The sequence below is a fragment of the Macaca fascicularis genome, chromosome 10 (assembly GCF_037993035.2).
Source record: "Macaca fascicularis isolate 582-1 chromosome 10, T2T-MFA8v1.1".
In the NCBI taxonomy this organism is placed as follows: Eukaryota; Metazoa; Chordata; class Mammalia; order Primates; family Cercopithecidae; genus Macaca; species Macaca fascicularis.
Window position 1 is genome coordinate 6,709,930 of NC_088384.1, and position 285,030 is coordinate 6,994,959.

The 285,030-nt window shown below is 52.9% G+C and overlaps 1 protein-coding gene, 2 long non-coding RNA genes and 1 pseudogene across 35 annotated transcripts; 2 read left to right on the forward strand and 2 right to left on the reverse strand.

Moving 5' to 3' along the window:
- Positions 1-11,042: 11,042 nt before the first annotated feature.
- Positions 11,043-11,620, forward strand: LOC135965406 (uncharacterized). The gene is made up of 2 exons (XR_010578309.1): positions 11,043-11,541; positions 11,584-11,620. It is a non-coding gene; the product is annotated as an uncharacterized lncRNA (long non-coding RNA).
- A 10,994-nt stretch (positions 11,621-22,614) lies between these two features.
- On the reverse strand, positions 22,615-203,445 carry LOC102145378 (proline-rich protein 5). Of its 33 annotated transcripts, none has more exons than XR_012418637.1 (16): positions 172,158-172,562; positions 159,651-159,731; positions 148,357-148,405; positions 145,025-145,082; positions 95,023-95,169; positions 81,355-81,442; positions 75,047-75,178; positions 70,899-70,985; positions 63,060-63,158; positions 59,818-59,928; positions 38,957-39,030; positions 35,955-36,032; positions 34,985-35,113; positions 25,498-25,556; positions 25,269-25,372; positions 22,615-23,073 (listed from the first exon to the last, which is right to left on the reverse strand). XR_012418637.1 is itself a non-coding variant. In XM_065522008.2 (16 exons), the coding sequence occupies exons 2-16, from the start codon at positions 172,262-172,264 to the stop codon at positions 22,753-22,755; spliced, it is 1,716 nt and encodes a 571-aa protein (XP_065378080.1). In that variant the 5' UTR covers positions 172,265-172,274; positions 203,229-203,445; the 3' UTR covers positions 22,615-22,752. The 33 variants fall into 33 exon arrangements, 30 of the variants coding, with proteins under 30 accessions (XP_065378080.1, XP_065378081.1, XP_045219399.2 ...); XM_065522008.2 differs by lacking the exon at positions 25,498-25,556 and adding an exon at positions 203,229-203,445 and having other exon boundaries at positions 25,269-25,423; positions 172,158-172,274; XM_065522009.2 differs by lacking the exons at positions 25,498-25,556; positions 172,158-172,562 and adding an exon at positions 195,403-195,549 and having other exon boundaries at positions 25,269-25,423.
- Positions 203,446-203,581: 136 nt separating this feature from the next.
- Positions 203,582-213,241, forward strand: LOC135965407 (uncharacterized). Its single transcript, XR_010578310.1, has 2 exons — positions 203,582-203,711; positions 212,894-213,241. It is a non-coding gene; the product is annotated as an uncharacterized lncRNA (long non-coding RNA).
- Positions 213,242-222,480: 9,239 nt separating this feature from the next.
- LOC102134785 (acidic leucine-rich nuclear phosphoprotein 32 family member B pseudogene) lies at positions 222,481-249,041 on the reverse strand (annotated as a pseudogene).
- Between the last annotated feature and the right edge of the window lie 35,989 nt (positions 249,042-285,030).

Consider the following 285,030-nt stretch of genomic DNA (forward strand, 5'->3'; position numbering starts at 1 on the left):
TCAGGAGATCGAGACCACAGTGAAGCCCCGTCTCTACTAAAAATACAAAAAATTAGCCAGGCGCAGTGGCGGGCGCCTGTAGTCCCAGCTACTCAGGAGGCTGAGGCAGGAGAATGGCGGGAACCCGGGAGGCGGAGCTTGCAGTGAGCCGAGATCGCACCACTGCACTCCAGCCTGGGCAACAGCGTGAGACACCGTCTCAAAAAAAAAAAAAAAAAAAAAATTTCACTTTTAGTTTTTTTGTTAGCTATATCTTCTTTTGTTTTTTTTGTTTGTTTGTTTGTTTGTTTTTGAGGCAGAGTTTCTCTCTGTTCCCCAGGCCTAGAGTGCACTAGCGATCGTGGCTCACTGCAACCTCTGCCACCCGGGTTCAAGCAAGTCTCCTGCCTCAGCCTCCCAAGTAGCTGGGATTACAGGCACTCACCATCGTGCCCAGCTAATTTTTGTATTTTTGTAGAGACAGGGTTTCACCATGTTGGCCAGGTTGGTCTTGAACTCCTGGCCTCAGGTGATCCACCCACCTTGGCCTCCCAAAGTGCTTGGATTATAAGCATGAGCCACTGCACCCAGCCAGCTATATCTTTTTATGTTATTTTTTGGTAGTTGATCCATGCATCAGAATATACATCCTTACCTTTCAGTTTACTTAAGGTTAATATTGTAAGCCCTAATAATAAATTTTTTAAATTTACAGCTGTAGGTAAAGACCTTGTTCCTTTCCTCTATGAGGAGTTTGGTATATCTTCTTCCCATCCACTTTAAAAAATTCTTCCTATATATATACACACACACATATACACACACACACATATATACAAGAAGAATATGTATATTTATATATATGTCAATGTGTATAATATTCAATCCATGAACAACATATAGGATTATCTTGGTAGCTTAAGATTTTACACATATGGTGCCATGCTCTGTTTATTGTTCTGCAGCTTTTTTCCTTCCTAACACAATATTTTGAGATCTACCTATATTGATACATTCACTTCTATTTTGTTCAGTTTATCTGCAGGATACTCTTCAATCTTATGAATACATCCCCCAATTTGTTTGTCATTTCTTCCACTGATGGATATTTAGGCTGCATCTAATTATTTTCTCTGACAGCAGTGCTGCGGTGATGTTGTTATACCTACTTTCTTGGTTATTATCTAGACTTAGAATGCTCGAGCTTCACCAGCTCGCTAAGTTGCTCTCTAGAGTGACTGTACTATTTGCATTGTGACCAGCAGTATACGAGAGTGCCCATTTCTCAAAATATTAAGAATAGGAGCTCTAGATAGTCACATTCCAAGTGATTTTTCTTTTCTTGTTGTGTGTGGTTTTGTTTTTAGGACAGGGTCTCCCTGTCACCCAGGCTGGAGTTCAGTGGCATGATCATGACGATCTCAGCTCACTGCAGCATCAACCTCCGGGACTCAGGCAATCCTCCCATTTCAGCCTCCCACGGAGCTGGGACTACAGGCACAGCTTGTATACCTTCTGTCATTGGTTTTTTTTTTTTTGTTTTTTTTTTTTTGAGACGGAGTCTCGCTGTGTCGCCCAGGCTGGAGTGCAGTGGTGCGATCTCGGCTCACTGCAAGCTCCGCCTCCAGGGTTCACGCCATTCTCCTGCCTCAGCCTCCGAGTAGCTGGGACTACAGGCGCCCGCCACCACGCCCAGCTAGTTTTTTGTATTTTTAGTAGAGACGGGGTTTCACCGTGTTAGCCAGGATGGTCTCGATCTCCTGACCTCGTGATCCGCCCGCCTCGGCCTCCCAAAGTGCTGGGATTATAGGCTTGAGCCACCGCGCCCGACCTTTTTTTTTTTTTTTCTTTTTTCCCCTAAGCAGTAAGTTATTGTTATTCTAACAAAAAAGTAAAGCTTTTTGATACCAAGTCAACAGCAGAGAGGCTGGGCACAGTGGCTCACGTCTGTGATCCCAGCACTTTAGGAGGCTGAGACGGGCAGATCACTTGAGGTCAGGAGTTTGAGCCCAGCCTGGCCAACGTGGTGAAACCCCGTCTCTACTAAAAATACGAAGATTACCCAGGCGTAGTGGTGCATGCCTGTAATTCCAGCTACTCAGGAGGCTGAGACAGGAGAATCGCTTGAACCCAAAAGGGCTGCAGTGAACAGAGATCGCACCAGTGCACTCCAGCCTGGGTAACAGAGTGAGACTCCATCTCAAAAAAAAAAAAAAAAAAAAAAAAATCAGCAGAACCTGCTCTTTTTCTCATACTCCTGCCATTCCAGGGACAATCACCCTTAGTTGCCCACATTATCTCAAGCCAAAAACCAGGAGGTGTTTACGACTCTCTCATCTCTTCTGTCTCCCACCCTGCACCTCCCTGTGGCCTGCACATCCTGCTTTAGTTCTTAAAAACAATTGTGCATTTACTTTCTTATATTCTCCCTAGCTATTAAGCAAGCCCTCTGAGGGCAGGAAGTGTCCCGCACTCTTCTCTGTAATCATGAGACTCGCACTGCCTGGCACAAAGCAGGTGCTTGGGAGCGCACAGGGGATTGCAGGGTGGATGCCGACCTTCCCCATCACACAAACAGAAAAGGCTCAGAGAACTTACACAGGTCACACACCCACCATGTAGGACAAACACCCAAGCTGAGCCTTGTGACTTTCAACTCCCGCTCCTGGGCTAAATGACTTGCCAGTGGTCACACAGCTGCAAATGGTACCAGAAGCGGGGTGCCCAGTCTTTGCCCCTCCAGTGACAGCAGGCTGGCTTTCTTCAGGGTAGGCTGACTACTTGGTTTGCTACAGAGTTTTATGCCTCGACAGAATTCCATAATTCATTGTGGATGTCAGTTACAAGTTCTGGGCAGCCCGCCTCATCTCTGGAGTCACTTAAAATCTCTGTCGTTACTGCAAAAGTGAATGTTTGGACAATTTATTCTGTGCGTCCTGTCAGTAGAGACACCCTGGAGTCCTCATTTCAGCATCGCATTTCATTGTTTTAAGCTGAAATGCGCTGATGTGCTTCCAACACATTATCTCTGTAATCACTTTCTTTTGCTGTGGAAATGATCAGGAAATTGTGCTTTGATACAAGGGAAGGGTGACGAGGCCACGCAGTGCTAAGCTAGGATTCCACAATTAACGTTTGTGAAAGGGAAACTCTTATCAAAGAAGCCACAGGAGAACATCTTGGGGCCACCTCTTGGAGTCAGGAAATTTGAAACATATATTTCACAGACGTGCGTTTTGCTGTAAACCTCTCTGCATAATGCATGAGACTTGATTTAATGTCATTGTTAATTCTGGGGCTCACAATGGTGGGCTCTTCAGGGAGCCATCATTTTTATTTCAGTTTTTTTTTTTTTTTTTTTCCTGGCAACAGAATTCTGAGGCCATTTTTGGGTTGTTCTGAATTGTGTGAGTACAAGACACCTTCCTGGGGAGGGGCTGCAGATGCTGGGTGTGGCTTTTCCAGAGGCTGTGGCCAGGGAGACAGGTGGCTGATTGCCTCGGGCTCCAAACCGAGCCACTCTTGGGGATCCCACTCAGGCCTGGTCTCAGTGCCTTGTGCCTGGATGTGTTTGGTCACAGCTGGAGGGTTGCACTGTTTTAAAAAAAGACGAATGAGTGAATGAAAAGAAAAAGGCTTTAGGCTGGGCACAGTGGCTTATGCCTATAATCCCAACACTTTGGGAGGCCAAGGTGGGTGGATCACCTGAGTTCAGGAGTTCAAGACCAGCCTGGCCAGCCATGTAAAAATACAAAAAAAAAAAAAAAGAAGAAGAAGAAGAAGAAAACCAGGCGTGGTGGCAGGCACCTGTAATCCCAGCTACTAGGGAGGCTGAGGCAGGAGAATCACTTGAACCTGGGAGGTGGAGGTTGCAGTGAGCCAAGATTGCACCACTGCACTCCAGCCTGGGCGACAGTGAAACACCATTTCAAAAAAAAGAAAAAGGATAAAAGGCTTTGTAGCAGAGTAGAAAAGAAATGAAACAATAACCAACTTTCAAGATGCATGAAAGAATCATTCTGGCCTAGGTTAGCTAGGAGTGAGAGCTAAAAAGAACAGATCTGTTTTTGATCACGTATGGTGAAGGTGCGGGAGGGAGTAAGAACATGCATGAAGGGAGGGGGAAGACATGGCCAGACATTGGACAAGAGACCAGTGGGAAAGAAGGAGCTGGGAGGGGAAAGGGGAAGAGAACAGTCCAGAAAGCCCTGCTGAGGCCCACAGGCCCCGGTGGCTCCTCCGAAGGCCAGGGCTCAGGGCTGGGTCCCTGCAGTCCTGCTCCCGGGAGCCCTGAAGCAGTGAGGGTGTGAGGTGCAGCCCCCCACTCCAAGCTGGATGAGGGCTGGTGTGGAGTGAGCAGGGGCCTGGAGCCTCTCAAAGGACTTAAGAGGCTGCCAGGGGCACTGCCATGCGTCTGTTTCCTGCTAAACGTGGGCTGATGGTGAGAGCTGACAACCCAGTGGATTAAACTTGCTGAGTCACTGCAAAAGGTGGGGCTGATCCTAGCTCAGGATGTCTGGTCTCTGACTGGCGTTCTCAGAGCTGGAAGGGAGCAGGCAGTGTAAAAAGCCATTGCAGGACCAGGTGCGGTAGCTCATGCCTGTAATCCTAGCACTCTGGGAGGCGAGGTGGGTGGATTGCCTGAGCTCAGGCGTTTGAGACCAGCCTGGGCAACATGGTGGAACCCCATCTGTACTAAAATAAAAAAATATTAACCGGGCATGGTGGTGTGTGCCTGTAATCCCAGCACTTTGGGAGGCTGAGGCAGACGGATCACCTGAGGTCAGAGGTTTGAGACCACCCTGGCCAAGATGGTAAAACCCTGTCTCTACCAAAGATACAAAAATTACCTAGGTATGGTGGTGCACACTTGTAATCCCAGCTACTTGGGAGGCTGAGGCAGGAGAGTCGCTCGAACCCAGGAAGCGGAGGTTGCAGTGAGCCGAGATTGTGCCACTGCACTCCAGCCTGGGGGTTAGAGCGAGACTGTCTCTAAATAAATAAATAAATAAATAAAAACCCATGTATAGATGGGAAGCCCAAGGCCCAGGTGCCTCCCTTTGGCTCCCACAGCTCCATGGAAGAACATGGGGTTGCCCTGGTTCAAATCTCAGCTCTGCCACTCACTAGCTTTGTGACTTCAGGTGTGTTCTCTTACTTCTCTATCAGGGGGTCCTCTGGATTCTCATTTGCACACTAGGAATGAGGATATCAGAGGGCACACAGACCCACTCCAGTGTTCTCACGGGAGAAACCCATCCAGTAGGATTAATACTCCCGGCCTCCCCTTGCCCCCTCCCGTGGGAAGACTAGGGAATATCTTGACACTCCCCAGAGAGGAAGCCAGGCCTGCTCAGCTGTGCCAGTCCTCAAGCGCCAGCTGTCTGCAGGGCCCGTGGCTGGGCCGTGAGTCTGTCTGAATCACAGTGGCCAGTTAGCAAAGGCCCCCATCCACAGATCAGAGGCAGGCCTCTGGGCAGCTTTAGGCAGACTTTGATTTCCGTCTGTGGGACTCCTGAAAGATCGCTTTCTCAATCTGGCATAGTAGGTAGCTAGTCAGACGTCAGCGGGGCAGGGGAGGGCTCCCCCCACCCCCAGTAGGAAAGTCAGGTGGCCATCAGGTGATAGCAAGGCAGTTGTTACACGGTTTCTCTCAAATAGTAATTGGTTGCAGCCAGAGGCAGGGAAAGCAGTCTCCTGGTAGGTAGAATCACCTGAAGCTGGTGATAAGATAATAAGCTTCCCCTATAAAGAGCTCAGGAGTTGGGCGAGGGGGCTCACACATGAGCACTGAGAGGCAAAATGGTGGCGTTTAACTTGTGTTTGACCTCATGGGAACACTCGACTGGTAAGGGGAAGACGCCTCAGGTGAGTATGAACACAGCTCCCCTCCCAAGTGCTGGCAGGCCTCTGTGCATGCGGACACCCCACCCCGAGGGAGGAATCAGGGGAGAAGGCACACAGACCCCAGATGCGTGCCGACACATAAAACCCTTTTTTTTTTTTCTTGAGACAGAGACTCACTTGTCGCCCGAGCTGGATGGAGTTCTGTGGTGCGATCTCGTCTCATTGCAACCTCCACCTCCCGGGTTCAAGTGATTCTCCTGCCTCAGCCTCCCAAGTAGCTGGGACTACAGGTGCCCACCACTCCCTCACCGCCCCCCAGCCCCGCCCCCCCGCCTGGCTAATTTTTGTACTTTTAGTAGACACAGGGTTTCACCATGTTGGCCAGGCTGGTCTCGAACTCTGGACCTCGAGTGATCCGCCCGCCTCGGCCTCCCAAAGTGCTGGGATTCTAGGCCTGAGCCACTGCACCTGGCCTACCCTAAGTCGAAGGTCAAACCACACGCTTGATCTCTCAAGCTGCCAGCTTGGCCCTCTTCCAAGGGTGCTTTGCTTTCGTTCCTGCTTTAAAGCTTTTTAATAAGCTGCTGCTCTAAACCTTGCCTCCTCGGTCCTCAGTCTCCCACTTATCCTTATGCCCCTCAGTTGAACTCATTCTTTTCCTTTTTTTTTTTTTTTGAGACAGAGTCTCGCTCTGTTGCCAGGCTGGAGTGCAGTGGCGCCATCTCGGCTCACTGCAACCTCTGCCTCCCGGGTTCACGCCATTCTCCTGCCTTGGCCTCCTGACTAGCTGGTGTCATGCGCGTCCGTGTGAAGAGACCACCAAACAGGCTGGGTGTGAGCAATAAAGCTTTTTCATCACCTGGGTGCAGGTAGGCTGAGTCGGAAAAGAGAGTTGGCGAAGGGAGATAAGGGTGGGGCCATTTTATAGGATTTGGGTAGGTAAAGGAAAATTCTAGTCAAAGGGAGATTGTTCTCTGGCGGGCAGGAGTGGGAGTCACAAGGTGCTCAGTGGGGGAGCTTTTTGAGCCAGGATGAGCCAGGCACAAGACAATGTCATCGCTTAAGGCAAGGACCAGCCATTTTCACTACTTTTGTGGTGGAATGTTAAGGCGGGGCAGGGCATTTTCACTTCTTTTGTGATTCTTCAGTTAGTCCATCTGGGCATATACGTGCAAGTCACAGGGGATGCGATGGCTTGGCTTGGGCTCAGAGGCCTGACATTCCTGCCTTCTTATATTAATAAGAAAAATAAAACAGTGAAGTGTTGGGGCGGTGAAAATTTGGGGGGTGGTATGGAGAGAGAGAATGGACGATGTTTCTCAGGGCTGCTTCAAGCGGGATTAGGGGTGACGTGGGAACCTAGAGTGAGGAAAAACTAAACGGAGGACACAAGGTCTGTATAAGAGAAGGAGAAAAAACAGGTATTAAAGGACTAAGAATTGGGAGGACCTAGGACATCTAATTAGAGAGAGCCCAAGGGAGTTCAGCATAATTACTTGCTTGGTTGGTGAGTTTCTAGGCTCTAAGTTTTTGGGGTGCAGTCCAAGTTGGTCTGATGTCTGGAATGAGACTGGGACTTAATAAAAAGGAGTGTCCACACAGGAGCTCAAATGCGCTGTAACCTGTAGCATTCCGAGGACAGGCCTGAATTCTGAGAAGGGAAAGTGGTAAAAGTATTGTCTAGTCCTTTTTTAAGTTGGTGGCTGAGCTTGGTGAGGTGTGTTTTTAAAAGACCATTAGTCCATTCTACCTTTCCTGAAGATTGAGGACGGTAAAGAATATAAAGGTGTCACTGAATACCAAGAGCCTGAGAAACTGCTTGGGTGATTTGACTAATAAAGGCTGGTCTGATATCAGACTGTATAGTGTTAGGAAGGCCAAACCGAGGAATTATGGCTGACGGAAGAAATGACCGCGGTGGCCTTCTCAGACCCTGTGGGAAAGGCCTCTGCTTATCCAGTGAAAGTGTCTACCTAGACCAAGAGGTATTTTAGTTTTCTGACATGTGAGTAAAGTTAATTTGCAAGTACTGGGCTGGGGCAAGTCCTTGAGCTTGATATGTAGGAAAGGGAGGGGCCTGCACAATCCCTGAGGGGTAAGAGAATAGCAGATGAACACTGAGAAGTGATCTTGAGGATAGATTTCCATGATGGAAAGGAAATGAGAGGTTCTAAGAGATAGGCTAGCGGTTTGTAACCTACATGGAAGAGGTTATGAAATGAGGACAGAATAGAATGGGCCTGTGAGGCTGGAAGGAGATATTTGCCTTGGTCTAAGAACCATTTGCCTTGTGTGGGAAGAGATTGACAGGTGGAAGTTTCAGCGGGGGAGCAGGTGGGAGTGGCCAATGTGAAGGAGGAAAACTGCCGTGAGGGATAGAAGTTGGAAGCTAGCTGCTTTTTTAGCTAACTTATCAGCATAAGCATTGTCCTGAGCGATGGTTGGGGGAGGAAAATAGATTTTGGAAGTTAGGAAACTGTAGAGAGTTGAGCATAGTTTGTGATTTTTAGGGCCTCTAACAGTATTAAAGCGGTGGCAGCTGCTGCGCGCAGACATGAGGGCTCAGCTAAAACAGTAAGGTCATTAGGACAGAAAGGCTACAGGACGTGGTCCTGGCCCTTGTATAAGAATTCTGTCCGCACTAACCATGCCTAGGAAGGAAAGGAGTTGTTGTAGAAGGGATTGGGGTTTGGGAGATTAGCCGGACACGATCAGCAGGGAGAGTAAGTGTGTTTTTATGAGAATTATGCCGAGATGGGTAACAGATGAGGAAGAAATTTGGGCTTGACTGAAGTAATGGGGGCTGTCGGTGAGGCCTTGCAGCAGTACAGCCCAGGTAATTTGCTGAGCCTGATGGGTGTCAGGGTCAGTCCAAGTGAAAGCGAAGAGAGGCTGGGATGAAGGATATAAAGGAACAGTAAAGAAAGTATGTTTGAGATCCAGAACAGAATACTGGGTTGTGGAGGGAGGTATTGAGGATAGGAGAGTACATGGGTTTGGCACTACGGGGTGGATAGGCAAGACAATTTGGTAGATAAGGTGCAGGTCTTGAACTAACCTATAAGCCTTGTCTCGTTTTAGGACGGGTGAAATGGGGGAATTGTAAGGGGAGTTTACAGGCTTTACAAGGCCATGCTGTAGCAGGTGGGTGATAACAGGCTTTAATCCTTTTAAAGCGTGCTGCGGGATGGGATATTGGTGTTGAGTGGGGTAAGGGTGATTAGGTTTTAATGAGATGGTAAGGGGTGCATGATCAGTCGCCAAGGAAGGGAGTAGAGGTGTCCTATACTTGTGGGTTAAGGTGGGGGGATACGAGGGGAGGATGTGAAGGAGGCTTTGAACTGGGGAAAAGGCGGCAATGAGGTGTGGCTATAGCCTAGGAATAGTCAGGGAAGCAGATAATTTAGTTAAAATATCTTGGCCTAATAAGGGAACTGGGCAGGTGGGGATAACTAAAAAGGAGTGCATAAAAGAATGTTGTCCAAATTGGCACCAGAGTTCGGGAGTTTTAAGAGGTTTAGAAGCCTGGCCATCAGGCTGGGCGCGGCGGCTCACGCCTGTAATCCCAGCACTTTGGAAGGCCGAGGTGGGTGGATCACTTGAGGTCAGGAGTTCGAGACCAGCCTGGCCAACATGGTAAAACCCTGTCTCTACCAAAAATACAAAAAAATAAGCCAAGCGTGGTAGCATGTGACTGTAATCCCAGCTACTCGGGAAGCTGAAGCAGGAGAATAGCTTGAACCTGGGAGGCGGAGGTTGCAGTGAGCTGAGATTGTGCCATTGCACTCCAGCCTGGGCAATAAGAGTGAAACTCAATCTCAAAAAAAAAAAAAAACCAAAAGGCCTGGCCATCAATACCCACAACAGTTATGGAGGCAAGGGAAACAGGCCCTTGAAAAAAAGGTAATGTGGAGTGGGTAGCATCCATATTGATTAAGAAGGGGACAGACTTACCCTCCACTGTAAGAGTTACCCAAAGTGATGGTCCAGGAGGCTTCCGAGGAGATGGGGCAGCGTCAGTCTTCAGCCGCTAAGCCGAGAAGATCTGGGAAGGAGTCAGTCAGGGAGCCCTGGGCCAGAGCTCCAGGGGCTCTGGGAGTGGCTGCTGGGCAAGTTGGACAGTCCGATTTCCAGTGGGGTCCCGCACAGGTGGGATACGGCTTAGGAGGAATCCCAGGCTGTGGGCATTCCTTGGCCCAGTGGCCAGATTTCTGGCACTTGTAGCAAGCTCCCTGGGGAGGAGGTTCTGGAGGAACTCCTGGCAGCTGCGGTTCAGGCGTTTGGAGTTGTGTGCTGGAGATGTGGCTGGGGTTTGTCTCACAGTGGAGGCAAGGAATTGCAACTCAGAAATAAGTTGCTACTTGGCTGCCTTTACTCTATTATTGTACACCTTGAAGGTGACGTTCATTAAGTCCTCTTGTGGGGTTTGAGGGCCGGAATTTAATTTTTGGAGCTTTATTTAATGTCGGGAGCAGATTGGGTAATAAAATAAAATGCATATTAAGAATAAGATGGCCTTCTGACCTTTCAGGGTCTAGGGCTGAAAAGCGTCTCAGGGTTGCTGCTAAACGGGCCATGAATTGGGCTGGGTTTTTCATATTTGATGAAAAAGAGCCTAAACACTAACTGATTTGGGAGAGGTCCCAACTGATTTGGGATAAAGAAAAAGGAGCATTAACCTTGACTATGCCTTTAGTTCTAGCTACTTTTTTAAGAGGGAATTGCTGGGCAGGTGGGGGAGGGCTAGTCGCTGAACGGAACGGTAAGCCAGACCGGGTGTGAGGAGGGGAGATGATAAAAGGATTAGAGGGTGGGGGAGCGGAGGCTGAGGAAAATTGGGACCTAGCTTGGCCTGGCCAGGAGGACAGAGGTCAGATGGGTCTGTAGAAAGGAAGATTAGAAAGACTCAACGACGCTTGGGGTTGGGACTGAGGGGACAGGCAGGAGGGAAAGAAGGAAGATTTGGGATGATTGGGAACAGAGGCTAGGGAGGGACCTATATGTAAAAGAATGCCTGGACATCAGGCACCTCAGACCGTTTGCCCATTTTACGACAATTTTTAGGTCTTGTAAGATGAAGAAAGCAAAAGTGCTGTTTTCTGGCCATTTAGAGCCACTGTCAAGTTTGTATTGAGGCCAAGCGGTGTTGCAGAAGAAGATAAGGCGTTTAGGTTTTAGGTCAGGTGTGAGTTGAAGAGGTTTTAAGTTCTTTTTTTTTTTTTTTTTTTTTTTGAGACGGAGTCTCGCTCTGCCGCCCGTGCTGGAGTGCAGTGGCCGGATCTCAGCTCACTGCAAGCTCCGCCTCCCGGGTTCCCGCCATTCTCCTGCCTCAGCCTCCCGAGTAGCTGGGACTACAGGCGCCGCCACCTCGCCCGGCTAGTTTTTTTGTATTTTTTTAATAGAGACGGGGTTTCACCGTGTTAGCCAGGATGGTCTCGATCTCCTGACCTCGTGATCCGCCCGTCTCAGCCTCCCAAAGTGCTGGGATTACAGGCTTGAGCCACCGCGCCCGGCCGAGGTTTTAAGTTCTTGAGAACACAGGCTAAGGGAGAAGGAGGAATGGAGGGTGGAAGGTTGCCTATAGGGAAGGAGGCAAGCCCAGAGAAAAGAGAGAGTAGAGACACAGAGAGAAGGAGTTCGGGGGTTCTTGCCCTCCAGAAAAGCGGGAAAGGGGTCGGGGTGTGGAAATACAGGATTGGGGCACAAAAATAAGAGGTTGGGGCGCAAAAATAAGAGGTTGGGGTGCAAAAATAAGAGGTCAGGATTCTTGCCCCTCCCCCAGAAAAGCAGAAAAGGGGTAGAGACAAGGAGAGAAGGGGTCAGGGTGCTTGCCTCTCCCCCAGAAAAGCGGGACTTGCCGCTAAGGGTGAAGGACCAAGGCAGGCGTCCCTGCAGCGTGGTCAGTCACCTCTGAAACGTGGGTGAGTAACCAGAGAGGCGTCCCTGCAATGATTAAACACAGAGGGAAGGCTGCCTTCCCCAGTCCGTGACCGGCGCCAGCATTTTGGGTCCACGGATAAAATGTGTCTCCTTTGTCTCTACCAGAAAATGAAAGGAATTGAAATTAAGAGAAGGGAGAGATTGAAGGGTGTCGCCAAGATTGAAAGGAGAAAGATGTTGAGGGATAGTGAGAGAGGCTGGAGAAGAGAGTAAAAGGAGGCCGCTTACCCAATTTAATAATGGTGAGATGTTCGCGAGACGTTCCTTGGGCTGGTCGGTCTGAGGACCCGAGGTCGTAGGTGGATCTTTCTCACGGAGCAAAGAGCAGGAGGACAGGGGATTGATCTCCCAAGGGAGGTCCTCCAAGCCAAGTCACTGGGATTACAGGTGCGCTCCACCATGCTTGGCTAATTTTTTGTATTTTTAGTAGAGACGGGGTTTTACCATGTTGGCCAGGCTGGTCTTGAACTCCTGACCTCAGGTTGTAGCAGGACAAGCGGCAGACAAAACTCCTCAGACACCGAGTTACAGAAGGAAGGGGTTTATTCGGCCGGGGGCATCGGCAAGACTTCTGTCTCAAGAGCCGAGCTCCCCGAGTGAGCAATTCCTGTCCCTTTTAAGGGCTCACAACTCTAAGGGGGTGCGTGTGGGAGGGTCGTGATTGAGCAAGCAGGGGGTATGTGACTGGGGACCGCATGCACCGGTAATTAGATCAGAACAAAACAGGATAGGGATTTTCACAGTGCATTCCTATACAGTGTCTGTAATCTACAGATAACAGAACCGATTAGGTCAGGGGTGGATCTTTAACTACCAGGCCCAGGGTGCGGTGCCGGGCTGTCTGCCTGTGGATTTCGTTTCTGCCTTTTAGTTTTTACTTTTCTTTGGAGGCAGAAATAGGGCATAAGACAATATGAGGGGTGGTCTCCTCCCTTATTCCCCCCGTTTGAGATTCTCACTCATTTTATTAGTGGGAGTTCTCACTTTTATTTCACTACCCATGTCTTCTTGCAAGACAGGTTGATAGTGATTTATATAGTACATTTGTGCTGAGGCATTTTGGTGAACTAAGGTAGCGATAAAGCTTTCTGTTATTCGAAGAAGTACAGGCAGCAAACAAGGGAGCAGTAGGCAGGTTCCTATTATTATTATAACTCCTATTATAAGAGTTTTAAATCCTCCTAGCACTAGGAACCATTTTCCAAACATGGCCCCAGGATCAAATCCATGCCACACTTGCATGGGCACATGTGCCAGTTTTGTCATATCTATGTCTTTACTTGCCCTTGATCATCTATGTGTAAACAGCAATTAGTAAGGTTAAGTTTTCCATAGACCCCCCCTTCAGCTGCTAGCAAGTAGTCAAGAGCCAACCTATTTTGATAGATAGCATTTCTCATCTGAATTTCTTGCCGGGCCAGAATAGTCAAGGCTGTGCCAGTTTTATTAGTGATTATTTCTAAGACAGCTTGTAACCATATGATTCGGTTGATCATGTAAATGGGGGTCCGGTATCCCCATGAGCCGTCTTGTGCCCGAGTAGCAGGCCCATAATATTGTATGATTCTCTCGGGGGGCCATTCATCATCTTTCCAATTTCCTATAGCTATGCTTCTCTTTTACGGGACGCATAGACAGGGAAGCCCAGGAGTTCGCCTGTTTTTATGGGCAGTAGGAAGAAAGATGGTTTAATAGTGCCAATAACACAACTACCTGCCCACTGCTCAGGTAATTTGGCATAAGCTCTATGCCCACATATCCAATATAATCCAGTGGGGGCTGTCCAGTGCCGGTGGGACTCCAGGTGGGCCCACACGGTTTGCAACTTTGGGAATTTGCTAAATGGATTCCTCTCTGTGTGATTTGAACTCCACCAAGTGACTGTTTTTGTGGTACCATTATACAGTTTCTGTTCCAGACAACTAAGTCGTCCTACAGGGTGAGTGAATTCTTTTCTTTCTCTAGCAATGCAATATTGTCCAATAATTGAGGCTTTTAGGACCCAGAAATTATCCGGGTGATTATTTTGAGCTGGGAATTCATCAGGAGCTGGGTCTGTAGGCACTAATTCTCGGGCTTCCTATGGCCATTGATCTCCTATTACAATTCCTCTACATACATAACATGAAGTGACATTGAGAGACTGGGCTACATGCTCGGCTAATTGCAAAACAAATTTCTTGTATTTCCTGGAATTTCTGGTACTGGTACATTTAGTTCATCATAGAAAGTTTGAAACACTGGCTCAGGAGAGCATTTGTAAACTTCTCAAACCAAGATACTTACTCGAGGATCCACTCTGGCCCCGTCAATTCCTAAGGTCACACACTCCTCTTTTTTCCAGCAAGGATCAAGGGGATTGGTTATTACTAGCTCTAAGGGGTCACATTGTCCCTTAGTACAGGAAGCGCCATTTTTTCCTTTCTGAAGGTGGACTGGATCCTTTTCATCTTTTTTTTTTTTTTTTTAAATCCAAGTGGCCTAAATGACACAAAACCAATATTTACATTTATTTCCACACAGTCCTAATTTATGACAGATGTACTTATTTTCTGCCATATAGCCTCTTTTCTAATTAAGAGAACCACACCTTATTCCTAACTTCTTACTATTAATGACAGCACAGGCATCAAATTTTAAGGTGACTTGTTTGGGCACCCTTTTTTTCTTCTGTTTTGGCTAACACTTTACTCATATCATTTATGAGCTCCCACCAGTCGTTCGTTCTTAATTTTATTTTAAGAACTGTGGTCATGGGAGGCTCAGATGGGTCACAATACACATCAGGTTGGTCATTTCCTGGGCTACATACCTTGTATAGAATAGCATTATACAAGTTCTTTTTAGAGTTCCAGTACACTTACAATAACCGTAAAATAATAGGACCTTAGCAACCTTTTGTCCTACCTCAGTGACTTGATGTATACACTGGGAACAGCCCTCAGTCTGAGGAAGGTCAGTTGAAGTCCTTACTGTACAAGTCCAAATTTTAAGGAAAATGAGTCCCGCGATGGGTTTCCTCATGCTTCAGCCGTGCGTGGACCAGTCAGCTTCCGGGTGTGACTGGAGCAGGGCTTGTCATCTTCTTCAGAGTCACTTTGCAGGGGTTGGTGAAGCTGCTCCCGTCCATGTACCACTTACAGTCTACTGATGTTTAAGGATGGTCTCGGAGGTAGGGCCTGCTAGAATAAACTGAGTCCAACACCTCTACACAGTTATGTTCAACTGGACTGTCTGATACTGGGAACAAGGTGGTGGGGTTTAGGGTTTTGCAAACTTCAGTGGTTATGTGGGGATTTTCACACAGCAAGCTTTGGTACTTGGTTATTCTAGCATTTGTTAACCAATGATGTCCTTTGGTATTTATTAAAGTTACCACAGTGTGGGGGGCCTTTATATTCAGGTTTTGCCTAAGGGTTAGTTTATCTGCTTCTTGTGCTAACAGGGCCTTTGCTGCTAGGGCCCTTAGACCTGGGGGTCAGCCTTTGGAAACTCTCTAGCTGTTTTGACAAATAGGCCACTGGCCTTGGCCAGGCCCCACAGTCTGGGTTAAAACTCCAACTGCAATTTTTTCTTTCTGACACACAGAGTGTAAAGAGTTTTGTCAGGTCAGGTAGCCTGAGGGCTCGGGCCAACATGAGTTTTTCTTTTAACTCATGAAAAGCTCATTGCTGTTGGTTGTAATAGATGTAGTTTATCTAATCTACATTTTTATTAACTGTCACCTACTAAGACATTGACTTAAATCCTGCAGCTATTTGATTTCAAGCTTTAAATGGATCTAGTATTCCTCGTGGGACTCCAGTTGCATCTAAATAGACATGAGAGTTGAAAAACTCATAAGGGGCTTCTCTCACTTTATGATGTGTTATATTTTTTTTCCTTCTGGTAGATGAAATGCCAGGGTGAAAGGGATAGCCAATTGGACTAAAGTACAAGTGCCACTCCAGTTATTCAGCAGAGTGCCCAGTAAAGGTCCACCATAATACTACCACACATCCGCTCAGGGATGAACAAGGGCTGACTGATTGATAAGCTCTTGAAAATTCTTAAGCTCACTGCATCCTTTCAGGTCTCCAAGGAATGCTAAGTTTCCTCCCTGTCATGAGAGACACGAAGTGAACTTAGTGTTGGGGGATGGAAGCTGGATAGCCCTCTGGGGCTGACCCACAGGGACTTGGGGATATAGCAGACAGAGCTTGGCCTGACTTATTACTCCAGGCTGTAGAATCCTGGAAAAGAGCTACCATGCAGCCTACGCCTGGTCGACTGGAGGACCACCTTAGTGGAAGGGGGGACAGTCTGGGCCTCTGGCCTGCCATGTGTAAAGCATAATAATTGCTTTTGTTTAATGTGCAGATGGAATATTTGATTCATTTTAACCAGGCATTTGCGTCTTGGTATCCTGTCTTAATTGCTAAAGTTTGTTTTAAGTCTTTAACTTCTATGATCCTCTAGTAAAATGAATGTATGGTTTTAGGGAAATTACAAAACCAGTTGGGGCAGTCCATTTTCTCTTTAGTGGTCCACAGAACGTTGGACCAACTATGGCATAAAAGCCCTACATCGGGGGGCAAAACTCCTGGTTGGCACTGGGGTCTTTATCGAAATCTCCCTGGATTAAATGGTCCTAGTTTACTAATGCCCAGTCTGAAGAGAGTCCGGAGGGACAGAAGTACTTTTCTGAAGGAGAAAGCTGTCTTTGACTTGGCAAGTCCTCACAGGGTATAACAAGGCAAGCATTAAATGCAATAGTTTGAGAGGAAATTGACTTGGTTATATTAATAACTAGATGGTCAGCAATAGAATGAGGAAAGAAGAAAGAGTAATAGATTAAGAGTTAAATTTTTCTTAGCTTTAGTTTGGTAGGGTTTTCCCCTGGGACTATGGCCCACGACTCTGGAGGGGGTGGCACTTTCTTGACTCAGGTGTGATGAGTCCATCCTTTTTTTTTTTTTTTTTTTTTTTTTTTTTTTTTTTTTGCTATACGAACAGCAGTGTTAGTGGTTAGCAGCACAAGGTAGGGTCCTTCCCAGGTTGGCTCAAGTTTTTCTTCTTTCCACCTTTCGATGAGAACGTGATCTTCAGGCTGGTGCTGGTTTACTGGAAATTCTAGGGGTGGTACATGTGCTAAAAGACTTTGTTTTTGTTTTGTTTTGCGAGAAAGGAAAGTGGAAGATAAACCAAGTATATAATTTTTAAGAAATTGACCTTTTGTTTTAAATGTGGGGACCTTAACAGTGGACTTTATAGTCCTTAGTGCCTTTTTACTGAGAAATTTCCTTTTGCACCTATTTTATTAGTTTTTAAACCAAAGAAAGCCAAATACCATTTTACATTTAACAATGCTTCTCGTATGATTTTTATACCAGATAAGCTAAACTTTATATTAGTGTGTTACTAATGTTAAACCTAATTTTAATAAAACCTTGTAGACATTTAATTTTTAATGTTTGACCATAAGGTAAGATTTTATAGACTCTTTTTAACCTTTTATAATTTTTGCTGAAGAGCAGTTTGGTGCTTTAAGAAAAACCTGTTATGCTTTTACTTGAATGTCCATTTCACAGAAAAACTGGATGATAACTTCTTTAACTTTAGCTAATATGTTTATACACAGAATGTTCTTTACAATTAACATTTTAAACCTTGCTTAAACCTTCAAAACAGTCATTTTTAACTTTTTTTTTTTTTTTTTTTGAGACGGAGTCTCGCTCTGTCCCCCAGGCTGGAGTGCAGTGGCGCGATCTCGGCTCACTGCAAGCTCCGCCTCCCGGGTTCACGCCATTCTCCTGCCTCAGCCTCCTGAGTAGCTGGGACTACAGGTGCCCGCCATCGCGCCCGGCTAATTTTTTTTTGTATGTTTAGTAGAGACGGGGTTTCACCGTGTTAGCCAGGATGGTCTCGATCTCCTGACCTTGTGATCCGCCCGCCTCGGCCTCCCAAAGTGCTGGGATTACAGGCGTGAGCCACTGCGCCCGGCCTCAATTTTTAACTTTTTAATGTAGGTAAGAATGTACATTCTTATGCTTCTTTATAATCCTTTTACCAAAGGTATATTTTGCTTTTCTTATACACCTTGCACATAAACTGTTTTTGTTTTTGTTTTCAATAGTTTTACATTCAGGAGGCCTAGTTGCTTTTTTTTTTTTTTTTTTGAGACGGAATCTTGTTCTGTTGCCCAGGCTAGAGTGCAGTGGCGCAATCTCTACTCACTGCATGCTCTGCCTCCCGGGTTCACGCCATTCTCCTGCCTCAGCCTCCCAAGTAGCTGGGACTACAGGCACCTGCCACCGCACCAGGCTAATTTTTGTATTTTCAGTAGAGACAGGGTTTCACTGTGTTAGCCAGGATGGTCTCGATCTCCTGACCTCGTGATCTGCCCGTCTCGGCCTCCCAAAGTGCTGGGATTACAGGCATGAGCCACCATGCCAGGCCTAGGCCTAGTTACTTTTAAATTGTACAACATTTTTTGCCTAAATTCTTTTTTTTAACAAACTTTTTTTATAACCTTTTTTTCTTTCACGACTTTTACAGGCAATTTTTTTTGACATGCCTTAACTTTCTGACTTATTACAAACATTTCTTTCTTTAAACAACCAGTTAATTTATTTCAGGACAAGAATTTACCATATAACACTCTTTTTATATAAATTCCGCCCCCCCTTTTTTCTTTTTTTTTTTTCCAAAGATCATAACCATTCTTTTCCAAAGCGAATCTTTTCTTTTTTTTTAAATGCCTGTGGACTAGAATGTCTAAGGCCACAAGATTAGAAGTTACTATAATCCATGTTACACTGTTAACTTTTAGCAAACTTTACTTTTGTTGAAAACCTTGGCCGGGCGCGGTGGCTCAAGCCTGTAATCCCAGCACTTTGGGAGGCCGAGACGGGCGGATCATGAGGTCAGGAGATCGAGACCATCTGGCTAACACGGTGAAACCCCGTCTCTACTAAAAAATACAAAAAACTAGCCGGGCGAAGTGGCGGGTGCCTGTAGTCCCAGCTACTCGGGAGGCTGAGGCAGGAGAATGGCGTGAACCCGAGAGGAGGAGCTTGCAGTGAGCTGAGATCCGGCCACTGCACTCCAGCCTGGGGGACAGAGCAAGACTCCGTCTCAAAAAAAAAAAAAAAAAAAAAAAGAAAACTTTGTAAGTTTGGGATTTTAATTATCGTTTGCTATTAATAAGACCTTGTTTTGTCCAAATTAGGATTGGTATGATGGCTTTTAAAGGAACAGGGTACACTTTTTTTTTCTTAACTACTTGTATATCTCTTTATCTCTTTGACTTTGTCTCTCTCTCTCTCTGACTTTCCTTTTGCCTCTGTTTCTTCCTCTGTCTCTCTGCCTCTCTCTCTCCTTGACTCCCTCTTTGTCTCTTCTTCTGTCTCTTCCTCTCTCTCTCTTTGCCTCTTTTCCTCTCTGTCTCTTTCCTTTCTCTCTCTCTGCTGGTCTTTCCTTGCCTCTGCCAGCCGCTTATGCTGCTGTTCTCTAAACTACCATGTGTCGGGGGCGGGGGATCTAAAACAAGCTGGTCTGGGTTCCCTCGCTTACAGTTACCTTGTGCCATACCTTTGAAACAAGGGACCTGTCAAGGCTTCCTTCTAATGGCCAACCTACCTCTAATGCTGGCCAGTCTATCTTACACAAAGTTTTAAGTTTTCCTGCTGTCATAGTACTCCAGTCTCCCTTATATCCTTTTTTTTTTTCTGAAAATTTTCAACATAGTTCCTAGTGGAGTGGGCTTACTTTGTGCCTCACCCATGTTTCCTCGAGATAAAACACCACGCTCACACCACACGCACACCACAAAACAAAGAACAGGTAAAAAGGGCACACACACACTTTTGTAGTTTACACCAAACCAAAATCAAAACCAAAATCAGAGTACCCAGAAATCCAAGCCAGGTCAAAACCAAAGTATCAAGCAATCCAAGTCAAGTCAAAAACAGAAACCAAAGTGCTGATACAGGCACACCTTGGGTGATCAGGCCACGCTTCCACTCAGATGGAGTGGGCAAGTTTCAAAGACTAGTCTTTTTTTTTTTTTTTTTTTTTTGAGACGGAGTCTCGCTCTGTCGCCCAGGCTGGAGTGCAGTGGCCAGATCTCAGCTCACTGCAAGCTCCGCCTCCCGGGTTCACGCCATTCTCCTGCCTCAGCCTCCCCAGTAGTTGGGACTACAGGCGCCCGCCACCGCGCCCGGCTAGTTTTCTGTATTTTTTAGTAGAGACGGGGTTTCACCGTGTTAGCCAGGATGGTCTCAATCTCCTGACCTGGTGATCTGCCCGTCTTGGCCTCCCAAAGTGCTGGGATTACAGGCTTGAGCCACCGCGCCCGGCTCAAAGACTAGTCTTAACAAGTTTTAGATGTTCAGACTCCGAGTGCCCGTTCCTTCCCGGTGTTCAGCCACTGTGTTGCTCCTCCACGGGGGCCTGCCACACACTGCCACACACTGCTCTGGCAAGGCGTCCCACCGGGGCAAATGCTTACCTGGGAGCGCTCTCAGGATCCGCGTTGCTCGGGCTGGTCGGAGTCCCCGGCAGGGATGTTCCACAGGGCAGGCTTTAAGCCGCCTAAGGAGCTGCCTTGACCATCACCAATCACCTCGCTTCCCGGTCAGCGAACCAAGGAATGTAGCAGGACGAGCAGCCGACAAAACTCCTCAGACACCGAGTTATAGAAGGAAGGGGTTTATAAGTGCCGAGCTCCCAAAGTAAGCAATTACTGTCCTTTTAAGGGCTCACAACTCTAAGGGGGTGCGTGTGAGGGGTCGTGATTGATTGAGCAACCAGGGGGTACGTGACTGGGGGCTGCATGTACTGGTAATTAGATCAGAACAAAACAGGATAGGGATTTGCACAGTGCATTTCTATACAATGTCTGTAATCTATAGATAGCATAACCGATTAGGTCAGGGGCTGATCTTTAACTACCAGGCCCAGGGTGTGGCGCCGGGCTGCCTGCCTGTGGATTTCATTTCTGCCTTTTAGTTTTTACTTCTTTCTTTGGAGGCAGAAATTGGGCATTAGACAATATGAGGGGTAGTCTCCTCCCTTAAGGTGATGCACCTGCCTGGGCCTCCCAAAGTGCTGGGATTATAGGCATGAGTCATCGAGCCCAGCCCAGTGGAACGCTTTCTTCTGAGGAGGCAAAGATAGAGGCTGCTGCAGAACACAGGGATTCGCCAACAGTAACATACCGTGTGACTCAGGTAGGTTATGAGCTTGGGCAAAGAGGGGTGTCATTTGGGGACTCCATCCCTAGCTGGGATGGCATGAGGCTTACCGGGGGCGTGACAGCCACTCTGCAACCCTCCCTATCCCTGTCCCCATGCCCGTGACCCTGCACCATCCATGTTCTGAAGGCAGGGCCAGCTCAGCCCCCCCCCACCACGGAACTGCCACTGAGCCTTCCTCTCCCAGAAGGAAAATGGATTCAGCCAGTGGCTCCCACCAGCCTGGCACCCTCGTGACTCAGCCCCATCTCCTCTGCCCAGAAGCAGCTTCAAGAAACTGTAATAGGATCCACGCCCTTGGTAAAGGAATAGCTGGGCCTCAGGGGCATGGTGGTGCCACCTGGACATCAGATGGAATCGGGGTCCGAGGCTGGTTAGAAGAAAGCTGAACCCTGTCTGGCTTGCAGGCCCAGCTTGCCCTGGAGTGCGAGGTGCCCGCCGTGCACCGATAGGTGTGGGGGGTCGCTCGGCAGCCACACAGGCCCCTCCCTTAAGGACAGCAAGCACTAGCAGGGTAGAAAACACAGCGGCAGACAAGGGGCTGGAGAATAATAGGAAGATGCAAGTGAAAAGGGAGGCCGCCAGCGAGGAGACCTCACCCTCCAAGTTCAGAGCAGAGCCCTGGGCGTGGGTTTGGCCTGGGGCTGCCAGTGATTCCCCCAAGCATCCGAACGGGTACAGGGGTCCCGGCGCAACTAGGTCAACACCCCATGCAGGCACGGGGGGTCCGCCACGGGGGCTCTGCGGAGGGGACTTCTGTTTGCTCCCCCGAACCTCCCCCGCTTCTCCCTGCAGCAAGAGCTGGGGAGACAGCAGCGTGGGGCTCGAGGGTAATCCCCTGCAGAGGCTGTCACTCCTCCCCCACTGCTAGGTCTCGGTGGGGCTTCATCCCGGCCCCGGGGGCGGGGCACAGGACTCAGGCCTAAGCCAATCAGAGCCTTCCCTGGCTGCAGCGATGGGTCCAAGGTGAGCATGTGACCTAACCTTGTCCAATCACAGTGAAGCTGGGGCTTTTTTGCGGGGAAGGTGACACTAAGAGTTGTATCCTCTGCCATCTTTGATGGACGCACAGGACCCATCTAGCCAGAGGAGTCAGCCTGCCTGATTGCAGGGTCCTGTCGCACCCCAGAGCCCTTGGGCAGCTTGGCTGCTTTATTCCCAATTCTTCACCCTCCCCATATCCACCTCTTTGCAGGGCCCTCCCACAGTGACTCTGGCCTTGGCCACCAGGCTTGCTTTGGCCAGTGGGATGTGAGCATACAGGACGCCAGTCAAAGCATGAAAACTGCAGTAGCGCTTGTGTGTGTGCCTGGGCCTATGTTATGAGAATGTGCCCTTGTTCAGCCATTGGAAGGACTTGGCACACCTGCAGGAGAACAGACCCACCCAGCTGACCTGACACATGGGCAATAATGAGGAGCAGCTGCTTTCAGTGACTGGGCTTGGGCGGTGTGTTACCCAGCAGCGTGGCGGCAGCAGCAGGGCGAGCCCCTAGCCACTCCATTCCCGTTTTCAGTTAAACCGCATTGAGTTACGATTCAAAACATCCATCCTAACAAATGCATTACTCTAGCCCGGTCCACAGCTCAGGAACCATGGCGGAGTCCAGGGCCCAGAGGCATGGAGTTTTCATTAGAAGGTTGTGAGTTCATCTAAGGCCGGGTTATTTTTACAGATGGCAAGTTTACAAAACACACAGTGCACAGACAGGGGTGGGAGGTAGCTTGAAATACATAGAATGTTTGCAACACTAGAGCCGTCTTCTGGCCACCGTCAGGGGACTCGGAGGTATGGTAGGCGTGGTGAGGCCGGTGGCTCGTGTCCGCGGCACAGCCTCCTGCAAAGGGGCTGCCCTGCTCCCCTGTTGCGGCGGTGCCAGGCTGTGCTCCCCAGATGCCTCCGGGGCGCTGAATATCTTTTCATAGTACTCGATCAGCAGCTCCGTGAACAGGTTCAGGGGCACAAGGGCACTCAGGGACGAGGACCCCTGGGATGGCCAGATCAAATTCAGCCCAAAGACACAGGCCAGGTTAGAGCTGTTCATTTTGTTGAAGATGCTCTCCTGGGACACCTGGAGGAAACCACAAATGAGAAAAGGGGAGTGAACGCCAAGGGCGGTGGGGACCTAGAACTCCCTCCTGAACTGTGGGAGGGGCAGATGTAGAGAGAGAAGCACTGGACTGGGAGCCAGCAGCCAGTGCAGGGACCCTGTATGGCCACCTGCCCACTCAGAGTCTCAGAGTCTCAGTTACCCTATCTATGAAAGGAAGGCTTGGCCTCGACGTCCTGGAGGACCCTCTGGCTCTGACTTTCTGTGACAGCCTCAACACCCCACCATCTCCTCTTCTACTGCGCCGTCTGGGGAGATGCACTCTTGGGGACGGGCTGTAGCACAGACGGTGGGAACTAGGGGCCTCTCTGGCCCTCTGCTCTGTGGGTGGCGAACTGGGCATGATGGGGACCAGCCAGCACGTAGGGGCGGCAAGAGTACAAAGAGCTTGTCTCCCAGAAGGGCTCCCTATCCGTCTCGGCCAACACTTATAGCACCCCCAGGAGTGGGAGTCCTTTCTCCAGCTTACAGCTGAGGAACTTGGGGTCTGCAGGGTACAGGAGACTTGCCCAAGGTCTTGTGGCCAGCCAGGGGCGGGGGGGCCATGTGGGCCAAGGTGAGGGCAGGGTCTGTTCTCTTCTCCTTACCTCCCTACAAGCTTTGAGTTGGGGGGAACCTCAGAGTCAGAAACAGGCGTCATGAGGCTGTGAGTGCCAGAGCAGAGAACGGGAGAGGGGTATGGCCAGGCGTCATGCTCACAGATCTGGTGAGAATGCTCAGACTTGCCCAAGCCCTGCTTCAGTGAGACAGCCGGAAGCCTATTAGGCTCTGCCTGCCTGCCAGTCCCCACAGCCCCTCGCAGGTGTGCACCAGCCAGGCCCACTGCAGGCCGCCCCTCCTCAAGCCGAGACTGCAGAGTCCTCATGAGGTCCTTGGATGAGGTCTTTGGTGGCCAGGGCGTGGTATTCCAAGGCCCAAGCAGGGCATGATCCCCCGAGTGCCAGTGGGGGGATAACATGCAACACCACGGCCCACCAGGTGCATTCACATTGGTGCCCGTGGAGGAGGCAGCTAAAGAGAAATCAGTCTCTGCCAATGAAAAAGAAGTAGGCCAGGTGCAGTGGCTCACGCCTATAATCCTAGCACTTTTAAGAGGCCGAGGCAGGTGGATCACCTGGGGTCAGGAGTTCAAGATCAGCCTGGCCAACGTGGAGAAATCCCATCTCTACTAAAAATACAAAAATCAGCCGGGCATGGTGGCACTCACCTGTAATCCCAGCTAGTCGGGAGGCTGAGGCAGGAGATCGCTTGAACCCAGGAGTCGGAGCTTGCAGTGAGCTGAGATCCGGCCACTGCACTCCAGCCTGGGCAACAGAGCAAGACTCCGTCTCAAAAAAAAAGTGAAAGAGGAGAGTAAATTTTAGTTTTGGGCTTCTGAGAAACAATAGGGAGAAAAAAAATTGTTTGCTGTAAAACCAAGAGGTGGCATTCTCCAACAGACTCTGGGATGTGACGCCTGCTCTGCCCAGGCACTCCTCTCCCCTACAGTGGGCAGTGCCCGCACCCTGCATGGTCTGAGGCAAAGGCCTGGGGAGATGGAGAGGGATAAACATTCAGGGCCGTGGGTCTGGGGGCTGGAGGTGGACCCAGGGGGCCACGTGGAGGCAGAGACGGGAGGGACCAGGAGCTGGGAGAGGACAGGAAGGATCCTCCTCTACAGCCTGTAGGAGGGAGTGCAGCCCAGTACACCTTGAGTTTGAACTTCTGGCCTCTAGAAGAGTGACATGGTAAATTCTATTGTTTTAAGCCACCCACTGTGTGGTCATAGGAACCTAATGTACATGGTTCCGGGTGTGTCCCTTCCACAGGAATGGTCAGTTCAGTCCACAGTGAGGGCCTGAGGCTCTGTGCCAGTGGTACATGCAGCTGCCACCTCCCAGAGACTCAGCCCAAGCAGGAGATCACATGGGGGCAGAGGACTCCAATACCGAAGGCAATGGCCTAAGGGACAGCAGGTATGGGAGTGGGCAGGGGGTCCTCAGCAGGGTGGGTGCTTGACTGGGCCTTGGATGAAGGCCTTGGTGGCCAGGGGAGTGGTTAGGCCCAACCAGGGCATGACCCCAGACCTGGGACAAGGAGGGGACTGGTCCAGGCAGGCCTAGCATGGCAGGAGATGCCACTGGGCCTCACCCCAAGCACCCCCCTTGCCCACGCACCGCGTGCAGGAAGCCCATGAGGTAACGGAGGACAACATAGTTGTGCTCTGGAAGGCTCCGTAGGATCTGGCGGCAGCAGGTGACGCGCAGGCTGCTCTCCACACCTGGAACGGCAGGGGGCTCCCTCCTGAGCTCCAGAGGGGCCAGGGGCAGCGCTGTGTCCTGGCCCAGGAGGAGGGCAGCTCTGAGGGTAGACTGTCCCACAGTCGGGCCTGGGCCCCCCACTTACTTTCTGGCTGTGTGGCTCTGCTCAGCAAACCCTCTGTGTGTTTGGCTGTTCTTGCATTGCTACAACGAAATTCCTGAGCTAGGGTCATTTATAAGAAAAGATGTTTAACTGGCTCATGGTTCTGCAGGCTGTACAAGCATGGTACCAGTCCCTGTTCAGCTTGTGGGGAAGCCACAGGAGCCTTCCAATTATGGCAGAAAGGAAGGAGGTGCGTCACATGACAAAAACAGGAACAAGAGAGTGTGGGGCAGAGGTGCCATATGCTTTTAAACCAGATCTGGTGAGAACTCACTAACTCGAGGACAGCACCAACCCGTGAGGGATCCGCCCTCATGATCCAGTCACCTCCCACCCGTCCCCACCTCCAATGGCGAGCGTTGCAGTTCAACATGAAACGCGCTGCGGCCTCAGATCCAAGCCCTATCACCTGAATTCTGCAAGCTCCATTCCGCTGCTTTATCACCCAGTAGCACCACCTTCCAGGAAGCTGCTACAGCCGAATCACTTTATAAATGGGAGTGATCTAGACCAGGGGTTGGCAAACTACTACGGGTACAGACTCTCTGGCAACTACTCGGCTCTGCCCTGATGAGGCAAAAGCAGCCATAGGTAATGTATAAAGTGGCCGTGGCTGTGTTCCAGGGAAACTTTATTGGCAAATACAGGCAATGGGCCAGATCTGAGCTGAGTAGTTGCAACAGACTGCAAGGCCCACGCAGCCTAACATATTTACTATCTGGCTTTTTACAGAAAGTTTGCAACCCCTGCTCTAGACTAACTGCCTGCTCAAGATCTCAGCACCACACCTCCCACACACTTTGTTGCTCTTGGGCAAGGCAGCGTCCCACCCTCCAGGGGCCTGATCCAACTGGCCCACACTTTGAGACCCCCCCCCCCCCGCCAGTTACCCTTATAACCACCGCCACCCTTAGAGCTCCATAACCTTCCAATCAAAACCTACCAACCAGCCAGGCGCAATGGCTCACACCTGTAATCCCAACACTATGGGAGGCTGAGGCAGGCGGATCACTTGAGGTCAGGAGTTCAAGACCAGCCTAACCCAACATGGTGAAACCCTGTCTCTACTAAAAAAAAAAAAAAAAAAAATTAGCCAGGTGTGGTGGCACACACCTGTAATCCCAGCTACCTGGGAGGCCAAAGCAGGAAAATTGCTTGAACTCAGAAGACAGGTTGCAGTGAGCCGAGATGGTGCCATTGCACTCCAGCCTGGGCAGCAACAGCAAAACTCCATCTCAACAAAAACAAGTATTCACCAAGTTCCCGCTGCAGGTGCATATGTGAACAGATGCACATCTGCACTCAGCCACATGCATGCTCACGCTACTGTGTACCCACCTTCTCCAACACACCAACCACCCTCTCCCTGAGCCTTCACAGAGTTGCTGGTGAACACCGACCGGGTGCTCTGCAAACACCCAGAGAGCTACAACACCCCACTATGATCATTCCTGTTGGCTTCTTAAAAGCCATCATTCCATGAAATCAAGCTGCTGTTGGACAAGGAGTTCCCTTGGATATTTCAACCAAGCCTGGTGGCTGCTGTCTCCTCCTCGGGGTGTTGCAGCCTGAACCTTATCTAAGACTGATGGTCCCAAGTGGGTACTGGTGCAGGTCCCCCTCAACCCCCACTGGGGTCCCTCTGAGACGAAACACTTGCTGGCAAGTAGGCAGGATGGGTGAACTGAGCATCACAAGCGCCAATGTCACTGAGCACTCCCTACAAGGAAGCAAGCAGGTCAAGCGTTTCAACCACCCCAGTGTGTAGAGAGAGAGAGGAGGAAAGCGAGCTCTGAGAGGTTAGGTGACTAGCCCAAGGTCACACAGCTTGCACGGGGGAGACTGGGTCTCGAGGACTCTCTGACCTCCCCTTTCTCCTCTGGAGCTGGCCATGAGACCATCCCATGAAAGGCAACTTCCCTATACCCAGAGGGAAAGGGCAGCCTCCCATCTGAAGATGGCATTTCCCCTACTTTCCTGCCCCAGGCTCAGACCCCTCTGTCCATCGCATTTCCCACACCTCTCCACTCTTCAGCCAACCTGGCGTCTGCACACTGAGGGGACCAGGTCTCCGGGCCTTCATTTCCTTCTGCAGTCACCCACGTCATATACAACTTCTAGTAAATACACTGGTGTGTTTTTCTCTTGTGCATCTGTCTTTTGTCAGTCCAAGCAACAGGGCCCCCACCAGGGAACCTAAGATGGGTAGAAGGAAAAGATTTTGACCCTCCCTGTGGTTTCTTTCTAGCCATGGGGATGAGGTACCCTTGGCTGGAACACCTCGCTCGGTCTGGGAGCTGCACGGAGAGCCAGGACCCCTGGTAGAGCCGGCCAAAGGTAAGAATTCTTACTCAAGGCTGGTCGTGGTGGCTCACACCTATAATTCCAGCACTTTGGGAGGCCGAGGTGGGTGAATCACCTGAGGTCAGGAGTTTCAGCCCAGCCTGACCAACATGGAGAAACTCCGTCTCTACTACAAATACAAAATTAGCCGGGTGTGGTGGTGCATACCTGTAATCCCAGCTACTGGGGAGGCTGAGGCAAGAGAGTCATTTGAACCCCGGAGGCAGAGGTTGCAGTGAGCCGAGACTGCACCACTGCACTCCAGCCTGGGTAACAAGAGCAAAACTCCATCTCAAAAAAAAAAAAAAAAATTGTTACTCAAGTCAGCCTCCTGGATTTCTGTCTGCAGTGCCCAATTGTGTGAGGGTGGTCAAAGTCTCTTTGTCTTCTTCCTTTCTGAATTTGGACCAGCAGAACAACATTCAGAAGAATGGGTTCTTTGGCTTGTGACTTTCATGAATCTGATTTCGAGGACTCCTCGGTGATCTCAGCCTCCCAGGAAGAGTTACTGTTTGCCTTTGTCTCTGTCTCTTGGGTCATTTGTTGTGAGGAGGAGAATCATGGGGTAAGATTCTCCTTTTGTCTTGTGTCCTGAGAACTTGCCCTTATGGCCAGTTTGGCTTCCAAATGCCTGGAGGAACAGTCAACAGCCAGGATGCAGCCCCAAGAGTTTACAGGCCGGGCCCGGTGGCTCACGCCTTTAATTCCAGCACTTTGGGAGGCCGAGACGGATGGATCACCTAAGATCAGGAGTTCGAGACCAGCCTAGCCAACATGGTGAAACCCCGTCTCTACTAAAAAAAATACAAAAATTAGCCGGGTGTGGTGGCAGGTGCCTGTAATCCCAGCTACTTGGGAGCCTGAGGCAGGAGAATCACTTGAACCTGGGAGGCAGAGTTTATAGTGAGTAGAGAATCTCGGCCACTGCACTCTGGCCTGGGCAACAAAGTGAGACTCCGTCTCAAAAAAAAAAAAGGGAATTTTATATCTGGCCAGACAGAAATGTGAGTTGCATTCTGGTATGTTGGAAGGTGTTGCCTCTAAACCTCATGTTGAATTGTAATCACCAATGTTAGAGGTGGGACTGGTGAGGGGTAATGAAATCAAGGGGGCAGATTTCCCATAAATGGTTATCACGACCTCTTGGTGCTGTTCTCATGATAGTCATTTCTCAAGAGATCACGTTAAGTGTGGGGCATGACCTCACCCCGTCTCCCTCCCCCTCACACTGTGTGAGGCGCCTGCTGCTGCTCTGCCAGGATTGAAAGCTTTCTGAGGCCTCCCCGAAGCCAAGCAGAGCCAACACCATGCTTCCTACAAAGCCTACAAAACCATGAGCCAACGAAACTTCTTTATAAATCACCCAGCCTCAGGTATTTCTTTACAGCAACGCAAACTCGGTGACAGCTGACATCCTACCAGCTGCCACCAGCTCTGGGGTGCTTGTCCGTCTTTTGGCTATCTGTGGGGTAACTTTGGGTCTTGGGGTACCAGCCATCACCAACTCTGGGGTGCCTGTCTTTCTTTTGGCTATCTGTGGGGTAACTTTGGATCTGGGGTACCAGCTGTCACCAGCTCTGGGGTGCTTGTCTTTTGGCTGTGGGGTAACTTGGGGTACCAGCTATCACCAGGTCTGGGGTGCTTGTCTAAGTCTTTTGGCCACCTGTGGGATAACTTTGGATCTTGGGGTACCAGTCATCACCAGCTCTGGGACGCTTGTCTTTCTTTTGGCTATCTGTAGGGTAACTGGATCTTGGGGTACCAGCCATCACCAGCTCTGGGGTGCTTGTCAAGTCTCTCTTTTGGCTGTGGGATAACTTTGGGTCTTCAGGTACCAGCCATTACCAGCTCTGGGGTACTTGTCTGTCTTTTGGCTATCTGTGGGATAACTTTGGATCTTGGGGTACCAGCCATCACCAGCTCTGGGGCGCTTGTTTGTCTTTTGGCTATCTATCTGTGGGGTAACTTGGGATCCTGGGGGACTCTGAGAACATCTCTTGTATCCATGGCCACAAAAAGGCTTATGGTTTACGAGTCACATTGAATTAGGTACACCTTTGGTTAAAAACAAAACAAAAAAAACAAGGTAAAAAGGACTATTTGGAAATAATCTGGGCAAAGAAAAAAATCTTTAGGGCCTTCTCCTGAAATATTGATAACAACTTTCACCCTCAACAGGTAATCTTAACTGGTATGAAACAATGTGTGAAAGTTCTAAGATCTTGGTTTGTGGCCAGGCATAGTGGCTCACGCCTGTCATCCCAGCACTTTGGGAGGCTGAGGTGGAGGAGATCACTTGAGCCCAGGAGTTTGAAACCAGCCTGGGCAACATGGTGAGACCCTGTCTTTGCAAAAAAATATTTAAAAATTAGCTGGGTGTGGTAGTGCCTGACTCAGCTACTTGAGAGGCTGAGGTGGGAGGATTGCTTGAGCCCAGAGGTCAAGGATGTAGTGAGCCAAGATCAAGCCACTGTACTCCAGCCTCAGTGACAGAAGGAGACCCTGTCTTAAAAAAAAATTGTTTGCAGATATGCATGTTATGTATACATGAAAATTTTCTCCCTCTGATGGTATTACCAAGTTAATTTATAAAATCCCTTAAAGGAGTTCTATTCAAATTGGCTTAGAGAGACATGAGCATTTATATAAAATATTTCTAAAACGCTCAGAAATACAGAAACTAAGCCAAATATTCAAGTTCATGTGACTTGAGTAACTCTGACAAGATTAGTCTGATATTGTTCGTTTATTAAAAACAGCTGTATAGGTTGGGCACGGTGGCTCACGCCTATAATCCCAGCACTTTGGTAGGCCAAGGAGGGCAGATCACCTGAGGTCAGGAGCTCAAGACAAGCCTGGCCAACATGGTGAAACCCCGTCTCTACAAAAATTAGCCAGGCAAGACGGCCGGTGCCTATAATCCCAGCTACTCGGGAGGCAGAGGTGGGAGAATCGCTTGACGTGGGAGGATTGCTTGAACTCGGGAGGCGGAGGTTGCAGTGAGCCGAGATGGCACCATTGCACGCTAGCCTGGGCGACAGAGCGAGACTCCGTCTCAAAACAAAAACAAAAAAACCAGCTGCATCTTCTGAATTATTCATATTAAGTATAATCCAAGCATACATTTTTATGTAGCTGGGTTTACTAGTGAAGTAGGGTTAAAAATAGATAATAAGGGCCGGGTACAGTGGCTCATGCCTATAATCCCAGCACTTTGGGAGGTTGAGGTCAGAGTTTGAGACCAGCCTGGATGACATGGTGAAATCCTGTCTCTACTAAAAATATAACAATTAGCTGGGTGTGGTGGCACACACCTGTAATCCCCGCTATTCGGGAGGCTAAGGTAGATGGATTGCTTGAGCATGGGAGGCAGAGGTTGTAGTGAGCTGAGATCAGGCCACTGCACTCCAGCCTGGGCCACAAAGCAAGACTCCATCTTGAAAAAAAAAATGAGGGAAATTCCTTGAAATGATGACTAGCCTTATTCAGTGTTATGTATGGCATTACAGTGAGTAAGGAAGGCCACTTCCTGGCAGGCCCAGGAAACTTAAAATATATTGATTGAGAACCTGGAGAAGAGAGAAATTCACTCAAATCTAAGGATACTACAGGCAAAGTCTGATGGCAAATTTTTTTTCTTTTTTCTTTTTTTTTTTTTGAGACGGAGTCTTGCTGTTGCCCAGGCTGGAGTGCAATGGCGAGATCTTGGCTCACTGCAACCTCTACCTCCCGGGTTTCAAGCGATTCTCCTGCCTCAGCCTCCTGAATAGCTGGGATTATAAGTGTGTGCCACCAAGCCTGGCTAATTTTGTATTTTTAGTAGAGATGGGATTTCTCCATGTTGGTCAGGCTGGTCTCGAACTCCTGACCTCAGGCGATCCGCCCACCTCGGTCTCCCAAAGTGCTGGGATTACAGGAGTGAGCCACCACACCTGGCCCTGATGGCAAATTTTTGGCTTGGCTTTCTAGCCTCAAGAGGCTTTTAAAAAGTGAATCTGAGATGCCTTATTAAAAGTTCTAACAAGGTAGACTTAAAAAGAGCCTACATACATCAATTCTCATTCTTGCTGCCCTTATGTAAATAATCAGGCCAAATCTAGTGAGACCAGACTTATTTTGTAATTGAGAATCAAAAGAGAAGCACCGTATGGAGAAATGATGCTCCAGTGGAAAACTATGGTGCACGCTTGCGAGTTCTCAGTTCCTCTCATTTCCTCCAATATCTGGCTACAATGCTCCAAGCTAACATTTCCAGTTTTGCTCCTGCCCCCTCAGTCGGCATGACAAAGACCTAAAACCTGCCACTTCCCCAAAGCCCGAAAGCTGACGCTGGAAGACTTGATACAAACTTCAAAGAAATCATCACAGCAGAGGATGTACAGATAATCCTTGTGCCTCCTGCTGTACAGGCCGCTCAGAAAGTTCACCGGAACACCCAGTGCCGTCACCAAAGACATCTAAATTGCACACTGTGAAATTCACTGGCCGGCTGCCGCCACTCTCACTCTACCATGAAAAGATACTTCAAGCCAACATCTAGGAATCTTCTCTACTAAATGTTCTCTTGACTGAAAAAATAGAGTTTAGGCCAGACACGGTGGCTCACGCCTGTAATCCCAGCAGTTTGGGAGGCCAAGGCGGGCGGATCACGAGGTCGGGAGCTTGAGACCATCCTGGCTAACACGGTGAAACCCTCTCTCTCCTAAAAATACAAAAATTTAGCTGGGCGTGGTGCCACACACCTGTAGTCCCAGCTACTCGGGAGGCTGAGGCAGGAGAATTGCTTGAACCTGGGAGGTGGAGGTTGCAGTGAGCTGAGATTGTGCCACTGAACTGCAGCCTGGGTGACAGACTCCATCTCAAAAACAAAACAAAAACAACAAAAAACCCCAGAGTTTATGGTTTGTTCAAACCACTGAACTTCACGTTTGTTGACATAGAAAGGCCCCTTATTAACAGGCTGACTTAGGTAGTCACCCTACTCCCACCTCCACCACTACCTTCTGAAATGAGACACAACTGTTTACCTGGAGTGATCTAGTCACAGCACTGACAGAAGGATTCATGCAGCATGAGACAATCTACCAACTATGTTTCTGGACTGTAAAACTTCCTGGGGAAAGTTTCAGACGGGGGAATGCTGCGGTCCAGAACACCACCATTCCAAATATGGCTCAGCCTCTCAAAGTGCTGGGATTACAGGCACGAGCCACTGTGCCTGGCCCACAACTGCAAGCTTTCTAAACGAACTGCTGCTCAAAGAGGAGTTCCAGGGCCTATCTCCCTGTCACCAGGTTGTGGCTGGAAGAAAAAGTAAGTTCTCCTGGTAGCATTGAGTTTTCTCAAGCAGGAACCTACAGAGGCTGCAGTCATCATCCCTCTGCAGGGGCTAATGAAATCTGGAAGCTTCTGGAAGTTTCTCTCTAGGACAGAGCCTGGCACATTCAGGTGATGGAGCATTGTCCATCTTGCCTGCCCTGGGCCCGGCTGGTGAGAGGATGCTGAACGGAGTGCCTCCTTCTCTGTCGCCACCAGATAGCTACCTCTACACACATGATCAAATTTGTCTCCATGAGGCTCAGCCTGGCTCTGAACTCTCCCAGGCTTCCCATCCACTAGCCAAAGTCAGTCAGCCCTCAACATCTTTCATAGTCTTCCAGGCTGTAGGAGAGACCTTCCCCATCTCAGACAGGGCCTGGCATCTGGCAGGCACTTAGGAGCACTGCTGAGTAAATGGGTGTACACTTGCCTTTGAGGGGAGTTTGGCGTCCAGTGACCTTGGAGGGATGCCTTGTGATTGAAATCAATCTCCAGCCCCCGGCCCTCCCCAGAGGTCAGGCTGGTCTCCCGTGTCTCAAAGCCTGCACCCTCTAACTGTGTAATTGACCTTTCTGGAGTGGCCACCCCCTGAGTCACCATAAACCATCAGGGCCCCCGATAAATAACAAAGATAATTCCTGTCCTTTGGGAAATTCCAAGGTTCAGAAGTCACCCCCCAGGGGCCAGGACAAAGGCCAGGCTGCCCTTTGGGTAAAGGCGATTCTTGACTACGTGAATACCCAGTGGGGTAGAAACATTTTTTTTTTTTGAGACAGAGTTTCGCTCTTGTTGCCCAAGCTAGAGTGTAATGGCGCAATCTCGGCTCACCACAACCTCTGCCTCCCAGGTTCAAGCAATTCTGCTGCCTCAGCCTCCCAAGTAGCTGGGATTACAGGCATGCACCACCACGCCCAGCTAATTTTATATTTTTATAGAGATGGGGTTTCTCCACGTTGAGGCTGGTCTCGAACTCCTGACCTCAGGTGATCCGCCTGCCTCAGCCTCCCAAAGTGCTGGGATAACAGGCGTGAGCCACCGCGCCCGGCCAGAAACATTGATTTTAAGATTCAAGATTTGTCTTTAAAATATCTTAACCCAGCTGCTTTAGAATTAACACCAAAACCAGGTTTCCCCCTTCGACTGATAGTGCTCCAACAAGAAAGGTGGGGGCCAGAGGTAGTCCCATTTGAAAAGACGGTGTTTGATGACTGAGATGAAGGCCTGAGTGGTTTTATGGTTCTTTGGAGGCATCACTTTCCTTAGCATTCGCCAGTATTTTGAGATACTATTATGGAGTTGTTCACGAGTTATCTGTGCTCAGCCACACTGAGCATGTGACCGATCACAAAGCATCTGTAGGATCAGACCCTATAGCTGCTCAGTTCCTATCACATATGCTTGGCATCCTACAATGACTGGGGGAGAAATGCCGAGAGCCCCTTTCTAGATGAGAGAGCTGAGGGTTTGGGGGCTGGGAGGTGGTATAGGCAGGACTTTGACCAGGATGATGAGCCCCAGATCTAGAAAGCTCCCCATCACCCTGCCTCCCGGCCCAGCTGCGCCTGAGAGACCGGCCTGAACAACCCTGACCGACCGCACCTGCTCTGCCTTTGGACAGTGTGGCCTGTCTGTCCACGGTGGGACAGCCCCAACGACCCCCTCTCTTGCCCTGCAGTGCCAGGTGGCAACAGAATGAGGGTGGGGACATGCCACCTAGGCCACCCCAGAGCCTGACCCTGGGCCAGTAGCTGGGGGACAGCATCTGAGGACCAAGCCCCCCAACTCCCGCCCCGGGGCAGCTACGCACAAGTGATCCCGAGAATCTGCTCGTAGGCCTGGAAGGTCAGAAGCGGCTGCGGCAGCTCTCGCAGGAAGGTCTTCAGGATCACCGCAGGGATGTGAATGTCCCCGTAGTCGTCAAAGTTCACGGGCTTCCCTGCACACAGAACATGGCACTGCTGAGGTCTGCACCCCGGCCTGGGCACTGCAGCTATAGAACGAGCTCTGAGACAGGGCGTGAGATGTCCGGATGGGAAGTGCCTGATGCTGTCCCCACCTACAAATGGGGTGCTCTGGCCCCATCAGCCCCTACACTGCCCTCACTGCCTCCTCCTGGGCTCCCAGTGGAGGATGGGGTGGGCTGCTGGCTTCTCTGTGGTGTGCTGTTGCTCCCAGCTACAATGCCAGCTCTCTGAGGTCAGGGCCATGGCAGAGATGACACTGCAGGCCCCAGGCCTGAGACAGGCAGGCCTGAGCTCGGCCCAGTGCGGACCCAATGCTCCATTTTTGTGTGATGCACAACTGGTCGCGGGAGCGAGTTGGATCGAGGGCAAGTCTTGTCAGCGGCTTCGTTAGTATCAGTGTGATGTGCCCTCAGCTCAGAGGCCACTGCCCCTGCCCGCAGGTTACACATGGCAGTTAAGGAAGCCATGCTGAGCCAGTTCGGGGGAGCTGCCAGATAAAAAACCAGCTGCCCTGCACTGCAGGGTGTCTCCTGAAAGCACGTGCCCACCTGGTGCAGATGGAGAGCCCCTAAAGGCAAAATGGCATCGTGCGGCCACCATGTCCCAGCAGGGTTGGGGGTCTGGACAAAGGGTCCCTACTCTGGACTACCAGTGGGCCCCTCGATGGCTCCTGGGCAGCTGCCCCAACCCTGAGTGTTTTCTGGGAGTTGGATGGGTTGTGGGGGCGGTGCTTCCCTGCCTCTGCTCTGAGGCCCGGAGTGCTGTGCTCGCTGGCCAGGCAGCTCGGGGCTCAGGACTGTGGGACAGCCTCACCTTGGTTGTAGAGCCTCTGGATCTCGCGGACGGTCTGCACGCTGGCGGATCTCCGGAACAGGCCCTCGGTGCGCAGGCCTGCAGGAGAGGAGCTTCCGGGTGTCTCACAGGTCCCAGCCCACTGGGCTTCCAGGACGTTATATGACACCCCCTTGCCCACGGCATCACCCACCTGTGGCTGGCCTCCACAAATTCATTTGTCCCTCAGATCTTTCCCATATTCCCCAACCCGCCCGATTTCCCACCTCTGTGGTCCGTGGAAAGGGAAAGCAGAAACAGACTCTAAACTCAGACGGACCTAGGCTCTAGTCCAGCTCTGCCTGCCAGCTGTGTGACCTCAGAGAAAGCACTCAGCCTCTCTGAGCCTATCTGCCTTGTTTATCTACAGAGTAAGGCCATGAGCTCCTGTCTCCGAGGGCTGCAGAGAGGACTGGACACGCTGATGCCCAGCACGTGCCTGGCACCCGGGAGGCCTCCAGACATGTGGCTTCCCACAAGGGCTAGGGCTGAGCTGTCCAGCACAGCAGCCAGTAGCTGTACATGAGGACTGAACTTTAATTAAAATTAAATAAAATTAAAAATCTAGTCACTCAATTGCATGAACCTCATATGACCTGCCCTATTGGGCTACTGCCACAGGGGCTGGTGGCTGCCGTTTAGACAGTGAAGATACAGATGATGTCCAAGTTCGATTAGGCGATTCTGCTAAAGAGGTGATTGTAATCAAAGAAGAAAACTTGTCTCCATTGTCGGTTTTTTTTTTTTTTTTTTGAGACGGAGTCTCGCTCTGTCGCCCAGGCTGGAGTGCAGTGGCCGGATCTCAGCTCACTGCAAGCTCTGCCTCCCGGGTTCCCGCTATTCTCCTGCCTCAGCCTCCCGAGTAGCTGGGACTACAGGCGCCCGCCACCGCGCCCGGCTAGTTTTTTGTATTTTTTAGTAGAGACGGGGTTTCACTGTGTTAGCCAGGATGGTCTCGATCTCCTGACCTCGTGATCCGCCCGTCTCGGCCTCCCAAAGTGCTGGGATTACAGGCTTGAGCCACCGCGCCCGGCCCACATTGTCGGTTTATAAAGGGGGCTTTCAGCACTTGTAACTGGCTTATGAAAGCAGCCCTGGGGCGGAGGGAAGGGTTTCCTCCGGCCAGGCCCCTGCTGGCTCCAGAGCCAGGAAGAGAAACAGGCCTGAGCCTACCCTTGGGGGGCCTGCAGTGGATGACAGGGGTTCCCTGGAACACCAGGACCTAGGACTGTGGTGCAGGCATCTGGAGGTCCAAGTCTTCTTGGGACTTGCAAGGCCTGACCTCCCCTTCTCCTCTCAGCTTCCTCCAAGCCCCACACGCTCCTGCACTCCCACAGCCATGGGCCTCTGCACCTGCTCTCCTCTCTGGGGCCTGTCCCCCGGCATGGCCAGCTTCTCCCCGTCCTCAGAGCTCAGCTCTACTGCCCCTCCCTCAGGGAAGCCCCCCAACAAGGTCAAACCCCCTAACAGGGACCCCGGTCTGGCAGGGCCTCCTCCCTGACGGAGTCAGCATCTGGGTAGCTCTTGGCGGAACAGGTGCTTCTTCCACGTCCCGTGTGCTCACTTTCATATCCCCAGAGTCTGGCACGAGGGAAGCACCCAGCAAATGTCTCCCGAGTGAGGGACTGAATGATGGGGGCACATGAAGAAGGCAGTTCTGTCCAGGAGAGGGGCAGAATTGGAGAGGGCTTACAGAAAGCAGGACCTAACCGGCAGAGGGCAAGGAGGGGCTGTGCAGGCCGGGGACAGGCGGGCCCTTTGGGGTCCCAGTGTGGGATGCCCCCCGTACCTGTCACCTGCCAGCCGAGCATCGTGGCTCAGGGAAATACTGGGGCCACAAGGTCTGGGGTGTGAGGGAGATGGCCCACCCATGCCCCCGCCCAGCACACCTGCTCACTGATGCCATCCCCGTGTGCACAGACTCTCGTGCCAAAGCGCATTTCCTGGGCACCCTGTCCTACAGGTGAGGATGGGCTCTCCAGGCCCCGCCTGTCTGAAGCAGGTTTTTCAAAGACCACCCACCGGGCCTGCTCCAAAGAGGAAACCAGCCCACTCGCAACCAGAAGGTGCAGGGCCGAGGCGGTGCTTTCAGAGCCACTGCACGGGAACTCCCCGCCGGATGGAACATGAGACACGGACCACAGGGTAGTGGGGTCTCGGGGGACCATGGTGCTGCGTCCGTGGCAGAGCTGGGGTCTGCTTTAGGGGCTTTGGCTATGTTGGGGGAATTCCCTGAGGAAGCAACCACTGAGCTGGGCTCTGGAGGCTGGAGGGAGCCAGCCCTGTCTGGGTGGTGGCGATGCGGGAGGCGCTCACTTCCTGTCTGACGCCCACACAGCTGCACTGCAGCACCCAGGCTGGAGACCACCTGGCCCACCGAGCACACCTGCACCCCTGGTGCCAGATAAGCCTCCCTGGTGCCTGCTCCTCCGTGGGAACCTCTTTACTCCCATTAAGGTAGGAAAGCAGCCTCCACCCACCTTCTCCATGGACCTCAGTTCTAGCCTCAGGAGCTGTGGAGCGCCCACAAGGCTCACCCGACTCCAAGTTCCTGACTGCACCCACCCCACTGGCAATGGTGTCTGCAAATCAAAGTTGATCCCATCAGAGGAGCCCCCATTTCCAGAAGGCTTCCTATAGACCAGCACTGCCCGAAGTGCTTTGTAGCGCTGTCTCATTTAGGGGTCACAACAATCCTGCAAGTTAGGTACTGTTTGTTATTAACCTTACTGGACAGACAAGGGAATGGAGGCCCAGAGAGGGTGAGTAACTGGCCCCAGGTCACACAGCTAGCACACAGGGGAGACAGGATTCAAACCCAGACCATCCAAGACCAGAGCCCAGACCTGGAGCCACTGTGCTTGAGCCCCTCCCTTCCTGGTCACACCCCCTGGCTTATGGGTGCTCAGGATCCAAGACAGACCACCCAGAGAGGTGCACCCAGCAGCCCTCACATCACCCAGCTGGAGCCGGCCCTGCCTCACCTTTCTGTCTCAGGTACGTCACTGTGAACCTCAGCACGGGGGGGACGAGTTCGCCTTGATTTTTGTCTTTGAGGCTGAGAAAAGAGAAAAGAAAGGGGCAGTTTTTACCTGAGTTTGATGGGTGATCATAATGAGAAGAGGCGCTGGTCCTCTCCACACCCCTGTGAAAACACAGGACCCAGGCACCATCCAGGAAGACAGAGGCAGGCTCTGCCCTCAGGAAGCAGAAAGTCTGGAGGCCGAATAATAAAATGATAGTGCAGCATTTGAGAACTCCACGAGAGGGATATTTATGATACAGGGAAGACCTGGGGGTTGGGGAGGGCTTCCCCAGGGGGCAACTTCAGAGCTGGGTTCTGAGGGATGAGTAGGAGCCTGCCAGAGGACAAAAGAGAGAAGGGCATTCTACACAGGTGAGCCATACTGAGAAGTCCCAGCAGTATGAGATGGCTTGGCTGTGAGGGTAGAACATGAAGCCCAGGACTGGATGCCGATTCAGTTAAAAAACATAGTTGAGGCCGGGCGCGGTGGCTCAAGCCTGTAATCCCAGCACTTTGGGAGGCCGAGACGGGCGGATCACAAGGTCAGGAGATCGAGACCATCCTGGCGAACACGGTGAAACCCCGTCTCTACTAAAGAAATACAAAAAACTAGCCGGGCGAGGTGGCGGGCGCCTGTAGTCCCAGCTACTCTGGATGCTGAGGCCGGAGAATGGCGTGAACCCGGAAGGCGGAGCTTGCAGTGAGCTGAGATCCGGCCACTGCACTCCAGCCTGGGCTACAGAGCGAGACTCCGTCTCAAAAAAAAAAAATAAAATAAAATAAAAAAAAATAAAAAAAAAACATAGTTGACAAAAATCCAGTATGTTATCTGGGTTAACCTGTCTCTTACTGTGCTATTTTGAGACAGAGATTCACATAAAGAAATGTTGGGCCGGGCGCGGTGGCTCAAGCCTGTAATCCCAGCACTTTGGGAGGCCGAGGCGGGCGGATCACAAGGTCAGGAGATCGAGACCACAGTGAAACCCCGTCTCTACTAAAAATACAAAAAATTAGCCGGGCGCGGTGGTGGGTGCCTGTAGTCCCAGCTACTCAGGAGGCTGAGGCAGGAGAATGGCGGGAACCCGGGAGGCGGAGCTTGCAGTGAGCCGAGATCGCGCCACTGCACTCCAGCCTGGGCAACAGCGTGAGACTCCGTCTCAAAAAAAAAAAAAAAAAAGAAATGTTGGCCAGGCACAGTGGCACACACCTGTAATCCCAGCAGTTTGGGAGGCCAAGGCAGATGGATCAGTTGAGCCCAGGGGTTCAAGACTAGCTTGGCCAACATGGTGAAATCCTGTCTCTACCAAAAATACAAGTTAGCCGGGCCTGATGGTGTACACCTGTAATCTCAGCCACTCTCCAGGCTGAGGCAGGGGACTCACTTGAACCCATGAGGTGGAGGTTGCAGTGAGCTGAGATCGCGCCACTGCACTCCAGCCTGGGCAATAGAGCAAGACTCATCTCAAAAAAATAAAATAAAATAGGCCGGGTGCGGTGGCTCACACCTGTAATCCCAGCACTTTGGGAGGCCGAGGCGGGTGGATCACTTGAGGAGTCAGGAATTCGAGACCAGCCTGGCCAACATGATGAAACCCTGTCTCTACTAAAAATACAAAAATTAGGTGAGCATGGTGGTGGGCACCTGTAGTCCCAGCTACTTGGGAGGCTGAGGCAGGAGGATTGCTTGAACCCGGGAGGCGGAAACTGCAGTGAGCTGAGATCGTGCCACTGCACTCCAGCCTGGGCAACAGAGCAAGACGTTGTCTCAAAATAAAAAAAAAAGAAAAAACCAATTTACAGATGAGGAAACTGAGGCTCAGGACATGGACAGAACCTGCCCAGGGTCCCACAGTGTGAAGAATCATCACTGGTCACCGTGGTGGGCAGAATAATGGCCCCCAAAGAAATCCATGTCCTAATCCTGAGCACTTATGACAACCTATGGCAAAAGGGATTCTGTAGGTATAATTAAATTGAGGATCTTGTTTTTTATCTTTTTATTTACTTATTTTTTGAGGCAGGGTTTCCCTATGTTGCCCAGGCACCTCCCTGGGATTATATGTGTGTGTCACCATGCTCAGGTAAACTGAGGCTCCAGAGATGGGAGACTGACCAGGACTATATGGGGAGGCTCGATCCTATGGTCGGAATGTTTAGGCCCCGTCAAATTTCCTAAGCTGAAATTGTAACCCCCAAAGTGATGGCATTAGGAGGTGGGCCTGTGTGAGGGGACTGGGTCACTGAGAATGTGATTAGTGCTCCTTTATTTTTAATTTTTTTTTTTTTTTGAGATAGAGTCTTGCTCTGTCACCCAGGCTGGAGTGCAGTGGCGCGATCTCTGCTCACTGCAACCTCTGCCTCCTGGGTTCACGCCATACTCCTGCCTCAGCCTCCTGAGTAGCTGGGACTACAGGCGCCGCCACCATGCCTGGCTAATTTTTTGTATTTTTAGTAGAGACGGGGTTTCATCGTGTTAGCCAGGGTGGTCTCGATCTCTTAACCTCGTGATCTACCTGCCTCCGCCTCCCAAAGTGCCAGATTACAGGCGTGATCCACCGTGCCCGGCCTAGCGCGCTTTTAAAAGCAACCCCAGAGAGCTTCCCCTTTCTCCACATGAGGATGCGGCTAGGAGGCACCATCTATGAACCAGCAAGCAGGTCCTCATCCTACACCGAATTCTCAGCATGAAAAGGGATGTGCCGGCTTCCTTGAGCGGCGAGCCAACAGCACTGACGAAAATCATTCCAACCAGGCCACACAGAGGCGGTCCACGTCACAGCTGAACAAATGGGCCCAGCGAGCTACAGTTACTTGCCCGAATCTGGTGGCACACAGACTTCCCAGCCTCCAGCTCATAAATCTCTGTTGTTTATAAGCCACTCCATTTATGGTACTTTGTCATAGCAACCGGAACAGATTAAGATACCTGACAGAATCACAAAGATCCTTGCAGAGGATCTTGTGAGCAGAAAGGAGAGGGGATGTAACAAGGGAAGCTGGGCCAGAGTGATGTGCTAAGAAAAAGATGGAAGGGAGGGCCGGGAGCCAAGGAGCATAGGCGCCTCTGGAAACTGGAAGACAAACAGATACCCTCCAGAGCCTCCAAAAAAATGCAGCCCTGCCGAGATTCTGATTTCAGGACTTGCGACCTCTGGAATCACAAGAAAATAAATATGTGTTGCTTTAAGCCACTTTGACAGCAGTCACAGGTCCCCAGGACCCTGTCTGGATCAACAGAATTTGACAGAAGCAACGGTTCAGTTTCTGGGCCAGGTCCTTCTCTCCCATCCTAAAGAGCCTGACTCTTCCCACCTGTGATCTCGGGAACCTTTGCGCTGGAAGCCCCGAGCTGCCCTGGACGAAACGCAGCTATCCTGGGAACGTCACGCCGGGGACACTGCGGGCAGGTGCTCCGGCCAACAGTCCCCACTGAGGTCAGAGGTGCAGGATCATGAGGCATGTCTTGGATGATCCTGGCCAGCCACCAGCTGGACACCACCACGTGCCCTCTGCCAACGCCCCACGGGCAAACTCACCTGGCCGAGTTCTGCCCAAATTCCACAAACACCAGGAGCCATGTAACGTGGTTGCTGTTGGAAACTGCTAAGTCCTGGGAATCTGTGAAGCGGTAACAGGTAACGGAAGACTCGGTCATGATGGAAAGAGCCCGACTGAAACCCACCGGGCTGAGAGTGAAGGCTTTCCTCCACGTGTGTATCGTCTGCCTCATTTCCACCATCATTTCATGAGCCCAAGTTAGAGATCAGAGGACGACACTGGGAGAGGCCAGGTGACCAGCTCAAGGTCCCGTAACCGAGGGCTGGCCCGGGGAGGCCAGCCCGGCCTGGGCTTCCATCTCTGCTCCTCCTGCTGCGCTCCACGGCCCCCTGCGAACGTCTCTCTGTCGGAAGATTTTCAGGTGAACATGGTATCGAGTGTGCTTTAGCTTTATTCCAAGATTTACAGAAGAATCCGCTGATCCACTTAAATGGTGATTAAAACTCTGTCCACAGCCATAAGGCTTCTGCATATCCTAATCTCGATGGATGGTTTGGTTTCACGGCGATTTCACTTTTGCTGAAGCTTCACACTGGGGACACTGAGCAGCGATCCACAGCTCCCCGAGGTGCTGGGGGACCTGGTGTGGCCTTCAGGAGGTCCTGCTGCTGCAGGAATACAGACCTGGCGCCCCGCCTCTTTCCCATCTTGGTTTCCACTCTGAGAGGGCGAAGGTGTCCCGGAGCCCACAGAGACAGTGTCCCTGGGGAGGGAGGAATGTGGCGGGCAGGTCCTTTTCTCCCAGGATGCGCCAAAGTTACAGGCTGTTTTCCTCCCCTCTGCCTCCTTAAGGAGCCAGACAGACCCTTCCAAGCCCTGGCCCTCCCTGCCCTTAGGAGCTAAATCACCACTGGCCAGTTTCCTTATCCTCTCCAGCCTCAGTTTCTCAAATGGAAAGCAGAGATGCTGGCGCGCTCTCTCTCCAGGGTCTGCAAATATTAAACGGCAAGGGAGGTACAGGCTTTGCTGAGCTACAAGTCAACGGCACTGACGAAAATCGTCCCAATGCCAGGGGCTGAGCAGCCTCCCAGGCCACACACAGGCGGTCCGTGTCACAGCTGAACCAATGGGCCCAGTGAGCTACGGGGACTTATCCGGGTTCACGCAGCTGGAGAGCCCGCATCCATTGATTCCAAAGCCCTGGCTGGCCACTGTTCCCGGGAAGGGGGCCTCACTGAGTCCTGCTGAACAGGCGGGACAATGCAGAGTTATGAGGAGAACGAGTTCCTGAAAGATCTCTTTGCCTACTGCTCTATCTCTGCACTGTCCTTTAAAAGCAGACTCTCAGGCGGAGAATGGTGGCTCACGCCTACAATCCTGCACTTTGGGAGGCTGGGGTGGGTGGATCACTTGAGGTCAGGAATTCCAGACCAGCCTGGGCACTATGGAGAAACCCTGTTTCTACTACAAATACAAAAATTAGGCCGGGCGCGGTGGCTCACGCCTGTAATCCCAGCACTTTGGGAGGCCGAGGCGGGCGGATCACGAGGTCAGGAGATCGAGACCATCCTGGCTAACACGGTGAAACCCCGTCTCTACTAAAAATGCAAAAAATTAGCCGGGCGAGGCGGCGGGCGCCTGCAGTCCCAGCTACTCGGGAGGCTGAGGCAGGAGAATGGCGTGAACCCGGGAGGCGGAGCTTGCAGTGAGCTGAGATCGCGCCATTGCACTCCAGCCTGGGTGACTAAGCGAGACTCTGTCTCAAAAAAAAAAAAAAAAAAAAAAAAAAAAAAAAAAATTAAGGCCTGGCATGGTGGCTCACACCTGCAGTCCCAGTACTTTGGGAGGCCGACGCAGCAGATCACGAGGTCAGGAGTTTGAGACCAGCCTGACCAACATGGTGAAACCCCATCTCTGCTAAAAATGCAAAAATTAGCCAGGTATGGTGGCACGTGGCACATGCCTGTAATCCCAGCTACTCAGGAGGCTGAGGCAGGAGAATTGCTTGAACCCAGGAGGCGGAGGTTGCAGTGAGCCAAGATCGTGCCATCGCACTCCAGCCTGGATGACAGAGCAAGACTCCGTCTCAAAAAAAAAAAAAAATTAGCCAGGCATGGTGGCGCACTCCTGTAATCCCAGCTACTTGGGATGCTGAGGCAAGAGAATCATTTGAACCTGGGAGGTGGAGGTTGCAGTGAGCTGAGACTGCATCACTGCACTCCAGCCTGGGAGACAGAGCAAGTCCCCATCTCAAAATAAATAAATAAATAATAAAAGACTCTCAGAGCAGGAAGAGACTCTGAGATTATCCAGCCCAACCTCTTCAGGCAGATGAGAAAACTGAGGTCTCCAAAGAGAGACTTGCCCAGAGCTGCCATGCTCCCAGCCAAGCGTGTTTTCCGCTGCATTTGAGGAACACCCATATCTACTCTGAGGCTCTCACAGTTAGCGGAACAACAGGGCCCCGGCATAAAATGACTACTCTCCATAGAGCAGCAACCCACAGTTTGGGTTTCTCCTCCCCTGCCCATCCCCTACTTGCTGGCTCAGAGAGAGGCTTGTTCAATGGACTGACAGAGTCAGTGCTGTGCATAACAATGACCCCAGGGGACTCTGGTTGGCAGATGTGCTGTTTCCTGGCTGGGCGGGGATGCCCAGGGCGGCGGTGAATCGTATCATACCACGTTCATCTCGTGCATCTCAATGTGTGCATGCCAGGGTCAGGTCTCAGCAAGGATGCACAAACTGCATTAAACCCACACCATGAACTAAAGTTCTAAGATGCATGCTGGGCAGGAGGACCCAGGAGCACAGTGCACAATTCACTGGTCAGCACAGTGTGCTCTGCGGCCAATCACTCCCACCTGGCTTTTCAACATTTGTCCACCCACTGGAGGGCATCGGGGATTCTCAGCACATAATTCTTGCTTGTACCCTTCCCCTCGGGAGATGTGCTTAGAGTAATTCAGAGCATGTTTTTTCTCTGGTTTTGCATGCAAGGAATGCACAAATAAGGAGAAATTGTGACTTTTTAAAAACAGTAGGGGCTGGGTGCAGTGGATCATTCCTGTAATCTCAGCACTTTGGGAGGTCAATGTGGGTGGATCACCTGAGGTCAGGAATTCGACCAGCCTGGCCAATATGGTGAAACCCCATCTCTACCAAAAATACAAAAATTAGCCAGGTATGATGGCACGCACCTGTAGTCCCAGCTACTCAGGAGGCGGGGGCAGGAGAATTGCTTGAACCAGGGAGGTGGATGTTGCAGTGAGCTGAGATCGTGCCATTGCACTCCAACGTGGGTGACAGAGTGAGACTGTCTCAAAACAAACAAACGAAAGAAAGAAAAAGAAGGAAGGAAGGAAGGAAAGAAAGAAAGAAAAGAAAGAAAAGGGAAGGGGGAGGGAGGAATGGCAACCTGAAATTACAGTGATAGCGGGGAGTGCTAAGCAGGCCTGCCTCAGTTGGGCACCCAGGCTTTTCCCAACCCTCTTAGATGGTCATGCATCTTTTTTTTTTTTTCTTTTGAGACGGAGTCTCGCTGTGTCTCCCAGGCTGGAGTGCAGTGGCGCGATCTCAGCTCACTGCCAGCTCCGCCTCCCGGGTTCGCGCCATTCTCCCGCCTCAGCCTCCGAGTAGCTGGAACTACAGGCGCCCACCATCACGCCCGGCTAGTTTTTTGTATTTTTAGTAGAGACGGGGTTTCACCGTGTTAGCCAGGATGGTCTCGATCTCCTGACCTCGTGATCCACCCGCCTCGGCCTCCCAAAGTGCTGGGATTACAGGCGTGAGCCACCGCGCCCGGCCTCATTCATCTTCTAAATGTAACATCTCCCCTCCCAATATTTGAAATGGGATGAATGGCTGCAGCTTGCGTCACTGACCTGCAAAGTTCTCAGTCAGAGTCAGCCAGGGAGGTCCTGGATGCCCACGGAAACGGGCAGTGCATGTGAACGATCACAGTGACCACTGTGTACTGAGGACCTACTGTGCACCACATGCAATACTAAAGCCCACTCACTGCATCACTGTGCCCTCATTTTTATAGAGGACAAAACTGAGGCTCAGGAAAATTATCGTGTCTGGAGTCACACAGCCTAGGGTTGGCTACAGCCAGGGTTCAAATTAAAATCTGACTTCAAAGTCCTCATTATACCTGGGTTCAAAAGACAAGCAGTGTGGCACACACCCGTAATCCCAGCTACTCAGGAGGCTGAGGCAGGAACATTACTTGGCCCCAAGAGTTTGAAAGAGCCGTGGCAACATAGTGAGATCCTGTCTCCAAAAAAAAAAAAAAAAAAAAAAAAAAAAGTACAGATCACAGTCTTGAATTTAGAGTTAGGATGTGGTACAAGGTGGAGGTGCTGTGAGGTGAAAGGTGGCAACAAGGCACTGGAATCCTGTAGTCTCACATGTGCAGGGCTGCCTCTCTTTGTAGGTAGATGGGGAAGGAGAAACTGCTTGGTATCCTTAGCGAGGTCAGTCCCCAAAACTAACGGGGTAGAGGTTCTGGCAAGTCAGGTTGGCACACATGGCTCAGAACCAGAGCCTATGGGAGGCCAGCGTCCCACCCTGGAGGCTGATCGCAAAGAGAAGGACAGTGTACTCTCCAGACAGCCACATGGTACAGGAGGCGGAAGAAGAGCATATCTCAAACACACAGGGAAAAAAAGACTAGAAAAACAGATACTTATCAGTTCTTTTCTAACAAAAGTGAGCCCTGGCTCAGTTAAAACCTTGGCTCTGGGAGATAAGCAAAAACTAAAAGGGCCACATGGTCCTCCTTGATAATAAGATCACCATCAGATCATGTTTCTTCCAGTGGCAAAGAAGGAGTGTTAGAGTGGGGTGGAAGACAACACCCAAAAGTTGTATTCTCTGAAGAGTCTGCAAGTCCCCAATCCTTCTTTTTTTTTTTGAGACTGAGTCTCACTCTGTTGCCATGCTGGAGTGCAGTGGTGCGATCTTGGCTCACTGCAACCTTCGCCTCCTGGGTTCAACTGATTCTCCTGCCTCAGTCTCTTGAGTAGCTGGGACTACAGGCGCCTGCCATCAAGCTCAGCTAATCTTTTTGTATTTTTAGTAGAGATGGGGTTTCACCATGTTGGCCAGGATAGTCTCAATCTCTTGACCTTGTGATCCGCCCGCCTCGGCCTCCCAAAGTGCTGGGACTACAGGCATGAGCCACTGTGCCCGGCTCCACAATCCTTCTTTATTAGAACTAGATTGTTATAAATTAAGATATAAATTCTAATCCCTAAGGCAACAATTGAGAAAATACTTTAAATATATACATAGCAAAAGAAACAAAAAATTGAAACGGTATGCTAGAAAGTATGTATTTAACACAAAAGAAGGTATTAATGAAGACATAAAGGAACAAAAAAGACATAAGACATATAGAAAACAAATAGCAAAATAGCAGATGTAACTTCTGCCTTATAAGTAATCACACTAAATATAAATGGATTAAATAATAAAGAAGGTGGAATGGGGAAAAACATGACCTAATTATATGCCGCCTGCAAGAGACACATTTTAGCTTCAAAGACACAAATAGGTTGAAAGTAAAACCTAGAAGGCCGGGCGCGGTGGCTCAAGCCTGTAATCCCAGCACTTTGGGAGGCCGAGGCGGGCGGATCACAAGGTCAGGAGATCGAGACCACAGTGAAACCCCGTCTCTACTAAAAATACAAAAAATTAGCCGGGCGCGGTGGCAGGCGCCTGTAGTCCTAGCTACTCAGGAGGCTGAGGCAGGAGAATGGCGTGAACCCAGGAGGCGGAGCTTGCAGTGAGCCGAGATCGCGCCACTGCACTCCAGCCTGGGCAACAGCGTGAGACTCCGTCTCAAAAAAAAAAAAAAAAAAAAAAAAAAAAGAAAGTAAAACCTATTTTCACCCTAGATACAAAGATACACCATGCAAACAGCAACTAAAAACAGCTGTAATGGCTATATTAATATCAGACAAAATAGACTTTAACACAAAAATTGTTACTAGTGGCAAGGAAGGACATTTTTATCATCATGCAAGGATTCATAAGAAAGTAAGAATCATAAAAATTTATGCACCTAACAATACAGCCCCTAAACATATGAAGCCAAAAGAGACAGAATTGAAGGGAGAAATAAATAATTTTAAAATAATACTGGAGACTTCAATCCCCTGCTTTCAATAATAAATAGAACAACTAGGCAGAAATTGACAGAGAAATAGAAGACTGAAAAACACTAGAAACCAAGTAGACTTAACTGACATTTATAGAGCACTCCACCCAACAATAATAGAATGTACATTTTTCTCATGTGTCCATTGAATATTCTCCAGGCTAGACCATGTTATACCATATAACAAGCCTCCATAAATCTAAAGTTAAATCATACAAAGTAAGTTATCTAATTATAATAAAAGAAAACTGAAAATCAATACAGATATGTGAAAATTTAACAACAGACTCCTAGAAACCAATGAATCAAAGAAAAAAATTACAAGAGAAATTAGAAAATATTTTAAGATTAAAATGGTGGAAATAATACACTAACAGATACACCTATTGCAGGACTTAACGAGAGAAATTTATAGCCATAAACGCTTACATTGCAAAAAGAAAGATTTCAAAATAATAAACATTGCACCTTAAAAAACTGGAAAAAGAAAATGAACTAAATCTGACACAGGCAGAAGGAAGAAAGTAAAGATTAGAGTAGAAATAAATAGAAAATAGGAAAATAATACAGAACATCATCAAAACCAAAAGTTGGCTCCTTGAAAAGATCAACAAATTGACAAGTTTTTTGTTTTTTTGTTTTTTTGTTTTTTTTTTTTGAGGCGGAGTCTTCACTCTGTCGCCCAGGCTGGAGTGCAGTGGCACCATCTCGGCTCACTGCAAGCTCCGCCTCCCGGGTTCGCGCCATTCTCCTGCCTCAGCCTCCGGAGTAGCTGGGACTACAGGCGCCCGCCACGGCGCCCGGCTAATTTTTTGTATTTTAGTAGAGACGGGGTTTCACCGTGTTAGCCAGGATGGTCTCGATCTACTGACCTCGTGATCCGCCTGCCTCGGCCTCCCAAAGTGCAGGGATTACAGGCGTGAGCCACCGCGCCCGGCCAAATTGACAAGTTTTTAGCCAGACTGACCAAGAAAAAAAAGGGTGAAGATTCAAATTACTAAAATCAGGAATGAAAGAGGAAACATTACTAGTGACATTATACAAATAAAAGGATTATGAAGAAGTACTATAAACAATTACATGCCAACTAATTAGAAAACCTAGAGGAAACAAACAAATTCCTGGAAAGACACAAACTATCAAAATTGACTCAAGAAGAAATATAAAATATGAATAAATACAACAAGCAAAGAGGTTACATTAGTAATTTTAAAACTTCCCACAAAGTAAAGCCTAAGATCAGATAGCTTCAGTGGTGAATTCTGTCAAATGTTTAACAAATTAACTCTAATATAGTGCAAATTCTTCCAAAAAATAGAAGAGGAGGAAACACTTCCCAACTCATTCTAAGGCCAGTATCACCAAAACCAGACAAAGATATCGTAAGACAAGAAAATGACAAACTAATATTTCTTATAAATACAAAATCCTCAACAAAATACAAGCAAAGCAAATCCAGTAATACATGAAAAATATTATACACCATGAACACAAATTATTTATCCCAGGAATACAAGGTTTATTCAACATATAAAAATCAATCAATATAATATACCATATCAATAATATAAAGGACAAAAGCCATGTGATTATCTCAACGGTGATGAAAAGCATTTGACAAAACCTAACACCTTTACATGAACAAACAAACCACTCAACAAACTAGAAACAGAAATGATGTTCCCAGCCTGGGCAACATAATGAGACCCTGTCTCTACAAAACAAATGTAAAAATTAACCAGGTATGGTGGTATATACCTATAGTACCAGCTACTTGGGAAACTGAGACAGGAGGATCACTGCAGCCCAGGAGTTTGAGGTTACACTGATCTATATAATTGCACCACTGCACTCCAGCCTAGGCCACAGAGGGAGACTCTATCTCAAAATAAATAAACAAATAAATAAAAACTAAAAAAAAAAAAAAAAAAAAAAAGAAAAGAAAAGAAAAAAGTTCTCTTTTTTTTTTTTGAGGCAGAGTCTCGCTCTGTCTCCCAGGCTGGAGTGTAGTGGCGCCATCTCTGCTCACTGCAAGCTCCGCCCCCTGGGTTCATACCATTCTCCTGCCTCAGCCTCCCGAGTAACTGGGACTACAGGTGCCCGCCACCACACCTGGCTAATTTTTTGTATTTTTTAGTAGAGACGGGGTTTCACCGTGCTAGCCAGGATGGTCTCGATCTCCTGACCTCGTGATCCGCCCACCTCAGCCTCCCAAAGTTCTGGGATTACAGGCGTGAGCCACTGCGCCCAGCCAAAAAGATGTTTCTTAACCTGATAAAGGGCATCTATGAAAAGCACACAGCTAACATTATACTTAGTAGTGAAGGACTAACTGTTGATTCTTTTTTTGTTGTTGTTGTTTTTGAATAGACACAGAGTCTTGCTATGTTGCCCATGCTAGTCTTGAGCTCATGGCCTCAAGCAATCCTTCCACCTCAGTCACCCAAATAGCTGGGATTATAGGTACATGCTGCTCAGCCCAGCTTAACTGCTGATTCTTAAGATCAGGAATAAGACAAGGATGTCTGCTGTCATCATTTTTATTCAACAATGTATTGGAGGTTACAGTCAGGCATAATTAGGCAATAAAAGGCATTAGGTTGAAAAGGAAGAAAGCCATCTGTATTTGCAGATGACATGATCCTGGATATAGAAAATTCTAAAAAATCCACACACAAAAAATATTAGAACTAATAAACAAGTTCAGTAGGGTTGCAGGACACAAGATCAATATATTTTAAAAATGTATTTCTAGAAACTAGCAATCAGTAACAAAAAGATAGATTAAAAATTACATTGATGGCCAGGTGCAGTGGCTCACGTCTGTAATCCCAGCATTTTGGGAGGCCGATGCAGGCAGATCACCAGAGGTCAGGAGTTTGAGACCAGCCTGGCCAAGATGGTGAAACCCCATCTCTAGGCCGGGCGCGGTGGCTCACGCTTGTAATCACAGCACTTTGGGAGGCCGAGACGGGCGGATCACGAGGTCAGGAGATCGAGACCATCTGACTAACACGGTGAAACCCCGTCTCTACTAAAAATACAAAAATTAGCCGGGCATGGTGGCAGGTGCCTGTAGTCCCAGCTACTCGGGAGGCTGAGGCAGGAGAATGGCGTGAACCCGGGAGGCAGAGCTTGCAGTGAGTGGAGATCGGGCCTCTGCACACCAGCCTGGGCGACAGAGCGAGACTCCGTCTCAAAAAAAAAAAAAGAAACCCCATCTCTACTAAAAATACAAAATTAGCTGGGTGTGGTGGCTACAGGTGACTACACCTGTAGTCCCAGCTACTGGGGAGGCTTAGGCAGGAGAATCACTTGAACCCAGGAGGCAGAGGTTGTAGTGAGCCAAGATCGCACCACTGCACTCCAGCCTAGGCAACAGGGCAAGACTCTGTCTCAAAAAAAAAAAAAAAAAAATTACATTGACAATAGCATCACAAATCAAAAAAAAAAAAAATTTAACAAAAAAGTTCAAAAAACTGGTACAGTGAAAACTATAAAATGCCATTGAAAAAAAGTTAAAATACCTAAATAAATAGAAAGACATCCCATGTTCATGGATTGGAAGACTACTATTAAGATGGCAATACCCTCAAAATTGGTCTACACTCACAGCACAAGCCCTGTTGAAATCCCAGCTGCCTTTTACAGAAATGAACAAGCTGATACTAAAATGAATACGGAAATTAAAGAGATGCAGAATAGCCAAAACAATCTTGAAAAAAAAGTTGGAGGGCTCACAATTCCCAATTTCAAAACTTACTACAAAGCTACAGTAATCAAGATTGTGTGGTGCTGGCATAAAGATAAACATACAGACCAACAGACAAGAATTAGAGTGCCCAGAAATAAACTCTCATGTTTATTGGTTTTTGACAAGGTACCAAGACAAGTGAATGGGGAAAAGAAAAGTATTTTCTTTTCTTTTTTTGGAGATGGAGTTTTGCTCTTGTCACCCAGGCTGGAGTACAATGGCACAATCTCGGCTCACTGCAACCTCCGCCTCCCAGATTCAAGTGATTCTCCTGTCTCAGCCCCACGAGTAGTTGGGATTACAGGAGCCCGCCACCACGCCCAGCAAATTTTTTTGTATTATTAGTAGAGACATCAGTTTCACCATGTTGGTCAGGCTGGTCTCGAACTCCTGACCTCAAGTGATCGACCCGCCTCAGCCTACCAAAGTGCTGGGATTACATACAGGCATGAGCCACCCTGCCTGGCCAGGAAAAGTCTTTTCAAAAAATGGTGCTGTAACAACATGCAAAGAAGCAAATCAGACCTCACGTCACAACATATAGAAAAATCTACTCAAAACGTTATCAAAGACCCAAATCTAACAGCTAAATGGTAAAACTCTTGGAAGAAAACATAGGCATGAATTGTCATGGTCTTGGATTTGGCAATGATTTCTTAGATAAAACACCAAAAGCACAAGTGACAAAAGAAAAAAATAGATAAACTGGACTTCATCAAAATGTAACTTTTATGCTTCAGAAGATACCATCAAAAGGTGTAGAGACAACACATAGGATGGAAGAAAACACTGGCAAACCACACATCTGATAAGGGCCTAGGATCTAGCATATATCAACAAATCTTTACAACAATGAAAAGACAGTTCAAACAAAAAATAGGCAAAGGATCTAGTGAATATACATTTCTCCAAAGAAGGTAAACAAAGGGCTGATAAGCACATGAAAAGATGCTTAACAGCATTAGGCATCAGTGAAATGTGAAACAAAGCTATAATGAACTACACTTGACATCTACTAGGATGGCTATGATGAAAAATAAAAAACAGGCCAGGCTCAGTGGCTCATACCTGTAATCCCAGCATTTTGGGAGACCAAGATGGGTGGATTACCTGAAGTCAGGAGTTCGAGACCAGCCTGGCCAACATGGTGAAACCTCGTCTCTATTAAAAATAGAAAAAAATTCACTGGGCGTGGTGGCACATGCCTGTAGTCCCATATCCTCGGGAGCGTGAGACAGGAGAATCACTTGAATGCAGGACGTGGAGGTTGCAGTGAGCCAAGATCATGTCATTGCACTCCAGCCTGGGTGACAGAGCAAGACTTTGTCTCAAAAAACAAAAAACAAACCAAAAAAATTAGCTGGGTATGGTGGCAGGTACCTGCAATCCCAGCTACTCAGGAGGCTGAGGCAGGAGAATCATCTGAACTGGAAGGCAGAGGTTGCAGTGAGCCAGATTGCGCCACTGCACTCCAGCCTGGGCAATGGAGCAAGACTCCACCTTAAAAAAAACAAAACAGGCCGGGCGCGGTGGCTCAAGCCTGTAATCCCAGCACTTTGGGAGGCCGAGATGGGCAGATCACGAGGTCAGGAGATCGAGACCATCCTGGCTAACACAGTGAAACCCCGTCTCTACTAAAAATACAAAAACTTAGCCGGACAAGGTGGCAGGCGCCTGTAGTCCCAGCTACTCTGGAGACTGAGGCAGGAGAATGGTGTGAATCCGGGAGGCGGAGCTTGCAGTGAGCTGAGATCAGGCCACTGCACTCCAGCCTGGGTGACAGAGCGAGACTCCGTCTCAAAAACAAAACAAAACAAAACAAAACAAAACAAAACAAAACACAGTAACGGCCAGGTGCAGTGGCTCATGCTTGTAATCCCAGCATTTTGGGAAGCTGAGGAGGGTGGATCACCTGAGGTCACGAGTTTGCCACCAGCCTCGCCAACGTGGCAAAACCCTGTCTCTACTAAAAATACAAAACTTAGCCGGGCGTGGTAGCGTGCACCTGTAGTCCCAGTTACTCAGGAGGCTGAGACAGGAGAATCGCTTGAACCCGGGAGGCAGAGTTTGCAGTGAGCAGAGATCACGCCGCTGCACTCCAGCCTGGGCAACAGAGGGAGATTCCCTCTCAAAAAAAAAAAAAAAAAAGATTAAAAAGAAAAAAGAAAAAAAATGCCAGAGCTCAGCCATGACCTGCTCCACCCAGGCCTAAGGACACCTCAAGCTCTGCCCTGTACCCACCTCCCCCAGCTGCCCACACAGGCCTCAGGTTTCCATTTTTCCTCTTCAGGGATGGCAAGCAAAGACCTCTTGAATCTTTGACTTCCCTTTAATGTATTAACTTAATTAGCTCATTCTTTTATTTTTATTTATTTATTTATTTTTTTTTTGAGACGGAGTCTCACTCTGTCCCCCTTGCTGGAGTGCAGTGGCCGGATCTCAGCTCACTGCAAGCTCCGCCTCCCGGGTTCAGGCCATTCTCCTGTCTCAGCCTCCCGAGTAGCTGGGACTACAGGCGCCCGCCACCTCGCCCGGCTAGTTTTTTTGTATTTTTTTAGTAGAGACGGGGTTTCACTGTGTTAGCCAGGATGGTCTCGATCTCCTGACCTCGTGATCCACCCGTCTCGGCCTCCCAAAGTGCTGGGATTACAGGCTTGAGCCACCGCGCCCGGCCTTAATTAGCTCATTCTAAGGTGATAGCTTTCTGCTGTATGCTTTTGAACTTAACTCGGCAAATTAACATTTGTGAATAGGATTCAGTTATGAATTTTAATGACTTTCATTCATTCACAGTCCAAACAAATTACATATCTAGTGCTTCCTTTAAAATGTTTATTGCCATTTTATTATAATCATTGGCAATGAAACCACATATTAATTTAAAGAGGCAACTGCATGGATTCTCGCTCCAAGCGGCACGCGCAGTGTGGCCCATTGTCCCGAAAGCAGCTAAGGACCGGACTTTTACAGTTACAACTGGCCCTGGAGAGGGATGGACTATGGCAAGGTGACAGTTAAAGCCAATGGCCCTGCATTAGTATGCTCTGAAAGGCACCTGCTCAGAATGCAGCGTATCTCTTGGTGGCCTTCTAGGAGTTGAGGCCTACAGCCATGGCTAACCATTTTCCCACACTTCACTCACGTAGATGGCTTTCGAAGTCTGTGAGCTGTGCTTGTTTTTTCTTTCTTTCTTTCTTTCTTTTTTTTTTAAGGGGGAGTCTCTCTCTGTCTCCCGGGCTGGAGTGCAATGGCAAAGTCTCGGCTCACTGCAACCTCTGCCTCCCGGGTTCAAGCAATTCTCCTGCCTTAGCCTCCCGAGTAGCTGGGATTATAGGCGTGCGGCACCAAGCCCGGCAAATTTTTTTTTTTTTTTTTTGTATTTTTAGTAGAGACGGGGTTTCACCATACTGGCCAAGCTGGTCTTGAACTCCTGACCTCAGGTGATCCACCCGCCTCGGCCTCCCAAAGTGTTGGGATTACAGGTGTGAGCCACCATACCTGGCCTTTGTTTATCCTTTTTAAAGTTTTGTTAGATGATAAGAAGAGAGAAGTGACTCTGAACAATAAAATAAGAGATGAGAAAGGCGTGGCTGGAGTCTCCCAGCTAAGGACCCACCCCTAGGCCCCTGTGTGTCAGAGCACATGGAAGCAGTATCAGCCCAGCAGAGCCCCAGTAATGGGCTGGAGGCACAGGGCTTCAGGAACATGGGGAAAGCGGTCATCTGATGGCTGGAAAATCCTGGCTTGGGCCAGGTGTGGTGGCTCACACCTGTAATCCCAGTAGAAGGCCAAGGCAGGTGGATCACTTGAGGTCAGGAGTTCGAGACCAGCCTGGCCAACATGGTGAATCCCCGCTTGTACTAAAAATACAAAAAAATTAGCTGGGTGTGGTGGCATGTGCCTATAGTCCCAGCTAATCAGGAGGCTGAGGCAGGAGAATTGCTTAAATCCGGAAAGCAGAGGTTGCAGGGAGCCAAGATCCTGCCACTGCACTCCAGCCTAGGCAACAAAGTGAGACTCCATCTCAAAAAAAAAAAAAAAAAAAAAAAAGTCTCAAAAAAAACCAAAATTCTGGTCTGCTGGCTCAGCCTGCTCAAGGGCTGAGTTCTCACCAGCGCCCCCAGGAGGAGCCTGAGGTCACTGCAGGTGCCTGCCCAGCCCAGCATTCCTGGGCGGCCCCTAAGGGGTGATGGGAGCTGAAGAGCTGTTCATACCCGCACATTCTCACAATGTCTGAAAAAGGAAAAGGAAGTACTATTTGGTAGTAAACTATGTGTTCCAGATATATTTGGGGTGAACATTCTATTTCAACATATATTCTCTTGCTCATTTACTGGCACAGTGCTTACAAAATGTCTAAGTGGCAACCCTTTGTGTGTGTGCCTAGTTGGGGAAGGCGAGGGTGAAACAGAGCTGTACTGTGCAGTACAACTGTCAAAAGTCACTTGCGACAGTTCTAATTGAAATCAGTTAAAATGAAATACAATTAGAAATTCAGCGTCTGCACCAGCCGCACCAAGCACTGGCTACCATACCGGGCCGAGCAGACCAGGTCCATCCTGACAGAGTTCCATCAGACAGTGCTGGTCTAGGGGTCCACGCTGGGGCACCAATGGTCCTCTTTAGTGTTGAGATGCCCACCCAGCTTCACATTTGCACTCTAGGCCCATCCCTCTCCTGGGCTCAAGCACCCTAGAAGCAACCTTTGCTGGTTCTGGAAATAAGATTTAGACACACTTCCCTCCCCCTAGACTCACAACTACCCACCACTCACTACCACCTGCTTTATTTTCATGTGGCCCCAGTAACCAATTACCGTCAACTCGGTGGCTTAAAACAACACAAATGGGCCAGGCGAGGTGGCTCACACCTGTAATCCTGGCACTTTGGGAGGCCAAGGCAGGTGGATCACCTGAGGTCATGAGTTCAAGACCAGCCTGGCCAACATGGTGAAACCCCATCTCTATTAAAAATACAAAAATTGGCCGGGCGCGGTGGCTCAAGCCTGTAATCCCAGCACTTTGGGAGGCCGAGACGGGCGGATCACGAGGTCAGGAGATCGAGACCATCCTGGCGAACACGGTGAAACCCCGTCTCTACTAAAAAATACAAAAAACTAGCCGGGCGAGGCGGCGGGCGCCTGTAGTCCCAGCTACTCGGGAGGCTGAGGCAGGAGAATGGCGTAAACCCGGGGGGCGGAGCTTGCAGTGAGCTGAGATCCGGCTACTGCACTCCAGCCCGGGCGACAGAGCCAGACTCCGTCTCAAAAAAAAAAAAAAAAAAAAAAAAAAAAAATACAAAAATTAGCCAGGCGTGGCAATGGACACCTATAATCCCAGCTACTTGGGAGGCTGAGGCAGGAGAATTGCTTGAACCCGGGGAGCAGAGGTTGCAGTGAGCTGAGGTCACACCACTGCACTCCAGCCTGGGGGACAGAGCGAGACTCCGTCTCAAAAAAAAAAAAAAGCAAAACGAACAAACAAAACACCCAAATGTATTATCTCATATCCTGGAGGTGTCAGGAGTCAAAAAGGGGTTGACCAGACTGTGTTCCACCTGGAGGCTCCGGGGAGAATCCATTCCTTGCCTTTTTCAGTTTCTAGAGGTGCCTGAGTACCTTGGCTTCTGGCCCCGCACCTCTCTGGCCTCTGCTTCTGCTGCCACATCTCCTCTGACTCTGACCCTCCTGCCTTTTTTTTTTTTTTTTTTTTTTTGAGACAGAGTCTGGCTCTGTCGCCCAGGCTGGAGTGCAGTGGCCGGATCTCAGCTCACTGCAAGCTCCGCCTCCCGGGTTCACGCCATTCTCCGGCCTCAGCCTCCCGAGTAGCTGGGACTACAGGCGCCCACCACCTCGCCCGGCTAGTTTTTTTTTTTGTATTTCTTAATAGAGACGGGGTTTCACCGTGTTAGCCAGGATGGTTTCGATCTCCTGACCTCGTGATCCGCCCGTCTCGGCCTCCCAAAGTGCTGGGATTACAGGCTTGAGCCACCGCGCCCGGCCCCCTCCTGCCTCTCTCGTAAAGATGCTGGCGATTGTTTTGGGCCCACCAGAGAACCCAGAATAACCCCCCATCCCAAGATCCTTCACTTAATCATTTCTGCTGCAAAGCCCCTTTTGCCACGTAAGGTGACCTAATCACAGGTTCTGGGAATGAGGGTATGAACTTCATTGGGGTCCATGACTCTGTCTCCCTCCCTATCCTCTCTGAACTCCACCACTCTCGGCCAAGAAAGAAACAGGCAAGTCCCCAGGGCCGAATCCACTCCCCTCTAACCCCAGGAATGCCCTTGCCCACATGGCTCAGAAAGGGCGGGTGACCGATGCATCTCCTCCCCTGGCCCAGATGCCACCCAGAGCCTCCTCAGTTCTCAAAACCTTTCAAAATGTTTCAAAATCTACCCTGGGTGGCCAGGTGCAGTGGCTCACGCCTGTAATCCTGGCACTTTGGGAGGCTAAGGTGAGTGGATCGCTTGAGGTCATGAGTTCGAGACCAGCCAGGCAACATGACCACACTCTCTCTCTACTAAAAATACAAAAAAAATAGCCAGATGTGGTGGCAGGTGCCTGTAACCCCAGCTACTCAGGAGCCTGAGGCAGGAGAATAGCTTGAACCCAAGAGGCGGAGGTTGCGGTGAGCTGAGATGGAGCTACTGTACTCCAGCCTGAGAGGCAGAGCAAGACTCTGCTCCTGCCAGCCCAAAAAAGGATTGTATACCAGAAATAAGGAAACAAGCTGAGAGAAGAGGTGAGTTTGAGGTCATGCGGCTGATAAAGGGTATCAGGGAGGACAGGTTACGCTGCAGTAACAATGACCCCTAAATCTCAGTGGCTGAGTCCAGCACAAGCCTATCTTCTCTATGCCTGTGTCCAGCCTGGGTGTTAGCAGCGTGCACGGTGATGCGGGGATCAGGGATGCAGAGTGACCAGGCACCGTCTCTGCCTCACCCAGGCCTGTACGTGACCATGAGAGGCAGCTGCCCACTGGCTCCGGAAGCTTCTTCCGAGCACGACACGCCCCACATCCACACCTAAGCACATTCTGTGACCACGCCCTCCTTGAAGGTGGTGGGAAGTATATGCCCAGAGGGCAGCAGTGACAGAAGCTGGGGTGGGAACCCCAGAGACCCCATCCGCTACCCACTGCCGGTCCCCCCACCAGGCACAAAGCAGCGAGCACGCCCCCCCGCCCCCACCAGGCACAGAGCAGCGAGCACACAATCCCCCACCAGGCACCAAGCATCGAGCCGCAGCCTCAGTGAGGAGCTCAGGCTTTATCTTTCCTGCAGGGTTAAGCTTGGCTGCTGGAGACAAAAGTCTGGGGAAAATGTCTCTGGACTCCGAAGCGCCCCACAGCTCCCAGGGTCCAGGGCATAGGAGCAGGCACATCCCTGGCTCACTTACTATTGCAGACTGACGCCAAACTGCTGGGTGGGCAGCGGGGGCCGCGGGGGCGGCGTCTTGGTGGGAGGCGGCATCCGGCCCTCGTGCAGGCTCTGGAGCTTCTCATCGTACCTGCAGACACAACAGAGGCCGGGCTCTCACCTGGCAGGGGCAGCTGGCATCCATGGAGGCGCTGGGTGGAGCTGGCTACCCCACAAACACCTGCAGGACACCTGGGCATCCCCTCCCTCGGGGCACACACACCATGCTGCCAGCTCACACACATTCACATTCACGCGGTCACAATCCCCCACTGCTGTCGCCTATTCTTGCAACAGGCAGTAGCCCAGTCCCCAGCAAGTGTCCATTCTCTCCTGCGACCCCTGGCCAGCGGGCCTACCCTGGCCGGCAGAGTGGCCTCACCCGCTTGCCATGCGGCCAGCCCCGAGGTGGGCGTGACCACCCTCAGCTCTCCTGAGTGTCTGAAATTAAGACAAACGCTGGCTTGTAATGCTAAAGGGGACTTGTCCCTTTTGTTAATTACTTTGTCCCCAGTGTCTGGAAAGGGCTTGCTGCCTAGTAGATGCTCAATTAAAATATTTGTTGAATGAATGAAGAAAGCCATGAACAGCTGGACTCTGAAGAGGATGGATAAATTCTGAAGGAAGCTTAATGTTAAAGCCTTCCAGTAAAAAGAACCTCTGTGCTGGGCGCGGTGGCTCATGCCTGTAATCCCGCACTTTGGGAGGCCAAGGCAGGCGTTTCACTTGAGGTTAGGAGTTCAAGACCAGACTGGACAACATGATGAAACCCCGGTCTCTACCAAAATTACAAAAATTAGCTGGGCATGGTTGTGCACGCCTGTTATCCTAGCTACTTGGGAGGCTGAGGCAGGAGAATCACTTGAACCCAGGAGGTGCAGGTTGCAGTGAGCCAAGATCGTGCCATTGCAGCCTGGGCGACAGAGCAAGACTCTACCTCAAAAAAGAAAAGAAAAGAGCCTCTGTGCAGCAGGTAACAGTCCTCCCTTAACACAGTCCTCCCTTAACACAGTCCTCCCTTAACACAGGCCTCCCTTAACACAGTCCTCCCTTAACACAGGCCTCCCTTAACACGGTCCTCCCTTAACACGGTCCTCCCTTAACACAGGCCTCCCTTAACACAGTCCTCCCTTAACACAGGCAAATACATATTGAGGCCCTACTATGTGCCGGGCACTGTGCATACAGCAGTAACCTGACCACAGGATGGGGGGAGAACATGATCATTAGTCAGCAGTTCGGGAGCAAGGCAGTCAGTGACACAAGACGGTGCAGGCACACGTCGCAGAGGCACCCGGCACGCAGGAAAGGTCTGCAGAGAAGGCGGCACACTGGACTGAGCCTGGCCAGCCAAGCAGGTGTGAGCCGCTGCCACGTGCGGTTGGGTTGTCCTTTGTGAGTTAATCACAGCGCTCTGTGTCCCGAGTGGCTCCCCAGAGGTCTTTGTCCCTCATGAGGGGCCTACCATGAAAGGGTTATTTTGTGTACTTTACAGATTGGGAAACTGAGGCTTGTCAAGGTCTGGGGACTTGCCTCAGGTCACAAGCTGGGACGCCAGCCAGGATTCAGGACCCCAAGGCCCTGCCCTGCTGCTTTGCCAGTGGGTCTCAGCCTCCGGTCCTCGCAGCACCCACCAGGAAGTATGTGGGGGTAGATAAAATCCAGACTTAGCCCCCAAGTCTAGTAGATGCTCAATTAAAAGCATCAGGATTGGACGTGTCCTCTGGGGTTCTGCTGCACGGCTATGGAACAGGGGTACCGGCTCCCTACAGAGTAAGTTCAGGAGCTCCCAATGCCCAAGCCCACGCCCCTCTCCCAAACCTTGCCCCTCTGACTCACAGGACCCTGCACCCTCAGTGTTGCCAGCCACCTGCACATTCCAGAGGCCCTAGATTGCACCCAGTAGCCATTGAGAAGCCGGAGCTGGGTGTTTCAGATGCCGTCCATTTCATCCCCAAATTGCTCTCCCACGCGGGAGGATGTGAAGCTACCCTTTGTCACCAGATCAAATCACTTCCACCACAGAGCTGCTAAAAATACATCTTCTGAGCCGTCTCCATGGACTCCCCCGGGTCACTCTAGTGAGGTCTGGGAGTGGAGTCTTGCCAGGGCCCACGGCAGACCAAGGATTCCCATCATCCTCCCATGGCCTCTGGGTCCAGTTCACTCTCCTCTGCTCGGCACCAAGGACTCCCAGCCCAAGGTGACCTCCAGCTTCACGTTCACCAACTTCTGCTTGATCACTTGGGACTTCTTGCTGCCTCCAGATCTCCCAATATTTCACCCACATGTTTGCAGGAGGGCTTCCTGGCCTCTTGATCTAGCCAACTGTCCCTGTGAAACTCACTTTAAGAGCCACCTCCTCCTGGAAGTCTTCCTGGATTACCCCCACATATCAGTCCCCTTCCCAGCTGGGTTCAGTGCCTCCTCTGGCCCCTGTCATCACTGATTTGTGGCCCTCACTAGCCTGAGCGTGTCATGAGAGCAGGGACCACACTCTCTAAACACCTCTATATCACAGCACGTGCCACATGACTTGGCATCTGGAGAGAAGTTAATATCTCCATTGCCCTTGCAAAGCTACCAGTCTCACCTGCATGCACTTTGGCAAGAGCCTACTCCTTTAAAGGAGCCCCTCAGAGAGGGAGACAGGGGCAGAGGGAGACAGGGGCAGAGGGAACCCAGGCTGGGGGTCCAGAGACCCAGGCTGGATCTGCACACCCTGTACTGGCTGCGTGGCAAGCACCTTCCTGGGCAGCCTCTATTCATCCGGGCCTACGTTTAAGCCTCGTAGCAGACACACCAATCAAGCTTTCATCATCCAGCAGACAGGTCGTTTTCTAGAGCGCCCGCGACATCCCTGAGAACATTTCATTCTGTACACAGCGTTATCCACACGCCTGGGAAATTCCCCCAATTTTCTGCTCAAAAGCAAAAACGGTAAACACCAAGGCAACAAACGGCCAGTGCCCGGCTAGGGCTTTTTTTTAAATCAGTTCTGCAGCGGTGGGCGAGGTAAGCAGCCCGTCCTGCACACAACCTTTGCAATCTCATTTCTCTGAGTCAGCAGCTGCAGATCTTTGTTGACGCCGCAGATTTCTGAGCCAAAGCTAGCCAAGCACACATTTGGAAACAAAGCCTTAAACATTCATGGATCGAACCAAGCCCTTTGGAAGCACGAAGAGGTACTGATGTGGCTTCTGGGGTCTAACCGGCACTCACCGCAGAACTTCGGGAGGGATTATCAGCTGGTCGTATTTAAGGTGTTCATGGAGCTCGCTCAGGTAGTTGAAATAGGTGACTTTTTTCCCAAACTTGTGACTAAGAAAGCAGAAGCAAGAGAATAAAGAAACCATTAGGCGCCAGCAGAGAGGCCAAGGGTTGCAGGGAGGGAGGGGGAGCTGGCGGCAGACCAACGCAGGCATTTTTCATATTAAGAAAATGTAAACGCTGACACGACTTAAAACCCGAACAAGCAGCGCACGCCGGGAGATATTTTGCTTTCACGAGATCTCCAATGCACCAAACACTCTGGAGTGGCTCATCTGCATAAAAATAAATATCTGCCTCCAATTTACATCTGCCCTGAATTTGCATAGATATAGGAGATAGCGCGGAAGTGCCAAGAAGCACTCTTGGGGGATGCAGGTTAGGCAGGGGACACTAAGGCACTGGCACAGACAACCTCTGAGGTTGACGCCTGCCCCAGGGCAGCCTCAGCTGCTGGTGGTTTTGGGGTCAGTGGTGGCTTCACATTTGGCCACCTCTTCTAAGGACGAGGATAAACGAGGTTCTCCAGCTTTGTCTCCAGGACAGTCTCTGGGACCCCAGGGAGTAGCGCAGCCAGAAGGCCAGACATGCCCTGGGGTGCAGCAACTCCGTTTCCTCCCTCCCCTTGTGCCCCAGGGCAATTCACTCCCTCTCAGGGCCTGGATCTGAAAGTGGGGGGTTCCTTCTCCTAAGTGAGGGCGGAAGACAATGCAAGGCTATTTGCACGTCTAGTCCGCTGCCTGATGTCTGGTGGACATGCTTGCTGCGACGACTGCTATTAGTAACAAGGCTCAGCATGAAGTGCGAAGTGGGGATCACTAACAGATAGATGTGAGCATGCCTTTATACAGAAGCCTGCAATCCTCCCCCTTCTTTATGACAGTCTAGGTTTGGTTTTTGTCATACATATATGAGTTTTATTTTGTAGGACAGTATTATTTCCTTATTGTATATGTTTAAGATATACAACTTCTCCCCCCCCGCCCCGAGATGGAGTCTCGCTCTGTCATGCAAGCTGGAGTGCAGTGGTGTGATCTCGGCTCACTGCAGCCTCTGACTCCTGGGTTCAAGTGATTCTCCTGCCTCAGCCTCCCGAGTAGCTGGGATTACAGGTGCACACCACCACTCCTAATTTTTGTATTTTTAGTAGACACAGGGTTTCTCCATGTTGGCCAGGCTGATCTTGAACTCCTGACCTCATAATCTGGCCAGTTCGGCCTCCCAAAGTGCTGGGATCACAGGCATGAGCCACCGTGCCCAGCCAGGATATACAACTATTAATGTGGGTAAAGAATTATACTGTTACTGGAAAAGGAAAGTTACGTATTCGGCCAAACCGAAGATATTTTATGTTATTTTATGACAATTTGAAAGTCTTAAAATAAGTATTCATGTATTTTCAATGTTATTTTGTGAAATCAAAATAATTCAAGTTACCATTGCAAAAATAAAAAATACGGAGATCATCACAGGTAGGAGGATCCAAAGGGACAGCACCAGCCCAACGCTCAGCCCAGTGCCAGCGCCAGGTTCCCAAAGGAGCCCCAGGGAGGCCGAGCTGTGTGTATTGGCTCCCCCTAGTGGACGAGAAAGAATCGGACCTGGGGGCCGGGGGAGTGGGGTGGGGACTGCCAGGTAGGAGGCCAGGGAACCCGGGCTGACGGCTGGGGCTCCAGAATAGTCACCAAAGTGCAGTGTGCCCCTCACACCAAAGACAAGGGGAGGGAGGAAAGCGGGGCCTGCCTTAGTCCTCGCACCCCAGCCCCCCGGGGGAAGGGGCTGGTGGGACCCCTGCGGGAGTGTCCTCACCACCTGCCCATTTAGACTCCACAGGACTCGGGGACAGTCTGGTCTCTGCCGGAAGGCTGCCAGAGGCTCTTCCCGGGGCTGTAAAGTGCTGTCAATGTCCTGTGTGATGGGCGGAAGGAACCCACTAAGGGCCAAGGGAGCCTTGCCCCTCTGCAGTAACCATTCTCAGGGACAGAGGTGCCCGCTTCAGAGCTGCAGGGAGGCCTCCCCTGCCCAGCCCCTCACCTTCCTCTCTGCAGCCTCCCTGACCCCTCCTGCAGGCCAGGCTCTGCCGAACATGGACTCAGGGGCAGGCGCAGCCAGAGGCCTACCACTTGCCTCTCCCTCTCGGGAAAGGGCCCACAGGCCAGCTCAGCCAGGGACTCCCAACACGGCGGGCGGCAGTCACTGTAGTTCTGGTTAGAGCCGCAGCCACAGGCACCACCTGCGGGGGTGTGAGTTGGGAGGTCTGGGCCAGACCCAGGGCTCTTTTGTGTGTGGGCGTTTGAGAGCCTCAGAGGTCTTCTACTTCCTTCATTTACGAATGAAGACTCGGGGAACAGAGAGATTATGTGGCTGCCCAAGACCTCACAGCCAGTCTGGGCTCCAGAGTCCCAGCCCAATTCCTGTGGTCCTCTCCTGGCAGCTGCTTATGTCCAGGCACAAAGCAGGATGACGGGCAGAGTCACACAGGCTCGGGTTGGATCCCAGCCCACGCCCCTCCTCGTGGTGCGACCTTGGGTGTAACCTCTCTGAGAATCAACCTCTTCTTTGAAACGGGGAAAATGTGGCTGACTTCACAGTACTATTTTGCGGTGCCTGGCACCTAAGATGCATAAGATATTGGAATCAAATTAATACAAAAGGGTAGTGTAAAAAGATTTTTTTCCCTTTTTTTGAGGAGGAGTTTCACACTTGTTGTACTCCAGCCCAAGCTGGAGTACAATGGCGCGATCTCAGCTCACTGCCACCTCCGTCTCCTGGGTTCAAGCAATTCTCCTGGCTCAGCCTCCTGAGTAGCTGGGATTACAGGTGCCCGCCACCACGCACCACTAATTTTTGTGTTTTTTATAGAGACGGGGTTTCGCCATATTGGCCAGGTCGGTCTCAAACTCCTGACCTCAGGTAATCTGCCCACCTCAGCCTCCCAAAGTGCTGGGATTAAGGGGTGAGCCACTGCTCCCAGCCAGCTTAAAAACATTTTAAAACAGGGCCAGGTGAGGTGGCTCATGCCTATAATCCCAGCACTTTGGGAGGCCAAGACTGAAGGATTGCTTGAGCTAAGGAATTCAAAATGAGCCTGGGTAACATGGCAAAACCCTGTCTCTACTAAAAATACAAAATTTAGCTGGGCATAGTGGCATGCCTGTAGACCCAGCTACTTGGAAGGCTGAGGTGGGACGATCACCTGAGTCCAGCAGTTCAAGGCTACAGTGAGCCGTGATGGCACCACTGCACTCCAACCTGGGCAACAGACTGAGACCCTGTCTCAAAGCAATGAAACTAAACAACACGACGACAACAAACAAAAAACACAGTACTAGCAACTAACACTGAGTATTTGCTAGTGCCTGGCAGGCCCTATTCTAAACAGTCAACATGGCTTACTCCTATAATCCCAGCACTTTGAGAGGCTGAGAAATGAGGCCAGGAGTTCCAGTCCAGACTGGGCAACATAGCAAGACCCTGTCTCAACAAAAAAATTGTTTTAGACTAGCTGGGCATAGTGGTGCGCACCTGTAATCCTGGCTATGTGAGAGGCTGAGGTAGGAGGACCACCTGAGCCCAGGAGGTTAAGGCTGCAGTGAGCCATGATTGCTCCACTGCACTCCAACCTGGGTGATGGAGCAACACCCTATGAAAAAAAGAGAGAGAGATAAAAGGAAGGAAGGAAGGAAGAAAAATAAAATAAACACTCTATATGTATTAAGTCAGTGAATTATTGTGACAATGGAATGACTTAAGTAGCCTTGTCAGCCACATGGGGAAACTGAGGCAGAGAGGGGTTGCCTCTCTTGTTGAGGGTAATGGACGACAAGGGTCAGAGCAGTCGAGCCCAGGTAGTCTGATGCCATCACCATCATGCCGTCCAGGCTGCCATGTGGAAAACAAGAGGAGAAGGTGAACTTTTTTTTTTTTTGAGACAGAGTCTCGCTCTTGTTGCCCAGGCTAGAGTGCAATGGTGCAGTCTCAGCTCACCACAACCTCTGCCTCCCGGATTCAAGTGATTCTCCTGCCTCAGCCTCCCAAGTAGGTGAGATTATAGGCATGCACCACCACATCCGGCTGAAGTTTGGATTTTTAGTAGAGATGGGGTTTCACCATGTTGGTCAGGCTTGCCATGAATTCCCGACCTCAAGTGATCCGCCCATCTCAGCCTCCCAAAGTGCTGGGATTACAGGTGCCCGGCCAAGCAGGTAAACTTTTTTTCCAAGAACCTTAGAGGTTTCCAGAGCTCCAAGTGCAACAAAGTCAGACTCTGTCACGCAGGCTGGAGTGCAGTGGCGCTATCTCAGTTCACTGCAATCTCTGCCTCTTGAACTCAAGCAATCCTCCCACCCACCTCAGCCTCCTGAGTAGCTGGGACTAAGGTGCGCGCCACCACGCCTGGCTGATTTTTGTCTGTTTTGTAGAGGCGAGGTTCCACCATGTTATCCAGGCCGGTCTTGAACTCCTGGGCTCAAGTGATCCACCTGCCTTGGCCTCCCAAAGTGTTGGGATTACAGGCGTGAGTCACCATGCCTTGCCCTCTAAGGATTTTTCTTTTTTCTTTTTCGAGACGGAATTTAGCTCTTGTTGCCCAGGCTGGAGTGCAATGACGTGATCGTGGCTCACTGCAACCTCTGCCTCCAGAGTTCAAGTGATTCTCCTGCCTCAGCTTCCCGAGTAGCTGGGATTACAGGTGCCCAACACCACGCCCGGCTAATTTTTTGTATTTTTAGTAGAGACGGGGTTTTGCCATGTTGGCCAGGCTCGTCTTGAACTCCTTACCTCAGGTGATCCGCCTGCCTCAGCCTCCCAAAGTGTTGAGATTACAGGCGTGAGCCACCGCGCCCGGCCCCTCTAAGGACTTTTCTAAGGTAAATGACGGGACTAGCTTTTTTGCCATGTCAAATATGTCACATGTCACATAGGGCACAAGGGTGCTGGGCCTGGTTAAACACAAACAAAACCTCACCTTCCGATAGGGAAATGTGTGCGGCACAGGCCACTAGGTGAGAAAAACTGTCAGGAAATTCTAGTGACACGAAAGGAGCTCTTTGGCCACAAAAATCTCTCCGTAGATTAAGCAGGAGCTGACTCAAGCCTGCTGCTCCGCCAGTTCTCCCAGTGGGTCTCGGGGCCACACGATTCAGTCCCTGGAATGACAGCTTTGGTAGCTGATAAGAAAAGGCCAGGCGCGGTGGCTCACACCTGTAATCCCAGCACTTTGGGAGGCGGCGGGTAGATCACCTGAGGTCAGGAGTTCGAGACCAGCCTGGCCAACATGGTGAAACCCAGTCTCTGCTAAAAATACAAAAATTAGCCGGGCATGGTGGCAGGTGCCTGTAATCCCAGCTACTTGGGAAGCTGAGGCAGGAGAATCGCTTGAACCCGGGAGGAGAAGGTTGCAGTGAGCAAAGATCGCACCACTGCACTCCAGTCTGGGGGACAAGAGCAAGACTTTGTCTCAAAAAAAAAAAAAAAAAAAAAAAAAAAAGCACTTTGGGAGGCCGAGACAGGTGGATCACGAGGTCAGGAGATCGAGACTATCCTGGCTAACACAGTGAAACCCCGTCTCTACTAAAAAATAAAAAAATAAAAATAAACTAGCCGGGTGAGGTGGCGGGCGCCTGCAGTTCCAGCTACTTGGGAGGCTGAGGCAGGAGAATAGTGTAAACCCAGGAGGCGGAGCTTGCAGTGAGCTGAGATCTGGCCACTGCACCCCAGCCTGGGTGACAGAGCCAGACTGTCTCAAAAAAAAAAAAGAAAGAAAAGAAAGGCTCCAAGCTGCCTGAAAGGGCAGTTCTCTCTTTTTTTTTTTTTCCTGCAGCCTTGAAATCCTGGGCTCAAGCAATCCTGCTTCAGCCTCCCATGTAGCTGGGACCACAGGCGCATGCTACCACATCTGGCTAATTTTTAAATTTTTTATAGAGGTGGGGCTCACCTTCTTGCCCAGGTCAAACTCCTGGGCTCAAGTGAGCCTCTTGCCTTGGCCCCCCAAAGTGCTTGATTACTGGCATGAGCCACTGTGTCTGGCTGCAGAGTAGCTCTCGATGTGCCCCAAGGACCAGTGCTTGCCAATATTCCTCTGAGTGCCAGTCACAGTAAGAGACAAAGGGACACAGGGACAAGGGTGGGACGGGGCAGCGTAGCCCTTGGGGCGGCAGCTGGCTGGTGGGGAGACAGGCAGGTGCCTGAGAGCCCGAGCTGTCCATGCTCCTGGGGGGCCAAGATGCTTCCCAGGGATGGATGGGAAATGGGAAGGAAACAGAGTGTGGACTCTGAGGTCCCAGCTGGCATTCCAGCTCTGTCCGAGTGCTCCCTGTACATGGAGTGTCACACCCACTTGCATGATGTCTGTGGGGCGTGAGGAAGAGACCTGTATCAGCAGCAGCCTCAGAGCCACGTGGGTGGGCTCCAATAGGTGGAAGGGGCTGAGTGGGGAGATGGCAAAGGTCTGTGAGATTCGAACCTCTGGGGAAGAATGACGACCCCTCCAGGGATGTGCCTCCTGTGCCCAAAGGCTTCTTCCCAGGGAGGCCCTCCAGGAGTCCTCCCGCCCCCTCACAGAGGCAATCACCTCACCCGAGTATCCTGACGCATCTGGTGCACACCGGGGCCCTCCTGCTCTGACCCCTCCCTCGCCTGCAGAACTCACCCAGGCAGGGCCAGAGCCACCGCGCAAGAGCGACATCTGTCAGTCTCCTCCCCATCCCACCCCCGTCATGTGGCTCCGTGCACACAGTTTGTGCCTGATGCATACAGCCCAAACAGAAGAAAATACAGGATGCCCAAGCGACCCAGGCAGAGACCCCCAGGCCTCACCAGCCCCTTGAGCTCCTGCTTCCCAATACTGAGGCAGAAATCCTTCAACAGGAACAAGCCTAAATATGGAAGAAGCTGACTGAAGTCGCCACATTTCCGGGCTGTGGCTGCCTCTCTTTAGGCCGCTTATTTGGGGTGCTATGCAATAAAAGCTTAACTCAGCAGGCTTGGGGTGTCCAAGCCCTGCCCATTCCAAAGAGAAGCCTGGCCATGGGCGACCTGCTCCTGGGTGGAAACCTCTCGGCCCCTGGAGGAGTCAGCCTGGTCATGTCTTTGCACACTGGAGGCCTTGGGCCAACACCACAGAGTTTGTGCCAAAAATGTGATTGAGGGTGGGGGCCCTGGGCTGTATTCATCTCATCTCAGGAGGGGCTGGAGACCGAGTGACTGAGGTCAGCCAGGTGGATACTCCGTACCTACATGACTGACCTGCAACAAAAACGCTGGGCACCAAGGCTCGGTGAGCTTCCCTGGCCAGCCATGCTCCCTCCTCCTCCACACGTTCTTGCTGGGAGAGTGGAGCACTGTCTGTATGAAACCGCCTGGAGAGAACAGCTGGGAGCTTGCACTTGGACCTCCTGGACTCAGCCCTGTGTGCCTTTTACCTTTGCTGACTTAAATCTGTGCCCTGTCTCTGTAACAGACTACACCAGTGAAGATAACGGCTTTCCCGAGATCTGTGAGTCCCTCTGGAAATGCACGGAACCCAAGGGTGGTCGCACAGTGTGGGGGCACAGGTCAAGGCAGGGGGCTAAACACCAGGTGCAAACCCCACAGGTGTCAAAGGCCAGCCACTCCTGTCCATGACCTGGGCCGGCCTTGTGACCCCCCGCAGACCCCCAAGCGGGTGGGGAGCCCCAGATCCACAGGCACCCTGGAGACGGGCCCTCCGTGGCACGTGGATAGGGAAGGCCGTCCCACGGACACTGAGGGACCTCCAACCCCAGCGGGGTCCTCTCCCACAGTCCCGCACACCTGATGAGCGGCTTGAAGATGTTCCACAGGACCTTGATGAAGCTGGTGGGGTGCACCACGTAGAGGGCCTTCAAGTTCTTCTTATATCTGAGGAGGGAAACGGGAGATAACTTCAGGCTGCCAGGCTCCGAGAAACACCCCACGCCCAATAGCCCAAAAAAAGCTGCCTCCACTGTGAGTCTCAGAATGTTACTTCTCTCAACGGGATCAATTTAAGGACATCAAACAAAGAATGAAATAAACTCAGGGAGATCGAGACTATCCTGGCTAACATGGTGAAACCCCGTCTCTACTAAAAAAATATAAAAAACTAGCCGGGCGTGGTGGCGGGCGCCTGTAGTCTCAGCTACTTGGGAGGCTGAGGCGGGAGAATGGCGTGAACCCGGGAGGCGGAGCTTGCAGTGAGCCGAGATCACGCCACTGCACTCCAGCCTGGGAGACACGGCGAGACTCCGTCTCAAAAAAAAAAAAAAAAAAAAAAAAAAAAAAGAAATAAACTCAGGGAAAAATCAGGACCCCTCACCCACTGCCCCTGCCAGGCACGCCTGCAGCCCTTTACAGTTCGCAGAGGCACACGTGCAGGTCGGAGCCCTGTTTATAGGCACTCACTCACACCAGGGTGGGGTGGGGGTCTGGAGCACAACCCGGGGGCAATCTGGCAACAGCTCTCAGAATTAAAACCGCACAGAGACTCTCGGCCAACACCTCCCCTGCCGGGAGCTGACCCGGACCAGAAGGAGCTCGCCATGTTGGTTATGATGGCAAAAAAACCCGGCAATAACCTAAACGTCAGCCGGCCAGAGGCTGTTTCAGTGCAACAGCCGCCCACACAATGGAACACCAGGTGAGCTTCCCTCTCTCTCTCTTCCCAGTCCCAACACTTCCTTCTTGAATATTTCAGCCCAAACCCATCAGGTTGGGCAAGAAAGGTACCTCTAGCGACGGGGAACTCACCACCCCTGGAGACACTCCACTTTTGGGTAGTTTAATGTCTAGAGTGTCCCTCCTTTTTGCTTCTACTGAGCCAAGATCTGTAACGTTAACCCTAACCCCCACCCCTATCCACCCTCCTGGGGAGTGGGAGAGTCACACAGAACAAGTCCACCTCTTTCATCTGATGACTTGAAGGCCACGGCTGTCACGTTCCTCTCTTCCCTGCCTAGTCCCCTTTGGCCAAGGTTAAATGATCGCCGATTGGAAGTCACTGCTTCAAGTCTCCCCACCTGCATGGATCCGCTTATCAACGCCCTTCAATGTGAGAGCCCTGACAGCCTCCCCAGGCTGCGGCAAGGCCGGCCTCCTTCCCCGGGCTGGTGCTTTGTCACTGTTCACAAGTCACTGCTGCCAACACAGATTCCAACTCGCCAGCAAGATTTCATACATCGACCACCGGCACATCTTACCTGGATGTTAAGGAATTCTGCTGCTGTCTCTCAAGCAGGAATGACCCATTCCTGATGTGCGAACCGGCAGCCCCCTCAAGAAAGGGAAGGGAAACCACCTGGGCTGATTTCGGGTTTGTTTCTCTGAGCTGATTTCTGGCAACTGAGAAGTGGGGAAGGCACCTCAAGGAATCTGGGGTGCATCTTCGATTGTCACATGGGGAAGTGCAGAGGGCAAAACCTTCAGCTGCTTTAGCTCGACAGGGCTACTGTGCACATCCTGCTGTGTCAGCCTGAGCCTCCTGAAAGGGCTGCTTTAAACACATCACTCACCTCTCCTCAAGCACCTGCCATGGCTCCCTGCTGCCTCTTAAACACAGTCCAGCATCCTCTGTGCCCCTCCCTCCTTTGCTGCCTTCCTCCAAGGCTCCCCACCCTACAGTCCAGCCCCCCACCAACTGCACCAAAGTCCACCCTGCTCTTTCTTGCACCTGGCCATACCTCGTACCAGAAACAAAATCCAGTGATTGCCACTTCGTGACACCCTGCCCACCACTCCACGGGCAGCTCAAAGGCTGCCTCCTCCATGCAGCCTTCCTGATTATGCTGGCTGGAACCTTGGTAACTTCCTGCCAGTACCACTTCACTCCTCCATCCTCCCATCTAATGCTTATTAAAAGCCTGCCAGCCGGACACACTGGCTCATGCCTGTAATCCCAGCACTTTGGGAGGCCCAGGCAGGCGGATCACAAGGTCAGGAATTCGAGACCAGCCTGGCCAACATAGTGAAACCCCGTCTGTACTAAGAATATAAAAATTAGCCGGGCATGGTGGCTCACGCTTGTAGTCCCAACTACTCGGGAGGCTGAGGCAGGAGAATCACTTGAACCTGGGAGGCAGAGGTTGTGGTGAGCCGAGATCTCGCCACTGTACTCCAGCCTGGGCAACTGAATGAGACTCTGTCTCAAAAAAAAAAAAAAAAAAAAAAGCCTGCCATATGCAGACCCTTTCCCACCTGCAAGGGATGCAGAGACAGGTCAGGGGTCACAGCCTAGTGCAGGAGGCAGACCCATTCACAAACCCCTAAGTGTCAAGATTGGTGCCTGCTCAGGGACAGTGAGGCTGCAGGGGAGGGGCTGTTGATTCTCCCAGGACAACCCAGGAAGGCTTCCTGGAGGAGGACATGAGCTGGGGCTAGGCCATCTCCAGCTTATACAGGTGCCCAGTAAATGACTACAAAATGCAGCAACAATTCTTTGCCTAAGACATGGGACAGGGAACCAAGAAGTCCCTCCAAAGGTCCTACTGATAATGGCAGCAGGACCCAAAAGGCAATTGGAGGAAGGACTTCTGGGACAATCAGGTGCTGCCTCCCACTGTCCCACTGATTCAGGTATCTGTGAAGCAGATTTCTGTTACAGGTTTGAAAAGACTTCGAAGAAGGAAAACCCAGAGGAATCTAGGATATCCACATCAACGCCCACCGCCGCAGTCTACGAGCCAGATCTACTGCAAAGTTGATTGCTAGGCAGGACTTCCCTCAGGAAAAGTCCGCCGACTCCAGGCCATGGCCGAGTGGTGAGCAGCATGGGGTGGGGGAGGGAGGCGGGGGCCTGGGGTGGGGTCCTGCCCTACCACACCCAAGCTGAGTGACCACAGGTAAGTCACTTGCTCTCTGGGGCCTGTGTGCTCATCTGTAAAATGGAACTGCCCATCCTACCAATAGTAGGCATCGGAATGCCCCTTGCAGGCCGTAAAGGGCTGTGCAGGCAGGAAGGGGGGTTAGTGAAGAAACAGTCACGCAGTTGGTTTCTTTGCCCGTAATTCACTGGACCAGGGGTGGGCGAAAGGGCACGCAGGACGAACCCGGCCTGCTTCCTGCTTCAGTACAGCCTGCAAGCTAAAAACGGCTTTTTGTGTTTTTAAGTGGTTGAAAAATAAACAGAAGATTTCATGACACGTGAAAATGACATGAAATTCACATTTCAGTGTCCATAGCGTTTTACTGGAACACGGTCTGGCAGAGTTGTTGCAATAGAGTGACTGGCCTGCAAAGCTAAAATACTGACTGTCTGACCCTTTAAGAGCAAGAGTGTTAGCTTGGCATGGTGGCTCACGCCTGTGATCCCAGTACTTCCGGAGGCTGAGGTGGGAGGATCGCTTGAGCCTGGAGTTCGAGACCAGCCTGGGCCACACAGTGAGATCCCCATCTCTACAAAAAAATACAAAAACTAGCTGGGTGTGGTGGTGCGTACCTGTAGTCCCAGCCACTCAGATGGCTGAAGCAAGAGGATTGCTAGGGCCCACTGAACTCCAGCCTGGGTGACAGGGCGAAACTGTCTCTCTTTTTCTTTTTATTTTTTTTATTTTTTTATTTTATTTATTTTTATTTATTATTTTGTATAGAGATGGGGTTTCACCATGTTGGCCAGCCTGGTCTGGAACTCCTGACCTCAGGTGACCTACCCACCTTGGTTTCCCAAAGCGCTGGGATTACAGGCATGAGCCATGGTGCCTGGCCGAAACCGTCTCTTAAAAAAATAAATAAATAAAAATAAAGGAAAAGAAAGAATCCTCTGCCCGGGATTCCAAAGTCTTAGCCCAGAGGGGAGGTGAACCCCCACTGCCCCACGTTTGCTCACCCCCTACCCTCCGCCCTTCCAGGCCCCTCCCCCACTGCATACTGTGTGAGCACTTGTGGCCACAATGCCTCCTCCTGCCACACCTAGCCCACACCCAGGTCCCCGAAGGCTTGCGGGCACGCACTTCCTGTCGAACTCCTTGTATGCGCTCTGGAGCCAGCCTAGGGATGGCTTGTTCCGGCTGTTCAGCCCGTAGTGGAAATAGACGATGGTATAATCGTTCTCGACGTACTGGTCCAGTGTGTACTTCAAATACCTGGCATAACACAGAAGATTCAGTTATGAAAATCACCTGGCCGGGCGCGGTGGCTCAAGCCTGTAATCCCAGCACTTTGGGAGACCGAGGCGGGTGGATCATGAGGTCAGGAGATCGAGACCATCCCGGCTAACACGGTGAAACCCCATCTCTACTAAAAAATACAAAAAACTAGCCAGGTGAGGTGGCGGGCGCCTGTAGTCCCAGCTACTCGGGAGGCTGAGGCAGGAGAATGGCGTGAACCCGGGAGGCAGAGCTTGCAGTGAGCCAAGATCCGGCCACTGCACTCCAGCCTGGGCAACAGAGCGAGACTCTGTCTCAAAAAAAAAAAAAAAAAAAGATCACCTGCTCATTATTGAAATCCAACGTTTCCTGCAACGGCAGCTGTGGTCACCCAGTGGGTGCCAGCACTGGGCCACACGGAGACTCCATGCACCGTGGGCCCCGGTCCTCATTTCCCAGATGACCTCTGAGGCTGAGGTGTTAAGTGACTTACCTAAGGTCACACAACTAGTAAGGGGATGTGGTAGGTGAAAATATGGCCCGTGGAAAGAAATCTTTATCAAATCCGTGGAACCTGAGAATATGACCTTATCCGGGAAAAAGGTCTTTGCAGGTGCAATTAAATGTAGGACCTTGAGAGGAGGGGCTCATCCTGGACTACCCAGGCGGACCTTCGGTGCAATCACATGCATCCCTCTAAGGCAGACGTGAAGATGAGAAGTCAGAGGGGAGAAGGTCGCGTGAAGACAGAGGCAAAGCAGAGCAGAGCGTGACGTGGCCACCAGCCCTGGAAGGCCCGGGACTGCCGACAGCCTTTATGGGCTGGACAGGCAAGGAAGGGATTCTCCCTCCGCAGGGAGCACAGCCCTGCCCACACCTTGATTGTGAACTTCCGGCCTCCAGAATGGTGAGAGAATACACTTCTGGTTTTACGCCACCACATTTGCAGTCATGGTTACGGCAGCCCCAGGAAACTCGTGAGGAGGATGAGCTGGGATTCGAACCCAGGAATGCTTGACTGCTCAGCCCTTGCCATTAACCCCAATACCACAGGCCCTTCCACCTCAGACGCCCTGCTGCTTGCTGCATTTCTAAGGCAAGCAATTCCCTCTTTCCAGCTGAGCTTCTAACATTTTGCTTTTCATTATAAAGTGAGAGTCCTGACACTGCTCTGCGTCTGTCACCTGCCACCCGCTATGGTGTAGGCTCTACCCACTTCCCATGGACCACGTTCCATCCTGCCCTGCTGCACCGAGGAAGCATTGTCTTCATGTCACCTGTGGGAAAGGGCTTGCCCTGCCATCTGCAGGAGGAAGGGCTGCAGAAGGACCTCCTTCCTAACCCTCCATCAGCACTCTGCAGGGCCTGACACTGAGCCAGTCAGGCCATGATCCCTCAGCTCAGATTGTCCAGGTTCTCACCTGGAGCACGTCTTGTAATTAATCCACCCAGGTGGTCCCGCTCTCTGAGGCTGTGGGCGAGGTGCTCCGCAGACAGATGCCCCCAGAACTGCCTCAGGAGAAAGCCCCAGCTGCCTGTGCCCATCTGCAGATGCTCGGCTGGTCTTGCACTGCCCGGAAGCCTGGAGACCAAGGATGCCAGCTTCTCCTTTGTGCATCTGATTTATAAGCAACGTCAGAGTGCCCTCTGTCAAAAGCCCAAACCACCTGAACTGCAGGCCTTCTACACATTCAGTTCTCTCAATGACCTTAGCAGGCAGGTACTATTATTTCCATTTTATAGACAAGTCAACTGAGGCTCACAGAGGTGAGGCAGTAAGGGGCAGAGCTGGGCTTCGAACCAAGCAGCTTGGCTCCAGCGTCCACACACTCAGCGTCTCTGAGAGCCTGGGCTGCCATCCACGCCTGCTCCCATCCCATCGTCTGCTTTGATGTGGAGAAATCACGCACATCTGACCTCACACCATGCGTGATTTCAGATCACCCGTGGTGGAAGTAACTTCAACACCCATCTTCCAGCGCATTGCCTGTCTTGAACGCCATGTGGGCTAAGCCACTGGGGCACACTTCGCCAAGGTCATCCTTTACTGAGTCACTGTCTCAGAAGACCAGGTCGAGACTTCCACCTGAACACAGAGGGGTGGAAGAGTCCCCGAGCCACTGAGAATGTCTCACTCCTCCTCACTTCTCAGGGTAGTCACTTTCGCATTTCGCAAATGACTTTTTGGAGAAAGGGAAACTGAGGCCAGTGTCTCTGCACAGCTCATCTTCCCACTCTGGACGCCTTCTCGTAAAAGCAGGAACTCTTCCTCTGGCCCCAGTGCTGGGCTCCTCCGGGTGCCTTCTGTTCAGTGTGCTAAAATCCTCTGGGTGTCAACGCATCTGCCCACGTGCTCAGCACAGGAAGTCATTAACTAAATTACCAGTTGAGTTTCAAAGACAGACTCTTTTCTTCATCCACTTCAAAAATAGGAGCATGCATCTGGCCACAAAAAAGCCATCCGGTTGAAATGGATAGGGAGGATAACGGACGGAGTGTTTTTTTCATAAAGGCTGCAGAGAAGGCTAAGCCTGATGGCTCTTACCAAGGCCAAGAAGCCCACAGAGCACCTTTACATGAGTTAGAAAAAGATGCGTTTTCCTCTGGGAAGATGCTTGTCCCGCACTGAGTGAAAAGAATACCAGCTGATAGTAGCTTCTCATCTGGTTAGCCTTGTGCAGTGAACAACCTATACAACTGTTCAAGGAAGCCATGCTTACCACTTCCACCTAATAGTAAAGGAATCTTGAGTAAGTACATAAAAGAGTACAAGGTACCAATTTGTTGTCAGGGGTGCTTTTTGTCCAATGGAGTTGAAACTCACATAATATAAATTAACCATTTTAAAATGAACAATCCAGTGGCATTTAGTGTATTCACAAAGTTGTGCAATTACCTCTCTATGGTTCTGAAATATTGTTATCAACCCAAAAGAAAACCGAGACCTATTAAACAGTCATTCTCCCCATCACTCCTCCAAGCCCTGGCAACCACCAATTCACAGTCTTCAAAGGCACTTTTGTCTTTATAAGAACAGCAAATCCTGAGCTCCCTCCTGGCCCAGCAGCAGCCCCGTGGGGAGAGCTGACCCACAGGTCACGGGTCTTTCCGTGCCTAAATGACCTGACAAGGGAATGCGTCCTCTCAAGACGACCCCAGGATACGAACTTTTCCTGAATCTGGCGTCCGTCTCTCCCTGTGTGCCTGGTGAACACCAAGAGTGGGCAGCAGGCTGGCATCACCTCCTCACTGGAGTGAGCACCCTCTGGGGAAAGCCAGTCTCACTGTCTGGGGTAACCAGCCCCAGGATCCCAGCTCGCCCCATGCATCCTGCAGGTCTCACCGTGCAGCAGCAGCACTGGTGGAAGGTGCTCCTGGCACCTGCTCCCCGAGAGGTCTCTGCCTTCGCCACTGCAGTTTCAGCTGTGGTCGGAAGATTCTTTAACAGACCAGACAGGATGCATCTATCGGGGGGACTCTCACAAAGCAACCAGCCCAAAGTCTTCTGGGTGCTTCTACGATCCGATCGTGCCTTTGTTCATCTCGAATTGGGGGTTCCAGGTCGCAGCCTACTCCCTGAGTTCCTTGGCTTTAGCAGTTAGATGCTGGCATCTGGAAGTGGCGGAAGGCACAGCCTCCCCGCCAGGGTCATGTCCTGAGCTGTCCCCAGCAGTGAGGGAGTCCGTGGCAGGCCAGGTGCCGTGCTCCCTGTCCTCACAAGGGCACAATAAATGTTTCCAGGGGCACCCAGAGATCGGCCAGGGCTCGGCCTTGGGAATGAAGCTCAACCAGTTCACTGTCAGGGAGCAAATTCCAAGGCTCTGAGAACCTAACTTCCCTCCACTGAGACTGAACTTCTCCCCTGGGCCTGGGGAGCTCTCACTCACCTGGACGGGGATTCTGGCAGGGGCGCTGCTCTCGCTATTTTGCCAACTCTTCCCCCAGCAGCAGCTCTCCTGGGCCCGGGGGTTTCACCAGGAAGGAGGCTCGGTGGCCGCCTTATGAAAGCAGTGTGGCCAGCACAGCAGACACCAGCAGCCAGGGACAGATGAAAGAGGGTGACAGGGCGCCCAAGGCCATACAGAGGGGAGGGGCAGGTGCTGCCTTCTGAGCAACGGGAAACGGCCAGTGCAGAGGGTGCAGGGCAGGAGGCCCATGTGGCTTTGAGAAGGGTGACGGAGGGAGGGAAGGAAACAGGCAGACTTAAGAGGCCCGGAGGCCCGGGCCAGAGCTCAAGAATGTGGACTCAAAGACGTCCTGGGCTGGAGAAGGCTCAGTCCTGGAGGGGGTCTGGTGGCCTGGGGGTCATGTGACAGCCATCTAAGGGCCCATGAGTCAATCTAGTTTAGGTTACACTTTCACTCTGAACATCCAGTCTGTGCTGAGCACGAAACTTAGTGATGGAGAAATGTGGGCATGGGAGGGGGTGTGTGCATGAGAGAGGGGTGTGGGCATGAGAGGAGTTGTGGGCATGGGAGGGGCTGTGTGTAGGGGAGGGCGTGTGTGCACGGGAGGGGTGTGGGCACGGGAGGGGTGTGGGCACGGGAGGGGTGTGGGCACGGGAGGGGGTGTGTACATTAGAGGAGTGGGTGCATGAGAGGGGTGGGCCCATGGGAGGGGGTGTGAGCATGGGAAGGGGTGTGTACATGGGAGGGGGTGTGTGCATGGGAGGAGGTGTGTGCATGGGAGGAGGTGTGTGCATGAGAGGGGTGGGCCCATGGGAAGGGGTGTGTACATGGGGGGTGTGAGCATGAGAGGGGGTGTGTGCATGGTGGTCGGGGGTGGAGAGAGGACAGCCACAGTAGGGGAATGGCACAAGATGGAGGTGAGCACTCAAGGGGACATATGCAAGGGAGGATGTGTTTGGGGTTGCTGCACGCAAAGGCTGGGGGAACAGAAGGTACAGGCCCAGGAGGGGTAATGTACACAGCCTTGGTGGCTATGAGGGCCCCTGGGCTTGTCCCTTCAGAGGATTCTGCTCAGTGCAGTAAAAGGTTCCTTGACCAAGTCAGTTGGGAAACGGCCTGAGACCTCCCCTTCTCAATGCTCCTGGCGCTTGTTGGTATGGGAAACCAACAACCTGGATTTTCTATGGCCCCCACCCCGTACCAGCTGTGGCGCCCATGCGCACCTGGGTAGCGCTGGGTGTATACAAGGTACATGGGGTCCAAGCACCCCTCACTCAGCCCCTTCCATGTCCCACTGCCTTGTGTCTCAGAGTCATCTCCTGGCCTCAGTTTCCCAAACCACAATGTTGATTTCCTCAGTTCACAGGTGGGCCCTGATACAGTGACTATCCAATGCCTCACATACAGTAGGTGCTCAATAGATGCCTGCTGAGCCGATGACAGCAGCAGCAGCAGGCCCTTGTCTTCTGTCCTGGGTTTGAATGACACCCCCCAAAATTCCACCCAGAACCTCAGAGTGTGACCTAATTTGGAAATAGGGTCTTTGCTGGTACAATTAGTTCAGATGAGGTGCTATGGGATTAGGGTGGCCCTAGTCCAGTGGCTGGTGTCCTTATGAGATGGGAAGACACAGAGGCAAAAAGGCCATGTGAAGACTGAGGCAGAGAAGGGAATGACACGGTCACCAGTCACCCGGGGCCTGGAGCTGGAAGAGGCCAGAAGCTCCCCCGCAGCCTCCAGGGGGAGGGCAGCCCTGCCGCTGCCTTGACCTTGGAGACTGGTACCCTCCAGAACCAAGGAAGGTCCACTCAGCATTTTAAGCTGCCAAACATGTGGTCTTTTGTTACGGCAGCCACAGGAAACTCATACAGCTCCGAAGGCGTTCCCGGAGAGAGGCCCAGGGAGGTTTCAAAGAGACAGTGTGTGTGGGAGGCCTGGCACTTGGCAGCCATGTCATCTGTAAGGTTGGTCTACACCTAGGACCAGGGGACTGTCCCTAACTCCAAAGGGAGGCACCCACAGCTCGGGTGGCTAAAAGGAAACCAAACCTGGCTCCCACTGTGCTAATGAATGGTGCACGGAAGCCCAGGGACCAGGGGTGTCCACAGATGGCCCTCCAGTAGGCTTATGAGTGCAAGAGCTCTGCACACCAATAAGTTCACAAAGGAGGCCCCAGAGCAGGTGACTCACAGGGAGGTGGGGTGAAGGGATGGGTACAAGCAACATGGAAAGACAGGGACAGAAAGAGAGGAGCAAGACACTCACTCCAGCAGCCGCTGGTGGTCCAGCTCATGGGAGGGTGGCATCCGGCAGCAGCTGAACGTGACAACGCGTCTTCCAAAGCGGTCGTCCCCTGGAAGAGCAGACACAGGTGAGCCTCTTTGCCACCTTCTCCTAGAAAACCCTCGGGCACTTAGCAAAAAGCAGCCTCCTTGGCCAGCCCAGCCTGAGCTGGGAGGCACAGGCAGCAGCATTCCTCGAAGGCGACACCTGCTGAGTGAGCGTCCACCAAGTGTGGCTTTACACACATGGCCCAAGTTCATCTTCACGACCAGCCATACCCTGGAAATAATCCCCCCACTTTATAGATAGAAAACTGAGGCCCAGCAGGGTTAAGTCATCAGTGCAAAGCCAGCCGGCAGGCTGCACCAAAGACTTAAAACGAGACACATCTGACTTCAAAGGCAGGATGTACTTTTTGCCACGGTGGAGGCCAGCGTGGCCTGGGGGACAGTGGCTCTTGGGCATGACCTCATGTCGGGGATTCAGGAGCCCTCTCAGGAGTACAGATGCTCAGTCCTGCCCTCCGTCATAGCCCGGGCTACCCTGTGTCTCTTGACACATCTGTGTCGCCAACATGGACAGCTGCAGGGAGGGGCGCCCCCCACACATGGACAGCTTCGGGGAAGAGCACCCCCCACACATGGACAGCTGTGGGGTGGGGTACCCCTTGAGAGCTGGGACTGGGTCTACTTATCTCTGTCCCCAGAATCCAGGCTCTGGGCCAGGCGCTTAGTGAGATAAAAAGACAGAACAGGCCGGGTGCAGTGGCTCATGTTTGTAATTCCAGTATTTTGGGAAGCCGAAGCGGGCAGATCATTTGAGGTCAGGAGTTTGAGACCAGCCTGGCTAGCATGGTGAAACCCCATCTCTACTAAAAGTACAAAAAAATTAGCCAGGCATGGTGGCACATGTCTGCAGTCACAGCTACCTGGGAGGCTGAGGCAGGAGAATGGCTTGAACACGGAAGGCAGAGGTTGCACTGAGCCGAGAACGCGTCATTGCACTCTAGCCTGGATGACAGAGCAAGACTTTGTCTCAAAGAAAAGAGAGAACAGGCCGGGCGCGGTGGCTCAAGCCTGTAATCCCAGCACTTTGGGAGGCCGAGGTGGGCGGATCACAAGGTCAGGAGATCGAGACCACAGTGAAACCCCGTCTCTACTAAAAATACAAAAAATTAGCCGGGCGCGGTGGCGGGCGCCTGTAGTCCCAGCTACTCAGGAGGCTGAGGCAGGAGAATGGTGTGAACCCAGGAGGCGGAGCTTGCAGTGAGCCGAGATCGCGCCACTGCACTCCAGCCTGGGCAACAGCGTGAGACTCCGTCTCAAAAAAAAAAAAAAAAAAAAAAAAAAAAAAAAAAAAAAAAAAAAAAGAGAGAACAGACTCCTGAAGGAGAGGGCCCTGCGGACCATCCTCCATGCCTGCAGACACAGCTGCCCCGCCCCTCCCAGCCCCGACCCCGCCTTGCTCCACCCCACAAATGGCCAGAGGAGGTTAGAGACCTCATGGTTCAGACCTTCCTCCTCTCTGCCCAGGGCCCTGAAAGAGAGGACCCCCTGCGTGCAGTACACCCTCGGGAAGGCCCTGACAGTGACTCAAGTGCAGTCTGATGTCACCCCCCACCCCCTGGATTCCCCGCACTTTCTCATTCCAGGGCCACAGCTCAGGGACACGGAGAATGGATGGGCTGCCCCGCTTCCCAGCACCCACAGCTTCTTCATTACAATTAAACACACAAGGACACAGGTAAGAACAGCCTGTGGCACAACACATGCCAAGGGTGAAAATGCGGCACAAAGGGGTGCAGGCAGTGGGGAGGGAGCCCAAACCCACACAGGGCTGTCGTCAGGAGTGGGGAACATGGAGATCCCTCCACTCTGGTCCACGAGGCCCCCACTGGCCTCCTCTCTGCCCCTGAGGACCTGGCCCAGCAGCCTTCGTTCAATTCTTCAAGAGCATCCTCCTGCCCGAGCTTCCACCTGGAATGCTCCGCCGCCTCCTTCCCGACTCTACACCCCTTCCCACTAAACCCCACCTCTGCAGGAAAACTGTTGCCCCCCATCCACAATGCCCCCGGGCCGGTCTGTGGATGTGCCGTTGCATATGGGAGCAGCTCCTCTGGCCATGAGCACAGACAGGGGCTCCAACCCCAGTGGTGCGGGCCCAGGAGGGGTAATGTACAGGGAGAGGCCACACACAGCCTTGGTGGCTTTGAGGGCCCCTGGGGTTGTCCCTTCAACGGGCTCTGCTCAACGCAGTAAACAGTTCGTTGGCCAAGGTTCCGGGCCTGGCACAGGTGCTGGGGGCTGTGCAAAGGGGCCCAGGCCCTGGCTTCTCTGAGGGTGCCCATCTCCCAGGAGACCTTGGGGCACCCAGGGTGGGGGCTGGGGATGGGAAGCCTGGAGCAGGCTGCAGCCCCCCCTCCCAGCACTTTCTGCTCCCTCTTCCTTTCCTCACACAGGAGTGGGAGAACCCACACCTGCGCCTTCCAGCACAAGAGCATTTGCATTTTTAAAAGTCCAGTTCCTCAGTGGCACCCACCACATTTCAGGTGTCCAGCAGTCACGCGCAGTGGGGGCTGCCCTGGACAAGGCAGGGATGGAGTGTGTCCAGCATACAGAACATTCCACTGGGCAGCGCTGACCTCGAGGGTGCAGACTAGGGTGTAGACCTCAGGGAAGGGGCTATGGGACTGCTCAGTCCGCTTCTAACCCTGTGTACTCGGGGAAGAGTGCCCCAGCCCAGCCCAAAACAAAACCCAAGTCCCCCTGGACCCTCAGAATGTGACACTGGAAACAGGGTCACCACAGATTTAATTAGCTAAGCATCAAGATAAGATTATCCTGGATTTAGGGTAGGCTTCAAATCTAATAACTGGCAGGGCACAGTGGTTCACACCTGCAATCCCAGCACTTTGGGGGCCAAGGTGGGAGGATCACTTGAGCCCAGGAGTTCAAGACCAGCCTGGGCAACATAATGAGACCTTCCTTGTCTCTAAAAAAATTTTTTTGGCCAGGTGCGGTGGCTCTCTCTTGTAATTCCAGCACTTTGGGAGGCCGAGGCGGGCGGATCACCCTAGATCAGGAGTTCAAGACCTGCCTGGTTAACATGGTGAAACCCCCTCTCTACTAAATATAAAAAATTAGCTGGGCGTGGTGGTGCACACTGGTAGTCCCAGCTACTCAGGAAGCTGAGGCAGGAGAATCTCTTGAACTCGGGAGGCAGAGGTTGCAGTGAGCCAAGATTGCACCAATGCACTCTAGCCTGGGCAACACAGTGAGGCTTTGTCTCAAAAAAAAAAAAAAAAAAAAAAACTTATTGGCCGGGTGTGGTCGCTCACACCTGTAATCCCAGCACTTTGGGAGGCCAAGGCGGGTGGATCACAAGATCAGGAGTTTGACACCAGCCTGGCCAATATGGTGAAACCCCGTCTCTACTAAAAATACAAAAAAATAGCCAGGTATGGTGGGGGTACGCCTATAGTCCCAGCTACTCGGGAGGCTGAGGCAGAATCGCTTGAACCCGGGAGACAGAGGGTGCAGTGAGCCAAGATCTTGCCCCTGTACTCCAGCCTGGGCGACAGAGCGAGACTCTGTCTCAAAAAACAAACAAAAACTACGAATTGTTTAAATTAGCCAGTTGTGGTGACATGCGCCTCTAGTCCCAGCTACTCAGGAGGCTGAGGTGGGAGGATCACTTGAGCCTGGGAGGTCAAGGCTGCAGTGAGCTGTGATCGCGCCACTGCACTCCAGCCTGGGTGACACAGCAAGACCCTGTCTCAAGAAGAAAAAAAATTCATTACAACTGTTCTCAGAGTGTGTCCTTGGAACGAGAAGGGATGTCAGTGAGCTTTCTCACCCCTCAGCTATGAAAGGTCATGAATCAAGATTCCACACTTGGCTGGGTGCGGTGGCTCACGCCTGTAATCCCAGCTCTTTGGGAGGCTGAGGTGGAGGGCTCACTTGAGCTCAGGAATTTGAGGCTGCAGTGAGCAAGGACCATGCCACTACACTGCAGCCTGGGCAACAGAGTGAGACCCTGTCTCTTGAAAAAAATTTTTTTAAAAAGTACACACCTGCGTGCATGCATGTACCCACACGCACACTGGCACGAGTGCACACACACGCACACGCACAGCGTGCGAACTCTGATGTCCCCGCCCTGGCTGCCTGGCCAGGGGACTGTTTTTTATTTAGGCCACGCATCTGATTCTTCCCGGGAGCCTGGAAGCTACTCTGAGGTTTGGAATCCTAGAGCAATTTCACAGCTTCCAAATACAGCATCCTCTTCATTTCACAGTTCCTTACGAATTCTGGTCACGCTTCCCATTTGTTTAGCAAGCTTCTGTTTTAAAGGGTTGCACTGTAAGCCACGCTTTTATTTGCTTCCCTTGCCAAGTGGGAGTTTTCAGGCAGAAAATCTTCAATGGCCACCCCTGAAAGTAGAGTGTTTTCCAGACAAAGTGTCTGCCACCGTGGAGGCCAGGGGTTCCATGGCTGACCTGGAGCCTGTGCCCGCCTCCTGTGGGATAAAAGCGGAAAGAACAACTTTGCTCCTAAAGTGATGAATCATTTATATGGCTACTGAAGAAACAAGGAGTCAAATCAATGCCTTTAGGATTGAAAGAGAAAGATAACATCAGGATAAAAATTTAAAAAAACTGAGTAGCATTATCATCTCTGGAATCAGAGCAAGTACAAAAGTCTTGGGGGATGTGCTAGATAATTGGACCAATGGAAGATCAGCTCAACCAGCATTTGTTGGGGGCCTGCTGTGCACTCAGCTCTGGAGAGAGACACAGCCCCTGCCAGGCCCCAGGGCCCAGGGGAAAGGGATCGGGGGAAGTGGCAGGTCCACGCCCAGCCCCACAAGCACCTCTCTGGGAACCGTGGGAGCCCTGGCAGCCACACCCATCACCTATGTCTGCAACGGCTTTTATCTGGGCTCAGACCACCCTTCACAGGTTGAGGGCACCCGCACGAGAATGCCACCCACACGTCTGGCCAGCTGGCTACAAATCTAGGGGTTCCCACAATCCCTTCCTGTTTGCTAATTTGCTAGAATGACTTGAGAGCTCAGGAAGGCACTACACTAACAATTACAGTTTTATCACAAACATCGCAATTCAGGACCAGCCACAGGAAGAGACGCGCAGGGTGAGATGTGGGAGCGTCCTGGCCACAGAGCGTCTGTGACCTCTCTCCCGTGGAGTCAGGAGGCCTCCCCTTTGCGCCCATCGTCATAGCATCACCAACCGGTGATGGCCGAGCGGCCAACGGAACCTCTAGAAATCCAGGGCCCCCACTGAAGCTTCATTTCGTCGGTGGGACTGATGGAATCACAGGCCACAGAGTGAACTCAGCCTCCAGCCCTTCCCTTCCTGGAGGTCTTGGAGCCCTACCCCATGAATAACAAAGATACTCCTTTCACTTGAGAAATTCCAAAGACTTAGTTACATTGCGGGAACTGTGGACCAACGAGGGCCAGCCCCATTCCGAAAGATACAGCATCGGCCCACCCCGCACCGCCACCCACCGTTGGCTGCCCCAGAGGAGCACACCGTGGGGGCCTCCACCCACCAGGCAGAGACGCAGCAGATGCTGGTCTCCAGCAACAGCAGAGGCAACAGAAGCTGGGGCGCCGGGCAGTGGCTTTGTGTCCAGCTCCAGGCCATTCTGGGGAGCACAGCAGCGTCTGCTCTGGGACCCCTGTCACTGAGGAACCACAGGGGGTGTTCAGAGGTCACAGATGTGCCTCCCTGAGCTACTGCAACCCAAATGGGAGGGAGGGTCAAGGTCGCCGGGGCAAGGACTGAGGTTTGACTTTCTCTATGGAGCCTGGGAAGCCGGTGAGGAGGGGTGGGGACAGCCTGCAGCAAGGCCAGCAGAGGCTGCGGACGTAGAAAGGAGTGCAGATCCCAGGGACAGCGGCAAAGCCACTTACAGAGGAGGAGACACAGGAGGAGGAGCTGTCTGTGCTTGTGTGGTCAAGAGGGGCTGCGGTGCCACCTGGGGTCGGGGAGGGGCTGGGAAGCTTGGAGGAGCAGCCCGCCAGGCTGGTGGGTCCCGGGAGGTGTCCTAGGAGGCCTGGTGAGAGAACTCGGCTCAGACCTGGTGTCCAAGAAAGAGAACCCTGTGGGCCACAATGGGCCACCGCAGGTCTTAGGCAGCTACTCTGCAGGTCCCAGCACCCTCCTTCTCATACCTACAGGCCCATCCCAAACCAGGGGGCTCCCCTCCACCTCCCTCCCTCGTCTGGTTTGCAGGTGGTGGGGAGGGGAGGGCTCGTGGCCTGCCAGTGCACCGGTACCTATCGCTGGTGAGGGCGTTTGTGCTGGCTGGGGTGGTGTGGGGAGGGGACCCATGGCTCTGGTCAGCTGGCCCAGAGGGTAGAGGGGGATGTGGGGATGAAGCCAAGATAGGCAGATAAGGATGAATTCCCACCTGAGGAGCTTGAACTCAGTTCAGCCAGCCACAGGGCCCAAGGTACCCAACCACACCATGAGCCCCCGTCCACTCTGCCATCAGCAATGAGGGTCAGAGGGTCCCAGGACAGAGTATGGTACATGCAAAGGGACCCCAGCCCAGAGCCCACACTGGGTCATGTCCCTGCTCCTCATAAGCATCCTGCTTGCATACAGTGCTGACTCATTCATTCAGTAAACACCTATTAAACACCTACTGTTTGAAGAGCCCATGGCCTTGCATGATACTGAGCTCTGAAAGTGAGCTGCTATTGAAGGCTTTTTACTCCCTCCCAAACCAGAAGGGCAACTAATTTGGTACTTTGTTTTCATACCAACAGATTTCTCTTTTTTTTTTTTCCCAAGAGACAGAGTTTGGCTGTGTCACCCAGGCAGGAGTGCAGTAGCATGAGCATAACTCACTGCAGCCTTGATCTCCTGGGCTCAAACGATCCTCTCGTCTCAGCCTCCCAAGTAGCTGGGATTACAGGCACGAGCCACAGCATCTGGCTCATATCAATAGTTTTTTTTTTTTTTTTTTTTTTTTTTTTGAGACAGAGTCTCGCTCTGTCGCCCAGGCTGGAGTGCAGTGGCACAATCTCGGCTCACTGCAAGCTCCGCCTCCCAGGTTCACGCCATTCTCCTGCCTCAGCCTCCCCAGTAGTTGGGACTACAGGCGCCCGCCACCACGCCCGGCTAATTTTTTGTATTTTTAGTACAGACGGAGTTTCACCGTTTTAGCCAGGATGGTCTCGATCTCCTGACCTCGTGATCCGCCCGCCTCAGCCTCCCTAAGTGCTGGGATTACAGGCATGAGCCACCGCGCTCCGCCATCAATAGATTTCTAAATGTCCTTCCAAATGAACACACAGCATTATTCACACCTGATAAACTTACGAAGCTTAGAGCAAGTGCCATAGTGGAGAAGTTGGGTTCCTTATACTATTATTTCTACATCTGAAGCATGTGAAAATTTCCATAATGAAGTTTATTATTATTTTTTTTTTTTTCTGAGACGGAGTCTTGCTCTGTTGCCCAGGCTGGAGTGCAGTGGCCCAATTTAGCTCACTGCAACCTCCGCCCCCTGGATTCAAGCAGTTCTCCTGCCTCAGGCTCCCCAGTAGCTGGGACTACAGGTGCACACCATCAGGCCTGGCTAATTTTTTGTATTTTTAGTAGAGATGAGGTTTTGCCATGTTTGCCAGGCTGGTCTCAAACTCCCGACCTCGTGATCCACCTGCCTCGGCCTCCCAAAGTGCTGGGATTACAGGCGTGAGCCACTGTGCCTGGCCAATGAAAAGGTTTAAAAAGAGAGAAAAAGCAAAGGGCTGTACCCAGCCTGCCAGAGTAGAATCTCTTCCTCTGCCCAGTCCCTGGCTGGGCTGGTGCCTCTTTGGTCATCTGCAATATGGAAATACTAATGAAACTGACTTGGAGGGGTTACAGGAAGGATAAAACCAATAACCTGCAGGAAATCTTGGCCCAGCCCCAGAACACAGTAAGTACATTGTGAGCTGTTACTACGGACCAGGTAGGATGCTGGGTGCTTCCAGGAGTGCTATGTCTCATCTCTTCTACAGATGAGAAAACTGAGGCCCAGAGGCCAAGTAAGCATCAGGATGGGTTGACACGGGCAGCTGGCCGAGGCTGACTCCCAGCCAAGCCTCCGCAGCTTCCTCTGCCCTGTGCACGTCCCACACTGAGGCCGGCCTTCCTCGCTCCCTCGGTCTCCCCAGCAGCTGAGAGGCATCCCCAGAACTTTCAACCTTCCCACTTATTAAGCCGTCAATGCTGCATCTGTGTTGATGCCATCAGTCAATATGAGTAAATACCCTTCGCTGTTCTCTGGGAACACAGGCCAGCACATCAAAACCAGACTTCAATATGATATAATATGGAAGGAAATGAAAACTATCAATAAAATGCAGATTCTGCAAGGCATCAGATGAATTCACGACCCCTGTTTCTCCCCTCGCTGGTTACACCACCACATCACTCACTGTCTGTGCAACGGGAGAAGCCTGGTTTATGAATAAAGAAACGATTCCCAGAGCTGTTACCCACAGGATGCGCGGGGCGATTCATCATTCTCTCCCAGTGGAGGGCGATTAAAACGCATCATAAAGGCAGCAGCAATCTATCGGGAGGGAGTCGCACGTTTGCTATGGTTTTTGTTTGAAGTTGCTAACCATTTTTGCAAAAGTGGAAGGAGAGCTGACCTCCCTTCAGGCCTGCGTGCTGCAGGAAAGCTCAGCTGGCCACGGAATGGGTTATGTGCCGGAAGATCCGAACCGAGGGCGGTGGATGTGTGTCGTCCTGCAGGGTCAGGTCCAGCATGGACTTCTCTCTCTCTCCCCTGCCATTCACCACCCTCCACGTCTCTGAGCATCTACCTCTGCCTCTACTGGTCCTCAGACCTGGAACCTTCCATTCCCCACCCTGCTTCACACCACCTGATGGATCTCCACTCTGAGCTCCCAGCCTCAGTCCCAGACCAGAGCTTCAGACCCCAAAACACTTGCTCAGCCCCACGATGACCACTTCTTAAAATACTGAAGTCAACTTTATTTGCAAAACACTATTCTGGCCAGGTGCGGTGGCGCATGCCTATAATCCCAACACTTGGGGAGGCCGAGGTGGGAGGATCCCCTGAGGTCAGGAGTTCGAATCCAGCCTGGCCAACATGATTAAACCCCATCTCTACTAAAAATACAAAAATTAGCCGGGCGTGGTGGCAGGCACCTGTAATCCCAGCTACTCAGGAGGCTGAGGCAGGGGAATCACTTGAACCTGGGAGACGGGAGGTAGCAGTGAGCCAAGATCATGCCACTGCACTCCGGCCTGGGCAACAAAGACTTCGTTTCAAAAAACATAAAACAAAACAAAACAAAAAAACCACTATTGTTGGTGTCAAAATTCTACAAAGCTTCCATTTGGCCAAGTATATAGTCACTCAAGCAGGGAGAGATCATTCAAAATTTTGTTTGACAGAAATTTGGTTTCTGGCTGGTTTCTAGATGTTGGTCATAGGAGAAGTGGCACCTGGGAGAGAAAAATTGAGAAACGCGTTGGTGGGGAGTGACATCTGGTGACACCTCAAGAATGCAGGAGAGCCCTCGGCCTAAGAAGTCCTGGAGGGGTCCATGCCACGCCCTGGAGGAGCAGGAGGGAAGGGGGTTCCTGGTCCTGAACTGTCCCCCTGGGCCCACAGGAAACTCAGGTGCATGAACTGCAGTTAGGGGATGATGGAACAAAGCTGATGCCAAGGTGAGGCCCAGGAAGGGGAGAGGCCTCTGTTCTGCCAAGAACAGTCCTCAGTGAGCGGCCATCTGAGGGAGTTCTCTGCTGGTTGTCCCAACTGAAAAAGCCACTGGAGGCCAGGTGCGGTGGCTCACACCTGTAACCCCAGCACGTTGGGAGGCCGAGGCAGGTGGATCGCGAGGTCAGGAGTTCAAGACCAGCCTGACCAACATGGTGAAACCCCACATCTACTAAAAATACAAAAATTAGCCGGGCATGGTGGCAGGTGCCTGTAATCCCAGCTACTCAGGAGGCTGAGGCAGAGAATTGCTTGAACCCGGGAAGTGGAGGTTGCAGTGAGCTGAGATCACACCACTGCACTCCAGCCGGGGCAACAGCGAGAGTCCGTCTAAAAAAAAAAAAAAAACACAAACAAGAAAAGAAAAAGAAAAAAGAAAGAAAAAGCCACTGGCAATGGGAAGTTTTGCTCTAATTTTCTCTGTCTGTATCCATCAATGCATCTACAATGGAATGTTTAGATTTTTCTTGCTTTGGCGCCTGGACTATAAACTATTTCACCAGAGAGGAGAGTGACTTCCACTCAGCTCTTTTCCAGGCACCTCCACCCTTGTTGTTCCTGATGACTGCTGGTTAAGGCCGGCATCTTTTCAGGATGGCTGAGGCCCTCAAATGGTCTCTTGATATGGTCAAATTTCTCAAGCTGGGGGTATTTTTGTTTGTTGAGATGGAGTTTTGCTCTTGTTACCCAGGCCGGAGTGCAATAATATAATCTTCGCTCACTGCAACCTCCGCATCCTGGGTTCAAGGCATTCTCCTGTCTCAGCCTCCCCAGCAGCTGGGATTACAGGTGCCCACCATAACGCCCAGCTATGTTGTGTATTTTTAGTACAGAGAGGGTTTCACCATATTGGTCAGGCTGGTCTCGAACTCCTGACCTCAGGTGATCCACCCGACTCATCCTCCCAAAGTGCTGGGATTACAGGCATGAGCCACTGCGCCCAGAGAAGCTGGGTTGTAAATAAGTGAAAACTCTGCTCCAACACAAGAGAACTATCTAAACGCTGTGCCATCATCTCCCAAGGAAGTCTGCAGACCCTGGCTCAAGTGTGGACTCTGAAAACTTCATACTCTTCCCGGGAGGAGCACACAACCCCAGCACAGCCCACAGCACCCTAATGACACGGAAGGACCCACAGTACACTGCACTGAAATCCCACAACATCCCTCCAAGGCTGAACCCTGGCAGGTCCTCCTGTTCCAATTAGTTTTCTTTACGCTGGGAGAAGGATGCATAATCTGGAAGGTTCCCAGCTCCCGGGGTACCCACCAGGAGAGCAGGTGGAGGGAGGCACGTTGAAGAAGAAGGCCACGTTCTGGCTGCAGTGGCTCAAGCCTGTAATCCTAGCACTTTGGGAGGCCGATGCGGGTGGACTGCCTGAGCTCAGGAGTTCGAGACGAGGCAACACAGTGAAACCTCATCTCTACTAAAATACAACAAAATTAGCTGGGCATGGCGGCATGTGCCTGTAATCCCAGCTACTCAGGAGGCTGAGGCAAGAGAATGGCTTCAACCCAGGAGGCAGAGGTTGCAGTGAGCCAAGATCACGCCACTACATTCCAGCCTGGGAGACAGAGTGAGACTCTGTCTCCAAAAAAAAGAAGAAGAAGAAGAAGGCCAAGTTACTTCCCAGGGCTCCTCCTCCTTTTTTTTTTTTCAGACAGAGTTTTGCTCTTGTTATCCAGGCTGGAGTGCAATGGTGCGATCTCGGCTCACTGCAACCCCCATCTCGTGATTCTCCTGTTTCAGTCTCCCAAGTAGCTGGGATTACAGGTGTATGCCTCCATGCCCAGCTAATTTTTGTATTTTTAGTAAAGACGAGGCTTCACCATGTTGGCCAGGCTGGTCTTGAACTCCTGACCTCAGGGGATCCACCCACCTTGGGCTTCCAAAGTGCTGGAATTACAGGCATGAGCCATGGCCTGTAGGTGGCCTGGCCGTCTCTTCTCTTAAACTCTTCCTTTAAACCCCTGGAAACGTCATCCCATGTAGCAACCCCCACCACCCCCAGTTTTTGGTTTCAGCTAGGCCACCAGCTGGACATTTTTACAAACATCTCTCAGATCCATGCCCTCCTCTGCATCCCACTGCCACGACATTAACTCATACCTCTATGCTTGCTCTTACTGGCCTCCCTGACTCCAATAGCTGCCGTCAGCATTCTCCACCCCCAAAGAGACTTCTAAATTATACATCTGATTACATCCGTCCTGTTTAATGTGCCCTAGAGCCACCATGACCAAGTGCAAACTCCTCTGCTGACCCTCCCAGGCTTTGACAATGTGATTTCTGCTATGTGGCCATCTTGCAATTAAAGCTTTTAAAAAATGCTTAGTGATAAGCTGTCTATAACAGATGCACTTTCTGTGCAGACTGAGACAGATTGAACAGTAAAAGGATGGAAGAGGCACACGTTACCAACACCAGTGATGAGAAAGCTGGTATAGCTGTCGTGGCTATATTAGTATCAGAAAAATCAGACTTTAACACAAACAGTATCACCAGACATAAAGAAGGCCATTTAATAATGGTAAAAACCATACCTATAATCCTAGCACTTTGGGAGGCCAAGACAGGCCGATTACTTCAGTCCAGGAGTTCAAAACCGGCCTGGGCAACATGACAAAATCCTGTCTCTACAAAAAACAAGAAAATTAGCCAGGCATGGTGGCTTGTGCCTGCAGTCCCAGCTACTCGGGAAACTGAGGTGGGAGGACTGCCTGAGCCCAGGGAGATAGAGGCTGTATTGAGCCAAGATAGTGCCACTGCACAGCCTGGGCAACAAAGGGAGACCTTGTCTCATAAAAAGGTCAATACATCAAGAAGACATAGCAATCCTAAGTATATATGCTCCTAGTAACAAAGCATTGGCCGGGCGTGTGGCTCACATCTGTAATCCCAGCACTTTGGGAGGCCAAGGTAGGGGGAATCACCTGAGGTCAGGAGTTTGAGATCAGCCTGACCAACATGGCAAAAGCCCGTCTCTACTAAAAATACAAAAATTAGCTGAGCGTGGTGGTGGGTGCTTGTAATCCCAGCTACTCGGGAGGCTGAGGCAGGAGAATCTCTTGAATCAGAGTGGCAGAGGTTGCAGTGAGCTGGGATCGCACCACTGTACTCCAGCCTGGGCAACAGAGCAAAACCCTGTCTCAAAAAAACAAAACAAAACAAAGCAATGCAAGATGTTTTCCTCCAACCAACTGCTGGGCATGGAGTAGTTTGTTGTCTACATTTTTGCAGATGTTTGTTGCTTTGGATGAGACATAACAGTGCCCTTGATTAATGAAACAATTCATTAAATTTCAGCCTCTGCTCTTTAAACACTAGCAGGACACTGCCCGTTGGCTTCTCAGAGCACCTGGGCAATGCTTTGACAAGTGTACAATTTATTTCTCAAAACACATTAGGAGGCCCTCCTTTTCCAATTAGTTTTACTTCTCTCTTTTTTTTTCCGAGACAGGGTCTCACTCTGTCACCCAGGCTGGAGTGCAGTGGTGTGATCTTGGCTCACTGCAACCTCCACCTCCCAGGCTGAAGCAATCTTCCCACCTCAGCCCCACAAGTAGCTGGGAATACAGGCATGCAACACCATGCCCGGCTGATTTTTGTTTTGTTTTGTTTTGTTTTAAGAGATGGGGTCTCACTACGTTGACCAGGCTGGTCTCAAATTCCTGGGCTGAAGCAATCTGCTCACCTTGGCCTCCCAAAGTGCTAGGATTAAAGGTATGAGCCACTGCACCTGGCTCCAATTAGTTTTCAATCTTGCCCAGCTGCAGTGAGGCAGCCCCTGCCAAGCCCACTTTGTCCCAAAGTTGCCGAGAGGAAGGCCGCCCTGCCCACGGCCCTGTGGACCGCCCAGCTGGGGCCCTACCTGCCACCTGCAGAATGCCATGTCTGGCCACGTCGTAGAACGGGTGACTCGTGCTCAGCGCGGGGTCCTGGCCAGCCATGGGCACCACCGAGGGCCTCCTCCTCACTGCACCCAGCACAGCAGCCGCCGCCTCGTCTCTCTGCAGCTCTGCGGCAGACAATGAAGATGAAAGGAAGTCAGTGCGTTCTCCAGTAAGGAGGGGAGTGAGGGAGCCTCCTGATGCCTTTCATAAGACAGTTACCCACCTCTGCTGCACACACACTACGCACGCTACCTCAGCTGAGCACCCAGTATGCGCCCTACCTCAGCTGAGCACCCACTATGCGCCCTACCTCAGCTGAGCACCCACCATGTGCCCTACCTCAGGGGGTACAACTAAGGCTCAGAGAGGGAGGTGCGAAGGCTGAGTATAATCGCAGGGGGTGCTTACAAGAATGAGGCATGAAGGGCTGAGTCAAGGAAGCAGTCATGACCGTAGGTGGAGGCAGAGAGAATGATGGGGAGAGGCTCTGCGGGGCTGGGCTGGAGGCGGGAGAGCCCAGGAAAGTGGGCGGGCGGCAAAGGGCAGGAAACAAAGCCTCCCTGGAGCCTCCAGAAGCACGCCCGGCCGCCAACGCGTTGACCTCAGCCCAGGAGACACCTTTCAGACAGGCGGGGAAGCTAAGGTCTCTGCCATTTGTGCCGCTGACGGGGTGGGGACTTGCTGCGGCAGCCACTGGAAGCTTGCACAGCCCTGGCCCCAGGGATGCCCGTTCTAGTGGGGAAGGGTGGAGCAGAGGCATGAGCAGGGGAAGGAGAGAGACCTAGGGGAGGTGAGTGCAGGAGGCGGGCCTCCAGGGACCTTCACCCCAAGTGTGACAGAGCTGCTGGGCGTCCTGAGTCGGGGGTGGTCTGCCCTGCCTGACGGGACTTCTGGGATCCCTCTGGCTGCAGGGAATGGGGAGCAGGAGGCTGGTGGGGGCCGAACTCTTCAATAACAAGCCCTGGGTGGGGGTCCTGGCTGGTGCTGGTCCTGAGTGGCAGTGAAATGAACAGCCCGCCTGCCTGTGTGTGGACAGCTCAGGGATGGACCGGTGAAGGGGTTGGGAGGGGCACTCAGGGAGTGGCAAAGCCCTGCAGGCAGGGGAGGGCCTCCAAGGTCAGCGTGGCTGGGGTAGAGCCGGGTCAGACCATGGAACCTTGAACCTAGAGAGGACTTGTGCTTCATGCAAGGTCAGGAGTTCAATACCAGCCTGGCCAACGTGGTGAAACCTCCTGGGCCTTGAGAAGATTAAGCAGAAAGATGGAGTGGGGCAGCCTGGCCCAGAGGGAGGGAGGGGAACATGTGTATCAGGCTGGAGCTGGGCTGGCCCAGGACCACTGCAGGCACCTGTCTGGAAACTCCCGTGGCCCTACATATCAGCCACGTGGACACCCCCCATCACTACACGGTGGACACCTCCTGATGTTTCAGTGCTAAAGTGTGCAGTGGAAAACAGTGTGGCAGTTCCCCAGAAAGCCAAATCTAGGACCCAGCAGTTCCACTCCCAGGGAGAAGCCCAGGAAAGCTGGAGACAGGGACTGAGCAAATACAAGCACACACATGCTCAGAGCAGCACCGCTCACAACAGCCAAAGGGTGGCAATGGCCCAAATGTCCACCAGTGGATGGATGCATGAGCCACGTGCGGTCCAGCCATATGGTGGAATATCACTCAGCCGTAACAGGATGAAGTTCTGGCCTATGACCCAACACGGAGGAATCTGAAACCGCTCTGTTCAGTGAAAGGCAGGCAGGCACTAAAAAGCACACACAGTAGGATTCCATTTACATGAAGTGTCCCGAATAGGCAAATGAATGGAGACAGACAGCAGATGGGTGGATGCCAGGAATCGTGGGAGGGAGGGCAGAGGAGTGTCTGCTTAATGGGAGTTTCCCACTGGGGTGCTGAAAATGTTCTGGAACTAACTAGCAGCGGTGGGTACATAGCACTGTGAGTGGACTCAACACCCCTGAATTGTGTGCTTTAAAGTGGTTTTTATTTTTAGTTACTTTTTCTCTTTTGAGATAGAGTCTCGCTCTGTCCCCCAGGCTGGAGTACAGTGGCATGATCTCGGCTCACTGCAACCTCTGCCTCTTGGGTTCAAGCCATTCTCCTGTCTCAGCCTCCCAAGTAGCTGGGACTACAAGCATACAGGTGCATGCCACCACGCCCAGCTAATTTTTTTGTATTTTTAGTAGAGATGGGCTTCACTACGTTGGCCAGGCTGGTCTCGAACTCCTGACCTCAAGTGAACTGCCCGCCTCGGCCTCCCAAAGTGCTAGGATTATAGGTGTGAGTCACCACACCTGGCCCTAAAGTGGTTAATTTAATGTTACGTGAATTTCACTGCAATTAAAAAACAAAAGGCCACCCGTGGTGGTGCATGTCTGTAATCCCAACTACTCAGGAGGCTGAGGTGGGAGGTTCAACTGAGCCCAGGAGGTCAGGGCTGCAGTGAGCCAATTTCACGTTACTGCACTCCAGCCTGGGCAACACAGCAAGATCCTGTCTCTAAAAATAAAATTTAAATAAATAAAATAGGCCAGGTGTGGTGGCTCACGCCTGTAATCCCAGCACTTTGGAAGGCTGAGGCGGGCAGATCACCTGAGGTCAGGAGTTCAAGACCAGCCTGGCTAACATGGGGAATCCCTGTTTCTACTAAAAATACAAAAAATTAGCTGGGTGTGGTGGCGGTCGCCTGTAATCTCAGCTACTCAGGAGGCTGAGACAGGAGAATCGCTTGAACCTGGGAGGCAGAGGTTGCAGTGAGCTGAGATCGTGCCATTGCACTTCAGCTTGGGCAACAAGAGTGAAACTGCATCTCAAAAATAAATAGACTGGGCACGGTGGCTCATGCCTGTAATCCCAGCATTTTGGGAGGCTGAGGCAGGAAGATTGCTTGAGTCCAGGAGTTTTGAGACCAGCCTGGGCAACGTGGTGAAACACTGTATCTACCAAAAAAAATACAAAAATTAGCCGGGTGTGGTGGCATGCACCTGTAATCCCAGCTACTTGGGAGGCTGAGGTGGGAGGATTACCTGAGCCCGGGAAAGGGAGGCTGCAGTGATCACGCCACTGCGCTCCAGCCTGGGTGACAGAGTGAAACTGTCTCAAAAATAAAAAAACCAAAACCACAAAAGACATGTGCTCTGAGCAGCACTATTAAAAGCTCCATGGCCAGGTGCAGTGGCTCACGCCTGTAATCCCAGCACTTTGGGAGGCAGAGGCCGGTGGATCACAAGGCCAGGAGTTCGAGACCAGCTTGGCCAACATGGTGAAACCCCATCTCTACTAAAAATACAAAAATTAGCCAGGCATGGTGGCTCATGGCTCACACCTGTAATCCCAGCTACTCGGGAGACTGAGGCAGAAGAATTGCTTGAACCCGGTAGGCAGAGGTTGCAGTGAGCCGAGATCACCCCACTGCACTCCAGCCTGGGTGACAGAGCAAGAATCCATCTCAAAAAAAAAAAAAAAAAAATACCCAAACTGGAAACCGCCCACATAAATCTCCACAGCGGACAAAGGAGATGTAAATGGCGGACGTCCTACAGCGGGATGTTATGTGCCATGTGAACAGGCCACTACAGACACGCATACCGACGTGAGTGGTCTTGCAATATGTTGAACAAAAAGTCAGACACCGACCAGGTGCAGGGGCTCATGCCTGTCATTCCAGCACTTTGGGAGGCTGAGGCAGGTGAATCACCTGAGATCAGGAGTTCGAGACTAGCCTGACCAACATGGAAACTTCATCTCTAATAAAAATACAAAACTAGCCAGGCATGGATGGCAGGCACCCGTAATCCCAGCTACTAGGGAGGCTAAGGCAGGAGAATCGCTTGAACCCGAGAGGCGGAGGTTGCAGTGAGCCGAGATCATGCCACTGCACTCCAGCCTGGGCGACAGAGTGACACTGTCATAAAAGAAAAAAAAAAAAAAGAGAGAGACCAAAAAGTCACTGTGCAATTCCACTTTCTGCCTTTCATTACGTATCTATTCCAATATTCCTGATCTATTTGTGGTGTGTTTTGCACACCGTCTTTTGAACTAATGGTAGCCGCTGCCTGGTTCACTCATTATGGGTGAATGAAAATCATTAACATGTTGGTTTTATTATCTGTGTGAGAGTTCTGATTTTCCATTTCCTGGAAGTTACCTTTTAACATGGGGTTAGAGAGAGAGGAGGGCTGACCATTAGAATTGAGGGCAGAAATCAGTCAAGGTGAGGCCATTATTTCTGCTGCTTTGCCATCATCCCCAGGGCACAGAAAATTGATTTTAGCCTGACCATGTGAAGAAGTTACAGAAGGAAGAATGGCCATAATCAAAAAATCATAAAATAAGGTGTTGGCATGGCTGTGGTGAACAGGAAACACTTCTACACTGCTGGTGGGAGTGTAAACTAACACAACCACTATGGAAAACAGTGTGGAGATTCCCTAAAGAACTAAAAGTAGAACTACCATTTGATCCAGCAATCCCACTACTGGGTATCTACCCAGAGGAAAATATGTCATTATACAAAAAAGATCCTTGCACACGCATGTTTATAGCGGCACAAATTCGCAAACGCAAAAATGAGGAACCAGCCCAAATGCCCATCAATCAACGAGAGGATAAAGAAATTGTGACATATACATACGATGGAATACTACTCAGCCATAAAAAGGAATGAATGAATGGCGTTCATAGCAACTTGGATGAGACTGGAGACTATTATTCTAAGTGAAGTAACTCAGGAATGGAAAACCAAACATCGTTATGTTCTCATAAGTGGGAGCTAAGTTATGAGGATGCAAAGGCATAAGAAAAACACAGTGGACTTTGGGGAGTTGGGGGAAAGGGTAGGAAGGGGGTGAGGGGTAAAAGACTACACACTGGGTGCAGTGTATACTGCTCAACTGATGGATGCACCCAAATCTCACAAATCAGTACCAAAGAACTTACTCATGTAGCCACACCACCTGTTCCCAATAACCTATGGAAATAAAAATAAATAAATAAATACATATATACATAAAATAGGCCAGGTGCAGCGGCTCACGCCTGTAATCCCAACACTTTGGGAGGCTGAGGCAGGTGGATCACCTGAGGTCAGGAGTTTGAGACCAGCCTGGCCAACATGGTGAAACCCTGTCTCCACTAAAAATACAAAAATTAGCTGGGCGTGGTGGCAGGCACCTGTAATCCCAGCTACTCGAGAGGGTCAGGCAGGAGAATCGCTTGAACCTGGGAGGCGGAGGTTGCAGTGAGCCAAGATTGCGCCATTACACTCCAGCCTGGGTGACAAGAGCAAAACTCCATCTCAAAATTAATAACTAAATAAAACAAAACAATCACCATTGGGTGTAGGCCGGGCGCGGTGTCTCAAGCCTGTAATCCCAGCACTTTGGAAGGCTGAGACGGGCGGATCACGAGGTCAGGAGATCGAGACCATCCTGGCTAACACGGTGAAACCCCGTCTCTACTAAAAATAAAAAAAAAAAAACTAGCCGGGCGAGGTGGCGGGCGCCTGTAGTCCCAGCTACTCCGGAGGCTGAGGCAGGAGAATGGCGTAAACCCGGGAGGCGGAGCTTGCAGTGAGCTGAGATCCGGCCACTGCACTCCAGCCCGGGCTACAGAGCAAGACTCAGTCTCAAAAAAAAAAAAAAAAAGAATTCAGAAGGGGGGAAAAAAAGAAGCTGCAGAAGGAACGCACACGGGGTGTCTGATAGCAGCTGTTAAATGGGTAACGAGCGGTAGGGAGGAGACTTCGGGCCCAACAGTGGCCCTGCTCAGGGGTGAAAGTCTTTGAATTTCTGCCAAGAGAAAAGTATTTAAAGCAGCCTTTAAGGACATGAACCAAGGCCGGGCACGGTGGCTCAAGCCTGTAATCCCAGCACTTTGGGAGGCTGAGACGGGCGGATCACGAGGTCAGGAGATCGAGACCAGCCTGGCTAACACGGTGAAACCCTGTCTCTACTAAAAATACAAAAAACTAGCCAGGCGGGATGGCGGGCGCCTGTAGTCCCAGCTATTTGGGAGGCTGAGGCAGGACAATGGCGTAAACCTGGGAGGCAGAGCTTGTAGTGAGCTGAGATCTGGCCACTGCACTCCAGCCTGGGTGACAGAGCGAGACTCTGTCTCAAAAAAAAAAAAAAAAAAGGACATGAACCTACCTGGCTGGTGGGAAAAGGGCTACTACATTCTGATCATGAGATTTTATGGTTGGGAATGATTTGCCAGGACCTTCTCCAAGCAGAAGAACTCAGGGATTTCATTAAAAAACTGTTGGGAGAAACGTTTAAAATTGAGATGAACGTTTAAGCATCACACGGGGAGTCAGCCGCCACGGTCTGAGCCCAGCCCCGGTCCCTAGCGTGAGACAGGCATGTACCATGACAGAGGCTGCTCCAACTGTGCCCAGCGGGAGGCGGTAGAGGATGCCTGTTGAACAGCAGAGTGTCACGGGAGTGGAATAATTCAGACTTGAGGGACACGAGCTAGGGAGACACAGCAGGTTCTTGAGCAGAGGAGTGCCTGAGAACAGCAGAGGCCTCTAGAACCTACAATAGCTCAGGAGCCTGAGGGCAAAAAGCCCATCCCAGAAATAGCAGGAGCAGCACTGCAGGAGGAGCAGGTGCACGGGACATGTCCTGAGCTGCATGGACGGCGAGGGTGATGGACAGACGGGGCAGGGCACAGCAGGTCTTGAGGCAGGGGGAATACAGGGAGAGGCTCCCAGCGGGAGGAGGGGTGAGTTACAAGCAACAGCAAACACCTCTTCCACGAACCCCTACCCCCACCACTGTAGGTGGCGGGGTACACCTACAGTGCGCAGCGACATTAATTCTGCTCTGACACCGCCCGCTGAAGCAAGTCCTTCAGTTAATCGCCAAGTCCTCCCAGAGTGCCCGGTGCTGAGAACCAGCAAGTGAAGCCTCAGTAACTCAGAATAAAGGGCAACATGGGGAGGACCCATTTACATTAATGAAAATTCTGAACTACAGGAGCCTATTAAGGAGACAAGGTTTTATGACTCTCAAACAAGGCAGGTGGCACTTCAGGAGATGCTGCTTACCACAGGCCTCACCACAGTGGAGAGACAGGAATAATTTTAACAAGCACAAGGATGCCTGCATTTTTGTTTGTTTTTTGTTTTTTTTTGAGACGGAGTTTCACTCTTTTTGTCCAGGCTGGAGTACAATGGCGCGACCTTGGCTCACTGCAACCTCTGCCTCCCAGGTTCAAGGGATTCTCCTGACTCTGCCGCCCGGGTACTTGGGATTACAGGCACCTGCCACCATGCTTGGCTAATTTTTTGTATTTTCACTAGAGACTGGGTTTCACCATTTTGGTCAAGTTGGTCTCGAACTCCTGACCTCAGGTGATCCACCCGCCTTGGCCTCCGAAAGTGCTGAGATTACAGGTGTGAGCCACTGCGCCTGGCCGGATGCCTACATATTAATGAGGGTTACAGAAGCCTCTGGAAGCAGCTTGTACTTGTGACATCTTCCGGGGATGGGAAATGCCTTGAAATTTCAGACTACAACTTGGTAGCTGGCACCTGAAATCTGGACGTGACCCACTCGTTTCTAACTTACTCACCTGGGAGCGGAGGACTCACTCCATGAGCGGCCAGAACCAGGAAGGCTACTGGTTTCTGAATGAGGCAAAGCTCGAGTTGAAACATCAAGCAAATTTGGAAATGTGGGTCAATCTAGGTGACTGAAGGAGTCCAAGGAAGCTAATTTTTCCAAAATGCTAAGTAGCTACATAATATAGATAAACTGATTAAAAATGAGATGTGATTTGTGCTAACAAATAGAATTCAGGTACTAAAAATTTCACTTAAAGAGTTATGGGCCGGGCACGGTGGCTCACGCCTGTAATCCCAGCACTTTGGGAGGCTGAGGCGGGCGGATCATGAGGTCAGGAGATCGAGACCATCCTGGTTAACACGGTGAAACCCCAGGAGATCGAGACCATCCTGGTTAACACGGTGAAACCCCATCTCTACTAAAAATATAAAAACTTAGCTAGGCTAAGTAGCTACATAATACAGATAAACTCATTAAAAATGAGATGTGATCTGTGCTAAAAAATAGAATTCAGGTACTAAAAATTTTCCTTAAAGAGTTATGGTCCAGGCACGGTGGCTCACACCTGTAATCCCAGCACTTTGGGAGGCCAATGTGGGTGGATCACCTGAGGTCAGGAGTTTGAGACCATCCTGACCAACATGATGAAACCCCATCTCTACTAATAATACAAAAAAATTAGCCGGGCGTGGTGGCACATGCCTGTAATCTCAGCTACTTGGGAGGATGAGGCAGGAGAATCGCTTGAACCCGGGAGGCGGAGGTTGTGGTCACACCATCGCACTCCAGCCTACGCGACAAGAGCGAAACTCTGTCTCAAAAAAAAAAAAAAAGAGTTACGTCCCCTCAGGGTTGTGATAGCCCTACTGGAGGTGTACACAGGTTAGGGAAAGGCTGCCTGCAGATGGCCAAGCTGTGGGCAGTGGCCCAGCTACCACCCAGAAGGCCATGAGGGGAAAAGCAGCCAAGTCCACTAGAGGCTGATATCCAGGCACCCGGACTCTCACCACCTCTGCTGACCCATGGGCCCAGGCCAATCATATGGGACATAAAACGCTGGTGCTGAGTAAGAAAAATTCACAGCACTCCTTCTCCCTTCAGTTCATGTGTTGTGCCGCCCAGGAAACGTCTGCCTCTTGGAATTTCTATTAAAAAATATTCCCCAAGGCTGCACACCGTGGCTCGGGCCTATAATCCCAGCACTTTGGGAAGCCGAGGCAGGTGAATCAACTGAAGTCAGGAGTTCGAGACCAGCCTGGCCAAAATGGCAAAATCCTGTCTCTACTAAAAATACAAAAAATTAGCCAGGTGTGGTGGCGAGTGCCTGTAGTCCCAGCTACTCGGGAGGCTGAGGTAGGAGAATTGCTTGAACCCAGGAAGCAGAGGTTGCAGTGAGCCACGATTGCTCCACTGCCTCCAGCCCGGGCAACAGAGCGAGACTCCATCTGCCCCTCAACTCCCCAAAAAGAGGCTGGGCACAGTGGCTCACACCTGTAATTCCAACACTTTGGGAGGCCGAGGTGGATGGAGCACCTGAGGTCAGGAGTTCAAGACCAGCCTGGCCAACATGGTAAAACCCTGTCTCTACTAAAAACACAAAAATTAGCCAGGAGTGGTGGCACATGCCTGTAATCCCAGATACTTGGGAGGCTGAGGCAGGAGAATCACTTGAATCCGGGAGGCAGAGGTTGCAGGGAGCCGAGACCATGCCATTGCACTCCAGCCTGGGCAACAAGAGCGAAACTCCATCTCAAAAATAAATAAATAAATAAATAAATAAAGGCTGGGCATGTTGGCTCACGCCTGTAATCCCAGCACTTTGGGAGGCCGAGACGGGCGGATCACGAGGTCAGGAGATCAAGACCATCCTGGCTAACACGGTGAAATCCCGTCTCTACTAAAACATAGAAAAAAACTAGCCAGGCGAGGTGGCGGGTGCCTGTAGTCCCAGCTACTCAGGAGGCTGAGGCAGGAAAATCGTTTGAACCTGGGAGGTGGAGCTTGCAGTGAGCCGAGATCACACCACTGCACTCCAGCCTAGGCAACAGAGCAAGACTCCGTCTCAAAAAAAATAAATAAATAAATAAAAAATAAATAAAAATAAAAATAAAAAAATAAAATAAAATCCCTCAAAGAAATACCAATAAAGAAGAAAACAGTCAAATGTCATACAGTCCCTGCAACCGTAAAGACACTACATTATAAAGCCATTTTTTGGTTGATGTTGTTGGTTGGATAAATTCTATTCAAACTACAACGTCTATCACTGCAGCTGTGTCAGCCTCGGCCCAGACATCAGCAGTGACAGGACATTCACCACCTTCTCAGGAAGTTCACTTCGTCTTGGCTCGGGAATGACTGCTAAAACGTTCTTCCTCTCGCCAAGACTAAAATCCATCTCTATTAACACTGTCCATCCTTAACTCTAACCCCGTGGCTGTTGAAAACCAGCCTGGTGGCCGGGCGCGGTGGCTCAAGCCTGTAATCCCAGCACTTTGGGAGGCCGAGGCGGGCGGATCACAAGGTCAGGAGATCGAGACCACAGTGAAACCCCGTCTCTACTAAAAATACAAAAAAAAAAAAATTAGCCGGGCGCGGTGGCGGGCGCCTGTAGTCCCAGCTACTCAGGAGGCTGAGGCAGGAGAATGGCGGGAACCCGGGAGGCGGAGCTTGCAGTGAGCCGACATCGCGCCACTGCACTCCAGCCTGGGCAACAGCGTGAGACTCCGTCTCAAAAAAAAAAAAAAAAAAAAAAAAAAAAGAAAACCAGCCTGGTGTGGAAGGAAAGGCATAAGACTTGGAGTTAGAAAGGCATGAATTTAAGTCCCTAGAGCAGAATGAGTGAGCATCTTGTAGCCAGACTACCTGAAGAGCCTCTGGCACCTGTCTCAACCCTGTATCTCCATTTCTTACCTTGTAAAATATAGACAACAACAGCACCTTCCTCACAGAAAGCACAGAAGGACTTAGTGAGATAATGCAGTCAATTGCCCAGCATGCTACCTGGCATGTGATTGGTATGCAGTAGATGTTCACAGCCATCATCATTACATTGTAAAGGGTGTGTTCATAATTCTACATTTTGCTGGGCGTGGTGGGTCATGCCTGCAATCCCAGCACTTTGGGAGGCTGACGAGGGTGGATCATTTGAGGCCAGGAGTTCAAGACCAGGCTGGGCAACATGACAAAACCCCATCTCTACTAAAAATACAAAAATTAGCTGGGTGTGGTGATATGCACCTTTAGTCCCAGCTATTTGGGAGATTGAGGCAGGACAATCACTTGAGTCTAGGAGACGGAAGCTGCAGTGAGCCAAGATCGTGCCATTGCACCCCAGCCTAGGCAACAGGAATGAAACCCTGGCTCAAGGAAAAAGAAAGAAAAAAGAAAAATTCTACATTTCACATGGTTTTACAAATGCCATACTATCCTGGTGTCATAAAACACCTGTCCTGTGAAGTATGTTAATATTCTGCTGACACATAGTATAATTAGTAAAACCCAAGCTGGCCAGGCACGGTGGCTCACGCCTGTAATCCCAGCACTTTGGGAGGCCGAGACGGGCGGATCACGAGGTCAGGAGATCGAGACCATCCTGGCTAACACGGTGAAACCCCGTCTCTACTAAAAAATACAAAAAACTAGCCGGGCGAGGTGGTGGGCGCCTATAGTCCCAGCTACTCGGGAGGCTGAGGCAGGAGAATGGAGTGAACCCGGGAGGCGGAGCTTGCAGTGAGCTGAGATCCGGCCACTGCACTCCAGCCTGGGTGACAGAGCAAGACTGTCTCAAAAAAAAAAAAAAAAAAACCAAGCTATTTGGGGTCTTTGGGGAAACATGTCATTACTATAAAAATGCATGCATGTTTCTATTCACCAATCAGAACATGGTAAAGTTTACAAAGTAAATGTCTTAAAGTGCAAAAGTGAAGCTAAATCTACATCTTGAGACAGGAGACATCACTACAGATACTACAGACATTAAAAGGATAATGAGGGAATATTACAAATGCCCTTATGCTAATACATTCAACAATCTAGATAAACTTGACACAATTCCTGAAAGACACAAGCTACCAGAGCTCACTCAAGAAGAAACTGATAACCTGAATAACCCACTATCTAGTATATAACTCAAATTTGTTAAGAAAAGCTTCCTGGCCAGGCTTGGTGACTCACACCTATAATTCCAGCACTTTGGGAGGCCAAGGCAGGAGGGTCACTTAAGCCCAGAGGTTTAAGACCAGTCTGGGCAACAGATGAGATCTCTTTTTTTTTTTTTTTTTTTTTTTTTGAGACGGAGTCTCGCTCTGTAGCCCAGGCTGGAGTGCAGTGGCCAGATCTCAGCTCACTGCAAGCTCCGCCTCCCGGGTTCACGCCATTCTCCGGCCTCAGCCTCCTGAGTAGCTGGGACTACAGGCGCTGCCACCTCGCCCGGCTAGTTTTTTGTATTTTTTAGTAGAGACGGGGTTTCACCGTGTTAGCCAGGATGGTCTCGATCTCCTGACCTCGTGATCCGCCCATCTCGGCCTCCCAAAGTGCTGGGATTACAGGCTTGAGCCACCGCGCCCGGCCTATGAAATCTCTTATCTACAAAAAAATAAAGATTAACTGTGCATGGTAGTGCACACCTGTAGTCCCAGCTACTTGGGAGGCTGAAGTAGGAGGACCGCTTGAACCCAGGAGGTCATGGCCGCAATAAGACACGATTGCACCACGGCACAATCACAAGAGACAGGAAGAGACCCCGTCTCAGAAAAAAGAGAGAAAACAAATGCAAGGAAAACTCTGGTGCTACATGTGAATTCTACCACATGTACATTAGAAATAATACCAGTTCTCCACTAACTCTGCCGGAAAACAGAAGATAAGGAAATACTTCCTAACTTATTTTATGAGGCCAGCGTTACCCTTATGCCCAAACCAAAGACAATACAAGAAAAGAAAGCTTCATCTCCCTTAGGAACATAGATAGAAACAATCTTAACAAAATATTAACCAATCAAACCCAGCAATATATAAAAGGTACAACCTATCATGAACAAGAAGGGTTTGTTTCAGCTTTGCAAAGTTGTTTTAATATTCAAAAATCAGCCAGCACTTTGGGAAGCCGAGGTGGGTGGATCATTTGAGGTCAGGAGTTCGAGACCAGCCTGGCCAACACGGCAAAACCCTGTCTCTACTTAAAAAAAAAAAAAAAAAAAAAAAAAAAAACAAAGGTCAATCAGTGTAGTTTGCAGTGAGCCAAGATTGTTGCCTGGGCAACAGAGACTCTGTCTCGGAAAAAAAAAAAAAAGTAAAACAGTAGTAAAACAGAAACATAGAAACATAGTAAAACAGAGAAGGAAAAAAATGAGGATCTCAGTAGATGAGATCACAACATTCGAGACTCACTCATAATAAAACTTAGCAAAATAAGAACAGAAGAAAACTTCCTAAACCAGGTAGACAGCAACTACAAAAAATCTACAGCTAACATCACATAGAACAGTGAAAGACTGAAAGCGCTCAGAACAATGAACAGTGACAGCCCTTCTCAGCACCTCTATTCAACGGTATATACTGGAGGTCCCACCCACTGTAATAAGACAAGGAAGAAAAAGGCATAAAGACTGGAAAGGAAAAGCAGTAAAAATCTACTTGCAGGCCGGGCGCGGTGGCTCACGCCTGTAATCCCAGCACTTTGGGAGGCCGTGGTGGGCAGATCATCTGAGGTCAGGAGTTCAAGACCAGCCTGACCAAAATGGTGAAACCCCATCTCTACTAAAAAATATAAAAATTAGCCAGGTGTGGTGGCAGGTGCCTGTAATCCCACCTCCTCAGGAGTCTGAGGCAGGAGAATCGCTTGAACCCGGAAGGTGGAGGCTGCAGTGAGCCAAGATCACGCCACTGCACTGCAGCCTGGGGGACAAGAGCAAGACTTTGTCTCAAAGAGAAAAAAAAAAAAAAAAGGCCAGGCGGGGTGTCTCATGCCTGTAATCCCAGCACTTTGGGAGGCCAAGGCAGATGGATCACCTGAGGTCAGGAGTTCAAGACCAGCCTGATCAACATGGTGAAACCCCATCTCTACTAAAAATACAAAAATTAGCCAGGCATGGTGGCGTGCGCCTGTAGTCCCAGCTATCTGGGGGGGCTGAGGCAGGAGAATCGCTTGAACCAGGAGGTGGAGGTTGCAGTGAGCCAAGATCATGACATTGCACTCCAGCCTGGCTGATAGAGCAAGAATCTGTCTCAAAAAAAAAAAAAAAAAAATTCCTTGCAAACTACATGATCATCTAAATAAAAACCCTAAGGAATCTACAAAGGAACTACTAGAACCAATAAACAAAATTAGCAAAGTTTTGAAAAAACTTAATATACAAAAATCAATTCTATTTCCATATGCCAGCAAAGAACGAACTGAAAATTAAAACTTAAAAAACCATCAACAACAGTGAAACTGCCTTTGCCGAAATTATAACAGTGAAAAAATTATGACAGTGAAACAGATTTGATCTGACCAACTCCATCTTGCCTTTAACCTCCAAACTGCCTTTGGTCGTTCCTGGGCATGGGCCAAGCTAACTTTGGAAGAAGTTTAGTTTATAGTTTAAATGATAATATCCCTTCCCAAAACTAAATCATCTTTATAAAACTAATAAAAGGCTACAAGGTGAGGATTAATGAGAGGGGTCTGAATTCTGCAAAGACCTAGGCGTAGTGACCAGCCATTGTTCCGGAGGTCACAAGATTTGTATCTTCCCCAGTTACTCCCACAGATAACATCACTCCTGTAGAACCCAAGATTAGGCTGGGCATAGTGGCTCAGGCCTTCAATCCCAGCACTTTGGGAGGCCAAAGCGGGTGGATCACCTGAGGTCAGGAGTTTAAGACCAGCCTGGACATCATGGTAAAACCCAGTTTCTACTAAAAATACAAAAATTAGCCAGGCATGGTGGCAGGCATCTGTAATCCTAGCTACTCAGGAGGCTGAAGCAGGAGGATTGCTTGAACCCAGGAGGTAGAAGGTGCAATGAGCCGAGATGGCATCGCTGCACTCCAGCCTGGGCGATAGAGTGAGGCACTGTCTCAAAAAGAAAAAAAAAAGAATCAAAGATTGGCCTTTGGCAATTCCTGGCAGATGACTCCACCTGCACCCAAGACTCATGACTCTAGTCCTGTAGTCCCCATCCAGAAGTGGACTCAGTAGACAAGGAGAATTTTATTTTTTATCTTTTGAGATGGAGTCTCGCTCTGTTGCCAAGGCAGGAATGGGTGGCACGATCTCGGCTCACTGTATCCTCCACCTCCCGGGTTCAAGAAATTCTCCTGCCTCAGCCTCCCGAGTAACTGGGACAACAGGTACATGCCACTATGCCTGGCTAATTTTTGTGTTTTTAGTAGAGACGGGGTTTCACCATGTTGGCCAGGATGGTCTTGAACTTTTGACCTCGTGATCTACCCGCCTCGGCCTCCCAAAGTTCTGGGATTACAGGCGTGAGCCACGGCGCCTGGCCAAGGATCATTTTCTACAGCCCTGCGATTGCATCCTCAACCAATCAACAGCACCCATTCCCTAGCCCTCTGCCTGCCAAAATATCCTTGAAAAAGCCTAGCCTCTGAATTTTCAAGGAGACTGATTTGAGTAATAACTCCCGTTCTCCTGTGTGGGTTGGCCTTGAATCAATGAAACTGTTTCTTTACTGCAATCCTGCGGTCTCAGTGAATTGGTTTTTCTGTGTAGCGGGCAGGAAGAACCCAGACAATTACAATAACACCAATAATTACAAAATACTCAGAGAACAAAAGAGGTGCCTAACCTTTACACAGAAAACTACAAAACATTGTTGAAAAAAAGTAAAGGGACCTAAGGATACAGGGAAATACATCACACTCCTGCATTAAAAGACACAATATTGTTATGACATTAATTCTTCTCAAATCCATCTAGAGATTCAAACACAATCCCAACCAAAATCCCAGCAGGCTTTTCCACAGAAATTAATGAACTGTTTCCAAAATGTATTTGAAACTAAAAAGGGCCCAGAATGGCAAAAGCAATTTCAAAAAAGAAGAAAGTTGGAAGAAGTTCTGATCTTGAGACCTATTATAAAGCTACACTAATCAGGACAGTGTGGGGTTGGCAGAAAGAGACACACAGGTCAGGGGAACAGGACAGAAAGTCTCCAATAGACCACATATATGTTCAGCTGATTTTCAGGAAGTGTTTCAGGCCAAGATGGCGGGTGGATGATGCAGCCACAGGTGAAAGATGGAGAACAGGACGACGCTCACCAAAACCCAGGGCTGCTCAAAGGGAAAAACATGGCCCGGTGCAGTGGCTTAGGCCAGGCACGGTGGCTCATGCCTGTAATCCCAGCACTTTGGGAGGCCGAGGCAGACGGATCACCTGAGGTCAGGATTTCACGACCAGCCTGGCCAACATGGTGAAACCACATCTCTACTAAAAATACAAAAATTAGCCAGGCATGGTGGTGCACTAATCCCAGACACTCGGGAGGCTGAGGCAGGAGAATCACTTGCACCCAGGAGAAGCAGGTTGCGGTGAGCCGAGATCATGCCATTGCACACCAACCTGGGCAACAGAGACTCCGTCTCAAAAAAAAAAAAAAAAGAGAAAAACACTCCTCCATGACAGGGACTCTGGCAGCCACCACCTCGTGTCTCAGCCTCCTGGGTAGCTGTGATTACGGGCATGCACCACTACGCCTGGTTGATTTTTGTATTTTTAGTAGAGATGGGGTTTCACCACATTGGCCAGGTTGGTCTTGAACTCCTGGCCTCAAGCAATCCACCCGCCTCAGCCTCCCAAAATGCTGGAATTACAGGCGTGAGCCACCGCACCTGGCCTGAAGATTATCTGTGGCTGTAAGTTTGCTCTGAGCACCTAGCTCATTGAATGAGCTGGCACTGAATAAAGGAAAGTCATTTTTCTCCCCACCTTCCCAACCAGCATGAAAACAGGCCCTTAGCCTTGTTGTTCACAATTTTGACCCAAGTTTTGTTATGTAGGCGGGACTGGATACATCACTGGCCATTGGTGATCCACTCACACTCCAGTCTCCCTCCCTCCCCACAGGTTGTGAGGGACTGATAGCTCCAACCTTCAAACACATGACTGGTTCCTCTGGGACAGCCCCCATCCTGCAGCTATCTACAGTACAAACCCAAGTATGGTCAAGAGAGCTTGTAATCGCTGGGCACAGTGGCTCATTCCTGTAATCCCAGCACTTTGGGAGGCTGAGGCAGGTGGATCACCTGAGGTCAGGAGTTTGAGACCAACCTGGCCAACATGGTGAGACCCCCATCTCTAACAAAAATACAAAAATTAGCCAGGCGGGGTGGTGGGCACCTGTAATCCCAGCTACTCAGGAGGCTGAGGCAGACGAATTGCTTGAACCCGGGAGGTGGAGGCTGCAGTGAGCCGAGATCGTGCCACTGCACTGCAGCTTGGGTGACAGAGTGAGACTCCATCTCAAAAAAAAAAAAACCTCATAGTGAAAAACAAAAGATGCTCTTCCAAGGGTTTTAGGAGCTCTGCCAGGAACCAGGGACAAAGACCTAATGAAGATTTTTTTGTTTTAGAGATGGGGTCTCATGCTGTTGCCCAGGTTGGAGTGCAGTGGTATGATCATAGTTCATTATAGCCTTGAACTCCCAGGCTCAAGCGATCCTCCCGCCTCAGCCTCCGAGTAGCTGAGACCACAGGTGCACAGCACTGTACCTGGCTTTGTCCCCTATTTTGTGGAGACTGGGTCTCACCATATTGCCCAAACTGGTCTCAAACTCCTGGCCTCAAGTGATCCTCCCACCTCAGCCTTCCAGGTCACTGGGATCACAGGCATGAACCACTGTGCTCAACTAAGATTCATCACACCACAGCCCCCACCTGCAGGTCTGCTCCTATCTGTCCTTCTGACCTCTGTTAAGTCAATTCTCTGATATGGTTTGGCTGTGTCCCCACCCAAATCTCATCTTGAATTGCAGCTCCCATAATTCCCACGTGTTATGGGAGGGACCTGGTGGGAGGTAACTGAATTATGAGGGCAGGTTCCCCCACACTGTTCTCATAGTAGTGAATAAGTATCACAAGACCTGATGATTTTATAAGGGGAACCCCCTTTTGCTTGGTTCTCATTCTCTCTTTGCCAGCTGCCATGTAAGACGTGCCTTGTTCTTCCTTCACTTCCACCAGGATTGTGAAGCCTCCCCAGCCACACTGAACTGTAAGTGAATTAAACCTCTTTCCTTTATCAATTCCCCAGTCTCGGGTATGTCTATCAGCAGCGTAAAAATTAACTAATATATTCTCTCTTTTCAAACAGGAGCATGGCAGGCCCCTCTCCATATACTCTTAGCTCCCTGTATCCATTACTCATAGCTCTCAACCAGGTGCAAGTTTACAGATGTCCCTTGGGGAATTCATTCCAGGACTCCTGGCAAATACCAAAATCCGCAGATTCTCAAGCCCCTGCTGTAATATGGTGTAGTATTTGCATATAATGTATGCACATCCTCCTGTATGCTGTGAATCACCTCTAGATTACCTGTAATACTTAACACAATGTAAATGCCCGTAAATAGTTCTTACATTGTGTTGTTTAGGGAATAAGGAGAAAAGTCTGTATAAATTCAGTACAGACACAACCATTTCTTTTCCCAATACATTAAATCCGTGGTTGGTTGAATCCACAGATGAGGAAACCATAATACGGAGTCCATGGATACAGAGTCCACGGTTACAGAGGCCACCGATATGGAAGGCTGACCGCACTTATTTCCGTAATCCGTTTGCTAATGTTAACACGGGCCTCTCTTTGCAGATCAATGTTTCATGAGGACCAAGCCCATGCCTGGACTTGCTCAAACAGTAAACATGGTACCTAGTACAGGGCCTGGCACATGCAGGTCCTTTGTAATCATCAAAATGAAGTGAAAATAAACCAGACGTTACAAGTGAGCCCTTTCTCCTGCCCAGTGGGCTTCAGAGCAGCAGCTCCATCCCCTAAAGCCTGCCTCACCCTGCATGTGAGTCTGCACACACCTCAACTCCCTCCCGACTCTCCCTGCCAAGCCCTTTCTCTTGGAGCCTCCCCCAGGGTGGGGGACAAGGGCACATAGGAACCATCAGCATCTGTGGGGCTGGGCTGGCTGCAGCCCTTCATTAGAGACGTGGACCCGAACAGGCGTGCTGGCAGAGTGGATGTTATGCAAAGGAGATGTCAAATCACCCAACTGTTCTATTTATAATTCACAGCAAAATGGTTTGTTGCTGTAAAAATATATTTGCACATGACACAAATAGACCCTCACAGCAATTATCTTAATGCTGTAGCTACAAATTAACACCTACTTACCTCTGGCAAATTAGCACCAAATTTAATTTGAGCGGCACGTCCAATGTGCAGGGCATACAGAGGAAGAGCTCGCTGTGGTATGTGCACAATGCAGGCTCTCGTTTTGGAACTGGGGGTTCTGATCAAGGGCTCTTGGGAGGCGGCGGCGATGGGTCTGACGCCACCCAGGCCTAAGCTTCCAAGACCCAGAGACAAAGAAGCTTACACAGAGTCATACCTGAGGCAGACACTGGCCAGTGACTCCTGGGAAAGTCCGGGGATGATGGGGACAGGAGCTCTTGCTCATGGCTGAATGGGGGTCACTACTGAGCTGGGATTCCAGGGTCCCCCAGTGGGATCCCATAAAAAGTAACTTCCACTCTTTTGTCTCAGGTATGCACGAATTTGTTAATACAGACCCTCACTACCCAGTCTTCATCACAACCACCACTGCGTCCCCAACATTGGCAAGACGGCATGCGCAAGGCCATCTGTTCAGGCAGATATATGAGACCCCCAAAGGTGGCAGCAGCAAAGTCCAAACAAGCTGTGACCTGCATCAAGACCTTGTCAGAAGCCTGCCCACAAACCCAGGGAACTTCAGCACCCTGAAAGAGCAAGGGGGTCTCTAAAGGGCTGCTGGGGCCACCCCCTCTCCTGTGGGTCAATACTCAGAGCTCCTCACGCAGCCTTTAGGGAACGCCAAGCATCTCTTGCCCTGCGCAAGGGCACCCAGGTGATCATTCAGGTGCACAACTCTCACCTGCACACCCTCCAGCTGCAAGAGGTGGGGCTGTCCCACCTCCCAGGGCCTGCCCAATTAGGCTAAGAGTAATCGTATCTCCCTTTTCAAAGGTTAATTCAGGAACCCAAGTCAGAGCTAATCAGTACAAGGCAATCTCCCTGACCACAGGAATCTGTTCCTTCAGGCCCCTGAGTATTCCAGGTGCTTCTGAGACAGAAGATCCTGTTTCTCAATAGAGAACCACTGTGGGAGTCTCTCCATGCAGCTGGGTATGCAGATGAGACCTGGGGGACTGCAGCCAACTTGCCGCCCCTCTGCAGACCCAGCAGCCCACAGAGAATGAAGGGAATAGCCAATTCCTGATCAAGCCATACCTGATCTCCACACTATCCCCAGACTTTTGCAGCTACAGGGGCCAATGCATCCCCCTCGACTTTGGGCTGGTTCAGAGTTGTGTTTTCTGTTAATTACAGCCAAAAGCGTCCTGATGCTCCAGATGCCCTGCCTACCCCAGATTGGGACAGGGGCTTCCTGTGGGCTCTGGCAGCCCTCAGGTCCATCACAGCCCTCGTCAGTCTGCATCATGTACCTGAATGCTCTTCTTGACCCATCACTGCATGTGCCCTGACAGCAGGGCCACGTCTGACTCACGTCTGAGTCTCCGCACTCAGCCAGCCCGGAGTTGGGGACATGAGCAGGGACTTGGGAGGTCTGTTGAATAAAAGAACAAGCAGAGGGCTTGGGACAGAGCCCAGGATCCAAGGCCCGGCCTGGTTCCACTCACACTCCAGGGTCACCCCCACCATCCACCTTGTTCACCTCTTTCTCTGTCATTCCAGGTTGTCCCTGAAGTGGATGCAGCTGGGGCCTCTGCCGTGATCCCTACCATCCACACTTGGGCCTATCGGGGGAACCCTGGGCTCTCTCTTCTCCTCCCTAAAAAACGGTAAATCCGTGTCGTCCACTCCCAAACCAGGATCTCAGGACCGACCTCTCTTCCAACTCAGACTTGAATAACCAAACTGCCTACTCAGCACCTCCCATGACAACCGTCTGTCAAGGGCTTTCTGTCATTCTTGGATTAACATTCAAACCCCTGCACAAGCCTGAAAGAGCCTGTGGTTTGAACCTGCTGCCCTCCAGAGCTCAGGTCATTCACTCCCACCCCATTCCCTTTGCCCTGGCACACCGGCCTCCTGGCTGCCCCTCAAATACACCCCCACTGCCACCTCACGGCCTTTGCACACGCCATGTTCCCCCACCTCTCCACTACCTGGAGCGCACGAAGTAAGTGATCCACAGATGGTTTCTATCATCATCATTGGCTAAAGTCCAATTCAATGACTCAGTCTCAATTCAAATCTACCTCCTCACCGGCCTCCTGGGAAATTAAAGTGGGATTCACGGAGCCCCCAAACACCCAACCTTGGCTTTCAGATGCTTTTTTTTTTTTTGAGACAGAATCTCGCTCTGTCACCCCGGCTGGAGTGCAGTGGCACGATCTTGGTTCACTGCAACCTCTGCCACCTGGGTTCAAGTGATTCTCCTGCCTCGGCCTCCCAAGTAGCCGGGATTACAGGTGCACACAGGTGCACACCACCACAACTGACTAATTGTTGTTGGCCAGGATGGTCTCAATCTCCTGACCTCGTGATCCGAGCGCCTCGGCCTCCCAGAAGTGTTGGGATTACAGGTGTAAGCCATTGCGCCCGGCCTCAGATGACTCTTCACAGAAAGATCTGGTTACGCTTTAGCCAGCCCAAAGAGACCTGCCCTCCCTGCAGCCAGAGAGGAAACTGCCACGGGTCCCTGGAGAACTTCAGGCAGCCCTGTGCCTTCCACCTGTTCCAACTCCCTCTGTGACCCCATGCAGGAATCTCCCTCTGTGCCTCCGAGGTGGAGGCCACTGGCTCCTATGAAAAAGCAGCACAGGCTGGGGGCAGTGGGTCACGCCTGTAATCCCCGCACTTTGGGAGGCCAAGGTGGGCAGATCACTTGAGGTCAGGAGTTCGAAACTAGCCTGGCCAACATGATGAAACCCTCTCTCTACTAAAAATGCAAAAAAAAAAAAAAAAAAAAAATAGCCAGGTGTGGTGACAGGCACCTGTAACTCCAGCTACTCTGGAGGCTGAGGCACAAGAATCCTTTGAGCCCAGGAGGCGGAGGTTGCAGTGAGCTGAGATCAGGCCACTGCACTGCAGCCTGGGTGACACAGTGAGACTCCATCTCAAAAACAAAACAACAAAAACATTCTGAAGGAGTGGGGGTTAAAGTTTGGAAAGAATTTAAAAGATCAAAGGGCCAGGCATGGTGGCTCACACCTGTAATCCCAGCACTTTGGGACGCCAAGGTGGGCAGATCACCTGAGGTCAGGAGTTTGAGACCAGCATGGTCAATATGGCGAAACCTTGTCTCTACTAAAAATGCAAAATTAGCCAGGCATGGTGGTGCATGCCTATAATCCCAGTTACTTGGGAGGCTGAGACAGGAGAATCGCTTGAACCTGGGAGGCAGAGGTTGTGGTGAGCCGAGGTCGAGCCATTGCACTCCAGCCTGGGCAACAAGAGCGAAACTGTCTCCAAAAAAAAAAAAAAAAAAAAAAAAAAAAAAAAAAAAAAACCAACAATTAAATATTTAAGGCAATTGAGAAATTCAATACTGACTGAGCATTGGCTGATATTAAGAATTTGTTGCTGCCGGGCGCAGTGGCTCACACCTGTAATCCCAACACTTTGGGAGGCCAAGATGGGGGGATTGCTTGAGCCCAGGAGCTCAAGACCAGCCTGAGCAACAAAGCAAGACCTTGTCTCTACAAAAATTTAAAAACAAACCAGGCAGGGTAGTGTGAACCTGTCTGAGTTACTTGGGAGACTCAGGTGGGAGGATCCCTTAAGCCCAGGAGTTTGAGGCTGCAGTGAGCTATAATCACACTCTAGTCTGACCAACACAGCAAGACCCTGTCTCGAAAAAAGGAAAAAATAAAAAATTGTTGCTAATCGTTTTAAATACGAATAGTACGGCAGTAATGCGGGAAAAAAAGTGGCGGGGGCAGGATTCAGGCTTGATCTATCACAATGCATTCATATATCAAAACATCACATTGATCACTGTAAGTGTGCACTATTTTTGTTTGCCAATTATGCCTAAATAAAGCTGGAGGAAAAAAATTTTTAGAAAAAGGATTCACCTTGCAGTATTTATGGAGTGTGAGGTCTGGGAGCTGCTGTAAAATGATATGGGGAATAGGGAGGGGAGGGAAGGGGTGAGAGGGTGGAAGGGTGAGTTGGAGGAAGGGCGGGGGTAGGTGTATGGGGTGGGTGGGGTGAGTTGGAGGAAGGGTGGGGGTAGGTGTACAGGGCGGGAGGAGGCTGGGGGGGGTTAGCACAGGCCAGGGTGGCTGCAGGGTGGCTATGGTTGATGCTGGGAGATGGCGGCTCATTGTACATCCTTTGAATGTCTAAAATTCTCCACAAATAAAAAGAACTGAAATGAAAAAATAAACCCAAGGAATTACAACAGCGTGGGGTCTGCTTTGGAGAGTCAGGTGGGAGTCCCAGCTGCAGGGGCCTCAGAGCCTCCCACCCCAGCCGAGAGCCACTAATCTGCAGCCCAGACAAACCCACTGCCCCGTCCGAGTTTCCTTTGCTTGTTTTCATTTTATGGCCAGGTAGGGGAAGGCAGTGGGGGAGCTACCCAGGAGTTTCAGGAATTCAGACCTACCCAACCAGTTCCTTCTGGACAGTCACGGGCTCCACTCTCCTCCCCTGGAAAGTCACTGCTCTTGTCCAGGCCACTGAAGAAAGAACGGCTTGGTCTTGGCCTTCAGCATGGAAAGAGCACGCTCTAAACAAAGAGCATTCTTCTCTCGTCTCCCCAGGCAAGACCTTCCCCCAAAAGGTCAGGAGACAGAACCAAGACCACTAAACACGAACACCTGCGCTTCGCATGCATTAACTCATTTAATTATCCCAATGGCCCTATGAGTCAGTCGGTAATGACGTGGCCCCTATTTTGCAGATGAGGAAACCAAGCAGAGTGGCCAGCAACTGACTCCAGGTCAAGGGAGTGAAAGGCAGGCCCCATCATGGTTGTTGAGCAGTGCAGTGCCTGCCTCTCCTGAGCCCGGACATTATCCCCACCCCCGACTTCCCCAGCCTCAAGAGAAACTGAAGGTTTATGACACTCATCTGAGAGGTGAGAAAACGGGGGCCCAAAGACCTAACTTGGAGAGTCACTCAGCCAGGTCCTCTGCCTTCCAGGGACAGAGAAATCTGGACACAACAAGATGCCAGAAGCTCCAGGGAGCTCCAGGGAGACTCCCCGTGAAGGCAGGTGGGGCAGGACTCCGGAGCAGTGCACTCCCCCGCAGCTAAGCCTCCTTGCAGGAGCATTCCTGCAAGGACACCCTCACCCACAGCGCAGGGCCCAGAGGGTCTCCCCTCAAACGCACCCCAGGGAGGCCAACCAAAGGACATCGACTTCTGAAACGGCTGAGTCTTAAGTGCTGAGTTCCCAGCCGGACAAATGTCAACACTGTTCACAGGGAAGCGAGGGAGGGCACAGAGCCCTCTGGAATCCACACAGCCTCTGCCACAAAAGCCTGAAGCCGGTGGCCAAGGCCCTGTCCCCATCCCGCCAAACAATCCCGCCCTCCTTCGCGGTGGACTCTGCGGTTCCTTCTCCAGGGCCTTCATACTCCTCCCAAAGCACCTGGGAAATTTCCAAGCCAGGGTGTGACAGAGCCCCAGGGATTCTCAGGAGCCCCCGCCCCCCCCACCCACCCACCTCCACCCAGGACTGAGGGACAGTGAAAGGCAGGGCCTCTCCGCCTTCCTGACGACCTCCGAGGCTGCTAGCGGATTAGTTTCAACTTTGGGCTTTTAGGCGGAGGCCGGTGGCTCTCGTCAGTAATCCCAGCACTTTGGGAGGCCCAGGCGGGCGGATCGCCTGAGGTCAGGAGTTCAGCATGGCCAACATGGCGAAACCCTGTCTCTGCTAAAAATGCAAAAATTAGCTGGGCGTGATGTCAGCGCCTGTAATCCCAGCTACTCTGGAGGCTGAGGCACGAGAATCGCGTGAACCCAGGAGGAGAGATCGCGCCACTGCAATCCAGCCTGGCGACAGAGCGAGACTCAGTGTCAAAACAACAACAAAAAAAGTTTCTGCTTTTAACTCCTGGGGGTTCCACCCGCTGTGTGTTGAACCGACCAGACACCCAACCGCTGAGATTGAATCAGCGCAGCACCTGCTCCGGCCTCCGTTTTCTCATCTGTGAAACCAGAATGACCTCACCCACCTTGTAGGTTTGGTGGGGGGAGGGGGTGCCTCCCCCAGGCGCTGACCCGGCCTAACCCGAGACCCCATGACAGAAGCAAAAAGGGAACGTTTGAGCTGACACCTTCCTGCCAGACCAGACCAAAACCCAGGCAGAGAGAGGCGAGGGCGGGGGAGGCCGTGCGGGGTGAGAGGGAACAGGACAGGGGAAAAAGCAGAGAAGGGGACGGTGGGGGGCGGGGAAGAAAGGAGGTGAAGGGAGAAGGAGTCTGGAGCCCACAGGGGAACTGGAGGCCGCGCGCCGGCCGGAGGGGCTCCCCACGGCCGCACGTGACGTCGCGCCCGCCTGGGCGTCCCTACCTGGCCAGCGGCCCCTTGTCCCCGCGCACTCCCTGAGAGCCCCCGCGGCGCCCCCCCGGAGCACGGCCCCTCCCTGCACGCTCCCTCCCGCCGCCGCCCGCCTTAACTAGCCACGGACCCCGCCGGCCCCCACCTGCGTTCCGGGTCCACCGCTCACCTGGCCCCTCCCCGGACGTGGCTCCCGGGCAGGCTCCGCCCCCCCGCCCCTGCTACCGTGCGGGAGCGATTTCCCAGGTGCACGAGCTGACACTGGGTCCACCTGTGTGTAGGGGGAGGGGGACAGGGCGGGGTCGGGCGGAGCACGCGCACTCAGGGACCCCTCGCACATCGCACCCTGGGCGCCCCGATTCCCGCCTGGGCCGCGTCCCCGTCCCGCACAGCACCCATGCCTGGGGTGGGCACTTTCTTGCTGATCCATTTCCCCATTTCTTATTTTATTTATTCATTATTTTACTTTATTATTATTATTTTTTTGAGACAGAATCTCGCGCTGTCGCCCAGGCTGGAGTGCAGTGGCGATCTTGGCTCACTGCAACCTTCACTTCCTGGGTTCAAGCAATTCTCCTGCCTCGGCCTCCCAAGTAGCTGGGATTACAGGGACCCGCCACCATGCTCAGCTAATTTTTTGTATTTTTAGTACAGACGGGGTTTCACCATGTTTACCAGGCTAGTCTTGAACTCCTGACCTCAAGTGATCCACCCACCTCGGCCTCCCAAAGTGCTGGGATTACAGGTGTGAGCTACCGCACCCGGCCGTGGGCCATGGTTTAAAGGCATTTTGTTCCTGACTCACTGCCTCAGCCATTATCTGCATATTCGTGCAACTTGTGCTACAGAGAACAATGTGTAGCCAATCAACAACTTATTTTTATTTTAGATTCAGGGGGTACATGTGCAGGTTAGGGAATATATTGGGTGACACTGAGATTTGGTTTTCTGTTGATCTCCTTACCCAGGTAGTGAGCACAGTACCCAATAGGAAGTTTTTCAGCCCTTGCCCTACTCCCCTCGCCCTTTTGGAGTCCCCAGTGTCTCTTGTTCCCATCTTTATATCTGTGGGTACCCAAGGTTTAGCTTCCCCTTAGAAGTAAGACATGTCATCTTTGGTTTTCTGTTTCTGCATGAATTCACTTAGGATAATGGTTTCCAGCTGCATCCATGTTGCTGCAAAGGACATGATTTCATTCTTTTTCATGACTGCATAGTATTCCATGTTGGATACGTACCACATTTTCTTTATCCAATCCACTGTTGATGGGCACCTCAGCTGACTCCGTATCTAACCTATTGTGAATGGTGCTGCTATGCACATATGAGTGCAGGTGACTTTTTGGTAGAATGAGTTATTTTCTTTTGGGTGTATACCCACTAATGGGATTGCTGGGTTGAATGGTAATTCTATTTCAAGTTCTTTCAGAAATCTCCAAGCTGCTTTCCACAGTGGCTGAACTAATTTACATTCCCACCAACAGTGTATAAGTATTCCCCATTCTTTGCAGCCTCACCAATATCTATTATTTTTTGACTTTTTAATAACAGCCATTCTGTCCAAAATCAAGATGCTGGCAGAAAATAATAATAATAGCCATTCTGACTGATGTGAAATGGTTTCTCCTTGTGATTTTGATTTGCACTTCTCTGATGATTAGTGAGGCTGAGCATTTTTTCATGTTTGTTGGCTGCTTGTATGCATGTATGTCTTCTTTTGAGAAGTGTGTCTGTTCATGTCTTTTGTCTTTTTGGTTTTTTTTTTTTGAGACAGAGTCTTGCTCTGTCACCTAGGCTGGAGTGCAGTGGCGCCACCTCGGCTCACTGCAACCTCCTCCCCTGGGTTCAAGCAATTCTCCCGCCTCAGGCTTCCAAGTGGCTGTGATTACAAACACATGGTACCATTAATTTTTGTACTTTTAGTAGAAATAGGGTTTACCATGTTGGCCAGGCTGGTCTCAAACTTCTGACCTCAAGGGATCCGCCTGTCTCGGCCTCCCAAAGTGCTAGGATTACAGGCACAAGCCACCGTGCCTGGCCCCTTGACCACTTTTTAATAGGATTATTTTATTCTTGTTGATTCGTTTAAGTTCCTTATTGTTTCTGGATATTAGTCCTTTGTCAGATGCATAGTTTGCAAAGATTTTCTCTCATTGTCTGTTTATTCTGTTGATAATTTCTTTTTGCTATGCAGAAGCTCTTTAGAACAATTTACTTTTTTTTTTTTTGAGACAGAGTTTCGCTCTTGTCGCCCAGGCTGGAGTGCACTGGCGCAATCTCCGCTCACTGCAACCTCTGCCTCCCAGGTTCAAGCAATTCTCCTGCCTCAGGCTCTCAAGTAGCTGGGATTACAGGCACCTGCCACCATGCTCGGCTAATTTTGTAGTTTTAGTAGAGACAGGGTTTCACCATGTTGTCCAGACTGGTCTTGAACTCCTGACCTCAGGTGATCCACCCACCCTGGCCTCCCAAAGTGCTGGGATTACAGGCGTGAGTCACTGCACCCTGCCAATTTATGTTATTTTAATGTAAATTCTTGGTAAACAATTTACCTTCTTTTCCTTTAAAAACCTACTTGTAACTGTTGCTAATCAAAGTGAATATTCAGGGCAACTTGAATGTATACTCCCAGGTTGCAGTCCTCAAACCTGACCCAAATATACTTTTTTTTTTTTGAGACAGAGTTTCGCTCTTGTTGCCCAGGCTGGAGTGCAATGGTGTGATCTCTGCTCACTGCAACCTCTGCCTCCCAGGTTCAAGCAATTCTCCTGCCTCAGTCTCCCAAGTAGCTGGGATTACAGGCATGCGCCACCACGCCCAGCTAATTTTGTACTTTTGGTAGAGATGGGGTTTCTCCATGTTGGTTAGGCTGGTCTCCAACTCCCGACCTCAGGTTATGTGCCCGCCTGGGCCTCCCAAAGTGCTGGGATTACAGGCGTGAGCCACCGTGCCCAGCCCCCAAATATACTCTTACTTATATTAATTTTGCCTCCGTTTTTTCCTTTAGGTCAACGACTCCCTGCCACAATGATTATTTCAGGTTCTGGAAGGAACGGGGCCTGCGCCAATCAACACAGGCCTTCCTCCAGCCACAGTGAGCAGTTCAGGCCAGAGTAACTGTACTTTGCCTGGATGGTTGGGGCTTATCGTGCCCCCTCTTTCTCTCTCCCCAAGCCCTGATGACAGAGCCTGGCACACAGGGAGTGCTTGTGTTGGGGATAAAAAGAGATCTTTTCCTCAACCATGGCTCGGTTCATGGCTGAGGCCCCCGTAACAAAAGACAGATTTACAAGAGAAAAACCTACACATGTGTTTAATGTAAGGTTTATTTTGACACAGGAACTTTCATAAGGAAATGAAGATCCAAAGCAACAGAACAGTGTGTATTTCTACGCTTCGGTTTGATGAAAACTGGACAGTTGTGGAGGAGTCTGATTAGAGGACGTGTTAGTCCATTCTCACGCTGCTGATAAAGACATACCCTCCATGAAGTTGGGACCCGCCCCCCCAGCACCCCTGCCGCCCACCAAGCCTTTCCAGAGGCTCTCAGCAGTGGTTTCTCCCTCATTTCAGAAGAGATTAGAATGATCCAAGCTGGCCGGGCACGATGGCTCTCACCTGTAATCCTAGCACTTTGGGAGGCTGAGGTGGGTGGATCACCTGAGGTTAGGAGTTTGGGAGCAGCCTGGCCAACAAGGTGAAACCCCATCTCTACTAAAAATGCAAAAATTAGCTAAGCATGGTGGTGGGTGCCTGTAATCCCAGCTACTCGGGAGGCTGAGGCAGGAGGATCCCAGCTACTTGGGACTCTGAGGGAGGCAAAAGGGGTGGATTATCTATGGGTTTTCCAGGAAAGGGACGGGCAATTCCTGGAACTGAGAGTCCACCCTTTTTTAGATCATATTGGGCAACTTCCTGCTGTTGCTATGGCATTTGTAAACTGTTATGGCACTGGTGGGAGTGTCTTTTAGCATGCTAATGAATTATACTTGGCGTATAATGAGCAGTAAGGACCACCAGAGGTCACTTTCATCGCCATCTTGGTTTTGGTGGGATTTGGCCAGCTTCTTTATCACATGCTATTTTTTTTTTTTTTTGAGATGGAGTCTTGCTCTGTCACCCAGGCTGCAGTGCAGTGTCACCATCTCGGCTCACTGCCACCTCCGCCTCCCAGGTTCAAGTGATTCTCCTGCCTCAGCCTCCTGAGTAGCTGGGATTACAGGTGCACTGCCACCACACCCAGCTAATTTTTGTATTTTTAGTAGAGCCGGGGTTTCACCATGTTGGCCAGGCTGGTCTCGAACTCCTGACTTCAGGTGATCCACTCATGTCGGCTTGTTAAAGTGCTGGGATCACAGGTGTGAGCCACCGTGCCCGGCCCAGCATGCTATCTTATCAGCAAGGTCTTTGTGATCTACAGCTTGTGCTGACCTCCTATCTCATCCTGTGACTAAGAATGCCTAACCTCCTGGGAATGCAGCCCAGTAGGTCTCAGCCTAATTCTCCCCAGCCCCTATTCAAGATGGAGTCCCTCTGGTTCAAACCCCTCTGACAATATGAACGGACAACCTCCATTTCATTCTCTCAACACCTAAGCAGCTGCCTTGTTCTTGTGCAAAGAATTCGTAACCATCCTAGCCTGCGGCCTGTTCAACGAACACAACACAATTTGTGTGTTATTATTTTATACTTTCCTGGCTCTCAAAGGACTCGACGTGGTAAGAAAGTGTGGTGCTGTCTACCTTCTAATGAACATAGATAGCTGAGCCTCTGGGCAGATCAGAAGTGCAGCCTATTTCTAGGTCAAACACAGGAAGTGTGCTTGAGAGCAATGAATGCTCGCAAAACATGACAAGGGAGTGACAATGTCTTATTCCAGCAACGTACACACACTTGATCGTTTTCATCTGGCACTGGGTGCAGGGTTCTCTTTTCCTGTTGTGGAATGTAAACATTTTTTATATTACCATGTAAGATCCGGCCCTCATGAAAGAAGGGCAATTTGTAGGGTTTCTGTTTTAAAAAGCGACTTTGGACAGGCGTAAGGGAAACCACCCCCCTAGTCGGCCTACGGCTGGCAGAATAATTTTACAGCATTAAGAGATGTCAGGGGGTGGCCGGGCGCGGTGGCTCAAGCCTGTAATCCCAGCACTTTGGGAGGCCGAGACGGGCGGATCACGAGGTCAGGAGATCGAGACCATCCTGGCTGACACGGTGAAACCCCGTCTCTACTAAAAAAGCTACTCGGGAGGCTGAGGCAGGAGAATGGCGTGAACCCGGGAGGCGGAGCTTGCAGTGAGCTGAGATCCGGCCACTGCACTCCAGCCTGGGTGACAGAGCGAGACTCCGTCTCAAAAAAAAAAAAAAAAAAAAAAAACTTAGCCGGGCGAGGTGGCGGGCGCCTGTAGTCCCAGCTACTCGGGAGGCTGAGGCAGGAGAATGGTGTAAACCCGGGAGGCGGAGCTTGCAGTGAGCTGAGATCCGGCCACTGCACTCCAGCCTGGGCGACAGAGCGAGACTCTGTCTCAAAAAAAAAAAAAAAAAGAGATGTCAGGGGGAAAACCACCCTCCTTGCATTTGTGTTTTGTGAAAATCTCATACAAATTTCGCCACCATAGCTTAGCGATATTAACATACATACAATAAAGCAACAATGCCGAATGATTGTGTGGCGAAGAATGCAGGTGTGCTCTGCCATTCATAATCAAAGGAAAAAGAAATATAAAAGAACTGTGCAACCCAGGCCGGTTCCCTTTTCAAGTTCTTTCTTCTGTTTTTCCCCCAAGCACTGTTTAATCAGTAATCAACCAGTTAGCCATTTCCTTTTGTTGCTATCACAATAACTCCTTGCATTTCAAATGCCTTGCAATAGCAAAGAAGGAATAATCATGCAAAGTAAAGGAATTACATCTGAATGGTATTATTCTCGGCTTTATTAAATTTGCTCTTACAAATGTTTCTGAAGTCGCAGAGTTGGTTCTCCTCCAAGCAGCAAGTTCCACATAAATAAATGCCTGGGGATGGAGAATTTCAAGGAAGAGGGAATAAAAGATCTATGTCCAAGGTCTTGGGCTTCCCATTTGTTTTCTCCCAAATTAACTCAGCCTGCCAGCTGCTTGAGCTAAGACTTGGCCTGCTTTTAACCTTATTAAAACCACGAAGCCAACACTGCCCCCCGATTTGGGTGTATGACTGCCAGGTTAGGGCAAAAGGGATAAAGGGATGTGGAAGATCATCTTCCAACCCTCTCCCTTTATGGGCCAGGATCCTGGGATTCAGTCGCTTAAGGGGCCTGCTTTATCCCTGTGTAGCCTGGCCCAGAAACCCAGGCAGGTTCCCTGACCCCTGCCCGTCTACTTCGTGCCCTGGACCCGTGTCAGAGCAAATGCGTTGTGTGGTTAGTGCTGCCGGCACACTGAAGGTGTGTGCGCTCTCCACTGTTTTTTGGGATCTTTGGGTCTAATAATGGAAACCCTTCTGATCTGCAGCTGAGGCGGCTGTGCTCCGGCTGCCCTGGTTGACAGCAGGGTGGACGCTGAGCTTGTGTACCGACCTGCCCACCCCTCAAATGCATTTACCATATTGGCACTCAAGACCTTACAGACATCTCACAGCCCCAGGGTGGCCTGACAACGGGTTTACCCGGTCCTTTTGCCACCAGGGCCCAGACAGTGACAGGCTGCACCATTGTGATGTCCACCATGAGAGAGGAGGCTGCCCTAGAATTCATAATCCTGAAGAGGGTGTCCCCAACGATGCCCAGCTTGGGTGGTGAGGGAGGGCACAGTGGCTACAAAGTGAAGTGCCTGGAACATAATGGGTATCGACGCTGGTGGCAGTTGGGTTTGGTCCAGTGTAAGTGGGGCATCTCTGTGTGTGGGGAGCATCTGTGCAGCAGGAGTATCCCCATACGATGGGCGCCTCTCTGTGTGCTGGGAGCATCTGTGCAATGGGATCATCTGTGCAGTGGGAGCCTCCCTATGTGATGGGAGCCTCTCAGTGTGTGGGGAGCATCTATGCAATGGGAGTATGTGTGCTGTGGGATCATCCCTATATGATGGGAGCTTGCTGTGCTGTGGGAGCATCTGTGCAGCGGGCTCATCCCCGTATGATGGGAGCCTCGCTGCGCTGTGGGAGCGTCTGTGCAGTGGGATCGTCCCCATATCACGGGAGCCTCGCTGTGCTGTGGGAGCATCTGTGCAGTGGGATCGTCCCCATATCATGGGAGCCTCGCTGTGCTGTGGGAGCATCTGTGCAGTGGGATCGTCCCCGTATGATGGGAGCCTCGCTGTGCTGTGGGAGCATCTGTGCAGTGGGATCGTGCCCCTATGATGGGAGCCTCGCTGTGCTGTGGGAGCGTCTGTGCAGTGGGATTGTCCCCCTATGAAGGGAGCCTCGCTGCTCTGTGGGAGCGTCTGTGCAGTGGGATCGTCCCCATATCATGAGAGCCTCGCTGTGCTGTGGGAGCATCTGTGCAGTGGGATCGTCCCCCTATGATGGGAGCCTCGCTGTGCTGTGGGAGCATCTGTGCAGTGGGATCGTCCCCCTATGATGGGAGCCTCGCTGTGCTGTGGGAGCGTCTGTGCAGTGGGATCGTCCCCCTATGATGGGAGCCTCGCTGTGCTGTGGGAGCGTCTGTGCAGTGGGATCGTCCCCGTATGATGGGAGCCTCGCTGTGCTGAGGGAGCATCTGGGCAGTGGGATCGTCCCCGTATTATGGGAGCCCGCTGTGCTGAGGGAGCATCTGGGCAGTGGGAGCCTCCCCATATGTTGGGAGCCTTCCCTGTGAGGTGGCTGCAATGCTGCCGGTTTCCCATCAGGCCCACTGTCGTGTGGGGTGATTTGGGACACTGTTCCTGGAAGTGGGCTTGGCTCATCCACCTCATGACAGCTCTAGGAGCTCGCAACATTCTTCAGTAAACTCCTTCTCTGCATGATCATTGGCATCTGCCTCGGCTGCTTGCAAATAAGAGCCCGCCTGATCCCACATCCTCATATTTGATGCTCCCCTGGCCTCTTCCCCCACCAAACACAGGCTGACATGAATCCCCATAGTGAGGAGAGAATTGTCAGCATGAGAAATTCCTCTTGCAGATGATGTCGATGATAGTTTACATTTTTATAGCTTTTTACAGCCTGTGAGAGCAGTTCTGAGCTCTCTGCAAACACATCAGTCAATGAGGAGAAGGGTTCTTGGGGGTAAAACCACCCGTTTATTATTAAGCCATTATTACCTTCAGGTCAAAAACCATTAAGTAGGCGTCTGCCCGATGCTTGTCACCTGCACAGAGCTCCTTTGTCAGGTGTCTGGAGTTTACAATCTAATAGCCCTGCTCTGCATGTGAGTCCACCTTGCACAGACAGGCAAAGAAACAGCACCGGTCACTGATTTCATAGCTGGGGAAGATCCCAGCTATAGATCGGGAAACTGAGGACAGGGTGACCTGCGCAATGTCACACAGTGCCCAACTTAGGATCAGACCCTGGAGGTCCTGGCTCTGCCCATGAGGGGTGTATAACATACATAAATATATACAACGAAATATCCCATGCCAGCCTTCTCCCCACTCACGGACTGTGTGATTCTAGAGTACTGGGAAAAAGGGTGTAGCGTCAAGTCAAACCTGGTTGTGCCAAGCAACAAGCATCTCCCAATCACAGGGGCCTCCACCACCGTAGCCATGCCGCACGTCTGCCTGCTGGAGCAGGCTTGCCTGGGACACTGCCAACCACTGTGGCAGAGGGAAGGACAGCCCTGGAGGGGTCTCTGTCTGGCAATGAAACACTCCAGCTCTAAAGTGCCCTGCATCACTTCCACTTAGAACTCACTGGCCAGGGCTGGTCACATCGCCACCCCCAACTACACAGGGACCAGGAAGAGCATCGTGGTTCTTAGGGGCTCATCTCCAGTCTGTGCCAGTTGCATCCCTGAGGCTCCCGTGCCTCAGCGGCCTCCCTATTCCTCCCAGCATTTCTGAGGCTACTGCCTGCTTTACCGCTGGACACTCCTGGAGTTGGGGACCACGGTCCCCCTGATGGAGTGCTGTGTCCCTCCACTCCAGTCTCAGTAGAGAGACCAAGACGATCAGGTCATGCTCCCGAGGAAAGCAGCTACAGGGGACTCCAAGGAAGAAAGGAGTCTTCCTCTCCGCTTTCCTTCCTTCTCTATCTTTCCTTCTTTCCTTTTCTTTTCTCCTTCCTCCCTCCCTTCCTTCTCTCCCTTTCCCTTCCTTTCCCTCCCTTCCTCCCTTCCTCCCTCCCTCCCTTCCTTATTAAAAAAAAATTAGCCAGGTGTGGTGGCACGTGTCTGCAGTCCCAACTACTCTGGAGGCTGAGGTGGGAGGATCACTTGAGTCCGGGAGGTTGAGGCTGCAGTGAGCCGTGATTGTGATTATGCCACTGCATTGTAGCCTGGGCAACAGAGAGAGACCCTGTCCCCACCGAAAAAAAAAAAAAAAATTGACCTATAAATAAGACTTCTGGGTCGGCCGGGCAGGTGGCTCACGCCTGTAACCCCAGCACTTTGGGAGGCCTAGGCAGGTGGATCACGAGGTCAAGAGATTGAGACCATCCTGGCCAACATGGTGAAACCCTGTCTCTACTAAAAATACAAAAATTAGCTGGGTGTGGTGGCAGGCGCCTACAGTCCCAGCTACTTGGGAGGCTGAGGCAGGAGAATCGCTTGAACCCGGGAGGTGGAGGCTGCAGTGAGCTGAGATGGCGGCTCTGCACTCCAGCCTGGGCGACAGAGTGAGACTCTTATCTCAAAAAAAAAAAAAAAAAAGGGCTTCTGGGTCTATACCTAAAAGAATTGGAAGCAGGATCTCAAAAAGATATTTGCACACTCGTGTTCATAGCCACATTCTTCACAACAGTCAAAAGGTGGAAGCTAGCTTCCTGCCCTCCCTTCCCTCCTTTGCTCCCCTCCCCTCCTTTCTTCTCTCCCCTTCCTTGTGTGTTTACTGTGGTAAAATACACACAATCAAATGTGCAGTTCAGTAGTGTTAAGTAACATTCATGTTGCTGTGCAATCTCCAGAACTCTATTTATCTTGCAAAATTAAACTCGAATCCCATCAACGACTCCTTAAACCCCCCTCCAGGGCCTGCCGACCACCACTCTACTTTCTGTCCCTACGGATTTGCTTATTCTGAACATTTTGGAATGGAATCATCCAGGATGTGGTCTTTGCTGGCTGGCTTCTTTCACTTCACATCAGGTTTTTAAGTCTTATTCATGTTGTAGCATGTATCAGGACTTCATTATTATTATTATTTGGACTTCATTCTTTGAGGCTGAGGAATATTCGCCTGCATGGATGACCACATTGCGTATCCATTCAGCTCACGATGGACCCTTGGTGGCTTCTACCTTTTGGTGGTTGTGAAGAACGTTGCTACGAACAACACGGGTGTGCACATATCTCTTTGAGATCCTGCTTCCAAGTTTTTGGGTGTAGACCCAGAAGTCATAATTATAGGTTTTTTTTTTTGTTTTTTTTGTTTTTTTTTTTTTTTTTTTGCAGCAGGGACAGGGTCTCGCTGTGTTAGCCAGGCGGCAGTGCAGCGGTGTGGTCATAGTTCACCGCAACCCACCCCGTGTGCCCTCCCAGACTCATGTGATCCTCCCATATCGGCCTCGGGTACTGGGACTACAGGAACGTGCCACCACACTTGGCTAATTTTACAATTTTTTAAAAGAGACAGAGTTTCACCCTGTTGCCCAGGCTGATTTCCAACTCCTGAGCTCAAGCAATCCACCCACCTTACCCTCTTAAAGTGCTAGGTCTACAGGTGTGAGCCACCATGCCTGGCTGTAAGCTATTACTTTCATGGTCAAATGGAAAATGACAAATGGGTCCACGCTTATTGTGGGCACCCCTTTAGCCTACACGCTTCCCAGTCCCTCTCTCTTCTTCGGAAGTCTTCCCTCCTCTGGGAGGGGCTTCGGCTGCGGGCCTCTCCACCTTTGGGACTCCTCCTCTTCCTCTCCCCAGGGCCGGCACATCCAGAGAGCACATTCGCCCCCTACCTCGTGATTCCTGGGCCACAGCCCACCCAGCAGCACCTTCCTGAAACGGAGCTAGTCCTTCTAGAGATGAACACCATGGGGTGCAAAGTGAGTGCTTGAGAGGGCACACGGGGTGGGCACCAGCACTCCAATGGACCCACCTCTGAGACCTCCTGCCAGGGCTTAGCTGCTGTGTGGTGTATACTTGCACACACACAGACACACATGCACACACATACACACCCACCCACTTGCACACACACACACACCACACCCCTACCCAAACACTTGCACACACACATACACACACACACACAGACACCCAAGCAAATCTGAGCTCTCAGCAGGGGTGCAGTCAGGGTCTCCAGGAAGGCTATCGTGACCCACCCTGGGTTTTCCTAAGTGCCACCTCCCCCCAGACCCTGTCACAGTGCGGGTGAGGCTCCCATGTCCCGGCAAGCCCACAGACCCCAAAGCGGGGCTGAAATGCAGATTCAGGGTCAGCAGATGCGGCCAGGGCTTGAGATTGTGCATTTGAGAGGTCAGGGGTAGAGCGTTCATGAGAATCCTGCGCAAAACTTACAACACACACACAAAAGACGAAAACGATAAAGCAGTTTCTAGAACCCCAGCCCTGGAGATGCAGAGGAATCCACCCCACTGGGGACATCCCTGGAGACACCCATGGTAGACCAACCACTAATTAGCCAGCGATTTCACTCTTTTAACAAACCTTAGGGTGTGGGAGACAGAGCAGCAAATATAAGAAGCCATCTGCTCATTTCTGTTGTCAACATAATGTCACCAAGCCCTGACTCTGTGACAAGGCGCAGCTCTCCAGAGGGATGCCTTGAAGACCAGACAGGATGGAGCGCACGATTCCCCATGCCTCTTCCCTGAGTCACTCTATTCCTTAAAAGATAAACGGGCAGGGTGCAGCAGTTCATGTTTGTAATTCCAGCACTTTGGGAGGCTGAAGTGGGTGGATCACCTGAGGTCAGGAGTTCAAGAACAGCCTGGTCAACATGGTGAAACCCCGTCTCTACTAAAAATACAAAAATTAGCTGGGTGTGGTGATGCATGCCTGTAGTCCCAGATACTTGGGAGGCTGAGGCAAGAGAATCGCTTGAACCTAGGAGGCAGAGATTGCAGTGAGATGAGATTGCACCACTGCACTCCAGCCTGGGTGACAGAGCGAGACTCTGTTGGGATTACAGGTGACCAATTTCTAAGATGTCTGAATGCAGATCACCTCTGACATCTTTGGGAGCAAGGCTGGGACACACACACACACCCTCTTGGTGGGCTGCTGCTTTACAGGGCTGGGAGTGTAGCCTCGTCACCTCCTTGGCGTCCCCACTGAGCCCCCTGGGCTGCTGCAGGGCCCAGGCCCAGCACCCACCTCCTGGGCTGCAGCTCCCCCATCTATGGTTAGGGATGCTGCTGGCTGCTGCCCAGGGGCCTCCTCTCCTGCCCCGGGGAGGGAGGACAGAGAGCTCAGGGATCGCCTTGCCATGGGCCCAAGTGCCAGCCAGCAGGGGCCACCAGTGCCTGGGCCACCCTAGGCCCTGTAGCGTCCAGGATGCTTGACCCCCCATGATGGGGCCCCCACCACTCGGGGGCAGAATAGAGGGTCTAGTACCCTAGTGAAGACAGAGCCCAGACAGCAACTCCCTGCCACGGCTTCTGGTCATTGGTCCTCCTGCCTTGAGATGACTGCTGGCAACCCTGCTGCTAATGGTCACCCACTACTCCCCAAGCCAGGCCACCTCTGGCTCCATGATGCAGCTGGGAGCCAGAGCTTGGTTCAGGGATTTCGGCCTCGTCAGCCTGGCCTAGTGGTTCTCAGACCAGGTTCTGGTTTCCTGTTCAATGACCACCTGCCCCTAGGCCTGGGACCTGAGGCCGCTCTTGCTCCTCTCCTTGCCCAGCTGAGCCCTGCCTGGGGCTATTACCCATTCCGAGCAGCTTCAGAGAGCTCCACAGGGTTGGCATATCACAGATGACAAAACTGAGGTTCAGCAGAGTCAGAAAGCCGGAGCTCCCCCCGCCCCCACCCCTACACCCTCCTATCCTGAGCTGAAGCAGGGGTGCCAGGTCTGCTTTTCCCACCAGAGAGGCAAACTCCTCCATCCCGAAGGCTCTGCTGGCAGACAGCCTGGGCCAGCTCTGGCCATGACTCAGAGGTCAGGTGATGGCCGCCTCCTGCTCACGCCCGGCTCATACCCACCCAGTTCCCCTGCCCTGGGCCTTTCTTTTGGTCAGCACTCCTTCCCCACCTTGAGAAAATCAATGCCACAAGAGGCGAGCGCGTGGAAGGCTGCTGGGGTGGCAGATCAGCTGGTGAACGCGGTGTGGAAAGATGCCCGCCATCAGAGACCCCCACACCCCTCCCCATGGAGGCCACGCTGACCCGATGCTTAAAAAGGGCGGGGTTGGCCAGGGAAGCCTACCCCAGGCTCAGCTCCTGCCCTGAAAGTCAGAGTGCCCGTGGTGCTGGGCTGGCCTCTGGCTCTCAGTAACATTTGGGCCTCACTGAGGGGCGTACAGGGAGCAGACCCTGCCTGCTGTGGCTGAGGGGGGAATCCTGACCACCTGGGGACTCGGGAAAACCTGTCTGAGGCTGCAGGGGAGGTGAGAGCAGGTGCTAGCTTGTCCTTCCCAGGCCAGGTGGCCTTCAGCAGGTCACCACCACCCCCCAGGCCCCCTGGGCACTTCTGTAGCACGGGAGGAGCTGGCAGATCCCACCCCCACCCCTCCTTCCCTCCCTCCAAGGCTTCCTGCTAAGGCCGGGGCAAAGTCAGGGCCAGTCCCACTCCCCAGCATCCCAGCCCTTCCGTCCACAATCTCCCGATCCTGCCATCAGTGACAGGGATGGTGGAGCAGTAGGGAGGCCTGGACAACAGGCACAGGTCGGCCCCCACCACGCAGACCCTGGGAACCTGTGCTCCCTAGAAAGTAGCAAAGGCCTGAGGGTGAGCACCCTGAAGGGGCGTCCCCAGGGCAGGCACCGCAGACATGAGCTGGGTCGACAGGTTTTATTCCACCCCTTTCCATCCCCATGGCCACCCCAGGCAGGAAGAGACAGGTGTGCTGGAGTCTGGTCACTCTGGGGCCCGGCGTGGGCAGACCCCACCAGATTCACATTCTCTGCGGGCAGGTGTGGACGCCAGAGGACTGGGGCAGGAGGAGCGTGGGAGCGAGCGACCGACCCCTGTCCCTGACCCAGGCCCCCAGGTAACGCTGACTCATCCGCCTGACACATACCTGGGCCGGGCCTAGGAGGCTGATGGTATTTCCAACCAAGACAGAAACACAAAGCGACTGAGGCCAGTGAGGAGGTCACCAGGGCTGGCGGGACGGCACAGAGTAAAAAAGTCACACACACACGCACACACACGCCACATGGACACCTCCGCACATGGGGACGTGTCAGTAAAAACTCAAGGCCAGCTGTGAGGCCTCACACGACACTCTGCCGGCCACCAGAGCCCTCCAAGTTGGACATGCCAGAGCCCCGGCCCCGGCCAAAGTCAATGAAAATCCCTTCAGAATCTGAGTCCACGGACTCCAGGATCTGGTCCACCAGGTTCTCCGGGCTGGCGTGGGGCAGGGAGCTGCGGGTGGGATCCAAGCCCTGCTCAGGGGGCTGGGTCGTGGGGTAGAGTCTGCTGGGGCAGGGCCCTGAGTGGGGTGCTGGGGAGGACCTGAAGGCCCCGGCAGAGCCCTGGCCGGGCGGGTCGGAGAAGCCCTGGGGCTCGGGGCAGGACGTCATCTCCGACACGGAGTGCCTGCGGATGCTGGGGCCGCCGGCCGCTGCGCCCTCCGCCTCGTGCTCCTGCACGGGGTTCAGCAGCGGCGTGTTGTAGCTCTTGGAGCGCACCACCGGGTTCTTGGCCAGCACGTCCCCCGAGCGGGAGCGGCGGAGGAGGCGCTTCTCTGGGGAGAGACATGGGCACTGTCACACCAGAGGCTACCTGTGTCCCCGCCTACCTCGGCACCTGCTGCTCGCTGCACACTGGGTCCTCGTGCAGGGGCAGCTGCGGGGAAGGCCCAGCCCACGCTGATCCCAGGCCCGGCCCAGCAGATCCTGCCACCACAAGCTCTGACACTAGCTCAGGTTCTGGTCTCTCTTCTCCAGCCTAGGCCCAGCCTGGACACACAGGACCTCAAGTCAAATGCCTGGGTTTGAACCTGCACCCTGCCAGCAACCTGTGTTTGACCCTAGGTAAGTTACCTAACCCCTGTGCCTCAGTTTCTCCACTTGTGGAAGCGTATGGACTTTGGCACCTGCTGGACGTCTACACTTTCCTAGGCAGGTACAGCCCCTGCCCCACTGGAGCTGATGTCCAAGGGGATGAAGCAGGAGGGCGGCAAGAAGTCCACGCAGGCAAGCCATGGGGTCAGGTTGTGGGGCTATGATGGGGGCAGATGGGGACAGGCCCTCCATGTAAGGTCAAGGCGGGGATTCCATCCTGGGGATGCAGGGAGCCTGTGGTCAGGCAGTTGTAAATGGGCCTCACTGGCCACAGCATGGAGAATAATAGACTGTGGGGGCCGAGGGCAGACATGGGGACTCGGGGAGGAGGCCCCTTGGGTCATCTGGGCAGGAGGCAGTGGCACTGGTGGCTGAGGCTGGTGACGGGGCAGGGTTCGGGCTCTCATTTGGGACCCTGCAGTCCAAAGAGTGGCCACCAGGTGGCAGGCGACACACATGAGCGGCTCAGGAGCCTTTCCCGGACCAGGGGAAGAAGGTCCCATCAGGCACGGGCTGAGGTCCTGCCACCCAGGGCTACACCGAGCCTGAGTGGCTCAAAGTTCTCCAGCGGCCAGGGCACCACCTGAGCTGAGACACACCGGTAGGCAGGTTTTACATCAGCAGGTGGGGATGGGGAGCCCCTCTGGATGAGGAGGGCGTAGTCCCAAGTGGGCCTTGCCCCAGCTCTGTTCCCTCTGCCTGGGATGCTCCCAGCCTCCAGCTAATGGTGGGACACGGAGGGGACTCACTGGTCGGCCTCCCCCGCTGGAGGGGAGGGGCGTGGCCTCAGACTGGTGCACAGCAGGTACTCAGAGGACACTGCTGCAGGATCGCAGAGGCTCTCCGTCAAGGGAGCAACGTGGCCAGCTGTGCTGGACGCACCAGGTAGCCCCAGGACGCCGCCCACCCCCAGACCTCGTCCCTCCCAGCCTCAGTTCCCTAACTGAGCCAGGAGTCCTCAGGCTTCAGCATGTGCATGTTCTGAGCACTCCGCCTGACCCATTTCTGACTTTCTTTTTTTTTTTTTGAGACGAAGTCTCGCTGTGTCGCCCAGGCTGGAGTGCAGTGGCCAGATCTCAGCTCACTGCAAGCTCTGCCTCCCGGGTTTTTACGCCATTCTCCTGCCTCAGCCTCCCGAGTAGCCGGGACTACAGGCGCCCGCCACCTCGCCCGGCTAGTTTTTTGTATTTTTTAGTAGAGACGGGGTTTCACCGTGTTAGCCAGGATGGTCTCGAACTCCTGACCTCGTGATCCGCCCGTCTCGGCCTCCCAAAGTGCTGGGATTACAGGCTTGAGCCACCGCGCCCGGCCTCCATTTCTGACTTTCAAGACTGTCCATGAATGTGGCCTCCTGGGGAACGCAGAGCCCTAGTGGGACTCTCCAAGGTGTGGCCACATTACTGCTCACGGTGTTAGTCCACTGTCACAGATCCCCAGGTCCAGGCCGGCACATGGCAGGCTGGGGGCTGCTGCCCGGCTGAGAACCAGTCTGGAGTCAGATCCTGGTTCCGTCATGGGGCCTCGGCTTGCCCATCTGTTCACAATGGACAGGGCCCATGGTCACCCCTAACCCAGCCCAAGGCCCAGGCAGACCCCTACCCAGGATGCAGGAATGGGTGAAGGGCCCCTCGCTGGAGTGGAGGCCGTAGGTGCCCAGGTATGGCGACACCACCTTCTGAACCAGCATCTCCAGGCGCAGGTAGTCCTCGGTCACGCCCCTGGACTCATGTACCCCCTGCAGGAGAGTGGGGTGGGGGGAAGGGGGGGTCATGCACCTGAGCTTGGTGGCCCCAGGCTCTCAACCGTATGTCCCACCCACCAGAGAGCCTGTCCTCTGCCTCCCACCTCCCATTCCCATGGGCTCTCTGTCCCCATGGCAGGGCCCACAGTGGTCTCCCAGCCCCTCTCAGAGCACGTGGCCTGAGTCACTCTGCTGCTCACAGCAGCATCATGACCTGGGAGACCACGGTGTGCCCTGGAAAAAGGCTGTAGCCAGATGAGATGGGCGTTCTGCACCTTCCACCCCTCGGAGGGGCCCCGTACTCAAGAGTCCTAGAGGCTTTGGACAGTCTCTCCAGAGACACTGGCTGACCCCACCCAGGGAGGGCCAAGATGCTCACCTGGGGCTCCCTGCCCCACGGGGCCAGGTGCAGGCCCCATCCATCAGACACCTCCTCACAAGCCCCTCTCTTCTTCCCATCCCTGGCTCAGGCCACCTCCCCTCATCTGGAGCTCTGAAGAGCTCACCGCTACCTCCAGGCATATTCGAGCCACAACCTGGGAGATGAGGCTGCTCACCCAGCTGTGTGCTGAGCGGGGACAAAAGCTCTGTGACCCCAGCACCCCACACAGAGGGCTGGGAGAAAGCTGACATGTAACGAGTGCTTGCCCTCATTAAATGAGTGAATGAATGAATGAGTGAATCCATGAATAATGGAAGACAGCAGGCCTCAAGGGGCTGTCAGGTGGTTCAGGCACAAGATACACGGGGGTAGAATTATTTTTTTCTTGAGACAGAGTCTCACTGTGTTGCCAAGTTGGACTGCAGTGGTGTGATCTCACCTCACTACAACCTCTGCCTCCCAGGTTCAAGCAATTCTCCTGCCTCAGCCTCCCGAGTAGCCGGAATTACAGGCATGCGCCACCACGCCCAGCTAATTTTTGTATTTTTTTTTTTCTTTTTTTTGAGACAGAGTCTCGCTGTGTCGCCCAGGCTGGGGTGCAGTGGCGCGATCTCGGCTCACTGCAAGCTCCGCCTCCTGGGTTCACGCCATTCTCCTGCCTCAGCCTCCCGAGTAGCTGGGACTACAGGCGCCCGCCACCACGCCCGGCTAGTTTTTTTGTATTTTTAGTAGAGACGGGGTTTCACCATGTTAGCCAGGGATGGTCTCGATCTCCTGACCTCGTGATCCACCCGCCTCGGCCTCCCAAAGTGCTGGGATTACAGGCTTGAGCCACCGCGCCTGGCCAATTTTTGTATTTTTAGTAGAGACAGGGTTTCGCCATGTTGGCCAGGACGGTCTTGATCTCCTGACCTTGTGATCTGCCCTCCTTGGCCTCCCAAAGTGCTGGGAGTGTCCCCACAGACCCTAATTTTAAAAGATCTTCACGGGAATTCAGAACGATAAAGAGGGCTTTGCACCTGCGAGACCTGGGGTGTGGCTGGGCTCCTGCCCTTGTTAGCTCCCAGCAAGCAGGACTTGAGTCTCCTACCTGTAAAATGGGGTGGCCGGCAGTGCCTGTGCGGTCCTGCAACAGCGCTATGAGCTGGCCAATCGCGAAGTGTGGTGCCTGGGAAGGGCAGTGTGTGGAAACCCCCGGCTTGCGGTGGATGCCACTGGGGGCCCCACTCCTTTCTGGGGCAGGTACCCTCTCCCCACCTGCTGTGAGGGGGGCTAACAGCTCTCAGAATGTCTTCCCCAGAGCTGACCCACTGGCGAAAGACCTCTGGACAGAAATGACTGGGTCACTGTGCGTGCGTGTGCATCCGCGCATGTGTGTAGTAAGTGCACATGCACGTGTAGTGTGTGCAAGCATGCATGTGTATAGTATGTGCGTGTGCATGTGTGTGTTGGAGGTGGCTACAACCCCAGGCTGGCCGACGCAGGGTGTAAAGGCCCAGCCTTGTGCCTAGGAGGAACAGGTCTGCGGCTTGAGCTCTCCTGAACCCATAGCTCCAACTGGCTGCTCCCTGGTCCCAGGTCCTGACAGGCTTCTCCTCTGATCGGGCCCTTCCTTAAATCTCGTGCCCCTCAATCCTCGTCTCATGCTCTGCCTGTGGGCATCTGAGCCCAATTACTGCCCTATGGTCCCCATGCCCGACGCTGTGCCCACTGCACCCACCTGCAGCACCAGCAGCATCTGCACGATGGCAGGGGGCACGCGGGCATGGGCCCGGGCCAGCGCATCCTCTAGCTTCACACTGAGGGTGATGGCGTTCCGGAAGTGCAGCAGGGCCAGCTGGCGCACCGACGGCTCCTTGCCCTGTGGAGGGAAGGCACCCCACCCCACCAGCTGCGGTCACAGGCGTCCTCATCTCCCCTCTCCCGGCCCTGGGACCCCAAAGGGGGAAAAGACCTGCTGACCCTCAGGCCCCTCCACCCGTTCTCCTCAGATGACCCTGTCCCAAGGATAGAGTGTCCCTTCAGTTTCCTCTGGCAGTGAAAGGGTTACTGTCACAGAGCCCCCTACTCTGTGCCTCGCTGCTGCTGCTGGGGGACTCACGGGGAGGGAGGCGTCCATATCTGCAGCTTGAGCAGGTGGAAACAGGCTCCAAGCAACTCAGAAAGCCCAAGGAGAGCAGCACAGAGCAGAGCAGGTGTGTGCGCCCCCCAGCCCGGCAGCCCCCCCTCTGTAGAGTGAGGCCAAGGTGGGCACGGCAGGGGCACTGGGCTTCCCTCCCCAGGGCTGGGCCGCCCACCTGCACCGGGTAGAAGATGGCCTGCAGCATGGGCAGCACGTCACTGAAGAAGAAGTCCCAGGTCTCTGCCAGCGAGTCCAGCAGCTTCTGTCCTGTGGGCAGGGGGGCCGTCACCACTGGGCCTGGCTGGCTCTGGCAGATGCCTCCACTCACCCAGGATGGGTTGTCGGAGGATGCGGGAGTGGAGGGCCTGGGCTCAGGCCCCTGGAGGCACCTGCCCAAGGTCGACATCCAGCTCCACAGCTCAGCTGTTCTGTGGCCCTGGGCCCACTGCTTAACCTCTGTCTTCCATTTATAAAATGGGGCTAAGGGATCAGCCTCCCAGAGCTGAGGGCATGAAATGAGAACAGGGAACTTGGCTCAGGGTCTGCTCCTGGCAGATGACAGCTACCAATTCCCAGGCCTTTGTCACATACCAGACCCACACAAGTGAGAGCCACAGAGGTATACATCTGGCACAGGTGAGACCCACACAGGTACACCCGGCACAGGTGAGACCCGCATAGGGGAGACCTGCACAGGCAAGACCCACACAGGTACACCCAGCACAGGTGAGACCCACACAGGTGTGATTGCCACAGCAGTTTCAGCTCACATCCTAGTCTCATCAGATCCTCCTAATAACCCAGTTAAGCAGTTGATCTCACCTACCCACCGACCTCCTCCCTCCTCCCCCCACACTGCCTGCCCCTCCAGCAAACATTTACAGAACACCTACTCTGTGTTAGCCCTGATACTGGGCACTGGGGACCCAGCTGAGCCCCAAACAGCCACTGATCCATCACATGGCAGGGAAGTGGGACACTGAGCAGGATCATAAGGGCAGTGGCTAGCAGTGACTGACCCCCACCAAGCAGACAGAGGCTGAGCCTCCGAGGAAAGGGTGCACCACAGTCAGTCGCCCGGAGGACCCAGGGCCAGACCAGCTCAGGCTGCCTGTGGTCAGGTCTGGGGAGCCACGGAGACCACTTCCAATAGCAGCACCAAGTCCAAGGGAGGAGAGGGTGCAGAGGGTCAGGCAGGGAGGGCTTCCTGGAGGAGGGGCGATCCAAGCTGGGCTTGCCAGACTTAGTGGTATGGGGAAACATCTTGACAGGTGAGCCTCTGAAGCAGATACATAGGTAGCAGACATCGGGACCAGCTCTGCAGGATTTCTGCTGGCCCTGGGAGGAACGGTGCCATTCACTGGGTGAGTGACCCTTGTGGGATGGGGACAGCCACCCAAGCTGGCTCTGAGCTCCGGTGGGAAGGGCAATGTGTAGGCCTTTCTGCCCGGACTGAGCAGCGCTAGGATGAGGGCTGCTGGGTCCAGGGATGCACAGTCCAAGGGCGTGTCCCCAAGGCCTCTGCTGTCCACTGGAAGCCAGACGAGCAACTGGCGAGAGAGATCTTGGTGTGGCCGCCTCTGAGTGAAGAGAAAAGCGTCGCCGGCTGTCTCTCAGGCTGCAGCCCCGGCCAGCACTGCTTTGAAGTTTCCATGGGAACGTGGAGGCTGAACAGGGACCTTTGCCTCTTTTCCGCACTCTCTGGGCCCTGCCCCTACTCCTGGAAGCCCCCAGGTTCATGTAGGTTCGAGGGCACTAGGAGTGGGACCCAGCCAGGAGCAGCCCCGGGGGCTGGGGGCGAGCTGTACTGGTCCCCATCTTCGGCTCCCGGCCTGGTGGCCAGCCCTCTGCCCTCCCGGGTAGCCCACGCCTGGCTCCGAGGGCAACGGGGGCCAGCAGGAATGCCCCGGACGGGCGGATGCTCACCGCCCCGCCAAACCGTGCCCGCACACAAAGTCCCTTCAGTTCCCCTCTGCCGCGGCAGGAAGAAAGGCGGCTCAGTTCCCAGGCCAGCCGGGGGGTGGCTCTGGGCACCGGCCAGGCCCGCGTTCTGCTGAGCGCAGGCTGTTCTCCAGCCCACGGGGCGGAAATACTGCGGAAAGCAGATGTTGTAAAACAGAATCCAGGCCCCAGCTGGAGCCACACGGTGACAAGAGGCCAGAAAGGGCAGCCTCGTGGCTGGTGGGGCTCCTCTGTGGGGCAGTAGGGTTAGTCAGAGGCAGGCACGGGGCGACCCCAGGAAGTTCCTCCAGGCGGACTCAGTGGCATCCTCTATGAAAGGGGTGTGATACACGCCCCCACGTGGGCAGGTGGAAAGTGGAGATTAAACAGCACTGGGCATTTGCTGCCGGCAGGACGGGGCCGGGGTGCGCGCGCCGTGCCTTGACTCCAGCCCAACAGTAGCAGGGGCTGATGTAGGCGAGCGGCCCCGCAGTAGCTGCACGCTGGCTCCCACCCTGCGGTTCTCACTGTGGGCGCAGGCCGGGGTCTTTCCTTTGTCTGAGTGCTGAGGGCCCTGTGCAGGCCCTGGAAATGAACAACCCTGTCTCAGTCCCTGTCGGGAGACCCAGGAACAGGAAGGAGCACAGGGCAGTGTGAAAAACTATGCGCTGGGTGGACCAGGTCAAGGGCGTCTGGCGTGGGGACGGCCAAGGCACAGGCATGGAGGCAAGTGTGTAAAGCAGCACAGATGGATAACGTGACCCACACTGGGTTTGGATTCCCTGGTGGACGAGTGACGGCAGATCCCAGGGCCCGGCAGAGGACCAGGAGCTCCTGCCCAGAGGTCCCAAGTTTCAGGTTGCCAAGGAGTTGCCCGGCTGCAGCTGGAGCCGATTCCCTTAAGCCACACAGAGGCCATCGAACAACCACCCCGGCCGCGGTCCAGCCTTCCTCCCCTTCCTAGGGAGGGAGCCCTCCACCTCAAGGCCTCTCCTCCAGGCTCTCTGCTTCCAGGACCCGCTCTGCCCAGGGGCTGAAGTCCAAGGCCTCCCTGGAGGCAGAGAAGGGGCAGGGGGCAAGGTCCTGGGTCTGCCCCACAGGAGGCCATCACCACCCTCCGGCAGAGTTGCAGGCTCTGTAGGGACAGCTCCCACTGGAACTCAAGCAGGGGTCGGGGGCAGGAAGGGGGATGCCCCTGAGGCCACCCATCAGGGTGTGGACTTGGCTATGCCCCCATTGCATGGGGCCGAAAGGGACCAGACATTCCCCTGAACAGACCACACTTTGAGGCCCTACTCAAGGGCCACTGCCTCCATGCAGCCCTCTGACTGTCAAGGTAGAATGAACCCTTTCTTCTCCAGGACACTCCTTCACATTGACATTCATCACACTGGACCATCACCCTCTGGTCCGTGTCTGTGTCCCCAATTGGGCTGTGAGTCCCTGCAGGGCAGGGCCAGGGTCTCCTCCATCTCTGGGGCCCCAGAGGTCACCTGGGCCTGACATGGAGAGAACACTCAAGTGGACAGAGACTGTTCAAACCCACATTGCTAAGACAGGGGTGCTGAGGCCGGAGAGGAAACCCTGTGTCTGCAACTTCGTGGGAACTGCAGGCCAGGGCCTTGGACTCCCAGCTTAGAGTCCAGTGCCTGTCCCTGAGGCCTGGGGAGACCAGGCAGGGTTGGCGAGGTGGAAGAGGATGCTGGGCCCCTAGGTGGGGCCTCTCAGGGCTGCCCTCTGCCCCTTCTGCTGGGCAGGCACCACTGCTGGGAGGCTGCTCCGGACAAAGCTCCACTCAAGCCACACAAAACTCCCTTCTCCGAGAGCCCCAGCTCCCCTGGGCCAGACCTGGTGGGAGGCACAGGCACTACTGGAATGTGCCACATCAGGCAAGGGGCGTGGGCGGGCATCTTCCTCAGGTGCCAAATGCTCACAGCTCTGTCCTGCCAGCCTAGATGCTGCCTCCTCCAGGAAGCCTTCCCAGAACCCCCGTGTCTCCCCCACGGTCTGATGGTTCTCATAGCCTCTCTTCGTGTTCCTGTCTTGGCTGGACCCACCCAACATGTGCATTGGAGGTGAGGAAGGACCATGACATGCAGCTCCAAGGTCCCCTGAACATGCCAGGCCTCTGGGCCTGTGTCCTCCTCTGTGGAGCGGGCTAATAACTCTTTTTCCCAGGGTCAGAGGGAGGCCTGGAGGAGGAGCCTGGGGCAGTAGAGTGAAGAGTATGGGTTTGGGAGCCGGTGGCCTGCTTGGCACCCTGGCTTTGCCACGGAGCAGCTGTGTAGCCTGGGAGGGACACCGTGCCTCACTTTCCCCATGTTCAGTGCTAACAATGGTGGCTTCTTCACAGGGTTGTGGAAATCAAATGAGTTAGTAGACGTGAAACACTCGGGACAGTCTAGCAGGGAGGGACGCAGACGCCCGGTGCACAGGTGCTCAACACACAGGTACAGCGCAGGCCCGATCCCAGCACAGGGCCGGGTGCTCAGCACGGCCTGAGCAAAGCAGCATCCGTGGGAACTCAGTGGCCCCCGTCAGCTGACCCCGCTCCCAGGGCAGCTCGCTCCTGCAAGGTTGCACACGCTTCTGCTGCTGCCCGAGGCTCTCGGCCACAGGGAGCCCATCCTGCACAGTGAAACCAGCGGGGACCTCGCCCTCTGCCATGAGAAGGGTAAAGGGTGTGTGCCCTAAAGTCAGGCAGACCTGGGTTCGAGTCCCGCCTCCGCCCTGATGTGCACGGTAGCTGTAGGCAAATCACCTCTCATCACTGTGCTCTCCCACTCAGGAATAAGAACCTGAAGGTCCCCGTGGGTGGCTGGGAGCCTCGACAGAGAAAACTCAGCTGAGCCCTGGACCCTGTCCCCTCCTCTGTGAGTATCGGCGACCTCAGCCCTAACCCACTTCTCCTCTGACTGCAAAGACCGGGACAGGGGTTCTTCCAGGCTGCGGGAACAGAACTCACTAGGCCCGGAAAGCCCCGTGGGCAGGGAGGGGAAGCAGGGCCTTTCCCCGACGTCTCGTAGCCCTCCTCCGCTCCAGCAAGTTCGGAGGGGCAGAGCCTCTCCCAGGGTCCCCTCTGGGTAGGGATCTCGGCCCTGCTGCCCCAAGGCTGTATGTGGTCCTTCACAAGTCCTCCGGACCAGAGAGCCACACCTCGCACCGAGAGGCCCCAGCGTGAGGCCCCGCAGCCAGCCAGCACCCAGCACGGTCCAGAGTGGCCGCCATGGGGCCCACACTCACCCTCGTAGAAGCGGATCTTGTCCCGAAGGATCACCATGCCTTTTGTCAGCAGCTGATTCTGAAGGTAAACACAGAGGGGGTGTCACCGCCCTTGTGGATGCCTTGGGGTGTCCTGGCCAGCAGGGCCCCCGAGAGTCCATCCACCAGGGAGCAGCTGAGGCTTAAAGGGGGAGGAGACTCACCGAGGCCCCACAGTCCACCTGCTGCAGGGCCTGAGCATCGGTTCTCTCAGGGGGCAACTGACCCAACCCTGGGTTGTCACGAGACAGGGGGTGGTCACACGGACATCCCGAGAAATGGGCAGGGCCTACAGCCCCTTGCACTGGGCTCGGCTGGGCAGGCAGAAGCCTGGCATGTCCCACAGTGACGAAAGGACTTTGCAAGGACTTTGCAGCAAGAGGGGGCTCTCATTACCAAAGGCGGGGCCTGTCAGCTGCCACCCTACCTCAGGGACCCTGCACGAATTGCCTGAGGTCGCTTGGCTGAGAAGCATGCTGTGTGGTCTCAGCAATCCAAGTGTCTGCCAACGAAAGAATGGACCACAAAATGTGGCCCATCCACACAAAGAAATGAAGCACTGACTTGCGCTCCGATGAGAAACAACCTGATGCTGACAGAAAGAGTCCAGACAAAAGACTCCACACGCTCGTGTGATGCCACTGATACGAAATGTACAGAATCGGCCGGGCGCGGTGGCTCACGCCTGTAATCCCAGCACTTTGGGAGGCTGAGGCGGGAAGGTCACCTGAGGTCGGGAGTTCGAGACCAGCCTGACCAACATGGAGAAACCCCATCCCTACTAAAAATACAAAATTAGCCAGGCGTGGTGGCACAAGCCTATAATCCCAGCTACTCAGGAGGCTGAGGCAGGAAAATCGCTTGAACCTGGGAGGCGGAGGTTGCGGTGAGCAGAGATCATACCACTACACTCCAGCCTGGGCAACAAGAGCAAAACTGTGTCTCAAAAACAAAAAAAAAAAAAAAAAGAAGAAGAAATGTACAGAATCGGCAAATCCAGAGACACATGGTTGCCTCATACTGGGGAGGGCCTGGCGGGGGGAGGGATTACCAATGGGTACAGGGTTTCTTTTTGGCGTGATGAAAAACTCCCAGAATTAGATGGGGTGAGGTTGTATACTTTTGTGAATATACTAAAATCTCACTGGGTGCAGTGGCTTACACCTGTAATCCCAGCACTCTGTGAGGCTAGGACAGGAGGATCGCTTGAGCCCAGGAGTTCAAGACCAGACTCTGGACAACAGAGCAAGACCCCATCTCTACAAAAAATTAAAAAATTAGCCAGGTGGCGTGTGCCTGTGGTCCCAGATACTCAGGAGGCTGAAATGGGAGGATCGCTTGAGCCTGGGAGGTTGAGGCTGCAGTGAGCCATCATCACACCACTGTACTGCAGCCTGTGCAACAGAGTGAGACCCTGTCTCAAAACACACACGTAAAAACCATTAAACTGTACACTTTAAAAGGGTGAATCGTATGGCATGTGAATTATACCTCAATAAAGCTGTTAAATAACAATTTTTTGGCCGGGCGCGGTGGCTCAAGCCTGTAATCCCAGCACTTTGGGAGGCCGAGACGGGCGGATCACAAGGTCAGGAGATCGAGACCATCCTGGCTAACACAATGAAACCCCGTCTCTACTAAAAATACAAAAAAAATTAGCCGGGCGAGGTGGCGGGCGCCTGTAGTCCCAGCTACTCGGGAGGCTGAGGCAGGAGAATGGCATAAACCCGGGAGGCGGAGCTTGCAGTGAGCCGAGATAGCGTCACTGCACTCCAGCCTGGGCGACAGAGCGAGACTCCATCTCAAAAAAAAAAAAAAAAAAAAAAAAACAATTTTTTTTAAACCCCTAAAACAACATGATGCGAGGGACCACGGGTTCATCCTCAACTCTACTCATTTGGCAAGGTTGGTGCCTCGCTCCCAGCCTGCATGAGACGCCCCTGCGCTGAGCAGGGCCCTGGGCACTGCAGCAGCCCTGGAAGCTACAGGGGCACCAGGCCAGGCCTCGCTGGCTGCCCTCCCTCCCTGTGTGACCTCAGGCAGGTCGTTTCACCTCTCTAAGCGGCAAGTTCCACCATATCGCACACGTGTGCATCCTCGGTGCAGGCCTATTGGCCAGAGAAGGTGCAGCAAAGGTGAAATGCTGCAGTACCTGGGACAGACACTGGGTGATGCTGATGGCACAGCCACTGTCGCCACTGTGCAGCTCCGTGGGGCCATGCACACCCCAAACCTCTGCGGACATCCCAGGAGTTTGAAGGGAGGGAGAAAATGACAACACTTGGAGTTGATCACGTGCCAGGCACAGTGCTAAGAATTCACCACGTCTTGGCCGGGTGCAATGGCTCTCCTGTAATCCCAGTACTTTGGGAGGCTAAGACGGGCAGATCACCTTGAGGTCAGGATTTCGAGACCAGCCTAGCCAACATGGTGAAACCGTGTCTCTATAAAAATACAAAAATTAGCCGGGCATGATGGCAGGTAACTGTAATCCCAGCTCCCGGGGAGGCTGAGACAGGGGAATTGCTTGAACCCGGGAGGCAGAGGTTGCAGTGAGCTGAGATTGTGCCACTGCACTCTGGCCTGGACAACAGAGCAAGACTCTGTCTCAACAACAACCACCACCACCAAAAGACAAAAGAACAAAAATTAGCCAGGCGTGGTGGTGGGCGCCTGTAATCCCCAGCTACTCAGGAGACTAAGGTGTGAGAATCGCTTGAACCCGGAGGCAGAGGTTGCGGTGAGCTGAGATCATGCCATTGCACTCCAGCCTGGGCGACAGAGGGACACTGTCTCAAAAAAGAATTAGCCTCCTTTTATCATTTAATCTCCACAACAGGCCGGGCACGGTGGCTCAAGCCTGTAATCCCAGCACTTTGGGAGGCCGAGACGGGCGAATCACGAGGTCAGGAGATCAAGACCATCCTGGCTAACACGGTGAAACCCCGTCTCTACTAAAAAAATACAAAAAAAAAACTAGCCGGGCGAGGTGGCGGGCGCCTGTAGTCCCAGCTACTCGGGAGGCTGAGGCAGGAGAATGGCGGGAACCCGGGAGGCGGAGCTTGCAGTGAGCTGAGATCCGGCCACTGCACTCCGGCCTGGGCAACAGAGCGAGACTCCGTCTCAAAAAAAAACAAAACAAAACAAACAAACAAAAAATCCCCACAACAATCCACGTGGCTAGATAAGGAAGGAGGCAGGTTCTTGGAACCGCAGGCAGACTGTGGAGGAGCAGGTGCCCCACACCCCCGGGGGCAGCTGAGCCCCTGTGCTTTCTCATGAGGCAGGCCCAGCCCGGCTGGAGCAAGACCCACCTGCAGGTACTCCGTGAAGAAGGACCCCAGCTCCGTCTTCAGCAGCTGCCTGTGGGTGGGAGGGGAGACAAGAGTGAGTCCCAGACCACACGGCACTGGCATGGGGGACCCAGGGACGGGGGTGGGGCCTCCTGGGCAGCAGGAGACCAGCATGCTTAGCCCAAAAACATGGGGAGTGGACAAGTCCCACCCATCCAGACCGGCAGGGGCTGGGTCGGCCTCACGTCTGGGGCCTCCACGGTCCACGGTGGCGGCTCTTCAACTAGATCCCTGTGCTCATGTCACAGTAGAAGAGGCCAAGGGGTCCTCAGAGGGAAGACAGTGGCCTCTGCGTCTTACACCTTCTGGAGAGACACCCGGCAGGGCTGGGCCTGCACCGCTTGGTTTGCTCCTGCCTTCTACCTGCCCAAATCCCGGATGCCACGGGCTCCTCCTCTCTCCCCGTGCAGAGCTTCTTCCCAAGTGTTTCCTCTCTACTCCAGAGAAGTTCATTCAGTCTTCACCAACCCAGCTGCAGGCAGTCACCGGGGCTCCCCTTTTATTACAAGGGAGGCAAGAGAGGCTCGCAGAGGTCAAGACACCAGACCAGGGCCACGTGGGACACGCCAGAGCTGAGATCTGAACCTCGTCCTTGGCACTCAACGCTGACAATTCCTCCTTCCCTCCCTACACACCTCCAGGGCCTGAGAGAATAGGAACGTCACATTCCACACCAGCCAGGCTGAAAGCACATGGGCACTGTCAGCGCTGAGGCCCAAGATACGACCTGCCAACAGTCTTCTGAACCAAATACATCAGAAATCTTACTTTTTAGGTTGCTATTCCCATTAGGAAAACTTTTTTTTTTTTTTTTGGAGACAGAGTCTCACTCTGTCCCCCAGGCTGGAGTGCAGTGGTGTGATCTTGACTCACTGCAACCTCCACCTCCCAGGTTCAAGCGATTCTCCCACCTCAGCCTCCCAAGTAGCTGGGACTACAGGCCTGCACCACCAACAGGGCCAGCTAATTTTTGTATTTTTAGTAGAGACGGGGTTTCATCATGTTGGCCAGGCTGGTCTCGAACTCCTGACCTCAAGGGATCCACCCGCCTTGGCCTCCCAAAGTGAAGGGATTACAGGTATGAGCCACCGCACCCGGCCTAGGAAACTTTCTAATCAGTCCTGAATTACAGGCAGTTCTCACTTTGCATGGTTCTGATACATACAAGTTTCAGTTATCCCGGTTAAGTAAAGTAACAGCAGTCACCCAACCACATGGTTCAAATTTCGGTTCTTGGCACATTAACTGAGTAACTGCATAAAGTACAAGCTCTGTGGCTGCTCTCCAGTCCACAAATCAAAATGTAGGTAACAGATGTGTACAACGATCACTGACCAATTGCAACACTTCTTTCAAAGTCAGTCTGTGATTGGTCCCTGAGTATCTGTCAGCAGTTCATGCACAGACAGCAAAGGTGTGACCTGTGCTGCCTCCTTGTCTCCCAGTGTGAAACCCATGTGGCGTTCTGTAAAAATGGATACAAGAAAGAGCAACTGGCCAACACAGATAAAAGTGCAGCAAATCAACGAAAACTGATCATGTTCTGAACAGGTAAACACTGCTCAAACTACTATGTTCCCACTATTTTTTATTTATTTTTATTTTTTACAGAGTTTTGCTCTTTTTGCCCAGGCTGGAGTGCAATGGTACGATCTCGGCTCACCACAACCTCTGCCTCCCAGGTTCAAGTGATTCTCCTGCCTCAACCTCCCAAGTAGCTGGGATTACAGGCATGCACCACCATGCATGGCTAATTTTGTATTTTTTAGTACAGACAGGGTTTCTCCATGTTGGCCAGGCTGGTCTCGAACTCCCGACCTCAGGCGATCTGCCTGCCTTGGCCTCCCAAAGTGCTGGGATGACAGGCGTGAGCCACCATGCCTGGCTTATTTTTTATTTATATTTTTGGAGATGGAGTCTCACACTGTCGCCCAGGCTGCAGTACAGTGGTGCAATCTCTGCTCACTGCAACCTCCACCTCCCAGGTTCAAGTGATTCTCCTGCCTCAGCCTCCCCAGTAGCTGCGATTACAGGCACATACCATCATGCCTGGCTAATTTTTGTATTTTTAGTAGAGAAGGGGTTTCACCATATTAGAGAGGCTGGTCTTGAACTCCTGACCCGAGGTAATCCACCTGCCTTGGCCTCCCAAAGTGCTGGGATTACAGGCATGAGCCAATGCGCCTGGCCCCAATGTTTTAAATTATAGTGCACTAAATATTAATTTTACTGTACAATCTTTTTCATTTCTTTATATGGTTACAACCAAACATTAAAACATGTTGGTTACGTTTATAACCAATAGTAAAACAGCTTTCAACGTTCTGACAAGTTTCGGCCGGGTGTAGTAGCTCATGCCTGTAATCCCAGCACTTTGGGAGGCCGAGATGAGCAGACCACCTGAGGTCCAGAGTTCGAAACCAGCCTGACCAACATGGTGAAACCCCGTCTCTACTAAAAATGCAAAAATCAGCCGGGAGCCGGGCGCGGTGGCTCAAGCCTGTAATCCCAGCACTTTGGGAGGCCGAGACGGGCGGATCACGAGGTCAGGAGATCGAGACCATCCTGGCTAATATGGTGAAACCCCGTCTCTACTAAAAATACAAAAAACTAGCCGGGCGAGGTGGTGGGCGCCTGTAGTCCCAGCTACTCGGGAGGCTGAGGCAGGAGAATGGCGTAAACCCGGGAGGCGGAGCTTGCAGTGAGCTGAGATCCGGCCACTGCACTCCAGCCTGGGCGACAAAGCGAGACTCCGTCTCAAAAAAAAAAAAAAAAAAAAAAAAAAAAAAAAAAAAAAAAAAAAAAAAAAAAAAAAAATCAGCCGGGCATGGTGGTGTGCGCCTGTAATCCCAGCTACTCAGGAGTCTGAGACAGGAGAATCGCTTGAACTGGGCAGGCGGAGGTTGCAGTGAGCCAGGACCGCATCACTGCACTCCAACCTGGGTGACAGAGCGAGTCTCCGTCTCAAAAAAAAAAAAAAGTTTGTAAAGATTATGGAACAATTGTCATTTTCCCCGTGGTTTACTAAGATCACACAGTTTCAACGTGTAGTCATTTTGGGAGCCCTGCACTGTGGTTCAAAGAGAGGACTGGCTGAAGTTTTCAAAAGCAACGTGCTGGGGAAAAAAGCCCAAATAAGGCTTGCTTCCTGCAAGCTGCCTACCCTTTTCACTGTGCCCCTGGCCACCAGGAGTCGGAGGGTGACAAAGTCTACTGTTCCTGCTCCGGTCAGCTCTCTTAACCCTGGATCTGTGGGGGCTAGTGGAGGTACAATAACCATAGCTTCCCCCATACACAGTGAGTGCGTGCTCTAGTCCTCAGAGGCCCTTTTGGGGTGGTTGTACTTTATATTCCTGGAGACGCTGTAAGCTAGACCCCAGTTCAGGGCTGGCTTCCCCGACCATGCCATGGGGTCTGGGATCTGGGAGCTAAGGGAAGCCCAGAGAGGTGGCCTGGACTGAGGTAATCAGCACTCAGGTGCTGGGATGGAGGTGGCTCCTGCACCTGGTCATCACCAGAGCTCGGGGCTCGGCGCAGTACTGCAGGTGCATGGAAGCACAGGGCAAAATACTAATGCTCCTGCACAACTCCGTGGGCAGTGCTGAGGCGGGCCAGTCACAGGCCTCTGTTCACAGCCACCTGACAGGTGATGTTAGTGTCCCCATTTTATGGATGGGGAAGCTGAGGTTCAGGCTAACAGAGCAGCTGAGTGGTGCCAGCCCTGGAGTCTGGCCCTGTGCCTGCCAGCAGCTTCTCTTGGTAGCAGGACTGGCTTTGAGGCCCAACATCCTCCCTTGCACAACTGTGAAATCAGCGCAGTGGCCTTAACAAGGCCGAGGTTCACCCTGTGATCACAGACAGTGGTGCCCCGAGTGACCCTTGGCAGGCAGCCCCCACCCCAGCAGTCCCCTCAACCTTCTCCCACTGACCCCAGGACCTGTCCTCTGGTCCCCCAAGGACCAAGCTGTGACCTCAGCCTCATGGAGTGATCCCCATGTCCACGCAGCATCTGTCTCAGTTACCGCAGGCATTACTTGCAGGGCCACTTTGGGTGATGCCAGAGAGCAGGGCACCAGGTGAGAAGGGAGGGTCTTCACAGAAGGCACAAAGCTGAGCCCGAGGGTGTCTGCTCAGCAAGTCTGGGCTGGAGGGCAGGCCCCAGGGCTTGCTAGCACGCCATGTGACTCTGGAAGAGACCCTTCCCCTGTCTGGGCCTCTGCACCGTTGTCTGTGGCCTGAGATCCACGTGAACACAGAGCAGGAGGTGAGGCAGGAGAGTAGGGTCTGGAGGCAGGGAACCTAAGGCCAATTTACACTGACTTCCTAGAACTAAATCCAAAGGAACACCCCAGCATTCCATGCCCAAGTAACAAAAGGACCAGAGGCTACTTCCTTTGCAACCCCTCTCATTTCTGCACGGCAGATGAAAAACTGCAAGCACCCCTACCACAACTGGTTGGGCCAAGTCTTCAACTGCATAGGAGTGTAACTTGTAACCTCAGCTTCTGACTGATCACTTTCCACAACCAATTGGACATTTGCATAGGGTGCTTCACTTCAGCTGCTAATTGGTCGCTTTCCACAACCAATCGGACTGACTGTGGGCCAGTACTTTATTTACATAGGGTGTACACCAAGTAACCAATGGGAAACCTCTAGAGGGTACTTAAACCCCAGAAAATTCTGTAACCAGGCGCTTGAGCTGCTTGCCTGCTTCCACTGTAGGGAGTGTGCTTTCATTTTCAATAAATCTCTGCTTTTGTTGCTTAATTCTTTCCTTGCTTTGTGTGTTTTGTCCAATTCTTTGTTCAAAGCGCCCAGAACCTGGACACCCTCCACCAGTAACAGAGGGTCCCGGGGGGTCAACTGGGACCAGGAGCAGCTGGAGCCCAGAAAAGCCCTCCTGGTCCTCTCCCTGCCCGGGATGAGTACGGGCATGAAAGCTGACGAAGGAACGAAGGAAGGAATGAATGTCTCCTTCAGGACCACATGGCCCCTCAGCTCAAATCCCAGAGCGGCTCTAACGAAGTCCTACCTGGGGTGGCTCCAACTCACTGGCCACCTCTCGGGCTCCCCTCGCCTCCTCCGACATTTCCTCTCACCCAGCAGCTCACACTGAATGAAGTGAATGAACTGCGTGCGCTCCTTTTCTGGGCAGGGGGGAGGGGCACCATGGCTGAGCATCCCCCCATTTGCACTGTGCCCACCAACTCTCCCAGACCCCAGTAAGAGCACAGACACGGCCTCAGATCTGAACTGACCACAGGCTGAGGATGAGTGGCCAGTTCGGGCCCCACTGCCTCTGGCCAGGAATGCTGCCGAAGGTCTCATCCACCTCTCAAGCCTGCAGGTAGTGGGTGCTCACAATGAATGCTAAATGGATGGGCGACTTCCACCTGGCAGCCGCCAGCACCTGGGATCCCCTCATTCCTGACCTGTGAGACCCCTTCCAGGCAGGGGAGAGTTCGTACACCAATTCCAACCATGCAAAAGCCCTATGAGATGAGAACCATGTTCATTACAGAGATGGGGAGACTGAGGCTCTGGGAAGGCACTGATGAAGTCAAAGGCTGGACCAGGGAACCCAAGGTTGGAGCCCTAGTCCTGCAGATGAAAAACAGGCATCCTTTCTACGGGACACCAGAAGAGAGCCTGCCCGGTCTGGGATTGTGGGAAACTTCAAAGTCAAGTAGCTTAAATCTAACCAGCACCTCTGGCCTGCACGTGAGACCTGCTGCTGACAGGCTGCGGGCATGGCCACCTGGCCTGAGCACAGGATCCCTGACAGTGGGAGGGCACCACACCCTGAGGGGAACCCCAAGCCAGCCCCATGCATGCTAGGAATAGAGGACACCATGCCAGGGAGGGAGAAGTGGGGGTGTGGGTGTCCTCGGATCACAGGAGGGGAGCCCAGGGGATAAAGCTGCAGTAAATCCCAGGCCCTAGGGGCTAGCAGGCTACAAAGGGGACAGCCTGGGTGTACCTGGGATGTCAGCCTCAAGAGAGACGGCTGTGGGAAGGGTCTGCAGGGTCAGAAAGCAGAGGCTGGGACACCCCGTCCAGGGGGTTTGCTGCTTCCTGGGAGCAGCTAGGCCAGCAGGACCTGGTGCTGGAGCTGGGCAGGGACAGATCATCTGCGACTTGGCCAGGAGCCAGCAGGAGAGGCCTTGCAGGGAGCAAGTGGCCCGAGCTCCTGTGCTACCCGGAGGACTCAGTTGCACGCCTCTCTTGGTCAAAGGCAGACCCGTATGAGCCACATGGGATGCCGGAAGAGAGGCTGCCCCAGACAGACACCCTGGCTGCATTCTGCAGGGACAGCATAGGCAGCACATAGCAGCCCAGGCCACTAAGCACAGGGGAAATGGACTTCATGGCTGAGCACAACGAGGGCGCCCGGGGACTCAGACTCTGTCTAAGAGGGTGGGTCAGGGATAATGTCATGCAAAGCCATCAAGATAAAAAGAGGTTTGGGTCCTTAAATCCACAGTCCTCTGGATGGAGAGTGACTTATTCGTTAAGATTTTTTTCTTGTTTTCTCAGCCAGGTGCAGTGGCTCCCGCCTATAATCCCAACACTGAGGCAGGAGGATCGCTTGAGCCCAGGAGTTTGAGACCAGCTTGGGCAACAGAGCAAGAGCTCATCTCTAGAAAAAATAAAAAAAAATTAGCTGGGCTTGGTGCTGGACGCCTTTAGTCCCAGCTACTCAGGAGGCTGAGGTGCTGGGATCACTTGAGCCCATGAGTTGCAGGTGGCAGTGAGCTATGGAGCTATGTTCACGCCACTGCTCTTCGGCCTGGGCAACAGGTCGAGACCTAGTCTCTTAAAAAAAAAAAGAAAAATCTTTTTCTTTACCTGAAAAAATGATTACGCAAAGTGTGTCCGTCTCTGTACCTCAGGAGGAAGAAAGGTGATCAAAGGAAGGGATCAAGAAAATAGCTAGACAACTGGACATTATACAAATTAAAACTTTTTGTGTTTCAAAGGACACAGAAAGGAAGTGAAATGACAGCTCACAGAATGGGAGGAAAGATTTGCAAACCAGTATCTAACCGAGTCTGGATCCACAATATATAAAGAACTCCCATAGCTCAATAATACAAGGACAAATAACCCCACTGAAAAATGGGCAAGTGATGGGAACAGACAATTCTCCAAAGAAGAAACCTAAATGGCCAATAAACACCTGAAAAGGTGCTCAACATCATCAGTCATCAGGGAAATGCAAATCAAAACCACAAACAGACGCCACTTCTCGGAATGAAAGCCCTGGAAATTAATAAGTGTTGGTGAGGATGTGGACAAACTGAACTCTTCTGCCCTGCTTATACGCTGCTAAGTGGGACAGCGGAATGGTACAGCCACTGTGGGAAAGGCGAGAGTACCTCAAAAAGATAACCACAGAGTTATCAGGGGACCCAGAAATTCCACTGCTAGGTATACGAACCTAAGAGAAATGAGGCCAGGTGCGGCGGCTCAGGCCCGTAACCCCAGCACTTTGGGAGGCTGAGGCGGGCAGATCACTTCAGATCAGGAGTTCAAGGCCAGCCTGGCCAACTCGGTGAAACCCCGTCTCTACTAAAAATATAAAAATTAGCCAGGCATGGTCGTGCACGCCTGTAATCCCAGGTACTCAGGAGGCTGAGGCACAAGAATCGCTTGAACCCGGGAGGCAGAGGTTGCAGTGAGCCCAGATTGCCCCACTGAACTCCAGTCTGGGTGACCGATCAAGGCTCACTCTCAAAAAAAAAAAAAAAAAAAGATGAAAACATGCGTTCACACTAATTCTTGCACACAGATGTTCACAGCAGCGTTATTCATCACAGCCAAAAGGTAGAAAGAACCACGTCCATCAGCCGAGGACTGGGTGCGCATACGGCGTGCTTTCCATACACACAATGGAATATGACCTGGCACGAAAAGCAGCAAAGCAGGCAGGCCGGATGCAATGGCTCACGCCTGTAATCCCAGCACTTTGGGAGGCCGAGGCGGGTGGATTACCTGAGGTCGGGAGTTCAAGATCAGCCTGACCAACATGGTGAAACCCCGTCTCTACTAAAAATACAAAATTAGCCGGGCGTCGTGGCACATTCCTGTAATCCCAGCTACTCGGGAAGCCGAGGCAGGAGAATCCCTTGAACACGGGAGGCGGAGGTTGCAGTGAGCCGAGATCATGCCATTGCACTCTAGCCTGGGTGACAAAAGTGAAACTCCATCTCAAAAAAAAAAAAAAATAAATAAATAAATAAAATAGCGAAGCAGTGGTAAAAGCGAAGCAGGGGTACGTGCTCCTCCCTGAGTGGACCTCAAGAGCACTGCACTGAGGGAGAGAAGCCAGGCATGAAGGGCCACCCGCTGTACTTCCATTGATAATGGAATGTCCAGAACAGGCACATCCACAGACAGAAAGCTGTCTGTGGTCACTGCCAGGGTTGGGGAAAGGGTATGAGGAGGGGCTGCTAAAGCTTTCTGGCTGGGGTAATGAAAATCTCCTGGATACCGGGCATGGTGGCTCACACCTGGAATCCCAGCACTTTGGGAGGCCGAGGTGGGTGGACCACCTGAGGTCAGGAGTTCGAGACCAGCCTGGCCAACGTGGTGAAACCCCATCTCTACTAAAAATACAAGGATTGGACAGGCGTGGTGATGTGTGCCTGTAATCCCAGCTACTTGGAGGCTGAGGCAGGAGAATCACTTGAACCCGGGAGGCGGAGGCTGCAGTGAGATGAGGTCACACCACTGCACTCCAGCCTGGGAAACAAGAGTGAAACTACGTCTTAAAAAAAAAAAAAATCAAGGGGGACCATTTGGATGCTGGTGAAATCAATGTCTCTAGTAACAGACTCTCTCATGGGATCAAAGCTAGTGACCAATTATGGATTTAATGTATCATTAAAGTCATTTTTTTTTTTTGAGACGGGGTCTTACTCTGTTACCCAGGCTGAAATGCAGTGACATAGTCTTGGCTCACCGCAACCTCCACCTCCGGGCTCACACGATTCTCATGCCTCAATCTCCCAAGTAGCTGGTACTACAGGCACCCGCCACCACGCCCAGCTAATTTTTTGTATTTTTGGTAGAGACAGGGTTTCACCATGTTGCCCAGGTTGGTCTTGAACTCCGGAACACAAGCAATCCCCCTGCCTTGGCCTCCCAAAGTGCTGGGATTACAGGGTGAGCCACTGTGCCCAGGCTAGTGTCATTGAATTTAACGTGGCCACGCCGTCCAGAAGGGCCGGGGTACGGCAGGGGGCTGAACAACCCAGTGACCCTGAAGGCAGGGGCTTGAGCTCCAGCTCTGTTCATTATTAGCCCTGTGACCTCAGCAACCTACGTCAACCGCTGTGCCTCAGTCTCCCTCGCCGGTAAAATGGAGATAACAAGGCATCCACTTCTCAGGGCTGCAGTGAAGAGTGGATGAGTGTTTTTTAAACTTACTTTTAAAAAACGTTAACACATATTAATAGAGAAGGGGTCTTGTCATGTTGGTCTCAAACTCCTGGCCTCTGGCGATCCCCCAACCTTGGCTTCCCAACGTGCTGAGATTACAGGCATGAGCCACTGCTCCAGGCCACGGACGGGTTTGGCGTGGAAAACTCCTGGTCTAAGGCCGGCACAGAGCAAGGCTTCAGTAAAAAGACTCTGCTCTTATTCCTTAAACCTTCTAGCACTTAATTCTCAACTGGCTAAAAAGAAGTTGCTCCAAATAACCTAACTGCCCAGGGGCTCAAAGTCTAACACAGCCCCTGATTTTTACCCATTTCTTGGGTAGAATCCTGGGGCTGGCGAGGGGAGCCCGGGGCCCAGGGCAGCTTCTCCATGCACCCACCCCCAGCACACACTCCTGGGGAGGCCGTGTGCTCTGCATCAGCCCTGTGGAGAGGTGGCAGCAAGAATAGCCAATTACCAACGCTGTTCATGCCAAGGACGGGCAGGGGAGAGGGGTGTCCAAAGCCGGGGACTGTGCCTGCCGCTGGATTCGTGAATTTAAAAGTATCTCCTTTTGTTGTTGTTTAAATACCCCGCTGGCCGGGCATGGTGGCTCACATCTGTAATTCTAACACTTTGAGAGGCCGGAGGCGGGAGGATGGCTTGAGCCCAGGAGTTCGAGATCAGCCTGGGTAGTAAGACTCCCATCTCTGCAAAAAATAAAAAATCAGCCGGGTGTAGTGGTACACACCTGTGGTCTCAGCCACTCAGGACACTGAGGTGTGAGGGTTGCTTCTGCTCAGAAGGCAGAGGCTGCAGTGAGCTGAGATTGCACCACCACACTCCAGCCTGGGCAAGAGCAGGACCCTGTCTCAAGAACCAAACCAAATCTCCCGGCAGATCCTTTGGGCTCCTGTTTCCTGAAGCAGAGGCTCATCGGGAAAATGAGCTCCTGGAGCCCCACCCAGGGGTGGGCCAGATGAGCCAGAGAAAAGCAGGACACCCTGAACAAGTGGCATGTATTGGGCCTCAGTTTACCCACATGTCAGGGCCCCTTCAGTGTTGCCACACAGGGTGGAGGGGGGCGCCTGCGTATGAAAGTCTGGCCGGTCCACTGACTCTTCTCCTGAATAACAAGGGGAAGGATGACCGCCTATTTTGCCAGTATTCTTTTGACACAGGGACAAGGCAACAGGGTCAGGGCCAAAGGAAACAGCACAGAGCTGGGAACCGCCTCCTTGGAGCAGCTGTGTGATCCGGGGCGAGTCTCTTGACCTCTCTGAGCTTTGGCCTCCTCCACTACAAATGGCAACCCTGGACTCCCTTGAAGCTCCTGCCACCTGGCTCGGGGCAGCAGCTCAGTGGGTGTGCGTCCAGCCTGCTGCTTCGCAATCCTCATTTCCCAGCTATTCACAGGAAACGAGGGGCGTCTGGCAGGGCTGGAATTGCTTTTCCGGGAATGACACTCCCATCATTAGGCAGGTGGGTCCTTCCTCTTTAACAGAATAAATATCCTTCGTGATGCTCAGCACCAGTGAGGACCGTCGGCGTCATCTCCAGCAGCCGTCCAAGTCCCACCCCGCTTCCCCTTGAAGACCTTTCTCTGTGGGGGGTGGGGGCGCAGGGCCACCAGGCCTGAAGTGGTTTGTGGAGGTCCTGGCCCCGTGGCCACTGCTAACTTGGACCTCACTCTCCTGTGGACAGATGGCCTCTGGGGGAGGAAGCCCAGGCGTGGCTGATGGGTCAGAGGCCTGGCTGGGGCCTCCGACTCTGGGCCTAGCCTTCCCTGCCACTCGAGGACCCTGGCCCAAGGTGGGACAGACACTCACCGGACACCCTCATTGAGGCTGAAGAGCTCCTGGTCGGGCAGCCCCTTGCGCTGGAAGACGGCAATCACCCCGTTGTGGATGCTGTGAGCAGAGGGAAAAGAACACTGCAGTCCCGAGGTCTGAGAGCCCCCTGGTTGCCCATCAGGCCCCCTTCCTCTTTCCCTCTCTCTTAGAAGGGCAGGATCGCCGTCCCTGCAGGACCCTGCTCATACCCACTTCAACTCCGAGGCCCTGCAACCCTGGCCCAGCCCTGCTGGAGCCCAGCCTGTATCACCAGGTGCCCTCTGGTCACCGCCCCAGGACCTTGCTCCCATGTCCTCTGCACACTATGTGGCCAAACCTCAGCCAGCTCTGCTTCCTTTCTGGGTTCTTAACCCCACCCTGCCCAGGCCAGAAACCAGGAAACCCCTGAGCCTCTCCCACCCCCAAAAACATCCAAGTCCTGTGGACTGTTGCCCCTTCTCTACCTCCACGGCCACCCCGAGTTCAGGAGCATCACTGCATCCCTAGCCAGCTGCGGGACTCCCGACCCCCTCATGCTTCCTGCCCGTTTATAAAACTCTCTAAGGTTGCCGGGTGCGGTGGCTCAAGCCTGTAATCCCAGCACTTTGGGAGGCCGAGACGGGCGGATCACAAGGTCAGGAGATCGAGACCATCGTGACTAACATGGAGAAACCCCGTCTCTACTAAAAATACAAAAAATCAGCAGGGTGGGATGGTGAGTGTCTGTGGTCCCAGCTACTCAGGAGGCTGAGGCAGGAGAATGGCGGGAACCCGGGAGGCGGAGCTTGCAGTGAGCCGAGATAGCACCACTGCACTCCAGCCTGGGTGACAGAGCGAGACTCCGTCTCAAACAAAACAAAACAAAAGTCTCTAAGGCAGGCGCTGGCAAACATTTTCTGTGAAGGGATAGAAAGCAAATCTTTTAGGCTTCATGGGTCACCAGCCTCTGTTACAACTGCTCAACGCGACTGTTGTGATGTGAACGTAGCTGTGGCAGCAGGGTGCAGTGGTTCACGCCTGTAATCCCAACACTCTGGGAGGCCAAGGCAGGAGGATTGCTTGAGGATGGGAGGTCAAGACCAGCCTGGGCAACACAGTGAGATCCTGCCTCTACACAAACCGAAAACAGGCCAGGTGCGGTGGCTCACTCCTGTGATCCCAGCACTCTGGGAGGCCAAGATGGGCAGATCACTTGAGGTCAGGAGTTTGAGACCAGCCTGACCAACATGGCGAAATCTTGTCTCTACTAAAAATACAAAAATTAGGCTGGGCAGGGTGGCTCATGCCTGTAATCCCAGCACTTTGGGAGGCTGAGGAGGTCGAATCACCTGAGGTCGGGAAGTCCGGCCCATTTCTACCTCCTAGAGCTCTCCTGCGCCCCTTCCCGGCTTGCCTGGACCTCAGATGACACGAGCCGGCCTCCCACCTCTCCACCACATCCACCCTCTGCGGAGGCCACAGTTCCTTCCCTGCCCAGGGCTTTGTGAGGCAGCCACTGCCCGGCAGGCACAGCCTGAGGTCCTGCAGGCAGCATCCAGGGTCCTCCCGACATGGACCCTCCCCACACTCCCAGGCATCCTGATCTCTGACCCCAGGCAGTGTAGGACCCTCCGGGCGGCACCACATCTCTGGGTCTCAGTACCCACTGCCCCTCCTGTCTGGAAGGCCCTTCTCGTCCCTATCCATGAGGCAAGCAGCTATTCATCTTGATTCAGAGGCTACTACCTTCGAGAAGCCCTCTGACCCCTGACCCTTTCCTTCCCAGTGCTGACTCTCCACCAGCACTTTGCTGATTCACTTTCCTGGTCACGAGTGCCCGCTGCTGGCCGCGAGGTCCTCAGGGTAAGAACCAGGTCTGGGTACAACAGCCACCTCCCACCCAGGACCTGGCTGCAGCGCTAAGGCTCCTATGGCAGACCAGCACCACACTTCTCACCTTGGAGGGGACGGCTGTCCACAGGATGCTGCCCACACCACAAAGCAGGCAGCCGCCACCACGCTCCTAACGTCCTCCCCTGCTTTAACTCTACCCTTGCCTGTGACTTGGCCACCCATTTTGCAGATGAGAAAACCAAGGCCCAAGTGGCTAAGTCCTCTGCTGGAAGTCACAGAGCAGCTGGCATCTTGGACCCCTGTGCACCCGAACTCCCCTGTGCTCTTTCTCCCAGGCAGCGTCCCCACATGGAGCCGGGGCTGGGCAGGGCTTCCTGTCTCCCTGTCCTCTCAGGTGCGGGGCACTCACAGGCCTCATATTCCACATGCTTCCAGGAGGCTCTGAGCAGCTTGGGGGCTGTGCCAGGTTCCACAGCTGATGCTTGGCCTGGCCCGGCTGCAGGCTGAGACCCAGCTCTGCCCAGGGCTTCATCAGCTTCTCAGCGGGCACCGGCCGAGATCACGCCGGATACGCATCCCTGGCCTGGGGTGCCCGACTGCACCGGAATGCTCCTTAGTCCCCTGTCTGGTGACACGGGCTCTCTACCTTTGTTTACTGTCTGTAAGTCGGGAATCCTAAGAGCGTCAACCCCAGTGAGTTTGAAAGATGAGCCGGCCCAGGGGAGAGGCTGGTGGCTGGTCATCCCCTCATGGCTGGGATGATGCTCCCCTGCGAGAAGCCCTGGGGTGGCCCCAGCCCCACAACAATGTCACAGTAGAGCTGCCCCCGCCCCCACTTGCAGACTAAAAAAAGTTGAAAATCCCAAGGGAAGTCTGCTAGGAAACCAGCTGTCCCCCAACAGCAGCCACCCTGCAATCCTGGCAGCTGCAGACGCCCTCCAGCCCTGTGGCAGCTGCTGGGGTGGGTTGGAGGCGGTGGAGCCCTGCATTGACTGGGAGGGCCTCTGGGATATGGCGGGCGGAGGTACTCCCAGCCACTGTCTCCAGACCCTGGATGGAGGTTCAGGGGCGCCTTCCCAAGTTCTCTCCTGGAGCCCAGGCCTCCCTTACAGTGCATGGTGGAGCCACTGCTGGACCCAATTCAGGCAGAGGAGACAGTGCAGTGGTGTCGCCAGGGCTGCCAAGGCTCACAGTGGGTCCCAGGCTTCAGCCCTGCTGTCCTCAGTGACCTGCCCTGAGCAGCCTGTCCTTTCCTGTTCATTAAACCTCCTGGGGGCCTCCAGCCCACTCTGGTCGCCCTGCCAGAGGTGACTCTACACCATAGGGCCTCTGGAAGAAGTTCTCCCCCTGACCTGCGGCCCTCTTGGGGTCTGGTGTCACTCACACAGCCCTCCTCACTATCCCCTTGAGGCCCCAGGCTGGAGCTGCTGTGGCTTCTTCCCGCGCCGGGCCTCCGTCCCGCTGTTCCCTCTGCCTGGGGCTCGCCCTCCACCTGCCCTTGCTTGCAGCTGTGTGGGAGAGCTACTTTGACCATGGTCTTCTTTTTAGGGGAGGAAGGGTCTACCTGGCTCACGGTTAGACCTCCCGACGCCCCACCTAGCCTCACACTCTGGCTGCACAGAGCAAAGCCCAGCAAGCACCTGCCCGAGAACACCTGCCCACAAATGCCGTGGCGCGCCCTTCCCCACCCAGGGGCCTGAGCCTCTCCTGGGCTCCTTGCCCTGGACGTTCTCCCATCCACACTCCCCACCCCTGCCTCCTCCCTCCGAGGACCTTGAACTTCCTCCCATCCCCAGGTTGGTCCAAGGTGCAGGCCTGGGTTTGAATCCCAGCACTACACTTACAGGCTGGGTAACTCGGCCAAGTTACCACCTAACCACTCAGTGGTTCAGGGTCCCCAGCAGGAAAATGGACTTCTCAGTACAGTGCCACCGCCCGGGTTGCTGTAAGGTCAGCATGCCATGCCCTGCCCTGCCCTGCCCTGCAGCCTTTTCCGTGAAGCTATAGGGTGGGGCTTGCATCTACCACTCCTTGGCCACACCCGGCCTGGGCCCACCTACTCTGTGGCTTCTCAGTCCTCTAACCACCAGGCCCCAGGTTACAGGAGAAGACAGAGTCACACAGCCTGGCACCCGCAGAGGCCCCTCCCCCACCCCCAGGCCGCTCAGGACCTCTGCTCCTCTCCACCCCCACCCAAACCCTTGGAGCCGGTGGGGGAAGGGTGTTTGGTAAACGAGAAAGCCTCCGCTGCGGGCCACTCAGGGATAGAGGAAGGGCGGGGAGGGTGGGAGGGTCTCACGTGACCTGTCATCTCCCAAAACAGAAACGAAACCCCAGCTGCCCCTCCGGGCCCAACAGACAGGCCCAGTTGGTGCAGGTGTAAATGTCCCCTGGAAACCACATGGGACACTGCCGTGGCTTTGACTTCCCTTGTCCAGATGTGGACGGCCTCCTCTAGGAAGCCCCCCAGCCCCAGCAGGCAGTGCCCTCCCAGGGCAGGGCCTCACACCCCAGGAGGGTAAGTCCTCCTGAGGCCAAGTCCCAGCAGGGGGCCAGCCCCTCTTGAGCGCTGGGCAGGTGCAGGTGAGGGAGAGAAGGGCACGACCCTTAGGGAGGCTCCATGGTGCCTGGCAGTGCTGAGATCTGCTGCAGCTGGGGCTTGGGCTGAAGAAGGGCTGAGGCCCTGGGGCTGATGTGAGGGCACCTGCCTGTGGCCACCCTGGCTGGGGCTACCCTAGGGCTGCATGGGGGCACCTAGGCTCACTCAGCAAAGCTGGGCTCCGCCCCGTCTGTCCAGAACAGGCCGTGGAGGGGGACGGTGCCGTGCCCGTGGCTCCCCTTGGCTGCCTGCCCATCCTCAGGCCCCTCTGCCTCACATCCCACTTCCACCCTCCGCCTCCCCAGCACGAGGCAGGGTGGGGAGGGGTGCGGGTGGGGGGTCAGAGCGGCGTACCACTGCGCACGCGAGGGAAGAAGAGTCGCTCAGTGTGTGGGTTTCCACGGCTGCCGTAACAAATCACCCCTAACTTGGTGGCTGAAAACAACTCAAATTTGTTCCCTTGTGGTTCTGAGGTCAGAAGTTCTTTTTTTCTGTTTTTTTTTGAGATGGAGTCTCGTTCTGTCACCCAGGCTGAGTGCAGTGGTGCAAATCGGTACAATCTCAGCTCACTGCAACCTCTGCCTCCCGGGCTCAAGCGATTCTCCTGCCTCAGCCCCCAGAGGACCTGGGATTACAGGTGTGCACCACCACACCCGGCTAATTTTTGTATTTTGAGTAGAGATGGGGTTCCACCATGTTGTCCAGGCTGATCTTGAACTCCTGACCTCAGGTGATTCGCCCGCACTTGCCTTCCAAAGTGCTGAGATTACAGGTGCGAGCCACTGCACCTGGCCTGGACGTTCTAAATCCATTTTCCTGGACTAAAATCAAGGTGTTGGTGGGGCTGTTCCTTCTGGAGGCTCGGGTTGGGGGAGAAATATCTGCCTTTTCCATCTCCCAGAGGTGCCCACATTCTTCGGCTCACGGCCCCTTCCTCCATTTTCACAGCCAGCAGTGTGACACTTTCCCAGCTCTCTGAGTCCGTCACTGCATCCCTGTCCCTTTTACCCCCGCCTCTCCCTCACACAGACCCTTGTGATTACAAAGTCCTTTTCAACACATAAAGCCTCACAGTCACAGGTTCTGGGAACTAGGGCAAGAGATCTGCCCAGGCTGCTTCCAAGGGGCAGGGAGCTTGGGACCCAGAGCAAGCAGGCAGGGGGTGGTGGGGAGCCGCAGGCAGGGGGTGGTGGGGAGCCGCAGGCAGGGGTGGTGGGGAGCCGCAGGCAGGGGTGGCGGGGAGCCAGACACAGGCCCCCTCACTGTGTCCAGGCCCCCATCCAGCCTGGAGGCTTCAGCCAACATCCTCTGGCCTTCAGAGACCCCTATGAGCACATGCTTCTAGCGAGACCTAGGTTGAATCCCAGCTTCCGCCCCAACTCACTGCATGAACCTGGGCAGTCCCTGTACTGTTTTGTTTTTTTTTTTTTTGAGACAGAGTCTCACTCTGTCCCCCATGCTGGAGTGCAACGGCGCAATCTTAGCTCACTACAACCTCCACCTCCCAGGTTCAAGCGATTGTCCTGCCTCAGCCTCCCGAGTAGCTGGGACTATGGGCGCCCGCCACCACAATGGGCTAATTTTTTATTTTTATTTTTAGTAGAGATGGGGTTTCACCATGTTGGCCAGGCTGATCGTGAACTCCTGACCTCAGGTGATCCACCCGCCTCGGCCTCCCAAAGTGCTGGGATTACAGGTGTGAGCTACCGCGCTTGACCTCCCTGTACCGTTCTGAGCCTCAGTTTGCTCATCTGCAAAATGGGAGTATTGAGCTCACCTTAAAGGTTGCTGTGGGGAATGAAAGTTCATCCACAGGGCCCAGTACAAGTCGGGGTGTAGGTGGTACCACTGCTATGTAATGAGGAGCACAGTGTTGCTGGGAGAGACATGGGTGCAGGGTTGGGGCAGGTGGCTGGAGTGGTCACGGCCTCAGCTGGTTCCTGTCCATGACTAGGGAGTGCAGACAAGGTCCTATAGGGCCCTGCCCTTGTGCTCCCACCCTAGCTATGGAAGCCAGCTCTTGCCATCAACACCCACCTCACCCTGGCTCCAGCCGGAACATGAACCCACATGTGTCCCTGTGTCCTGGCCCCATGTTAGACCTGGGTTCAGACCCCAGACCCTGACATTAGCAGGGGATTTTGAGTCCCTTTTCTCCTCTGGCATTGGTTTCCCTATTTGTTTTTTGTGTTGTAGTCTCGCTCTGTCTCCCAGGCTGGAGTGCAGTGGCGTGGTCTCGACTCACTGCAACCTCCCTCTCCCAGGTTCAAGCGATTCTCCTGCCTCAGCCTCCCGAGTAGCTGGGATTACAGGCATGAGCCACCACGTCCAGCCAGGTTTCCCCATTTGTAGGCCGAAGACAGTCACCCTAGCCTTGGAGGTGGATTTGTGCGGAGTGAGTGAGAAGTGAGTCATCACCGGCCCTGCACCAGGCCGGCATCTTGGGGCCACGCACTACTCCTGCCTGCCTGGGCCTCCACTTCAAGGGGGAGGTAGGCCTGGCTCTCTAAAGCCTCAAGCATTTGGGAGACACAGGCCTGGCAAGGAGGAAGTGTCCCATCATGGTTGAGGCCCTTCGGTCCAAACACATGGAGGGGTCTGTGTTGGGGTGGACTGCAGGGGTGGGGCTTGGGGAGCTCCTCCCACCCCCAGCTGGGGTCTCCTGCAGTGGTCTGCCCTGCTGGGGATCCCCGGACAGAGGTGAGGGCAACTGGCGGGGCACTGACTCAGAGGGCTTGGGCACCCCCACGTGCCCTCATGGTCTGGTGGGGCACTGGCTCAGAGGGCTTGGTACCCCCACATGCCCTCATGGCATTTGGGGGCCTGCTCTGGATCTGCGGCATCTTTTGGAAGTTTCTCTACAGCCTCCAGGGCTGGGGGAGGCAGGAGGGGATGGCAAGATGTATCCCTGCCAGGAGGCAGAGGCTGGGGCCAGGCCTAGGGCACAAGCACAGAGTCCTCCGAGGGCATGCTGGCGGCTGGGGCCTAGTGAGGGGTCACTGGGCTGCCTGCCCCTGCCGGAGCCTCCAAGCAGGGCACCCTCATGCCCCGGCTCCTCAGGCTGGCGTACAGGCCCTCCTCCACACAGGCCCTCCCCAGGGCTACTTCAGCTCTGCCTGCAGGGCACGCCCCAGTGGCCACTCCCGTCCCGCCTCCTCCTCCAGTGGGAAGATGTGAAAGCACAACTTGGCCCCACAACCCAAGAGCATGACCTTCATGGCTGGAGGCCCTGCAGGGACAGGGGCCAGACCCAGGGCGGAGGGAAGTGGAGCTGCCTGGGAGCTAGCAGGGAATAGGGACCAGGGGCCCTTGAGGAGGGAGGAAGGAAGGAAGGGGATAAGGATGGGGGTGCCAGGGGTGTGGCACATCAGCCTTCATGTCTTTATCTGTCACCCCACCAGCCTGGGAGAGTCTGATGGGGACACATCTCTGCAGCCTTCGCAATGAGCAGCAGACCTGTCACAGGCTAGGGGCAAAATGGGACCAATACATAAGGATTGGGCACTCAGGAAACCATCTCTGCAGTCCTGGTTTATGTTGCCTAAGGGGGGCCCGGCCGGCAGGCCAGCCTGGCATCCACAGCTCCCTTACAAACACTTCCTGGGCCCAGTGCAGTGGCTTATGCCTACAATCCCAGCACTCTGGGAGACCTAGGCAGGTGGACTGCTTGAGCTCAGGAGTTCAAGATCAGCCTGGGCAATATGGCGAAACCCTATCTTCACCAAAAATACAAAAAAAAAAAAAAAAAAAAAAAAAATTAGCCGGTGTGATGGCACACACCTGCAGCTACCTGGGAGGCTGAGAGGGGAGGATCGCTGGAGCCTGGGAAGTCATGGCTGCCCGAGCCATGATTGTGCCACTGTACTCCAGCCCAGGTGACAGAGCAAGACCCTCTCTCAAAAGAGAAAAACCAAACATTTCCTGCACACCTACAGAATCAACCTCCATGAAGGAAAGAAAGGAAGGCAGACGCCCAGGGAAATGCTCAGCACTCCAGCGCCCCTGGTTCGCCTTCTTCCCAGCACCAAGCCCACCTGCGTTTACTTGCCTCCTCGTTTATTCACCAATGCCTCCCTCTGGAAACTCTCAGCTCCAGGAGGCTGTTCTCTGAATTTATGTCCTGAGCAGCCCAGTGCCAGCACAGTCAATAAATGAATGAATGAATCAATCAATGACTTGGATTCAGTTCTCATGACACAGCAAGCCTTACACTATGGAAATAGGTTCTTTGCAGCGGTATTTAATTAAGGATCTGGAGATGGTCCTTAATGAAGGATGGGCCCTAAATCCAATAACTAGTGTTTTTACAAGAGAAAGGAGAGGGAACCCAGTGCAGTGGCTCACGCCTGCAACCCCAGCACTTCTGGAGGCCGAGGCAGGTGGATCACCTGAGGTCAGGAGTTTGAGACCAGCCTGGCCAACAAGGTGAAACCCTGTCTCTACTAAAAATACAAAAATTAGCTGGGCGTGGTGGTGGGCACCTACAATCCCAGCTATTCAGGAGGCTAAGGCAGGAGAATCGCAGGTGGAGAATGCAATGAGCCGAGATTGCACCACTGCACTCCAGCCTGGGTGACAGAGTGAGACTCTTATCTCAAAAAAACAAAAACAAAAACAAAAATTAGCTGGGCATGGTGGTGCACACCTGTAATCCCAGCTACTCAGGAGGCTGAGACAGGAGAATCATTTGAACCCAGGAGACAGAGGTTGCAGTGAGCTGAGATTGTGCCACTGCACTCCAGCCTGGGCGACAGGGCAAGATTCTATCTCAAAAAAAAAAAAAAAGAGGCCAGGCATGGTGGTTCACACCTGTAATCCCAGCACTTTGGGAGGCCGAGGCAGGTGGATCACCTGAGGTAAGGAGTTTGAGACCAGCCTGACCAACACGGTGAAACCCCGTCTCTACTAAAAGCACAAAAAATCAGCTGGGCGTGATGGTGGGCACCTGTAATCTCAGCGACTCTGGAGGCTGAGGCAGGAGAATTGCTTGAATCTGGGAGGCAGAGGCTGCAGTGGGCTGAGATTGCACCATTGCACTCCAGCCTGGGCAATAAGAGCAAAACTCCATCTCAAGAAAGAAAAAAATAAAAAAAAAGAGAAAGAGACAGGAGAGGGAGACTTGGACACGGAAATGAAAGCCATGGGGAGGTACATATCGGAGTGACGCAGCCACAAGCCAAGGAGCCACCAGAAGCTGCAAGAAGCAGGGAAGGCTCCTCCCCTAGAGCCTCTGGTGGTAGTGACACCTGGACTTCCAGCTTCTGGCTCCAGAACTGTGAGGGAACAGATTTCTGCTGTTTTGGGCCACCAAGTTTGTGATCTTTGTTACAGCAGCTCTGGGAAGCTAATACAGTCACACAGATAAAAGGGGGTGTGTACTAGACTCACTCTGAGGAGCACAAGGCTTGGCAAGCCAGGCCCTGCAGAATGACACGCCTGTCCTGACCCTGCACAGACCTGTTGTCCTGGGGGGCCCTGGCAGGGAGCACTGCTAGAAGCAGGAGCAGGCAGACAGGGACCAGAAGGGGTGCCCTGTCCCCTGCGGTTTCCACTCAGGGACTTGGCTGGGGAAGGCACTTTGCCTTCTCTTGGCTCCATCTCCCACATCTGCTGGGGAGGAGAGCCTGGGCGCAGGCTCTGCTGCATCCTGCGCAGGCGATGGATGAACTGGGCAGGTCTCCTGGGTGCTCTCTCTGCCCTTCTGCCTCTCTCGGTGGGGGGTGCTGGTAATACCTCCCTCACTGGGCTAGGAGAGTGGCAAAGTCAGTTAAGGGCGGTGAACGGGTCTGGCCTGGGGCGTGGCACAGAAGAGGAGTGCAGGAAATGGCTGTGTCCCTGCTGCCCGGGGCGACGGGAGCTGACGCAGGCCTAAGGGCTGGGAGACCTGGAGCCCTGAAGGTGCTGCAGGGAGGGGCTGGCATTCCTCTGTAATCCGCCAGGCTGCTGAGCGAAATCTGGGGGCGGGACTCAGGCAGCCTCTGCCTGCAAGGCCTCCCTGACCTCTGAGAAGACACTTGAGACTCTGAGCCCACTCCAGGGTCACCCAAGGTGGGGTGATGGCAGTGTCTAAGCCTTCTGAGCCAGCAAACAGCCACTGCCCCCACCTGTCTGGGGATCCGCAGCAGTACACCCCAACTCGGGGGTGGGAGGGAGCTCACCAAGTGGCTGTCGGTGGGTGCTCAGGAGCTGGCTGACTCCTGTGGAGCCCTCCAAACGCCATCCCTACAGGGACACCCCGACACCCATCCCCTGCGTGAGTCTGGGCTTGAGCTGTGAGGTACAGAGGATCTACTATGTGTTAAGCCCTGTGTTGAGGGCTTTATTTTGCATGTTCAAATTTCATCCCTACAACAGCCCCGTCAGGTGGGTACTATTATGGGTCCATTTTATGGATAAGGAAATTGAGGACCACAAAGGTTAAGTGACTTGCTCAAGACCACAGAGTAGGGAAAGGGCAGAGCTGGGATTTGAAATAAGTCTATTTACCTCTTTCCTCTAAATCACAGCAGAGAAACAAGGAGAAAGAGATGGCTTTCATCTCAATACTGGAGAATACTTTTTTTTTTTTTGATAGGGTCTTCCTGTGTCACCCACGCTGGAGTGCAGTGGTGGCATCATGGCTCATGGCAGCCTCGACCTCCCTGGCTTAAGTAATCTTCCCATCTTGGCCTCCCAAAGTGCTAGGATTACAGGTGTGAGCCGCCGTGCCTGGTGGAGAACACAGCTCTTTTTTTTTTTTTTTGGAGACGGAGTCTCACTGTGTCTCCCAGGCTGGAGTGCAGTGGCGTGATCTCGGCTCACTGCAAGCTCCGCCTCCCGGGTTCACGCCATTCTCCCGCCTCAGCCTCCCAAGTAGCTGAGACTACAGGCGCCCGCCACCACGCCCGGCTAGTTTTTTGTATTTTTAGTAGAGACGGGGTTTCACCATGTTAGCCAGGATAGTCTCGATCTCCTGACCTCGTGATCCACCCGCCTCGGCCTCCCAAAGTGCTGGGATTACAGGCTTGAGCCACCGCGCCCGGCCAGAGAACACAGCTCTTAAGACACTGCGGAGTCGCTGGCTCAGTGAGATTTCCCAACAGGAGTCCTTCCTTCACTGTTCCCACACCAGCCCTCCCCCACAGAGAGGAATGCGAATATCCACTGACAGGACAGGGAAACGGAGGCAGGCACTTGCCAGCCCTCTAGCAGTCTGCAAGTCAGAGACAGAAGAGACCACGTTTGAAGAGGATCTCGCTGGCTCACAATGCATTCAATGAACTGAAAACAACGTGTGTCCAAGTGACAGCCGGGTTCCTGGTGGCCAAGACCACAGCCGGTGGAGCATCTGGCAAGATTTCACCGCCAGGTGTGGGGGCGAGAGGGGCAGCGTCCACAGCCTCCCCCACTTTCTCCTGCCTCTCATTTTCCTAGGGAGCAGAGACACTGGCGAGTTCCACTAAATAAATCGTTTCTTTTTCGGATCCCAGCCTTGCTCCCCAAACAAAGCTGGGGGAAGGGGCTTCCCAGGCCCCTGCTTGTCTGGGAATGACCCCTGGAGGAGGGTCCTCTAAAGAATGCCTCGCAGCTGCCGCACCCCCTGCTGACAGCTGGAGGACAGGGGGCCTCTCCAGGGAAAGCCTAAGGGACCTTAAAGAGACACAGGAAGCCTGCGCGACCCACCCACTGAGCCCCGAGGCTCCTGTGCTCAACCGCAAAATGGGAAAAATACTTCCTGCTCCGTTAACCTCCCGGGTTGTCACGAGCACCGGAGTGGAGACTTGGAAAGACCCCGGGTGGGAGGCGGGCACGCGGGTTCCCGGCCCACCCCGCCGCCCACCCGCCGGGCGCTTCTGGGACAGCCCCGGGCGCTGGCGGGCCTCGCTCCCTTTCCTGGGTTCTGGAACCACGCGGCACTGAACTTTCCTCCAGGGCCGCACCACTCCGGCAGGGCAAGTTCTTTGCAAACTGTGAAGCGCCGCGCCGCCTTCGGCACGGTTCCTGGCTCGGGACGGCCCCTCGCCCGCGGACGGCTCGAGGGTCCTCTCCCCTCGCTCCGGGACCTCCAGCTGGCCGGGAGGGCGCGGCCTTACCTGTTCCAGGTGGCGTTGGCGCAGGCCCGGCGCTGCTGCGTGCCCCGCTCGTCCGCGGCGGCGGCCGGCTCTCTCTTGCCCAGGTCACTGAGGCTGGGCGAACTCATGAACTTGAACCTGCGGAGAGTCCTCATGGTGACCCGGGCCGCCTAAGCCGCGCCCACGCGCGCCCCACGCCGCGCCCTGCGCCACGCCGCGCCAAGGGCCCCGGGCCGGCGCTGCGCCCTCTACGCGGAAACTCGGGCGAGAGCAGGAAGCCGAGCGGCCCTGAGGGGTCCCGCCCCGGCCCCGCGCCTCCGTCTCGGGTCCCGCGCCTGCCGCCCCGCCGGGTTAATCATTGCACGGAGCGACTCAGCGTGGAGCGCCAGGCGCGCGGCCAGCACGGACCCGGCGCAAACGCAGGCCGGGGGCGGGCCCAGGGGCGGGGGCGGGGGCGGGTCGCGGCGCCCCGGGGGGGGCGGGACGGGAGGGGCGGGGCATCGCGGGCGGGGCGGGGCCTCAGGCGAGGGGGCGTGTACAAGAGGCGGAGCCGGCGTCTCCGCGGCCGCAGCTGCCGCGACGCCCCGCTCGGTCTGCCCTCTGGGGACGTGCTCGCCCTCCTCCCCTCTTCCGAGGGCCCCACGTGCCCACAGGAAACCAACACGCTCGGGGCGCAGGGCCCAAGCCCAAGCGCCCGCCCCCCGCCCGGCACTGCGGTCGCGTCCACACGATGTCCAGCGACCCCGGCCCCGGCGGTCTCTCCCTTACGTCCCTCCTCGCAAAGGTTGTGCCACAAAGGTGCCTCCGTACCCCTCACCTGAACACAGGCTTCCCTACCCACTTCTCATGAGGACTTTGGGTAGAGGCCTTCACTCCCCTCCAGGCACCTCTGCCCAAGAACCCACCCCACCCGGCCTCAGCCTACACCCCCTTGGAGGGGGACTTCAGCATTGCCTGGCTGCCTGGAGGATTTGCTGGATTGGCGGCTTGAAGAAGTAGAGGGCTTGCTCCTTATTCCCCACCCCCAGGTCTCTTGGATGGTAAAACCAAGCAGAGCTTCCCAAGTCTCTGTGGTGGGGGCAGAGTGATCCCAGTGAAGGCAGGGCACAGCTGGTGCTTCCTGCCTGCTTTGCAGAGCACTTTTAGATGTCTGATCTCCTCACATGAACTAACATGAACTACTTCCGTGAGGCAGAGGTTATTATTCTCCCCATTTTTCAGTTGAGGACATTGAGGCTCACAGAGTGAAATAACTTGCCCAACATTGTGCAATCAACAAACGGCAAAGTTGGGCCTCACCACAGGGAGCGTCCAGCCCCTTGCACGGGGCCCTTCCCAGTCCCCAGCTTCTGGGATTCCCACAAGGCTCACCTGACCCCTCCATCAGATGGGGGGTGACAGCCACAGCTCCAGGAGCTGGGAAAGCCCCATATAAAATGTAAGAGAGAGGTGGTGGCTCGTGCCTTAATCCCAGCACTTTGGGAGGCCGAGGTGGGAGGATCACCTGGGTCAGGAGTTCATGACCAGCTGGGTCAACATGGAGAAACCTCATCTCTACTAAAAATACAAAAATTAGCCGGGCGTGGTGGCGCATGCCCGTAATCCCAGCTACTCAGGAGGCTGAGGCAGGAGAATCGCTTGAACCTGGGAGGCGGAGGTTGCAGAGAGCTGAGATCGCGCCATTGCACTCCAGCCTGGGCAACAAGAGCGAAACTCTGTCTCAAAAAATAATAAAAATAAAAATAAAATGTAAGAGAGCCTCGTGAAGAGTCTTTGTTTAGTGCAAATCAACCAGTGTCTCCTGGGCACCTCCTGTGTTCCAGACATAAACATAAATACCATTGTCTTTGGGAGACAGAGCCATAAACAGACAAACTTGCTCGTCAGTAAAGTGGAATGGACTGGTTCATCTCACAGGCAGCTGGGGGCCTACAGGCAGCAACAGGTGCTTTGTAAACTAACCGTCAAGTGCTGTACACGTTTTCTTTTTCTTTTTGAGACGGAATCTCACTCTGTGGCCCAGGTTGAATGCAGTGGCACCATCGTGGTCACCGCAGCCTCTACCTCCTGGGTTCAGGCAACCCTCCCATGGTAGCCTCCTGAGTAGCTGGGACTACAAGGCATGTGCCACCGTGCCTGGCTAATTTTGTGTGTGTGTGATGGAGTTTCGCTCTTGTCGCCCGGGTTGGAGTGCAATGGTGCAATCATGGCTCACTGCAAACCTCCGCCTCCTGGGTTCAAGCAATTCTCCTGCCTCAATCTCCTGAGTAGCTGAGATTACAGGCACCTGCCACCATGCCTGGCTAGTTTTTTTATTTTTTTTATTTTTAGTAGAGACAGGGTTTCACCATGTTGGCCAGGCTGGTCTCGAACTCTTGACCTCAGGTGATCCTCCCACCTCGGCCTCCCAAAATGCTAGGATTACAGGTGTGAACCACCACAGCTGGCTCCCTGGCCAATTAAAAAAAATTTTTTTAATAGAGACAGGGCCTTGCTATGTTGCCCAGGCTGGTCTCAAACTCCTGGACTCAAGCAATCCTCCCACTTTGGCCACCCATAGTGTTAGGATTACAGGCATGAGCTACTGTGCCCAGCCCACACTCTCAAACTTACAGGAACACTGTACCTTTTAGATCCCAAACCAAATTTCATAGCCAGACATGGATTTCCTACCTTATTGCTGTAAAAAAACCAAAAACAACAACAACAACAACAACAAAAAAACATATAAAAATACTAAGGCGTGTACTGAATTGTCTCTGAAAAGAATTAAAACAGAGGATAAAGCCCAGATCCTTGACTCTTCGAAGGGGCCTTTGAGACCTGCTTGCCCTCCAGCTGCGGGTCCCTCCCTTGCCCTAGAATGTCTTTCAGGGAAGTTAGTTGCCCCTGTCTCTGACCGCCTTCACTCTCAATTAGGCTCAGGGGTCGTCCTCTGTCACCTGATGACTTTTTTTCCATCCTATGCCATAAGCCAGGAGGGCAAGAACCATAACAACTTGTTCACTGCTACAGTCCCCGTGCCTAGCGCACGGAGTGGGTGCTTCATAGATACTTGGTTTTATGGACGGATGAACATTTATCTCATAAGAAATAAAGGGATTACATTGGACCACATTGGTGAAAATGCCTCATAAAAGTGCCCAGGCTGGACAGATGTAAGGAAGAATCTCTGTCACGGCCACTGGTGTAAACGCAGCAAAGCAGAACCGCCGGGGATCCAGACGGGATGAAATGGTTTCCCACGCCGGAGGCAGGCTGTCGGGAGATCCTGGCTTTGTGGGCTCAGCACAGCCTGGTCCCACGCTTGCTGACCGCTGGCAGGGCCTGGCTGGCAGGAGAGGCCAGCCCCAGAGAGGGAGGGAGGCCTGACTGCTTGGGATAAGAAATCAGAGAGAAATGGGCAGCCCGAGGTGGGAGGCAGGAGGAGGGAAACGGCGGCGGTGGGGGGTGGGGGGGCGGGGCTGGGAATGCCGCAGGCATCTGGGAGAAGAGGCCAGACAGAAATTCCGGAGGTGGGGATGGCTGAGGAATTTTAAAGATATCTTTAGAAAAGGCATCTCTAGTCAGCGTTAAGGAATTAGCTATAACCTCTCCCTGGCCCCAGCCACAGATGTGTAAAATCTGTCTCCACCCAAGAGCCCAGTGCCAGGAGAACAGTGGAGGCTCAGGCAAAGGCGCCACCGCTCCGGGTTTGGGCCATGACAGGTAGAGAGGGCACAGCTGCGGGCTGCCCTTGGGGCCAGAAACCCCAGGCAGAGGCCAAGAGGGGACAGAGCTGTCACAAACCCTCAGAGCAGGGGGCAGCTGGGGGACAAAGGGCCGAGTCCAGCCCCTGAGTGTGTTCCGTGTGGCCTGCAGCGTCGGAGGAAAAAAAAAAACCAAACTGCATGCGGCCAACATTTTACAACGGAGAGACTGACACAGAAACCTGGATTCTGGCCGCCCTGAAGCATCAGATGATAGCCTTGCTGGGCCTGAGTCCCACATGACAGCTCCTACCCGGGCACTGCCCCTGCCAGCAGGCACGAGGGCTCCAGGTGCCCACTGGGCCTTCCTCTCACTTATGGGGCTTTCTGGGTCTGATGAGGGGGCTGGGGGACCCAGCAATTGTATTGTGGAGGGGTGCCCTGTGCAGGGCTCATTTGAGTCTGAGACCAGGGAAGGGAAATGCCCCTGTTAAGGAAATAAGAGACAAAGGGACTCAGTCACACATCCCCCAAGCTGCCAGAGCCACCCCCGCTCCAGACTCATTCATACATCCTCAAAGCCACCAGAGCCATTCCTGCTCCAGACTCATTCACACATCCCCAAAGCCACCAGAGCGGCCCCCGCTCCAAGAAGTCGCCAGGCCAGATGTCCTCTCCTCCCCAGCACCCAAACTCATTCCAAACTCCCCCTGGCCAGCGGGGTGTCTGGAGCTGGTAGAGGACCCTGGTCACTGAGGGGGAACCCTGATATCCTCAGAACTACCCTTCTGAAGGGCCTGCAACCCCTAAGCCTGGCTCAGCCCCGGCTGGACTCAGTTCCCATCCCCAGGGACAGGAACAGACCGGTAAGTCAAGGCGGCTCATGAACCTGGGACTCTGAGCTCTAGTCCATTAGCACTACAAGTAACATCATGATCTCTGGGACACAGGCCAACCAAGGGGAGAGAGCATACCCCTGAAGGGGCCAGTTCGGGGCCCAGGGAGGGGTACTAGAGGCATGGTACAGGGGTGGCCATTAAACATACTGCCCCATCTCGTCCCCACAAGGCTGCCAAGCGGGAGACCAGTCCCATCTTACAGACAGAGAAACAGAGGCCCAGGGAGCCCAAGGCATATGTCCGAGGTCAGAGTCAGCAAATGGCGGAGCTGGGGCTGCAGCCCTGCGGGCTGGTGGGGAGAGAGAGACAGCCTCCATCTCACCCGCTGTCCCCGGGGCGCTGCCCTCAGCTGCTGACCTCAGCTGCCCACTTTCCCCGGGCACTGCTTGCTCTGGAGGGGCACTTCTGCCCCCTGGTGGTGAAGCCTGGTGTTCCCTCAAAGCAGACCCAAAAGTCCCTTCTGCACAGAGCAGCCTGGTCAGTCCTGGACACCCGGGAAGAGGCCTGGCAACGTGCTGGGCATGGAAAGCCATGGGGAGTTCCTGGCTCTGTCCCCACAGTCTCTGCCATCCGGGCCCGTCCCATCCCTTCCCTGGGATGGGCGAGGAGGGTGACACCACTGCCCTATGAGGCACAGAAAAAATCCACGCACAGTCACAGGGGCACACCAAGGCTTGGGGACGGCTGCCAGGGTGATTGCACGGCAGAAGGAGGTTCCTGAGATAGGACCGTGACGCTGGGGGAGCCCCGGGTACTCATGGTGACTCTAGCACCAAATGGGATTAGGCTGTCATGGCCACGGCCCCTCTCTGTGCACCAATTCTCAGGGACTGTCCCAAGGCCACATGGCCAGTTAGTGCCCATGGCAGGATGGGTGTCAGGCCCATCAGAAGCAACACGTGTTATGTTTCACAAATTGGAGAATCCAACAGAGGCTCCCCTGTGGCAAGCCTGGGGTGGGCGCACCGACAGTAAAGGTGGGTGGGCCCCTCTCCAGAAATGTTCCCCCCTGGTGGCCTTGGAGCCAGGATCAACTGTTATTATTCCCATTTCATGGATGGAGAAACTGAGGCTGCATGGGGAATACAGCAAGGGACAAGAAAGACACGGTCCCTGCCACCAGGAGGTTAGCCCACCGTCCCATCCTAGCTCTGCCATCTAGTATGTTCATGCCCTGGCCGGGCGTGGTGACTCATGCCTGTAATCTCAGCACTTTGGGAGGCTGAGGCAGGTGGATCACCTGAGGTTAGGAGTTGGAGACTACCCTGGCCAACATGGTGAAACCCTGTCTCTACTAAAAATACAAAAATTAATCGGATATGGTGTAGTCCCAGCTACTACCTGTAGTCCCAGCTACTAGGGAGGCTGAGGCAGGAGAATCACTTGAACCCTGGAGGTGGAGGTTACAGTGAGCCAAAATCATGCCATTGCATGCTAGCCTGGGCGACAGAGCAAGATTCTGTCTCAAAAAAAAAAAAAAAAAAAAAATCTGGGCATAGTGGCTCATGCCTGTAATCCCAGCACTTTGGGAGGCTGAGGCGGGTAGATCACGATGAGGTCAGGAGATCGAGACCATCCTGGCTAATACGGTGAAACCCCGTCTCTACAAAAAATACAAAAAATTAGCTGGCATGGTGGTGCATGATAGCTACTCCGGAGGCTGAGGCAGGAGAATCGCTTGAACCTGGAAGGCAGAGGTTGCAGTAAGCCGAGATCGTGTCACTGCAGTCCAGCCTGGGTGACAAAGCAAAACTCCATCTCAAAAAAAAAAAATTATAAATATATATACGTATATATATATATATTTATGTCCTCCTTGCAGCCTTGAGGTCTGAAGACGGACCTTCTTCCCTAAGTCTTCTCTTGACCAGCTGAGCTACCAGGACTCCATCTGGGCCCTTCTGCACCCTGGTGGTCTGGTCCTGTGCACTCAAGACACGTGCCCTCCTTTGGTTCTGGATTCCAGTTCTAGGGGCTGGGGAGGGGGCTCTGGCCAGCAGGTCCCTGGTCTTACTACACCAGACGTCACACACGTACCTGCATGAGATTCTCTCTCCAAGTCACCTTCCCACCTGTCAGCCAGGTCTTGAACACTAATCAGTTTCCAAAGTCTCTCTCAGGGCAGGTGTTTTAAAATCGGATTCTAGTCTCTCAATAGGTGCTTCTGTGGTACAAGGAGGTAAAGGAGGTGACTGTTCAGGCTCAAGGATGGCACTGCAGAGAGAGCCAGGTTTTGGAATCTCCCAAACTGGGTCTGCCCTCAGCTCTGCCACCTCCTTTGTGTCAAAGTTGTCAGAATCAGCCGGACATGGTGGCTCATGCCTGTAATCCCAGCACTTTGGAAGGCCAAGGTGGGTGCATCACCTGAGGTCAGGAGTTTGAGACCAGCCTGGCTAACATGGTGAAACCCCATCTCTATTAAAAATACAAAAATTAGCCAGGTGTGGTGGTATGTGCCTGTAATCCAGCTACTCGGGAGGCTGAGGCAGGAAAATTGCTTAAGCCTGGGAGGCGGAGGTTTTAGTGAGCCGAGACTGTGCCATTGCACTCCAGCCTGGGCAACAGAGAGGGACTCTGTCTCAAAAAAAAAAAAAAAAAAAAAAAAAAAAGTTGTCAGAATCAAAATGGAATCACTTGTGTTTAAAAAACCCTGACAGGCGTAGGCCGGGCGCGGTGGCTCAAGCCTGTAATCCCAGCACTTTGGGAGGCCGAGATGGGCGGATCACGAGGTCAGGAGATTGAGACCATCCTGGCTAACACGGTGAAACCCCGTCTCTACTAAAAAAAAAATACAAAAAACTAGCCGGGCAAGGTGGCGGGCGCCTGTAGTCCCAGCTACTCGGGAGGCTGAGCCAGGAGAATGGCGTGAACCTGGGAGGCGGAGCTTGCAGTGAGCTGAGATCTGGCCACTGCACTCCAGCCTGGGCGACAGAGCGAGACTCCGTCTAAAAAAAAAAAAAAAAAAAAAAAAAAAAAAAAAAAAACCCTGACAGGCTGGGTGCACTTTGGGAGACCAAGATGGGTGGATCACTTGAGGTCAGGGGTTCGAGACCAGCCTAGTCAACATGGTGAAACCTCGTCTGTACTAAAAATACAAAAAAATTAGCTGGGCATAGTGGTGTGCACCTGTAATCCCAGATACTCAGGAGGCTGAGGCAAGAGAATCGCTTGAACGCGGAGGCAGAGGTTGCAGTAAGCCCAGACTGAGCCACTGCACTCCAGCCTGGGCGGCAAGAGTAAAACTCTGTCTCAAAACAAAAACAAAAACAAAAACAAAAAACAAACAAAGAAAACTCCTGAGAAATGGAGCCAGGAAAGGCCATGAAGAGAGGCTTCTTATATAAAAATGCCTGATAACAAAAATGACCACAAAAGGCTCTGTAAAACCACAACCTTGCACAAAGGCCATAGCAATCACACACCAAAATACCTCTGTGAGGACATCTGCTCAGCAACTGCCTGTCCAACCTCGGGCTGGTGCCGCCCTTGTTATTGATCCTTGTAGCCAGGGACATTTATCTCAAAACAATTATGTAATCCTCCCAATTTTCCCTTTAAAAATCTTTGTCTTTCTTTGTCCCTGAACACACACATAGCTTACTATGGCATGCAAATTCCCATTGCGATGCCTGATTCCTGAAGAAGTATCATTTTCTTGTAGAGAGTTCCTCTGTCCTTGTTATTTTATTATTATTTTTTGAGACAGAGTCTCGCTCTGTCGCCCAGGCTGGAGTGCAGGGGCACGATCTTGGCTCACCGCAACCTCTGCCTCCCAGGTTCAAGCGATTCTCCTGCCTCAGCCTCCTGAGTAGCTGGGATTACAGGCACCCGCCACCACACCTAGCTAATTTTTGTATTTTTAGTAGAGATGGGGTTTCACCATGTCGGCCAGGCTGGTTTTGAACTCCGGACCTCAAGTGATCGCCTGCCTCAGCCTCTCAAAGTGCTAGGATTACAGGCATGAGTCACGGCGCCTGGCCACTGCTTGTTATTTAGGTTGATATCTGTAATACCTTCCCTGTCAAGCTTCAGTCTCTTTGTCCTTGGAGTGGGGAGATAAGACCACGTTCCTCCTGGGGTTAGTAAGCTCTTATTATGGGCCAGGCATGGGGTATCCACCCTTGAATTCTATAGCACTCCAAGGCAGGCAGCTACTCCCATCATCCTAGTTTACAGGTGGGTTAGTTGGGGCTCTGAAAGGTTAGGTGACTTACCCTAGGTCACATGACTGGGCCAGGATTCCAACTCAGGCAGGTGGGTGGGCTTCAGTATGTCCTCCCTACACTAATGAGGACCATTCGTATGTCTGCCAGCGACCCAGCACAGAGTGTCCGTGCATGGACAGCAGTCGCCTTTGCTTTTATTTTATTGTATTTTTTTTTGAGATGGAGTCTTGCTCTATCACCCAGGCTGGAGTGTGGTAGCATGATCTCGGCTCACTACAATCTCTGCCTCCCAGGTTCAAGTGATCCTTTCACCTCAACCTCCCGAGTAGCTGTGACTACAGGCGCATGCCACCACACCCGGCTAATTTTTGTAGTTTTAGTAGAGACGGGGTTTCACCATGTTAGCCAGGCTGTTCTCAAACTCCTGACCTCAAGTGATCCACCTGCCTTGGCCTCTCAAAGTCCTGGGATTACAGGCATGAGCCACCACACCTGGCCAGCAGCCACCTTTTCTTTAATCAACATTATGAATAGAGTACGGGGGCAGGGGGTGGGCTGGGCCAGCACCACACAGGTGCCTGTCCCTCAAAGCTTCCTGTCCTGACAATGACCTGCTGGCCCTTCTCGACCATCCTTGGGTATTCAGACTGCTCAACTGCTGAATTGTGCCCTCCAAAGACACCAAAGTCCTAGCCCCTGGTACCTATGAATGTGACCATATTCGGACAGAAGGTGTTTGCAAATGTAATCAAATTGAGATGAGGTCATATTGGAGTATGTGGGCCCTAAATCCAGTGACTGATGTCCTTATAAGAAGACCATGTGGGCAGGATGCAGTGGCTCATGACTGTAATCCCAGCACTTTGGGAGGCCGAGGTGGGCGTACCATTGAGACCATCCTGGGTAACATGGTGAAACCCCATCTCTACTAAAAAAAAAAAAAAAAAAAAAAAAAAAAAAAAAACCAGCCCAGCATGGTGGCAGACACCTGTAGTCCTAGCCACTCGGGCGGCTGAGGCAGGAGAATGGCGTGATCCTGGGAGGTGGAGCTTGCAGTGAGCTGAGTGAGCCACTGCACTCCAGCCTGGGCGACAGAGCAAGACTCCGTCTCAAAAAAAAAAAAAAAAAAAAAGGCGGCGGCTATGTGCAGCCACAGAGACCCAGAGGAGAGGGCCACAGAGGCAGAAACTGGAGCGACGCGGCCACAAGCCAAGGCACACTTGGAGCCATCAGAAGCTGAAGCGACGAGGAACGATTCTTGGCTCTGCTGACACTTTTTTTTTTTTTTTTTTTTTAGACAGGTCTTACTCTGTTACCCAGGCTGGAGTGCAGTGGTGTGATCATGGCCTTGATCTCCTGGGTTCAGGTGATCCTCCCACCTCAGCCTCCCTGGTAGCTGGGACTACAGGCACACGCCACCACACCTGACTAGTTAGGACTTTTGGTAGAGACAGGGTCTTGCTATGTTGCCAAGGCTGGTCTCAAACTCCTGGGATCGAGCAACCCAACCACCTTGACCTCCCAGGACACCTTGATGCAGACTTCCAGCCTCCAGAACTGTGAGAGGACGAAACTATTATGAGCCACCTGGTTTATGGTCACTGGTTATATCAGTCCCAGGACACAAATATGTTGCCTTTCCCCACACAGAGCTCACTCCCCGCCAGGCTCTGGCTTTGACCTCCAGGAAACCCCATGTCCAGATGGGGAAAGGTCCCACCCCGACACTCAGCACACTGGAGACACTCTCGTTCCCTCTAGCCCTGCTTTCTCCAGGGGAAAAACACAAACTCCGGAGACAGGAGCCGGGAGGAGTAACCTTTGCAAAGGCATCCCAGCCTGGCAGCGTAACACCACACAGCTGTGCCTGGCCTGTACTGGGAGCCCGTGCACTTCCTAACCTTCGTGTTTGCAGCGTAACACCGCACAGCTGTGTCTGGTCCATGCTGGGAGCCCGTGCACTACCTAACCTTTGTGTTTGCAGCGTAACACCGCACAGCTGTGTCTGGCCCATGCTGGGAGCTCGTGCACTTCCTAACCTTCGTGTTTGCAGCGTAACACTGCACAGCTGTGCCTGGCCCCGTGCTGAGTGCTCGTGCACTTCCTAACCTTCGTGTTTGCAGCATAACACCACACAGCTGTGTCTGGCCCATGCTGGGTGCTCGTGCACTCCCTAACCTTCGTGTTTGCAGCGTAACACTGCACAGCTGTGCCCGACCCCATGCTGAGAGCTCCTGCACTTCCTAACCTTCCTGTTTGCAGCCGCCCCACCAGGCAGGCCCCGGGAACTTCCCTGCTCCGCATACCAGGAGACTGAGGCTCCTCAGGGCAGGCAGCAGAGCAGGATGGACTCCCGGGCTGCACTCCCAACCTGTACTTTTCCCCAGGCACCTTCTTGGCTGGCAGCCTTTTCTTAGAAGAATGTTGGATGGAAGGAATGCTGCTTGGGATGTCAGAGTTCACACTGCAACGTGAAGCCCTGCCTGACACAGCCCGGGACGAGGAGCCCCAGGAGGAGGAGGAGACGGGTGTGGGCTTGGTGTGGGATAAGGGCAGTGCTTTTTCACTCATTCATTCATTGCTCTTCCAAACAGCCCTGGGAGGCAGGAACGACTATTCCTAATCAGGAATTCAGATCCGACGGGGTAGGTAGGCAGGAAACAGCCCATCAAAACTTGGCCAGCGTTCCCGACAGCATAAATTGAGCCTACAGAGCCGACTGTGGAGGTGAGGTTGGCTCCTCTGGACACTGGCAAGGCCCTGGCTTCCCTTGTGGAGGAGGGGAGTTCACCCAGGGTGGCATCCACCAGCCATGCTCCCACTTCTGCTACCAAGGAATCCTCACCTGGGAAAAACTTGGTGGATTTCAGTGTCTTCTTTTTTTTTTGAGATGGAGTCTCGCTCCTGTCGCGCAGGCTGGAGTACAGTGGCGCAATCTCGGCTCACTGCAACCTCCACCTCCCAGGTTCAAGTGATTCTCCTTCCTCAGCCTCCTGAGTAGTTGGGATTACAGGCATGCGCCACCATGCCTGGCTAATTTTTGTGTTTTTAGTAGAGACAGGGTTTCGCCATGTTGGCCAGGCTGGTCTTGAACTCCTCACCTCAGGTGATCCACCCACCTCAACCTCCCAAAGTGCTAAGATTACAGGCATGAGCCACCGCGCCTGGCCAGCTTGGATCATTCTAATCTCTCCTAAATGAAGGAGAAACCACTGCCGAGAGCCTCTGGAAAGGCTTGGTGGGTGGCAGGGGCGCTGAAGGGGTCAGCTCCAGGTGTGCCAGGGGCACCAAGTCTAGGGCAGGGTCCCTATCACTGAGTACGAGCTGTGCCCAGCCCGGGCCATGGCCTCCCCACCACAACCCTTCCAGATGGGTAGCCTCCTCTCCATGCCGCCGAGGTTCTGAGTCCCGACGTCACCTGCAGGGTCACAGGCTGGTGAGGGGCAGGGCCAGGACCAACCTCAGAATCCCCATTTCCAGGCCCCGGTTTTCTCTACCCAAATCGTGGAAGCAGCCCAGATCTTCCCACTCGAAGCCTGGGCGGGGGCTCACTGTTTCTCTGCCCTCTTTCTCAGCCCCTGCCCACAGCCTGCCCACCCCGTCCACCACACAGCCCTCGAGGGCTCAGGGCTCGCCTGCCTCCCCGCCCCGGGAATCCACCTTCCCGAGGCTGCCAGCACATTCACTTGGACACCCAGGATGCCTCTGCCCTGGCTGCTCGGAGGCGTCGGACGAGGCCCTCTGCCTGCAGGATAAATTCCAGATTTCCAAGCCTGGCATCCAAGACCCTCCAGTCTGAGCACAGTTTTCCACTCCTTCCGATTCTGCTTCATCTCCCACCACGCCCTGCCAGGCCCCTCTCCCACTACCCCCCGAACCAGGAGACAAAATGCCCACTTGCTGCCTAGAAGATCCGGGCCTTTACCCAGGCTCTGCCTCTGCCTGGGATGCCCTGCTCCTCTTCCTCCGGCTGGGTTATTTTTTCAGCGATAATAATAATAACAATGGGTAGTAAAGTGTGACTCAGAGCATGGGCTGTGCAGCCAGAGGATCGCAGCTTCACCACTTAATAGATGTCGACCTTGGGCTGATTCCCTCTGCTTAACTGTGCCTCAGTTTCCTCATCTGTGAAATGAGAATCCTCATCACATCTCCCTCCCTGGGTAACCACAGGCTCTAAACATATTCACAGCTGCAGGTGCTTGCTCAGCCTTGGCCATGACAGTGAGCTGACCTGCCTCCTCCTCCAAGGTGGCCTCGGGCCCTGCCATGCCCAGTTGTCAGGTTCCCCCAACCCCCACCATGCAATCCTTTCTCTCCTTCACCCAACTTAGCCAACAGTCCCTGACCCTCTTCCGTCCCCCTGCTTGTCTCCTCCGTCAGACCGGGTGCTCAGGTCAATGTTCAGGCACAGGTCAACATCCAGAGGACATTCATCTGCCCACACAGAGCTGGGGATCCTTGATCCGGGGCTTCCTCTCCTTGGGGCTCTGTCTGCCCACAGGGCCTCCTCTTTCCTTCCTAGCCTTCTAGTCACCTGCGCCCCCATCCCTGACTTCTGCAGCCTGCCCCCTCCCCCATCCTCCTTGGGCCCTGGTGCTCAGGTGCCGCTTCCCTCCTCTATAAGCTCAGTCTCACCCTCTCCTGTCAGACTCCTGCTGCCCCTGCCCTCTGGACCACAAAACCACCTTTGGCCAGCACTGCCTTATCCTGCTCCCTCTTAGAGCAAAACTCTGGGATGAGGCGGGGCATGATGGCTCAAGCCTGTAATCCCAGCACTTTGGGAGGCTGAGGTGGGCAGATCATGAGGTCAGGGGTTCAAGACCAGCCTGGCCAACATGGCAAAACCCCGTCTCTACTAAAAATACAAAAATTACTTTGGGAGGCCAAGGCAGGCAGAATACGAAGTCAGGAGTTCGAGACCAGTCTGACCAACATGGTGAAACCTCGTCTCTACTAAAAATACAAAAATTAGCCGGGCGTGGTGGTGCGCACCTGTAATCCCAGCTACTCAGGAGGCTGAGACAGGAGAATCGCTTGAACCTGGGAGGTGGAGGTTGTAGTGAGCCAAGATCGTGTCACTGACTCTAGCCTGGGCGACAGAGACTCCATCTCAAAACAAATAAACAAAAAATAGCCAGGCGTGGTGGCATATACCTGTAATCCCAGCTACTCAAGAGGCTGAGGCAGGAGAAACTTTTGATCCCAAGAGGTGGAAGTTGCAGTGAGCTGAGTTAATGCCACTGCACCCCAGCCTGGGCGACAGAGCGAGACCCTGTCTCAAAAAATAAAAACAGCAGCAACAAAAAAAACCCCACAAGAATAGAACAAGATGCTGTAAAAGCCAGGTGCCCAATAGGGGAACTTCTTTTTTTTCTTTTGGTTTTGAGACCGTCTCACTCTCTCGCCCGGGCTGGAGTGCAGTGGTGTGATCCTGGCTCACTGCAACCTCTTTCTCTTGGGTTCAAGGATTCTTGTCCCTTGGCCTCCAAGTAGCTGAGATTACAGGTGTGTGTCACTACACCTAGCTAATGTTTGTATTTTTAGTAGAGACGGGGTTTCACCACGTTGGCCAGACTGCTCTCGAACTCCTGACCTCAGGTGATCCACCTGCCTTGGCCTCCCAGAGTGCTGGGATTACAGGCATGAGCCACCGTGCCCGGCCCCAGTAGGGGAACTTCTAATGTGTGGCATCATCACAGTGCTCCCCTAGGGAGAAAGGATAGTACCATGGAAGCCAGGGCCCTGGGTGTAGGGCCTGCAAGTGGAACTGTCTTTCTGGGCACTATCTGGGTTGAAAGGGGACAAAGCTAGGCGGAAGGGGCATCACGTATCTCAGCTTTGATTCTGGCCCCTCCCTTGGTGCTCGGGATTCTGTGTATAAGTTCTGAGCAACTCCAGCATGTGTCTGGGCATGTCTGAGAGGGTGTCAGGCACCACAGCCCACGCCTGGCAGAGTCATGGTGGCTGTGAGTGTGCGTTTCACTAGGGAGAGGGGTGTGGCTTTCACTGGGGAGAGGGGTGTGGCTTTCACTGGGGAGAGGGGTGTGGCTTTCACTGGCTTCTCTGAAAGGGAAGCCTTGGCTCCCACCTTAAGGAGAAGCTGAGGGATAAGCACAGCCCTTCTCTGTGGGTGGAGGAGGGAAAACATTTTTGTGGTTAAATACACATGGCTCTATTCCAGACAGAGGATAAATCCTTTTTTGTTTGTTTGTTTTGAGATAGGGTCTTGCTCTGTCCATTCCGGCCTCTGCTGTCCATTTTACAGATGGTGAGACTGAGGTCTTGCACAGGAGTGGGATATGTAGGGTCACCATCAGAGCAGGACTGTCCCGGTGCATGGGGTAAAGGACACATGCTCACTCACGGAGGCCCTACTGGGTGCTGGCACTGCGTACCATCTACCCTCCGACCCGGGGCAGACCCACAGGCCAGAATTGCCACCCACATTTTTCAGAAGAGGAACCGGAGGCTCCGAGGGAAAGCTGACTTGCCCGGGTTGTAGGGTGAATGAGTGGAAGGGCTGAGATCAGAGTCCAGCTGTGACTCTGGAGCCACACGCTTCCCACGGTGACCCCGCCCAACACTGCACAAGCCTTCAGTAACCCCAGCAGCCTCCACTCCAAGAGTGCCTACTTCACGCCAGGCCCTGAGTCCCGGGCTGCCACTTCCCTTCCCCTGAGAGCCACAAGAGGGCAGTAAAGGGAGGCTCCAGAAGCCCTGGGAGGCAGGAGGCCTGAGCCTCCAGAGGTGACATTTCACCGGCACCTGGAAGGATGACCTCACCCAGCACGGCCAAGTGGAGCACAGACCAGAGCGACAGGAAGGGGCTGCTCCCCCACTGTGGACAATGACATCAGCCTGGCCCTGTGCTCGGCACCCACACCCACTGTCTGCCCCTAACCTCACAACAGTGCCCTGGGCAGAGGGTTGGGGGCGGGTGCACGCTGGGCAGTGCCAGGCAGCACAGGCGGTTGGAGCGCAGGCAGGAGGTGACCCTCGGGCCTCCTGACCCCGGTCCTCCGTGCTCTTTGCCCTTCCCCATCGTCCCCAGCACATTTTCTTTTGAATCTCGCTCTGTTGCCCAGTCTGGAGTACAATGGCACGATCTCGGCTCACTGCAAACTCCACCTTGTGGGTTCAAGCGATTCTCCTGCCTCAGCCTCCTGAGTAGCTGGGGCTACTCAGCTGCCGCCACCATGCCCAGCTAATTTTTGTATTTTTTTGGTAGAGGCAGGGTTTCACCATGTTGGCCAGGTTGGTCTTGAACTCCTGACATCAGGTGATCCACTCACCTCGGCCTCCCAAAATGCTGGGATTACAGGCATGAGCCACTGTGCCTGGCCATCACCAGCACATTTTCTACCACTCTTGAGGCTGGGTCAGCCTGACTTCCAGCTCCTGGCCTCACTGGGCTCACAGCTCAGGCTCTGTGGACACTGGGGTAGGGGGTTGGGGTAGCCACAGGCGGCTTGTTTAACTGAAAAGCCCCAGGCCCCTCCCCAGCCCACCCCTCTGGCCTGGGCCCTCCTGGATCCTCAATCAATTCCAGAAGTCCTTGTTTCGAGGCCCCCACCCAGTCCGGGGGACACACCCCACTTGTCGCTGCAGTCAGAGCCAATGAAACCAACCCCCGCGCGGGGCCCAGCTACTGTTCCTGGGCTAGGGCTTCTGCCAAAGGATTGGGCTGGCCCCTCTTCAGCCATCCATGAACCCTACCAAGGATGACAGGGGTGGACACAATTGCTCATGCGCGGAAGCTGCTTCCATCCCGCGGGTGGCTCACGAGTAGGTTTCTCATCTTACTGATGGGGAGACTGAGGCTCAGGATGCAGCTAATGAGTCATGGGGAGGGGAGAGGGGGTGACTCTGCAGCCAGGGCTCTTGGGACCCCAGAGGGACTGGATCTGAGGCCGGTTAGGGGACCTGCCTTCAGGGGTCCCCAAGGGTCCATGAATTGCCCTTTGTTGGAGCCTGAGGCAGGGTGAGCTGGCAGGGTGGATACAGCCTCCTGACTCCCCGCTCCCCCTGCCCTCCTTCGGGGTGCTGGGCGTGGGAGGATGGCTCTGCCCAGACACCTGGCCCTGGCCCCAAGGGGACTCCTCATTCAGATCTTTTCGGCAGTTTCTGGTTTTGAGTAACCGAGGTCTGGGCCCTCTGTCTTGTGGTTCTGGGTGTGGGTGGCAGATGGGTTGGGGCCAAGGCAAGAAGCCTCTTCCTCAGGAGCTGGGGCTGCCAGGTGGCCCTCGAGGTGGGTATCTTGACTACAAACTCTGTCACTCCCCAAGCACTGGCTTGGCCCACGGGAATTTCCCCAGACTCAAGGGGCAGATGACAGGAAGGGGCTCTCCAGGGCTTCGCTGCAGGGATAAGGCCAGAGGGTGGCCATGCGGTTAGAAGCTCCCAAAAGCTCCCAGCTTCTTGCAGGGAGCTTGAGCCATCAGCTCCCAGGGTGTCTGAGAGGAGAGGCAGGGGACCCAGGGGCCTCCTTGAAACCTCCTGAGTGAATGAAAGCAGAGGCCGGCTTCCTGGGAGAAGGCTCTGTCCTTGGAAGCCAGGCTCAGTTCATGTCCACATGCTCACCGTTCACTTAGTCTGGGATGATCTTCCCTTAAGCCTGGTCTGGTTGGCCAACTCCTATTCATCCTGCAAAACCCTTCTTGGAGTAACCTAATCCACCAAAGTCTTCTCCATAGCCCTGCCCCACCACACACATCTGTGTTTGGAGGACAGTACTGTCCAGGCCACCCACTACAGTGGGCACATTCCCTGGTGGGCTCAGAGAGGCCTTGGGCGGTCCTGTAGAGTGAGAGCGGCAATTTCCTTAGGTGGCTCCTATAATAACATGGCTTAGCAGCTACTTAGCTCTGACCAAACACCAGGTACCGTGCTTGTCTCTGCGACATTCCCAGGCCAAGACAGCCATCTGCAGCCTCCTTTTAACTCAAGTATTTCTTGAGAACCTCTTATGTGCCAGCCCTGAGCTAAGTGCTGGATTCAAATCTGACCTTGGCCAAATCAGTCACCCCGTGCCAGCCTCCGTGTCTTTACCAGGCTTTCATAATTGCTCTGTGAGAAGGCAGAGTGTGGGGGGCAGGGGGTCTTCATTTCACCTATGGGCACAGAGAGGCCAGCGGGGGCACACGGTGGAATCCAGAGCCCAGCACCAGAGGCTATGTCCAGGCACCCCAGCTGATAGCCACGGAGGAAGGTGGATGAAGAGCTCTGGCTGGGGCCTGGGTGGGCCTCCCCCACCTTCCCTTCCTCCTCCTCTCCCTCCCCCCCCTCCCCCTCTGCCTCCTCCTTCCCCCAGTCTCTCCACTCTCTGCCTATGGCATCCCCTGTATCAGAGTATGCTTAAGGAGGAAATTCACCTGAGCTCAGTGACTGTGACATTGCCTTCCCATAATCTTCCTGGCACTGTGACCAGAGACCTCCCTGGAGGGTCCTCTCAGCTTTGGGGCCAGCAGAGCAAGGCAGTGTGGTTAACCTTGACCCCTAGCATGCAGGCCTCTCCACCTCGTTGGGCTGGCTCCTCTCCTGAGGACATCTCAGCTCTGCTGGCCACGCCCCTCTGCAACTCAGTGGGCCAGTGGCCACGCCCTCTGCGACTCAGTGGGCCAGTGGTAAGGCAGGTCCATGGCCACGTGGTGCAGGTTCCCTCTGTGCTGTCTCCCGGGCCCCACAGATTCCTACTCTTGCCAGCTCCTCCCTCCAGCCACTGCTCTCTCAGGCCACAGCTCTGGCCACAGCATCCCCTCCACATCGGCCTCCCTGTGGCTGGGCTTCTTCCTCCTGGCTGCCCTCCAGGCTGTGGCCACAGGGACCTCTGAACAGGGCAGTTTGCCAACATCACCTCCTGCCTCAGCCCTGCGTGAGTCCCACAGCCCCCTCTGCACAGCCACACAAGGCACAGGTGTCCCCCTGGGGCTCAGTGGCTGCTCTTTCCCAGCAAGGCCCCTGGTCCCATAAGGCTGGAAAACACAGAGTGAAACAGAGTTCAGCAGCCACCCTTGCTTCCACAGAGCTGTGCCTGCACTGTCTGCTGGACTCCCCAAAAAGGGATGTTTCCCAAACTTTTTTTTCTTCTTTGAGATGAAGTGTCACTCTTGTTGCCCAGGCTGGAGTGCAGTGGTGCAATTTTGGCTCACTGCAACCTCTGTCCTCTGGTTTCCAGCGATTCTCCTGCCTCAGCCTCCTGAGTAGCTGGGATTACAGGTGCCCACCACCATGCCCAGCTAATTTTTGTATTTTTAGTAGAGATGGGGTTTCTACTATGTCGCCCAGGCCAGTCTCAAACTGCTGACCTCATGATCCACCTGCCTCAGCCTCCCAAAGTTCTGGGATTACAGGCATGAGCCACTGCACCCGGCCTCCCAAACTATTTTTTAACTAACATTTTGCAGAGCACTTCCCTGAGTTCCCAGGAATCCAGTCCAAGGAAGGCTGGCCCTCCGGGTGAACAGCCACCATCCTGCAGATTCCTACTATGTGGTAAGCACATGCTGAGCCCTTCATGGGCTGGTGTCAGTTGAGCCTCACATAGAGGCCAGGAGAGGAGGATCAGCACTCCAGCTCTGCAGATGCCGGGGCCGAGAACAGACTCAGCAACCACTGGTGGCATGGTAGGGTGAGGAAGGAAGAACCGCTGCAGTGCTACCCTGGCAGACAATCGTGGCCCTGGAATGCCAGGGTCCAGTGAGAGCTGCCGGGATGCACGAATGTGGAGACCACATTGTAGTCCGACCCTGCTCTGTCTGGGTCCTGCAGCCTGTGCCCCAGCACTGCCCTGCCCTGCCCCAGGCTCTCAAACCCCATCTTGGCTCCCTCCTCTGTCACACACTGCCACCACTGTGTCACCTTGAGTTCCTGGCAGGGGACTCTGAGCCTCTAAGCAGGCACCTAGGCTCTGGCAGGGAGCCAGGAACATGCCCTGGTGTGTGTGGGGGAGTCTGAGACCAGGTGTCCATCCCTTATCCTCCCAACCAGGGGATCTGTGGCTCAGGGAGATGTCCCAGCCCGCTTGCCGTGGTGGGCAGGCACGGGAAGACGCAGCAGCTCCCATGGGGCAGTCAGGCACCCAGGGTGGGGAGGGCAAAGGCTGGTGAGCCCTGCTGTGGGACCTCCATGGAGGCAGTGCTGCCACGGCTGCGGCTCTGGGATGCCCACCTCCTGGCTGGGCTGTGGCGGGACCCCTTGCTGCCCCACCAGGTGGGGACCAGCCCTCCTGTTAGGTTCAGACGCTCACTTCTGTCCTTATCCCCCATCCTTCCCCATCCCACCTTTCCTTCTACTAAACGTGCACTTTAGGGTGGGGGAGGGACATGCCATTCCAGGGGCTGTGCTCAGCATTTTCTATACTTCCTCACAGGAAGCCACAGGGCAGGTGCCCTTCATCTCAAAGATGAAGTATCTGAGACTCAGAGAGGTAGAGCAAACTGTCAAAAGTTGCACAGCTGGATAGTGCTGGAGCTGGGACTTGAACCCTGGACCCTGTGACCCTAAAGGGCCACATCAGTATCTGTGCCCTACGGCCCCGAGCAGCCTCATTCTGAGAAAAGTTTGTTGACTGAATAAAGTAGAAAGCCCCAAATCACAGCAGCTCCCAGGAGGGACCTGACATCAGTGCTCCCCCCACCAAACCCACTCACTCAGGCTGAGGTCCAGCCCTCCCTCCTTGTGGGTCTCTCGTCCTCCTACTCACCTTCCTCCAAGTCTCCAGCCACACTACACTCACCCTCGCCCACACACCTGCCTCCCTCGCAGCCACCCTTCAGCACAGTGGCACCGGTACAAGCCCTCAGGCTGGGCTGGGGTCTTCTCCGGGCTTCCTGAGCCCCAGGCTTCCCTCTGCGAAAGTTCCAATCACACCATGGCTCTATGTCTTCTGACCAGCCTCCCCTATCAGACTAAATGTCCCAGAGGGGAGAGGCTGGGTCTTTTTTTTTTTTTTTTTTGAGAGGGAGTTTCGCTCTTGTTGCCTAGGCAGCAATAGGGTGATCTCGGCTCACTGCAACCTCCACCTCCTGGGTTCAAGCGCTTCTCCTCCCTCAGCCTCCTGAGTAGCTGGGATTACAGGCATGCGCCACAATGCCTAGCTAATTTTTTTTGTATTTTTAGTAGAGATGCGGTTTCCCCATGTTGGTCAGGCTGGTGTCGGACTCCTGACCTCAGGTGATCCACCCGCCTCGGCCTCCCAAGGTGCTGGGATTACAGGCATGAGCCACCGCGCCCGGCCGAGGCTGTCTTTATGGCAGTGGCCCCCCAGTGTTACTGGGCTCTCAATGCACGCTCAAAGTCACTGAAGGGACTCTAAAAATTTGAAAAATACAAAAAAAATGGAAAAAGAAACAAACCACCAGAGAAATTACCGCTCCCCATCTCGGTACATTTCATTTGGGTCTTTTTTCTGTCTGTCTGTGTGTTTCTGGGACACCAGGGTGAGCATCCTAAGAACACAAGCCTGCCTCTGCCCACCTCCCTCGCAGGAATAAATGCTGCATTTGCAGAATGGACCTGGGGCGGCCCCAGGTATCCTCTGAGGCCTAGGAGAGGGGGCAGTCACTCAGGGTCACTCAGCTACAAGGGGAGAGGCCTAGACTTGAAGGCCAGTGCTCCTGACCCCCCAGGGCACTGACTCCCACGGCAGTCGCTTTCAAGGCCCCAGAAATCTTAATTTTCCACTGTCCGTCTGACCATCCATCATCCTGGAAGGCCAGGAAACCAGAGGCCCCGCCTGCACAGACGGTTCACAGAAGCAGCGAGTGCCCCACCCGCGTGCACCTGCAGGCTTCCTCCTGTCCCCTAAGGCAGGTGCCTCCTGTCCCCTAAAGCATTTCTGTCACTCACTCATGCTCTCAATTCATCGAATGCTGCTGGGGTCCCACTCTGTGCCAGCCTCCAGCTGAGCCCTGGGACCCAGAGATGAATCACACAAAGCAGCCCCAGGCTGTCGGGGAGACCTGGGAACAGGGCAGAGAAGCTCTGTATGACAAGTGCTGGCCCAAAGGCATGAGCAGAGCCCGGGTTGAGATGGCGCTGGGAGGGCCGTGGGTCTGCCCGGCCTGGGGTGAACAGGAGGCGGCCAGGAAGGATTTCTAGAGGAGGATGCCTTCCAGCAGCCGCTTAAAGAACCAGCAGGCAGGGCGTGGTGGCTCACACCTGTAATTCCAGCACTTTGGGAGGCCGAGGCAGGTGGATCACCTAAGGTCAGGAGTTCCAGACCAGCCTCGCCAACATGGTGAAACTCCATCTCTATAAAAATACAAAAGTAAGCCAGGTGTGGTGGCATGCGCCTGTAATCCCAGCTACTCGGGAGGCTGGGGCAGGAGAATCGCTGGAGGCGGAGGTTGCAGTGAGCCGAGAATGCACCATTGCACTCCAGCCTGAACAACAAAGGTGAAACTCCATCTGAAAAAAAAAAAAAGAGCCAGCAGAAGCCCAGCAGGTGAAGGATGGCAGGAAAATCGGACTAGGCATAGGAACAGCAGGAGGAAGGCCTAGAGGACAGAAGGCTGAGAGTGAGCAGGAAGAGACTGCGTGTCCGGGCAGGTGGTGAGCGGGTGCAACAAGGGCCCAGCCCAGAACTGGGCGTCGGAGATGACCCGACCACCCACAGGGTTCCCATCAAGAGCCTGCATGCAGCCCGCTCCCTCTCACAGCTGCTGCATGCGTGGCTCTGGGGACCAGCACTTCCCTTCAGAATTCTGAGCACCTTAGGCAAAACTTCCACCTTAAAACCAGCCTGTCCTTAAGGCCCCCAGCACCAGCTCACGGTTATTTCCTGGACGAGCCAATGCAAAGCCTGCCAGGGCCTACTCTGGAAACTGGAGCTGGTGCAAAGGCTGATCTGTGTCCGCAGGCTTTGGTGGATGTGAGGCCGTGATAAAGAATAAGAACACAGGTGTGATCCTTGCTTGCTCAGAGAAAAAGCCAAGTTTATCCCGAATTCACAAATCAGAGACTGAGGCTCAGAGAGGTGAAGCAACCTGCCCGAGGTCACACAGCAGGTGACCAGGCCCAGGCACTAAGCCCACCCCTCTGACTCCCCTCACCATGGCATAAGCTCCCCTAGGGCAGGTCCATCTGATACGTCCCCCACTGGTCCCTGGAGCCTCGAGTGCTGGCCCCTGGCCAAGGCACCCAGAATGCTTTTTATGAATGAGTGAACAAAAGAATCTGAACCCCCTGCTCTTTGTCCCACCCCACGCAGCAGTAGGAAGAAGCCATCTGCTACTGTTTTTTGTTATTGCTGCTACTCTAAAAATCAAAAGCACAAACCCGAAGTCACAGCACTGTGTCACATCAGGGTGGACAGACACCCCAGTCCTGATTCAGGGCTGAAATGGAGTGGGGCTCCTCCGGGGCAGGGGCACACAGCAGGGTCTTGGAGTCAGACAGACCAGGGCCAAATCTCCACTCAGCCGCTAAGGGCTATGAAACCCGCCACACCGCGCCCCGTCTCCATGCCTAGGCATCCCCACGTCTAAAACCAGACGCAAAGAGTACCTACCTTGCTGGGTGCTGAGAGGACTCAGGAGGTGGGATGCCGCCAGGGTGGGCACAGGTGGAATCCCAGCCCACGGGTGTCCTTTGCCCTGCGACCTTGGCTGAGGTCTGCACCCTCCTGGGGGTGAGCTCGGAAACCCTGCTCAGCACTAAGCACGCTGGATGCCTGGCCTTATGGGCAGCCGAATGGCTTACACATTAGGAAGCGTTCACATGGCCAAAGGGCAGAGGGGGCCCAGGAGCCTGAGGGCAGGTGGCTCACTGGGCTCCCCCATGACTCAGCAGAACTCAGGCTGCAGGCTCGGGTGGGAGCTGCCCCCGACTGCACCCTGTGCAGGGAAGCCCAGCTGCTGGCTGATAAATATTTTATCACTGCTCACAGAGCAGTCCCCAGGAAGGCGCCTGCAGCCTCCAAGCCCACAGAGCACCCCTTCCTGCCTGGACAGAAGGAACTGGCCGGGGCCAAGGTGCAGGATGGGGTCAGGAGCCCAGACAGCTCATTCCTGCCCTGCGACTACAGGTCAGCTCAGCACATACCCCTGAGCCCCACCACACTCTACTCCACCCCATTTTGGGTGTTGGGCTCAGACTGCTATGCCCCTTGGACAGCCCCCCTCCTCCTCTTCACCCCACCTAGAACACCAGCCCTCTGCCTGTTGGCCCAGTCAAACCCTCCATCCTGCTGGCCCAGGGCCATTGCCACCTCCTTTAGGAAGCATTCCTGGATCCTCCCTTTCTGCTGTGTGACTGTGGGGAGGCCCATCACACTCTCTGAGCCAGTTTCTCTTCTCTTCTCTTCTCTTTTCTCTCTTCTCTTCTTTCTTTTTTTCTTTTTCTTTTCTTTTCTTTTTTTTTTTTTTGAGACAGGGTCTCACTCTGTTGCCCAGGCTGAAAAGCAGTGGTGCAATCACAGTTCACTGCAGCCTTGACCTCCCGGACTCAGGTGGCCCTCCCACCTCAGCCTCCCGAGTAGCTAAGACCACAAGTGCACGCCACCATGCCTGGCTCGCTCATTTTTTCATATTTTTAGTAGAGACTGGGTCTTGCTATGTTGCCCAGGCTTGGCTTAAACTCCTGGGCCCAAGCGATCTGCCCGCCTTGACCTCCTAAAGTGCTGGGGTTACTGACGCGAGCCACTGCGCCCAGCCTTCTCTTCTGTTTTTGATTTTTCTTTTTCCCTTCACTTTTCCAGGTTCAGTAACTTGCCCATCTGAGCCAGTTTCTACAAGGGAGCTAAGGATCTCTGCTCATGGGGGACAAAATGAGAGTATGCGAATCAAGTTCTCCCAGCACCTCGCCCACACAGAGACTCATTCTATTCGGGGGAAACCGAACATCAGGAATCAAATCATAAACATGACTGAGCGTGGCTAGGAGTGGGGCACAGGACTGCACAGAATCTGGCTCCTGTCTGTAAGAATCCACAATTTAATTAGGATATGTGACCTAAATAATAATAACAACAACAGTAACAATGGCCACCGAGTTTTAAGCCCCGCCACATGCCAGACACTTCACATCCCATCTCCTCGTTTACTCCTCCCAGAAGCCCTAGGACGTGGGTTGCTTCTTGCTCCCATTTGACAGCAGAGCAGGCAACTGAGATGCAGAGAGGGTGAGAGCCCTGCCTGGGGTCACACAGCTTTTCACATCATCGGGCACGTGGAGGCCCCGCTGAAAGGGGGGCTCCAAGACAAATGACGGAACTTCCATGGGACAGATACTGTGCAGCTCCTAAAAACCCATCAGGACTGCTCACGAGCTCCTGGGCTGCTTAGGGACAGGGAAAATGCTCACGATATTACATCTAGTGAAAAAAGCAGAACCGGTCAGACGCGGTGGCTCATGCCTGTAATCCCAGCACTTTGGGAGGCCAAGGCAGGAGGATGGTTTGAGCCTAGGAGTTCAAAACCAGCTTGGGCAACATGGCAAAACCCCATTTCTTTTTTTTTTTTTTTTTTTTGAGACAGCGTCTTGCTCTGTCACCCAGGCTGGAGTGCAGTGGCAAGATCTTGGCTCACTGCAACCTCTACCTCCCGGGTTCAAGCAATTCTCCTGCCTCAGCCTCCCGAGTAGCAGGGATTACAGGTGTCCGCCACCACGCCTGGCTAATTTTTGTATTTTTTAGTAGAGACTGGGTTTCACTATGTTGGCCAGGCTGGTCTTGAACTCCTGACCTCAGGCGATCCACCCACCTCGGCCTCCCAAAGTGCTAGGATTACAAGCGTGAGCCACCGCGCCCGGCTGCAAAACCTCATTTCTACTAATAAAAAAAAAAAAAGAAAAAAAAAAGAAAAAAAAGAAAAAGAAAACCAAAAAACCAAAACCCAAAAACAAATAAAAAAATTGGCAGGGTGTGGTGGTGCGTGCCTGTGGTCTCAGCTACCGGAATGTGGTGATTGTGCCACTGCACTCCAGCCTGGGTGAAAGAGCAAGGCACTGTCTAAAAAAGAAAAGAAAAGAAAAGAGCAGGATAGAGAACCGTAGAGCTGTAGGTGCGGTGCGGCAATGACACTACACAACAGGACTTCTACCTCAGAACAGATTGACAGGAAATGAATACGTTCAGGGGGCGAGGCTGCAGGCAGAATCAGAGCCCGTTCTCCAGACTCTGTCCAATATGGTGATGTTGGTTTCATATTTAAAATTTCCCCTAGAAAGAGGATTTGTCCACCCCAAGGCTTTTTGAGCAGCTACTGTCTGTCCTGTTTGTTGAGCATTTTTCTCCTCTCTCAGCCTCAGGTTTGGCCTGCGGAAGGCATGAAGCAGAACATGGACCCACCCTCTCCCGGCCATAGGTAGATCTCCTGGCCCCTCCACCGCAGCAAGGCCGAAGCCACGCCCAGGATCTTCTCCCTGTCTTCCCTTTCCACATGGGATCTATTTACCAGGGACCATCACCGCCACCTACCCAAGCCCTAGACTAACAGTCGTAGGTGCTTAGAGAGTAGTGAGCTCCCCGTTACTGAGAATAATCAAGTAGGGAGCCATATGTCTACCCACCAAGAAGTGGCCACGACGGATGACTTTCTGTTCATCTAAATCAGACCCAAATGCCTTACCAGTGGGTGACCTTGGACAAGATACTGATATCTTTGTATCCTACCTTCCTGGTCTGTAAAATGGGATCATGATAGAACAGTGACCTCAGAGGCCCTTCAGAGGGTTAAAAGAGGGCAAGTAGGTAAACTTCTAAGACGCCGTCCAGTGCCTCCCAAGAGCTGCCTATGCATTGGCCATTATTATTTGGCAGCTTTATCCTACTCACCTCAGGAGCTACGCAGGGCAGAAATCAAAATTCCTGTTTTGCAGATGAGAAAACTGAGGCATGGAGAGTAACACCCTCAGACTCAAAGGGGTTGTAAGCAGTGGAACCAGGGCCAGAACTCGGGTCTTCTGGCATTAAGTGGGAGCTGTGCCCCCAGGCTAGGTCCTCTCTCCCTTCATGTCTCTGGCCTGGGTTCTCTTCTAGGCATGAGGTGGATTGCTTTCGCTGGAGAAACTGCTTTTGCAACCCAGTGCAACCTTTAACCAACCCAGCAGATGGCACAGAAAGCATAGCCTTAAGAACTTTCCAGAAAATGAGCAGGACTCATGCTGGGGTCAGAGGAGCCCACCATGGTGGTTCCTGACGGCAAGGCTCTGTGGCAGTATTTCCAGACCTTCGAGCATGCTGTGTGGTGGGGTGGAGCATGCGGACCCAGGTTTGAGTTCCAGCCCTGCCCCCTTGCTGTGGCTCTGGGCAGTCACTGGTTCCCCCTGAGCCTCAGTTTGCCCATCTGTTAACTGGGCAGGGCCACGTCCACCTCGTGGGCTGGCTGGGAGGAGTAGGTGAGACGGTGCCTGGGGAGGTCTATGCACAGGGGCTGGCTGGCAGGACAGGAGCTCAGAAGACGGCAGGCAGCCCCTCCCTTCCAGAGAGGAGCCCACGCTTGGGGGTCAGAACTGAGGACAGCAATGCCCTCTGTGCCGAGATGAATCCGTGTGTTTTCTTGACATCTTTTATTTTATTTGTTTATCTATTTATTTATTTTGAGATGGTGTCTCGCTCTGTCTTGCCCAGGCTAGAGTGCAGTAGCGTGATCTCAGCTCACTACAGCCTCTGCCTCCTGGGTTCAAGCAGTTCTCCTGTCTCAGCCTCCTGAGTAGCTGGGACTACAGGTATGTGCCACCATGCCCAGCTAATTTTGTATTTTTAGTAAAGACAGGGTTTCACCATGTTGGCCAGCCTGCTCTCAAACTCCTGACCTCAGGTGACCCACCTGCCTCAACCTCCCAAACTGCTGGGATTACAGGCATGAACCACCGTGCCTGGCCATCTTGACATCTTTTAAACAAGGACTTGGCCCTGCCCCATCCCCACTTACCCCAGCATGTGGGTATCGGTGTAACACAATAGCAAACTCCATTTCTGTCCCTACTCCTCTGGGGCAGGGGACAGAAGGGCACAGGTATCAGTTGGGGGCTTCCTTGTGCCAGGCCGAGTGAGCACTGTATTTATCTCCCTGCCTGGACTCTTAGGGCCACCCCAACATTAACATTAATACCAACACCACGGCTGATGCCAAGGCAGGGTTATCACAGGATCACGACACTACAAGACCACAGCACTACAAGACTATGCACCACAAGGCTATGTCACTAGAAGAGCACATCACTATAGGAAGACCACGTGGCTACAGAATGACATCACTACTTTCCACGACTCACAGGGAACACTCCTAACTGGGACTGTTCAAGCACCTGACGTGAAGTCGCTTAACTCTCACAGCAGCCTACAGCCTAGAGTGCAGCAGGAATCACTATTTTATCGATGAAGAAGTGGAGGCAGACAGAGGTTAAGTAACTTGCTAAGACCTCCTGAGAGGTGGGACGGGATTCGAACCCACGCAGCTGGCTCCGGAACCCACCCCCTCAGTCACCTAAGCTGTTTATTCCAATCTGCACCTTGCAACGAGAGAACTGAAGCTCAGAGAGCTTAGGCAGTTTTCTCATGGCAGATGGCCCTGACTCTGGGATCCCTAACCTCTCCCCTCTCACTGGCTCCCGAAGGCTCCTCCTGCTCGGCCACCAGAAGTTGAGGGTCCGAGGGTCTGCGGTCAAGCCCCTGGGTAGCAGCAGCACTAGGGCTGCTCTCCGAGACTGAGTGTTTCTGAAGTCATCGAGAAATATGCAAATACGCTCACCAGACTTCTAAGCCCCTGTGCCACCACGTGCTCCCCAGCAAGATCCAATTTGAAGACATAAGAAAAAAGAGAGATGTGGTTAAAATAAAAAATGAGGGCTGCCTTGTCACCAAGAAGCCACCTGTTTGTTCAGCTAAACCATGTCTTCACAATGGCGCAAGATTCTGATCCACATTTCTTGCCTCTAATCCAAGACATGGCTGGTCCTGTTCAGTGCTGGCCCCCTGCAGCCCCCCTGGGCTTCAGGATGAGGGTCTTAAAGCAGGATGCCCTGACCCTGCTGTTTGAGCCTGTGGGCGACCCACACCGCCCTCTGACCTGGATAGCACCGCATTCACACGGCATCAGTAGCCTGCCCATTTCTGCGTGGCTTTCTATCTTGAGAGGCCCTCCTCGCCATCTGCAGGGCCTGGGGAAGGTCTTCACGACTGAATGACTGAATGAATGAATGAATGACTCTCCTCCTCTACGGGAGTCTCATGAGAGCTCTGTTCTTCTCACACATGCCCCAAAAGACGGTTTTGTTCACATCCACAAACGTCCACAACTTGGGGTACCCGGAGAGCTCCTGGTGTTCCTCTTTCCTTGTCACCCGCCCCTCCTGGTGTCTGCACCCCTGACTTGCTGGGCGTGAGCAGGAAAGCTGGCACCACACCACACTGCCTGCCTCTGCCAGGCGGCTCTGCGTTACCATCCCCAGGCCTTTTAAGCCATCCATTAGAAACAAAAAACCCATTAGCTCACAAATGTTTCTGCACAGGCTGCTTTCCCTGCTGATGAAGAATTAAGTCCATGCGAGTGTCCCCACTGCCACCCAGTTAAAACAGCCAAGACACAGAAGTGCCAGCCATTCCCATGGCCGATCCACCCACACCATGGTGTGCTTGTGATGTGGGGCACCACACTTCTTTGGACCTCCCTGACTGCCTCTGTGGGTGGATGGGTGAAGGTAATATGATGATCCCGGTTTTCAGGTGAGTAACCCAAGGCCCAGAGAAGCAAAGTGACTTGTCCAGGGCCACACAGCCAGCCAGTGCTGGAGCTGGGATCCTGACCCAGGCCTGCTGGACTTCACAGCAATCCCCGCCCCACAATTTAAACAAAGGGCTCAGAATCCCAGACTGTTTGGCAGGGAAGGCCCCTGGGGAGGCCATAACCTCCTCTGACTGCTGGGGGACTTGGGCTCCAAGAGGGGAGTGGCTTGCCCAGGGACACAGCAAAGTTGTGGACCCCAGGGTGGGCCCTTCTTGGCCTCTTCGCTGCCTGCCAGCCAGAGGGAGGCAGATGACTTTGTCTCCCTCATCCAACGTTACCACCTAGCGCTGCTCACACCTGAATGTGCATCAGAATGACCATGGGGGACTTACAAAATGCAGATTCCTGGTGCCCCCTTACCAGGTCAGGACGGGGGCCAAGGAATTGGCATTTTATCAAGCACTGCCATCAAGGAGGATAATCTGGGGTCCGGGACCTCACTTGGAGAGTCCCAGCTTACCCCCAGGATTCTGGAGGCTGGCCCAGTGCAGAAAGCTTGAGAGGCCACAGGGAGGCGCCCTCCCACCTGCAGATCAATCCAGGGAATGGGACTCACCACCCACCCTCCCACCAAGAGCATCACTAATCACCTTGCAGCCAGGCCACACCACACGGTCCTCATGGCCTCTGTCCACACATGTCACTCCCACCCATGCCACTGGTAGGGAAGTGGAGGCCGCTTGGAGGAAGTGACCCAGTCGCTGGGACCACATCCTGTGACCTTTGGACCCGGGACCCTCCCCCAATCTTCTACCTTGGCTCTAGTGGAAAAAAATCTTAGAAAGCGTCAGGCTCTGTTCATGGGAACAGGGTCTAGAAATCCACATGATTAGGTCTGAGGCGCAGACCCGTGGCCAGGCAGACCTGGCCAGTGTCCCCACCTGCCAAGGGATGGTGAGGATGTCTCCCCAGGCTCTGACCTTACAGACTGCTAAGCGCTCCAGCCCTGGAGCCTCTGCCCTGGGGTCTGCCGGCTGCCTCCACCCGCCCCCACCCACTCTGCAGGGCCAGCTAACAGCCAGGAAGTGGATGGAGGCACAGGCCAGGGGCCAGAGGGGTGGGGGCCACAGGCTGAGGCAGGACAGGGCTCTGAAAGGAAGGGTCCCCCATCCTCGACCATCTTTGTTTGCTCTATCAAGGGGGGCAATGGCGAGGGAGGCACGAGCTGCCATGGGGAGGGGGCGGCGTCGGGGAAGGAGATGGGGACACGGGGCAGCTGGACGGAGACCCACCCACAGAGACGCGGACAAACTCACAGATAGAGGGAAGGGGGCGGGGCGGGGGGCGCGCGAGAGAGGCTGGGAGAGAACGAGCTCGGGAGGTCCCGGGAGACTGGGGTGGGAGAGGCTGAACCTCCATCCAAGGGGGCCGCCCCTGCCCCGCAGATTCCGCCCGACCCCTACCCCATCCCAGGGCCCCGCAGTCGGAGTCGCGCGCGCGCACCTATGCGCGCACACACAAGCACACACACGCGCACACACATGCGCGCGCCGCTCCGCCGACACCGCCCCGGGGCCCCCCCTTCTGCAGGGGCGCGCGTCTGGCCCCCCAACCCCAGCCACCCGGTCCCCTCTCCGGCCGGGCCTCCGGACCCGTCGCCGCCGCTCACCTCGGTCCCCGCGCCGCCGCCGCCGCCGCGCAGAGCCGGAGCCGGAGCCCGGAGCCCGGAGCCCGGAGCCCGGAGCCCGGAGCCGGGGGAGGGGGCCGCGGAGGCCCCGCCCCGCCCCGCTCCGCCGCGTCCCGCCCCTCGGGCCCGCGCGGGGGCGCCCGCAGCCGCCGCAGCCCCCAGGGACTCCGGGCGCTGCAGGAGAGACTCGCCCAAGTGCGGAAAGCTGTCCGCGGGCACGCCCACTCGGGTGCGCCCGAACTGGGGGCTGGCGCTTGGGCCCCCTCCCGGCCTCCGCCCCTGAGCACTGCGCAGGCTGTGGGCGGCGCCCGCCGGGGCAGGGGGCGTCCCGGGTCACCCGGCGGCCCGGATCGGCCCGTGACGCCCTCAGCCTACCCCTCTGCGGGCCGCAAACGTCCAGAGAGCGCCCCCTCCCCAAGTCCCGGTCAGAGTGGGGCGCCAGAAGCCGGGAGGACAAATCAGACGGTCAGACTCAGTCCCTGTCCCGGGGATCGGGGTCCAGCCGCGGGCGGAGCGGGGAGGGAGGGGAAGACGAACGGGCCTGGCACCAAAAACAGCCCAGGGCTGTGGTTCTCAAAGTGTGGCCTCCGTCAGTGCGGAGTCCCTGAGCTCACCCCGGACCTACAGAAGCAAAAGTCGGGGTTGGGCCCACTATTTCAACAAGCCCTCTGGGTGGTTCCAGAGTTCTGTGAAGTTTGACAAGAACTGCCCTGGTGGAAACATCCAGCACCCCACATCCTGCACCCCACAACCCACATCCCACACCCCAGTGTCTCGAAAAGGGTTTCTTTTCACTCTTCACTTAAACAGCCTCACCCTGTTTAAGTACCTCTCCGTTGATACGTGGCTGTGGTGGGGGCAGTGGGCCGGGGAGCAGTGGTGTCTGTCCCAGGAATCCCTGGCAGGATTGACAGTGAGTGCCTGGTAGAAGCCAAAGGTCCTGTCCTAGGGGCCAGGCTGTGGGCATTCGGGTGGTGATGGTTATTGTCTTTTGGTGTGGTGATTGTTTTACTATTTTAGAATGCAATTGTGCAAGTATTTGTGTCCATATTCAATTGGAAAGCTTTTTTGTTTGTTTTTCCTTCCATCATTGTGCTTGTTTGAAGCTAAGCCACTCGACCCCCAGAAACAGTGTTGACATGAGACAGGTCAGATGGCCAGCCTTCCTGGTGACCAGATTCCAGGACAGCAAGCGCCCGGCCAGACCCCAGGTGCTCTATTTGAAATCTATAGGGCCCTGGTAGTGAGCAGCTCTGCCTGGACAGCAGGATGGGGCATCCCAGAGGGAGGGGAGGGCATCTGGACAGAGGGGCCTAAAGTGTCTGGGTGGCATCTAGACTGGGCAGATAGTGCCTGGATCTAGTACTGGGGTGGGGCTGGAAACAGGGCCCTGGAGGTGCCAGAAGGAGGTGGACCTGTTCTGAACCCTGTGCTGCCAAGAGGGATGTCCTGGCCTTGGAGGGACCTTTGAGGTCATCTAATCCAGCCTCTTGGTGTGTGACCACTAGGACCTCCCCTACTTCTAGTTAAACTTTCTTTCTTTCTTTTTTTTTTTTCTGAGACCGAGTCTTGCTCTGTTGCCCAGGCTGGAGTGCAGTGGTGCCATCTCTGCTTATTGCAACCTCCACCTCCTGGGTTCAAGCGATTCTCCTGCCTCAGCCTCCTGAGTAGCTGGGGCTACAGGTGCCTGCCACCATGCCCGACTAATTTTTGTATTTTTAGTAGAGACAGGGTTTCATTCTGTTGGCCAGGCTGGTCTTGAACTCCTGACCTCGGGTGATCCACCTGCCTGGGCCTCCCAAAGTCCTGGGATTACAGGCGTGAGCCACCATACCCGGCCTAAACTTTCTTATTTTGAGATAATCGTAGATTCACGTGCAGTTATAAGAAATAATACGGAGATGTCTTGGACCCAGTTTTCTCCACTGGTAAAATCTTGCAAAATTGTACTACAATATCACAGCCAGGATATTGGCATAGATGCCATCAAGATACAGAACATTCCATCAGCAAAGGACCCCCCTGTGGACTTTTTATGTGCTCGTCTCCCTCCCTCCTACCTCCTGGCAAATACTTACCTGTTCTCCATTTCTGTAATTTTATCATTTCAAGCATGTTATATAAATGTAATCATACAGTATGTTACCTTTTGAGATTGCTTTTTTTCCACTCAGCATAATTCCCTGAAGATTCTTCCAAGTTGCTTTGTGTTTCAGTAGTTTGTTCCTTGCTATTGTGGCGTGGTAAGAGTTCCATAGTATGGGTATATCATAATTTGTTTAGCCATTCACTTGTTGAAGGCTATCTGGGTTGATTCCCAGTTTGAGGCTATTACCAATAAAGCTGCCATAAACATTTGTGTACAGGTTTTTGTGTGAACATAAGTTTTCGTTTGTCTGGGAAAAGTGCCCAGGAGTGTAATTGCTGGGTCGTATGGGAGTTGCATGTTTGGATTTTTAAGAAATTGCCAAAATGTTTTCCAGAGTGACTGTACCACTTTGCCTTCCCAGCAGCAAAGCTTGAGTGATCCAGTTTCTCCGCATCCCTACCAACATTTCATCTTGTCCCTGTGTTTTATTTTTGCCATGCTGATAGGTGTGTAGTGAGATCTCATGGTTTTAATTTGCCTTCCTCTAACGACTATTGATGTTAAAGATTCAAAACGATCTTAAGAGCTTATTTACCATCTGTAAATCCCATCAGTGGTAGGTCTGTTCATGTCTTTTGCCCATTTTCTAATTGGATTGGTTTTAAAAAAAATGTTCATTAAATTTTTTTTTTAACCCCATGAGCAGTCGACAGAGAAAAAGTTGATTTTTAAGAGTTCTTGGCTGGGCGTGGTGGATCACACCTGTAATCCCAGCACTTTGGAAGGCCAAGGCGTGGGGATTGCTTGAGCCCAGGAGTTTGAGACCAGCCTGGGCAATATGCAGAAACTGTCTTTACTGAAAATACCAAAAATTAGGCTGGGTGCGGTGGCTCATGCCTATAATCCCAGCACTTTGGGAGGCCAAGGCGGGCAGATCACCTGAGGTCAGGAGTTCAAGACCAGCCTGGCCAACATGTGAAACCCTGTCTCTACTACAAATACAAAAATTAGCTGGGTGTGGTGGCACATGCCTGTAGTCCCAGCTACTCTGGCGGCTGAAGTGGGAGAATCACTTGAGTTCAGGAAGTTGAGGTCTCAGTGAGCCAAGTTCACACCACTGCACTCCAGCTTGGGTGACAGAAGTGAGACCCTGTCTCAAAAAAAAAAAAAAAAAAAAAAAAAAAAAAAAAAAAAAAAAAAAAGAGGGTGGAGGATTTGGTGTGCAAATACTTTCAAATACTTTCTCAGTCTGTAGCTTGTCTTTTCATCCTCTTAATTGTTTATTCTCAAAGCATAAGTTTTTAATATTGATGGAGTCCAGTGTATCAATTTTTCCTTCTATGGAACAAGCCTGTCTCTCATTTCCTGCCAGAACATGAGGCTGCCCTGGTGGGGGATGGAGCCCCGTCTGAGAGGAGGTGGCAGCCCAGCCTGTAGCCCAGACACTTTGCTTATGCCCCCAGCATTTCAGGGCCATCCCCACTTGGCCATGTGGGTGTTGTCTGCTGACCTCTGACCTCTGCAGGGAACAAAAGCAACCTAGATCCTCAGGGTCCTGGCCTCGCTGAAGCCTGGTTCTCAAAGGGCAGGGGAAGGGAAGCAGGAGTCTGCGCACCTGCCTTGCAGGCATTGTCTCAGTAAACCCTTGCCCTTGAGGCAGGAAGTGAGACCAAGGGAGGCCCAGCTTGTCAGGCTTTCCTAGCACACCCGGAATTTGAGGATCCAGTGCCTTGGCACCGTCTGCAGTCTCCCAAGGAGAGATTTGAGGTTGCTTATAGTTAGATGTGGAGACACCCCCTCCTTCCTAACTTGGGGTATAAGGTCCATCAGAATAACATCAGCTGTAGCCATATGGTAACACTGATGGTTGCCACACACTTGCTATGTGCCAGGGGCGTTGCGGTGCTCCATAAGCATTGCCCCATTTAGCTCCTGCAAGAAACTCTGAAGTGGGTGCTCTCCTCATCTTCCTTTAAGAGCTCAGACGTCTGGGGACACAGAGAGGTGACGTAATTTACTCAAGGCCACACAGCTCATAGGTGGTGGAGCTAAGATTGGAGCCTCCACGGCAGGGCTGCAGAGGTGGGGGGCTAGCCAGGGTGAACACACAGTTTGTCTCCAAATGCAGATGCTGCGAGGAAGAGGGAGCAGGACGGCAGGAGGTCCGGGTTCCCTGGGTGGGCACACATGGGTCTGCAGGTTTCAGGGATTCACGATAAGGAATATTAAGGGTGAAGATTTCCGCCCAACTCCTCAGACCTAGTGGAGCTTTGGGTCGATCCCAGTGAGTGCGGCAGAGAGGCTGCTTTTACTTCTCACCTTGTTCTTAATTTGAAGATCGATTCATTTTTTTTTTCTTGTATTTTTTCAGAAAGCGTTGGTGGTTCCTAAGATGCCGGTCTTCGCCGGTGTGAATGTTTTTAAAGGAAAGTCAGGGATTGTGTCCTGGGACTCCCTAGGCATGATCTATGGACTATTGTAAAAGTTGTCAGAATGAAACTGGCATCATTTTTGTTAAAAAAAACACCCTGACAGATATGCCGGGTAGGGCCGTTGAGGGAGGGTTCTCGTGCATAAACGCCTGGTAACAAGAGCTATTGCAGGCCGGGTGCGGTGGCTCATGCCTGTAATCCCAGCACTTTGGGAGGCTGAGGTGGGCAGATCACAAGGTCAAGAGTTCGAGACCAGCCTGGCCAACATGGTGAAACCCCGTCTCTACTAAGAATACAAAAATTAGCCAGGCATGGTGGCGCATGCCTGTAATCCCAGCTACTTGGGAGGCTGAGGCAGGAGAATTGCTTGAACCTGGGAGGCAGAGGTTGCAGTGAGCCGAGATCACATCACTGTACTCCAGCCTGAGCGAAAGAGCAAGACTCCGTCTCAGGAAAAAAAAAAAAAAAAAGGAAAAAAAACCGCAAAGGACCCTGCAAAAACTTCACGCTTGCACAAAGGCTGTCACAACCTTACACCAAAAATACTTCTGCAAGGACATCTGCCCAGCAACTGCCTGTCCAGCCTGGGACTGGCACCACCCTTGTTATTAATCCTTGTAGCCAAGGATAATTATCTCAAAACAATTATGTAATCCTTCTCATTTTTCCTTTAAAAACCTTTGTTTAAGGAATGCTTATACACTGTTGGTGGGAGTATAAATTAGTTCTACCATTGTGGAAAGCAGTGTGGCGATTCCTCAAAGAGCTAAGAGCAGAAGTACCATTCAACCCAGCAGTCCCTTTGGGTACATCCTGGATCTATCCAAATGAATTTAAATCATTCTGCCATAAAACACATGCACATCTATGTTCATTGCAGCACTATTCACAATAGCAAAAACATGGAGTAACCTAAACGCCCATCAATGATAGACTGGATAAAGAAAATGTGGTGCCAGGTGCGGTGGCTCACACCTGTAATCCCAGCACTTCAGGAGGCTGAGGCAGGTGGTTCACCTGAGGTTGGGAGTTCGAGACCAGCCTGACCAACATGGAGAAACCCTGTCTCTACTAAAAATACAAAATTACATGGGTGTGTTGGTGCATGCCTGTAATCCCAGATACTTGGGAGGCTGAGGCAGGAGAATCGCTTGAACCTGGGAGATGAAGGTTGCAGTGAGCCCAGATCGTGCCATTGCACTCCAGCCTGGGCAACAAGAGAGAAACTGTCTCAAAAAAAAAAAAAAAAAAAAAAAGAAAGGAAAAAAAAAAGAAATTAGCCAGGCATAGTGGTGCACACCTATATTCCCAGCTACTCTGGAGGCTGAGTTGGGAAGATCATTTGAGTCCAGGAGTTTGAGGCTGCAGTGAGCTGTGATCACCCCGTTGCGCTCCAGCCTGGGCAACAGAGTGAGACTCTGTCTTTAAAAAAACGCCTTTGTCTTCCTTTACCTCCCTACACACACATATGCCTTACCATGGCATGACCCCGTTGCGCTCCAGCCTGGGCAACAGAGTGAGACTCCGTCTTTAAAAAAAAACGCCTTTGTCTTCCTTTACCTCCCTACACACACATATACATTACCATGGCATGGGTATTCCCATTGCAATGCCGTATTTCCTCCAAAATGTCATTGTCTTTTAGAGAGCCTATCTCTATATGTTGTTTGGGTTTACTGTCTAAGATGGTCTCCCCCACACCCTGTTCCCTTCCCTGCTTTGTTTCTCTTCCTAGTGCTTGGATGTGGCATTCTGTTCTACATTTGATTAGTTCTTTCTCTGAGACAGGATCTCGCTCTGTTACCAAGGCTGGAGTGCAGTGGTGTGATCACAGCTCACTGCAGCCTCAACCTTCCTGGGTTCAGGTGATCCTCCTGCCTCAGCCTCCCATGTAGCTGGGACTAAAAGTGCATGCCACCATGCCTGGCTAATTTTTATATTTTTTCTAGAGAAGGGGTTTCACCATGTTGGCCAGGCTGGTCTCGAACTCCTGACCTCAGGTGATCCACCCACCTCGGCCTCCCAAAGTGCTGGGATGACAGGCGTGAGCCACCGCGCCTGGCCGGTTATTTCTTTATTATGTAGTTTATTCAGGAATTCATGAATTCCCTGAGAAAGGAGAGTTGTCTCTTTTCTTCCCCAAAGTGTCTCTGGGTGTTTGGAAACAGTGTTCAGCAGGTATTAGAAGGTGCCTAATAGGTATTTGTTGAAAGGATGAGTGAGTAAATGAATAAATGACCCCACGGTGTGTGGTGCTGGCCACGTCATTTGCGGCACCCCCTGCTCCCCAGATTCACTCACTGCCCACTCTTGCTCCCTGAGGCTGACCTTGGTGGATGGCGTCCCCCACCTGGTTGCATTTGACCCATGGAGGCAGTGGCTAGAGATCAGCAGGAAAGAATGAGGCGCTTCTCCTCTCGCCCTCTGCTGACCCTGGCAGTCCCCGTGGGTTGCATGCTGACCACAGCTCGTGCCCGGATGCTCTGCCAGGCTTTAGCTCCACTGGCTTCCGGGGAAAGCACCATTTCCTTCCCTCCCTTCTGCAACCCCAGGGCTGGTAGCAGTTTCCCTCTTCTGCTGGCCTCTGGCTCTCCCTGACCTGCCCACGCCTCTGTGAACACGAACACCTGGTCAGCTCTGCCTTCTGCTGGGACCCTGACTGCAACAGATGGATATTATTATCATTATTAAGATGGAGTCTCGCTCTGTCACCAGGCTGGAGTGCAGTGGCGTGATCTCGGCTCACTGCAACCTCCACCTCCTGAGTTCAAGGGATTCTCCTGCCTCAGCCTCCCGAGTAGCTGGGACTACAGGCGTGCACCACCACGCCCAGCTCAGTTTTGTGTTTGTAGTAGAGACAGGGTTTCACCATGTTGGCCAGGATGGTCTTGATCTCTTGAACTCGTGATGTGCCCGCCTCGGCCTCCCAAAGTGCTGGGATTACAGATGTGAGCCACCACGCCCAGCCAACAGATATATATTATTGTTGCCACTCTACAGAATTGGAAACTGAGGCTCAGAGAGGTTATACATCACACCCAGGGCCACGCAGCAAGTCCCGACAGAGCCAGGGTTGAACCCAGGCTCCCTGGCTTGGAGCCCATGCTGCTGGCTTTCAGAGGGTTTTGAGCTCTTCTCCTCTGAGGGGCCCAGGACTGGGGTCAACGTGAAGGCACCTCAGGTGACCCGGAAGGCATCTGAGACCTGGACCCCCTCGAAGGCACGCGAGTGCCTGTCGTAGCTCTGGCAGTGACCACGAGCCCATCAGCCTCTTCCTCCTTGTCACCCTGTGAGAGCTGAGCGTGTCTCTGGGGCCTGGCAGGAAACCCCAGCCTGTGCGTGTTTCTGCTGCTCAGTCACGTGAGGCTGTGGGAAGCTGCCGGGAGGCTCAGGCGAGGCCCCTGCCCCAGTCACAGTGGCGGCCTGACCTCACATTTCCTTCCCTTCTTCTCTGAGTGAGCAGATGTGGCCAGTGCCCACCAAGTGCCAGGACCGTCCTGACACCCTGAGGGTGACGGGGGGCACCATGGCAATATATCGGAGGGAGAGGGCACAGGTCCTGCAGCTCAAATACTAAGGCCGAGTCCCTTCTTGAGGGACCCCAGACTCCTTGCTCTTGCAATGGGGACCATTGCACTTGCTAATTTCACAAGTTTATCCTTTCATTTGTTTGCCTATCCATTGGTGGATGGAGCCATTAAAACATAGTTAATGAGCCTTTGTTTATTGCCTGCACCTAAGAAAAGAGCTTTGTGAATCTAAAGCCCTGTATGAAATGTAGTTCTCGGATGCGGGAGTCTGGGTACCTCCCACCACCGCCCCGTGAAGCCTAGGCCAAGAGGGCCTTTGGTGCCATTGAAGGACTGAGTGAAAACCTGACGTGTCTGAGGGCTCTGTGCACTGGGGGGCGCCCCTGGACCCTACCCTATCCCCTGTGACCATAGTCAGGGAGAAAGCCCCAACAGTGCACAGTGGCTAACCCAGGACCACATCATGTGTTCGGCAGAGTAACGGCCCTCTCCTCAAAGAAGTCCATGTCCTGATCCCTGTAGCCTGTGAATATGTGGCCTCATGCACTCCTTACGTGAGAGGAACTTCGCAGATGTGAATAAGGGTCTTGAGATAGGGAGAAGGTGCTGCATTCTCCCAGGCCACCTGACGTCATCACAGGGGTCCTTATAAGAGGTGGGCAGGAGGGTCAGAGTGAGAAAAGGGCGAAATGACACTGGAAACAGAGAGAGATTGGAAGATGCTACCTCTGTGGCTTTGAAGCTGGAGGAAGGGGCCACAAGCCAAGGAATGCAGGTGCCTCTGGAAGCCAGAAAGGCAATGAGCGACCAGATTCTCTCCTAGAGCCCTGGAAGGAGCACAGCCCCACCCGCACCACAGCCTCCAGAACTGTAAGAGAAGAAATTTATGTTTTTTGTTTTATTATTATTATTTTTTGAGATGGAGTCTCGCTGTGTCGCCCAGGCTGGAGTGCAATGGTGTGATCTCAGCTCCCTGCAACCTCTGCCTCCCTGGTTCAAGCAGTTCTCCTGCCTCAGCCTCCTGAGTAGCTGGGATTACCACACCTGGTTAAGTTTTGTATTTTTAGTTTTGCTATGTTGGCCAGGCTGGTCTCGAACTCCTGACCTCAAGTGATCCACCTGCCTCGGCCTCCCAAAGTACTGGGATTACAGGTGTGAGCCACCATGCCCGGCCAAAATTTGTATTGTTTTAAGCCTCTGTGTTTGTGGCTATTTGTTGGAGCGGCCACCAGAAACTAGGACATCGGGCAAGGCTGGGACTGGAACCTGGTCTCCTGCCGCCCAGCCTCTCTGCCCAGGGTGGGATCCCTGTTCCATGGCCTTCCATCCAGGGCTCCCGGGCTGTGAGATTGCCCGGGTGCGTCGAGATTATTTTTCCTTCTATAGAGTGCTTAAAATGTTACAAAGAATATTATATGTATAAAAGAACTTGAATAATGATGGAAAAACCTCTCCCAAGCTCAGGCGCTCAGTGGCAGAACTGGAGCCTGGAAGCCCCACGGGCTCCTCCCCAGGCAAATACTGCTCCATCCTCCTGGAGGTGCTTACCCATCTGAAGCATGTGCTTTACAGTTTTGCACACATTTGTGCCCACAGGGCACCTTTCATGGGACTCTCGTGCCAGCCAGGGGCATGTGAGGAAGATGGAGATCCTGTCCCAAACCCCAGGGCTGCAGCGTCTCCTGAGAGAGGTGAAAATGACCTCAGAAGTTGGTTTCTGATGACAGACCGGGCAGGGAGGCAGCTCTCAGCCTCTGCCTGGGGCTCCTGGAACACCTGCTACCTTGACTCTCAGGCCTCACCCCTGCCACTCCGACTACCCCGCCCCCTGCAGCTGCTGAAGGGCTCTTCCTCTTGATTTGCAGATCTGACCTATGATTGAAAGGTAGTGTCTGTGTAGCATTTTGTGATTTGAAGGGGAAATAAAATTTTCTGAATAATAACGACATGACATTTGGGTGTATTTTCCCCATCGTGTGCTCTGCTTTTCTTTTGCATTTTAGCTTCTCAGACATGACCTTTGGTCTCAGATGCTCAGATTGGTGGCACCCCTTCACATGCAGGGGCGGAGGGAGGTGGCTCCTCAGTCCTGGCCCTGCAGGGGTGAATTCCAGAGCATAACAAGCAGGAGCAGCTGTTGCTGTGCCCTTCTCACCTCCTTCTCTTCCCTTCTAGAGTGGAAAGTCCTTGAAAGCAAGGATCCTGGCTCTCAGCTCTGTGTCAGCTCTGTGTATACCGCACAGGGCTTGGCACACAGTAGGTGCCTGGTGAATATCTGGGGAATGAAAGATACCTTGCAGATTCATATAAATGCATCACCTGTGCCTCAGAGTCGAGCACCACACCTGTGCACCACACCTGTGCATCACTCCTGTGCACATCTGTGTATAACTCCTGTGTATGTACCACACCTGTGCACCACATCTGTTCACATCTGTGCATCACTCCTGTGCGCCACATCTGTGTATAACTCCTGAGTATGTACCACACCTGTGCACCACATCTGTCCACCACACCTGTGTGCCCCATCTCTGCGTCACTCCTGGGCACCACACCTGTGTGCCGAGCTCAGGTTGGCAAGTGGAGTGACAGTAGCCTGTGGCAGCTGGAAGAGACTCGGACTCCAGCCAGGCCTGAGGACCCCACCCTCTGCTCCCAGCCCAGGGCTGGTTAGGGTGGGGGAGCTTGCCCCTCGGCTATGTCTCTCTCAGGAGGTTCTGGGCTCCTTGGACTCTGGAAGTGCCAGCTCCGCCTTGGGGGCTGATATGGTTGGGGTGTTTGTCTCCTCCAAATCTCATGCTGAAAAGTGATTCCTAGCTCTAGAGCTGGGGGCTGGTGGGAGGGGATTGGGTCATGGGGGCAGATCCCTCATGAATGGTTTAGCGCCACCCCCTTGGTGATAGTTCGTGTTTCGTTGGTTCACAGGAGATCTGGTTGTTTAAAAGTCTGGGATGCCCCCTCCTTGCCTTCTTGCTTCCACTCTTACTGGGTGAGATGCCTGCTCCCCCTTTGCCTCTCACCATGATTGGAAGCTTCTTGAAGCCTCCCCAGAAGCAGCTGCTGGCACCAGGCTTCCTGTACCCGCTGTGAGACTGTGAGCCAATTAAACCTCTTCTCTTTATACACGACCCAGTCTCAGGTAATCCTTGCTAGTAATGCAGTCAGGCTAATACAGGGCACTGCCCTGTGTCCCAGAATGGGAATGGAGCCCATTCTCACAAACAAGTGTCGGGAGGGCCTTTCCCTGGGGCCCACCCAGACCTCTCATGGGGGAGAGTCCACTTCTGCTCCCAGCCATCCCCCCAGGTTTCTGGGTTTCTGACGGCTTCTACATGCCAGCAGCCCCTCTGCCTCACCCCTGAGCCCTACAGGAGATCCAGAGCCCCCCGAGACCTCAGGGCAGAGTGTGGCCCCTCCGCCATGCCCACACCTGAGCCCTCCTGCCCGAGCGTGTTTGGTAATTTTCCTGAACATTGGAGGGGCCCTGGGGAGGGCCCACGTTGTGCACCCCATGGCCCTCCCCCTTCTCTGGGGAGCCCTCCCTCTCCAAACACCAGCTTGTCTTCCTGTGGGCCACAAAAGTTTCAGTGTGATAGAACAACAACATCAAACGAGGCCGCTCGGGGACTGTGACGGGTCAGGACAAAAGCAAGACCCCCCCCCCGTCCTCGTGTCTGAGCTCAGGCAGCTGCAGGGACGTCATCCAAGCCACCGAAAGTCCAAACTGCCCGTGTCTCAGCAAACAGGAGTGAGGGCAGCTACTTCACCAGTCACAGCCTTAGCCTCACTGTGGGCTCCCTGCCACATAGACAAGGTTTGCTAAGACCCCAGATCAGGCCGGGTGCAGCGGCTCACACCTATAATCCCAGCACTTTGGGAGGCCAAGGTGAGTGGATCACCTGAGGTCAGGAGTTTGCAACCAGCCTGGCTAACATGGTGAAACCCCATCTCTACTAAAATACAAAAATTAGCCGGGTGGGCATGGTGGCGGGCGCCTGTAGTTCCAGCTACTTGGGAGGCTGAGGTGGGAGAATCGCTTGAACTTGGGAGGTAGAGGTTGCAGTGAGCTGAGGTCATGCCACTGCACTCCAGCCTGGGCAACAGAGCAAGAGTCTGTCTCAAAACAAACAAACATACGAAAAACACAAAAACACCCGGGTCAGAACTAGCCCAGCTTCCCGAGAGCATTCAATCCAGAGTGGGTCCCCGAGCTTACACCTTCTCCAAATAGCCCAGCACAAGCCCAAACCCTCTACCAAGCCCTTCCCAGCCCCCCTTATTGAGCTGCCCCGTGCTTCCAATGGCCATGTGCTCCTTCTCAATGCAGCCAGGGATAGGTCCAAGCTGTCCACCCACAGGGCTGCTCCTGGTGATCCCTGGAGGGAGGGCTTTGGCAGTGAGGAGCCTCTCCCGGGGCCCCCAAGAGGCAGCCTTCTCCTTCTGTCCCCAGACTGTGGGGAAGAGGGCAGGAGAGGAGTGAGCAGCTTGTACCCCAGGCTGGTGGCTGTGCCTGTTGTCCAGTTGACCATCTGTGGCTGTGGTGACAGGACCCGGCAGGCTCGCTGGGGGAGGAGACCCAATCCTGGGCAGTGGGCATCCTTGCCAGGCTGGGCTGGAGGAGTGGGAGCTCTAGCAGAGAGCTGCCAGCCTCCTGGCCCTGTCCCACTGGCTCTGGCTTCAGCGCAGACTCATCTGCTCCCAGTACTCGTCCCAGGGGAAAGCCAGGCTGCCTTCTGTCTTCAGCCCGGACCGCCGGATCCCACTGGCCACAGGGGCTGAGTCTTTGGTGCAGTTTGAGGAGTGTTTGCTGGGTGCTGAGCTCTGAGTTTGGGGCTGGGGTGCAGGTGGGAGTTGGACCTGCCTTGGGGACCTTCCAGGTCAGGAAAGCCAGAGCTGGAAGTGTGACAAAGGTTGTAATACTGGAAGCCAGAAAGGGTCTTGGGAGCTGGAGCTGGAGGCTTCCCCTCTCCTCCCAGTAGTTCAGTAGCTTCCCTCAAAGAGCAGATCTCAGGTTTGGGACTCCTGGACCAGTGCGCATCCCACAGGCTCCCTTGAGCCTGGAACCTCTGGCCCTCCTTGCTCAAGGGTTCTGGGTGGGCGCGTTACCTGCCTGTGAGGGTCTGTGGCTCAGGTCCAGGCCCTGAGCCAAGGCAGCAGTGCTGGAGAGGATGAACTCAGCAGAACCCGACCTGCCGCGATGTGGGCCAGATTCCACTTCCTGAGGCCCTCGTCCTGGGGACAGTCACTCACTCCTCCCCGTGGGAATGGCTCTGGCTGCTCTGCTGCCCCTCCCACACCACAGGGGGTATAACGTGGGGATAAAAGGAGTCTGGGCTGAGGCTTTTCACTTGCAGCCAGTCCCTGCCCCCCACCCCTCCAGTGTGCACTCCGAGAACCTGGCAGCGAGCCCCTGCACTCAGCCCAAACATCCTGTACCAGCGAGTGGGATTAGCCATGAGGTCGGCGGCCGGGCAGTCCCGCCAACAATCTGTCTTCAATTGCTGCTCTCAGGTTTCCCAACCAGAACAATCCTCGCCTGTGTAGGGAACCCAGGCTTGGTCTGCCTTAAAATAATTCAGCATCCTTGGTGGCCTTCTGGGTGAAGACAGCTCCTGAAGCTCTTCCCCCTTTCAGCCTTCCAGGACTACCCTGGACACCCCCTTTGCCAATTCAATGCTTCCTCCCTGGAGCCAAGCCCTGGGTGGTGTTTTGTAGACTCCTTAGCGTCTTCTACATGGATGATCAAGCTGTCAGGGCATAGAGACTGGTTAGGGCCTCTGGGATGAGGTGGAGTGGAAGCGACAAGAGCTGACCTCCCTGCTTTGTTCCTGAGCCCTGGAGAAAGCCTGTAGTCTCTCATCATTCACTGTGACTTTAGCTGTAAGTTTTCTTCAGGTTTCTTTCCAGGTTGGTGAAGTTCCTTTCCATTCCTAATTTGCTGAAAGATTAAAAACATTGTTTTTGCATCTATTGAAATCCATTGTTTATTTTATTAATGAGGCAAATCACATTGATGGATTTCAAATATTCAAGTAACCTTACATTTCTGGGAGAAATCGCGTTTGGCCAGGATTCTTCATCTTTTGCATATATTGGGAGATTCCATGGGCTACAATTGTGTTGAGGCTATGTTGAGGGATACCGGTCTATAATTTTCTTTCTTTTTTTCCCCTCCGCTCCCCTTCCCTCCCCTCCCCTCCCCTACGCTTCCTTCTCTCTTTTGCTCTCTCCCCTCCATCCACTCCTCCCTCCCCTCCCCTCCCCTCCCTCCCTCCCTCCCTCCCTCCCTCCCTCCCTCCCTCCCTCCCTTCCTTCCTTCCTTCCTTCCTTCCTTCCTTCCTTCCTTCCTTCCTTCCTTCCTTCCTTCCTTCCTCCCTTCCTTCCTTCCTTCCCATCTCTCCTTCATTCTTTCCTGTTTCCATAAGACTGGTTAAATTATTTCTTCCTTAAATATGTGCTAGAGGCTGGGTGTGGTGGCTCACGCCTGTAATTCCAGCACTTTGGGAGGGTGAGGCAGGTGGATTGCTTGAGGTCAGGAGTTGGAGACCAGCCTGGCCAACACGGTGAAACCCCATCTCTACTAAAAATACAAACATTAGCCAGGTGTGGTGGTGCACACTGGTAATCCCAGCTACTCCAGAGGCTGAGGCAGGAAAATCGCTTGAACCCGGAGGCAAAGGCTGCAGTGAGCCGAGATCACACCACTGTACTCCAGTATGGGTGACAGAGTGAGACTCAGTCTCAAAAACAAAACAAACAAACAAACAAACAAACAAAATGTGTGCTAGAAAAGCCATTAGAACGAGTTTTCTTTGTGAGGTAGTTTTAATTACAAATCTAAATTTCCTTACTAAATATAAGGCTCTTCAGATTTTTTAGTTTCTCCTTTGTCAGATTTGGTAAGTTATGTTTTTCAAGGAATTTATTAATTTCACATGTGTTGTCAAATTTATTGCGTGAAGTTGTTCATAATGTTCCCCTATTATTTTATTATTACTTTTTTTTTTAAGACAGAGTCTCGCTCTTCTGCCCAGGCTGGAGTGCAGTGGTGTGATCTTGGCTCACTGCAACCTCTGCCTCCCAGGTTCAAGCAATTCTCCTGCCTCAGCCTCCCGAGTAGCTGTGATTACAGGCGCCCACCACCGCACCCAGCTAATGTTTTGGTATTTTTAGTAAAGACAGGGTTTCATCCTGTTGGTCAGGCTGGTCTTGGACTCCTGACCTCAGGTGATCCACCTGCTTTGGCCTCCCAAAGTGCTGGGCTTACAGGTGTGAGCCACTGCACCTAGCCTCCCCTATTATTATCTTCTTAATGTCTACAGACTCTTATCGGGGGAAACCCCACCCCCAATATTTATCGTGGGTTCTTTTCTATTTCCCTAAGTGTCTCAGCTGGTTTGAGAAATAAAGGGAAAGAGTACAAGAGAGAGAAATTTTAAAGCTGGGTGTCCGGGGGAGACATCACACGTCAGCAGGTTCCGTGATGCTGCCCGAGCCGTAAAGCCAGCAAGTTTTTATTAGCGATTTTCAAAAGGGGAGGGAGTGCACGAATAGAGTGTGGGTCACAGAGATCACATGCTTCACAAGGTAATAAAATATCACAAAGCAAGTGGAGGCAGGGTGAGATCACAGGACCACAGGATGGGGTGAAATTAAAATTGCTAATGAAGTTTCAGGCACGCATTGTCATTGATAACACCTTATCAGGAGACAGGGTTTGAGAGCAGACAAATTGTCTGACCAAAATTTATTAGGTGGGAATTTTCCTTCTCCTAATAAGCCTGGGAGCGCCACAGGAGGCCAGGGCTTATTTCATCCCATTGGCTTTGACCGTAAAAGGTGGCTGCCTTAAGGGGGCCGTCTATAGACCTACCTTCAGGACACATTCTCTTTCTCAGGGATGTTCTTTGCTGAGAAAAAGAATTCAGCAATATTTCTCCTATTTTCCTTTGAAACAAAAGAAATACGGCTCTATTCTGTCTGGCTCACTGGCAGTCAGAAGTCTTATCTCTCTTGTTCCTTGAATATTGCTATTATCCTGTTCTTTTTTCAAGATGCCCAGACTTCATATTGTTCAAACACATATGCTCTAGAAACAATTTGTGCAGTTAACGCAATCATCATAGGGTCCTGAGGTGACATATATCCTCCTCAGCTTACAAAGAAGATGACAGGATTAAGAGATTAAAGTAAAGACAGGCATAGGAAATCACAAGGGTATTGGTTGGAGAAGTAATACGTGTCCATGAAATCTTCACAATTTATGTTCATCTGCGGTGGCTTCAGCTGGTCCCTCTGTTCTGGGTGCCTGACTTCCCGCAACAGAATCTGTAATGATATCCCCTCTTTCTTTCCCAGTATTGTTAATTTGTGTTTTCTCTCTTTTTCTTGGACAATGTTATCAGATTTTTAGTTATGCTATTAATCTTTTCAAAAAGCCAAGGAACCAACAATTGGGTTTTGTTCATTTTTGTATTTGTTTACTATTGCTGCTGTAACACAGAACTACAAACTTAATAGCTTCAATCAACGGAAATTTATTATCTATGGTTTTGAAGGTTAGAAGTCTAACATGGGCCTCAATGGCTCAAATTGAGATGTTTGCAGGGCTGTGTCCCTTTCTGGAGGCTCTCATAGAGAATCTCTCCCCTTTTCTTTTCAGTTTTTAGAGGCTGCCCACATTTCTTGGTTCATGTACCCTTCCCTCCATCTTCACAGCCAGCAATGGTGAGCTGAATCCTCCTCACATCTCATCATTGCCCTCTTCTGCCTCTATTTTTACTCTTTTTTTTTTTTTTGAGAAAGAGTCTTGCTTTGTTGCCCAGGCTGCAGTGCAGTGGCATGATCTCGGCTCCGTGCAAACTCCATCTCCCGGGTTCAAGTGATTCTTCTGCCTCAGTCTCCCCCAGTAACTGGGATTACAGGCATGCTAGATATATATAGTATTTTTAGTAGAGATGAAGTTTCACCACATTGGCCAGGCTGGTCTCGAACTCCTGACCTCAAATGATCCACTTGCCTCAGCCTCCCAAAGTGCTGGGATCACAGGCATGAGCCACTGTGCCCGGCCTCTACTTCCACTTTTAAGAAACTTGTGATTACGTTAGGCCCACCCAAATAATTCAGGACAATCTCCCTATTTTAGCAGCCTTAATTTAACCTGCAATCTTAGTACCTCTTTACCATGAATTGTAACATGTTGACAGACTCTAGGGACATGGGCATCTTCGAGGGGCCATGGTTTTGTCACAATTTTCTTTATCTTTTTGTTTGTAATTTTATTCATTTTCTCTCTTATCTTTATTTCCATCCTTCTGCTTATATTGGGTTTAATTTCAGCTAACTTAAATTAAAATTATTTATTTATTTATTTTTTTGAGACAGGATCTTGCTCTGTTGCCCAGGTTGGAGTACAGTGGCGTGATCTCAGCTCACTGCAGCCTTAACCTTCTAGGCTCAAGCCATCCACCCACCTCAGCCTCCCAAGTACCTGTCACTACAGGCATGTGCCACCACACCTGCCTACTTTTTAAATTTTTGGTAGAGGCAGGTTTTTGTTGTGTTCCCCAGGCTGGTCTTGAACTCCTGGGCTCAAGCAATCTGCCGCCTCAGCCTCCCAACGTGCTGGGATTATAAGTGTGAGCCACTGTGCCTGGCCTAATTTTTATTTTATTTATTTATTTTTTTGAGACAAGGTCTCAACTCTGTTACCCAGGCTGGAATCCAGTGGTGTGCTCATGGCTCATTGCAGCCTCTACCTCCTGGGCTCAAGTGATCCTCCCACCTCATCCTTCCAAAGAGCTGGGACTACAGGTGCACCCCATCACGCCTGGCTAATGTTTTAATGTTTTTGTAGAAACAGGGTCCCACTATGTTGCTCAGGCTGGTCTTGAGCTTCTGGGCTCAAGTGATCCTCCTGCCTCAATTTTATTTTATTTTTATTTTATTTTATTTTTTGAGACAGAGTATTGCTCTGTCACCCAGGCTGGAGTGCAGTGGCGCGATCTCGGCTTACTGCAAGCTCTGCCTGCCGGGTTCATGCCATTCTCCTGCCTGAGCCTCCCGAGTAGCTGGAACTACAGGCGCCTGCTACCACGTCTGGCTAATTTTTCATATTTTTAGTAGAGATGGGGTTTCATCGTGTTAGCCAGGATGGTCTTGATCTCCTGACCTCGTGATCTGCCTGCCTCGGCCTCCCAAAGTGCTGGGATTACACATGTGAACTATCATGCCCGGTCTATTTTATTTTTATAGCTTCTTTTATATTTTTTTGAGACAGAGTCTTGCTCTGTCACCCAGGTTGGAGCGCAGTGGTGGGATCGCAGTTCACTGCAAACTCTTCCTCCCAGGTTCAAGTGATTCTCGTGTCTCAGCCTCCCGAGTAGCTGGGGTTACAGGCATCCACCACCAGGCTCAGCTAATTTTTGTATTTTTAGCAGAGATGAGGTTTTGCCATGTTGGCCAGGCTGGTCTCTAACTCCTGGCCTTGGTCTCCCAAAGTGCCGGGATTATAGGTGTGAGCCACTGGACCTGGCCTTTTATACCTTCTTTCAATTATTGAGTTTGTTCTTTTTTTTTTTTTTCCTGTAGACAAAGTCTTGCTCTTGTTGTCCAGACTGGAGTGCAGTGGTGCAATCTCCACTCACTGCAACCTCAGCCTCCCGGGTTCAAGCGATTCTGCCTTAGTAGGAGTTGCTGGGGTTATAGGCGTCTGCCATCATGCCTGGCTAATTTTTTGTCTTTTTTGAGATGGAGTTTCACTCTTGTTGCCCAGGCTGGAGTGCAGTGGCACAATCTCGGCTCACTGCAACCTCCTCCTTCTGGTTTCAAGCGATTCTCCTGCCTCAGCCTCCTGAGTAGCTGGGATTACAGGCATGTACCACCATGCCTGGCTACTTTTTGTATTTTTAGTAGAGACAGGGTTTCATCATGTTGGCCAGGCTGGTCTCAAACTCCTGACTTTGTGATCCACATGCCTTGGCCTCTCAAAGTGCTGGGATTACAGGCGTGAGCCACCGCGCCTGGCCATTTTTTTTTTGGTAATTTTAGTAGAGATGGGGTTTCACTATGTTGGCCAGCTGGTCTCGAACTTCTGGCCTCAGGTGATCTACCTGCCTCGGCCTCCCAAAGTGCTGCGATTATAGGTGTGAGCCACTGCGCCCAGTCAATTACCACCTTTTAATTGGAGGATTTATTCCATTTACATTTAATGTAGTTACTGATATAGTTGGGTTTAGGCCAACCATCTGTTATTTATTTTATTTTCATCTTCATCAACCCCTTCATCATGCCCCAATTCTTCTTCCTTCTCACTGATTTCATCTTCACCTTCTTCACAGTCTATATCTTCACTTTCATCTTCATCCTTGTCTCCATCAAACTCTTCCTTTTCACTATCCTTATCCTCCTCATTTTCCTCATTTTCTCCTTCTTCATCCTCCTCTTTGTCATCTACATCATCCCCCTCGGCATCTGAGTTGGGGGCTTCCTGGTCCTCTTGGTCACAGTGATCAAGGTAGGTCAGCTGGGGCAGGAGCTTGAAGACGCTCTCCCAGTCGTCATTCAGGTTAGTAGCCTCACAGTTTAAGAGGTCCAGGCTCTTTAGACGTTCCAACTCTTTCAAAGGTTCTAAGGTTCTGATATCTTTCAGTGTATTTCCATCTAAGTTTAGACATGTGAGTTTCTAACATGTCCAGATCTCCAAAGACTCTATTGTCATGGCAGCCCGGGGAGATTTGGAAATGAAATCAAGCCTACAGTTATCAAACGGGGGAACTCTAAGTTCACAAATTCAGCTGTAAAGCCCTCAATTTTTCCATCACTTGATTGGCAATTGTCCAAGACGAGTTCTAGAACAGCGGGTGGGGTCTGGTGCCTCAGCTCCAGGTGGAGCCTCCTCTTCACGTTCACATTCCCCTCTTCTCCACTCTTCAAACTTTCTAAAGATGGGGGAAAGATGTTCCCACCTGTGCAGTAGGGCCATCAGAAGGAGTCTGATAGTGGCGGAGGTCAGCGGTGTAGTCCTGGGAAGTGAGTAGCTTGCAGGCAGACAAATGGAGCCCCTGGAATCAAGTAATGCACTGGAGCAGAGAGAAATCGTGGAGGGAAAAGGCAATGTGTATTTTCTTCCTTTTTTTTTTTTTTAGACAGAGTCTTGCACCGTTGCCCAGGTTGCTGGAGTGCAATGGCATGATCTTGGCTCACTGCAACTTCCAGCTCCCGGGTTCAGGAGATTCTTCTGCCTCAGCCTCCCGAGTAGCTGGGATTACAGGTGCCTGTCACCACGCCCAGCTCATTTTTTGAATTTTTAGTAGAGACGGAGTTTCACTATTTTGGCCAGGCTGGTCTCGAACTCCTGACCTCGTGATCTGCCTGCCTCGGCCTCCCAAAGTGCTGAGATTACAGGTGTGAACCACTGCGCCTAGCTGGCAATGTGTATTTTTAACGCATCACAGATTACCTTGAATTAAGAAAAAATGTGAGAACCTTAAAACATTATCCTGTAATTCCTTCATCCTTTGTGTTGCTTTGATATATATTTTACCTGAAAATGTATTATAACCCCCACAATACATTGGTATTATTTTGCTTTATATAGTCAATTGTCTTTTAAAGAAATTGAAAAGAAGAAAATAGTATTTTATATTTATCCATATACTTATTTCCATTGCTCTTCATCCCTTTTTCTATATCCAAGTTTTCATCTTGCATAATTTTCCTTCAACCCTCTAGAAGTTCTTGAAGTTCCTCTAGAAGTTCCTTTTTGAAACATTTTTTTGAGACAGGCTTTCCCTCTGTCACCTAGACTGGCGTGCAATGGCGTGATTTCTGCTCACTGTAACCTCCACCTCTTGGGTTCAAGCAATTCTCCTGCCGCAGCTTCCTGAGTAGCTGGAATTATAGGCATGTGCCACCATGCTCGGGTAATTTTTGTATTTTTAGTAGAGACAGCGTCTCTCACCATGTTGGCCAGGCTGGTCTCGAACTCCTGGCCTCAAGTGATCTGCCCACCTCAGCCTCCCAAAGTGCTGGGATTACAGGCTTAAGCCACTGCGCCCAGCCCCTCTAGAAGTTCTTTTTTTTTTTTTTTTTTTTTTTTGAGACGGAGTCTCGCTTTGTGGCCCAGGCTGGAGTGCGGTGGCGCGATCTCGGCTCACTGCAAGCTCTGCCTCCCGGGTTCACGCCATTCTCCTGCCTCAGCCTCCCCAGCAGCTGGGACTACAGGCGCCCACCACCACGCCCAGCTAATTTTTTGTATTTTTAGTAGAGACGGGGTTTCACCATGTTAGCCAGGATGGTCTCGATCTCCTGACCTCGTGATCCGCCCGCCTCGGCCTCTCGAAGTACTGGGATTACAGGCGTGAGCCACCGCGCCCAGCCTAGAAGTTCTTTTAATTTACATCTGGTAGTGAAGAAGTTAGCTTGTATTTAACTAGAAATGATTTCAGTTTACCTTTATTTTTAATTAGTTAATTAATGTAATAATTTTTGAGACAGGGTCTTGTTTTTTCACCCAGGCTGGAGTGCAACAATGCAATCATAGCTCACTGTAACCTCGAATTCCTGCCCTCAAACGGTCCTCCTGCCCCAGTTTCCCAGAGTGCTGAGATTACAGGTGTGAGTCACTGCGCTCAGCCTACCAGTATTTTTAAAGGGTATTTTTGCTGGATCTAAAATTCCAGGCTGACAGTCCCCTGCTGTCCCCACCCCCTGCACTGCTTTAAAGATATTGTTCCATTGTCTTCTGGATTCTCTTGTTTCTGATGAGTAGCAAGCTGTCATTTTTGTTGCTATTCTCCTGTACGTTATACGCCGTTTCTGTCTGGCTGCCTTTAAGACTTCCTCCTTAGCTTTGGTTTTCAGCAGCTTAGCTAAAATATGTCTATGTTGGTTGCTTTGTATTTATTATTTGAATTTTTCTAAACTTCTTACATCCATGGGCTGATGTTTTTGCTAGATGCAAACTTGCATTGTGGATAATTACATTTGAAACATTTTTAGTCATTATTTTCACTTTTTTTTTCATTTGTTTTTCTGTCTTCTATCTATCTTTCTTTTTTCTTTTTCTTTCTTTTCTTTCTTTTTTTTTTTTTTTTTTTTTTGAGATGGAGTCTTGTTCTGTCGCCCAGGCTGGAGTGCAATGGTATGATCTTGGCTCACTGCGACCTCCACCTCCTGGGTTCGTGATTCTCCTGCCTCAGCCTCCGGAGTAGCTGGGATTACAGGCATGTGCCAAGATGCCTGGCTAATTTTTGTATTTTTAGTAAAGATGGGGTTTTACCATGTTGGCCAGGCTTGTCTTGAACTCCTGACCTCAGGTGATCCACCCCTCTCGACCTCCCAAAGTGCTGGGATTATAGGCGTGAGCCACCACTCCTGGCCCTGTCTTCTATCTTTCTAAGACTAATATTTGTTGGATTTTTTTTTTTTTTGAGACATTGTCTCCCTCTGTCAATCAGGTTGAAGTGCAGTGGCATGATCATGGCTCACTGCTGTCTCTACCTCCCAGGCTCACGTGATCCTCCCTCCCACCTCAGCCTCCCAAGTAGCTGGGACTACAGGTGTGTGCCACCATGCCTGGCTCATTATTTTTCTTCATAGAGATGAGGTCTTTCTATGTTGCCTAGGTTGGTCTCGAACTCCTGAGCTCAAGCAATCTGCCTGCCTTGGCCTCCCAAAGTTCTGGAACCACAGGCATGAGCTACCATATCTCTCCCATATTAGTGTTCTAATTCAAACAACACTCTTCTTACTCAGCCCTCGATGGAGGCGGCGTTCCGGGGGCACCACTCCCCACAGGGTCCTTCCATCTCTGCCTCTGTCCTCTCCTGGCCTCCCTTCAGAGGCTCTCCAAAGCCCTTCTGGTCCAGCTCCTGTCCCTGGGCCACCGACACCTGTTCTCCTGGAGAAGGAAGAAGGCGGCCTGGCAGCTTTATCTGGGTGTTCAGTGCCGGGGCTGCCAGGGGCTTAGCATACTCACTGCATCCATCTGTCTCTGGCATGCACGCCGCCGCTCGCTCACACGCCCAGTTGTTTACCAAGAAAGTCCAAGCAGAGTAGCAGAAAGATTCCTGGGGGAGGAATCAGGGCATGAATGGGTGTCCACTTCTTGTCTGCCTGTCTCTGTCCGTGCAGTCTAAAGCAAGTCATGCCACGTCTCTGGGCCCAGGATTTCCCCCCCTCCCCCCGATTCTGGGATGGGAGGAATGATGTTTCCTTCCTGAAAAGCTGGGAGGATTGGATGAGGGAGCAGAGACTGGGAAGGCCTGGTCTGAGATGTCCACTGAGCCAGCCAGCCTTGGCCCTGGAGGCCATCTCCCCAGGCTGGAGGCTGGGGACCCCCATGAACCTTGGGTCAGCAGCATTAGTGAGAGGCTTGGGCTCAGATGGGAACAACCTCCTAGCCATCAGCAGAAAGCCAGTCAGGAGGATGTTAAGTTGGGGGGATGCAGCCTGAGGTCTGGGGCCCAGGTCCCCACCTGCGTGAGCCAGGGGTAGGATTGGCCCCTCTGAGTAACTGGGGAATCTAAGGCTGCAGCTGTCCTTCCGGAAAAGCAGACACAGCACTTCTGCTCTGTGTGTGTGACCTGCTGCAGCCCCGCCCTGCCCTCTGAGGTCCTCCCCTTCCTTGACCCTCTCACAACTGGGACTGAGCCTGGTGAGGACGCTGCCCTTGTTTCCCATCCCTGGGACTGGAACCCTGACTGTCTCCTCCTTCCCTCCCTCCTTCCTTCATTCCTTCCTTTCCCACTTACCTACATCTAGCTGCAGACCTGTCTCTCCGAGCCTCGGGCTCCTTGTAAAATAGACTAAGCTGGGTGTGGTGGCTCACGCCTGTAATCCCAGCGCTTTGGGAAGTCAAGGCGGGCGGATCAGTTGAGGTCAGGGGTTCAAGACCAGCCTGGCCAATGTGGTGAAACCCCGTCTCTACTGAAAATAGAAAAATTAGCCCGGTGTGGTGGTGCGTGTCTGTAATCCCAGCTACTCGGGATGCTGAGGTGGCAGAATCATGTGAGCCCAGGAGGCAGAGGTTGCAGTGAGCTGAGATCATGCTACTGCACTGTAGCCTGGGTGACAGAGCGAGACTCCATCTGGAAAAAAAAAAAAAAGATAACTTGTAAAACAGACTAACGTTATCTACCCTGAACATTTGTCATAGGGATGAAATCAGACTCTGGCCACAGAGCCTTGGGGCAGGGGCTGGCACCTGGTGGGCACTCGGTGGGCAAAGGTGGAAGGAACAGGTGAGCCCTGGCCCCCCAGCATCACAAATCCACACTGCTTCACATGTGCCAGTTCAGGGAGCTAGACACAGGGGTCTCTGCCCTCGCTGTTGAAGAGGTAGTCCCTTTTCAACAGGTTTTTAAAGACAACAGCACTTAAGACTATGATGAGGGACCGGGGGCATGGTTCCTGCCTGTAATCCCAGCACTTTGGGAAGCCAAGGCAGGAGGATGGCTTGAGGCCAGGAATTTAAGACCAGCCTGGGCAACATGGTGAAACCCCCTCTCTACAAATAATATAATAATAAAAAAGCTGGGAGTGGTGATGCATGCCTTTAGCTCCAGCTATTCGGGAGGCTGAGGTGGGAGGACTGCTTGAAGCCCAGGAGTTTGAGGCTGGAGTGAGCTGTGATAACACCACTACACTCCAGCCCGGGTGACAGAGCCAAAACCCTGCATCTAAAAAAAAAAAAAAAAAAAATTGGCCAGGTTTAGTGGCTCATACCTGTAATCCCAGCATTTTGGGAGGCCAAGGCAGGCAGATCACTCGAGGTCAGGAGTTTGAGACCAGCCTGGTCAACATGGTGAAGCCCTGTCTCTACTAAAAATACCCAAATTAGCCAGGCGTGGTGGTGGGTGCCTGTAATCCCAGCTACTCGGGAGGCTGAGGTGGGAAAATCGCTTGAACCTGGGAGGCAGGGGTTGAGATCATGCCACTGCACTGTATCCTGGGTGACAGAGCGAGACTCCGTCTGGGAAAAAAAAAAGATAACTTGTAAAATAGACTAATGTTATCTACCCTAACGTTATCGCACCACTGCACCCCAGCCTGGGCGACAGTGAGACTGTCTCAAAAAAAAAAAGTTGACTATGATGGGAATCTATCAGAGGAAATGATGTAGACTCCAGGGCTGGGAGTTCCAACTATGGACAGACAGGAGACCTGGGGGAGGTGGCTGAAGGATGCTGCTTGCTTAAAATCAGCTTGCTCCCCATTTCCCTGCCCCACCTGTACTGCTGGATCCTGCTCTGCCGCTGTCTCCCCCTTGTCCTCCCCCATCTGCTGGTCTGACCTCACTTTGATTGGTAGAAACTGGTGACTAGCTCGTGAGGCCACTCTCAGGCTGGAGCTAACCCTGACTAACTGCTTCTAACCCACTTGGCCTTGAGAAAGCCCTGCCCTTCTCTGCACTGTCAGCTGAAAGGGTCGGGCCTAGACAGTCTAGCTTCTTTTTTTTTTTCGAGACTGAGTCTCACCCTATTGCCCAGGCTGGAGTGCAATGGCGAGATCTTGGCTCGCTGCAACCTCCGCCTGCCAGGTTCAAACAATTCTCCTGCCTCAGCCTCCTGAGTAGCTGGGATTACAGGCAGGTGCCACCATGCCGGGCTAATTTTTTGTATTTTTAGTAGAAACGGGGTTTCACCATGCTGGCCAGGCCAGTCTTGAACTCCTGACCTCTTGATCCCCGCCTCAGCCTCCCAAAGTGCTGGGATTACAGGCGTGGGCCCCCATGCCCAGCCTGACAGTCCAGCTTCTTAAGTTTTGAAATCCATGGAATCTTTTTTTTCAATCTTAGGTGGAAGTCAAATATGTAGCAATGACATGGGAGCATTTATAAATATTTTAATTAACTGGTACAAACATTTCCCCTACAAGGGGTGGTAGATGCCACAATGACATTGTGGCCAATTATGGCACGGGGGAGACCTGAAATAAAGGCACAAGAGATGGGAGGGTCCCGGATCCCAGCGTAGCCACTGGGTCTTGGGTCCTGTTGCTCACCATCACCGTGGAGCCATGGGGGACGATGCTCTCTGCCCGTCTCATGTCTCTCTGTGTGTGTTTGGAGGAAGCACCAACTGTTCTTTGCCCCAGATAGTCTTTTCGGGGATTTTGCATAGTGACGCGTTCGTTTCCTTGGGCCTCTGAAACTAATTACCCAAATTGGGCAGCTGAAAACTACAAAGGTGGATCCACTCACAGCTCTGGAGCCAAAAGTTCAAATCAAGGCGATGACAGGGCCTCACTCCCTCTGACGGCTCCACGGGGGGGTCCTTCCTGGCCCCTTCCAGGTGCTGCTGATGGTTGTTGATCCTGGGCTTATCTTGATTTGTGGCTGCCTCACTCCAGTCTCTGCCTCTGTCTCATGCGGCCATCTTCCCGTGGTGTGAATCAGTCCAAATTTCACCCCCTCACAAGGACGGCACTCAGATTGAGCGCCCACTCTACTCCAGGATGACCTCATCTTGACTTGGTGACATCTGCAAAGACTCCATTTCCAAAGACAGTTGAATCTCGAACAACTTGGGGGTTGGGGTGCTGACTTCCTTGTGCGGTCAAAAATCTACTTGTAACTTTGGACTCTCCCCAAACTTAACTACTAAGAGCCTGCTATTTGTTTGTTTGCTTGTTTTGAGATGGAACCTCGCTCTGTCTTCCAGGCTGGAGTGCAATGGCGCAATCTCTGCTGACTGCAAGCTCCACCTCCCGGGCTCAAGTGATTCTCGTGCCTCACCCTCCCGAGTAGCTGGGATGTGCCCATCGAGACCCGCATCCCAGGCTCTGTCATTACCTGGCTTCGATGAAGCATTTCCCACATTCCCCCTGGCTGCTTTTGTCTTTACATTTTACTTTATTCAACAAACTCTAACCAAAAACTCCATTCCTCTCCTTCCTAAATTGCACGCATTCACTCACTGACCCAGGCCCAGTGGTGGGCGCTGGGGGTTCACACACAGTTAAGTCAGGTCCCAGGCCCATTGGTCACCACAACCAAAGCCCCTGAGGGGAGATGACGCCCGGGCTCCAGTGAAGACAGGAGAAGGCGGCCTGAAAAGGGGCTGCTGGGCTGGAGCCAAGGCTGGGGCAGGCAGCAGCCTGGTACAAACTGTGGCACTGTGCGCAGAAGTCACAGTTTAGTTTGTATACACCACGTGGGGGGGGGGTTCTTGCTCCATTTCACAGCTGAGAAAAGTGAGGCTCAGGCGGGGCACAGTGACTTACCCCTGTAATCCCAGCACTCTGGGAGGCCGAGGCGGGTGGATCACTTGAGGTCAGGAGTTCAAGACCAGCCTGGCTAACAGGGTGAAACCTCGTTTCTACTAAAAATACAAAAATTAGCCAGGCATGGTGGCTTGCACCTGTAATCCCAGCTACTCAGGAGGCTGAGGCAGGAGAATCGCTTGAACCTGGGAGGTGGAGGTTGTAGTGAGCTGAGATTGCACCATTGCACTCCAGCCTGGGCAACATGGTGAAATACTGTCTCTATAAATAATACAAGAATTAGCCGGGCGTGGCGGTGTGCACCTGTAGTCCCAGATACTGGGGAGGTTGAGGTGGGAAGATTGCTTGAGCCTGGGAGGTTGAGGCTACAGTAAGCCAAGATCGTGCTACTGCACTCCAGCCTGAGTGACAGAGCAAGACCCCAACTCAAAAAACAAACAAACAAAAACAAAAAAGGAAAAAGAACATCGTTTTACTTTAAAGAAAAAAATACTTTAAAGAAATGAGGCTTAGAGAGCCCGGCAACCCGGAGTTCCAGAGAATATCTGTAACATCTGTGAACTCTCCAGATTCAGGTGCAGTCACCCGCCCCTGAGAAGCTCACAGCCAGGGGGCCTGCGTCGCGCGGCTCTCCCGGTTCCACTGCTGAGCCCTGCCCCTCCATGGACCCATTTTGAAAGCGTGGTAACTGGGGTTCACAGAGGCAGCATTAGAACCTGCAGCTTCTTACTGCGAAGCCCTTGCTCTGCATGAAGCCATCCCTGCTCCTGGCAGCAGTTTTCCATCTTCCAGGCTGACTATTGGTCCAAGCATTTTGCATCCATTAGCCTGGCTGGGGTCAAACTCAATGACTCTATGGAGCCTGTAAGGAAATGGGGAGGCGGGCTCAGAGCAGCCACCCTTTCTGCCCCCGAGGGGGTTAACTGCCAAAACCTGAACATCAAGGTCAGACCGAGGCTGTTGGGTCCAGATATCTCCTAATCATGCCTCTGGAGCTCTGGGGGTCCCAAAGTGGCCCCTGGCATTGGGAGACGGAGCAGGCAGGGCTCTGGGCCCACCTCAGTTTTAACAGAACCATCAGGTGAGCTGTAGGATGTCAGCAGGATGCCAGCTCTTCCCTGGCCGTGGCACTCACCCTCATCTTGCCTGCCCACATGCCCATGCCAACCTGGTGGCAGATCCCATCCCCTCTCAGGGTCACCCCCAGTCCCCTGCACAAAGTGTCAGTGAGCAGGGTGAGCTCGGCTGAGGATCTGTCGGCCAGGCAAGGAGGGGCTCTGCACACCCACCACATGGCCAGCAGGGACAACGCCCCCTTAGCATCTCCCTCCCCGACCCCTTCCCGACTCCTCAGAGCCTCCCGGACAGCTCTTGCCACTCCTCCTTGCTGCCTCTCTTCTCTTTCCTCCTAGAGTTTCACCCCTACGATTCTCACACTCTCCTCCTCTGTAGGTCGTGAAGCCATTCCCTCAGCCACAGGTCCTACTCACCAATAACTGTGAAGGACATGAGATTGTACCCTATTTGCAAGGTAAGAAAAGAGCCTGCCTCCGTTCCATAAATTCTGGCAGAAGGTATGAGACTCCTGGGTCAGAAACAAGAAACAGTTCATGACCCACGGCAGCAATGGGAGCCACAGTATCTACATTTTTATGGGCCAGTTCCAAGAATAACACAAATAGGGCCCAGTGGCAGCTTTGTACTTAATGGATTGTGTTTTAGGAGAGGAGTCTTGAGCTCAGAGAACCTGAATCTTTTATAGCAGGTGGTGAGTGTGCCTGCCGTTTACTCTGCAGAGAAAATGTAGCTCCAGAGTTCCAGGCTGTTTACTTATACTGTGTTGACTTTCATCCTCCAAAAATTCCTGGCCACCTGGAAGCCATGAATGTGACCTTACAGTTGGCCCTCGAACAACATAGACTTGAACTGCTTGGATCCACTTATATGTCCATTTTCTTCCACCTCTGCCAAACCTGAGACAGCAAGACCAACTCCTCCTCTTCTTCTTCCTCCTCCTCAGCCTACTGAACAGGAAGACGACAAGGATGGAGACCTTTATTATGATCCATTTCCACTTATTGAATTGTAAATCCATTTTCTCTTATTCATGGTTTTCTTAAAGCATTTACTTCTCTCTAGCTTACTTTATTGTAAGAATACAGCGTGTAATACACACAACATACAAAATATGTGTTAATTGACCATTGATGTTATCAGTAAGGCTTTCAGTCAATAGCAGGCTATTAGGCCAGGAGTGGTGGCTCACACCTGTAATCCCAGCAGTCTGGGAGGCTGAGGCAAGTGGATCACTTGAGGTCAGGAGTTCGAGACCAACCTGGCCAACATAGTGAAACCCCATCTGTACTAAAAATACAAAAAAAGTACCCTGCCATGGTGGCACATGCTTGTAATCCCAGCTACAGGCTGAGGCAGGAGAATCGCTTGAACCTGGGAGGTAGAGGCTGCAGTGAGCTAAGATCATGCCACCGCACTCCAGCCTGGGTGACAGAGTGAGACTCTGTCTCAAAAAAAGAAAAGAAAAGGAAAATGTACTAACACAGTATACTATGGTGGGTAATTGTGTGCACCCAGCTTTATAACCGCAGTCATCTAGAATACCTGGATGAACAACCTAAGTCTTTTGATAAGACCGTTCAAAATCTGTGACGGGTCACCAGTGCCTATGCACTCATCCAAAGAGCTGAGATCTGGAGAAACTTTACCTTTTCCAAGTGCAGATGTACAAAAAGGACATCCCTTCATTGAGGAAGTTTCAACATTTTTTTTTTTTTTTTTTTTTTTTTTTTTTTTTTTTGAGACGGAGTCTCGCTCTGTCACCCAGGCTGGAGTGCAGTGGCCGGATCTCAGCTCACTGCAAGCTCCGCCTCCCGGGTTCACGCCATTCTCCTGCCTCAGCCTCCTGAGTAGCTGGGACTACAGGCGCCCGCCACCTCGCCCGGCTAAGTTTTTGTATTTTTAGTAGAGACGGGGTTTCACTGTGTTAGCCAGGATGGTCTCGATCTCCTGACCTCGTGATCCGCCCGTCTCGGCCTCCCAAAGTGCTGGGATTACAGGCTTGAGCCACCGCGCCCGGCAGTTTCAACATTTTTACATCACACACACACAGAGTGCTCACACACAAAGTCAACGCTGGGATAATGCACTTTGGTGGAGTCGAATTTGCAAAAGATGCATAAAAGGAATTAGAACTCTCTAAAAGTCTCTATGCAATTTATACTTCCAGGATTGGAAAGGATGGAAAGATTAAATCCATAGCACAACAAATTGTAGAAAAACAATGCTGATAATTTAGAAGAGTGAGTGAAAAGAAAACCTAAACAAAGAAAAAGAAAAGAAAAAAGAAAGCTAACACACTAAAAAGATGACTCAACATGAAAACATGTATTACTCGGCTAGATTATGGGCTATTGCTCAGAGACAGTCCATAAAAGCTGGCTGACTTTCATCATTATTAACTATAGTTTGAAGTCTTGCATCTCAATGAGTAGCCGCTTTTTTTCTTTTCTATTTTCTTTTGAGACGGAGTCTTACTCTGTCACCCAGGCTGGAGTGCAGTGGCACGATTTCGGCTCACTGCAACCTCTGTCTCCCGAGTTCGAGTGATTCTCCTGCCTCAGTCTCCCAAGCAACTGGGACTACAGGCTACCGCCACCACACCTAGCTAATTCTTGTATTTTTAGTAGACACGGGTTTTCACCATATTGGCCAGGCTGGTTTCGAACTCCTGACCCCATGATCCACCTGCCTCGGCCCCACAAGATGCTGGAATTACAGGTGTGAGCCACTATGTGCAGCTGCTTTTTTTTTTTTTTTTTTTTTTTTTTTTTGAGACAGAGTCTTGCTCTGTCGCCCAGGCTGGAGTGCAGTGGCCAGATCTCAGCTCACTGCAAGTTCCACCTCCTGGGTTTATGCCGTTCTCCCGCCTCAGCCTCCCGAGCAGCTAGGACTACAGGCGCCCACCACCTCACCTGGCTAGTTTTTCATATTTTTTAGTAGAGACGGGGTTTCACCGGGTTAGCCAGGGTGGTCTCGATCTCCTGACCTTGTGATCCGCCCGTCTCGGCCTCCCAAATGCTGGGATTACAGGCTTGAGCCACCAAGCCTGGCTTTTTTTTTTTTTTTTTTTTTTTTTTTTTTTTTTTTAAAGGGCATGCCTCTCCTTTGAAAATATGTTCATGTTCATTTTCTACATGGCTCTGCTTTTTATGAAATTTTTCTGTGATTTGACATACACTGACATGGGCATTCTATCATTCCACGTGCACTCACCTACAGACCACAGATTTGGTGGTCACAATACTGCCCAGGCTGGAGTGCAGTGACGCAATCTCAGCTCACTGCAACCTCCGCTTCCTGGGTACAAGCGATTCTCCTGCCTCAGCCTCCTGAGTAGCTGGGATGACAGGCACCTGACACCAGCCCAGCTAATTTTTGTATTTTAGTAGAGACGAGGTTTCACCTTGTTGGCCAGGCTGGACTCAAACTTCTGACCTCAAGTGATCTACCTGCCTCGGCCTCTCAAAATGCTGGGATTACAAACGTGAGTCACCATGCCCGGCCAGCCGTACGTGTCTTCTCATCCTACGGTGCGCATAATTATACTCAAACCATTCAGAAACTTCAGTGGCTTCTTCAGGCAAATGTGGCTCTATGTCTTTAAAAGCTCTTGGAGGCACAAGAAAAGAAAAATAAAAAGAAAAAAAAGAAAAACTAGAAATAAAAAAAAAAATACATAAAAGCTCCTGGAATATTGTCAGCTGGAAGGAATGCCAAGGCAGGCAAATGACAATTTGTTTTCTTTGAGACAGAGTCTCGGTCTGTCGCCCGGGCTGGAGTGCAGTAGTGTGATCTCAGCTCATTGCAACCTCCGCCTCCCAGGTTCAAGGGATTCTCCTGCCTCAGCCTCTTGAGTAGCTGGGATTACAGGCGCCCGCCACCGTGTCTGGCTAATTTTTGGATTTTTAGTAGAGATGGGGCTTCACCATGTTGGCCAGACTGGTCTTGAACACCTGACCTCAGGTGATCTTCCTGCCTTGGCCTTCCCAAGTGCTGGGATTACAGGTGTGAACCACTGCGCTGGGCCAAATGACACATTTTTAAGCTGAAGTTTTTGTGGTTGCTGTATCAAGTGGCCCGTTCAGTTATCTGAATTTTCCACCAAATGCATTAGGCTGAATCAAAAAAACCCAAATTTTATTGGTAACACCTTGCCATTCACTTTTAGAAGCCTCAATTACCTCTAATTCCAAATCTGTCATGACTGGGGGAGTCAATTAGATGTTAGGAATTTTAGACTTTAGGGATTTAGACTTCAGGGATTTTGATCTTTCGGGATTTCAGCATTTGGGATTATGGCGCTCAAGATAGTCATTAGGGATTATGACCCAAACCCCAGACAAAGATGTAGCACGTGGCAAGCACTCATGAATACTTATGGGTTGAATGACAGCTGAAGGGGACAGCTGACCCTAGGCTGTGGGCCAGCCAACTCTGGCTCTGTATCCTGGCTCTGCTCCCAGGGAGCTGTGTGATTGCAAGCAAGCCTTTTACCTCCCTGACCCTCAGCTTCCTCATCTGTTAGATGGGGACAGAGGCCAGGCACCGTGGCTCACGCCTGTAATCTCAGTACTTTGGGAGATTGAGGCGGGCGGATCACTTGAGGCCAGGAGTTTGAGACCGGCCTGGCCAATATGGTGAAACCACGGCTCTACTAAAAATACAAAAACTACAAAAAATTAGCCGGGCATGGTGGCAGGCACCTGTCATCACAGCTACTCGGGAGGAGGAGGTTTCATTGAGCTGAGATTGCACCACTGCACTCCAGCCTGGGTGACAGAGCAAGACTTCATCTCAAAAAAAAAAAAAAAAAAAAAAGGGGACGGAAATACATACTTTGCAGCATATTGAGATGATTTGAGATGATATGAGAGACAACTCCTGGCTGGCACAGTGCCCAGCATATAGCAGGTGCTGAGCCCTTTCTTGCTGCTCTCTGGAGCCTAGAGGGCTCCTGGGGCACCCCCCTCTCTGGTCTGTCTGGAGGACTTGGGTGGCTCTGAACCCTGGACACAGCACCATTCCTAAGGGGCTTCGTGATGAGTGGCCTTGGGGTACTTGGGGTAAACCTTGTTATAATAACACCCCCTTTTACTTATAGATTCTTTCCTGGGCTTCTTGACTGTTGGGCATCCAGGAGCAGCTTGATTGCTTCTAGAGACGGTGGGCTCACTACTCCCAGCACTTGCCTGAGCGTTCATTGTGGGATTGAGGTTGAAGAAAGATCTTTCTTGTCCGCCCTGCTTGTCCTGCTCTCTGCTGCCTCCGCTGGTCTGTTGGCCTAGGAGCTGGTTCCTGGAGGCAGGCACTTGGGGGTTCAGTTCGGAATTGAACCAAGATTGGAAAAATAATCTGGAACACACAGAAGTCAGATAGGAAAGAAACTCCATCAGTTCTAACCCCCTTTTCTTTAAAAGCTGGCCTCAGTATTTCCATGGGGCAGGAATTGCCTTTTTGTGTCCTCCACCATCGCTTCTGTCTGGAAGTCTCCCTCTCATCCTCTGGGAGCAGCCACAGGAACACAGCCACCCCTCGGAGCAGCTTGCAGTCTCCCTGCTCTCCGCACCCCCAGCCGCTGCCTCGCCATGGCCCTGGCCTGCAGCAGGTCTCCAGTGAGGCCGGGAACCGGCCAGACCTGGGGCTCCCAGAGTCTGGTCAGGGCTCTGCTTCCTTTCATTCACTCCAGCATTCTTTTATTCCTTAATTCATTCGTTTGCTGGTCACGGTCAACTGCCCAGGTGTTGGCCATTGTCCCCTTGGTGAGCAGGTGAATGGGGCTGACTCAGCTCCCGGTTTGAGAATTGCCCAGAGTCTTGGGAGAAACATCTCCTGGCCTTGTCTTGTCCTCTGGGACCTGGAATCTCCCTGACACTAAGGGGCAGAAATCTACAGTCCTGCTCTACAGCAGAGGTCTCTGGGCTCTGGCAGTGATGGCGGGTGGGAGCCGGCAGACCCAGAGCTGGATTGTGGCCTCAGCCACTGTGGTTCCAACCTCAGCAGTGGCAGGACCGCCCCTGCCCTGGCTCCCACGGGAGGGTGGGCTCTGGAGGCCATACTGCCCCCATCTCGTCCCAGCTTCCCTCAGCTGTTTCCTGCACAGACTGTCCATGGAGCTGGCTCTGCCCAACCCCCTCCTTCCCTCCTCCTTGGCCCCGGGACAGACGCTGTGCCCTGTTTCCTGGCTGACCCCGTCCCAGTGCTTGGGGTGGGGGGGCTTTGTGATCCTGAGGGAGCTCCCTGGCCTCCTGCTCGCCCCCATTGCAGTATCGTGGAACCAGGCAGGCTGAGCAGCCTAGTCTTGGTTTGGCCTCTGCCAGTGGCCTAGGACCCTGGGTGGGCTCTGGCCCCTGCTGGTGGCCTGGGGCCCTGGGTGGGCTCTGGCCCCTGCTGGTGGCCTGGGACCCTGGGTGGGCTCTGGCCTCTGCTGGTGGCCTGGGACCCTGGGTGGTCTCTGGCTCCTGCTGGTGGCCTGGGACCCTAGGTGGACTCTGTGGCCCTCGATGGGTTTCTGTCTGCCTCAGCCAGCCACGGCCTGGGACACATTCAGTCCCCAGCTCACAGAATGCTTATGAAGTGAACCTCCCAGCATAGTCAGTGACCCAGAGTAAGCTCTCAGAAAATGTCTTTTCAACAATGACGGGAATGTAATTACATGTTTCAGGTGCCATCTCCCCCTCCAGAACCTGGCAGTGACTTGACCAAAGGGTTTCTGCTGATTTATTTCTCTGTTCCCCATCCCAGCTCTGCCGAAGCACAGATGACCTGGCAGAGTGTCAGCCAGTGAGCAGATGAGCGGATTAGTGAATGCCCGGCACCTTCCCTGGGCTGTCCCAGCTGCCTAGCAGGGCTCGAGGTGGCTGGGGGCCTCTGGGGCTGTCTGGGTGCCCTCTGACCAGCTGGGTTCTGGCCCTTGCCCTCCTTCCATGTGGCTTCTCTGCCCCTCTGGAAACTGAGCAGCACATCCCCCGACGAGGCCCTGGGCTCCAGTGGAGGAAGAGATCCTGAGACCTTGAGAGATCCTGGGCCTCGTCCATTCTCAGGCCCGAGACTGCATGACTGTTGGAGGAAGCGTGTAATTTAAAAAAGGTTTCCCTGGTTACATGGAAACTTTTGCGGGCAAAGAGAAAGAAATACGTTTTTAATGAAGTCCAGGAACCCGGGGCGTTTGATCTTCTGCTGTTCCCGGAACAGGCAGCAGTGGCTTTGCACCAGGAACAGTGTGTGCTCCCGAGCGGCCCTGCCAGCGGACGGCGGGCTGTGAGGGGCGAGAGTGCAGTGGCAGGTCACCAGCTACGCCCGCTGTTCATGCTCATGTCTCATGGCCTCCTGGTCTCTCCATCTGCCGATGAGGAAGGCACGAGCCAAGGCTGGGGGCCGCCGGCTTCTCAATCCAAGCAGTGTCTACTCCCCGGCTCATGGCCCCAGCCGAGCCCACAGGATAGTTCCCAGGGGTGGCAGGAACACTGGCCATGAAACACAGCCATAGAAATGCCTCTTGGGCACGGAGAGGCCCCTCAAGTCTGCCACATTGTAGGTGAGTAAGTGCACGTGTGTCCCTCGTACTGGGCACTGCGCGGCCGGGGCTTTCATCCCCCTGATGGGAATGGAAACGTCTGCAGACCTTCTGGAGGCCAGCTTGGCTGTACGTTCAGGAACTGAGCTGACTCAGTGACTCCACTTCTGGAAACTCACACTCAGGGAGTCTCTCAAAATTGAGGAAACTCTCCACACTGTCAGGGCACTGTTTAGAGCAGCAGGAAATACCCACTGTGAAAATGGCCAACAAAGTGAGTCATGAAATTCTCGTACATCCTGTCTCTGGAATATGATGCACCCATTAGAATTAGGTTTATGATTTTTTTTTTTTTTGAGATTGGGTATCCCTTTGTCACCCAGGCTGGAGTGCAGTGGCACCATCACGGCTCACTGCAGCCTTGACCTCCCTGGCTCAAGTGATCCTCCCACCTCAGCCTCCCAAGTATCTGGAACCACAGATGGGTGCCACCAGACCCAGGTAATTTAAAAAATATGTTCTGTACAGACGGGGTCTCCCTATGTTGCCCAGGTTGGCCTTGAACTTCTGGGCTTAAGCAATCCTCCTGCCTCGGCCTCCCAAAGTGCTGGGATTCCAGGCCTGAGTCACGCGCCCAGCCTACAGTGTTTTTAAAGACATGGGGAAATGTTCATGCAATCATGTTAAATTTTAAAAAACAACCAATATTCAAAACATTCTACAAGCTATTAAGATGATATAAAATGCAGAGATTAGGAAAAGATCAGAAAGAAATGCACTGAATTGTAACTGATAATAATCTTTGGATGTTGATAATATGGAAAATTATCTGTTCTTTCTAGTTTTCCAAATTAGCATTTTTCAAATATCCAGTAATAAGTGGTGTTATTTTTATAGTGGAAGAACATGTAAATGCATTTACCCCGTGGACCAAGAGCACCTCATGACAGATGAAAAGAACTACTGGTCTGGCATCATACCCAGCCTGGCTGAGAAGCCTGGCCATCCCCTCCTACTGCCCTTGGTCAATCTGGAGCCATTAGAGTCAGCAGGGAGAAAGAGGACACAGGAATGAAAGGAGTGGTGGCCATTCTCTTTACCCAAAACAGGGGCAATGGTTGGACATTCTAGGTTCCTGAAAACCCATCCACATATCCACCCATACATTCATATATCCCTTCACTATTCACCCACCCACTTGCCCATCCATCCATCCATCCATCCATCCATCCATCCATCCATCCATCCAATCATCTATCCATCCACCATCATCCATCCATCCATCCACCTATATCCATCCCCCCATCAAACTATCCATCCATCCACCCATCCATCCATCCATCCATCCATCCATCCATCCATCCATCCATCCATCCATCCAGGTATCCACCCATCATCCATCCATCTATCTCCATCCACCTATATTCATGCATCCACCTATATCCATCCATCCATCCATCCATCCATCCATCCATCCATCCATCCGTCCATCCGTCTACTGCAGACTCTACTGCAGACTCCTGATATAGCACTATAATGTGGATGGATGTCCATAACCTGCAGCTAAACGTGTACAAATGAGCTCCACATCGCTCATGCTCTGCCTCTATCTCAGGTGCCCTAGGAGTCTCACTCTCTTACTCCTAGCTCCCGAAACTTAGCTGTCCTTGCCCCGTTCCATCTGCGCCCCTCCTGAGCCCCTCCACTCTACTCAGCTCTGTCCTGGATGTTGCCCCCACAGCCTCTCTGGCTGCTCTCTGCCTCTGTATCCCAATTTGCAGATTTTGCTGGGTGAGGAAGCGCAGCAGCTGACTTACAGGTCTGGGTGGGGGTTGCAGGGGAAGCAGGTTGCAAATAATTCATACATTGCCATAGCTTGCTCTTTCTCCTTTCCTCTCCTCTCCTCTCCTCTCCTTTTTTTGAGACAGAGTTTCACTCTTGTTGCCCAGGCTGGAGTGCAATGGCATGATCTTGGCTCACCACAACCTCCGCCTCCTGGGTTCAAGCGATTCTCCTGCCTCAGCCTCCCGAGTAGCTGGGATTACATGTGTGCAGCGCTACGCCCATCTAATTTTGTATTTTTAGTAGAGACAGAGTTTCTCCATGTCGGTCAGGCTGTTCTCAAACTTCCAACCTCAGGCAATCCGCCTGCCTCGGCCTCCCAAGGTGCTGGGATTACAGCCATGAGCCACCGCGCCCAACCTCTCTTTTTCTCTCTCTTTTTTTTTTGAGATGGAGTCCTCTGTCGCTCAGGCTGGAGTGCAGTGGTGCAATCTTGGCTCACTTGCAACCTTCGCCTTCCAGGTTCAAGTGATTCTCCTGCCTCAGCCTCCAAAGTAGCTGGGGTTGCAGATGTCTGCCACCACGCCTGGCTAGGTTTTTTTCTTTCTTTTCTTTTTTTTTTTTTGTATTTTTAGTAGAGACAGGGTTTCGCCATGTTGGCCAGGCTGGTCTTAAACTCCTGGCCTCAGGTGATCTGCCCGCCTCGTCCTCCCAAAGTGCTGGGGTTACAGGCATGAGCCACCGCACCCAGCCTGGTTACACCAAATCTCAAAAAATAAAAAATAAAAAAGTAGCCTGATTGCTTCAAAGTTGCCTCCTAAAGCGTGAGCGTTTTGGGATTCTCATCTTGTCTTTAGACACTAAGGCCCCCAGGCTTGGCCTGGCCTCAGTTGCCGTGCTGGCCACAGAGTTGCCTGGAACTTGCTTTCCTTCCCTACGTGCTCTGGGCTTCCAGCTCGCGCTGCCTCCTCAGCCCCTCTCCTCCCCTTCTCCCTGCCACACCCCCTCTGCCCCCACCTGGATGCCTCTCTTTTCTTCTTTGGGTTTCAGGTTCAAAAGCACCTCCTCTGAGAAGTTCTCCCTGGTCCTGCCCTGATGCAAGGGCATCAATCATGTGTCCCTTCCGGCTTCCTTGCAGTGGGAAGGAGATGACCTTGACCTTTGAGTCAGCAAGGACTCAGTGACAGGTCTGCTCCCTGGGACCCCAGCGCTGCAAGCCCATGGACCGGATTTTGTTTCTTGTATACCTCTGGTGAGGGGCACTGTGCTGGGCATGGGGTAGGTACTCAGGAAGCCTCTGCAGAAGGAGCGTGGGCAGGAAATGGAAAATGAGCTTTGCCACCACCGGTGTGACCTATGTGGTTGCACCCCCAGGGGGACAGTGACAGCTTGGCTTTTGTAGATCAGTGAGTGGGAGTACTGGTCGGGGGAACCAGGCTCAGACCAAGCCACCCAGTTTTTGGGACCTCAGTTTGCCTTTCTGTGAAATGGCCACAAAGAACTCTGCCTCATCGACTTCAGAAGGTGGTGGCGAGATCTATTCTGAGACAGTGTGGGGTGGCTGTGGTCCCAGCCAGTGCGCCCCCTGACTGGATGGTGTGTGCGTGTGTGCGCACATGCATGTGTGCAGGCTGCTGGGGGATGCTGTGTATTGGTGGAGCTCTAGCCAGCTTAGGCCCACTTTAGGGAGTGTCTGTCTTCTCCCCTGCTGAGTCATCACCTTCCCTGGGCTCAGCAGAGAAGCCAAGCCTGGGCCCTCTCTCCCTCCCCATCTCTGGGCCAGGGCCCTTGTCACCACTTGGCTTAGGGCAGGTGGCCCGTCTGCTCTGAGGCGTTCCCATGGGTCTTGTTCTCACTGCCAGAGTTCCTAGCAAGGAAGGCTTGGCCGGGCTGTGAAATCTGGGGCAAAGTGCAGCACTGGCTCTTACCCTCCTTCACCCAACTCACTTGGCCTGACCATCCCCTCCTACTGCCCTTGGTCAATCTGGAGCCATTAGAGTCAGCAGGGAGAAAAAGGATAGAGGAATGAAAGGAGAGGTGGCTATTCCCTTGTCCCAAAACAGGGGCAATGGTCAGACATTCTAGGCTCCTGAAAACCCATTCACATATCCACCCATACATCCATATATCCCTTCATTATTCACCCACTCACCCACTCATTCATCCATCCATAGTCCATCTGTTCAGTCATCTATCTATGCATCCATCCATCCCCCATCCATCCACTTATCCATCCATCCGTTCAATCATCCATCCATCCGTTCAATCATCCATCCATTCATCCCTCCATCCCCTTCATTCATCCAGGTATCCACCCTTCATCTATCCATCCACCTATATCCATCCTCTCATCCATCCAACCATCCATCCATCATCCTCCCACCCATGCAACTATTCGTGCATCTATCCATTCATCATCCATCCACTCATCCATCCATCCATCCATCTGTCCATCTGTTCAATCATCCATCCATTCATTCACCATCACTCATCCCCCACATATAACTGTCTATCCATCCATCAATCCACCTATCATCCTTCCACCTATGCAACATCCATTCATCTATCCATCCATCTATCCATCCATCTATTTATCTGTTCAATCATTCATCCATCCATCCACTGATCTATCCACCCATTTTCCATTCATTCATCCAGCCATCATCCATCCCCCCTTCCAACTATCCACCCATCCATCCATTCATTTATCCATCACCCGTCCAAACATCTGTCTATCCATTCATCCACCTCTGCTCCTTGTCTGATGTCTGCTCTGTGGATCTATGGGGCCCCTGCTGGGTGCTGTGGACACAGGGGTAGCCAGCCTGGTCTCTGACCTAGGGGAGCTCATGGAGGGGTGGAGGACACTTCACCACCCCAATGCTGGGTGATGAATGCTGTAATGGGGTTGCTCGGCGAAGGTGGGGTGTGACCTCACAGGCTTCCCAGAGTGGTAGAGGATGTGGTTAGGAGGTTTGAGCGAGAGATGAGGCAGGAGAGGCTGTGGGACCTGCTGGGCGGCTCCCAAATGCCAGCTGAGTCTGGAGGGCATTTGATAAAACCTGAGATCGAGTCACATACCACAAAATTCACTCTCTTAAAGCATACAGTGTAGTTTTTAGTATATTCACAAGATTGTGCAACCACCAATCTAATTCCAGAATATTAACATCTCCCTAAAAGAAACCCTGTTCCCATTAGCAGATACTCCCCCTTCCCCCATACCCCCAGCACCTGGCGATCGCCAATCTTTCTGTCTCTGTAGGTTTCCCTATTCTGGACATTTCATACACATGGAAACCTAGAATCCTTGGCCTTTCATGTCAGGCTTCTTTCATTGAGCACCATGTTTTGAAGGTTGACCCATGATGTGTCACTTGTCAGGACTTCAGTCCTTTTTATGGTTGGATGTGCATACCACATTCTGTTTATTCATTTTCTGTTGATGGAAATTTGGATTTTTTCCACATTTTGCTGTTGTGAATAGTGCTGCTGTAAACATTCAAGTGTACATTTTTGTGTGGACATGTGTTTCTGTTTTCTTGAGTAGATATCTGGGGTGAGATTACTGTAACTCTATGTTTAATTTTCTGAGGAACTGCCAGGCTGTTCTTCAAATCTCCTGCACCATTTTACCTTCCCATCAGCAATGTATGAGGGCTCTAATTTCACTACATCCTTGCCACAATCTGTTATTGTCATTTTTTTTTTGGTACAGCCATCATTGCGACTGTGAAGTGCTGTGACATTGTCTGTTTGATTTGCATTTTTTTCTGATGACTAGTGATATTGGGCCCCTTTTTATGTGCCTGTTGCCATGAGTATATCTTGTCTAGAGAAGTGTATCTTCAAATCCTTTGGTCACTTTTTTTTGGAAACAGAGTCTGACTCTATTACCCAGGTTGAAGTGCAGTGGTGTGATCTCAGCTCACTGCAACCTCCACCTCCCAGATTCAAGTGGTTCTCCTGTCTCAGCCTCCCAAGTAGCTGGGAATACAGGCACCTGCCACCATGTCCCACTAATTTTTGTATGTTTAGTAGGGACATGGTTTTGCCATGTTGGCCAGGCTGGTCTCGAACTCTTGACCTCAAGTGATTCCCCCACCTCAGCCTCCCAAAGTGCTGAAATTACAGGTGTGAACCACTGTGCCCAGCCGTCTTTGGTCACTTTTTAATGTGGATATTTGTTTTTTTAAATTATTGAGTTGTAGTAGTTCTTTATCTAGTCTAGATACTATATCTGTATTAGATATATGATTTACAAGTAGTTCCTTCTAGTCTTTGAGCTGTTTTATCACTTTCTTGTTAATGTCCTTCAAAGCAAAAGTTTTTCATCTTGATGAAATCCATTTTCTATGTTTTTTCTTTGGTTTCTTGTGCTTTTGGTGTCATAACTAAGAAATTCTTGCCTAATTCAAAGTCATGAAGATTGGCATCTGTCCTCTTCTGCTTTTTGTAGTGGCAACTCTTCCATGGCTGTCTTTGATCCATTTTGAGTTAGTTTTTGTATATGGAGTGAGGTAGGGGTCCAGCTTCACTCTTTTGCATGTGGATACCTAGTTGTCTCAGCTCCATTTGTTGAAAGATGATTCTTCTTTTATTGTCTTGGCACCCTCATTGAATATCAATTGGCCATATATATATGTATGGGTTTATTTCTGGACTCTTACTCTATTCTATTGACTTATATGTCTTTAATTATGCCAGTACCACACCATCTTGATAGCTGTAGCTTTGCAGTAAGTTTTGAAGCTGGGAAGTATGAGTCCTCCTATTTTTTTTTTTTCAAGATTGTTTGGTTTTTCTAGGCCCGCTGCATTTCCGTGTGAATTTTGGGATCAGTATACACAACACAGGTAGCTAGGATTCCGATACGGTGAGGAGAGTCTTTGTCTATAGGGCAATGGGGAGCTATGCGGGTTTTTGAGCAGGTGAGTGACAGGGTCAGACTTGGGTTTTGCTAAGATGGATCTTCCTAGCACAGAGAATGGATTTGAGGGAGTGGGTTAGGCCCAGGGGGATGCAAGGAAAGGTGGTGACAGCCAGGGGCTGGCCATGAGGCAAGATGACAGGCACAGGCTGGCCACAGGACAAGGAGCCAAGAGAGGCAGAGGAACCAGGGTCTTGGACTGGTGGGCTGTAGGGAGGGATGAGGTGGTTGCATCTCTGGAAGGCCCAGTCCCATTCTTGGCACCCCACCCTTCTTGGTCAGGGAGAGGGGTCAGGGAGCAGACTGGACTGGGCGTTGGGACATCTGGATACAACTCTGCCTCTGTCACTGCTCCACTGTCATCTCCCATGGGCGACTTCCCAGCCCCCCCATCCCTCCTCCCCAGGGCCTGGATTCAAATAGACTCATCCAGGAGAGCTGGAAGGGCCCTATGAATCCATGCAGGCCAAGGTCTATTTTATAGATGGAAAAACAGAGGCCTCATGTGATTGACTCCCTGCTCTCCTCTGAGCTCTTTGGAGCCTCAGGTTTTGCCCTTGCCAGTCCCTGGGTCCATCCTCTAGGGCCTACGAACAAACTGCCAGCCCACAGCTCGTCCGACCAAGAGCTACGACTGCACGTGATACTATGACCAGACCATTCCAGAAAATCCTCGCTCAGGAAGACACAGTCGCAAAGGACTTTGTTTCAGGAACTTCCTGGAACCCATTTACCTCCCCTTTCCAAGACACTCCTGGGGCTCTGTCAGGGGTGGCCCCTGCAGACGCAGACACTGAGCTTGGCTTGGCTGGGTGACTGCTGAGTCTCCGAGATGGGATGGGGCCCCTGCACATTCCTGGCCCCCTACTTTCGTCTCCTTAATGGCACCTCTCAGTCTGCCTCAAAAAAATTAATAGACTTTATTTTTAGAGTTGTTCTAGGTTCAGAGTTGAATTGAGTGGAAGGTGCAGAGATTTCCCGTGACCGCACAGCCCCACCACGCACACCCTCCCTCTATCAATGTCCGCACCAGAGGGTGCATCTGTGGTACCTGATGGACCCGCATGGCCACATTAGGGCCACCCAGAGTCCACAGTTTCCATGAGGGGGCCCCTCTTTGCGTTGGATTTGTTTAAGGACAGGGACCCCCATGGTAGCATCATCCAGGGCAGGGATCCGTGTGCCCCACCTGCTCATCCCTGTCTCCCTCTCACTCCTGGCAACCACCACTCCTTTCACTGTCTCTCTAGTTTTGCCTGCCCCACAGGGTCATGTAGTTGGGATCACACTGTTTGTAGCCTTTTCAGACTGGCTTCTTCCACTGGTGAGATGCATTTCAAGTTCTTCCATGACTTTTTTTTTTTTTTTTTTTAGATGGAGTTTCACTCTTGTTGCCTAGGTTGGAGTGCAATGGTGTGATCTCAGCTTACTGCAACCCCTGCCTCCCTGGTTCAAGTGATCCTCCTGCCTCAGCCTCCTGAGTAGCTGGGATTACAGGTGCCCACCACCATGCCTGGCTATTTTGTTGTATTTTTAGTAGAGACAGGGTTTCATGATGTTGGTCAGGCTGGTCTCGAACTCCTGGTCTCAGGTGACCCACCTGCTTCAGGCTTCCAAAGGGCTGGGATTACAGGTGTGAGCCACTGCACCCGGCCACTTCCATGGCTTTTCATGGCTTCATAGCCAGCCTGCTTGCCTTCCTTCCTTCCTTCCTTCCTTCCTTCGTAAAATTTAACATCAAAAATGGACACTTGGGGAAGGCAGAAAGATCACACACAAGGCTGTCACTTCACACTTGGAAGGCTGCACAGCAGCCCAGACAGTGGGGGCACCGGGCAGAGGCACTCCTCACTTCCCAGACAGTGGACAGCTGGGCAGAGGCGCTCCTCACTTCTCAGACAGTGGACAGCTGGGCAGAGGCGCTTCTCACTTCCCATACAGTATTCATAGCCCATTTATTTTAATCGCTGAATCACATCTTATTGTCTGGCTGTTCCTGAGTTTATTCACCCATTCCTCTGCCGAAGGACATCCTGTTTGCTTCCCATCAGTTTGGCTTCCAACAGCATTACTTGTGTAGGTGCCTTCCTTCCCCTTCCAGGGCTGGGCTATGGGATGCAGTAGTCTCCGTGACTGTGGGTCATTCAGCAGATGTGCATGGAGTGACAAGGGTGTGGATTCAGGGTTAGGCTTCCCAGGTGGACCCTAAAACCCTCATCGAGACTCAGGACCCCAAAGCAAGGGTCATGGGGTGGGTGGAGGCTGCCACTGGTGGAGGTGGAGAGAAGGCAGGTAGGCAGGAGCCTGCCAGGGCACTACCATTTGGCAAATGCCAACAAGGCCTATCCCCGGGAAACCAGTGGGCCTGTCCTGGGAGGGCCTTGCCTGGAGTGTCAGGGGGAGGCAAGGCTGTGGATCAGAGAGGCTCTGATATAGCTGAAGGATGAGTGGGCCATGGCCAGGGGAAGGTAACAGGTGGGCAAGTGCATGGGAGAGGCTGCCGCAGAGGGCACAGCCCTGCAAAGGCCCAGCTGAGGTCCCAAGCATAGCTCAGGGCACCAGGAGCAGAAGACCTTGATGGGTGGGTGATGGGGAGAGGAAGTCCAAGAAGCAGGCAGGCAGGCGGCCCCCGCCCCAGCCCCTGGGAGTTTAGATCCTATATGGGGAACACCGGATGAGCAGAGGATGTTCAAACAGAGGTGCAGCAGCTCTGATTGACAGTTTTAAGTTCAGGCCAGAAACCAAGATGGTCTGACCTGCAGAGGGGGCTCTGAGAGGCGAGGAGGTGGCAGACAGAGGGGGGGTTCAGAAGGGGCTCCTGGGGCTGTTGTGGGGCAGGGGTGCGGTTTGCAGATCTCCAGGATGAACGGTCAGAAAGAAGCTCGGGTGTGGCTGCACCAGGCACTGGCCTCCATTCTTGCCGGCAAGCTGGCGTCTGGCTGTTCTCCATTGATCCTCCCCTGCCTCTGTCCAGGCCCCACTCGCCCCCCTGCTTTCCTCCCCTGTGCCCTGTCTCCTCCCTGCCTCAGGTGGGAGCATTAACTTGGTGCCTCTGGGGCAGTGATGAGGCAGTGGAATGATCCTCCTCTCCCTCCTTCCCAGCACAAGGCACAGTGCCTCCAGGCACATGCGTGGGCTCTGCAGGACCTGCGGGACTCACCTTGAACACGAAGCCTGGCCAGGAGCTCTATGAATATTTCCTGTTGAATCCACATGGTCGTCCCAGGGCAGAGGCACCACTGCCCCAGTCTTATGGTGAAGGGACAAGGCCCAGGGAGGTGACAGAGCAGGGAGAGCTGGGAAGGCGGCAGAGCTGGGCTGTGAATCTAGGTCCGAATGCCTGATGCTGTCTCTCTTTTTTTTTTTGAGATGGAATTTCGCTCTTGTTGCCCAGGCTGGAGTGCAATGATGGGAGCTCAGCTCACTGCAACCTCCGCCTCCCGGGTTCAAGACATTCTTCTGCCTCAGCCTCCTGAGTAGCTGGGATTACAGGCATGAGCCACCACGCCCGGCTCTACTAAAAACATTTTGTATTTTTAGTAGAGACAGGGTTTCTCTGTGTTGGTCAGGCTAGCCTCAAATTCCTGACCTCAGGTCATCCGCCCCCCTCGGCCTCTCAAAGTGCTGGGGATTGCAGGTGTGAGCCACTGCGCCTGGCCCCGAGGCTGCCTCTTGAGCACGGTGCCTCTGCCCCCTGCCTGGCTTCCTTCTCTCGATAACTCACTGGCCAGCTGCACCTTGAAGAGGTGGGGCTGGAGGTCCATTTTCACTTCTGAAGGTCACCTGGGGGCATCTGGGAGGCAGAGCTGGGGTTTCTGCCCAGGGAGGCTCCTGTCTCTCTAAATGGGAGGGGCTCCCCGAGGGAAAGGGGATTGGAAGCTGTGTTTGCAAACCCGGGACAGAAGAATAGGACCACCCACTAGGAAGGAAGGGCAGGAGGGAGAGGATGGTGCCACTTCCTCCCCTCAGCCTGCAACAGAGCTGCAGTTTTCACAGGTTTCACCTGACGAGAGAAGAGCTTACTCGAGCTTGACTTTTAGTGTGGGGGCCTCAGGGATGAGCTTTGGCTTTTGAATATCCACCTGGTGGTCGTGGGGTTCCTGGGATCGCTGCCACTCACTGGCTTCACAGCCGTCTTCACTTTCCCTTGGTTACCTTGTGCACAGGGTGAGCTGATAAGTAGTTAATTGGAGAACAGTGGTGGGGAAGGGAAGGAAATTGGGTTGTCTGAAGCATCCAGGAAACGTGTACCCTCTGCATTGGTGCCCCATGCTCATCCTGACTGGATGTCCCCATCTCACCCTAGCTGTTACTGTAACCCTAACCCTAACCCTAAACCTAACCCTAATTTAACATTACCCTTTTCGGGTGGGTGTGCTGCCTTCTCTTTATCAACCACTAGGTGGCAGGAATGCCCCACAGATCCCATCAGGTCGCCTGCAGGCGGGGACTGGTCTGACCTCACACCTGGGCCTTCCGTGGGCGCTGTCCAGGACGGTTCTGGATGGTGAAAATTCCAGCTGTGGGCCCTCCTGGGGCTAGGCTGGGGAAGCCACACCTGCGCCCTTCCTTGTCCCCCAAGGATCCCCATGTAGCCCACCAGCAAGCCCTTCCTGTTGTGCCTGACCCCTGCCCAGGCTGTGGGAGGGAGGCCCTGGGAGATGGAGGCTGGTGGTCAGGGAGGTTTCCCAGGAGGGAGGCCCGGCCGGGAAGCAGCCAGCCTGCCCTGGCAGGGGGAGCGTGGGGGCAGCCTGGAGGGGAGGGGTGCGTCCACAGCACCAGGGACCCTAATGGTGTTGCCCGCACCCAGGACCAGCCAAATTATGAGCCGGCCCAGCCAAGGTGAACCTGAAATGGGGCTCTCCTTCACCAATGACTAAGAATCTCAAGACAGAATGGCAGAGCACTCAACCCTGCGCGCGGTCCTCTGGCTCCCCTTCCCAAATGCCTGGATGGCAGAGCACTCAGCCCTGCGCGGGGTCCTCTGGGCATGGCCCTGCTGGTTCCCTGCGCTCCCCTTCCCAAATGCCTGGGGAGACGCTGCCCACAAAGTCTCACTCTCTGCCTGGTCAGCTCCCAGCAGCCCTGCCTGCCATGGGACAGACCGGCCTCATCCCCATTTTACAGAGGAGGAAACTGAGGCTCAGGGAGGGGAAGGGATCTCCCTGGGAACCCCGATCCTTTTAATCTTCAGGGCCTTCTGCCCGTCAGCTGCTGTCACCGCCATGGGAACCTGGGGTTGGCCCTCAGAGTCCCAGACCAGTCCCTACCTGCCAGTGGTGTGTCCCTGCCCGTTTGCTTCCCAATGGGGTGTGGAAAGGACCGCCTGGGCTGGGTGAGTGGGGCTCCCGGCGCTCAACGTCCGGCAAGTAATGGTGATGATGAAAACAACCACACTATTGCTTTAACAAACAGCCACTGTTGTTTCCATGACACTGGGAACCTGGACCACCTAGAACTGCCCCCTTCCAAGCAACACTGGGGCTGGCTTCCCGTTGGAGCCATCTGGAGACCCTGTGGCTGGCAGGCGACGCTGTCTCCCCACCCAGGTGCCCCCAGACCCAGGCTCCTGCTGCAGCCAGGAGGGGTTGAGGGTGCAGTTCTCACAGGGTCTGGGGATCTTTCCGGCTCTTGGAAGAGGGTGTGCCCTCTGAGCCCCCTAAATCTCACAGTGCCCCTGCCCTCTCTGGGCTTTCTTTGTGGTTTGCCAGCGTGGGAAATGGCCCTGAGAGGCCTGCAAGTCCAGCCGGCCCCTCCGTGTGTGCCCAGACCAGATCCTCGGGCGGCGGCTCGGGGTGCACGGGTGCTGCTGCTGGGCGCCTGCCTTCTGACGGTGCCTGTGCGGTCAGGCGGTGAGTGTTTGTTTAAGAGAAGCCTTGGGTCCTCCTTGTCGCACGCTGACACAGCCTCGGCCACAGCACCCTGCTGGCCCTCATCACCCAGGCTGTCTTTGGGAGGGACAGAGTGTGGGCAGTGCTGGCCCCGTGGGGCCGTGTGCAGGGAGCTGCTGCCACCTGAGGTCCCCACGTCAGTTCTGTGGCCTCACAGATGACCACAGCCTGGGGGGACTTAAAACAACAGACATTTATTCAATCGCAGTTCTGGAGGCCAGAGGTCCAAAACCAAGGTGTCGGCAGAGCCAGGCTCCTCTGAAGGCTCAGGGGGATCTTTCCTGCCTCTCCCAGCTCCTGGGGACCCCAGTTCCTTAGCTTGTGGCTGTATCCCTCCCATTCTTCCTCCATCCTCATGTGGCCTCCCTCTATGCCTTCTCCTCTTCTGTCTCTTACAAGGACATTGTCGTGGGACTTAGGGCCCACCAGAAAAAATCCAGGATGCAATTAGATCCTGTCTCCAAATAAGGGCATGCTCACAGGTTCCGGGGATTAAGACAGCGGGCAGTCCCCAGGCAGGCAGGGCAGAACCGGCCGAGCCCCTGCAACCACCTCCCAGCCCTGCGCCCCTCTGTCCTAGGGGCCCATCCAGCCCGTGGGTGGGGGGCCTCTGCCCTGAGTCACCCACTTCTCCCTCTGTGTTTGTCATCCACTATCAGCATCTGGAGGGGCTCCCCATCCCCACTCTGGAGGGTCTGCTGAGTGGTCCCTGGTGGCCTCCACCAGCCCAGGCTTGGTGCTGAGCTGGTTGCAGAAGGTCTGCCTGGGGAACCTCAAAGGGACTGAATATCCTGAATATCACCCTCCCCTTGCTACACGCTGGTTGTCACCAAGGCTCCGCCCAAACCTCACCTCCTCCTGGAAGCCCTCACAGACCACCAGTTGGGCTTGGGCCTCCTGCGGGCTTCTTCTCTCCAGCCCAGACCACTCTGTTGTGATCTCAGACTGGGGGCTTACCCAGGGACCCAGGGGTCTAGCGCCTTGTGCTCCATCCCATAGCCTGGGAGCCCCCGCCCCAGATGGCCCAGCAGGTGGTGAGAGAGCACCCATCCCTCCCCTCCAGCACACAGAGAGGGGGGCGGGGGCCCCCCGGCCCAGGAGCTTCTCCCCCACCGCTCACTCTGTCTTCGCACCGTGAAGACGGCCAAGGGGTGGCGCTCGGGCTCCACAGTTGCCCTCACTCAGCCTCGCGATGCTCTTCAGCCTGGGCCCTGGCTGCCATCGGCTGCCCCCTTACACCCAGCACCCCAACATTTGGAACCGTCTGCAGTTTCTTGAAAAGACCTCCTTCTTGCCTCTGGGCTTTGCACGTGCCGTTCCCACTTTCCTGCTCCCCAGCCTCCCGACCCCTTCCTTCCAGCCTTCTCTGCGAAGGGTGGGTCAGGGCACCCTGATGCCCTCACCGGGTAAGACTCGATTGATGACAGCACAGTCCCACCTCTATGCCTCTGTCCACCCCATTTTTTCTTCTTTGTGTTTCCTTCTTTTTGTCCCCCAACTTTATTTCCATTTCCTAATCTTTCTTCTTTCTTTCTCTTTCTTTCTTTTCTTTTCTTTTCTTTCTTTCTTTCTTTCTTTCTTTCTTTCTTTCTTTCTTTCTTTCTTTCTTTCTTTCTTTCTTTCTTTCTTTCTTTCTTTCTTTCTTTCTTTCTTTTTCTCTTCTCTTCTCTTCTCTTCTCTTCTCTTCTCTTCTCTTCTCTTCTCTTCTCTTCTCTTCTCTTCTCTTCTCTTCTCTCTCGATATGGAGTCTCACTCTGTTGCCCTCCTCAAAGGCTGGAGTGCAGTGGTGCAATCTTGGCTCACTGCAAACACTGCCTCCCGGGTTCAGTAGCTGCGATTACAGGCACCTGCCACCATGCCTGGCTAATTTTTGTATTTTTAGTAGAGATGGGGTTTCACCATGTTGGCCTGGATGGTCTCGCACTCCCGACCTCACGTGATCTGCCCACCTCAGCCTCCCAAAGTGCTGGGATTACAGGCGTGAGCCACCACGCCTGGCCTCTTTCTTGTTTTTCTAATCTCAGCCAAAAAAGGGCCTCCTCCCGGAAGCCTGCCCTGATTCCCTGGCTGAGCAGGCTCTCTCTTTCCTTGGAAACACCCCCGCCCCCGGTGGAAGCTGCCCCTTTCTCATGAAGTGGAGCACTCTGGTCCTAAAGTTGGGGTCTTGGATGTGCCGGTCAAAGGTCTCCCGGCCCAGATGCCTTCGAGCCCCCACTTTCCTGAGGCTAGGCATGGAGTCTCAGATCTCAAGAGCCCGGTGCCCGCCTGGGCGTTGAGCAGGAGTTCAGGGGACACTCAGTGAGTCACTGCCAGACACCAGGCAGTGATGGCATGAAGGAGTGAAGTCGCTGGCCCAGAAACCTGTCTCTGTGCAGTGCCAAGGGGGAGCAGGGCTGTGGAGAGCATGACCCCCTTGTTGAATCACGTCTGCCTTTATGCCTCGATACACCACACAGAGAGATGATGGGAGATACCACCAAGATGAGATGCCACTCAGTCTTACTTCTGTTTGTATACTTCCCTGCATTGTTTGAAATTTTTTTACAGTGTTATTTTTATTATCCTATAAATCAATACAATTACTCCCAGCTTTGAAAAAGTGAAAGCCTTGAGTGATGTGGCTCCACTTCTCACTCCCACAGACCCGGGAGGGGCTCTACAGGTCCCCTTGTGCCCACGCCTACCTGGCTTGTCCCCACAGGTGGGTTTTCTGAGACAAGGGGGCTTTTGGACACAGGTCTGTCCCCAGAGCTAGCCAGAAGCTCCAGAGAAGAGACAGCAGGTGCCCAGGACGATGAGGCTCAGTTGCCAGGTAACGGTGGTCACCATAGCAACAGCTGCCTCCTCGGAGGCCGCAGAAACCTCGGCACCCCCCACCCTGCAGACCGGGGGTGGCGGAGGCAGTGGTGTGGGGCTGCCCCTGCCCACTCAGTCACCCACCTCTGGAGCTTTTCTTTCCCTTCCCCCTCCCACCTTTGCTTCAGTATCAGGGTGGGCCGTGGGGTGGGGGCTACCACGGCCCAGCCCTGTGATCTGCTCCTGGCCCTTCCATGGACTCTCCCATACCCCTGCCCTTTTTGGGGCTCAGTTTCCCCATTTGCCACACGTGGTGGCAGTCTCTGCTTTTCCCTCCCATTCACAAGCGTCTCTGGAGCGTCTGCCCCATGCCAGGCACTGCATTGGCCAGGGTGCCCCTTGCTGCCTGGCACAGCATGGGGTGTGTGATTGGGGCCCCGGGCTTGTTCAGGTACGTGAGCAGTCACGAGTGTGGAAATGGAAAATCTCAGGGCTGGGGGCAGCAAAGCTGGGATCTGGGGCCATGTTTGCCCTGGGCCTCAGTTTCCCTGTGTGTGGCAGGAGTGAGCCTCTCTTGCCTGCCTCCACAAGGGCTGCTTTGAGACAAAGAGAAACAGGGGCTGGGAGCACAGGGAAGCAACAGGGTCACGGCCTCCTCCCCAGAGACTGGGGAGCAGAGCAGGAGGGGTCAGTTCTGTCTCCCAATTTTCATGCCACCACAGTCTCCTCCACACTCGGCTCCCCTGCCATGGCCCCTCACCCGACTCCATCTCCTGGGCATTTATTTGTTATTATTATTTTTTGAGACAGAGTTTCGCTCTTGTTGCCCAGGCTGGAGTGCAATGGTGCTATCTTGACTCACTGCAGCCTCTGCCTCCCGCGTTCAAGTGATTCTCCTGCCTCAGTTTCCCGAGTAGCTGGGATTACTGGCATGCGCCACCACGCCCAGCTAATTTTATATTTTTAGTAGAGACGGGGTTTCTCCATGTTGTTCAGGCTGGTCTTGAACTCCCGACCTCAGGTGATCCGCCCGCCTGGGCCTCCTAAAGTGTTGGGATTACAGGCATGAGCCACCACGCCCGGCCTCCTGGGCATTTAATTACACAATTGCTCATTGCCCCACACCCATCATCGTGTCTCTGGCCTGTGCCTCTCCCCAGCCCCTCTGGACTGGGTGTTCCAGCGCCTCTGCTGGCATCGTGCCCGCACACTCCGGCATCCCTGGCACACTGGGTGACCCAGGACAAGGCCCTAGGCCTCTCTGAGCCTGCGTCTCTTTGCCACCTCCTTGGGAGGTGTGTGTCTCCATCCCGGCGCATCCCAGCACCCTGATGGTAACTCGGGGGGAGCTCCTGGTGGGGTCAGGGCACCTCACCTCTGACAGCCTGAGTTCCTCATCTGTGGCTGAGGGAGACCCAGTGGCCCTGTCCAAGGATAAGGGGCTGCTGGGGGATCCGGCCTACGTGAGGGGTCCACCAGACCCACAGACACGGATCCCAAGCCGTCTGGGGGCCCAGACACTTCTGGGTCGCCTCACCCCAATCCCATTTTTGTTTGCGCTCCATCCTTAACCCATTCTGCTCCTGTTCATTCAGCATCCCCCGTGTGTCGGCTTCTGGAAGGGTCTGTGGGGGCCCAGCCATCCCCAGCCCCTGCGTGGGCGGCTGTGATCCCAGGAGCAGCTGCCAGAGAGGACCAATTTTGACCGTCGGAGGGGGATGTGTTAAGCGCCAGGCTTCCCTCATCCCCGATTAGTCGCCATGGCAACCTCCTAGCAACCACGCAAACAGGACGGGTGCAGCCAGAGCCGTGTGGTTGTCGGAAACGGGGACTCGCAGGGCCATCCGGGGTCACTTCGGGGAGGTCGAGGTCCAGGCCAAGGACCCGGAGCCCGGGAGCCGCCTGTCCGCCCCTGTGTATTTCATTTTAAGTGACACCAGCATTGCCCAGAACACAACTCGACCCCGCCCAGCTGCCGCACGCGGCGGGACCCCCAGCTTGTCTGCTGGTCTGGGGGTCACGCAACCTCCTCATTTGTGAGGGACGCCGCCTGCAGCGACAGGTTCTGCTGACCCCGCCAGGGAGGCCGAGCCTGGTTCCTGCCACGTGGGGTTTTGTGGGCATCAATGAGAGAGGCCTGGGCCCCGTCACAGCGCTGACCCCATGCCCACCCCTGGGCTTCTCCCAACCACGTGGGCACACACCCCACACCCACAGACTCATCCTGTACCCTCAGACACCATGCACACTCCACATGCACACTCCACACGCAAGCTCCATGGTACACACACCTCACACGGACACACACCACACACACCTCACACACACGCTCCACAGTACACACACCTCACACGGACACACACCACGCACCACGCACCACGCACACTTCACACACACTCCACAGTACACACACCTCACATGGACACACACCACGCACCACACACACTTCACACACACATACTCCACAGTACACACACCTCACACAGACACACACCATACACTACACACACACTTCACGCACACACTCCACAGTACACACACCTCACACGGACACACACCACGCACCACACACACTTCACACACACACTCTACAGTACACACACCTCACATGGACACACACCACGCACCACACACACTTCACACACACTCCACAGTACACACACTTCACACACACACCATGCACCACACACACTTCACACACATACTCCACAGTACACACACCTCACACAGACACACACCACACACCACACACACTTCACACACACACTCCACAGTACACACACTTCACGCGGACACACACACCATGCACCACACACACTTCACACACACTCCACAGTACACACACCTCACATGGACACACACACCACACACCGCACTTCATGCACACACTCCACAGTACATACAACTCACACACACATATCACGCACCGCACTTCACACACACACCACACACCCCACACACACACACTCCACAGTACACACACCTCACACAGACACACACCACACACCACACATACGTCACACATACACACTCCACAGTACACACACTACACACAGACACACAACACACACTTCACACACACACTCCCCAGTACACACACCTCACACACACATCACACACCACACACACTTCGTACACATACACTTCACAGCACACACACCTCACACAGACACACACCATGCACCACACATACTTCACACATACAGACTCCACAGTACACACACTACACACAGACACACAACACATACTTCACACACACACTCCACAGTACACACACCTCACACACACATCACACACCACACACACTTCGTATACATACACTCCACAGTACACACACCTCATACAGACACATCATACACCACACATACTTCACACACACACTCTACAGTACACACACACTCCACAGTACACACACCTCACACAGACACACACCACGCACCACACACACACACACTCCACAGTACATACACCTCACACGGACACACCACACACCACACACACTTACACACACACATATTCCACAGTACACACACCTCACGCAGACGCATACATCACACACACTTCACACACACTCCACAGTACACACATCTCATGCGGACACACACCATGCGCCACACACAATTCATGCACACACTCCACAGTACACACACCTCATGCAGACACACACCATGTGCCACACACAGTCCATACACACACTCTACAGTACACACACCTCACACAGACACACATCACACACACTTCACACACACACTCCACAGTACACACACCTCACACAGACACACACCATGCGCCACACACACTCCACAGTACACACACCTCACATAGACACACATCACACACACTTCACACACACACTCCACAGTACACACACCTCATGCAGACACACACCATGTGCCACACACACTTACACACACACTCCACAGTACACACACCGCACACAGACACACACCACACACCATGCTCCTTCACTCACAGACACACATGGACACACATACATCTACACACACACACATTACACAGTACACACACTGCACACAGACACACACACGTACCACATACGCACACTCTCACACACACTCCATAGGCTCCCCCGCTTGGAATCCTACCACACCCAAAACCTCACCATACTTTTGGTGGGCTGCCCAGAAGGGGCATCGGCCAATCAGAGCCCCACCCCTGAGAAATCCACCCAGAGAGGTCCCCTGCATCTCCCCCGACTCCCACCCAGAAGCCCCCCCATCTGTCCATCTGTCCATTTGTCGGTCTGTCTGTCCATCTGTCCATCTGTCCATTTGTCGGTCTGTCTGTCCGTCTGTCCGTCTGCACTCTCCAGTCCAGACCCCTCTGTAGCCCCAGGGAATTCAAAAGCTGCAGCTGCCCCTCAGGGGTGTGGGCATAGCATGGGAGGCACGCCCCTGCCCCTGCCCCTCCCTTCTCCCTCTGCGCCTGGAGAAGCCGCCGGACCAGCAGCCCCAGGCCAGCCACGGGTGCTGTGGGCCTCGGGGAGCCCGAACCCCACACCTGAGGGTGCTCTGCCAGGGCAGGTGGGTGCGTCTGGACCTCCCCGGGGTGCTGGGGGAAGGAGGGGTGCACAGCAGCCTTGGCCTGGGTTGGCCCAGCCTGGCTGAAGGGACAGGGCGCCTTTTTCCTTTCGCAGAGTATGGTCATGTCACCTTAATTTTCTGTCGTCTGCTGGGCACAGCTGCGTACTGCCTCCTCACTGCTGCACCCAGTGCTGGGGAGTGTGTGTGTGGCCCGAGTACGTCTAGGTGTGAATGTGTGTGCCAGTGTTTCTGCCTAGGTGTGTGGTGTGTGTGTGGTGTGTATGAATGAGTGTGGTGTGTGCATGAGGGGGTGTGTGGTGTGTGTGGTGGCTGTGTGCAGTGTGTGTGCACATGTGTGGTTGGTGTGTGTATACGTGGCATGTGTGGCTGTGCATATGTGCTGTGCATTCGTGTATGGCATGTGTGTGCTGTGTGTGCCTTTGTGTACATATGTGTTGCATCTGTGTGTGTGGCGAACATATGTGTTGTGTGTATATCCGGTGTGGTGTGTGTGTAGTATGTGTGTGGGTGGTGCGTGTGTTTGTGTGGTGAATGTGTCTGGTGGTGTGTGTGTGCCTGTGTATATGTGGGCGGTGTGTCTGTGTCTGGTGTGTGTGTGTACATGTGTGGTGTGTCTGTGTGTGTGGTGAATGTGTGTCGTGTGTGTGTGTGTGTGTCTGGTGGTGTGGTGTGTATGTGGTGTGTGTGGTGAACATGTCTGGTGGTGTGTGTGTGCCTGTGTGTACGTGTGTGGTGTGTCTGTGTGTGTGGTGAATGTGTGTCGTGTGTGTGTGTGTCTGGTGGTGTGTGTATGTGGTGTGTGTGGTGAACGTGTCTGGTGGTGTGTGTGTGCGCCTGTGTGTACGTGTGTGGTGTGTCTGTGTGTGCGGTGAATCTGTGTCTGGTATGTGTGTGTGTATGTGTGCGCCTGTGTGTACGTGTGTGGTGTGGCTGTCTGGTGTGTGTGTCCGGTGTGGAGTGGTGTGTGTGTGTGTGCGTGTGTGTACCTGTGTGTATGTGTGTGGTGTGTTGGTGTGTCTGGTGTGTGGTGCGTGTGTGGGGCAGGGAGTGCGGATGTGGCGGCCTCAGGGCCTCTGGGAACAGGAAGTGGTGGTGTGGAGAGGGGCCCCAGGCTGGCCTGGGTGGGGACTCATCCTGGCTCCCTCCTTCCCAGACTGACCTGGGTGGAGGCTTATCCTGGCCGCCTCCCTCCCGAGCTGACCTGGACAGGGCGTCATCCTGCCTCCCTCCCTCCCTCCCTGACTGGCCTGGGTCGGGGCACATCCTGGCCTCCTCCCTCCCTGCCTGACCTTGATCATTCCTGCCCCGACTTTTGTTTCCTGGCTCACGGGTATGAGCAGGTGTGCAGGTGTGTTGGGTGGAAGGTTCCAGAACCAGAGGTCAGAAGCCCTTCCTGCCCACACTTTCCTCCTCCCATTGCTTTGCCCGGCAGAAAGGTGGGTAGCAAAATTTCCCGGGTGGCCCCGTGCCTTGGGCTCTGGCACACCTGTGTCTGCACCTGGGGACTGACGGGGTGGGGAGGGGGAGCCTCAGCTGTGGGCCCAGCGTGGGCACCCCATGCAGTGCTAAGATGTGGAGAGGGCGACTTTGTTGCTTAATTATGAACAGGTCGCCTTTGATCTCCGAAGTGTCCTGGTGGCCTGGCTCTGTCTCCTCAGCAGGCACTGGAAGTTCCTCCTGTTGAGAAACTGCTCAAGGGAGGCTCATTTACCAGGGACACGGAGAACCTCCAGCTTGGTTCCCCATGGATGTGTAGCTACACTGGCCTGTCACCGGCCATTCTGGGCATAGGCGGAGCTGGGGGGAAGTGTCCCTAAAAAAGAAGACTTGACCAGAAGGGAGAAGGCTCCGAGGACAGCAGGCCCAGAGGTTGGTCTAAAGGTCAGACCTCATTTTTCCATTCTCTGTCCGAGACTGGAGGCAGAGGGACTGGCCTGAGCCCCATAGCCAGGTGTGGGCAGAGTCACTGGAACCCGAGTCTCCAGGGTCCTGGGCTCCTTCTGGAGACAAACCAAGCACCAGGGAGAATCCTCAGGTCCCTCCTGATGCTCAGTGCCTAACCTGCAGGCCTGGGCAAAAGCCTCTTCCTTCCCTGGGCACAGATCCCCCCCGGGAGGTGCAGGGACCATTTACCGTACTCCCTGGTAGCCGGGCCCCTGCCCAAGCATCTTCATGGGTGACCTCGGCTGGCCTGCCTGGCTACCTATAGAGGAGGATCCTGTTCTCAGAGAGGGTGAAGTCCTCTCCCCAGGGACAGGGGCTGGAGAGACGGGGGGTTCTGAACTTGGCTCAGACACCGTAACTGCCCTCTTTTGCATGCTGGAAACCCAACTTCGAGGGGCTGGTGGATTCAGTTCCTGGCAAGGGCTCTCTCCTTGGGTTTGCAGATGGCCACTGGGTCCTCACAGGGGGCTGGAGAGACAGGACCTCAGTGCACCCACTCTCAGCAAACTCCTACATTGTAGTGATGTCATTAAATGCATTAAATTACCATTAGCCATGTCATACTGTTTAGTATCCCTACTGTTGCATCGTGAGGTTGTGCATGGTGCTATCCCTGCGGCTGCGATCACTTTTGTTATGGTTGTGATTATCAAAATTATTGTTGTTTCTATAGTCACTGTTATTGTTGCATTTATTATCGAAGCTTTAATTGTTATTCCTCTTTGGTGCCGACTCTCCTGGCTGTGTGCCAACTTCCCATGCAGCCACGGTTCTCAGCCCAGTGATTTTGCACCCAGGGGACACTTGACAATGTGTGGAAACATTTCTGGTTGTCACAATTGTGGGGAGGTGGGCTGCTGGCGCTACTGCGTAGAGGCCAGAGGCGTGGTTGGAACCTGTGATGCACCGGTCAGGCCCCACCACAGGGAGTGACCTTGCACAAAACGTCAATGGCGCCCTGGATTCCACATCATCCAGAGCAGCTGGAGCCCTTTGCCGGGACAGTGGGGAGTTGAGTGGCGGGGGGTGGGTTCAGGTTTCTGGAGTCTTCTTTGGGAAAATGAGCATGGGGTCATCATGGTTAAAGCTCCGCAAACCAGACCTCTGGGTTCCTACTTGGCTTCAACATTTTCCTGCTGTGTAGATAGCCTACCTAGGCTTCCAGAATGAAATAACACAGTCTGGGGGCTTAAACAAAGGATGTTCATCTCTCATAATTCTGTATGCTGGAAGCCCAACTCTGACGGGCTGGTGGATTCAGGTCCTGGTGAGGGCTCTCTCCTTGGGTTTGCAGATGGCCACTGGGTCCTCACAAGGGCGTGGGAGAGAAAGGAGCATGAAGGGGAGGAGGAGGAAGAGGGCAGTTATAATGTCTCTTCCTCTTCTTATAAGGCCACTAATCCCATCACAGGGACCCCACCCTCATCTAAACCTAATCACATCCCAAACAGTCCACCTCCATATACTGCACGATCATATTGGAGGTTAGCTGCTGCTGCTGCTGCTGCTGCTTCTTCTTCTTCTTCTTCTTCTTCTTCTTCTTCTTCTTCTTCTTCTTCTTCTTCTTCTTCTTCTTCTTCTTCTTCTTCTTCTTTTTTTCCAGATAGGGTCTCACCCTGTTGCCCAGGCTGGAGTATAGTGGTGTAATCATGACTCGCTGCAGCCTCAACCTCCTGGGCTCAAGCAATCCTCCTACCTCAGCCTCCCAAGTAGCTGGGACCACAGGCATGCACCACTACACTGGCTAAGGTTTTAAAAATTTTTTTGTACAGAAAAGGTTTGGCCGTGTTGCCCAGGCTGGTCTTGAACCCCTGGGTTCAAGAGCTCCTTCTGCTTTGGCCTCCCAAAGTGCTTGGTTTGTAGGCATGAGCCGCTGCACCTGGTCTCAAGGCTTCAACATATGAATTTGTGGGGACACATTCAGTTCATAACATGTGTGATCTTTTTTCAAAATTAATTTTTGCTATAAAAAAATGTATGATAACATACATACACATCTAGACACCCTTGTGGCTGCTGCCTGATCAAGGTGTCCTTGTGTTCCCTCTCCCTCAGCTCATTTCCTACGCCGGTGGTACCACGCTTCTGGCACTGCAGGTAGTTGTGTCTGTTCTTGAGCTTCATGTCCCCAGAATCATCCCGGCCAGAGCCATTTCTGTCTGAATTCTTCTGTTCGTCATTATACTCACAAGATCTGCCCATTTAAAAAAAGGAGCACGGCTGGGTGTGGTGGCTCATGCCTGTAATCCCAGCACTCTGGGAGGCCGAGGCAGGTGGATCATGAGGTCAGGAGATTGAGACCATCCTGGCTAACATGGTGAAACCTCGTCTGTACTAAAAATACAAAAAAATTAGCCGGGTGTGGTGACGGGCGCCTGTAGTCCCAGCTACTTGGGAGGCTGAGGCGGGAGAATGGCGTGAACCCAGAAGGCGGAGCTTGCAGTGAGCTGAGATCACGCCACTGTACTCCAGCCTGGGCAACAGAGCAAGGCTCCATGTCAAAAAAAAAAAAAAAAAAAAAAAAGGAACTGTTGTTTCTTTCCTTTTTATTTGTATTACTCTATTATATGAATATACCATAATTTACCATCCCTTCTTCTATTGATGGATATTGGGTTTGTTTTCAGTTTTTGTCTACTTTGAAAGAAGCTGTTACGAATTTTCTTTTTTTTTGAGGCGGAGTCTCGCTCTGTCACTCAGACTGGAATACAGTGGCACAATCTCGGCTCACTGCAAGCTCCGCCTCCTGGGTTAAAGCGAATCTCCTGTGCTAGCCTCCTGAGTAGCTGAGACTACAGGCATGCTCCATCACGCCTGGCTAATTTTTGTATTTTTAGTAGAGACGGGGTTTCACCATGTTGGCCAGGCTGGTCTTGAACTCCTGACCTGAGGTGATTCACTGGCCTCAGCCTCCCGAAATGCTGGGATTACAGGCATGAGCCACCGTGACTGACCGAATTTTATTTTATATGCCTTTGGTTGACACATGATCTCATTACTTTTGGGTATATATTTAGGAGTAGAATTGCTGGGCCAAAGGGTTGGACTCAATGTAGCTTTAGGGCTTCCAAACCTTTTTATAAAGTAGTTATCTGGCATATGCAAAAAATTTTAAATAGAATTTTTTTAGAACATTTGTAGACTTACAGTGAAATTAAGATGATAGTACAGAGAGTTCCCATATACCCTGCCCCTAGTTCCGCTATTTTTAGCATCTTGCATCAGTGTGGTTCATTTGAAGCAAGTATTGAACCAATATGATTAAGGTTCTCATTGACTAAAGCCCATATTTTATTCAGTTTTCTTAGTTTTTAACCTAACATCCTTTTTCTGGTCCAAGGTCCCACTCAGGATCCCACATGACATTTAGTTGTCATGTCTCATTAGGTTCCTCTGGGCTGTGACAGCCTTTTTTTCTTTTTTTTTTTTTAATTGGCCATCTTTACAGAAAACGTTACTTGAAAATATGGAGATAATTGTAGATTCACTCACACAGTTGTAAGAAGTAACAGGCAGGGCACGGTTAATCCCAGCACTTTGGGAGGCTAAGGTGGGCAGATCACAAGGTCAAGAGATCGAGATTATCCTGGCCAACATGGTGAAATCCTGTCTCTACTAAAAATACAAAAAAATTAGCCAGGCGTGGTGGCAGGTGCCTGTAGTCCCAGCTACTCGGGAGGCTGAGGCAGGAGAATGGCGTGAACCTGGGAGGCAGAGCTTGCAGTGAGCTAAGATTGCCTCCTTGGCCTCCCAAAGTGCTGGGATTAGAGGCATAAGCCACCGCGCCTGGCCTCTCTGAGTCTTTTCATAAGCAACTTCCTCTTTTCCTTTGTTCTTCCTTGCTTTTACCTATTTAGGAAAGTTCTAGGTTATTAACCAGTCGAGTTTAGCTTAGATTGTAAGGTCCAGCTCCAGCCAATGGAGACAGGACACAGTAGCAAGGACAAACCACATAAGGGGTACAAATTGTTTCCCTCCTTTGTTGAGGTGTGCTCTCACCATTGTTCCACCTGTGAGGGGCTCCCTTTCTGCAGAAAGTAAAATTGCCTTGCTGAGAAAATCGTCTGAGCTCTAGTTCTTCTTTTTGGCACAGAGGAACAAGCATTTCTAGGGAAATAAGCATTTTGCTTATAACACCCAGGAGGCAGAGGTTGCAGTGAGCTGAGATGGCACCACTGCACTCCAGCCTGAGCAACAGAGCAAGACTCTGTCTCAAAAAAAAAAAAAAAAAAAAAAAGAATAGGAAGGTGTCCTTTATACATTTTGCCCAGTTTCCCTCGAAGGCAATATTTTGCAAAACCATAGTACAATAGTACAACCAGGAAATGGACACTGGGGCAATCCGCCAATCCTATTCGGATTTCTACAGCTTGCTTGTACTCGTGTGTGTGTGTGTGTGTGTGTGTGTGTGTGTGTGTGTGAATTCTGTACAGCTTTATCATTCATGCAGGTTCCTGTCTCCACCACTCCTGTCATGGTGTGGAAGAGCTCCATCACCACGAGAATCCTTGGAGTTGGAGTTACCTTTTTATGGCCACGCCCACCCCCTTTCACATCCCTAATCCCTGGCACCATGAATCTGTCCTCCAATTCTAAAGTTTTGTCATTACAAAAATGTGTACATGGAATCATGCTGCATCGTACTTTCTGGGATTGCTTTTTTTCCCGCTCAGCCTAATTCCCTGGATTCCTCCAGTTCACTGAGTGGATCAACAGTTCCTTTTTACTGCAGAGTAGGGTCTGATGGCCTGGATGTTCCTGTTTCTTTCTTTCTTTTTTGAGACAGAGTTTCCCTCTTGTTGCCCAGGCTGGATTGCAATGGCATGATCTCAGCTTACTGCAACCTCTGCCTCTGGGGTTCAAGTGATTCTCCTGTCTCAGCCTCCCAAGTAGCTGGGATTACAGGCATGAGCCACCATGCCTGGCTAATTTTGTGTTTTTAGTAGCGACGGGGTTTCTCCATGTTGGCCAGGCTGGTCTCAAACTCCCAACCTCAGGTGATCTGCCCACCTTGGCCTCCCAAAGTGCTGGAATTATAGGTGTGAGCCACTGCACTCAGCTTATGTTTAGATTTTTAAAGAAATTGCCAAGCTGTTTATCCAGCGTGTCTGTCCCAAGACATCCATAGCAGCAGCGTATCATGATCCAGATTCTTCACATCCTTGTGAGTATCTGGTGTCATTATTTTTCATTTTAGCCATTCTGTTAGGTGTGTGGGAGAGGTGTGATCTTGAGTTAGTTACTTCACTTCTCTGGGCTCTGTGTCTTCATCATGGGCTGTCTGATACGGCTGTTGGAAAGGCTGGTGAAGTAAACACGTGTAAAGAACTTGGAACCATGCCTGCTCTGTTAAGAGGGCTCCTAACACCTTAATAATTATGATCACATTGAACTATATGAAATTGCCAATGTGGGATCACTTTTGGCCCATAAAAACCCTGAGACTTGATACAGCTCCTCCTCATATTGTTATTAAGGATCAAATGCCTGCATGATTCAGAGGGCAGGGGCAGACGTGTCCCTCCTGCCTCAGCACCAGCTGGGTGGGCTCCTTGGTCCCCACCTGCAGGGAGGGCTTTGGTGCCTGGTGAGCCACTGGGCTTCCCCAGCAAGCCAGAGCTTGTCATATGAGGTCAGGGGAGAGGAGGAGCTAGAAGATTCATCTGATCACTGAGTAGGCAGGGGGTGGGGGAGAAGAGTGGTTGGGCACTCTGCCAGTGGGTGGTTGGGTGATGGGTGTGGGGGGCAGGGCCTGGGCCAGCTCACACTGTGCCAGTGGGTGGCTGGGTGATTGGCGTGGTGGGCAGGGCCTGGGCCAGCTCACACTGTGCCCATGGATGGCTGGGTGATGGACGTGGTGGGCAGGGCCTGGGCCAGCTCACACTGTGCCCATGGATGACTGGGTGATGGGCGTGGTGGGCAGGGCCTGGGCCAGCTCACACTGTACAAGTGGGTGGCTGGGTGATGGGCGTGGTGGGCAGGGCCTGGGCCAGCTCACACTGTGCCAGTGGGTGGCTGGGTGAGGGGCGTGGTGGGCAGGGCCTGGACCAGCTCACACTGTGCCAGTGGGTGGTTGAGTGACGGGCGTGGTGGGCAGGGCCTGGGCCAGCTCTCTTGAGTCCTCGGTTTTCCCACCTCTGCTCCGGGGTGGGGCGGGGCTGGCACCAGACCCTTCCTCTTTGAGCTCCACTGTTCCTATGCCCCCTGAGGGGTCGCCACGGGGTGATAGGGGTCAGGATGTGGTGGTACTCTGGAGAGCTCCTAGGTGCTGGGCAGATGTGCAAGGGTTTCGTTATTATTGACAAGCATTTGGAGAGCAGAGCCCAGCCTCCTGCAAGTGGGGATCTACCCAGAGGGATGGCCTAAGACCCCCTCGGGGGAGGGTGCTGCCTGTAGAGCTACTGAGATGCTGGAAACCTTGGACTGGCCTGTGCATGGGGGTGATCTGCAGGGCCTGGTTGCCCTCTGCCCAGCCCTCAAGAAGGCATCTCTGTGTCCCCAGGGCCCCAGGGAAGGGGCTCCGTGAGGTTGGCCAAGCAGCCAAGTCATAAGAAGCTTCATTTATGGGGGATGGTGCTGCTTCCAGAACACTCTCTCCTCCATCTACTTAAGGGCAAACGACCTTATAAGGGAGTCCTGGCACCTTCCCAATTTTTCAGGCTCAAGAGAGGCTCCCTCGATGAGGCGAGCAGAGTCCTTGCCCGGAGCCCCCCACTCCACACCTCCCCAGGACGCAGGCCCAGGAGAGGCCACACCCTTGTTTTTCTCCCGCTTCCCCAGCACAGCCTCAAGAATGTGGCCCCGGTGGGGAAACAGTTCTGGAGAGGAGACAGGCAGGTGAGTGTCTCACCGGCATCTCCCCCAGCCCAAGGACCCCTGTACCCTGCCCATCCTGCCCTCTCCAGGCAGAAGCCTCCAGGACTGACAGCCAGGCCACCGGTCTAGCACTTGGGGGGTCCAGAGGCCCCATCGTACCCTCCTCTGCTGTCTTGTGGGGAACCAGGGTGGAAGCTACCCTTGGAAGCAGTCCAGGAGAGGGGACGCTCCCTCTGATTGTTATGCAAATTCCTGGGCTTTGCTGATTACCATACATGCATATTAATCCTGCCTGGGCTGGGATGGGACAGGCTGTCTGGGCCTCATGGCAGGCTGCTTCAGGGCTGGTTTGGGAGCAGTTGAAAAGCAAGGGAAAGAAGGCTACTGCCCTCTGGCCCTGCTTAAGTGAAAGGTAAACGAGGGTTTTGTGTCCAGGGGTCCTGCTGGGTTCAAGGTGCCAGATGTCTGAGGAGCCCCAGGAGGGTGGAGCACTGGCAGGCACACCTGGTGGGCTTGGAGGCGGGGCGTAAGGGGATCCGGCCCCAGGGCATCCTTAGCAGGGTGACTGACAGTACCCGGGGAACTGGGGGATGGACGCAAGGGTCGGGGCAGGAGGAGACCACTGCCAAATTGGAGCCTGGACAGAACGGGCTGGCCTGGAGGGCACCGGCGCTGCTCTGCTGCCCAAGTTCCACTCCTGGATTCTGATGTCAGCAACGCTCTGGAAGGCAAGACAGAGCATCCCCATTCTACAGATGAGAATGCAGAGGCTCAGACAGGGGAAGAGGCTTCCCCGAGGTCACACAGCGGGAGAGGGCTGGCATCGCAGCCCAGGCCTGCCCCATGGAGGGGTCCCGTCAGGGACACTCTGTGTCATGGAGTGGGAGACTGGCCTGACCTGACAGCCAGCAGGTGAGGGCTCAGCTCTGCCTCTCTGAGCTGGGAGAAGTCGTGCTTTCTGTGGTATGTGTGGGTTTCCTCCCTGGGAGATGCACAAATCATCACACTAGCCCACTCGGCCACTGTGAGGGTTAAACCACAGAGCTCTAGGAATCTGCCTCGCTCTAGCTGTTGTTGCTGGTCCTGGGAGCATAAGTCGGGTGGGGAAGGGAAATGGGGCATCACCAGGGGGTCCCCTAACAGTGCCTTAGGATTGGGAGAGGCTGCTGTGGCTGGGACACAGTCTCGGACATCTGGAGCCTTCAGAACTTGGGGGCCCCAAAGAAGTCGTTGGAACTTTGTTTGTGGGGGATGTTGCTGTTTCCGGAACACTCTCCCACCTCCCGGATTCAACTGGGAAAGGTTTTAAAGTCATACTCACAGGTGCTGGCGGTGAGGATCTCAACCGGTTTAGGGGACCGCGTTTATACCCACACCTCCCTTCCCTGCCGCACCTGACCCTGTGCCTCTTTGCTGTCTAGAAGCTTCCTTTCTGCCACATTTCTGAGGCCCCTTCCCTCTGAACGCCCCTCCTGCGCCTCCTCTGGGCCACGTGTGTTCGGAGCCTATCCCAGGTACTTCCGCTCTTCCCATGCCTCTCTCTGGGTCAACTCAAATTCTGACGGCTCCTGGTATCTCCACGAGCCCGACTCTCATCTGAGCCTCTGCCTGTGCCCTCCTGCAACCCCCATCCATCCCCAGCCTTGGCATCCCCCAAGGAGTCCCCAGCTCCCTCAGTGCACCCCAGGCTGAGCCTCCCATCTCCCTGGGGCTGGGCATCATGTCTGACCCTCCTCCTCCTCCATCCCCATCCTCCTTCCCCACCGCCAGCCACCCCTCTGCTCCATCCCTGCTCAGGCCTCGCCTCCTCCCTGGGCCCCTGCCTGCACTTGACTATTCTGCGGCCTCCACTCTTCCTCCCTGGCAGTTTGCTGATGTCGTTGCTACAGGTGGCCCAGGCCCTGCTAATCCTGGGCGAGGGAGTGTCTGTTTTCCAAATCTTGCTTTTTCACCACTGGAGACCACCCTCTGATCCTCTTAGGTTGCCACGAAACGTCCAATATTTGAAAGTGTTCTATGGACCTCAAAGGGCAAGAGACACCTAAAATGTTTGCTGGATGGTGGTAGGAGGGTAGAGCCCTGGTGGGCACACCTGGTGGGCGTGGAGGCGGGGCGTAAGGGGATCTGCCCTCAGGTAGGAGGGAGGGGAAGGGAGGAAAGCCACAAGCTGCCTGTGGCCGGCAGGGGTGAGGGAGCGGGGCAGGGAGGTCGGCCAGGTGGGTGCAGAGGGACAGCAGGACGTGGGGGCTCCTGATGACTCTGTCCTGTCTGTGCCCTCAGAGGCTCTGCTGCTCATCTTCCTGGAGTCCCATGGCCCCAGGCCCTTTGAGTCTCGAGTTTCTGGCTTCAGATGCCCCAGTTTCCAGAAGTCAAGATTTCTAACAAATGGACCCAAACCCCAAGCCAGCACCTGGAAGTGGCAGCAGCACAGCTGTGTGGACCCCGGTGCTGGGAGCCCTCTGGGGGCAGCTGAACCCAGGGGCTGCGGTGGGGAGAGCGACGCCGTTCATTTTGACATTTCATCTAAATAACATTCCAAGTATTCTAATGAAAGCCTCTGCACTCCCTTTGAAATACTAGCAATTACAAAGATGAATAATTGCATGATAAATATTAATTTGCACCATCGTAATGAGGCCCAGAAGCATCCTGCTGCTAAGTGAGAATTTAGCTCTTTCCATTCCTGGGCGGGGGAGGTGCTGCCCACAGCCCCTGGGGGATGGTGCCCTGCTCTGAGAGGCCCAGCGCCACCGTGGCCAGCTCGTTGGGCTGGACAACAGCAAGCCCGAGCACCACCCTGCTCCTGCCACTACCTCGCTTGATGACAAAGGGCACATTGCTTTCTTCCTCTGGGCCTCAGTTTCCCAAATAGACAGTGGCTAAATTGGGTGAGATGACCTCTAAGGGCTCTGCCAACTCAGGCAGTCCAGGAGGTGACATCTCAAATTCCAGACTGCCTACGATCCCCTGGTGGGAAATCCAACCCGTCCAGAGCCTCCCCTCCAGGTGCTCTCTCTCTGGGTGCTCCCGCTGTGCCTGGCATCTGGGAGACGAGCGGGTATTTGCTGAATGAACAGCGATATCCCTTTGCCTAGAAACAGCATCTCACAGCTTTTCTTCCTTGATCTTCACGAAATCAAAACTGACAGTTGCCCTCCTTCCAGCTGAGTAAGTGTGGTCATCACACCCACCCTCAGGAAGGAGGAAAAAGTGGCAGCTTGCAGCAGAGATGGAACGTCTCATCCCCAAACCACAGTGACAGCACACAGGGCTGCCCGTCTGGTGCCAGTCTCCCAAGTAAAGGACACCTGGAGCCTTCGCAGAGGCCGCTGCTTCCCCTGACAGCCCTGCCTTTTGGTGCTGAGCATCTGCAGACCTTTGGCAACCTTTGCAAATACGATCCTCGCAGAGGAGAGCCGCACCTCTTCCATCTCAAGCAGTGAACCCAGGACACCTGGTGATCTCAGGGCTTGTTTTTTTCCTTTAAACACCTGCTGTGAGTTTTATTGGTCAAGCCGTCCTTCCCGCATCTGGGCTCCCTTGAGTCTGCAAACCTTCTTTGGATGTAAATGGTTTCTCTGGGCATTGTCCACTGCTGGATGAGATCCTCTGGCAAGGATCAGATTCCCTGTGTCGGCCACCCAGCGGGGAGCCTGTGGGGCCACCGAAGTCACTTCCTCCAGAAATACAGCAGCTGGGCTCCAGTCAGAGGCAAACATGTCAGAAACCACACACACACACGCACACACACACACACACACAACATGCCTGTGGGGCTGAGGCTCCAGCCCATGGGGCTGTGTGTGTGGCCTCAGAAGTGCATCTTGTGGGCTCTCTGTGCCCTCATGCCCTTCTTCCCCAGGGTGGCCTCATGCAGCAAGAGAAGGGCAGTGTATGTGTGTATGTGTGTGTGGTATCTGTGTGGTATATGGTGTGTGTGTGGTGTGTGTGTGTTTGATGTGTGTGTGATGTGTGGTGTGTGTGTGTGATGTGTGATGTGTGTGTGATGTGTGGTGTGTGTGTATCTGTGGTATGTGGTGTGTGTGTGTTTGATGTGTGTATGATGTGTGGTGTGTATGTGATGTGTGGTGTGTGTGTGGGGTGTGTGTGTGTGTTATCTGTGGTATGTGGTGTGTGTGTTTGATGTGTGGTGTGTGTATGATGTGTGGTGTGTATGTGATGTGTGGTGTGTGTGTGGGGTGTGTGTGTGTGTTATCTGTGGTATGTGGTGTGTGTGTTTGATGTGCATGATGTATGCGTGATGTGTGGTGTGTGTGTGGTGTATGATGTATGTGGTACATGGTGTGTGTGACGTGATGTGTGACACGTGGTGTGTGGTGTGTGGCATGAGATGTGTGTATGGTACATGTGTGCTACATGGTATGTGTGTGGAGTGTGTGTGTGGTGCATGTGCGTGTAATGTGTGGTGTATGGTGTGTGGTGTATGTGTGTGATATGTGGTGTGTGGCCTGTGGTGTGTGGTGTATGTGTGTATGGTGTGTGTGCTGTGTGCCATGTGATGTGTGTGGTGGATGGTGTGTGTGGTGTATGTGTGTGACGTGTGTGGTATGTGATGTGTGTGGTGTGTGTATGATGTGTGTGGTGCATGTGTGTGATATGTGGCATGTACCATGTGTGTGTGTATGTCTGTGGTTTCTGACACGTGCCGCTGATTGGAGCCCGGCTGCTGTATTTCTGGGGGAAGCGGCTTCGGTGGTCCCCCGGGCTCCCTGCTGGGTGGCAGACACAGGGAATCTGGGCCTCTCTGTTCGTTTTTTTCCTGTGTGGGTCTGTTTGCCTTGAGGGTCCTGCTGTCGTCAGCATTGGCAGCACCCACCGCTTGATCATGGGTTCCAAGATTCTGGTTTGGTCGGCTCCTGCCCGTGGGCTTGGGAGGGCCCCTGGGTCTCATCCTCATTGCGTGTGCATATTGTGTGTCTTTTCCATTGCGGGCAGGGTCCTCTCTGTTGATCTTTTTGCAATTCCAATGAATGAAAATCACTCCCGATATGCATCTTGCGCGGCCAGAGCAGAGAGCAGCCCCTGGAGGTCTCCGGGGCTCGTGTAGCTCCGCGTTTCTGGAGCTGCTGCAGCCGCCCAGTGGGTTTTTGTGTCCTGTGCTAACTTGTGACTCATGGTTAAAGTTGTGAAACTGAGTCTGTGAGTTATCCTTATGTGCGAATGACAAAAAACCATTTTTTCCCTCCTTGTAAAAGGAGGATCCTTAGCCTTCTATGCTGGCCTGTTTGTAACGGAACCGTTCTGCGTCTGTGGCCTACTCGGGAGGTCCCTTGATTGCGACTGTTGGAGAGCCAATGGTCATAAGAATTGAACATTCGTATGCACGTTAGAGATTTCTGGAACAATGAGGAGTTGTGTGCCATGGGCTGAATCGTGTCCCCAGACCTCACCAACTCTATGCTAAAGTCATCATCCTCAGGCCCTCAGAGCGGGACTGCATTTGGAGACAAGGTCTTTAAAGAGGTGATTAAAGTTAAATGGGGTCACTGGGGCAGGCCCTCATCCAACAGGACTGGTGTCCCTATTAGAAGAGAAGGTGATAGGGACACCAGTCCTACTGGATTAGGACACAGACATATTAGTGTGGGACAACCATGTGAGGACATAGGGAGAAGGTGGCATCTACAAGCCGAGGAGAGAGGCCACAGGGCAAACCAACACTGCTGACACCTCGATCTTGGTGTAAGGAAATCAATCTCTGTTGCTTAAGTCCCAGCCTGTGGTACTTTGTTATGGCAGCCTGAGCAAACTCTTTTTATTTATTTATTTTAAAGATAGAGTCTCACTCTGTTGCCCAATGTGGAATGCAATGGCAAGATCTCGGCTCACTGCAACCTCCGCCTCCCGGGTTCATGCTATTCTCCTGCCTCAGCCTCCTGAGTAGCTGGGACTACAGGCATATGCCACCACGCTCGGCTAATTTTTGTATTTTTAGTCACCACGTTGGCCGGGCTGGTCTGAAGCTCCTGACCTCAAGTGATCTGCCCGCCTCGGCCTCCCAAAGTGCTGGGATTACGGTGTGAGCCACCGCGCCCGCCCATATATCATAATTTAAAAATACTGGCCAGGCGTGGTGGCTCATGCTTGTAATCCCATCACTTTGGGAGGCCAAGGTGGGACGATCACTTGATACCAGGAGTTTGAGACCAGCCTGGGCAACATGGTGAAACCCCGTCTCTACAAAAAATTAAAAATTAGCCGGGTGTGATGGTGGCTCTTGTAGTCCCAGCTACTCAGGAGTCTGAGGTGGGAGGATCATTTGAATCTGGGAGGTCAAGGCTACAGTAGCCATGTTAGCACCACTGTGCTCCAGCCTGGGCAACAGAGCAAGACTCAGTCTCAAAAATAATAATAATAAAAAATTAGTCCTTAAAGAAGGTTCTGCTTGGACTATGTAACAATTGCTCCAAGGGCCTGAGCATATGCTGAAGTGGGAGAGACCATTTCCAGCTCGTCTGGAGCTTCATGGCTGCTGAGAGCTCTGGAGGGTTCTAAGTATTGGGACTTATTTTCTCCCAGCCCTCAAAAGAAATGAGGGGAGTTCTATAGAGACACAAAGTGATGTGTGTCGGGGGGGTGTCATTCACTGACTGTGGGTGCTTGCATCTGGCCTTTTTGTATTTGCAAAACAGGTTGGGAAGGAGGGCAGAAGGAGGACAGATCTTGAGGGTTTAGCATCCCCTCAGAGGGGGATGTGCTGGGTGGAATGCTGACATGTCCTCCACATTTCTGCCCCTGATGGACACATCCTCCTCCCAGTTACTCAGTCAGATACGAATCTAGGTGCTGCTGTGAAGGGCTTTTGCAGATGTAGTTAAGACCCCAATCAGTTGTCCTTAAGAGAGAGGATGATTAGGCAGGGTGGTGGTGCATGCCTGGAGTCCCAACACTGGGAGGCCGAGGCGGGAGGATTGCTTGAGTCCAGAAAGCCGAGGCTGCAGTGAGCCATGACTGCACCAGTGCACTCAGCCTGTGTGACAGACTGAGATCTGTCTCAAAAAAAAAGGTGGTGATGGCCTTGGTGGGCCTGGCCTGATCAGGTGAGACTGTGAAGGGACTGGGCTCTCGTGGTGGGAGAGATTCAAAGTATGGGAGGATTTGACATGTCAGAGCTTCTCCAAGGCTGGCTTTGAAGATGGAGGGGTCACACGGCAAAGAGTGTTGGCACCTTTAGCAACCAAGGGAGGCTCTGACCAGCAAGAACACAGGGACTCAGTTCCACACCTGGAGGACCTGGATTCTGCCACATGCAGTTGAGGCTAGAACAGGCTTCTGACCTCCAGATGAGAACACAGCAGGAAGACACCTTGATTTTAGCCTTTGCTTATGGTTATCATCATCATCATCATCATCATTATCACTCTTTTATTTTAATTATTATTATTTTTTTGAGATGGAGTCTTACTCTGTTGCCCAATGTGGAATGCAATGGTGAGATCTCGGCTCACTGCAACCTCTGCCTCCCAGGTTCAAGCTATTCTCCTGCCTCAGCCTCCTGAGTAACTGGGACTGCTGGTGCCCACCACTACGGCTAATTTTTTGTATTTTTATTAGAGATGGGGTTTCACCGTGTTAGCCAGGATGGTCTCGATCTTCTGACTTCGTGATCCACCCGCCTCAGCTTCCCAAAGTGCTGGGACTACAGGCATGAGCCACCGCGTCTGGCGTATTTTATTTATTTTTATTATTTATTTATTTTTTAGAGACAGGGTCTGGCTCTGTCACCCAGGCTGGAGTACAGCGGTGCAATCAGAGCTCACTGCAGCCTCCACCTCCTGGGCTTAAGCCATCCTCCCACCTCAGCTTCCAGAGTAGCTGGGACCACAGGCATGCACCATCATGCCTGGATAATTTTTATTTTTTGTAGTGGTGGGGTCTTGCTATATTTCAAGTTCAAGGCAGGTCTTGAACTCCTGAGCTCAAGTGATCCTCCCACCTCAGCCTCCCAAAGTGCTGGGATTCCAAGCATGAGTCACTGCGCCTGGCCCATTTTAGCCTTGTTGAGACCCTGGGTAGAGACGCAGTCATGCTGGGGCTGGACTTACAACCTGCACAGCTGCCAGCTCACGAGGGTTGTGTGAAGCTGTGAAGTTTGTGGTAGTTTGTTACCTAGCATAGGAAACTGGGGACACAATTTGGCCAAGTTCCCCCAGCGTGTGAGTGCAGAGATGGGGCCATGTCTTCCCTGTTCAGCTCAATTCTGTTGCCAACAACGTTTCTGTTTGGAGAAGACCTCCCCATTGCCTTGGGTCAGGGTTGAGAAGATGCAGGGAGGCTGGCCAGGGGCTGCCGCAGTTGCCCCAGAGAGAGGAGGTGGCCAGACGTTCTAGTCCTTGTCCCAGCCATGGCTTGGCTGAGCTGGTGCTTCTCCAAGTGGCCAAGGGGGAGGAGGAGAAACTCTCTTCTGGGCTAAGTCTGGGGGCTCCTGGAGAGAGTGGGCTGGTTTCACGGAGAGGGACACCGTCCTGGGAGTGGGTCTGGTGCTGAGATTTATGGGGGTCATTCCACCTCCCAGAGCCTCAACTTTTCTTATCTGTAAAATGGGGATTAAAAACACATTTCCCCCGAGACGGGCGGATCACAAGGTCAGGAGATCGAGACCATCCTGGCTAACCCAGTGAAACCCCGTCTCTACTAAAAAATACAAAAAACTAGCCGGGCGAGGTGGCGGGCGCCTGTAGTCCCAGCTACTCGGGAGGCTGAGGCAGGAGAATGGCGAGAACCCGGGAGGCGGAGCTTGCAGTGAGCTGAGATCCGGCCACTGCACTCCAGCCTGGGAGACAGAGCGAGACTCTGTCTCAAAAACAAACAAACAAACAAACAAACAAAACAAAACAAAACAAAACAAAACAAAACACATTTCCCTACAGGATCACGTGAGAAGGCGGGTGGGGACGCCCTTTGGAAATGAAGGGTTGACCTGTGTGGCCCGGCTCTGCCGATGCTCTGGCCCACGCGTGTGACCGCCGGCTGCTGCGGCTTTTTCTCTGCACACGCCGGTTCTTCTGAGCCTTCAGGTCTCAGCTGAGAGGCGTCTTCCAGAGAGCCCCCTGTGACTGCTCTGTCAAGGTTGCTTTCCTGGAGGCACCTACTGTCCTTGTGGGACTCACGATGGTGCGGATTCTGTGTGACATTTGCGTGTTCCTCTGTCTGTCCCCTGCACTGAGTTACAAGCTCCGCAAGGCCAGGGCTGGGTGTGGCTTTCCTCATCAACACTCTGGGACAGTCCTTACCGTGAAGGAGACATTCAGTGAGCACCTGTGGTAAAAAACAAAAAAACAAAAAAACAAAAAACAAAAGAACACCTGCTGGCCGGGCACGGTGGCTCACGCCTGTAATCCTAATCCCAGCATTTTGGGAGGCCGAGGTGAGCAGATCACTTGAGGTCAGCAGATCAAGACCATCCTGGCTAACATGGTGAAACCTGGGTAAAAATACAAAAAAAATTAGCCAGGTGTGGTGGCAGGTGCCTGTAATCCCAGCTACTCAGGAGGCTGAGGCAGGAGAATCGTTTGAACCCGGGAGGCAGAGGTTGCAGTGAGCCGAGATCACACCACTGCACCCCAGCCTGTGTGACAAAGCGAGACTCCGTCACCTGCTGCGCTGGGGGGACTCCCCCTATTCAGCCTGCACGAAAGTCCCACCAGGTTCTGACCCCCTGAGGCCAGGGACTGGGAGAGCTGGAGGCTGTCTAGCCAAGGGGAGCCCTGAGTTCTGGAGCTGCCCGGGCCTGGGCACCCCTGGAACCCAGCTTCCCTCCCCCTTCCTGCTCTAACTCACAGCCACTTGGTGTTTTTCCACGAGAGGCGGGAATCAAAGTCTTCGAGGTTTTGAAGCTACAGAGCTGATCATTTTCAACTAATTAAAACACAATTTGCAAATAGCCTGGCAGAAGCGTCCTGTCTGTGCCAGGGTTTGTAACCTGGGTCCCACTCATCTGGAAAAGAGTGCCCAGGGCTGGAGGGAGGCCATGTCCCCTCCCTGGGCCTCAGGGTCCTCAGCTCTCAACCAGTCCCATGGGTCCCGGCTTCTGAGTACCCCAGGGGAGCCAGTGCTCAGCCTCTGTGTGGCCACACCGTGTTCACTGCAGGGGCCCTGTTGCCACCCTTAACCCCGGCTGTCTCCTCCACTCAGCGCTCAGAGTGGCCTGTTGGGGTACACAGCAGGCCCTGCCACATGGCCTCCGCACTCTCCAGCTGCTCCCCAAATCTTCACTGTGGTCTTTGGGGGCCTCAGGGCCTGAGCTCCGGCTCCTGGCCTCGTCACCCTCCCCAGGGCCTCCCCACCCCACTGACTCCACCCCAGGACTCACTGTTCCCCGGGCGGGTAAAGCACCACCCTAGGGTCTTTGCACCTGCTGTGCCCCCCAAACTGTGGGGAACACATCATGCCTTCTCACCAGGCTAAGGTCAAGGCAAAGGGCTCCCTCACCTCCCCCATGGCCAGGGGTGGGGGAAATGCCTGAGTGTCTCCAGTGCTCAGGGAACCCCCTCTCTGGCTTCTCAGCTCCCCACACTGCCTCCCCAGGGAGGTGGCTGGGCTATGGGTCCAAAGATGAGCTCACTTTGGAAATATGGAGGTTCTGGGAACCTGCCTTTTCTTCTCCCTTCCTTCCTCCTCCTCTTCTCCCCTCCTTCCTCTTCCTCTTCTTAGCAGCCTCTTCATCTCCTTCTTTTCCTTTGTTTTTTTCTTGATGATGTCTTAGGGCTTCTGATGACAGAGGCAGAACGGCTCCTCTGAGCTTGGCTTATAATAGATACTCACAGTCCACTGTGCTCCGATGTCCCTCTGGCGTCCGTTTGTGAAGCACACTGGGTCTGTGTGTCCGTCCAGGCTTCCTCTGTCTCCTGGTGGGGTGGGGCTGGCCATTTGTTGCTGAGTCTTCAGGGCCTACCTGGAAGGCCCTGCCACCTGAAAGGTCTCAGTGGGCATATCTGGAACACATGAATTACCAAGTCTGCGAAATGGGCTTTGTGATGCTTCCCCCTCCACCAGCAGCCTCACAGGATTCACTAAACCACCTTCATCTGGCTACAGTTTGTTGACATGACCTGGGGCCGGGCACTGTGCCTTTCACGCCTGTGGTCTTGGTCTCATTGGTGCTGCAGTTTTGTAGAGCATGAATTATCCCTGTTTTACAGCAGGGAAGTTGGGTGATGATCCAGGGTGGGGTGCAGGGGAACGCACGTTGCAGGATCCTAAGTTCTCCCTCTTGGCAGCTGTTTCCCATAAACCCAGGATCTGGAAGTTTCCATGGTCAGGGCCCTAGAGAACTTGGTGTCTGCCCCCCAGCTCTGAGCTCACTGCATTGTCAGGACCTCCTTGCCTCAATCTCTGCATGGGTGGGCTCCTCTCACTGAGGGACAGGGGCTGGGTCACCCTGTGGCCCCGGGAGACACAGCGGAGACATTCTGTCCCAGGTGGAGATGGAGATGTGGGAAGGGATTGTGTCTGGGTCTAAGCAGCACTAAACAGGGTGAGTTATGGTCCCGGGGGAAGGTTCTAGGCAGCAGCTAACAGCAGGGCCACTTTCCATCGTGCTCTGGAGGAAGGAGCCTTAAAGAGCCTCCCCCGGATGGGGTGCCCTGCACTCAACCCAGACACACTGTTTCCACCTTCCCGTCACTGCCGTGCTGAGGCCGTGCCTGTTTCGAGATGTCAGATGAGACAGGAACAGCTGCTCCAGTGGGTTGGGAATGTTTACCCGCTAAACACGGAGTGCCCGTCACCATGGCAACCGCCCAGTCCTAGGAACAATCCCCCACATCTGCCCGGCACCTGGTATTTCTCAACGCACTGCCTCAGACGTTGGCTCATCCAGTCCTCACAATGTCCTAGGTGTAGATTCTCTAATGGCCCCGTCCTACAGGTGGCGGACTGAGGCTGCCAGAGGTGAGAGGACTTGGCCAGGCTCTCACGGCAGGGGGCTGACGCAGAGGGGCTTCCTGGTGGCAGCCTCCACACCCTCATCAGGGCCCCTTCGGGTTGGTGTGACCTGGCGTCGTGGAAGCCCATAGCCTACTTTGGAAAGCACCCCTGCTTGTTCTGATGACCCCAGAGGGGGATGGAGTGGGGCCCGGGGGTGCACAGATGACTCCTGACCACTTCAGAAGGAACCCAGTGCTGGGAATGCAGGGTGCGTGCAGATGTGTGGACTATGGGCAGGAATGGGCAGCTGGGCACCCACTAGGACCTGTCCCGGGCCATTGAGTCAGGCAAGCCCCTGACTCCCACCGCAACCTCCTCATCTGGGGAGTGGGGTGATGTAAAGGTTGAATGAGCACACATTTGGTGCTTCCCTCATCCGACCCCTCAGCCTCCTGCCCCTGCCTGAGCACGCACTCCCTCCCTTCCCCAGCCGCCCACGTTCCTGAGTGCTCTCAGTCCCGGCCTGTCCCAAGTTGCCCGTGTGTCTCCGGGGCCAGACCCTCTTCCTCTCCATGCAGGGCTGCTCCCATGTTGCTGGGCTGAGCTCCCTGGGTAGGAGGCTGTGCCCTCCCAGTCTGGCCTTTTGGCTCCTGGGGCCCTGCTTGTCCCCAGCCTCGCCCAGTACCAGCCTCTCACGGGATAGAGCCAGCAGGGGAAAAGCGTGGCCGAAGTGGCCGTCCCAGCCTTTGTCCTAGGGGACAAAGGCTGCCCTGTGCTGCTGTGGTGGCTGGTGACCCCACTAAAGTCACAGAGGCCACCGCTATGGGCCTGCAGTGGGCACCGTCCCGGGTGCCGCTCACTGTCCACCAAAGCTGGCCAGAGTCCTGCTGGCCAATGCTGTCGAAGGGGTGGGATTTGGTGCCCCTCTGCTGGGTGTGACGGTGGAGAAGCTGCACCGGGTCCTGGGCTAATGGGGTCTAACAATCAGCTTTGTTCTCTCGGATTTTCAGGGTGTCGTTTTGCTGTGCTGGTCCGAGTAGCTGCAGGCTGGGTTGCAGGGTTACGGGGGCAGTTCCCACAATCGGGGCCAGCAAGCCCACCTGTTAGTAAGCCAGGGCCGGTACAGGTCAGAACAGGGGAATGAGCCTCCTTCTCCCTTCATCCCTAAGGGAGAGTATCCCAGGACTCTCCGGTACGACCTGCAAGTGCCCCTGGGATATTCCCCCTAAGGGATGAAGGGAGAGGGCCACGCTGTCCTCTGTGATCGTATTAGACAATAAATGTAAGAGTGTGTTTCAGAATAACAGGAGGCTGTTCCATGGGAGAAGCAGCAGAAGGGCTCATGTCGGACGGTGACGGAATCACAATCACCCACCAGAAGCTTCCCAGGCACCCTCCTGTGCCCCCCGCTGGGAGCTCCCCTACCCCCACTGTCCCAACTTCTGGCAAGGAGAGATGACGGGCGCGCTCACGCATGACCCCGTCCGTGTCAAGTGGGAAGCTGTCAGGAACGGGGCGCAAGTCTCATTTCCTCGCCGCTAACTGCCTGCCGTTTAAATGTCAGCCTGGCTGTTAAATGACCCTGGTGAAGGGGCTGCTCCATTAGGCAGAGGGCAGAGTGATGGCTGAGCAGATCCACACAAACAGCCGCGGTGATTGCTTCCGCCGCGGAGCAGGGTGACATTTGCGTCATCATTTGGTGGTCTCCTAGGAGAAGCTGCAAGCAATTGCGTGGGATAACAACCAGAAAAAACAGCCTAAATGACAGCACGGCTGCCCGGGCTCCATCAGAGGGGCTCTGGGGATGGGGAAAGGCTGGGGTTGGCCAGGGTGGGGGTGGGTACTGTTATTTCATTCTCCAAACTTGTGGTTCATCATTCATTCACTCGTTCACTAGTTCAGCAAGTGTTTTTATCAGCAAAATTCTTTTTTTTTTTTTTTTTTGACATGGAATTTTCCTCTTGTTGCCCAGGCTGGAGTGCGGTGGCTTGATCTCGGCTCACTGCAAACTCTGCCTCCTGGGTTCAAGCAATTCTCCTGCCTCAGCTTCCTGAGATGCTGGGATTACAGGTGTATGCCACCATGCGCAGCTAATTTTTTTCTATTTTTAGTAGAGACAGGGTTTCATCATGTTGGCCAGGCTGGTCTGGAACTCCTGACCTCAGGTGATCCACCACCTCGGTCTCCCAAAGTACAGGGATTACAGGCATGAGCCACCTTGCTTGGCCTATCAGCAAAATTCTTGATTTTCACCCTCTTCTCTTGACTCTTTCCTTCATCTCTCACGCACTGTCCCTAAAGACCCTGTGTGCGTAGCAGCCCTCGAGGGGATCTCTTTTCCTCTTCCATGCCCCCTTTCCTGGGCCTGGAGCTGGGACAAGGCTTCCCCTCACTGCATGCTGCTTCTCCCGAATCATTCTCCCCCTCCCCAAACCCCGGCTTTGAATCGCAAAACACCAGCCTGCGCAACTCACTGCCTGGCTCTGGCCCTCCCCTGCTGGTTCTTGCCGCTGCTTTTCCCATCTCCGTGACCTCTGACCACAGTCACGCCCCGCAGGCCCAGCCCTCAGGTCCCTTCTCTCCGTTCTCTCACTCCTCCCTGGGAGCCCCTCCAGCTGCCTGGCTCACATGCACTTGGCAGCCTTTGAACCCATCTCCAGCCCACACCTCTCTCTTGACTCCTAAACTCACACATCACTGCCAGCTCCATGTCCCCATTTGGGTGTCTGGGGGTGGACTCCCAGGGCCCCCTCCACCCCTGCCGTCCCCCCAGACCTGCTCCAACCTTCTAGTGGCTCAGACCAAAAATCTGGGGGTTGTCCTTGATGTCTTCCTCTCCCTAATATCCATAGGTGACCCACCTGCAAATCCATCTGTAAAATACGATCAGAATCGGGCCCCATCTTCCTGCCTGCACAGTCTTCGCCCTGGGCTGAGCCGTCCTCATGGCTTACTTGGATTGTTGCAACATCTCCAACAGGTCTTCCTGCTGTCCCGCACCCCCTGCTATGTGCTCCCTGCCACAGCACCTGCCATCCTTTAACGCCGGAGTCCCATGCAAGCAGCTGCATATTGTTCGGGAAAAAGCCATGTCCTTGTGGGGACTATAAGGTCCTCCATAATCTGGCCTCTTCCCCTCCAGGTCAGTCCCAAGGGGGAGGTGAGGGAGGGAGCTTTGAGGCTGCCTAGTGGACGGGAGGGGGCGGGAGGGAGTGGGGTGTCAGGGTCTCCTGCAAACTTTGGCTTTACTCTGAGTAGGTGAGGAGGGAGTGGTTGGCCCCTGAGATGTGGCTACACTGTGGGCCATGACTGGAGAGAGACTGGGGATGGCGGGGGTCAGGGGACAACCCAGACTGAAGACAGGGACCTGGGCCAGGCCAGGGAACATGGTTGACAAGTGACTGGATTTTTTTTGTTTGTTTGTTTGGAAATGGAGTTTTGCTCTTGTTGCCCAGGGTGGAGTACAATAGTGCCATCTCGGTTCACTGCAATCTCTGCCTCCCAGGTTCGAGCGATTCTCCTGCCTAAGCCTCCCAAGTAGCTGGGATTACAGGCGTGAGCCACCGCGCCCGGCCACAGGTGACTGGATTGTAAAGAAATCTGTAAGTAGACCTGACGGCATTTTCTGATCAACTGGACACAGGGTATGTGAAACGGAGGAGTGCAGAGGGATCCTGGGCCTGCAGCCACCGACAGAGTGGTCCTGTCACTCTAGAATCCAGTCACTTGTTGCTGTGGTTGCTGGCCTGGTCCTGGCCCCTGTCTTCAGCCTCTGTGGTCCCCTCACCACACGCCCCATCCCCGCAACTCCAAGGCTGTTGGAGGTCTTTAAGGTGACCCGGGTGTCTGCCATGCACAGTGGGTGTCCGGTACACAGGGATGAAGGCCTTTGTTCTCTGAACGTTGTTTTGATCTCGAAGGGCTGGTTAAGGATGAAATGAGGTGATAGCACATTGGAGACTACGGTTCTCGCCTTCCTTGTGCCCAGTCTGAGAGGACTGCATTTGTGTCCCCAGAGTCTGGAGGGCAGGTGTCTCCCGGACAGCCAGGACCACTGCATCACTGATGGGGTGCGGTCGGCATGAAAGTGCAGGCCTTTTGCTACGGTATGTCACAGGCTGGGCACGGTGGCTCACTCCTGTAATCCCAGCACTTTTGGAGGCTGAGGCAGGCCGATCTCTTAAGGCTAGGACTTCAAGACCAGCCTGTGCAACGTAAGGAGACCCCCCACCCCCGCCGTCTCTACAAAATATACAAAAATTAGTCAGGGGTGGTGGTGTGTGCCTGTAGTCCCAGCCACTCTAGAGGCTGAGGTGTGAGGATTGCTAGAGCCTAGGAGGTTGAGGCTGCCGTCAGCCAATTTCACATCATTACACTCCAGCCTGGGCAACAGACGAATAAAAAGAATTGTCACAAACCACAGAGGGCTAAGCACTGCACAGGCCCTGGGTAGTTGCACAGCTCACATGCTTGTGAGGCCTACCCTGCTCAGTGTCTCGGGGCCTTTGGTGGTGTGGGCGACGGGCAGGGGGACAGCACGGAGAAGCCAGCCCCGTAGTTTCACGTCACCTCATCAAGCATTTGTGCTGGACAAGAATCGCCCTCCTTCCTTTGGAACCTATTTTAAGCTTGGCAGGCCCATGAATATTTGATCAGGAAATCATTTTCTCCATAAATGCCGGAGGTTGGAAGCTTTGCTACAGGAGGGGGCCTGAGAGTTCAGTGTCCCCTAAGGGATGGTGGAGGGGCTGGCCAGCCTGGAGGAGAGCGGGCTCAGGCCTGGGCTGGCTCCAGGCTGCTGACCGGCTCTGCTGGGTGGGGGAACTGTGGGTCTGAGGCCCCTAGCATGGAGCTGGTCTTGGTAGGACAGCCACGGGGGGAGGCAAGTTCCCTTCCCAACAGGGGCTTGGGCTGGCCCTAGTGTGGAGGTGGGTTCCCTGTGTCCGGGTGTGGGCAGGGCAGGGGCATGGGAGAGGTGTCAAACCTCAGGGTGACGGTCAAGTGATTCCTAAATATACCATTACAACTCCCAGAACCTCAGTATAAAAAACCGCCCCGGCCATGCCTCTGCATGAAAAGTTCTTCTAGAAGAGTGCATTTGAGTGAGAAGTTGCCCCAAATCATACCCAAGTGCTTGCTACTAATGTCAAGACTCCTCACGTCAATGGGGACCCGGGAGCTATTGATCTCTGCTTCTCTGCACATGGCTGTCTCTGAGAGCAGCCCCAGTACATGAAGGAAACAGAGCCCTGCTCTGGGCTGTCCTCTGTCCTCCCCACACAGCTGGGAGACACACGCTGTCC

Coding starts and splice junctions, on each gene's coding strand:
- LOC102145378 (XM_065522007.2), bottom strand. CDS start 172,291: ATGAGGACTCTCCGCAGGTTCAAGTTCATGAGTTCGCCCAGCCTCAGT. Junction 39,031..59,817: donor TTTGGCGTCAGTCTGCAATA/GTAAGTGAGCCA, acceptor CTCTTTTCTCAG/CCTCAAAGACAAAAATCAAG. Junction 25,424..34,984: donor GCAGATTCTCGGGATCACTT/GTGCGTAGCTGC, acceptor GCCAGGACACAG/CGCTGCCCCTGGCCCCTCTG.